General features: G+C 41.2%; 6 protein-coding genes across 11 annotated transcripts in view; 4 read left to right on the forward strand and 2 right to left on the reverse strand.

The window, feature by feature from the left end:
- Nucleotides 1-44,009: 44,009 nt before the first annotated feature.
- Nucleotides 44,010-57,713, forward strand: ednraa (endothelin receptor type Aa). Of its 2 annotated transcripts, none has more exons than XM_069665761.1 (8): nucleotides 44,010-44,235; nucleotides 45,135-45,647; nucleotides 47,851-47,978; nucleotides 51,085-51,283; nucleotides 53,124-53,276; nucleotides 53,442-53,575; nucleotides 53,812-53,920; nucleotides 55,506-57,713. In XM_069665761.1, exons 2-8 carry the CDS (start codon nucleotides 45,183-45,185, stop codon nucleotides 55,641-55,643), a joined length of 1,326 nt encoding a protein of 441 aa, XP_069521862.1. In that variant the 5' UTR covers nucleotides 44,010-44,235; nucleotides 45,135-45,182; the 3' UTR covers nucleotides 55,644-57,713. The 2 variants fall into 2 exon arrangements, with proteins under 2 accessions (XP_069521862.1, XP_069521863.1); XM_069665762.1 differs by having other exon boundaries at nucleotides 45,138-45,647.
- Nucleotides 57,714-62,120: 4,407 nt separating this feature from the next.
- Nucleotides 62,121-67,348, forward strand: tmem184c (transmembrane protein 184C). 2 transcript variants are annotated; one of them, XM_069665867.1, is made up of 11 exons: nucleotides 62,121-62,432; nucleotides 62,576-62,716; nucleotides 63,309-63,439; nucleotides 63,525-63,561; nucleotides 63,655-63,860; nucleotides 64,548-64,622; nucleotides 64,713-64,806; nucleotides 64,953-65,065; nucleotides 65,207-65,306; nucleotides 65,425-65,596; nucleotides 65,707-67,348. In XM_069665867.1, the coding sequence occupies exons 2-11, from the start codon at nucleotides 62,600-62,602 to the stop codon at nucleotides 66,015-66,017; spliced, it is 1,356 nt and encodes a 451-aa protein (XP_069521968.1). In that variant the 5' UTR covers nucleotides 62,121-62,432; nucleotides 62,576-62,599; the 3' UTR covers nucleotides 66,018-67,348. The 2 variants fall into 2 exon arrangements, with proteins under 2 accessions (XP_069521968.1, XP_069521967.1); XM_069665866.1 differs by having other exon boundaries at nucleotides 62,121-62,716.
- Nucleotides 67,349-68,131: 783 nt separating this feature from the next.
- prmt9 (protein arginine methyltransferase 9) lies at nucleotides 68,132-78,979 on the reverse strand. Its single transcript, XM_069665957.1, has 12 exons — nucleotides 78,947-78,979; nucleotides 78,640-78,788; nucleotides 78,315-78,551; nucleotides 78,002-78,169; nucleotides 77,787-77,889; nucleotides 77,151-77,260; nucleotides 76,873-77,065; nucleotides 74,865-75,048; nucleotides 72,775-73,456; nucleotides 72,543-72,696; nucleotides 69,449-69,571; nucleotides 68,132-69,206 (listed from the first exon to the last, which is right to left on the reverse strand). The coding sequence occupies exons 2-12, from the start codon at nucleotides 78,657-78,659 to the stop codon at nucleotides 68,964-68,966; spliced, it is 2,217 nt and encodes a 738-aa protein (XP_069522058.1). The 5' UTR covers nucleotides 78,660-78,788; nucleotides 78,947-78,979; the 3' UTR covers nucleotides 68,132-68,963.
- A 2,802-nt stretch (nucleotides 78,980-81,781) lies between these two features.
- Nucleotides 81,782-132,496, forward strand: arhgap10 (Rho GTPase activating protein 10). 2 transcript variants are annotated; one of them, XM_069666191.1, is made up of 23 exons: nucleotides 81,782-82,308; nucleotides 95,927-96,022; nucleotides 96,269-96,330; nucleotides 97,694-97,765; nucleotides 98,474-98,575; nucleotides 100,336-100,446; nucleotides 100,711-100,815; nucleotides 101,251-101,380; nucleotides 101,747-101,853; nucleotides 102,052-102,146; nucleotides 102,698-102,779; nucleotides 102,977-103,019; nucleotides 103,123-103,191; nucleotides 103,672-103,746; nucleotides 106,997-107,081; nucleotides 109,399-109,457; nucleotides 111,310-111,415; nucleotides 113,570-113,729; nucleotides 115,903-116,044; nucleotides 120,590-120,755; nucleotides 126,506-126,607; nucleotides 128,018-128,109; nucleotides 130,968-132,496. In XM_069666191.1, the coding sequence occupies exons 1-23, from the start codon at nucleotides 82,155-82,157 to the stop codon at nucleotides 131,054-131,056; spliced, it is 2,304 nt and encodes a 767-aa protein (XP_069522292.1). In that variant the 5' UTR covers nucleotides 81,782-82,154; the 3' UTR covers nucleotides 131,057-132,496. The 2 variants fall into 2 exon arrangements, with proteins under 2 accessions (XP_069522292.1, XP_069522293.1); XM_069666192.1 differs by lacking the exon at nucleotides 128,018-128,109.
- A 3,426-nt stretch (nucleotides 132,497-135,922) lies between these two features.
- Nucleotides 135,923-221,170, reverse strand: nr3c2 (nuclear receptor subfamily 3, group C, member 2). The gene is made up of 9 exons (XM_069665926.1): nucleotides 220,804-221,170; nucleotides 217,435-219,255; nucleotides 171,270-171,397; nucleotides 161,735-161,851; nucleotides 158,133-158,477; nucleotides 156,426-156,570; nucleotides 151,943-152,073; nucleotides 141,784-141,941; nucleotides 135,923-140,969 (listed from the first exon to the last, which is right to left on the reverse strand). Exons 2-9 carry the CDS (start codon nucleotides 219,234-219,236, stop codon nucleotides 140,814-140,816), a joined length of 2,982 nt encoding a protein of 993 aa, XP_069522027.1. The 5' UTR covers nucleotides 219,237-219,255; nucleotides 220,804-221,170; the 3' UTR covers nucleotides 135,923-140,813.
- A 55,882-nt stretch (nucleotides 221,171-277,052) lies between these two features.
- dclk2a (doublecortin-like kinase 2a) overlaps nucleotides 277,053-288,358 on the forward strand; it is a 49,729-nt gene continuing 38,423 nt past the window's right edge. For all 3 annotated transcript variants that reach the window (XM_069665509.1, XM_069665510.1, XM_069665512.1), the window contains exons 1-2: nucleotides 277,053-277,573; nucleotides 283,714-284,051. In XM_069665509.1, coding sequence (XP_069521610.1) covers nucleotides 277,168-277,573; nucleotides 283,714-284,051 — 744 coding nt within the window. In that variant the 5' untranslated portion in view covers nucleotides 277,053-277,167. The remainder of the gene's footprint in view (nucleotides 277,574-283,713; nucleotides 284,052-288,358) is intronic.

The following is a 288,358-nucleotide window of genomic DNA, read 5'->3' on the forward strand; positions in this document are numbered from 1 at the left end:
TCAGGAATATATGAGCAGCACTTGATGGCACATGATTAAGATCAATATGAAATACCTTTTAATTCGTGTTCCTTCTGTAACTTAGGTACAAACAAAGGTTGTTAAAGGAGCCAAAAAATTAATAATTGAAAGATTGTGCACATGCAACTTATACATTTATATTATGCAAATTCATGTTTTTTCAAATGTATGTTTACTTGTTTATTCTGTGATGTAAAAACAAGGTCGTAAAATGTGAACTAAACTGCAAACCCTGAATAAAGCCTCGACTCAAACTGGTGCATAGGCTTTCATTGTTGTACTATTTCTGTGTTAAAAAAATCCTAACAGAAATAATGTTAAAATAAAGATTATAAACATTTACGTTAGACAAGAAATCAGACATTTAATTTGTGGAATTATCTATAAATATAGTTAAACAACATTATTAAAAAGCAGCAATTTAGACATTGATCACGACCCACATGCACGACAGATGGCTCACGGTGCTATTAATCTTGTCTGAAAATAAATCAATGATAATCATGTAGCTAATTTAATGTGATGTCATGCTTGCACAAGTTCAAACCGAGAGCCTAAAGAAATATAAAGTGACCTCTTGCAGAAATTTCCCACTGGCTTTTTTTTTTCTTCCATGAATGCTGCATGCCGAGTGTGAATTCATACATAATTTGGGAACTACTGTGTCGTGTGATCTTCTGTAAGCACTGTTCATTCAAATCCTGCAGAAGGCTACTGAATAACTTTAATAAAAGATCAGTGATGCTAAAGACTCATAAAACAACACTCATCCATTTTAATGCTCAGAAATTACCATTTCAGTTTCCTTTAGAACAGAGATTCATTTTGCACGAGCTAAATTAGTTTGAATAGTATAATTTGTAAATATATGTTAATTAACCCCTTTTCTTCATCTCGTTTGTTAAGGGGGAGCAGAGCCAAATGAAATTCAAACTTACCTGTAAGGCACACTCAGGACCTGTCTATGAATTAAGGCAAATAAAAACACTCCTGCACAGTTTACTTTTTTGCCTACTCAGTTGTTTTTAGTTAGGCGGCGGTCTTAATTGCATTGTCGTTAGTGCGCCTAATAATCGCCACGGGACATTTGGGTTTATGAACCTTTGCAGGCTCCTAGTGTGTGTTAAACCTGCAAAAGGAAAACCACAGGAAAAGGATGCCCACCACTGCTCCTTAATTTAAGGAGAGATTAATAAAGTAGTTGCTAGACTTGCAGTTTATTCTCCCTAAGGGTTGTATTAATAATCTTAGAGATACAGGGTTCATCTGTGGAGATCTGCCCTTGTAAAAGACCGACAAAACTTAAAAGGCTTGTCTTAAAAGATCACTGATGAGCTGCTGTTACTTGTCGTCTATAATTTACTGTTAGTTTCAAGCAGATTAAACCTTGAAAGAGAGTCTGTCTTTACAGTATGAATACTGTACTTTCTGGTGGACTAAAACACTAAAAACTGCCTATAGATGAGAGACCAGAGTGGATGTGATGCTCGAGTAATCTAGTTCTATATTGAGATGTATAGCTACGGGTGGAGAATGAGGAGAAGAAGCTGCAACAGATGCAAATAGTGACACGCTACTTCTGAAATGGAGCACAATACGTCGCAGAGCAGTGTCTGCAGATACAACTCAGGATGACACAATAATAGCAGACGGCTATCCAACTGTAAATTATTACTACTATTGCAAGGTTTGTGATTTTAGCTCAATGCACTTATGCAGTCACATCAAGCATTGCAGCTGTAATCGAGGTTTGAATGTGCAAATTCTACAGTGTTCTGTTTAGAAAATAAGGCACTTTTAAGCACTGATGTTCCAAACAAGTAAAGGTCTGCAGCTTATCTAAACAAAAAAACATATCTTAACCTTTTAATAAGCTTTTCCCTTCTATTCATTGCGGTCCCACAATAGCCGAAAACAAATGTGACTTAATGTGTGCATTCACTCAGACAAGGAAAACAAGCTGTTAAATAAAGCTACTGCTTGAATGACACAGTGCCTAACCTCAAGTTGAGTGCAGGTTTTCATTTTAAAGTTTCATTGTTAGAAAATGATGTCAAACTCCTGAAATCTTCAACGAATTCAAGATCTGTCAAAATACACTTTATATTTAAATAGTAGCGAGGCTTTTTATTTTTGTATCCAAATCAGTTCAGACTAAGTGATTATTAGTTTTGCTTCATTCATTTATAGACTTATTAGAAACTGAAAGCAAAATGAATATTAAGTCATTTGAATAATGGATTAACCCATTATAAAGTTAAAGGTTATGCAATTAGAATTGACAACTGTCAAATGTTTTTTCTCTCTCTCATGTGATGCTAAAATTAATACATTTTTTAACTGCTAAGTACGGTCTCTGAAAACCGCTAATAATCCCAGCTCCAAATGTTTATATTTTATCAATTCCAATTCCTACAATATGTTACAATTAATACAATTTTAGAGCTTAAATGTGGCTCGGTAGTGCAGTTTTCTATTTTTCATTCAAAAAGTCACATCTTCTTAGGCAGGACATACAGCTGTTAAATTCTTGACCATATAACAATCAGTGCACTGCACAGGATTTAGCCTCAAATTCTTTTGCAGGTATTGGCTGGTTGACCAGTGAAATTTATATTTTTCTTGGTTTGTAGTGAACAATGTTAAGAATCAAGTTTCAGAGAGCATGACAACTTAAACGCAGAGAAAAGATACGCCCATTTGGTTGCGTTCATTTACAATATGCAACAAGTAATCTCCTCTCTCCATCTAGCAGCAGATTTAGCAAAGATTTTATATCAATTATATTTTTCTGCTTTAAAATCTAGCAGCCTAAGTGTCATTCTAAGAACAATATAATCTCTTCTTTTTCAATTAGGAGAAATCTATTTACGAAATTTCTGTTCAAGCTCGAGCCATTATTCATGAGAATTAACCCATGGCCTTGCATTGCACTCTTGACCACCTGTTGGGACCTCGTGTTAAATATTTTACAGCCTTTCTCCCTTTTACTCCTTCTATGGCCCTTTGATGTTTTTGTTCCACGTTCGTTCCTCCTTTTTCATCCTCCCCGGAATAGCTGCGGAATAATCCTACAGTTTTCGCCTTTCATGACTGAAACTTTGCATTGCATTTTAACATTTGTCTGGAGAGCACCCGTTTCCTTCTGTGAGAAAGATCATCTTTAATAAAAGTGAAGGGCTGAGAAGAGCTGTAAATCTGTACTAACCACACAGCGCTGAGGTCTCTGGGAGACTGATTAGCATCAGGGAGCCGGTGCATCGCTTCTTAATAATGAGGTGAAGAGCTGGTTGGCTGCCATGTGACTCGGTTCGGCCGTGATGCCATTTCCCCGGTTGGTCAGGAAATGCTACAGCTACATCTTTCCTGTCCGACATGGCAGGCAGCCATTCACAGACCTTTGAACTTTAAAGGTTTGTTAATTTCTAACAATCAGTAGAGATTTGACTGCATTTCCCTTCAGATGTCGAGGATGCTCGTGTGTGGCCAGGAGTATGAAAAAACATTGCCATCACACATCCAAAGCATAGATTGAAGTGATGATCCTGAAGATTTCCATTGAAATAAATGCCTCTTAAGCAGTTGACGACTGCTGGATGAGGTAACACAATAGTGATTGAGCCTATGGGCCACTGATACAAACTGTGTGTCTGGGATTTATTTCTGGTCTCTGCTTGCATTGTGGGTCTACAGTTACTATGGCAGAACAAACAAAGAAGACATGGATGACTACATATGATGAAACAACTGAAAAGTGCAGATCAAAAGAAAAAGAAACAAATATGATGTTCTTCAGAGGAATAACAGTCAGAAAAGCAAAGCAATAGTCAAGCAAAAAAAATGCTTATTACATAGATGCTGCTTAATAGAATGAAATGGAAAATACACATTAGATTCTCAGCCTATTTAACAATTAATCTGTGGTCAAATCTGGACTTAATTTAGACCTTTAACTGTCCAACCCAACTACAACTTGAGTCTTTTTGGCCCGTATTTAAAGGCTAAGATAAGTACATCTAAGTTGTTAAGAGAATCAACGGTTAGCTTACAGTGCTTTATAGTAACAGAAGAAATATTGTTTAGTTTTCATTGATTACATTAAAAAAAAAAAGTAACTTTATTAAGTATTGCAAGACTTATAATGAAGTCCCATCCATACACACTGACAAATGTTATGCTCCCGTGATTTTTTTTTGGCTTTAATTTAAGAGTCAATTATTACATAATACTACATACAACTGATAGTAATAGGATGACGGCAGTGAGAATAGTAATCAGGAAGATTAGTTAATATACTTAAATTCTTTACATTTTATCAGTAATAATTATCTAGTACACTGACACTTTGAGTGTAGAAATCAGAGCAATAATACCTGCAGTATATCTGCCGAGTGTAAAACCCCTGCCTCATATAAAGGCCTGCTTTAAAGGGTAAAAAAAAAAAGAAAAGTAGCATTTGACAAGTACTGTAAATAAGGATTATTTTTTAAAGAAATACATATAGTAATAATAAGAGCGATTTTTCAAATTTTATACAAATAAATGAATGTTGTACTGCAGGGAACCCTTTCACTTTTTACTGCAGAGAGGCCCATAGGTCGAACACACTGAAAACGTGCATCTCTTTGTGGCTCAAGCCACCCACAATGGAAAACAGTGTAATAGACTACTGACAGAGGAATAAACTACCAAGAGAGAAACAGTAAATGCAGGAACAAATAAAAAGCCCTCATTGAACTGCTGATAACTTAATCACAAAGTCACACATTCATATTAAGCAAGTTAAAAAAACCATGTCAAGCAACACTTCCTTATAGAAATTATATACTTCAAGGTTAAAGCAGCATTAGTTTATCCCAGCAGATATAAATATGACGTCACTACCTTTACGCAAGGAAAGTTAACAGACGTCTACACCAGACATGTTAAAGCAACGATATTCAGTCATCTGTCTTACGTCTGTCTAGTGGAACAGATACTCAGCGCACTCAGATGTAACAGAGAGCCAAAGTGTTGTTTAGATATCAAATCCATTTCTCCAAATTAACCGTTGTTACTGCATTGATTGTGCATTGGACTGAGAACACTGTCAAAACACTGGTGAGTGCACAGCAGCGCTCTGGCTGAACAAGCTGTATTTTAAAAAATAAAAGAGCAGCGGATAAAATGGTGACACAATCTGTAAGACATCTTGCAAATATCAAGCGTGTTTCATTGGGACGGGACTTGCTGAAGTCGTGGTTATGGCACGTGAAACGGGAGACATGGTCACAGCAAACTGTTGAAGAGGCCCTGCCAAACGCCTCTCTGAGTTTGCACTTGAACCTGTATTGACCTTTATTATATTGTCTTGTAACTCACTGGTAACTGTACTGACAGTTACATATGTAAATTATTTAAATAACAACAAATTTAATTTAATCTATGCATGTTTACCCCTAACCATGCTATTTAAGGGGCCTATAATCGAAGCCATTCTTGCATTGCTGCTGGTTTATATTTGTACAATTACATTCCTGATTGTCATGTTATCATAATTATCTATTCATCTATTCAACAGACCTATCAAGTAATAAAAAATACTATATGAATACAAAGTGTACGCTATAGCTATTACGGTGATGACAGTGATAGTGATGCATTGGAACATACTCCTAATGAAATTCTTAACTCTTCTGCCCTGGTATCAGGTTTGACTCGATGATGTGGTATATCCATGATTTTTTTCTTTTTTGTCTATTCCCTGGACAAAAAAGGAAAAGATCTAAACCTTTTCTTTTCCACTGAATTTACATGTTCTGCTCATTTCTGCTGCTTTCTTACCAAGAGAATTCTAATGAAGGGCAGAGTCGGATATCTACAGGGATACAGGAGGACCTGGAGACAGGAGAGAATGCAGCCACTGATGGCAAGAAATTTCCATAAAAGTACAATCAGGTTGGAATTTTAAAAGTGAATGTTTAAGTAGTCTAAGAGATGGGCTTTGATTCACACTCTGATCAAACCCAAGACATCTCATTCAGAGAATAATGATTTTTCCCCCTTAATTTTGCTCTGTTTCTGTCTCATCTGTGAGCTTACAGGTAGAGCAAAGCCCAGTGGTATTGTTTTCCCTCCAGTAGTGGAGCACAGGAGCCTTTCTTCTGCCGGATTAGACATGGCCAAAAAGAATGGCAAATGTAGATATGCCACAGTATTAAGAGGTTGGCTACACAGTGAGGATTCAGGCCTGATGCACGGAATGTATCTCGTGTTCCCTCTGACGCTGGATTGCAAGTAAATAGATGTGTATTTTTTATATATTTTCATTCCAAATGCACAAGAAAACACTCATCTTTTGGTGCATATGAGGATGGCACTGAATATCCAATATCTATTGTTGTTTTTCACTGGAACAATGGACAACACAGTGGGGTGAAAAAAGAGCTTCTATGTGAGAGAAGCAGCTGTTTCAGCCGTGGTTTCAACCCCCTGTAACGTTCTCTAATGGTAATATGAAAAAACAGTAAGCAGAAGAACTCACTGACTCAGATACTTCACACTTTGTGTTAGGATCATTATCTTGAAATTTCAATTTAGAAAATGTTTTCCCCAATAATTCATAGCAGAGTGAGCTTTTCTAATGTATATCAAATGAACAATAAGTCCATGAGGCATCAAAGGTCAGGTCAAAGGAGAAAGATTTGCGCAGTAGCACAATCTAATTCAATAAAACCGTCATAGGGGGGGCACTGGTTTAGCTCAGTTGGTAGAGCAGGCGCCCCATGTATAGAGGCAGGTTTGACTCCCGGTCTGTCAATCATTTGGTCCATTTCATCCCCCACTCTCTACTCCCAACATTACCTGTCTCTCTTCAGCGGTCCAATCAAATAAAGCCAAAAAGCCCCATAAAAATCATCTTAAAAAACGAGTTGCAGTTTCATCGTGATATGAACACACACCGTGCATTTACATCGGCATGCGAGCCCTGGATACTCAAACGACGCATTCACACCATTGCAGCACCAGCTAGCAGTCAGCTTCACTCAGAAAAATTGGTGTAAATTTTGTGGCAACTACGAGGTTAAGTTGCAGGAAGGCAAAAAAGAAAAAAAAGTAACTTTAGATTTTTGGAAATAATTCAGTAGGGACAACTTTATACAAGCACTGGCACAGTGTTAAACGTGCTAAACAGCAGGTGATTACAAACATAAGAACTGTAAGTTATAGCTAATATTCTAATTCTAATAGTCATATCATCATCGCAACTTTAAACAATGTTATCGCACATCACGGATTATCCTCATACTGAGGAGGTCTAAAAGGAAGTGTAAGAAAAAAATGTAACAACAAATGTTATTGGAGGCTATTTAAATAACTGTTACTGTTAAATACTCTACCATTGTCCTTACAGTTTTGAATATATGGTTACTTGTTTTGTTAGTGGGTTTCTTTTATAAAAACTACGAGAGATTAAACTGCACAGTGCAGACTTTTCCGGACCCATCTGTTTTCCCAGTAAGAAGCAGTACTGCAAAGTTTAGTATGCTCAACTACTGTACATTGACCCCACATTTTCTCCTCAGTAGTGTTGATAAAGTAAAGGAAACTTTTTTCAAACTAGCTATGAGGTTTGTAGTGCACATAGTGTGAGTCTATACGTTTTCAGTTCCAAATGTGATCTGTCAGACATGCGTGTTTTCGCTGCAAGCTATTACTCTTTCATGGCCTCTTTTTGGAGAGACGGTTCCTGACCAATTATTTTCAGACAGATGCAGGGATGCAGAATGACTAGAAGCATCAGTTTTTTTTCCAGGTGATGCCTAAGGTAAGGGGAGAATGGCCAGAGGCTACGGCAGCCCTCTAGGGACACAGGGGGCTTATAAACTGCGAAACTGACATCTCTCATCTATTACTTTTGCTAAGTAAACCTTTAAAAACCTTGACAGTCTTCTACATGCTTTTCCCAACCTGTATATGTTTAGCATTTTATGAATTTGAAGTCATTTTTGAAGTATCGACTTTGTATAATCTTGTGAATAATCACTGATCCAAGGATGAATAAAAGAGCTCCATCTTAGAGTACCTCCTCATCTGCAACCATTCATATTTCTTTTAACACGCCTTATGTTACTTTTATGTGCTACAACTTTCTAAAATCAATACACACTACACTTTCAGGATGAAATATGTTTTATCATATCAATATACACTTCCTTCACGAGCCGGTTTCACCCCGTGTCTATCAAAGCCTGGCCAGAAGAAGCTGCTTGTGCTGTTAAGGTGAGTTTTTTTGATGAGGCGCCGTTGGCAGAATGTTAAAAAATAAGAAATAACAAAGCCACTCTTTTTGTCTCTATGCAGCTTCCCTTGATGATAAGCCTTCACAAACTGAAAGGCCTTGCAGGGTGCCTCTAGAAATGTTCCTTCAGTCACAGGAAAGCCCACCAGGTCCCCTTTTACAAGGCCACCATATTTGAATTCTGTCACCTTCACTTAGTGCCTGTCAAAAAACATCTCCCTGTAGCTTCCTCCTAACCTTTCACAGAAACTAAATGTATGGTTGATATTCACAGCAGAGCTAGAATACAAATATATATATGAGAAACTACTTTTACATTCACCAACCATACTTAGAGACTGACAGTTCTGACTTGTTTTTTATTCAGACACACATGTTGTTTAGAAGTGGTATAATGTTCATACATTTTTAGCTTTAGTTTTTAATCTTTTGCTATTCTATCAAATAAATAACAATTTAAAAAGCCTACATAAAAGCTACAATTTTCCGAGAAGGCCTTTTCTGGGATATGATCCTTTATTTTACAAGGTACCAAATATATTTTACACAAGTTGAACACGACTTTTATCATGAATTCTGTTCCACTCAAGTATTCAGGGATGCAACCAAAATACACTAAGCTTCAGGGCCGAACCAAATCAAGTAGCTTCATAAGCTGTATGGAAACATCAATTTATGTTCCACCAGTATTTTTCCCTGTACCTACTCTTCAACCATTCTTCATCGATACATTTTTATAATTTAATTACAAAGGTTCAAATGTTAAGCTGGGGTATGTGCTGTGATCTGAGGTGAGGCCAGACTATATTAAGTGGGGAAGTGAAAAAACAAACAAGTTCTCAACGCTGCTGTGTTGTATAGCCATGTTAAATCCTGACAGGGTGTGACACAGATATTTGTTATATAAATTGTTTCAATAGTGGAAAAATTGTTAAGATTTTGGGCTAAATATGAACACATTTAAAATGAAAAGATATGTATTCAATGTGTGGGCTCCTGATGGATTGCTGCCAACCAATTTAAGATAAAAAACTAGGGTCTCTAAAATCGATAAAATCTCAGCTGTCCTCACCAGCTAGTTGCCGTCTTTGTCTGATGCTTGGTGGCTTTATCAGTTGTTTTTCTTTTCTGCAACAAAACGGGTGGCTAGTGGTGGAAATACTAAAGCAAGCTACGAGACTGTACTGTAGGGTGAATTTGCACCTTGTTAAAAGATAGCTACAAAGGGGTAAAATTACAATACTGTAGACCTCTTATTCACTAAGAACAACCCCTATCACATCATTATCGCAGTGATTTTAAGCAAATAAAGTATTGATAAATGTAACTATACATGACAGAAGTAAAGGAAAGAGGCCTTACTTTGATACACTATCACCAGTTTGGATTTTCATCTCAAACGCTGGCTCTAGATCAGCCTACAAGGGTCAAATGTAAATAGATTTATAGTTCAAAGTGATATGCAACATCAAAAAAGGATCAATGTTTTTAAGGTCGTTCTCATATCTAGGACTACAGTTGTCATTAGGGCACCATTAATTATTCAGCACACCCTAAGGTATACACAGAATGTCTTGAGCAGCACCAAAGCACAAAAACAGGACAATACCATTCCCAAGAAGCCAGAAAGAAGGACTGAATATCGCCTGCCAGTTCTGATTTGGACAACCATCAATTATTGTTTGGAGGAGTACACTATGTCCACCAACATCTGCTGTCCTTTTCTTATTTTTGTCTTTTCAGTTACGAGCTGTAATAATAATCCAGAGAGCCGTTAATACACTTCAGCAATTCAAATTGACCTCCAGTGCTCAGGAGACAATCTCTGATCAATATCACTGCTCTGGGTGACTTTAGAAATGCCTTAGGGGTGTAAAAGGCATGATCTACGAGAGTACTGCAGCTCAATGAGAAAGGACATACATTAAAATGGGGGGCGATTCATAAAGTGCATCAGGCCTGCATGATGTAGCTGCACGGCAAGAAGCAACGTCAGTTACATCTGATACTGTACTGCATCAATTACAGCTCTACCCCCTCTTAATTCAGACCTTATGTTGTGTACAAATATCACACTTTTTATTCTCTGTATCATTACACACAGTGCAACATCAGATAATTTGTAAATCTAGTTGTGTTCCAAAATCATGTAAACACATACCAGGGCTGGAAATGTTGATTATTCTCAGTGTCCATGAATCTGTGGAATGTGGATTACAAAAATGTAAATGTAAAAGCAGCATTGACAACTGTTCAAATGTGTTGTTTTGTCCACAGCCCAGAGATGTACTGTCATAGAGAAGTTAAAAAACCAGAAAATATTTCAACTTAATCAGCTAATTTCAGAGTTTCTTTTTTTTTAGAAAGAAGATTACTCAAACCAATTAATCGATTATCAAAATCTATGACGACTAATTAAATAGTTGACAACTAACAGACTAATCATCTCAGTTATGGATGTTAAGACAAGATAAAAAAGTAACACAGAGCAGAGTAATGCACAGCTGTAACTCAACACGTTTTAACTCTTATCACACTTGAGACAACTGTCAGCTCGGTATTAAAACATGTCCGACCACTCTGTATTGTAAGTCAATTCTTTTTTTAACTGTATTACATAACAATATAATGTGCTCGCAGGCCCTGAATCCCTGCTGAAGAGTGTCAGAATGACACTGATCTTAATTTGAAACTGTTGTATTTGTGTTATTTTCTTTCCTGGTTTCAAGTCTGTTAACTTTACTTACTTGTATGTGTTTACTTGGGATCTTCTCAACTAACAAATCAAATCTTTAACTTTTAGGGGGATGTCCTTTATTTGTCATGACTATTATATTTGTTTTAAAAGGTAAGTCCATTTTTTATGCCAACTAAAAAATTTTAAGGAGCAATTCAAACAAAGATGAACCTTGATTTGACTGAGCTGATAAAGAACTGTATGCAGGATGTTATCAGTACACCGTGCAATCAAGGTTCGGTGTGGTTACAGTTGCTAAGGAGCACACTGTTCAGAATACCAAAACATCTTTGTTTGGTGTGGTCAGGTAAATGAGCAGATGTGAAACTTTAACCACAAGAGATTTATAAAATCATGCTTTCCAACAATTTACAAGTTTACATACAGCATTGTCACAAGTGTCCTTGGGGGAGTTATATTTGGACAGATAATTATACATCCTCAGTTTCCTTATCAGTACATCTTTTAAAAAACACAATATAATTAGTACGCACTGAGCTCTGTGGGGGAATCACAGAGGGGACACTCTAGAGGTGGTGAAACTGAACACACAGGGGATGTCTGCAACAATCCCTGGTGTAAACCTCAGTAGACAAAGAATTATATTCTTGATTTAAAAAGGAGGATAAAAAGTGAGAGCTTGGAAACTAATTAGCTTGCATAAAAAAACGCCTGAAGAGGAACAGACATCAGTTCAGCCATCCTGACTTTTCAGGATAAAGCAACAATGTTCTCAATCTAGAAAACAAACACCTTGACCCATATAACACTTCAAATTATAGAGCAACAAATGTCCAGTGATTCTGACCCTCAGGTGGTCGTTTGTGTGGTTCCTGGAAAATTGAGTTGAATACCAATAAAATGTTTTTGTTTTTTTTATTATATATCAACATTATATATATAAACATTTTGTAATATATAACTATGTCTTTTTATTACAACTGAAAAGATTGTAAAAAGTAACTAAATCTATAAAAATGTTTAGAAACTACTGTATAAATCTAAGTCGATGTAAACTGAGGGTGAGATTACAATAAACCATTTATTGACAAGAGAAAAAAGTTAAATGACCGTTTGTCATCCTTTGTTTAAGTGAGAAGAGAGTCCAGTATGAACACAGCCTAAAAAAGCTGGACACTGTGTTGGCGTTTCACTGAGCATGGGAGACTGCATTAATATTTAGCTTCTCCACCACCTCACCTCTTCTACAGATAAAAGCAAGTGGAGGCCAGGGTACGAGGAGACGCCACCTCTCCCAGTGATGCTAATTATCCCTGTTTGCTATCTGGGTAGCTCGCAGGCATTCTGATTAGATTTACTTGACAAAATAAATAAATGATTGTCATAAAAATGTAATGCCACCTCTCTGACCCTTCCTCATACCCAAGCCATGTTAGTAAAGGTATAGTGGAGCAAACATCGTTACTATCTTTTGTTCTGATGCCAGATACTCTCTCACACTTTAACCATTCTTGATTCCTGCCAGGAAAAAACCCTTGTGTGCGTTCCTTACTGAGATTTTGCCCGCTGCTATGTGTTACCCGTTCTACCTGTGATGACAGCTAACAGAGTTATTTAAGATAAATAAATAAGATATGCCTTATATACTAGACAGGAAATTGGCTGCTAAAGTATTGGTAGGAACTGTTTACCTTTCTTATTAATTGATAGAAATGTATTTATATTATTCCCACATAACCTAAACCAATGCCATAAACACAGTTACAGCGAGCCAACATGTCCAATACCAGGGACATAAGCTAAATGTAATTTAAGCCACAATTAAGTGTATTATTTATTTACATTTGTGCTTTTCCTACTGTGACATGTCAAAATGTCTTCCCTTAAAAAAGGCCTGTTGCGAGCCTTAGCTGTCGCTTAAGTAAGCACAAAGGCTTGAAACACATTTTCCCTTGATTTGCATACAACACAATAATATTTCACATGCAACACATGGTACTCACGAGTTGGTGAAAGGTGACCCGTGGGGAGATGAAGGTTGCTTGAGTGATGGAAAGATGGCGGAACAGGAGACAGGAAATTTCCATTCCTCCGAAGGGTCCAGGGATATTTTCTTTGTCCTTCGTCTGTTTGACACAAATGTTTATCTCCTCAGTCAACGGTATCTAACTTCCCCTATTTAGCAGTTTATGTGCCTAAAAAAGAGTTTGTATAAAATTCTGTGGAAACTTTGGAGACAACTCTATGTATTAGACTGGAGAGGAAGTCAGTAGTATTCCTTAGCCTCTCTGGCAAACACCACGTCCTGTTCATTTGTCAATATAATGATTACATAGAAAGACAACTGCCAGAAAGTAATCTGCAATTCAATAGCAACCACTATTCATCTCAATTGATATTTAGTGCAACTTTAGTTCACCTCTGTTTCAGAACTCACTGTGCTGCATTTTCAAATGTCAGATTGTTGGATTTCAAACATGGAAGTCATCATTATACAAAGCTTTGTGAACTAGTGGGCTTCCAACTTTTTAAAACTTATGAAATCAACAGCTTTGGTACACCACCCTGACCATTTTAAGTCCTTACATTCGTACATTTAGGTAATGTTTAATAAAAGTCAAGCTATGACATATATCATCTTCTGCATGTAACTAGCTATCACAGAACACAGCACAAACACATCTTAAGTATGCTAGTATGACAGTAAGCTTGCCTACTGTTCAAGATAGTGACTTCAATAACAGTTAAGTAAGCTAGCTAGCTTCGTTTAACTCGCTGCTCGCCAAATACTACTCTAAGTATTTACTCGCGCACATTTTTTTTTACAAAAGACCTGCTGGGTATGTATGCCACAAACAAACAAAAAGCTACATAACAAATCAAAACGGCGTTGGCAATTAGCTTTTTTCTTAGACTGTGTTAATTCACGCGCGTATTTACACTTCATGCGTCATCACGAGATCGACGTCATGGAAAGATTCTTTACAGGAAGACACAAAAAAACTATCCTGTCGTCACTTATTTGACCTGCTGTCGCCTTTCCGTCTGTTCCCACCCCTTCAGCCTTTACCCCAGACGACAGGTGAGTGTTCGTGTTCTTCTTGTTCTTGTTGTTGTTGTTGTTGATGTTCTTCTTCTTCTTCTTGTTTAACGGCGGCTGGCATCCAGCTTATTTGGTGCCGCCGTCTTCTTCGTCTTCTTCGTCTACTACTTCTTCTTCTTCGTCTCTTATGGCTGTTCTCCGGTTTTTAGTGTCTATGGTGTAAATGCAATTTTAAAATATTATTATATTAAATTTTTAATTATTTTTTTTATCAAAACTTTGTTTAACCAGGAAAAAAGTTAGGTTTTTTTAGATTAAAAATCTCTTTTTCAAGAGTATCCTGGCCAAAACAGGCAGCCGCACAGTTTCAGACAAACAATGAGCAGCCATACATACAAACATAACAGAATAAAAACATAACAAAGAACAACATATGGACGCTTTGGAGGTCTGCCTCTGATCCATGAAACTGAAACTGTTAACAGAATATGGCTGCGGGTGCAATTAACACACCACTAGATATGATTCTAATAGGGCCCAATTCGGTGCGAATTCTTCATTAAATTGAACGGATTTCAATAAAACTATACCATATTAATGATACCAATAAAAAAAACAACAGTATTACAGTTACATTTACCAGCAACAACAACAAAGCATTTGTTGAAATAATGTTTTAATTTGCATTTACTTTATTAATACACTAATGAAACACAAAACAATACCAGAATAATTGCCTGAGCTCTTAAATTCTTGCTTTGCTCGTGAGGATAATTAACTGAAAAATGTTCAACTAATTATTACTTTTGCTATGGCTGTATTAAAATAATATTAGGTTGGAGAAAAAATACACATTAAGAATTAAAAATAATAAAAATGTGAAGTCCGATTGCGGTTAAATACTTGCTTACTTTTATATCATATTCAAGAGATCATTTAAAATAGCTTGTGCACTTCTTCTGAATCTGTTGCGCTACTACAGTCAAGACCAATACTTAAAAAATGTATATATAAAGTGAATTTATTGTATCCATAAATGATGTTTACATCGTAACATGTGAATAGCCCTGTACAGTGGGAAACATTAGGTGTTTTCAGATAGAACTGAGTCAAAATTATGAGGTGTTTCAAGCTGTAAGCCCCAACTCATACTAATACCATCAGATTGGATGGTCAACCAAAACAACATGCTGGCAGGGACAGGGGGAACTTGCCTGGGATTGTGCAGTTTGCCTCGGCCGCAGGACAGCCCCTAAAAGCCAGCTTTCCCCCCCTCCTTCTCCTGCCTGTCTGTCACTGCCTTTCTCTCTGGCTCAGAGGCTCACTTTATTGTCTCTGTCAGTTGTGAGCCGGTGGTTTGCCTCCACTCACTGTCACCCCTCTGTCAGGCCCTGACCGATAAAGCTAGCACCAGCGCCAATCTCCCTTCTTCAGCTCCGTTGGCTGTTCCTGGACTCCATTCCACCACTAATTAGCTCTTCAGAGATTTCTCTTCATGGAGGCAGGGGGTTGGTGGGGGCTTGAGGGGTGGGGTGGGGTGGGGTAAGGAGGGAAGAGGCAGGAGGATGTATGCGGAGGAGTGAGTGTTATTGGATATCATGGCTGTAGATAGATAGATAGATAGATAGAGAGATAGAGAGATAGAGAGATAGATAGATAGATAGATAGATAGACTACAAAATGTCTTAAGGCCTTGGTCAAATAGGGGCCAATAAGGTGCAGAGTTTTCTGACTAATGGCCCGCCTCCGTCGGGCCTACATGACCACTGCAGGTCTTCAGGTGATTAACATGTTGGCAGGGGCTCCGACATGAAAAGACCCCTGTTTCTTTGTCTTCTGGTGTGTAAATATTGTGCTAGCGGAATATGAAAGTAGTGCAACTATAAGGTACAAAAACATAGGGAAAAAAGATCAAGAGTGGGTCTCACATCAAGGAGGACCCCGAGGATGTCTTTGTTGTCAACTTCAGAAGGGGGAAGAGAGGAGCAGAGGAGGAAACTGGCAGAAGGGGGAAAGATGCCAGAGAGAGCTCAAAGGATTCGGTCTGGGCAAGGTGATCGGTATTCCTCGGCAGTCTGCCTTCTGGCTCAGATCAGTGGGAGTAAGCTGGCAGCCAAGCCAGAGGGCATAACAGCACAAACACACCTTCAGCACTACACTGCTAGAGGCTTGGCTTCACAATCTGGAGGGGCGGGAGTTGGAGGGAGACACAGAGGGAAGAGCAAGGAGAAAATAAATACACTGTAATTATCTTCAAATCATCAACCCCTGACATCCATTGTAAATATGTGCAGGTGTGTATGTGCGCCCGTAAAAGCCATAACCCATCATCTTAAACAATGTTTTATCAGATGAGATTCAGCCGTGGGTTATGTGCGGTGAAGGCACTGAGGTCACCAGTCAGGCAGACTCCTCCTCAGGCCAGCAATGTCGTTTCTACTCACATCATCACCTCTTCTCTCCTGGATAGATTCCAAAACCCCTCAACGTGTGACGAGCGGAGAAAGCCTCCCCCCCTCCTCTTCAAGGACTGCCCGCCGCCATGCTGGGACGCGAGCCTGACACACGCCCCGCATACGACACCTACATGGCCCTCGCTGATGTTCTGTTACAGCTCCGACTAAAGGTCTAACCAGGTACCTGATGGGTGGGTAGAACTGGCCACCAATGAAGTGCTCACACACACACACAAAGTGTTGTGACAGGTACCAGATGTCCTGGCAAAGGCCAACTGTCTCCACGGACAACCATGGACGACACACATGCACACACACACTCAGGCACGTGCACGGACACGCACGCACGCAGGGTTTGGCCGTGATGTGAATTGCATGCTGTGCGTGTCCCACAGCACCTGTGGTAAGTGGATTGTCCATTCTGCTTTCACACTAATGCCCTGCTACACACATTTAGCTTCATAGCCAAGCAAAACAATTAATGGCCTTTTATTTTGAAGGTTTTGGCCACCTCATGATGTAAAATATTAAAACAATTTTCTCACACAAGTCATTTACAATTTTTGGGTTTTTGACATCATAAGTAAAACCCAGACGAAACCATCCTCTCGGCAATCCAGACATTACAAAATGACTTTGACAAAGAAGTCAGATTATTATGATTATTCTTAAACTCTTTCAGACAACTCATGCCTTAAAACTAATGGTAACTCCTTGCTTTTTTATGCATTTTTTTTACTGTCCACAATGTGAGAATTTGTCTTTTTATTATCTTTTTTCTCTATAAAATCTGCAAGACACGTTAAAAAAGCATGCTGTCTATCTCAAGGGCAGATAGATATAGTGTATAAATGTAGGTATGTGCGTGTGATATAGTGTATTAGATATGGTGTCTATTGGTTCTTTGATCACTTCATCATCCTTGCAAAAAAAGGACATCTTGCATAGAAATGTCAACAGTATATAAAATACTTTTTTACTTATGGTATGTATTTTTTTCACAAAACAAACTTGGTTCAAGGAAATGTTAAATTTTAAAACTATCTCCAAATGTCTTTCAAAATTTATCCCAAATATAGTTACATTCTCATAAAGTTAGAGCTTAAAAAAGCTTGATGTAATGCATTAGCATTAATTGATTGCATTGATTGCATTGATTGCATTAACATACATTAACTTGGCACGAATGTGTGTGCGCACTGCCTGCACCACGCCTCTTCCCTCAAGTGTGAAGAAAGGTGCAAGATGTCTGCGGTATGGCAGTTTTTGGCCACTACAATAAGAGTAGGCATGATATCAATTCCACTAGAATTGATGCCCTAACATGTGCCTTATATATCGTTATCGCAATCGGCAAAAAGTCTTGGAAAATATCGGCATATTGGTAAAAACTCCAATATCGTGCATCGCTAGTTCAGTAGCAACCACTTTCTTAAGCTTTATCACTACATTATGCTTCCAAAAATTAAATTTTTATTACATGGGACATCTTTCCTATAAATTTATGAATGTATCTATATAGTTTTCTTTACTTATGGTATGGATTTTTTTCACAAAACAAACTTGGTTCAAGGAAATGTTAAATTTTAAAACTATCTCCAAATGTCTTTCACAATTTATCCCTAATATAATTACATTCTCATAAAGTTAGACCTTGACTTGATGTGCAGGAAACTAATTTCAGAGATATGAATACATTTTTGATGTGCTAAATCCAATACAGCCTTAATGATGAATAATCTTCATTATTATTCTATATCTCAGATAATGTAGTGTTGTAATTGATCAATACGACGCCATATTGAACTTTCACTGACGTCCGTGGAGATTTTTAAGAACATCGCTCTTCAAGGCTGCAGCGAAGAGGAAACTAAATCCGATGTTGTCTCAGTTTGCGATTCTGCTCGTGTGTTTCATCCTCATGAACAGATCATAACCGAGTTCTTTCCATTAGATGGAAAGTTAAAAAAAAAAAGTCCTCGCTGTTTTAGGCTTTAAAGTGGAATCTTAATGCGTGTTTTTCCTCTGCTGAACAAGCCTTATATTTCCTTCCTGCACAAGGTCAACACGCTCACATGGCCAGAGATGGAATTAAATAAATAACTGCAAGAAACAATTAGCAATGCATCAATAGTCGGATCAATAGTGATGTTGGTAATTATCACTTTTGGGATAGGGGAGATGCTCTTTCCTTATTGATGCTCTCTAATTCACGGGGATAACCTCAGGGCCTGCAGAATAAATCAAAACACATCAAGGTAAACCACATTCCCGACTCCTTTATGACAGATGTGAATAAATATCGCCCCCGTAACTTCAAATATTAAAGGCCTAACTTGGCTTGCATGAGCACGGTGTTATGGTCTTCACGGACTGGTTTAATTTTTGACTCCAGCTTTAATGAGGTCTTTATTTTTCAAACAGCGAGTGCTGATTTACGCTCATTAAAGATGGTTAAAATGTGTCAAAGTCATTCAACAAATGCAATTCATCAATAAAGGAACCTTGTTTTAAAAGAATCTGATGTTTGAGGAAAAGGACAATATGCAAAAGTAAAATGTTTTACTTCATTTTTACTGCAAGTAATAATTAAATTGCTTATATCCAGTCTTCTTTCTGTTTTAAAATGTGCCTTTTGTGTTTTGTTTTTGTTTAAGATCATCAGATGACACAACCGTATATCTTGTTTGCAATTTGATCCATATTTATTGAATGTCCCCTTTTTTTCTCACTTAGGCATGAGGTCTGATGAAATTTGACACTTTATTTAATTTAATATTAATTATTAGAGGCCGGATGAAAAAGCAGAGGACACGTTAACTCTGACCGACACAGTCGATCACATTAACCCCCTATCACAGTAAGAAAAAGTAAACACCGCTCTAACAGAACCAAACACCACTCTCCCGGAGCATTTAACCAGTCACTTATCTACATCTCATTAATAGTAGTATTAGTAAAATGCAGGCGTGGAAGGCTGGAAGGCCCTGGAAAGAATAGGAAAAACTCTTGTTAAAAAGTCTTGTTAAGTTGCTCATTTGCAAAGAAAATATATTTAACAGTTCCTGCAGGGGTCGAATGGCAAAAGGAAAAATAATGGGAGTGAAGCATGACTTTAAAGGTTTACTTATGCAGGTTTATAAAGCATTTTTCTGTTTATCTGTTGAGAACACATCAGTTTGTATTCATACAATGTATCATAGTACAGATGATATTGTGACTTATATATTATATTTTATGATAGGGCTTCAAATAAGGAATTTTCTTAACAAATAATCTTCTGATTATTTTCCTGTTTAAAAAATTGATTATTTATATTAAAAAATTGTCCAAATATTTATAAAAATGACCTTAAAATGATCCTAATGATCCAGTATTCATCTTCAGATTGGTGTCACATAACACAGAGAAAGGCAAGAATTCCTCAGAACCAAAGAGTATTACATTATTATAAGATAATATATGTACGATCTAGATCTACTCTATATGTAAAGTGTCATGAGATTGATGTGATTTGGCACCATATAAATAAAGACTGATTGATTAAAAATTAATTAAACGGGAGAATTTTAAACATTTTGGCTTTGAAACGATAATAGAAATAATTGCCAATAAATTCTACGACTTACCTTCTCTAGATCAAGTCTGATCGTCTTCTCGGTACACCTAAGTGACCAATTTATGACTAATTGGCTTCAAATTGGGGATAAATGTCGACACCATTTGAGCAGACAATCTAGGGCCCAAACCTCATTTTGAGATCTACCTATCATCATTTATTTTGTAGACTTAAAAGAGTCATAAAAGTTGCAGGAATTGCTGTAAACATGATTCCCCTTCACTCCACATCGCCTCTGTTGATATATCTTGATCTCGGTGCAGCACGCTCTCCTCTCCCTCTTCATCGCTCCCCTGTGTTTCTCCATAAGACTCTGCTACAATCCCTGACCGTCAGCTCTCCCGCGAGAGGCCTTGCTACCATTTATTTCCAGTTAAACCACAATAAGTCGGCTCAGGTTTTCAGCTCGGGGCCTAATTTTAGTTTTGTCCTAGCTTACCTCTGAGCTCTCTCAAGAACCAGACTCTCTCCAGACACACAGGAGAACACTGTGAGCGTGTGCACCATCTGAGCCCGGGCCCCTCAGGCCCCCTGCTGTATCAATAATGCAGACATGACCACACTGATTGGAGGAGACAACTGGTGTTTAGAAGGAGCAAACCCAAAAGAGAGCTCTGTCTCAGCGCACAAGTTAGCTCTATCTCTGATTCAGATGTACAACTGCTGGAATCATTGCCTGGTTTGGTGCAAGAGCTCTGCGGCCTGAACATGCTACTGCTCGTATGGCCATAGGCACGCATGAGCTCAAACACACACACATGCGCGCTAACCTATGAACATGCACACACTCAGTCACCCAGGTGAGGGGAGGCAGCTTTGTTGATGGGTCCATTGATTTTTGAAGGCCTCACTCCTTCTTCCTCTTTTTTTCTTTGATTATTAATTCACAGAAGCAAAAGAGACGTGCCCAGTGCTTTCAAATCTTAACCGCTCACTGAAGGAGCATCTATCGAAGAGATGTGCCCCACAGTGGCTACATGTATGTGTTTGATTCATAAAAGAGACATACAGTATAAAAAAGTCATTAATTTGAGTATACGCTGTTAGTAAAATCCTGTCTATAAGATAGTTTGGCGGTACTTCCTCCACAGCTTCAAATTTCCGATTTCTTAAAGTCCACTATGATGATGAAATCAAAGTGTAAGTGCTGGGCGCTGGGTTATTGCCAAAGGGTAATAAGAAGTGCGTGGTGTGAGGAAATAGCTAAGCTGACCAACTGGGCTCGGAGGAATTAAGATTTTCTCCGACTGAAGGGTTTTTGAAAGTTATAAATGATTCTTTATATCAGGAGAATACAGTTTAATATTGTACATTAAGACTTTTATTTTGAAAGATGTATGGAAATGGACTTACAGTTTCGTTCTCTTTGGCACCACCTAATGGCGATATATGGTAATTGTGGGAGGACACTTCCCAATTTAACCAGAGGTCTCCGACTGGCTCTCTTTGTCACAGTTGTAACTTCTGATTTTCCTCCCTGACGGTCGCTTTCATACTCAGACTGTTTGCCTTCATCTGAGCGTCGAGTTTGTTTCTTTTTCTTTGGATTTTCACTTATTGTTGAAGTTATATCTGTAGTCATCAATCTTTTCTTTGTTTGTTCAGCCATAGTGGATGACTGTTTACTCGCAACACTTGCAGAGACCGGAAAAGCAGCCGCTAAGGTCCGCCTACCCTCTCTGGCAGACCAACCACTGCTGGGTGATGGAAAACGTGTCACTAACTGGGCGCCGCTTGTGATTTTTTCAGTGAAAGTCGCACCCAGGCTGTGTTCGAAATGCCGTACTATATACTACATACTGTGTTCAGCAGTAGTATTAAGTATGGAGGAGCTTTTTATATTCATTTTGCAGTATGCTACGCCAGGCAGATGTAAACAATAACCACAGCTTCTTTAGCTATAGTGCCTCCTTCTGCTGGAAGCCTGCTGTTGTCCGTCATTGCAACTGTTGTTGTGACGTTCCAGCGCTTTGCACTGTGGGATACAGTAGGAGAGGCAGACTGGTCCGATGCATACTGGAGATTTTTTCCGAATCAGTACGACATCCGGGCATTTTTGGCATGCTGTACATTTTGCTCTTGTTTGCATACTTCATTTTGGCCAAATCAGTACGTACTGCTCGTGTAGTATGGCTTATCGAACACAGAACCAGTCTGTAATACTGCAAGTGTAAAGGCTTTCATCAGTGGACCATAGCCTCAATCACCATTGTGTTACCTCATTCGGCAATAGATAGTGACTTAACAGACATTTATTTACATGAAAATCTTCTAGATTATGACTTTAAGAGTAAAGCATGTTAGATAAATACAAACATGCAAGAGCATCTTTTTTCTGCAGATGTAAAAACAAGTCCTGTTGAACTTTCCTGATGATAAAGTGTCCAGTTTGTCATTTCCAGGAGTATTCACTAGAGGGAGCAAACAGAAAGCTCTTCAGTCCCTCCACACTCAGGAGACTAAGGTGGACACAAACCCAGTGAAGGTTGTATGTATCCAAACTGTGATTTATGCAAAGGTATGTTACATACTTCATCTTCCTCTGTGCTTTCTTTAAGACAAATTGTTCGTGCTGAGAGGCTGTGACACTTTGAAAACTTCTAATTTTGGATGAACAACATTCACAAATGGCAGAAGAGAGAGAGAGCGAGAGAGAGAGTGTTTTTTTTTTCTTCTCCAAAGCGGAGCCGCTGAATGTTTGTGCCTCCCAAAGCTGTTCTCGCAAAGGGAGCGCGGTTCAATACTGCATGCTGGGCTCTTTTTGATCAGTTGACTTAGCGGTGTTTGTTTGTCCGATGTTGTGATCCCGCTGATCAGTGAAGACGGATTAATGAATCATAAAAAGAGCCGTTAGAAGTGTCTTCTCTGAGGGACACATCCAGTCATCTGCGGAGAAACTGGCGATGCATTTTTCACTTTTTCTCTGCATAATTAGACATATTGATGAATATTAACAATTAAGTCTTTCAAACGTCTTATTTTATCTGACGCCAGATAAAGACTGCTGCTCTTTGTGAATTAAATCCTGAGATGCTCCTTGCAGAAACATCTAAGAATCACCCAGAAGGCTTTGCACTGCTTGCTCCATGCTAGTTGCTCTTGGCTCCCTGTACGCCCCCCCTCACCCCTGCCTCCCTCAACTAGCACCCACCCTTCCACTCATCCTTTTTTCCTTTTTGCTTGTTTGATATATTTCTTTCCACCCCACCGCCGCCGTATTCAAAGACTTATACAATATACATGCTCCATCTGGTCAAACTTGGTGAACTTAAATATACCTGTCAAGTGCAACTTTAAAGTTTCCCTCGCAACCTCCACTAAGTCTCGCCCAATCCACCAAGGCTTTAATTAAAAAGCAGCCCCAGTTCCAGGATGTGCTTCTTAAATGAGGGGGTTTGTGCTGGCAGACGAGGAGCCGGGGTCTTGCAGTGGGACCCGGCTTGTGGCTTTCATCACTTCCACTCCACGGCTCTGAAGTTCCGGAGAGGCATCTGTCTGACTTGAATTGGAAAGATGGAGAGATGCACAGTGAGAGAAATTTAGACAGAGGAGGAATTGAAGAAACGAGACGAGGAGGGAGGGAGGGAGAGGGGGGAGAGAATATCATGTGGGGGGCTGATACCCTCCTTTTGTGCCGACGGTGCTGAGGGAGAGTCAGATGTTAAAGGTAGACAAGTTTCAATCATTGCCTGTTAGAATCAATCAACTTTATTACATTTTTACTGCTAATCATTTATTGTTCTTATTTGTGTTGTTATTTCTTAAAGATTAAATGTTAAATACTTCTAAAATTAAAAAACAGACTAAATTAATAAAGTTTAAAGGTTTTTAAATATTAATAACACATAATAAACCACTGAAATAATCAGAAACATAATGTTGAATTAGATTAAAAGCATCGGTACAAACTTTGTTTCTATATTTCTGCAAAAGCCGAACTGAAAAGTGTTGACGAACATGCATGATTTAGATGTTTTATTATAAATATTTGCATTTTGCAAGCTTGTTAACAAAAGTACAAAAAGTCCATGAAAACAATCTTCTCTATTCATCAGTGTTTGTCTCAGAAAATTGGACGCTCTGTAAAAATTCATATTCATACTGGATTTAATTTCCTTAAAGCCAAGCAACTCTGACATCTAGTGGTCATTTCCTTTAAATACAGTGTTACTGAAACGTGTTTGAGAACTGAGCTCCCATAAACATGTTTGAAAGCCTGAAATTGTGGAGTTGTGAGATATAAGGCGTCCAAAATTCACATTAGCTACTGGACAATTAAACCTCAACCACAAGGCTCTGTGACAGGAAACATCTGTCCTAAAGATAAGAAAGAAGAGTTGAAATTATCATGAACAAGAGGCTTAAAATCAGATTCAACAAGCACAAAAGTGAGTATTTGCTATTTTGTACTGTGTTAAGTTAAATGACAAATTTACTGTATGTTGTCTCCACCATACCCGAGGTGTCGTAGGTCTAACTTGACGGTGAAGGGCGGTGCCCACTTGATAACCCCGGTGATGTGCTGGCTCTCGCTTCCCATCTAACTACAAGTTTGAGTTGCCATTAGGAGCCATGTGGCAGAGCTGGTAGTGTCGGTCAATACCTGGAGCTTGCATGAACGCAGCCTGGGTCTGTTGAACTCAGCATTGCTGCTAGAGTTGCAGAGACCACGGAGGGTCATGTGGTAGGCTTCGCTGAGCGCTTATCTTTAGTATTAGGGCACAAGTATGTTGTGATTTATTTGTGCAAAAGAGAAAATGTTCATAGAAAGTTAATGTGCAATAATGACAGTTGAGATAATCATTGTACGTCTGATGTTTAGACCAGTGGTTCACAACCTGGGGCTGGGCCAAAGGGGGGCACAGGGGATCTGGAGCGTGAACATGATAAACAAGATAGGGAAGATGAAAAACAACGTGTACTATACTTGCATTTCTTTGCAAACTACTGGATCATTTTTCTTACTTGTTGAACTTAGAAAAAGTCACATTGTTTTTAGTGCTGATTAAAGTATTTTAACTTCTACAGGGGTCATGATTTGACGCTTCTTCGTTATAGACTCCAAAGCCAAAAAGGTTAAGAACCACTGACATATTTTAATTGAATTCTTATTTGGAAGTAGAGTTAAATTAAAATAAATATAAATACTGTCACTGTCATTTATAAGTTTGTTTTATCACCGTTCATAGAAACTATTCTTTTACATTTAAAAATTCAAAAGGCCCGAACATCATCCAGAGCCTGACGGTTCCAGGCAGCGAGCCAAAGCCCGCTGAACCCTGAGAGAGGGTTACAAACTTCTCACGCACGTCTCAAACTGCTCTCAAAGCAGGCTTTCAGCTCAAAGTCTGTGCTTCAGTGAAACATCACCAATAACAGTACACAGCACAACAGCCTTTCCAAAAACATATCAGTGGCGCTGTTATCGACCGGGATTACCTAAAGTATGGTTCCACAACTGCCCTGATATCACCTGATGATAGACGCGATTATAAATACACTTCACACATTTTTGTCCTTTAACACACAGACAGCTGGAAGATATGTACGTCTGTATGATGCTGTCTGTCGCCCCTATAGTGTCTTTACACATCAGCTGTTCACTTGTGATGAAGGGCATCAAAGGAAGGCTTCACATATCAAATACTTACACAGTAATATGGACATGTGGAGACTGCCTGTACCATTATACAATCAGTCCCAGTGTTTTTATCACTTTATTGTTGTTGAAATCAACACAATATAGACAATACAAGAGGCTGTCAGTTACATTTTGGGATCACCCACCACCATCCTCACCCTCCCACCAACCAACAGGATAGTAATACCTGCACTCACAGACTATTCTTATTTAGATAGAAGATCTTTTGAGTTAGATAACATATTTTGACTCTCTTCTTGAGATATCATGAAGAGGTTTCAACCTCTGGACTATAAACGTCTTTACTGCTGTCAGGCCTGCAAGCCAGACTTTGCATGTTTTGATAGATGTACAGCAGGGTCCCATGGTAATTGTACGGCCGTTAGTTTTGAAATAGTATTAATAACCTTCCCCTGGACATTCATGTACGACATGTATAAAAAAGCAGACGGTTTCCGGGAGAGAAAAATGAACAATTTGGTTCAGGTACCAATCCCGTTTGCTGTCTAATTCTCGGTGTTAGATGTGCTCTATGACAAAATCTCAAATGTATTCCGATGATTTGAGTTTCTCGAAACACCAGTGACATTTACTTGTTTAATTCTTCCCCCAATTCATACATGTCCCTATCCCGCGCTCTCATTCCCACTCTTGGATTGTTTAAATCAAGATTGTTTAGTGCGAAACTAATGAAGGCGTTTTGTTTGCAGTTATAGTAGGAACACGTACACGTGATACACACTAGTGTCAGATGAGTAGTTGGAATGAATTTTATTATTTTCATAATTTAGAAAGAGTACTATTTGGTGCGCTCTGCCTGTAGGGATACTGTTCATTAAGACTGGCGGAGTGATATTGTTTTACAGCAGTGAGTTGTTGTGAGTGTTCAGTTGTTCTACAGTCAGGACGGACATGAGAGGTGTACCAAGACTCACAGCCCCCCTGCTCTTGTTTTACCCACATCCCAAAGGTAGATTTAAATAAGTATAAAAAGGTGCCGGTTTAGCTCAGCGGTTAAATTGTGCGGCCCACACACAGGCTTTATAGTCCTCGATGCAACGGCCCCGGGTTTAACTCCTACCCTCGCCCCGTCGCATGTCTTCCCCTGTTCTGACACTATCCACTGTCCTCTCCTTCAATAAAGGCAAATAAAGTCTAAAAATTTTATAGTTAACGCTTACACAAGTGTTATAGAGATTTCCAGCATGACACAGGGGATGGCGTTACCTTTTCAGATGGTGAAGTTCACCCTGCAGTGGATTTTCCATTTAGTTTTTTGGTGCATCACTTTCTTCAGAAACAGGGAGATAACCAGCTTAATCCACTGAATTTGATTTAATTATTGCTTTCCCAACAAAGCTTATAAACTCAGTAAGAAAATAATGTATATTTTTCTGAAATGAGCATACGTAAATTACATACAATCAAATGAAATATTAGCAACGCCATAGAAGATCGAAACGGAAAAGTCAACATTTTTGCAGTGGAGTTATTTTTATAAAACCATTTGTGATTCCTCTTTGAAAGCAAATACTGTCTGTTTGGAGAAATGATGTTGTATATTTGTATTAGCATCAGGTCAGACCGCTCTCCTCCCATTCCTCATTTAATAAAAAATCTTTTATCCATTTATTTATTTATATCACCAGAGTCAGTCGTGCCAATGACATGTTTCCATCGCAGCCTTGAAGCCTTTACCAATAAAGTGCTACCATATGTAGAGTAGAGGGCACCAGTGAAGCCGTCACATGTTTGTGATTACGCACCACTGAAGCAAACACAAAGGCATAAAAGGCATTAAGGTCTGTTAGCAGGAATAAAAAATGCTTAAGTTATGGGAAAAAAACAGACATTTTAATGCAGAGGAAACGTCTGTGAAAATGTCTTATCTGTAGATGATCATTATATGTTCTCCAGAGATTAACACTCATTCTTCTGGTCGACCTCAGCCTGCCTCAGGACAGATGTGATTAGTGTCTGCACTCTTCAAACTTCGTCAGTCACACTGTAGCGGCCTGTTTTCGTTTTTATAAGCCCTGCAGCTCACCGTATGTAAATAAATCATAACAGTCACTACAATCCTTCTGTTTCTTGTCCGACTGCCCGGCGCACAGTCTTGCAGCCGTGTCTGCCTGTGCTTCTAAGTTTGTTCACTCTCGACTCTTGTTTTGTTCTTAAGGCACCCTTTAGTTTGTGTTGTTGTTTTACAGTGCCCTCCTTATTTGCAGTTTTAATGTAGAGGGAGCTTTTGCTGTTTGAATGGATCATTTGCTTTCAATTGTACTGTGGGGACGAAAGCAAAAGAGTCCCTGCTGCTTTTTAAAATCTTATTGTTGGTGGTTTCATTAGTAGCAAACACAATATAACTTTTAATAGGAATTGAATGGATAGCTGATTTGCTGTTGATATTTTAAGTAATAATCTCGCAGATTTTCATTTAATAAATGTCTGTTAATTCACTATCTATCGCCTAATGAGGTAACACAATGGTGATTGAGCCTATGGCCCACTGATGAAAGCCTTTGCATTTGAAGTATTACAGACTGGGTGTCTGTGGCGACTTTTGCAGAAAAAAATCACAAGCATCGCCCAGTTAGTGACGCGTTGCTACAAACAAACAAAGAAAAGATCGATGACTACAGATACAACTCCAAACATAAGTGAAAATCCAAAAAAAAAGAAACAAATTCGACGCTCAGATGAAGGCAAACAGTCTAAAAAGGAAAGCACCGTCAGCGAGGAAAATCAAGAGTTACAACCGGAGCCAACCGTGGACGTCACACATGCAACACTGTCTGGATATCTGGCAAGCGTGCTCCTGCAGTTACCGTTTATCGCCATAGGTGCCGCCAAAGACAACAAACCACTTTAATTACCTTTAATTTGTCTTATTAACCGTAATTTGACATCTTTTGTTGTAGTTGGACAGTGTGGAATTGTTAAAAGTTATTGTGGAAACCATTAACATGAGATAGCAGGGGTATTAAACTGTATGTAAATTTTACAATTCAGACCTAAAAGGAACATATCAATATAAAAACCACACCTATTTGGCTATTTGATGAGGTATATTCTCTGCAGGGTCCAGGCCTTCAATAGAACAAACAAAGGGAGCACAATTCTCATAAAGAGGAATTTTAACCAGATCAAAACCAGCTCTGATCCTCGTCTGAGTCCCCATTTCTACATCCCATAAACACACCACCAGCCTGCCATGGACACCAAAAACACACTCAGCTTTCAGCCATTCAAATATGTCAGTGCACTACTTTGAAATTAGAAGACATCAGGAAAAAACAAACAGCACATGGTTCAAACAATCCCCGGTGCCGTGGTCTACACAGACAGTTAAGCCCAGTAAGGAAAGCAAACATGGCCGTACAAATACACACACATGCACTCGCACAATGTTTTCCTAGTGTAATTAAATCATAAATCAATCATACATCCCCTGCTCGGCCCGGGGGATCTCCCTGGAGGATTTAGAGGCCCCACAGTGAAAGTCCCCGCAGGTCACAGGGGTGGCTGTTTTTCTTGGACATGCTTCATGAGACTGCATGTGTTCTCTCTGGGAATTGATGTCTGTTGAAAAAAAAAAAAGGCACAAATCTGGATTGTGGACATCAGAACAATTGTTGAGCACAGACTCATCTCAGTCCTGCACCCTAACACCACAAGCAGCTCAGGTCTGTGATTGAAGTGGCTCCCAGTGGGTGGCCTCGCATCCCCAATCTGCCAGAGGTTATCTCAAGACCTCTCATGTTTGCTCTGTGTATGTTTTATTAAGGACTCGCAACGGCAGTGTTCACATGACACAGTGAGTTTTAGATAAGAGGGCTTCATGGAGGGGGCAGCAGGAGGGTGGGGCAGGAAGGGGATTCCTGGTGATTATATTCTGAGATAAACGATAATGAAGGTTTTCTATATTTGAGATATCATGAAACAATGAGACAGTAACACTCTATTATATATTTTCTACTGCATGAGTCTTTGCTCCTTCATAAGTATTGTTGTAATACAATTTCCAGACCCCACAGGAGACCTGATAACAATGCTGTTGAGGAATAAAATAAGTCGCATATTTGTATAATAAATTTCATTAGCTGTATTGACTTTATAAATCCCCTTTTGGATTAGGTTAATTTCCATAAACAAAGTCATTGATATATCTCTGAGAAGTTAATCTCACTTTGAGTGAGTTGGAAATGGAGTGATATTTGGTAGCAATATTTAGTCTCAGTTGGACACTGACAAACATATGGGCACGGTGTTTGAAATTAATAAACAAACTGTCAAGATGTGATTGGATCTGGTGTTAATATATAAAATATACATCAAAATATAAGACGTCAGTAGAATGTACACCTAAGAATCACCCACATATGGAGATGGATGTTGAGTTTCCAAATAATGTGACCAAGAAATAACAAGTAAACTAATAATAAAGGAGGACCTAGAATTGACCCCTGAGGAACACCTACGGAAAGGGGGGAAGGAGATGTAAAACGTTACTTTTATTGACTTTTTATTCCAAAAAAACACCCATAAAAAGCTAAATCGGAACTCATTTACATGCTTTTGCGTCATCAACTGTCTCAAAAGCAGGGTTGAGTAAATAATTTCTTACCCAGATCAGGGCAGCATTCCTATAAAACACATACTACTACCTTAACTCACATCCTACCAACACGTTTAACATACAAGGAATACTTACTGGGGTCCAAAGGGATTTTAGATTGGATTACATTAATAAAATATTCTTCAAATACTGCATGTTCCTTGAGTAACAGTGGATACATAAATGATTATAATTACACATCAGAACTGGATTATTCAGGAATAGTAGATATGTGTAAAGTAAAGATGTTTGAGTTACACATACAGCTTGTTAAGCCATCTCTGCTCTGACAATGGACTTGAAGAACACTCGACCTCCTGCTGATGTAAAGCTTCAAGTCCATCCTCAGGTCAGACATATTGATGACGAGCTTATCTGAGCAGAGATCCAGCAGGCTCGGTCATTAGCCCTGTCCGCTGCGGCTACGACACCAGATGGAGGTGGAGGTATGGCTGTAGGCTGTACTGTGATCCAAGACTTCTAAACACGTAATCCAGTCTCCTCTGAGGGTCCCTAACCACAGGAAGTCTCTCATGCTGCTCCACTCATCTCTACATCATGGCCTCAGTGCAACTTCCCACGTCTCACCCGGTTTCACTGAAAAATAAACATTTATGACATCATGTCTTGACTGTAAAGGCTGTGAAATGACTTCCAAAGCATTGCGTGGTTTCGTTTTGTTTATGATGCCTGTGTTGTGAGTTTATCATGAAGGGCTAGAGTCAGTGTATGGATTTTTTGATGCTGTTAGTTCAACAAGAATAGATATAATTGAATTGTCTTCAGTGGGACTATGTAACATGAGACACTTACGAAGTTAAGTGAGTGTGTTTATGAGAATGATGATCTCAATTTTAAACCAGGCTTATAGGGAATAATTAACTCAAAAGGGCAGTTATTATGTGGCTGCTTTGTTCAGGTACTCCATGTTGCCAAACTGATCTCTTAGAAATACATTAATGCCCTCAACCTCATGACACTGCATTAGTTGGTGGTGACACGTAATGTTAAATTACCTGCTGGCACAACAGAAACAATACTGAAGCAAATAGTGCAATTTCGGACGAGGAGAAAGCCTTCAAAGTGAAACGGTCACAGTTTAGGTTTAAGAAAACGATGGTGATTTGGATTTAAATAAGTTACTGCATCATTATATATTGGTTTGTTCAGTGGCTGAACGGTCGTGCTGATATTGCCCATAGGTGTGAATGTGAGCGTGAAAGGTTGTCTGTCTCCGTGTGTCAGCCCTGTGATTGACGAGCGATTAGTCCCTGCCTCTCGCCCAGTGACAGCTGGGATTGGCTCCAGCCCCCCCGCAACCCTGAACAGGATAAGCGGTATAGATAATGGTTTGTTCAGTCATTATCTCCTGTTTTAGTTTGTCACTTTTGTCCCTCGTGTTTAGCTTTACTTCCTTTGTTTCTTTTCCCACCTTGCTGATCGTGAGCCCCGCCCTTATTGATTTCACCTGTTTGGTTAGGCTCACCTGTGTCTGATTACCCCGTGTGTATTTAGTCTCCGTGTTGCTTCCCTTATGTAACAGTTTGTTCCGTCCAATCACAATTGTTTTCTACAGCAGATTGGATGCATTTTTGTTCTGGACCTTTTCTCACTTTGTGGATATTTTCTTATGGCTCTCCTCGTGTTCTCACCTGGTTTTGGTCTGATTTTAAATTGGACCTTTTGTTAGACAATTGATTCCCTGGACAATTCCCCAAAAGCCTTCAGTCTGTATCTGGGTCCTCCATCTTTGTGTTAAACCCAAACATGACAAGAACTTAATGTTAACTTTCAATCTCACACAGGACTTGAAAGGCTGCACTACTTTGGGTATTTTGTCTCTTTTAGGATATACTGTTATTTAGCCTTAAAAAAGAACTTGTATATGTCTGCAATTACAAAAACAGTTTGGTTATTTAAGTGTTGGAAATAGTTGTTTTAACATCCATTAGCTTCTGTTCTGATTTGTGCCTTTTCTATTTAAATGTATTTTAGATAAATGATTTAAAATGGTCAAAATCTAGAGTTTTCATTTTTAGACATGTGCTATATTTCAAGCATGAATTCAGATTTGTAGTAACAATATATTCAGTATTGTTCAAGTAAGTTACATAAGAGTTCATGCAGATATTAGATGCTCTTTTTGTCTTTGGTTAGTACACTATACTGCATGTATACACTAAATTAACGATAACATGTTGATGAATGAAATGGTCACGTCTGGGCTCGGCCATTTTTGATAGTCTTTGACATTTCTGATCATCATAGTTTCACAGTTGTTTCATGTTCAGGAAGAATATCCAGTGTAAACACAGGAAATGATGATGATGATGTTGCTCATGATCTTCAGGGAGCTGTTCTTGGCTCTCGGTTAGTTAGACGATGTTTACTCCTAAATTTCTCAAGCTTGCTGCAGTCTGAGTATCAGGACTAACGTCATGAGGAGTTCTTTTACGAACCTTTTTAGCCTTCCAGTGAAACAAACATGCCACATTGACATCAAGAAATTCCATCAAATGTCATTAGAATAATAACATAAAAATGCCTGGTCGCTAAATGGTGATCCCTTGATATCTGATTTTTATCTTTACAACATCTTAGGGTTGTTGCTCATATTCTCTAGGCCTGCGCATGTCCATCATCAGTTTTTATCAACCATCTCTCTCAAAAAAAATAGCAACATAAAAGCACGAAGCCTGCAGTTAATTACCCGTATCTCCAAACATGCAGTCAGTTACGTGGTAGCCCTGCCCTGGCATGGCTGGTAGTGCCCATTTCCTCAGCTTTGATCGTCAAACACAGGAAACAACAGAAAATGCTAGAAGCCTGGTCAGTATTATTCTTTCTACATTGAGACTGACTGTAGGAGGGATAAGCAAAGCAAAAGGGAGCCAACTATTAGAAATTCGGTTACCAAGGCTTTAAAACTGTGGACACAGAAGGACGATGTATAGGGTTCATTATTATCTTAAGTCATTGATTTTCTACTTTTTTGTAATATGTGACATGTTATGTTTTTTGGTCCACTACCTAGCAAAGCTGACAAGGGCTGCAAATGTCCGAAAGACATCCATTAGTAATAAGCTGCAAATTCAGAGACAATGATGCAAAACATGCAATAAACTAAATTAAAAACTAATTTAACAGTGGATTTGTACTGCAAATAAAAAATGCAATAGATAAATGCTGCATATCCAGTCATCACAACAGAGGTGCTCCAAGCCTGTAGGGGGCGCTCAATGTGAATCGGCTATAGTCTGATGACGATATAGCCTCTGGGGACAATGGTTAACTCGCCGGGATTGTAGCCAGGGGTTAGCGATAAACGACTTCCGGTCAAAACCGGTCTTACCTTTGCCGAAATTACAACATCATGATGCAGATTTATGAGAAGAAAACTACTTTTAAGACGCTCGTTTGTTGGATCGATCATTTCTCAAGGAACCACTCAAGGAAGTCGGGAATCTGAAGGCTGAACGGCTTTCGTTACACAGCGTCAAGGGAAGTCATCTCAAGTTGAATTTTACATCTAGAGCACATTGTTAGCTAAACTAACATGCAGATGTGTGTTTATAGAGATTAATAAGAAGATAAATCATCATCAGATAGCTGCTGATGGGAGTCGGGATGTCATTACGGCTCATTACATTCCGCCTGCTTTTGCTGTCCACACAGACTGTTTTTCCTGCATACACCGCAGCCTGCTGATACGTGATTGGTTAAAATTACTTGGACTACAAGCGTAGTTCAAACAGAACACACCCTGCCTACAGATTCTGTATTTCTTTGCAATTGTGCAAAACATTAAGCAGGACAACTTTTACAGTCAATGTAGCAGTTACTGCATACTGGTATTCCACTGCCCTCTATGTTCTGGCACGAAAGAAACTGCCAATCCGAAGGGCAGAAAAAGACTGCAGTTTGCACTAAATTATTTGATTCTTCTGCAAAGTTACATACCTTATGATACAAAAAGTTAATAAGTAAAACTTATCAGTCTAACATAGCACTTGAACTAAAGCCTTCTGGGTGATAAATATAAATTCAGTTATCTTGGATGCCCCCATCAAGTGCCACCGCATGTTATAAAGATCTTTTCAGTGTCGTGTTTCAGGTTGAAAACAAGCACTCTGTTTTAATTGTCTACACAGGTGGGCCTCTAAGTATCCTTTGACCCGCAGGGCCGAATGAGGGACCCATTACACAGGTCAAAGGTCAGTTTAGTGCTTCAGGCTTGTTCATCTGAGTGGTGCTTAGTTATGCATATCCAATGAATCACAGCAATCACAGCTAATCAGTGCGATCATCCACGTTTTTAACATGTGAGGCCATCAAACCCCTTCTTCAGGGTCATAGATTTTATGTTAACTTTTTGGCTTTAACTTACAAATGAGGTACATTGTAAAATTGTCAAATTGTCTGTGTTTGAACGGTTGTGATTAAATGCCATATCTCTTAGCACAGGCCATTATTAATGATCAGAATAATCCCAGCACTACAAGGTACACGCAGACCACAAACACACCAATACACATCCAAGGCCCATCACATTTGATATCTCAGCCCGTCATCAGAGACATAATCACTGCCAGATGGTGTTCACTCCCCCTCCCCTCTAACCTTTGACAGCCCCTCCTCTCTGTCTCTTACTTATAAACTCAAGGGAGAGCGATAAGGTTCGGGGAGTTGCTGCCCAGTCTGCTGGAGGAGAAAAACTCAGGAGGAGGTCATACAGTATGAAGGGCCAGATGAGGCCATGAAATCCCAGTGGACTGTTAATCAACATAGAGGATAAACAAAATAAGACCAGGAGAGGTAATGTATCATGTATGAAGAGATAACCACAGTCTGTAACACTGCAGCTGTTTGACATAGTGATGACATGAAACGTCGATGAGCATCTAGAAACACTGATAATCATCACAGTTTGTATTAATGTAGAACTTTTCACCAAGAAAAAGTGATGAATATGGGTTATCAGCGCTACAGTTCAACAGTCTTTAAAGATAAGGCTGGCATTATTGTATATTATCCTTACTGCAAAAAAATCCCATCAAAATACCACAACCAACAACATTAAGACCATATGTCAGTACTGTTTTATTTCTCTGCCCTGTCTGTGGCACGCAAGCCCCGGTGTTCCAGCTGAATACACAAATCTTCAAAAACAGGAAACAAATAGTTCTATAAAAAAGGCTCTGTAATTTCCTACAATAGCTTAGTCATATATTTCTTTGGGACTATTTTCAGCTGTGGATTAATATACATGCGATGGTCTGGTGAGTATTTACAGCAGCAGCGGGGTGTATGTGGGATCAACTCAAAATAAAATACATTGCCTTTGGTCTTTGTAGTGAAGTTACAGATGACCAAGTGTAAAGGTATGGCTCAATGAGGTTTTGGACTTTCTATAGGCTCTTTGGTGCAGCGTGGCATACACAGGCAGCACTTGTTAGTAGGATCAATTCATTGTTGCGTTTAGTCTTTTGTGTGATTTGTTATCAATTTAAAAATACAGACCCATGTCTTACTCTACAATACAATCTGATACGATAAGATATATGATACAATGTGATACAATATGATATGATACGATACGATACGATATAAGATTCAATATGATACGATACGATAGAATACGATATGATACTATATGATACTATATAATACGATATGATATGATATGATTTGATTCAATAAGATATTATACGATATATGACACAATATGATACGATACAATATGATACGATACAATATGATACGATACGATATGATACAATATGATATGATACAATATGATACAATATGATACAATACGATAAAATACATACAATATAAGATACAGTATAATACGATACGATACGATATGATACAATATGATACGATACGATACGATATAAGATACAATATAATACGATACAATACGATACGATACGATACAATATGATACGATACGATACGATACGATATAAGATACAATATAATACGATACAATACGATACGATATAAGATACAATATGATACGATACGATACGATACGATATAAGATACAATATAATACGATACAATACGATACGATATAAGATACAATATAATACGATACAATACAATACAATACGATACAATATGATGCGATACGATACGATACGATATAAGATACAATATAATACGATACAATACGATACGATATAAGATACAATATGATACGATACGATACGATACGATATAAGATACAATATAATACGATACGATACGATACGATATAAGATACAATATAATACGATACGATACGATACGATACGATATAATACGATACGATACGATACGATATAAGATACAATATAATACGATACAATACGATACGATATAAGATACAATATAATACAATACACGATACTATATGCTACGATACGATACTATATGATACAATACGATATGATGCGATTTGATTCAATACGATATGATGCGACATATGATACAATATGATGTACAAATTTAGCTGTCTCCACTGTTGAACTAATGAATCAAAAACAATATATCTTTTAAATATATTGTACATACAACGTGAGAAAGAAAATTACAATTTTGTTAATTGCAACACATTTTATTTGGGTACTTTGCCAAACATAAAACAAAGCTTCCAAATGTATATGACTACTCTGACAGGTGCAAGTCATACGAGATATTTCTGCCTGGGACAACCCTAATTGTTATTAACACACTAGAACACAAAAATAGAAATGTGATTACCCTTGTGTATGGCGGGGACTATTTCTGGCAGTTAGTTTTAGCTCATCATTATCACTGGCTGCTGCAGCCTTCATATAGAGGCCCAAAGCATTTTGGCTGGAGAGAAGAACAAGCATCACAGCGAACAAGGTCCTCGTACATAGAGTAACCCATACTGCCTTTTGGTTAATAAGCAAAAATAAAAGTTGTTCTTAGTGAGGCCTCATTAGTTACATTTTACACAGCCTTGATTTTTACACACAAATCCCAGTTCATTAGCTTTTTTTTATAAATGCTAAGTATTGAAATAAAGGAAAAAAGCACATAATATTTAGTAGTTTCGTAACGCAGCCCAAGAGAGGAATAGAAATGCGCCAAATGCCCCACATCAAAGCAGAAAAAACACTAGCTAGCAATCAAGGGAAATAAGTGGAGGGATTAAGTGTTCTGGAGGGAGAAGGGGAGGTGAGACAGGAGGTTGGACCAATTTAAACAGCAACTGGATATGATGGACAATTGGGAACTGATTGGGAGGAAAGCTTGCACAGAGGGTTGGGTTGACAGGGGAGCACTTCATGACAGACTGCCATCACATGCAACCCCTACAAGAAAGATTTTGTTGAAAGATTTTTGTAAAAAAAAAAAACCGAAAAAACCATTCGGCTTTAATTTCAAATAAGTTTTCTTACCGGCCAAAATCTTTTCATGAAATAATCGCTCCACGAAGCAGATGTCTGCCGTTTAAAGGAAAAATGTGCTAAATTGTTGTTTGATATCAGCTCTGTATCAGGTAACAAGTTCAAAATGAGCAACATCTGGAAGTTCGACAAGGAAACCCCATCAGTCTCTCCTGACTGAGGTTTGTTATCCTCACTTTGGGTGACTTGGTTTTCACAGCTGCGTTTACGAGTAGCAGGCAAAATTCAAATTGTCCACAGATGTTTTTCACTCACCTGAAGTAAAGACTGCAAAGTGCTGATCACAGTTTCAGTGGCAGCTTTTATTTTGGTGAGACTTACAAGATATCATGAAAAACCTTCAAACTAATTAGATACATTTTTAACTTTTGGGTATTTGAATTAAGTATAGTTCTAAAATGTGTTCTAATTGGGGTTTTTTTCACTAAATTTGAACTTAATACTACAGTTTTGGGGTTTATACTAATCCTGAACCTATACACAGAGACATCGATGTCAAAATATACCACTGCACAAAATGTCTGGGAGCTAATTTCATTCAAAACACTTGACAGACACGGAGCTATAATTGTGTCCCAGACATTTTGAGCATGAACTCAGAGGCTGTCTGATAGGGGAAAGCAAAGTGCGATGGGCTCCGACTCTTGCGTTTATCAGAACGTTAAGGGTCTGTCCGACAAGAGCCAGATTGTAAGCAGGAATGTGTCCAGTCCTGGCTGTAAGTGCCCAGTCAAAGACTGCACTATCAGTTACCCTGTCGTCTGAGAGCTTGGTGTTTGGTATGTGAAAACTACAAGCAGCGGGGCTGTACAGTAGAATATAGCAACGACTTTGAAAATTACTTCGGGCGAGCTGTTAGTTATTGATACCACTGCTTCTCCCCACAATTTTTGGCCACTTACGTTGATTCTGCAGTAGGCTAGCTAAATTTCTTTGGCTAGTACCTGTAAAGGAGGCCTATAGGCTACTTAGCCTGGTATGCTAGCTTAGTCCATTAGCCACCACTTAGCTACTTACACTTAATATGACCTAAAGGCAACAGCTAAAATTACTATAGGCTACTTATCATACTTCCTACAGCTAATTCTACACTTGTTAGCTAATACTAATAAACTTTTACTAGAGAGCTCTCGTCTGAATCCCATCATTAACCCGGGTACAAAAAATTGAATAATTTGGGAAACATTCCCACTCTCTAATCCCCAAACACTTGGTTTAAAAGATTAACAATCACTTAAACGTCTACGGTTGAGAGATTAATCCTGGTTTCTTGTGGCATAGCCAAGTACAAAGAGTGGAACAGCTAGCAAACAGCTAGCTTTAGACAGAAATGCTTTGTAAACTTTAACTGTTAACATTTTTTAAGGAAAATGTTTTACCTAAACAACATACCTAAACTTTGTCTCTCTCTTTTTGGCACTTATTTCAGTGAATACCAGCATTACAGTTGAAAGCACTTAATAGTTTTCCCCAAATATAGCTATCCCATGTAGCTAATGCTGCTTTGTAGCCAAATCAACTGTATGCACAGTACACGCACGGCATTTAGCAAAACGTAACATATCTCGTATGTTCTTTGTATTCAACAAAATTATATTCAAATTGGCAGACACAGCCTCGCCTCTTCCCTGATTTCAGTTACAGATGCTGGTAAGTCTGAGTCATCCTTTGAAAGTCTGGCAGCTGTAGGTGTTGTCTGGTTGGAATGCAGTCCTGAGTTATGAAATAGCAAAGACTTCTTTAAGTGCAAATCACACTGGCACCCTATAATGGACATTAGAGACTGCTGCCCCTGTAACTCTTGTGAGTTATTTACTTCCTGGTCTTTCTAGCCAAAGGATCAATGGCAACAATTGGTCCAACTTTCTGTTTATGTTATGGATAGTAAGGTGAAAATTCAGTCAGTTTAGTTTTTACTTTTCAAAACTGGAAGGTAACTCGATGAGAGCACAGACCTCCACCAAGGCAGTTGCCCAATCTTCTATGACGTGCAAATCTGCAAGTATAAACACTTTATATGTCTGTATAGTATAAGTATAAGAGTTATGTAGTTCATCCAAGTATTTATGTACTTTTTAACAAGGAAAATTAATACATCTTTGGAAAAAGTTGAAAACATACGATATAACTACATGTGAGTCTGATACTCTTTTAGTGCTTGTTTGTTTTTCAGATCCTCCAACTTTTTATGCTCAAACTTTTATGGGTTTTTCCCTGGCCCATGCTCAACTCTTCCACTAAGTTCAATGAAAAGTTGGCCGGTACAAATTAAAAAAACAAAATCAGCACCAAAAACCTTCTTTTAAGAGGTACTGACCAGTTTTGTATCGCTAGAAACTGACCTTTTTTTATGATATAAGCTAGCTTAGCTTAACCTGGACCTAGAAGAGGTCCGATTGTCGTTGTCCTTTATGTTTTATGAGTTCTGCTCCTGAGAAAAACACCTTTGAGCTCCAGGAGGCCCATAATAGTTGCTTCTGCTGCCGTAACAAGGTAAAGTCATACAAAAGAAAGAAAACTGTTGTCTGTTAGCGTTAACCAAACACCTTCAGATAGCCTGAAGAAATAGGGAAGAAAGTTGCAAGAACTTTGCAACAGCCAGCACAGACTTCTCCACAGGCTGTTTTCATCAGCTCTCATCAGCGCTGCTTAGACAAAGCGTCCCTCCTTCTAATTAGGATGTTAACATTATTATATTGATTAATTTCAGATGAAGTCGAGTGCTGGCACTAATCAGGCTATTATGAAAATTTTCCATCAAAATTTTCTTTTTCTTTCTCGCTGTAACTTTTTGTTTGTCTGAACCATATGTCCCAAATTAATAAAGCCAGGCGGTAAACTGAACCCTCTTCGCTCTGTCACCGCTTGTCACAGAAGAATTGGCCTCAAACTTATTCTCTCTCTCCCTCTTTCCTTCTCTCTCTCTCTCTCTCTCTGTCTGTTCTTTCTGTTTTCGCGCAAGTGTCCCAGTTAAGAAATTGCTTACATCCCACTCAGTCTGGGGCTGGATTGAAATTTCCCATAGGGTATGTACCAATATGCAGAGAGCACACTTCGACAGATGCCATCAGAGAACAAGCATATGAATTACCAGGCAGCCTGCCATCTTTGAGTTCAGACAGAATGGCATTAATACCTGATTACGATCCAAACAACAACACAACAACAACATGAAAGCCAAAGCAACTGGGAGCAGGTAAAGGTTTCATCATTTATATATTAATGGATTTACTAACAAAGACTCTACTACCCCCTCAAAAGTTAAAATGTCATAGAGGCTGCCAACAATCAAGGGACTCTGGAAAAAAATAATAGGGGTAAGGATTCGGATGCCGTCAGCAAATCACGTTCCAATAAATTAAATATGCGCCACTGCTGACCATAACTAATTCAGAAGCCATCATAAATTTATGACTACAATTAAAGAAAACACGATGCCTTTAATTTTAAATGGCTGTAAATATTGGCATTACCCAATTAAGTCACATTTGGATGTAGGAAGAGTACCTGCAAATGAACCATAAACACAGACCTATATGGTGTAAGACGAGGCAATGAAGTTTCATTTAGGCACAGCATGGGAGTGTTTTTCCATAATTGGTAGATTTAAAGGGGCCATATCTTTGAAATAGATGTTCTCATGTTCTGCATTGGTATTGTTCACAGTGAAAAAGTGAAAACTGCATAATTCCGTGTTTTTCCAGGATGACATTTTTAAAAATGTCGCCTCTGAAATGGTCCGTTCAGAACAACTGCAGGTTTCTACGTAGAACCTTGCTTTCGCTGACCAATCGTCATTCACCTTCTATCACCTCAGGCTGCCTTCTTGCACTAGCTTGTAGTCAAGTTTCAACTTACCATCCCGATTCCTCCTGGCGACTCTGACTCGTACATATAAAGCTGAATAACTGATCCTAGAGCGGCCATGTTTGCTACAACTTTGGAATGACGTTGCAGTGCGGCCGCAAACCCACGTGGGATCGCACACCTGGAGGAGGGGCTACGCGGTCACCTTTGAATGGCAAAACGTCTTTTTCTCATTTCAGGAGGAAGGCTCTGAAAAACAATTAATTCAAATATGTATAAAATTTTTAAAACGAAAACAAACTTTATCAACGTGAATCAAAAACACATTAGAATCATAGAAAATTGATTTCATAGCTAAAATATGTACGCATATAAAGTGCATTATATTCTAGAAATTATTTTATTTTTCTAAATGTTTCTTTAAATTTTGGAGCTGAACTTCAAGAAGAGCATATTGAATGAAACCCTTTGACACTGAAGAAGTGTATCTATATGCGTATGTGTGTACTATGTGTGTGTGTTGGATTACTGAATGGGCCTACCATCAGGCTCAGAGGTTCATGGGGTCACAGTGGGCACCTAGACCAAAGCCTTGGCCTAACCTGACGGCTAACATTTGTTAAATCTCTTTTAATGTCTAGTTTTGTGTGTAATCACGTGTGTGTTTGAGGGGTGGGGAATGTATTTTGTACTCTTTTTACTTTTAATCTAGTCTAGTCTTCTTAGAACGTCTGTGTCTTCCCACAGTTTTCTTATTTTACCAACCTGCCCGGGGACTACAGGTGGAAAAGAGCAATTTGCTGAAACGCGGTGTAATACATCTCTCCTTGTTTTATGTAAGGTTAATGTTCTATGTGCATTGTCCCTGCTCAAATAAAGAAACATAACATTAACATTACAATAAAATAATATACCAAATGACAAAAAGAGACATAAAAGACTACAAAGACACCAAAATGAGAGATTAAAAAACAATCACACCGATAAGCAGAAAAACCCATTCAAAGGAAACAATACACCTACTATGACAGTTTCACTGATGTAGGTGGGGTAGGGGGCTTCAGCATCACTGTGCCCAGGGACCCATTATCTTATGATTTACTGTGCCACATAAACATGCAAAGATTTCTCTTTCTTTCATCATGTACACAATGCTTCAGTTGAAGAGCCATATCTGATTCCGTATGGTACGTACATCTACTCTCTGCTACTTACTGATGGTATGCATTTGCAATAATCTGATATAAAGAACATTATTATATACATAGGTTCAAAGATTGCCACATCAGGGTACTTTTATTAAAAAAATTAAACCGTGCTAAAACAAAAAATGGTAAAGCAGATAGTGCTTAAAGTAGCCAATTAGAACTGGTTATTTTATAAGTGAAGTTAAAGCTCATATTGATGTAAAGGAAAGCCCGCAAACTCCCCATTATATCCAGGTTCTCTGTGGAGAACATTAACAATGTAACAAATATGTAGTGAATTATGAGAGTTATTGCATATCTTTTAATTGAGTGCTTTCCCTCTTTGGGCCGTTGCTGCGTCAGCTGTTCAGCTTTGGGAAAGACTGATTGTGGTGACTTTGATCGCCCTCTTCCTGCTCTCAGCACACATCATGATAAATGGTCCATTTTGGAATCCATAATGGACGCTGATGTAGAAGCACTCATCGCTCTGACATTGAACTGTCTTCTTCTCTCGCTCAGACATATAGTCGTCTCTCAGAGGACTGTCTGTTTCGGATGAGTGTTTGTTCTGTTTTGTTTAGATATTTTAGAATTTAACATGTCTGGTAATTAATGGACACGTCTGTGGACTTAACCGCCTTTCCTCCAGCCTATAATTAACCACCACAGTCATTATCCAAGTTTAATAGCTAATATAAAGATTTATAGCGAGCTAGCATCTAAAGAAAGTGTAATGTGGTTCGACCACCCACGCAGTGCTTAGTCTGTAAAAGTAAAGGCATTCTGATGGTGTGCTTCTACTTCCTGTCTCTAAAATTAAGGAAACATTGTGGTCTCTGACTTCCTCCTTGCCCTCTTCTCTACCATCTAATCTCTGCCGTCTGTCTTGTGAGGAAACGGTTGCATGTAACGTATACAAGACATAATGTGAGCCAGAGAGGGATCGAAGGAGAAGGTAGGAGGGATTTAAGGAAAAAGGGCAGATTGGAGGGGCGTTTGGCTCCCAGATGCCCCTTCCCCTGTGTGAGTGTGTGTGTGTGTGTGTGTCTGGGAGATGACTGTCAGCAGGCGGTGCCTCAGAGAGAGCAGAGAGTAGGGGGAGATGTTTCCAAAGGGGGGCCCAGTCTGTTACCAAAGGGAGGTGGAGATTTACTATCCCACCCAGTCAAAGTGTCTCACTGGTGCTCTGACACACACACATAGACACAACTTCACACACACACTCAGACATACTGCAAACTCTCCACAGGAAACTCTGAGCCATAATGCGAAGGCACCTCAGAGCAGACGGGTGCATTGCTCAAACCAAGTGGGATCCGCTGCGGCTTTGATAGTGCGTTAATTACTCATGTGATGTGATACAGATGTCTGGGGGCTTCAGCCGAAAGTTTGCCTGACGCTTTCCAAGGGGGCCAGGCAGACATTTTAGAAGAGGTAGGTGAAAACCAAACGTATTTATTATTTATGGATGGATCAGTTTGCGTGCTGTCACAGATCCCAGCAGTGTCGTGCTGATGCTAAACTGTGATGCTACTTGAAGGGCTGGCTGCTAAATAGTTCTTTGTGTACTTGGTGACAGCTGGGACTTTGAACAGGAAGAACTCTGGGCTATAAGAGTTGTGACAGGATGAAAAGGGCTTCACTGTGGATGTGACAGTTTGAAACTTTATCTGCTCTTTAGCGGGAGTTTGGTGGAATGAATTACGCTGGTTTAGTCCAGAGAGTTTTTAGTGTGAAGAGGCAGTAAAGGTAAATACATGAATTCATAACAGCAAACCAAGAACCAAAGGAGAATTCAAGGTATAACACTGCTTTCTGTTTTGCCAATTAGACCGTAAAGCTTTTGTTGAAAGCTGCTGACTGGAAATCAACCCTGCAGCACACAAAAAAAAACTCTCTGTTTTGTACCCACATGTTTAAACCTGTCTAAATTAGAAACAGAGGGAGAATGCAAAACTGAGGAAATCAGGGGCTCACATTGAGAACAGCTTGAGAAGACACAAAGCCTCTCTGTGTAGCTGCAACATTATTGACACAAAGACATAACCGAAGGCTCCCTCTTCCAACGACAAACGAGATGCCCAATGCGCTCCGCTCATGCCTCATCTCTTAACTAGCCCTGGCATCCCCCATCTGTGCCCCCTCGGCAAAACCTTTTTGAAGTCTTGAAGAAGTTGTCGTACTTCCTCACAGCTTTTGAAAGGACAGTTTAACTTTCTTATAACTGGCGCGTTTGTTAGATTCAAGCAGTGAAGTTGCTAGATATTTCCCCCCCCTGTATGATGTCTGAGAAATAACCAATCCCCCTCTTGTTATCTGTTCTCTTCTCTCAGCAGTGATATATCGGGACAGTCTTTCAATCAACGAAATCAAAGCGCCAAATGTGTTCCATAATGGGCACCCCGGCTGTGCATATGTTGCTGCTAATGGCCTGTATGGCAGCCAGAGGAATGTGCCAGACAAACAGAGCAGAAGCAGAGGAGGGCTCCCTCGTCCACTCCACCCTCCGCAGCACCACCAGCAGCCCCAGCACGGGGACCAGCCTCCACCTGAGGGCCCGAGGGGCTGATGCGCAAGCCGTGGGATCTGGAAATGCAACCGTCGCAAAGAGGCCGCTACCACCTCCGATGTGCTTTGAAACAACTTCCATTAAGGACTATTTTAAGTACATCAACACCGTCATTTCCATTTTAGTGTTTGTGGTGGGCCTGGTGGGCAACGCCACCCTGCTGAGGATTATTTACCAGAACAAGTGCATGAGGAACGGGCCCAATGCTCTCATTGCAAGTCTGGCACTGGGGGACCTTATCTACATAATCACTGACATACCCATCACTGTATACAAGGTACAGTTACATTTCTTTAAGTAACCTTATTTCTCTCTGAGACAGGTCTCTGTGTTGATATGATGAATTTCAGGAGGTGATACTGGAGATAAAGTGGGATACTACAGACGGGAAAAGGGGGGAATGGGGGGGTAAGGGAGTGTGCAAATAGACGGGAAAGTGTAATCAGTGGGACGCTGTTATCGTCCTCGTGTGGGGAGATTAGTGATGAGAGGAGCGGGGATATGGCTGGCTTCTGTAAACACAGGAATCAGGCTGTAGTCACACATGGCAGTAGCCACGTATTGACCTTGGACATTAGTCATTATCCCTTATCTTAAGATTTTTTTTATTCAAACAGAAAACACTCGGTGCTTAATTAAAGGCTCATCCTTTCTTTGATCCAAATAAAGGTGAGGGGATAATTTTGACGAATACTGTAGTAAAAAATCTCTGATGTTGGTCTTAAATGTCTGTTAAGTCACTATCTATCGCTGAATGAGGTAATGCAATGGTGATTGAGCCTATGAAAGCCTTGTATTTGCAGTATAAAGTATTATTACAGACTGGGTGTCCGTGGCGACTTTTCAGGAAAAAATCACAAGCTAGTTAGTGACGTGTTTTCCATCACCCAGCAGTGGTTGGTCTGCCAGAGAGGGTAGGCGGAGCTAAGCGGCTGCTTTGCCAGTCTCAGCAAGTAGGTGCCGCCAAAGAGAACGAATCTTCAAGAATACCACTTTAAATAAGTGTGTTGTTTATTCCTGTTTTTATGTTTGTATTATATCTGATGTAAACAAACCTAACAGTATCAGAAAACATCAAAGAAAAGTCCACAGCAGAAGCATCAGGAATAACCCCAACATAAACAGGATCACAGTGGGTTAAGAAAAACACAGTTTTTCCTTCTTTGCAGATGATACCCTGATTTATCTTTGGAAGCATTATAAATCAATCCCTGCAGTTCTGAATATATACATATATATTGTCTTACCTTTAAATATCCTCCAAAATATGTCCATAATAGTCCAAAAAGATCAAGAAGATTTGAAGAAATGACCTCCTTACTGAGTTCTTTCGTCGGGAGAATCAAAGTTATAAAAAATAACAACTGTGCTCGTTTAGGTTAGCAATTTCAAAACCTTAAAAAAAGTGAGTGACCGCTGGTTTAAATTTTGTGTTCTGATTTTTAGTGACTCTAACTAATGTGTTTACCTTTGCACCCCGGATTGTGCCTTTAAAATATGAGGCGTTTAATGATGACAGATTACGCTCGGGGCTGCTGCCTTGGGTTGATTAATACCAGTAAATAGTGTCGTGCTTCGTATAATAACCAAGAAGGATGGCACAATGAAGCAATAAGTCAACTTGATCAGTCCAGTGCATTATGGGACGCCATGTTACGAGAAAAATGAGTAAGCCACCTGGTTAGAATTAACATGGGACTTTGAGGGCAAAGCGACTTTGAAGTCTGCGCAGCACATGTGAAAAAAAGGAAACAAATCTTACAGGAGGAAGGGGGGTGAAGTTTACGCACAAACAAAGACAGAGCCACGTCTACAATGCTGAAGCCATGTTGAGGCCCCTCGTTCCCATCCTCAGGCTGAGACAGTTGTTTCCAAAAATAATCAGCTACTTATACACTAAAAGCAGTGACACGGGCCTCTTTCCTCTCTGCTGCTCTTCTGCGCTCCTGGGAAACTTAAACAGCAGGAGTAAACAATAAAAAGCCAGGAAGCACCGTGAACTTCTTCCTTTAGCTTCAGCTTTGGGAAAACTTGTTCAACGCAGGAGGAAAAGTGTCCAGTCCACTGCGAGGGAAACAAAGACCTCAACTCACACGGCCTTGACTTCATTTCCTAAGGGAAGTAATATGATAAGAGGTTGTGGAAGTGGCTCTGAGTTGTAAGAGTTCAGAGTTTATATGTTTGCGGGTGATGTGAACAGTTTATCAGCTGATGAGCTCCATATGGTCCGAGTTGGACTGAACTCCCTCTGACGTGGTGATGACGTGGAGCGCTCTTTGATGTGCTCTGGTCTGCTGGAAAATTGCCTTAAATAGATGTTAATGATGGTCAGCATGAATTCAGTAACAAAACAGGGATTGACAGTCAGCTCCCTAAAGACAGAATTCAGTGATTTAATAACAATTGATACTGTTGTACACATGATGAATGTTAGCATGTACAGTAACTGTGACATAAACAAAAAATGTTTTTTCCACCAGCTCCTGGCGCAGCGCTTTCCCTTTGACGACGGTCCTGCTAGCCTGTATCTGTGCAAGCTGCTGCCCTTCCTGCAGAAAGCCTCTGTCGGCATCACCGTCCTCAACCTGTGTGCCCTCAGCGTGGACAGGTCGGTGCTTTCACACCACGCACAACTCAAATTAAGCACTTTGACATGCTTTTGTCAGCCCACAAAAAGGTCCTTACTATACGTCTTAAAGTGAAAGCTGAAATCCTGTTCAGTGTACATTAAACATTCCAGTAATTTTTCTGTTTGTTCCTGCGTGTTACAAAGTAAAAGTGCTAAAAGAATAAAGTTTTACTGACTTATCTACTTACTTACATTTTGGTGGTGTTAGATTGAATTGGTTGGTGGCTAAACTTCCTGTACATACCAAAGAGTTTCTTTTTCTCTCAAAGGTTTTATTTGTGTTTTTATCATCCTGCTGGAACCCTATCAAAGCAGCAGCTTTCCATGAAAGTCACATGGTTTTGTAAAGCCAGCGCCCTGTTTTTACACGTCCAAGAGATTGAAAGGATTATTTAGCTGGCAAACAAGGTCTATTTATACAGCACCTTTCACAGACAACCGTGGCAAAGTGCGTCAAAAAAATAAAACACCTGAGAAGATGTGCAAGATATTTTTTGGGGGGAAAGCAGATACTATTGCACAACATTTTAGACGGCATCCATTCATCCATTATCTATACCGCTTATCCCGTTCAGGGTCGCAGCAGGGCTGGAGCCTTTCCCAGCTGTCATTGGGCGAGAGGCGGAGTACACCCTGGATTGATCGCCAGGCAATCTCACATAGACACAGACAACCTGCCACGCTCACATTCATACCTACGGGCAGTTTTACAGTCATTTAAGCTAATGAACATGTCTTCGGACTGTGGGAGGAAGCTGGAGTATCTGGAGGGAACCCACGCATGCTCGGGGAGAACATGCAGACTCCACACAGAAAGGCCCCGCTATGTTCTAACCGGGATTCGAACGAGGAACCGCCTGTGAGCGCGAACATCACTGTGCAGCCGCATCCAAAACACTGGAGAGAAAATAAATCAAATTTGCTTTCAAAAATACATTTTTAATGATTTCAGTTTAACGGCATGTTGATCCGTGTAGTTGTGCTAATGATAATCACTTTCAGGAAGGGTCTAATGACGCATGCTCACTGGGACGTGATTTATCTCTCTGCCTTTATATCTGTTGCCTTAGTGTTGAAAACTTTTCGGGACGGGCTTCTTTAATGGAATCATCTGGATTCATTTATTTTATATGCAGCATTAAATGTATGACATATCCACTTTCAACTCTATATAGGAAGTTAGTATCAAAAGCTCCATCTAGTATCTTTTTAATAGTACCTTAATAGAAATTCCTCAATGAATAAATGATGATCATAAAGTGCAGAAGCTCAGTGTCATCCTACTTCACGCACTATAGACAAAACTTAAGAGATAAGAGGCCTCGCTCGCCTGCTCTGAAGCTCCAAGGTTCAACTAGGCAGACATATTTAATGACCTCTATTATGAGAAAAAGACTGCAGGGCTGCACGGGTGCGTTCAAAAGCAGATGTTTGTGCGCGCGCGTGTGTGTGTGCTTGAGACTCTTTTGTATCTTTTCAATGTTGGAGGAAGAGAAAAAGGTGGCTACATTACCACTTAGTAAAATATAAATGCCGCCATGTTGTTCAACAGAGAAATTCAAATGTGTCATGAAAAATATATTGTTTTTGCCATAAAATCTTGATGCAGGATTTTACTAAAACATTTCGACAAGTGGTTTCCATTAATGAAACAAACAAGCAAACAAGGATTCAGTGCACGAGGAAACACGAGCCAACAGACAGACCTCTCTGCCAACATGGGCCGGTCTGTTTGGAGGCTTCACAAAAATATAAATATTAGATATTTAAAATAAACAATTGATCATCTCTCCTCATCAATTTCTTAACATTCTGATATTCTTTGCTGACTGAGCGGTTTGTTGTGTTTGGTGTGCTGCCATGCATAGAGAAAATGTTAGCTTTGTCGGTCAGGAGAGGAAATGATGACTCTACTGATTTCTGTTTAATGACTGTGAGCAGCTGAACTGCTGCAGCCCTGTTTCAATTAATTAACAAGCTTTTGTTTTTATATTATGGTTATAATTTAACATTTTATACCTTTGAATTTAAATGTGCTTATTGTATCCCAGGAGCGCCATATATCACTTATGCTGCAGTAACTTACTATCGTCTTATCACATCAATTTAATCTTGTACATTTCTTTCCGTCTCAATTGTGCGAAAAAGTAATAATAATACAAAATGCAAGATAATACAAATCATACAAAACATGGTGTTGGAGGGTGAGAAAGCAGAGATACACCAAACAAAGAAAACAAATAAGAGACGCCATCTTGTTGGGGCTTCTCTAGTAGCCAGCGGTTAGCGATAAAGAAGGCCTTCAGCAACTTGAGAAACGAGAATAGAGTTGGAGTTGAGTGCCGACTTCTATGACTGGATAGTTGGCTGCACATTCATGTAGATGTTTGTTTATGGAGACTGATAAAAGCTAAATCATCATCATCATCAGATGAGCGCCGATGGGAGCTGGGATGTCATTATGGTGAATTACATTCCGCCCTTTTCGCTCTCCGCAGGGACTGTTTTTCCTGCATGCAACCAAGGCCTGTGGATACGCGATTGGCTAATAATACTCGGCCAACAAATAGAAAACAGACTTTCAGAGTCTACATTTTTATGCATTAATGAGGAAGTGAAGGTTGAAATGGGGAAGCTTTTGGGCAACGCTTTAGCTCAGCGGTTAGATTGTGTGTCACGTTTACAGAGGTTATAGTCCTTAGACCCTCAAAAGCCCTTTTTACACTTCGGTTCCGCCTCAGCGCTGTGAAGAAGCTCCGCCGTCATTGCAGCCATTGTCTTTTTACATTGGACCAAGCAACGGCGGCTTTTCCATTCTCTCTTCCCCTGTTTCCGACACTATCCACTGTCCTCTCAATGTCAATAAAGGCACAAAAAAGGCTTAAATGGGGGGGCATGTACCATATCTAAATGTGCACCTGGGAGTGTGTGTTGTATGTATGTCTTTGTCGTGGTATGAAAGTGGGATGGGGGGGTTAAGGACCTGCCGTCAGTGCATGGGACTGGAGCTCCACTGCAGATGAGGGGTGTCTAATAAACTTCAATACGTCTTATCTATCTGTGCCTCTGTCTCTGCCCCTCACAGATACCGTGCTGTAGCATCCTGGAGCAGGGTTCAGGGCGTGGGCATCCCTCTCCTGACCGTCATCGAGATTTTTTCCATTTGGGTGCTGTCCCTCTTACTCGCCGTGCCCGAGGCTATCGGCTTCGACATGATCACCTTCAATCACAACAACAAAACCTTCCGCACCTGCATGCTAAACCCCAAGAGCGACTTCATGAAAGTACGTTGTCAACATTACCCTTATCATTTTTGGATAAGTAAAATGTCATCTAATGTTGCTGTGTCCCAGTGTTTTGCTTGTACTGAGGCCAGGATGTGCTGTGTAATAGTACATTGTGTTTAAGTACTCGTATGGAGGGGGTTTCATTTTGCAATAAGGAGACAAAACATTATTGGTCTAATGAGATAGGAAGCCCAGCTGCAGAGACACTACTCAAAGTGAAAGTACAAGTCCAGCTTAATATTTCCATTGTTTTAAAAGCATGTGTTGTTTGTTGGTAGGTTGTTTTTAATGGCCAGCTGGCACACTTATGTGCTATTTTGGGTGTATATTTCTGGAGCATTCATGCAATAGTTAAATCAATCAACATTTCCTGCTCGGGTAATACATTATTAAGACAATTAGAGTGCACTGATACACAAGGTTGAGCCACTCCACCCGAATTCTTCTTTAAAGCCAGGAGAGTATTTTAAAGTTGTAATCTCTAAGATCTCAGTTTTGTTCTCTTTGGCGCCACCTATGGCGATAAACGGTAATTGCAGGAGCACACTTCCCAGATATCCAGACAGTGTTGCATGTGTGACGTCCACGGTTGGCTCCGGTTGTAACTCTTGATTTTCCTCGCTGACGGTCTCTTTCCTTTTTAGACTGTTTGCCTTCATCTGAGCGTCGACTTTGTTTCTTTTTCTTTGGATTTTCACTTATTTTTGAAGTGGTATCTGTGGTCATCGATCTTTTCTTTCTTTGTTCAGCCATAGTAGATTACTGTTTACTCGCAACACATGCAGAGACGGGAAAAGCAGCCGCTTAGCTCCGCCTACCCTCTCTGGCAGACCAACCACTGCTGGGTGAAAACGCGTCACTAACTGGGCGCCGCTTGTGATTTTTTCTGCGAAAGTCACCACAGTCACCCAGTCCGTAATATTTCAAATGCAAAGGCTTTCATCAGTGGGCCATAGGCTCAATCACCATTGTGTTACCTTATTCAGTGATAGATAGTGACTTAACAGACATTTATTAAATGAAAATCTTCAAGATTATTAGTTTAATCCAACAAGATTTTGAGTGCAGTATCACTTTAAGACTCAAACTTAGTCTACTTGCTCCTTCCAAGAGATTGTGGCCTTTTTCACATCCTCTGAGCACATAATTGATTGGAGGCCAAGTGCAATTACTGAGGCCTTAAACGTGGGGGCTCAAGCTGAGCCACATGCGCACAAAATGTCTCACTCAGATATCATAATTTTTCTCTTTAAAATGTGTCTAATTTCTGCCAAAACTCTGAGTGGATCTGCAAACAAGACATTAATGTTTTGGCTTCCATGGAAGTTGTGAAACAAAGTTATGGAGTTTGTAGGATTTTGAAATAGTGGAATTTTGGAAGTGGAAGTTTTTGTTTTGAACCACAGAAAGCCAGATGTGCCAGAAGGGGCTTGTTTTCAGACTCGCTACACTACATAGAGCACACATGTGGCACTCGCATGGATGAAAATGATTTGGAGTACAGGGGTAGTCTGGTGCCAGTTTACCTCTGGGTCAGATTCAAGTATAAAAGATTCTTATTACCAGGATCACACTTGCTCAGACAAATAATTTCAACAGTATAGGGTCACACTTTGAGATCAACAACAGCAGCTGTTGCCAAACATTTTAAAGCGATTAGACCCCTTTTAGATAGATGGAGGTGCAATGGGAGCCTTTGGGGAGAATGACTGAAAATGAGCAGAAGGTCTGAGGAAGGCTAGATCTATATAGATATTATTTTCTTTTCAAAGTAACAGAGTCATTTATTTAAGTTAAAGTGAGACTTATTGTTTTACATCTGATTGTTGCCCTGCAGTTCTACATAGACATTAAGGACTGGTGGCTCTTTGGCTGCTACTTCTGTGTACCTCTCGCCTGCACGGCTGTGTTCTACACCCTGATGACCTGCGAGATGCTCAACCACAGGAACGGCAGCCTGAGGATAGCCCTCAGTGAGCACCTCAAACAGGTATCTCTAACTAATAACGACGTCATAAAGCCCTCAAATCTAATAAAACGTAAATAATATCAGGTGTTTACTACCTAATTGAATTTGTGAATTTTGAATGTTTGCAACTTTTTTGATGGAGTAAAATAAATCCACATTAAAATCTTTTTTTTTTTCCGTCTGCAGAGAAGGGAGGTGGCCAAAGCTGTCTTCTGCCTCGTCCTCATCTTTGCCCTCTGCTGGTTCCCCCTGCACCTCAGCAGGATCATTAAGAAGATGGTTTACCTCCCGAATGATAAGAGGCGCTGTGAGCTGCTCAGGTGAGTTAGTGGTAGAACAACCTGCTTCAACAAAAGTTATTTTAACGTGTAAAGGCAACAGGGTAAGCTGATACGAGACAAAAACTATACCTGTGATTTCGCCGTTATTCTGTATTAGTTCAGTTCAAGTTTTCGCCAATACATGCTGCTGAAAATTACATAAACAAAAGGTTTTAAATGGCCTCTGTTGTTCTCTATAAATACAATGATAATCTCCTCTTCTTTCTTACTTTCAGTTTCCTGTTGATCATGAATTATGTTGGAATGAACCTCGCAACAATCAACTCCTGCATAAACCCCATTATCCTCTACTTTGTCAGCAAGAAGTTTAAAAACTGCTTCAAGGTACAGCACGTCCCTACAACACATGTACATTAATGTGGTTACCACTCACTCTTAATCCCTCCCTCCCTCACTCACTCACTCAACACACACAAACACGCACTCACACTGGAGACTTCTGGCCAGTAAAGAAAACAGTGAACTTTATCAATGACACAGAGGATATGACTGTGATGACATTCCATTAGCAACATGTAAAAGCAGCTCAGTGATTTATGTATACACTTTGTATAGCTGAGGTCAAACACTGTAAAAGTCTGTCAGAGGGGCCGGGGCTGGAGATTAACCATGTCTCAAGTTTGCACGTTAAAGGGGTTGTGGTAGGAAGGTGGGTGAGCAAATGATGGACTAGCGACACATATGGGAGAACGTCTTGGGAGAAAACACCATTTTAAAGGAAATACTTTCCCTCGCCTTCTTGCAGATCACACCATTAAGATCTTATCAGACCGTTAAATGGCCCGTTAACAGTTGTAATCACCACCATTAGAGCGGTTCAGACCGGGCAAGCTGCACCGACCAAATAGTGCACCATCATTAACCAACAAATCCGCAACAACAAGCAGAACGTCAACGGAGCTTCGTCTTTATTGAGCGTGGTGAACGTTGTGAACTGGCCTCTGTAAGGCTTAGCCACAAATCAACAAGTTTAGATGATGGTTTTGGTTCAAATACAGGGCTGTAATGACACTGTGAAAGAAGGAAATTAAGTGGCGTTACCTACGTTACCTACCTAAGTTTAAAAGAAAATAACTTTTGTTCTCACACAGAACTCAAACTGCAGGGTCCTTGTTGAAAGTAGGGCCCTACTACCTCAAATTTAGGCTCCAGATAACATTTAATAGACTGATAACACCGGAAAGCTTTATATAGCCAGAAGCCAGTTAGCCCTGCTTACCATAGAGACCGTCCACACACAAGGTGGTCTTTCGTGTCTACATGAGGCCTATCGGGCTTTCATTTAACTCTTATGTAAACCCATTGGCTGTAATATTAAATGCTGAAAGGAACTGCCATGATTGACGTCGTAGAAAGACCACGAAACTCTGCTTGTTGTTGAATAACCCTGACCCCTAACCCCTAACCCCAACCCTAATCAAAAGTCCAGTTGAGTTTAGTTTTGTGCCTAAACCAAACCAAACAGAGCGGCTCACATTAGCAAAGTGTGAGAAAGGAACAAAAACAGACTTGTGCGTCTGTTTTAGACAGTTTTACAGTTTACGACTGGTCTAAAGAACTTGTTGTCTCAGCCAAGAAGTAGCTCAGCCACTTGAGACCTACCTGAAATGTACAAATTGTCGGCGTCACTTTTTCACCTTTGCTATTGCATGAGTTAAGCAAGACGTAAGTTATTAAGTAAGCTTTAGAGGAGCTAGTATTTATTTTCTTTTACCTTTGGAAAGAGTTCTGCTAGCGTTTTCCACCATCACTCTTTATGCTAAGCTAATATTATATCATCAGGCATCTCTGCTCTTAAGAGCGGTATCTTTTAGCTCACCACAATTTGCAAGATAATAAAGTATGTCTCCCAAAATGTCGAGCTACTGTTACTAATGTTTCCCTCTTTTCTCTTCCCGTGTTCTTCCAGTCGTGTTTGTGCTGCTGGTGTTACTCTGAGAACCAGCTGAGCAGCATCGGACCCATGAACGGTACCAGTATCCAGTATAAGAGCCCAGAGCCCAACAACCTCCATACTGATCGCAGCATCAGGAAGGACAGCGACTGATCACTCAACTAAGGAATATTTTCTCGCACTTCCATATATCAGCTTTTAAAATGCAATGTACGCTCACCCTGAAATACATACATCAAAAAGACTATAAATTCACCTCCTTAGGACAACTGAAGCAACGTATGGCAGGGATGGATGGGGAACTGGAGTCAAAAGGAACAAACAATGGATTTGGTACACAATGCTCTGAAGTTGCCCTGGCCTCTCAGTGGGAAGAAACTTCATAAAATAAACTCCTTGTATTCCCACACCCAATGACAGTAACACTGCAGCGTGAGAGAAGAAAGGAGGGAGTGGGGTGAGGAGGAGGAGGACTAATCTTTAACAGGATGCAGCTGAACAGTGACTATAAATTACCCTCAATCAGTAGCTGAGCGTGCTATTCCTGTAAAGGGCAACACTACTGGGAAGGATGCACAAAGCTACAGGAAGGAAAAGCAGACTGCTCGCTGTCAGAGGGGATGATGGGAGATGAGTTCTGTACCCAAGAGTTCACTACTCATTGACGTTGGAAAACAGGAAAGTATGTTACTGACTGGAGCAAGAATTAATATTCCAGTTGACATGCGAGCTGTTGTACAGAGTATTTTACTCGCGCTCATTATACATTGAACTACTTTGTGGTGTAAAAAGAAGAATTTGAGAATTGCAACATATTGGACTCCTACTGCTTGACAAAAACTTCCTCTGATTCATCAGGAAAAAAGGGAAGAATGAATATTTACAAAAGACGCAACCTTACACCTGCAAACCTACTATTTCTGCTAAATGTACAAACGATCCACATACTCCAGGCTGCCATTAATGGTAGATTTCACTAGAGAATCATATCAGTTTCAGAATAAGCCAAAATATACTGGCAGAATAAAGTACAGGGTTGCAAGTGTAGCAGATAAGGCAAAACTCTGTATTTTCATAGCACAGGTCAAGCAAATGATTAAGTGATGCATAATGACGGGTCTGATATCACGTTGGACCAAAAACTGTGAATTTTACCAGATATAATCAACAATAGCCGACCTGTGACTTAACTGTGTGTATAACCTATGGAATATAAATATAAATGGTATCCACTTTTATAAAGTGTTGTTCTGCAGGTATATTAAGTGTTTTACCTGTGTAATGAAAAAGGCAGATATGTTTTTAATGGTGGTGGTTAACGCATCAAATATCAAAATTTAACGTTGGGCATTTTGCTTAGTGGCTTTGTTGCTAAGAGAGAGAGACAAGAAGACCGTAACCACTCCCATGTAAAGAGCTAAAGCTAGCTAAAGACAGTTAGCTTTGCCTAACTGGAAAGAGGGGAAAGCTAGCAAGCTAACAGCCAGCCAAACAAAACTCACAACTAAAATGCTATATCTAGTTAGCGTAATCTGTCCGTAATCTGTAAACTACAGTGTTAATGTGGTAATTTTCCTGGTTAGCTACAGCCCAACGGCTAACAGGCTGTGCAAATGACGGTATATTCAGCAGCTAACTAGCCACTGGCTTTAGCTAAGCTTCAAAAACCACAAATAAGATATTAGAAGTTATTTTGTGAGCTTTAGGGATGTTGACAGGTGGATACTGTCAAACTCAGAGCAAAGCTAGCTGTTTTCCCCAGTTTCTATTATGCTAAACTAGCTTACTGGCTCTAGCTTCATCTTCAATGGGTAGAGACAGTTCAAATTTGTAACAAATTTTCTGCAAGTGAAGAAGGGCATTTCCAAATAATATCTTTTTTTTGTGTGTAAATCATCTACCAAACTACTATACTGCCTTACACTATTTGATATGTGAACACATGTAAACCTGTGTTTGAACGTATGTTAGCACGTGTGTGAGTGCCGTGTGTATAATTACTTGCACTTCTTTTGTTGGAGTGTTTTGCACACTTGTGTACGGAAGAACAGGCCATATCTGTACAGTATTATTTTACCACTATCCATCAAAGCCTTTCATAATAATCTGTAAAATAAAATGAATTTATACGTTTGTTTTAATTGATTTAACATGTAAATGCTGCTGCTTATACCAATAAATCAATTTCCATCTCCACTGTAGGGAGCAAGGAGGTTTATTTCACACTCATGCTAATATTGGTTTCTCCGGGAAGGCGAGGGGGCCCCTTCTGTTTTTCATCTGCGTCTGTGAGAACGAGTCGTCTGGGAGTGATTTGAAGCACACTGTGACCTGCTTGGCAACTGAGCCCTTAGGGTTGCTAATGTCAGCGGAGAGGATGTGAACGGCCTGGATGGTGGGAATTTGATACTTATAACTCACTTCTCATCTGTGTTGCCAAAAGAGGATGGAGGGAAACAAACTTTGACCATTACTAATCCACGTTTGAGTCATATATTAGTCTTGATGTGACAGGAAGAATACACTCATCAAGTTCCTGCTAGCATTAAGTGCATTACAAACACATTTCAACTCCTGTTTCCTTGATGTACGAGGCTTTTTGGTCTATATCCATTCATTAAAGCACTACTTTTATAAAGAAATTGTATCTCACAATTAAATGTCTACTTTGCTGTGACCAAAAATGTCATTAACTCAGGATTACGCTCTCTAAATCTTTCAAAATGAGACAATTAACAGAGCCCTGTAACCCTAAACACAGAGTTGAAAAACGCCCAAGACCAACAGAACATTGAAGCAGCCGTGGCTTTATCGGACGTTGGCCTGTTATGTTTTTTCAACGAGTTGGTGATACGTCTCAGCCAGGTCATAAACTTTATGAAAGTGGTTCATGTTTGTTGTATGAAATCATTTCACTATCAGGTTGTAATAACCCTGAATAAATACAAAACAGCTCAGATCTTTGGTTGCTAAGTTGGATCACTGGATAGTTTAATGGAGCAGACAATAAAAAAGACCAAAATAATATCAGGATAAAATATGTTGGAACATATTTATGGTTTTCTGGGAATCAGGAGAGAGAATTTAGAGGGTGTGAGGGGAAGTGAGGGAGAGGGACACAGAGTGGTTTTGGAATTTGGTGGGAACCTTGTTTCTTGCCAGCAGTGAATTGAAAAGAGCTGAAAAACAAATAATAAAGGATCTCAAAGGTCCAAAGAGCTTCTCCGTGGAGAGCTCAATGAGATTTGATTGTTGATATAGTAAAAGCAGCTTTAGGAGGCAGTCTCTATCAGGAAACAAGAGAATGCATGATTTTAACTAAGCTTTCTGATAAAACTCATTTCAAACAAAAACGTACAATATGAGAACAGTAACTTGATTACTGCTCAACTGCTCACCTGTTTTATTACCTGCCTGTTTTCCCTGTACCTGCTGAATCGGAGTAAAGTTTATTCCCAATGATCCCTGATCTCAAGTGTGCTGCATTTGGGTCCAAACCCCACAGAACAAATAGGGAGGAACTACTAAAGAGAAAACTGGGTGCTAGCAAAGTATATTGTTGTTTTTTTCCCCCTAAAACGTTTCTTTAAATAAATGTTTTTTTTACTTTATCCTTTAACATATGTTAAAATAAAAGAATTAAGAATAGAACATTTAAAAAAAATACAACATTGTGTCCTATGTAATAAAAATCATTATATGCGCCAGACTCTATTTCTAATTTTTGATCCTGTAAGTTGAAAAATTATTTTTTTTTCAGCTACATAGCACAAATAGTGTGTTCAAGATTGTTGTGTCGCTAAATAAAATACCAAAGTTTCCTTTTCCTTTTCAATCAATGACCTACAGTAAGTGAGTTTGTTGTAGTAAATTAGCTGAAATATTGTTTTTGCAAATATGCAGCACAAATGCATCAACTGACATAAGGACCTGCTTCAAAGGCCCTTCTTAAAGGTATAATAAGTCGGATTTGTCCTTGCATTTTGTCAACAACACATTGAAACTGGGCCCCTCCTCCTGGGCTCTTCATCACCAGAAGCTCACTCTCACTCTCTCATGCGAGAACACACCCAACCCTGTGTTGGCTTGTCCTACCCGGTTTGAGGCACCTACCTGTCCAACAGAAAGAAGACCAACTCAAAACAACAGAATAGATGCAGAGGGAAGGGTCTCACAAGGGTCTGCACACACACTCACCAACACACGCATAGAGGCCCATAACTGATGATTTATATTACATTTTATGTGTAAAAATCTACATTTTATTTTTCTAGGAAAATCCTACTTTTATACCTTAAAAGAAGGTCTGTGTGTTAAAGTCTAATTTCATTTAGTTTTGTGCTCATAATGTTGTAGCCCCTCCCTCTCATACTGTGGCTAAATGCTGAAGTAAGCGACATGGGTGATGTATGTCTAAATTAAAGCAACAAAGGCAAAAAGCTGAGGAGAATGATGAAAAGAGGAGCTCTCTACTGGACTTGTTGCACTTCTAGCCCTCAGGTCCAGCCTTTGCAGAGAGAATAAAAACAGAGCAACAAACAGCACCAGAGACCAGAGGTTATCAAAGTTATATATTCTCAAATTAATAATTTGTTTAATAGAATTACCAAACAGCTTTGCTAGTCCCAGGTGATGTTTCAGCAGAGAAAGCTTGCAAACAATGCACAGCGGGAGGAAAGGGGATGCTAGTGAGGGCCTAGTAGCTCCTGTTTGCCCTGGGGCCTTTAACCTAGCCGGTTAATCTGACCGTAAGTGTCACCCAGAGTGACTTAGTGAAACACTTTTTGACCCAGAATAAAGCAAGAGGCCTATATGTTTACGGTAATGCATGAAGGTGGTGTTTTATAAGCTGTAATACTTTTCAATTCATTGCTAATTTAGTTATTTTCTTACATTTGTTAATAATAAGATAATTTGCAGTGTTACCAGACTTGTCTTTTAAAGAGACTCAAGGTTACAGAAGAACAAACTACTACTCCTGTTTTTAAAAACTTTTCTTATAATGCTGTGTGACTCTGAAGACTCTATCCGACGCCACTAATGTTGTTGTTCAGGAGCAGATGAACTGAAGTGAACACCCTCAGAGAGTCTGAACATTTCCTGACACAAAGGCCTGTGGCTGACGTATTAAGATAAATTAGTAATTGTTGAACAATTGCAGACTTGTGTATTCCTCTGACAAAGGAGGTGCACTTTGGCTGATACATTATATCTCAGGAATCAGACAGTACGTCTCCTCCTTTGTTGTGCATTGATTATTACTATTCCTCAGACCTATCCATTCTGCTTATCCCGTCTATGTGTGTTTCCTGCAAGGCACGTACTGTTCGAGTTACTTCACCCTACAGTAATGGCTATGATTCAGGGAGACATAATGGACGCCACATCCTTTATGCTAAAATCTGTTTTGGGTCTGATCAAACACAGCATATGTTTATCTACCCTGCCCTTACACGGCTGTACCCTGTATGCCACTTTGCATGGCAATACCTCCGAGCTATCCACCATGGCACTCGCTTACACGACTTGTGGCAAAGACTATTTCTAATTCATTAAAGCCAAAAGGATCAATTCAAAATTCATGAACAATCTGTCCTGCTACAACCAGTGATTTCTGTGACTGTGGGGCAGTGGAGACACGGTGCCACAGAAAGGGAAGTTCTGCCTCCTCTCATCTTACAGGAAGACACACAGACACAAATATACTCACACATGTGCACAAACGTGCACGCAGGAGAAAGGTAAGAAGGAGGTTCTTTTACTTTGTTAATACAGAGTGTAGATAAAACAAAAAATATGATATAAGCCTTTAAACAGGGCAAATTGATTTTGGAGTTCTGTATCCATGCTTTATGCAAAGTGGAAAAAAATATATGGTGGTTATTTTGCTTCAATGGCAAATATTTTCCCTTTTTTATGTAACAAAAAAAAAAGCATGGACTTTTAAAAAAGCTGTGGACAATGCTAGCCAAGAACTCCTGATCTTGAGTAAGGGTAAGGGTAAACAAATGTAAATGTACTAGAGTGAAGAGATCCAAAACTATTACAGGTGTTCTTCTAGTATTTTGTATTTAAGTCAGACTTTGCAATTGTGGACAGGTCTCTTGTAAACATTTTGTCCATACAACTGCTGTGTGGTATCAGAGTAAATTCATGTGTTGGACAAAATACCCTTGATAGATTTCTTCACATCTGAAAAGGCAATTCTATGTTTTGGATTTATGCATTTATTTAAAAGTTTTAAAGGTAGAGGTAACATTGTACACCAGACATTTCAACAGGAAACATTGGTAACCTAAATGTTATATATACTGTTTAGGAAAATACTATGTTAGAAAGTAAATATTAACAGAACAGTGACCCGTCTGAGTCTCACCGTACATTTGACTTACTACTCGATTCATTTTAGGTTTGGCGTCCTGGTAATTGTTAATTCACATTGCCATCTGCTGGCGAAAGCACAGATCATGTTGTCATGGTCAATGAGAATGCAGAGCAACCAAACTAGCTACACTCAGCGTCAGATTTACTAACAGGCGCTCTTCAGCGATTGGCTAACTGCCTCGATTCCACCAATCACACTCTAGATTGAAGGCGGGACTTCACCCATGTCCAAAACAGGAAGTACAAACTCAACAGCAATTACTTTTTTGGAAACTTTTAACAACGCAAACCTGCCAAAAATACTTTTATGGGTCCGTTTATCCACAAAGCCGATTGAAAGATAGACTGGGATTTTTATTTTATCGCGTTAGATATTGAGATATTTTCAACGGACCAGACAGGATGGATGCACTGCTTTGTTTGTTTACATGGTCAAACAGCTGAGAAGCTAACGTTAGCCACCTAGCTTGGTAAAATCGAGTCATATGAGCTGGTAATTATCCGGCAGCTTTGCCCTCATGAATCAAACCTTGCATTCGTGTAAGAGCCAACGTAAAGGTACACTTGTGAACGGTTGTGTTATGTGTCGGTGAGCCGTTTAAAGTGTAATTATGCGAAGCTATCGTTAGATGTCTCGAGCGTTAGCTTTTGTTGAGTGAAATTGTTTTGTCACTGAACCAACCTGCGGTCACCTTTTAAAGGCCTCCCAGCGTCTTCATGTCAAGATGCCTTGTTCCTGTGGAAACTGGAGGAGATGGATCCGGCCGCTGGTCGTTGTGCTGTACATTCTATTGCTTTTAGTCGTCCTGCCATTGAGCATCTGGGAACTGCAGAAGTCAGCGGTCAGTATGAGCGGTCGATGGATGTGATTTATCTGTTTCCAAGTTTATACGGGGGCCCTGTCGGTTTGACAGTCCTGACATTTAATGGAGCACATTTGGTACTCATACTTATACTTAACTTTAGTAAAGTTGCATTATTTTTTATACTTTTGTATACACCCTATCCTGTACATTCAAGAGGGAAATATTTACCTTTTCCCACCCTTGCCTAAATCTTTGAACAATTACTACCTATATGGATTTATACTTTTTAAATAGCACGCATAGCCCACTGCAATGCCCCTGTAATCGAGTTCTTGAAATTCTTCTAAAAAGAAGAGAAAATCTTCCATTGCACCAAGTCAATTTTAAACTCAAAAAAAGATCCTCTTGTCAAGTATTTGCTTAAATGTAGGGTGATATGGCCAAAATCCTGTATCACGACATAGGATTTTTCATAAATCGACAATGAGATATATATCACGATATATGATGTTTTCTGGTAATTAAACAATAAGTCTGTATACATAACTATTAAAAAATAAATCAAAGAAACTAAACCTCTGCTTTCCCAGACTAAAATTCAAAGATGTTTCTTTCCTTGTAATGACAGGTTGGCACTCATTACAAAGCATGGTTCATCGCTGGGATATTTGTCTTCATGACCATACCCATATCATTATGGGGCATCCTCCAGCATCTGGTTCACTACACTCAGCCGGAGCTTCAGAAACCTATCATCAGGTAAAGATTACAACAATCATGTCATCTATGAACAAAAGTCTGAACCTGGTTGTAACTGTTTGTGTTTTTGTTCATTTTTTCAAAGAATATTATGGATGGTCCCAATCTACAGCCTGGACAGCGTAAGTCGTGTATTAGCTCATTCAAGTGATAAAAGCCATGATAACTATATCCTAACGTTCCACGCGATCCCTCTTCTCTTGTAAATCTTGCAGTGGATTGCATTAAAATACCCAGGTATTGCAATTTACGTGGACACATGCAGAGAGTGCTATGAGGCCTATGTCATCTACAACTTCATGACCTTCTTGCTGAACTACCTGGAGAATCAGTACCCGAGCCTGGTGCTAATGCTGGAGGTCCAGGAGCAGCAGAAACACCTGCCCCCTCTCTGCTGCTGCCCGCCCTGGCCGATGGGAGAGTAAGTTTATGATTACACCAAGATAACAACCTTGCTATGTGGATGCTGATGCGTCACTCAACTATACAAATGCTTAGTCTGCAGCCAACACTGCTCAAGAATTTGGTGTAATCATTACCCTCCATGCAGTACTTTGACCTAAACACGCAAGTTTTACTGACCATAGTCATGTCTCATGTCTCTTTTCTTGAATTGTCCGCAATCCAGATTCAAATAACTTTTCTTTTTAGTTTTGGAAAAAAGAAACAATGAAAGTTTTTTTTCTTCTACTTGCAGGCAGTTTGTTTGAGTTTATCTTACTGCATTGGCATTTTGAGATGAAAGATGTTTTCTTCTCAGCGCACAAAGTAAACAGATCAATGACAGTCACCAGTTTCTAATCAGCCTCAGTCATGCAACATCCGTAATTGGTTCAAATGCCAGTGTGCAGTTAATTTTGTATCGAGCTGCTTTTTTACCAGAGGATCAGCTTGAATTCCTCCTAAACTTAGGAGAACAAAGTGATTAAGACTTACCTGGAAATTAGCGGCATAAGCCTCGTTATTAACTTTGTGATTTATAAACGTGCCCTTTAAAATGTTTAACCCTGCTCAGTGTTTGTGTTGCATTTTGCATGTGGATCAGTGTTGAAATGTTTTCAATTAGTTTGAGTTAAATTCTAATTCAGATCATACATTTGCTCTGCAGGGTTTTACTGTTGAGATGCAAACTGGGAGTGTTGCAGTACACCGTTGTAAGACCCGTCACAACAGTGATTGCCTTGTAAGTAAACTGCTCCTCGTGCTCTTAATCTCAGCTCTTTGTTTACTGTTTGTATTAACGTCCGATGTGGCTGTTTGTTCTCCCTCTTAGGATCTGTCAGCTGTGTGACGTGTATGACGAAGGCAATTTTAGCTCAACAAATGCATGGACGTACCTGGTCATCTTCAACAATATGTCACAGCTGGTAAAACTGCAACTGTTTTGAGTCTAAATTTTATTAGCCTCGAAGAAGGACTGTGTTGTACATTGGGGACCTGGAGCATGTTAACAAATAAGAAGGACTACATTTCTCTGTGTGTGTGTGTGTGTGTGTGTCCTCTCTTGATTTAGTTTGCCATGTACTGCCTGGTGCTGTTCTACAGAGCTCTGAGAGAGGAACTGAGTCCGATCAAACCAGTGGGCAAATTCCTGTGTGTCAAAATGGTGGTGTTCGTCTCTTTCTGGTAACTCAGTCTGTTTAAACTTAATGAAATGTCCGAAAACATACCAGTATCAGCTGTTTTTACCATACTTGTGTACACTGTGTGTGTTGTGATATGCTCTTGATTGACATGGCATCATGTTTCTTTTGTAAACTCTTTTAGGCAAGCTGCGTTGATTGCTTTGCTGGTGAAAGTGGGCATAATCTCAGAGAAACATACATGGGACTGGAAAAGTGTTGAGGCTGTTGCTACGGGCTTACAGGTAAGTGTGTTAGAATAGCCAAGTTTGATCAATACAGTTAATGTACATAACCATGTGGTTTTCTTCTTGCGTGATAATTTTTAAAGAATGAACCACAATAATCTGTCCTGTTTTCCAGGATTTCATCATCTGTTTGGAGATGTTTCTGGCAGCCATTGCACATCACTTCAGCTTCTCCTACAAGCCTTACATCCAGGAGGCCGAGGAGGGCTCCTGCTTTGACTCTTTTATGGCAATGTGGGACATCTCAGATGTCAGAGCAGACATTTCTGAACAAGTCCGCAATGTTGGTAGGTGCCTTCTGGTTACTAGAGAATTTGCAGTTGTGCAATGTAAGTATTGGTGGTTTCTTCTCTGAAATCAAGAATACCATAAAGATGTTTTTTGTTCTAATTTATAGGGAGAACAGTCATGGGACGTCCGAGGAAGGCCTACTTCGGCGAGGCGGAGAGCGATGGTGAGCGATCTGGCCTGCTCTCTCCAGGCTCCCAAGATGCCATTACAGAGGCGGCATCCAACCCTGTGTCGCCCAATGGTCAGTACCAGGGCCTGGGCCGGACCGTAACGCCGCACTCTTTGTCGGCCCCCGCTGGGCTCAGCTCGGCCCAGTGGGATGAAGGATCCGAGGCTCAACCTGAAGAAAAGCTGGAAGAAGAAAGGACGGACCAAACCAAAGAACCAGCAGAGGCAGATCTCATCGTGATCACCTAGCCAACATTCAGGCTAATGTCACCAACAGACTCTACCAGAGATGGTTGGGCAGGACCCAAATACAACCTTGCCATTTTCAGTCAGACAATGCACTGATAGACTGTGTGAAATGGCTCATCAACCAAGTAATAGAAGTTTTCCAACAAATGCAAAACCAGAGGGACCTCTCTGCCAGTGACAGCTGTAAGAATGTTCAGTGGAGCTATGGCACTAAAGGATTGGTAGGAAAACGTGTGTTTGATGCTGTTTGCGTTTTCCTGGAGAGTGATATACGCTCTTCCAGAATGGTTTTTAGTTCATTTTAATTGGGAAACAGCTGTTGACAAAATGTTTCTTTTGTGTCATATTAGTCATATCATGTTGTCAGATGTGACACTTAGACGATTAACAGAATTATGCAACTTTTAAAGTTTTAATGTGTTTTCTAGGGATGCACAATGTTATCGGTATGTTATCGGTATCTGCAGATAATGGCTTGAAATGACACAATGGCATCTGCGGATATATGTTTTTGCCGATATTTTCCGCTGATAAAACAATGCCTTAATTATGCTCGATGATTCCCTAAAAAAGCTTGAAACAATGCTACGACACTAACTCAGCGCGACTAAAAAGTCAAAGAAACTCGAGCCAATTAATAGAAGTTAAAAAACTTTCACAACTCTTAGCTAGCTAACAGTTAGCGCACATTCTTGTAATTTTACCGGACTTAACAACAACAAACATGCGGAAAATACACTCGTGGCCAAAGCCGACTCTAACAGTGTGTAGCATAAACATCAGTGCAAAACTCACTTACATATTCATGGACGCACACACGATAAAAAGAGTCCGTCACGATCACTGATGTCTCCGTAGACATGTCTAGTAAACGAGTCCGGGCATGTCTCCCTCATTGCCGTGTTTCGGGGCAGGGGGGATGCTGCATTCAGGTGCGCTCAGAAACGTGAGTGCTCAGGCACATTACTTTTTGTACAACGTCTCTTCCATCAAGCGTGAATAAGGATGCAAGATGTCTGCGGTATGGCTATTTTTGGCCACTACAATAAGAGTAGGCATGATATGAATTCCTCTACAGGGGAGACTTGATGATCTCTATAATTAGGTGGAAAAAAACGTGCCTAATATATTGGTATCGGCAAAAAGGTTTGGAAAATATCGGCAAAAAATGAATATCGTGCATCCCTAGTGTTTTCCTTACTTTATCTTGGTTTACAGTGACGTCAGAGGAAATTGTTGAAATACCTAAATGAAAGCCTACAATTCTAAAGCACATCAGATGTCTAGAATCAGATTTTCTTTGTATCTAGTTTGTAGAAGATGCTTATCCAAGAGGACAAGAAGAGCTGAAGCAACAAATTTTTGTATAGTACAAATAAGACTTGGTATGAGTATGTTGGAGCTATGCACATAGAAAGATGCGTCTGACAGTGTGACATCAGCACAGAATCAATACCAGTTTGATGTATTTCACATAGGTAGTATTAAAAAACTTCTAGTGCACTTTTATCAATGGTTTACTGCAAACAGCTCACTCTAATTGAAATGTATTCACTAGTCCTCTCAGATGCCTTGTTCTACCTGCCGTGGAACTACTCGACTGACTGCATCAATTTAGCGTTACTTTCATTTTTGTCTTTACTAGAAATTATTCCTCTTATTCGGAGAGATGTTCTCGAAAATGTTTAGCCTTCATGCTAGAATAGCTTTGCAGCTAATGCAAATCAGCCATTTCCGTTTTTACAGAGATTTTCCAAAGCTCTTTGGTCCTTGTTACTTCCATGGATTTGTGCAGGGAGACTGACATGTTCAATGTACAGAGTAGGATATCAGTGTGTCAGAAAATCAGCAGCATCATCTGCACCATGTCCAGCTACAGAATGTTGCATTGCCTTATATAATAATTTTATTTTTCTAAATTAAACTGACAGGATCACAATCTGAACGACACAAATGTTTCACATTTTACTTAATTCCATCTCTGACTCATTAAATCAGGTTAACTCACTTGCTGTGGTTTCGTTTTTTCTTGCATCTATTAAGAAAATGTCACACATTTATTTATCAAATATGTTTATTTATACTAACAAACATCTTTCCAAAAACAACTGTGTCCATAATAACAATAATATTTATATCATATACTTACAAATACTTTATAAGTACACATTATAAATGTTCTATGATATTTTGCAGAATCTTTAAGGTTTATTTTTACAAATTATTTGTGTCACTTTTCGTTACTCGGCTTCCTACTGGTGCTTTAAAGTAATAATCTCGAAGATTTTCATGTACATAAATGTCTGTTAAATCACTATCGCCGAATGAGGTAACACAATGGTGATTGAGCCTATGGCCCACTGATGAAAGCCTTTGCATTTGCAGTATTACCGACAGCGGAGCTAAGCGGCTGCTTTTCCGGTCTCTGCAAGTGTTGCAAGTAAACAGTAATCTACTATGGCTGAACAAACAAAGAACAGATGGATGACTACAGATACAACTTCAACAATAAGTGAAAATCCAAAGAAAAAGAAACAAATTGGACGCTCAGATGAAGGCAAACAGTCTAAAAAGGAAAGCGACCATCAGCGGGGAAAATCAAGGGTTACACCTGGAGACAACAGCGGACGTCACACATGCAACACTGTCTGGATATCTGGGAAGTGTGCTCCCGCGATAACCGTTTATCGCCATCGGTGCCGCCAAAGAGAATGGATCTGAGATCTTCGAGAATATATCTTTAAGGGGTCATGCATGCTTTACCTTAAGATCAAAATCGAGCTCCAATTTGTTTTGGGAACACTTTGAAAATTAAAGACATCTTTAATGATACCAGAAAGGCAATGCTCTGTTTTACATGCAATTCCTTTAGAGTCAGTAGCCTCTATTTTTCATTGAGGTATAAAAACAAAGTTAAAACTAGCTGTGAAACTACAATGTCAGATATTATTGCTCCATAGGCCTGCCGTCATTCTCTATATGGGCCGATATGGAGATGGTGCTCTTGTGAAGCTTCACAGCGAGGCGTACCCAGTCTCCAGCCTGTACCTCCAGAGGCTCCTGCAGCACAGCGGCCGCTTGCTTCCAGTGAGAGTTGTGGCTGAGGGTGCTGACGCTGATCTCCGGGTCCAGGTTGATGTTGTACCAGAAGGGAACCGCAGTTATTCTGCCTGCTGCAGTAGCCAGGACCTGGGGAAACAGGGATTAAGGCTTGAGCTGCTTAATGGAACATAAGAGCAATTAGCTTTTAATAGTCTCTGAGTCAATCACGAGTCAGGGTTTGCTACTGTTAGTTAAAAAAATATTTCTAACTTATTTCTAGATTTTTGGTGCGATATGAACTTTTGGGGGATATTTGGGATGTCAAGTTTTTGTTATTATATTATAATTTCCAAATGTTCTCATTAGGCTACTAATAATGTATGTCCTACCTTTACTTCTCTGTTAGTGTAGTTTGCGTTGGCATCCATCAGGTCGAGAACAAAGAGCTCCACAGACTCACTGAGATGTCTGCACTCCAGTGTGGAAAAGTCCAAAAACACATGTACCGGAACCTGAAAGATGGAAAAGATGTTAAGAAAAAAATGTTATAAACAGAACAAAGGACAGATCGTCTGTCCTCAATAAAGAAGAACATCTAATGAAAAGCCTTAAAAGATCAAAGAGGAAGAACAAGTTGGATTTGAAAGCAATGTAACACAAAACACGTGCCCCTGATGCGCGTTGGCAACCATTATCCAGAAGAGAGAGAGAGAGAGTGGGATTCCCCTCCAAAAAATAAAGGCATACTGGTTACACATACTTTTTTAATTAGGCTACATGATGGTTAGAAAAGCTTGATAAGTCTAAACCCAGAGAAGCATTGCTGCAGTTTATTAAAGGTTTTAATTCCTACTTTCCTACCCAATCACTGACACATGTTTGGAAACGAATCCACCACCTCAAACTCTTCGTAACTTGACAAACAGGCCACAGCTGCAGGGCAGCATGAAAAAGTGTCACCGCTTCCTTTAGTGCAGAACAAAAGAAGCTTTCCTCCTCCCTGTCACAGTTGTGTAGACCTCAGAGCTCGCTGTTTGATGTGTTTGATGTAATGTGTACTGATGGATTCAGGTAGGAATGTGTTGGGCCAAGCTGTGTGTTGAGCGTCTACTGTGACAGTTGTGCTAGAAAGTGCCCTCCACCGAGGGCTTCAAAGACAACATCTGTTAAAACAAACGACCCGCGTCCCGCGTGGGGCCCTCAGAATTAGAGCACAAACATGATGCCGGGAAAAATAAGTGTAATTTCCAGCCCAAATAAAGATAAAGAATTCAAAGGGATTTCGCAGCTTCTTTAATGCAGCTGGGATGCAAACATCAAAGAGGAGTGCACAAAAGAAAACACAGCCGTGGACCTTAGTATTCCAGGAGAAGTACCTTGTTCAACAAAAGACAACCTGTAAAGAGAAGGAAACCAAACAACTGGAGGAACAGTCGCACTGATCGACTCAGACAAGTCAAATCTGTTCTCAGAATGTTTTTGTACTTTTATAGCATTGCGCTATATGTCAATCATGTTTAACAAAACCCACAGGCAACTTATTGCAACTAATGCGCCAACTTTGAATGTGAATGATGCAAGCTTACAAACACGGCGTACTGCATGTGAAAACTGTCAATATTGACGGTTGCATCAGGAACATGAGACGGAATACGAGATACGAGTGGCCTGAGATGTACAAAGGAAGATTTTGCAACAAGAGTCGTGAAGACTGAAGAAGTTTCAGCTCGGCGATGTGTTTTTGGTGTGTTTCGTTGAGATTTTCAATAACATGTTATATCACCATTTTGTTCAAAGCACTTTTCTGTATGAAAATATTTATAACTTATAAACTATCATCAGCTGCCTGTTACACTAGAACTAATGTCCTTGAACAGTTTTCCTCAGTATAACATTTTAATGTTCTCCTAATTAAAAAAATATCCTGATTCATTAAATTAGTTCATTTAAAATAACATCCACTAAAAATACAGCAGTACAAGAACCAACAACAGCAACATTTAGATACATAGGTCATAGCTTTTTAACATATTCAGTGACATTTTAGAATACAGTCTAAATAGCTATATAATGGGGACACAGACTTCTGTACTGAATTTGTTGGTACTTTAACCGTCATAACCCACCATCGATCTTATACGACCAAACTTAGCTCCGATTGGTTCGTCAGGCTAGGCTACTCAGTTACTAGCAGAGGTCAGAATTCTAAACTAGTAAACATGCGATGTAAAGGGCCTTACAAGAGGTCACAGTGAAAATTGTGTTGTAAACCTCCTAAGCAGATTTTGATAAGGTGATCATTGCGCCACCAGTCACTGACTGGTCTGTGTCGCACACAGCTTAGGAATTCCTATAAAAGCTGGCAAAACTTATAGCAGATTGAACCGGTGCAGAAAGAGTTTTTAAAATGTTTTATAGGTTAAAGCTGCTGTGAGGAACTTTCAGTTTGTGTTGATTTTGGCGCCCCCTGTGGACAGAGCCGTAACTCTTAACTCTTTGCTGATTTTGACCTGCGCATGCTGAAGATGTGGTTTTTAACCAAAAATCTCATCCTGCTTTCTTTAACAGTCATATGTATCACTCACTTTAAATTTTTTAACCTGGAAAATATAATAGATAACTACATAGAAATAATCAATCTTGTCGCTGATGGTCTGGTTTGCTTTTGTAGGTCATGTAATGTAATGAGTAATCAGAATTCATTTCAGTCATAAACAGCAAAAAAACTCGAAGATCTCAGATTCGTTCTCTTTGGCGGCACCTATGGTGATAAACGGTAATTGCGGGAGCACACTTCCCAGATATCCAGACAGTGTCGCATGTGTGACGTCCACGGTTGGCTCCGGTTGTAACTCTTGATTTTCCTCACTGACGGTCGCTTTCCTTTTTAGACTGTTTGCCTTCATCTGACAACGAGTTTGTTTCTATTCTTTTTTTTTCTTTTTCATTTTTGAAGTTGTATCTGTAGTCATCGATCTGTTCTTTGTTTGTTCAGCCATAGAAAATTACTGTTTACTCGCAACACTTGCAGAGGCCGGAAAAGCAGCCGCTACCCGCCTACCCTCTCTGGCAGACCAACCACTGCTGGGTGATAGAAAACGCGTCACCAACTGGGCGCCGCTTGTGTTTTTTTTTCCGCGAATGTTGCCACCAACGGCCAGTCTGTAATTCTACTATATACTGCAGATGACAAGGCTTTCATCAGTGGGCCATTGGCTCAATCACCATTGTGTTACCTCATTCTGTGATAGATAGTGACTTAACAGACATTATACCTTTCAAAGAGAAAAGTAATGCTGGAATAATCCTAGTTTAGGTATTCTACATCTATTTGTTTGTCATGTTCAAGAAGGAAAATAAATAAATAAATGGTTCAGTGACCACAACAGAACCTACAGTGACCATTAGTCAAAGTTAAGATCTTGACATGGAAAGTTAATACCATAAATAAGTTAACCATGATTCATGTGCAGATATACTTACAGTGAACTGGTTGATAAATGGAGCAATACTGAACCCCAGTGTTGGCTCCTGACCCTGCACAGCACTTTCCAGCAGCAACGTGTCCGACTCCACCAGCATGCCGTGCACCACGATCTTCTCCGGGAAAATCCGTCCTCCGTCCTCCAGCAGACACCTTGAACACATCATAGGAGGATGTTTTATAACACTCAATGATGATCAAAAGATACAGCAAGTGAAGTTTGACCCTCACCTGGCCAGTGACGCTTTCTCCATCAGCTTCTGTCTAATGAGGCCACACGTCTCCACACAGTCCAGGATGATGGCGCTCCACAGCTTCTCCCTGGACGGCCTTTTCAGCATCCCCTGCTCATCCTCCATATGGTTGAGCCAGAACTCCAGGTGCTGCTCTGGGATATTATTGGAGCGAGCCAGCCTCTTTAGGACTTCCTGTTGCTTGCTCTTTTCCACAGAGCTGTAGGCTTTCACGTGACCGTGGCTGGCGGCGATGAGGGAGAGCAGAGAGAAGCCCTCCGACACATCGAGGACGTAGAGGAGGTCACTGGAGTCTGACTGAACATCTGATGCTCGCTCTCCGTTTCGGCTTCTCACCTTAAGCTGAGAGATGAGCTTTCCTAGCGCCGTGCAAAAACTCTGATGGTAATCGTGATTGTTCATGAGTGCCATCTCTGCACATTCCAGCATGGAGAAGTCTTTGGTTTGATTCTGGTCAGTCTGAAGGCCTGCTAGTGCAGTGCACAGCTCTGCCTCCGGGTTTGGGTTGGAGACGGGGGGTCCAGAGTCCTGAGAATCCAGACGCTTGTCTAGACGGATTTCACGCCCGTCTCTTTGCACAGCCACGCTGCAGAGCCTGAGGTAGGCGTCTCTGCAGGAGACTTCAACTATCAGCTCGTCTTTGGGTTTCAGGACAAAACCTGAAAAGAAAAAAAAAGAAAACCATTGACTCTTGATGACTTATATTTTGAACAGATAGTTCCTGCTGTATATTAGAACTTTGACAGGTTTGAAGTTCTGTTTGTGCTTGAATGAATGAATTAAACTGCTGTGGAAAAACAAACAAACAAACAAATGAAATGACAAACAGAAAGAGTATAGTAAATACAGCTAAATAAATTAAGCTATGACATTATTATCTATAATGTAATGCTGATGGTTTTATAAATGCTAAGCTGACAGGGCTCTGAGGATTAAGGGCGCTGAATGGGCTATACAAGTAAAATAAACTTGACTGAAAGGGTGAAGAAAGGGGAGAAAGAGAGAGACAGAAAAAGCGCAGAGAGGGAGAGGGAGCAGGAGCCCGACAGAGAAATGAGATTCAGGGGACGGGGGTGCGCGGAGAGGGAGGGGGGGCGAGGCGCAGAAAGGATTCCTTCAGGAATAACATCTGTTCGTGTCTTCATGTCAGCGCGCCGCTCGTCAGAGGCATTTGGGAAAGATGCATATTTATTGCCTATAAGAATTTCATGAACACTAAAGAGTGTCACAGGCGATCACGGCGCACAACGTCCCGGCGACCGGGGGAAACGGATGTCGGTGATCACCGGGAAAAGGTGGCGGCTCCCTCGACGCTGCCGTCGCCAATTAGCGGAGCTGTGAAGCGCTGCTGAGCTCCGTCTGACAGATGATGCGCTGCAATGCCAACTGGAACATGTCACCTGGTGTCAGCACCTATTAGGTTCTCTGTGACCCGGTACAAAGACTAGACAGTGCTCTTAGGGACATTTGGCACTTAATAATAAATTAATAAAAACGAATTAATACAAATGAATTAAAACTGGGTGATTTTTATTTGGTAGAGTTTTACCATGTTCCACTATAGTACTGGTTAACTACCATTAGCACTACACTAAGGGGTCTAAACTGACTGTTTTTAGAGTCAGAAAACAATAAAGAATAAAAATACAAAAAACAATATAACACAAAATATGTACATAAGTGAAAGGAAAGTGATGATTATTTAAGACTTTAATGCAGCTGCATCTTCATGTACCATCATCCTGTCATTGCAGTAAATTGTTCGCACTATTTTCACATGCAAATCCAACATGAACTGAAGGCTGCAGGAAATTTGTAGCAGCGATTACAGGCTGACATATTTCCTGCAAGTAACCCTAGTTTTAATTAACACAGGTTCAAATGTTAAATACTGTATTTAGTCCACAACACACACTGCCCTCGTGTGATGCAACGTGGAAATGCATCATGAAGTGTGCAGTACAGAATACAAGCAAAGCATGCTTATGTCATGAGATTGAAACAACTAGCAGCATATGAGTGATAATTGTGAACAATACTTATTCACACAAGTCTTTTGAGTCTTACCCTTGGTGCTGTGGACGGGGTAGATGGCTTGCTCCCAGCACGTGTCCTCCTGAGGTCCGGTAGACAGACTGCTCTCCTCATCCAGGTGGAGCTGGAACCACACGGCCAGAGCGTCCACCTCCCCCTCCTGAGTGATGGGCAGGTGGATCCGCTGAACCGGCCTGGAGCTGAGCCCCTCCAGCTCCTACAGATTACAAAACAATTAAAGCATGGACGAGAGAGTTGTTAGAAGTATGTTGGCTGAAATAACAAACAAACAAACCAGGCCGTAGTTGTGAAATATGTGCATAAAAAAGTGTAACATAAGTATGGAATTAGATAAAACTGCACTTTAACATGATTTGACATCCCCTTCGTCAATACATTGAAGATGCAAACTCAGGATAACTACAGGACATTGATGACCCCCTTTGGAAGTAAAGTCCCGGGGAGGGGGGAGGGATAGAGGATAGACGTGTACCCTTTTGTTGTTACATTTGTTTTTTTGCTCTGTTTTTTTTTTGTCGTTTCTTCCTCCTGTTATTTTGCTCACTGACTTCTGTGTTTGCTTGTTGTTTTCTTCAATTTTAAATGAGATATTGGATATTGAATGTTTTCTTACTGCCTCCTCAATAAAAAAAAGATTGAAACTAAAATTAAATTAGATTTCAGAAGGTTTAATGTTGAAACGGGAGCTGTGGATGTTTTATTGTCCTCTGAGAATTTGATAGACATTTTGGACATTACTGGTCTTGTCGCATTTCAAGTTCAACTTGTAAAGATATAGTATGCATTTCACATCAGTTAGAAATATGATTTAGGTGTCATTAATCAGAAGTCTAACTATAAACCAGAGAGGCTACAGTTTGTATTTTCATCCAGCTCAATAACAACAAGATAAAAGATGTTAGTAATACTGCAAGCAGTGTCCCAACGAATACAATGCATGCATAACAATGGTTATTATTTGTTGCAGAATATGTTATGGTCTGCTGATATTGTCTAAAAAAAAACATTGTACATCCGAGGATTAAAGGCGGCAATGCAATTAGGATTTATGTGTAACAGTAGCTCCTTTTTACACTGCCAGTTCAAGGCGGGATTATTACGCCTCAGTTGCGTCTTCTATGTAAAACGCATGGAGGCAGAATGGTGGGGCGAAGTCCTTCCGCCTCTGAGTCGGCATCGGAGGTAGTAACAGAGGCGAAACGGCTTCTGTGTAAACAGCAGGGCGGAACAGCGCCGTGTGTATGTATTTGAAATACACGCTGTAACTTACACCTCGCACACGTTTTGCATCCGCAACGCCGGAACGATGTGTTACAACACACACTGGGGCGGCTTTACACCGGCGTTGCTTGGTCCAATGTAGAATGGCAAAGGCTGCATGACGGCGTTACGGCGCTGAGGCGGAACCGCAGTGTAAAAAGGGCTAGTGTCACATAACAGCTGTGTTTGGGAAATTGCAAGAATACAAACCAATTGTTAAGTCCTGTTTTTCATAATATTTCTGAGAAGACAAACACAATCCACTTTTCTTTTCACTTAAAGCTGACGTAAAGCACATGACAGAGTCCTACAAAACTTGCCTCACTGATTCTTGACAAATGATCACGGCTCTGACATTAGGCAAAGTTTCTCAGAAACTCCCAACTGAACCTGTTGGGATGAATATTCTCACTGATTATTACAAACACATTATCCTGCAGGTCATGTCTGGCAGATAAACACTGCCTCTTCAATCTGCCAGTGTTTGTCTGTGTCCTGGGAGCTGATAAATGAGGCAACAATCCCTGCAGGCCTGTAAGCTAAATAATAAGTGACCGCTGATGTGAAATGTTTGAGCCTGTGAGGCGGCCAGTATGTTTCACGGGAACAACAGACATATGGTCAGGTAAATTAATTACTTTACTAAATACATGATGCTTCACTCACGGCAACTAATACACATTAAATATTAGCATTTCTCACTTGGCTGCTTATCAGACACAAAGCTCATGGAAAAGTGATCATCCCTGTTTGTGCTCACCTGCACGTTGTTGAAATCTATGTTGAGGGCTGTGAACGGCTCTGTGAGGGCTTTGTACCCTCCTGGCAGCCTGCTGAGTCTCTCCGTGGTGTACGGCTCCATGGACTCGTCGGGCTCGGAGCTGCAGCTCACCGGGCTGCGGAGCTCCCCGGCTGCAGCCACGGACAGACTGCCCACATCTGATACGCACAACCTGTAGGAAAAAGGACAGCAGGGTCATGCTAGCTCAGAACACTTTGTGCTGCTGCCTCAGAAAGTGCTCTCTTCTGCTTGCCCACCTGTGATGCCGGCGGATCTCGAGGCTCTCGACAGCCATACCGAACACGGTGGCTCCGGCGGGGATGACCCGTCCTGTCGCAGACTGCTCCTGGAATTCATTCTCACCTCTCTTTAAGACAAGAAACAAATGCTTTAATTATTAAACTACACATATATTTCAGTCAGGAACACTCTCCTCATAGATTTAACCATTTATTGCGAAATGGAAGTACAGTTATGTTTGGTGCTGATGGCTCCGCTCTTAAGTTGCTCCCGGGGTTAGCCGAGCAGCATGCATACAGCTTTCCAGGGGGCGTAATGCAAACCTCCTCGTGATATACAGAGTGGGCAAAAGGCTTACAATGTTACAATTTCATTTAGCAGATGCTTTTGTCCAAAGCATATGGATGTACATCTTAGAGATAATACGACACAAGCAAGGATCAAGACTGGCTTCAGACTAGAAAGGAGGATGCAAAGCATTGCCTGCCGGGAGCAGGAATGAGTGAGAAGGAAGTTGCATTTAAAGGGGCCGCCTTGTTGTGAGAAGCGGCTGTGATTGGGGTGTTACTGATTAGAAACAATGATTCAATCAGCAGGCTGATGGCGCATGACTTTCGCACTAACGCGAAGCTTCATTTAATAAATTAAGTTACCTGTGGAGGTAGCAGGAGGTGGTGCCAGGCGTGAATGAGACTCTCGATGATGCCCTCGCCAAACAATCCTGCATCTACCGTCTCTGTCACCACCAAGGACACCCTGAGAGAGAAGAAACATTGATTGGAAAGACATGAGAAATATTAGTGCAGGAGTTTCATAACAACAGAAAGTGAGATGTGCTGGTAGGATAAATGTAAGAGTTTTGGTGTACCTGTGTGGGATGTCCTTTGGCACCTCCATCTCGAGAGATTTAATATGAAGGATGTTTATTCTTCCATCCATTCCGTTAGCAGTCAGCACCTCACAGGCCAGTTCATACATCGTCTTTGAGAGTTCACAGGCGTACACCTCGGCAGCCCCGGCCTTCTTAGCACACATGCTAAAGAGAGAGAAACAGGAATTGAAAACTACGGTCCTACTCTACCTGTAGTCAAAAGAACATGCTCAAGTATGGTGCGACTAAGTAATAAAGTTTTTTAAAAAGCTAAAAAAATGTTTCTTAATTCTCATGAAAAATGTCTCACCTAAGGATCCCGGTGCCAGTGCCGATGTCAAGTACAGTGTTGCAGCCGCTCTGAACAGCCTTCTGAATGGCTTGCTGGTACTTGCGGTTCCTCCCGTGGTCATTGAGCATCAAAAAATGCCAGCGCTCCACCAGCCAGTTGGCCACGCGGTAGAAGTTCTCCCTGGCTTCTGGATAGTCTGGTCTCAGCTTCAAGGCCTTATGGAAATGGCCTGCTGCTTCATCTCTGAAGCCCATTCTGGACAAGAAAGGGAGAGCCACGAGTCAAAAACAGTAGATAACCTTTATAGTTAATACTGTTGTAACTTGAGTATAGCGGATATTACCTGAATAGGTGTTCGCCCATGCTGTTTAGGATAACCTCATCAGCAGGAAACAGCTCCAGTGCTTGTTCGTAACAGTCAAAGAGGTCCTGAATGCGGCCCACGGAGTCCAGCTCTTCTGTCCATTTAAAGAGAGTGAACCTGAAGGACTCCTAAAAAAAGACATGAGAAAATATGAGCATCTTCTGATTCTGCAGCAGTAAAAACAGGACTATTGTGTGTGTACAACTGTGGTGGTTATTATGTGTGCTTAATGTTTGGCTCTGAATAAACGCAGACTGTTTCTCAAAGTAGTGTAAACAGTCATTACCCTGGCAAAGTCTTTAAAAACAGGTGCAAGATTGAGGACGAGAAGGTAGTGCACAAATGCAGTTCCATAATCCTGGTTGAAGAGGCACTGCTGGGCACTTTCTAGGGAACTAGAGACCAGCTCGTTCCTGGCAGGGTCCTCTCTGCGTCGCCTTCGGGTCCTCCTGCCGTGCTTCGGCCGGGCACTGGCATTAGGCATCCCTTGCAAACAAAAAAAAACAGTACAGAGTCTATTAAGAAATCATGATGTCTGAGAGTAACAACATACAGTAAGATAGTGAGGTTATAAAATTAATCATAGGGCGTAACCTTTGACATACTAAGCCGTCAGAATTATGAAATATTGAACCATAATTACGTAGTCAACATACTGATTTCCTAACTCAGAATTTTGAAGTATTTCGCGTAGATATTTCAATTCAAATTTCTTATTTTATTAAAATATGTTATTCCTTTTCCTGACAATTGGCTTGCATACATGCCCTACAACTTTGCAAAAGAATAATAATTGTGTCCACATTGATAGGAAATATGTTTTTATTACAAAAAAAAACTTTACTAAAATCTTAAAGATATTTTCACAAAATGCTAAGTACTCGTCAGACATTACTAACATTGTATGCGGACTTACTTTATGTTGCGTTAGGCTGAAAGGCTGTATTATGAGACGAAAAAGGTAACCGTTGGCTGGTTAACGTGGTGATGCTAATTTTGCAAAAATATTGACATTACAGTTAAAATGTCCAAAATAGTCGTTAGCATCGTTGTGAGCAACCCTCCTCCAGGCAGAACCATCACATTAGCTCAGCTTTCATGACAAAATATATTCTGACAGTCGCTACAATTGTTTAGCTGCATGTTTAAAACACATAGCATCCAATGATATTTACGTTATAACGGCAAGATGTTAAATAAAACTGTAATCACGCTTCTGCTGCTTAAAAACATGCATCATCTATCGTTGAAGACACACGTCCGCGCGCTAATGTACTCGGAAAGAAACATTTAACAGAAAACAGTTCCGTGGGCTCAACTGTATTGAATATTATAATATTCAAAGCCACGAATAGGAGGTATTAACTGTTGAAAAGTTAATGAAAAATAACTTTAGTAATTAATCATAAATCAGACTAAAGTAAATGTTACCGCCTCAGATTTGTTTCTGACGAAACCAATAAATCCTTAAGGAAAAACAAAGACTAAATTAAGATCAAGATAGTTCTCACTCATGAAAACCTTGAACCTGCGTTGTGTGTCTGGTATATGGCATTGTAGTATGCATTAGTACTTTATTTGTCATAGTTGTTGATTCCAAAATGACACCCCAACGTCATTGCATTAGTTTTTGTTCGTCACACTGTGTATGTAACTTTTATGCATACACTTTAAGGAAGTGGCTGACAGTTTTGTAATGACCACTGAGTGGGATTAAGACTATGAAAAAGTTTAAGCACATAACATTTTATCATTTCTTTGCTGCTGTTTATCCAAGTATTGCTCTGGTTAATCTGTATGGTCTTACAGTGTTGAGTCTATAATACTTGAGATAAGTTTACTTGTGAATAGGCAGATGATGGTCCTTTATGGTCAGCTGATTTTTAGCCTATGTTGGGTTGTTGTGATGATGAACTATTTTTTTTTGTTGCATTGACTGAAAATTACTATGGTGTTCAGATTTGAGCTTTATTGTATTATATGACGATTTTTTCTTTTATCACTGTTCAGTTTCAGCTTGTGGTTCTGTGCTGCAAATTTTTTTTCTCTGTTGTATTTCCCTTGCCTTGCTTTAAGCCACCTTTAGCAATACCCAGAGCCTTGACCATCACCATCCCATTACACAAGCCATCTGTACTCTTTATCTCATACTAGTTGTACAACTTCATGTACTTCACATATGCATCATGAAATAAATTTCTATATACCTCTTATTTTATGTATTTATTTTATCTATTCTAATTTCTGTTTGTGTTTACCTTCTTGCTAGTTTTTTTTAGTACTGTTGCAACACCCAGATTTCCTCTCTGGGTATCAATAAAGAATTGTCTTATCTTGTGAACATGTCCTGTATGTTGTGCTTTGTTTTTCCAGTGATAACTCCTTTTAGCTCAATTTAGCTTTGACATGGCTGACTCGAAGTGGTGCATGTGAACTCACTACATATACTCAAACCTTGTAGCCTAATAAAATGCAGTTTGGAGGTACTTCTCCCTAAATACATGTATTTTACGTCATTTAATACTTGTACAATACACATTTTACTACACTTAATAGATTCCATTACATGCATTGTAGTTAAACAATTCTATTATTATGTTAAAATTGTCTCCATTTCTACGAACTTTAATAGTATTTTCTGTCATATTATACATTGACAGTTCTCCCCAGATCAGTTTCATATACTAAGCATATGATAAGCTTACAGTATGTGCATTTGAATTGTTTTAACAAGTCTTTCAATTAGTTAAAATGCCAGTATTTATTTGAAGTGTGACTGTGAAATGCTACACGTGAATACATCATCAATTTTAATGAAGTAAAATACTATATGATAATACAACTCTCTCAGATTCGATTTAAATGCCCACTTTATATATTCACTTAAGAAATTTTGAATTACTTAATATCTTAAAGGTAATTTTAACTATTACATATCGTATTGCTTGCTTGTTATATTGCATTACTCCAAAAAATATTTTGACCTGGGCAGCGAAGCGAATCCGGAAGTAGATATGTCTGAAGCATCCCGCAGAAGCTAGATACTCTTTGGCAGAAGTTTGCTACACGCACGCAGATGTCAGCAGAGTTTCTCAATCTGTCACTTTGCTAGGTGGAGTAAGGCTGATGGAGGAAGGAAAATCGGACACTGCAAACATGACTCTCTGACAACTCCGGTGAACCGGCTTCTTATGAATTTTTCACCCGACAGCGTATTGTTTTCACCTTTTAACCGTTATACCTGTTAGCTACTCGCGCCGTTATTTGACAACTGTGGAACAACACCCACGCGCCTGAGTGTCAGAAGTTACCATGCTAACCACCGTTAGCCGCTGCTGCTACCTGACGTAGCTATGCCTCTCCGTTAGACTTGAAACTGCCTGCAAAAAGAGCGGACATTTGATTGTTACTGCTAGTTTATTTAGCTACAAACTAGGCAGCATTTGGACCAGTTTCTCAGTTCAAGAAAACGAAGCTATCAATCTGTCACAAAAATGGGACTACACCCGCTGGAGTTCAGTGAGTGCTATCTGGACAGCCCCTGCTTCAGGGAGAAAATAAAGGCACACGAAGCAGAGCTGGATAAAACTAACAGGTTCATCAAGGAGCTGTACAAAGATGGGAAGAACCTTATTAATGCTACAAAGCGTAAGTTTTTAAACATTTTAAGAAATGTCTGTTTATACACTTGCCTTGAGAAGAGGTCTTTGGGGGTCTTGGTGCGTTCAAGTTCCTCCCCAGTTTGCCAATGATTGTCCTTTGTATTTGCTGATGTTATGAGTGGGGAAAACAGCTGCGGAACACATGAAATAACTGTTAATTAATATGAGAGACTGTCATTATAACCAGATTAAGGCATTATCTTTCATACTGTTTCAATATTACCCTGTATTATGAGTACAGCTATTTATATTTTTCTGTTCCCAGAGTCTCTGAGATATTTAATAACGAAATTCTGCCCCGTTTGTTCTCAGTCACACAAACCTCAGCTGGGTTAAACTTATTAGATAGTTATTTCTTTGAACTCCTGTCGTGTGGGCTGGGCTCGCCTTCAGGTGCCAAGTATTGCTTTACACACACACACTTCAACAGTTAGTAATCAAAAATGGACTGCTCATGTGTTTTGGAAAGTGTTGACAGAGAGGCTTCAGGCACGTTCTTACAGCAGTTTTACCATTACAGTAGTGCTTTGGACTGTGACACAACATGTTTTTCTACTCTAAACCTTCACACAAACTTACTTTAGTACAGTTGTTTGTCACATGTAACCAGGTCACGTCTTTCATTTTCTCTTCAGGGAAGCCTAATTTCTTCCTGCCAAGCTTGCACAGTGGTCTTAGTTCAGACTTACTTTATTGTGTCAGCAGTTTAAGTGGCACATTTATGATATGCACTTGTATAAAGATTGATGCTTTTAAAACTATTATACAAGTTTGGTTTTAATCTTGAATCAGAACACCTTAAAAACTAAAGTGTGTTTGGGATTTCAGCACTAGCCTGAGGTGGTTTCATACCTGCTGCAGCTTTATCCTGGTGTAGCTTTGTCTTTCTTGCTAGTTTCATGAGCGAATTTGAATAACCTGTAGTCCTTAAAAACAGCAGGTGCTTCATGATTTGGTGGAATGTATACAGTCGACATGAAGGAATTCACCTGGCTTGCAGGGACGTTTTAGGTATGCCTTGGGGTTCAGATGAAGCAGCAGGGGCAATTATGTGACTTGTGTGTCGAGGAAACTTTCAGCTCAGTGTTACAGCAACTCCAACAAACCTGTATTGATGACACCAGGCGTGATGGATGGATAGGGTCAACTGTAAAACTGCAATGTAAATGCAATTGATTTGTGTAAAATGTGAGCAGGGCAGCTTTCAAGCCATGTGATTAAAAAGAAAACAGTCATTGTTTTACAGTTGTGAGACTACATGCCACTTATGTTTTGCCGCCACATGGAGTAACCACGCAGAGCAGCACCATGCTGAACTCTCACTGCTGCTCACAGATGAGTTGATATAGATGCTCTGCTATGTTGGTGTAAACTGATCCGCAGTATCCAATTTCAGGAGGACGCGTCATATCTTGTGTTTCATGCCTTATATGACTGTCGCTACACTATGTGTCACTTTCTGGATATGACATATCAAATGTCAAGTCTCTTTTTAATGAGATTATGACATTATAAGGAATAAGGAACCCTGGTCATATGCTTCCAGGAGGCAGCTGCAAAGTCAGTTAAAGTTTCAGGAAGGAACTGATGGTCACGTTTTTCTGTCAGCCTGCCTGGTTTTTACTCGAGCCCTTCATGGAGATAGCTTTTGAAAAATGTGGCCTGTCCATGCTTCTAATTTGTTGACTTTTTTTGGCTGTCTGTGATCATGAGGCATTCACTCTCCTTGCGAAAAAGTACAGTAGAGCAACCTAAAAAATACAAGACATATCAGGGACAACATAAGCAGTCATCTCCACGGCTGGGCCTGTCTGCTTTTAAACTGCAGTGTACCAAGGACAGGCTGAACAACACGTGTCCAGATTGGCAGCCAATCCCGTTAATGGACGGGGTGATGCTATGCATATCATCATACGCAACCTATGTAACACCTGTGCACTGAATGATATTGATGCTATTGAGGACGATGACATTGAGGATGTGGTTTATGTTGATTAGGATATTCATGATGATGATGTTGATGACTATATTGACCTTGGTGATGCTGCTGATTATTATAAAAACAAAAACAAACAAGAAAACGCCCTGTGCACTGCCTGTCGGCACCAGTGTCCAATTGCACTTGAAGCTGTTTGTTAGCACTAACTGACTTTGTTCCCTCCTGTCTTGATCGTTGCTTGTGTTGTATTAACTCTCAGATGTACGTCGTTTTGGACAAAAGCGTCAACTAAATGACATTTTAGAAGCATTGTAACCTATGGCAACCACTTCTGCGATTTGGAGCCAGCTGTAACTGTCATCGAAGTTTTTGCAAACTCACTACAGGCTACCAACGTTAACGTTCCTACTACTAATTACTACATTTCAAGCTAGCTAAGATTTAACAAGTTTCCTCTAAACGATGGCAGAGACGTGTTTTGTTTCGACTGTAATTTTACTAAAGGAGAAACGTAGCACATAGTGGGCGGGGACTATGCAGAGACAGGAATTTTTAATGATGCCTTGGGAGGATTTTTACGAGGTAATTAAACGTATTTTGCAGAAAAAACATATCAGACACAATTTGTTATTTCAAGCAGAGCATTTTATATGTCTTAAAACATGACTGGAGCTGGGCTTTAAGGAAAAATGCCCTGAACTTCCTGGTTCTAGCCTCTCAGATATTAACATGCTTTTCTCAATCTTAGCTGAAAGAAAATGAAGTATTATTTGGGGGGTTTTTTTGGATAAGAGAAAAAGCATTTTGAATATGTCATGTTTGGGTTGGGGATCTTGGCCACAATAATCAATAATGGAAATAACTGTTGGTTAAAGCCCAGTTCCTGACAGGTATAGTACCTGCAGGTTGCCCAGTCACCATAACAAATGAAAAATCCGGACTTTCTGCTAAATTATTGACAGTAAAGATGAAAGCCTAATGAGGATCGAAGTTGTATTTTCTACCAATAATAATGTTGTTCAACCACAAAGATATAAAGGCTTCTCCTGCAGTCTTTTGCCCTGCTCTCAGACCAGCATTATAATGTCCACAGTAGTTTTAGCTGTAGCTCAAGTATAAATAAGCTATAAAGTAATAGCTTTGTTAATTTACAGTCTCAGGGTGGAGCTCAGCACCAGCCCAGCCTTTATTATGTACACATCACTTTCATAATGTCGTCTCCTGAGAATGTGAGCCTCCTGTATTCGCTTCTTTTCTTCCTCGAGATCATACAGCAGCTCTTTCTTCCTCGTTTGAGATCTGCAGCTTTGAAGCAGATATGGCCGCCTCGCTGGGTGAACTTGTGAGCTCAGACGGTTGTTTTTGATGACTGGGGTTGATTTCAGGCAGTTAAGCAGTTTAATCCTCTCTGTATATGATGGTTGCTGACAGCTTCACAGTAGATCTGACACTCAGCAGTGTTGTAAAAGAGGTTAATCTGTAAAACATTTAAAGCTACACAGCCTATATTGAATGATGTGTTTTAAAGAGTCGTTTGATAAATGCTTTAGCTGTGTGTGTGACCTCACAGTGATCTGCTGTTTGGGCTGTCCAAAAGACAATTGTTGATGTGTGACTCCCAGGCCCTCCTCAGCCTTTCAGTGACTCCCTGCACTCGTCAGCTGGGAGGATGTCCCACTACGGAAAGTCCTTGGTTCTGAGAGGAAGCTTTCTAGCGGGGCCTGGGCCAGAGAGCCGTGACATGGAAGTGCCCACGAGAGGAGCATCATGCAGATGTGCTTCTGTTTCACATGGTTTCCTCCACAGGAACTGTGTCCTGTCTGTACCCTCTATCCCACCCCTCGCTGTTGTCATAAGCAAATGCATGGATTTCTTGAACTCTCTAGAGCCTGTCATTTGTGATTAGCTAAACAGTTTCACAGTGTTTCTTCCATATTTTATTTTTGAAGCGATCGTGTGAAACGTGAAGTTGCAGCGGGGTCAGTTATGGTCACTCCTACAGCTGGACTTCCTCTGCTGAATTGACTTAGGAAACAAAACGATTTGAATTCCTCGTCTTTACTTTCAGTTCCGTCTTTAAGATATCCATGTGAAGGTCTTCTTTGTGTTTCTCTCACTGGCAGACAGGTTGAAGAATAACATGGCATCGTGTGCCTTGGCGCACTGCTGATCTCTCTAAACACATTACTGATTCTGCCAGAGACTGGCATGGCAATCTTTCATTAAAATCGCATTAGAACGAGACGTGAAGTCTTCTGGGAGGAATGCTTTTTCATTTCTAAAGGGAACAAAGACTACTTTAACAGTGATAGTGTATTGCTTGAGGCTGTTTTTTGGGTGTAAATGGCACCCTAAAGCACCTTTCACTGGGTAACTTTGTTGCCAACAGCCCCAAAACTTCTATCTTTGATGAACCACTTGGTCATTTTTGACAGGATTATGTTACTACAGACTTGTGTTGAGGATCAGGAAGTCATGAATGAAGTAATGCATGCTTTATGGGCGGGGAGCTGAGGGGGGGAGAGAGAGAGACTGTGGGAGAGGGTGGGTTGAGGGCAAAGGTGGTCTCTGAGTGTGGAGCAGGGATTCAGACTGGAAAAGACGGGACAGTGGAACAGGAAGGAGTGTGGAAAGGCGCAGCATGTAAACGCTGGCTGCTCTTAAAGGGCCGGGACCAGGCGAGCTCTGACCTAAGTGGCACATCTGATGAGACTGTAGAAATCATAACAAACAACACTCTGACAGCTGCCAACGAATACACAGCGGACATCTTCAGCAGCTGAACTTTGACATATACATACCTTTGCTGGTTTGTTTTGGGGAAAACTTTTGCAGCAGCCGCCAGAACATGCAATGTGACATTTCCTGCTCAAAGACAGAGGAAAACAAACTCATTTTTTTATATGGAAACTTTGAAAAGATGTAGAAAGGAGCCTAAAATATTGTATTTAAAGCCTGAGGTTGCAAGCATAGAAAAGATAAATTCAACTCAGGGAGATTGGTAAGACAAATCACTGCTGTACAGTGGAAGCAAGTTGGATTTTACCCTAAAAAACTGAACAGAGTGGTAGGCCAGTCCTTGAAAAAACTAGTGAATAATATCAACAGAAATTTAGCCCAATTTAGCTCTAAGTAAAATGCAGATATTTCCTGTTATCAGATTCTCAAGTTACAGTTTGCTGCCCTTCTTGAGCTCCTTTCCCACTGGTCAAAAACCCTGCTAACACTCGGCTTTTTTGCTTAGTGGAAATGGTTACAATCGGCATTCAGACTCGGCTCAAATGACTCTGCAGTAGACCGGGGTAATTATCGCCTCGGCTCCGCATTAATGGGAACACAAAACCCGGGTCGACACGCTAATCTCCGTCCCCTTTCCAGCAAGATGCTATGACATGCATTGACGCAACTCCTTGTCATGTCAGCTACAAATTCCGCCCGTCTCCGTCCAAGCAGCGCTCGAGCATCGTTCAAAATTTGTCAGCGCCGAGTTTGATAAACAGACTGAATGAGTAATAGATACAATAAAGACCTTAACCACCGTAACATCTTCACTGGCCTCCATGCTGCTTACCAAAGAGCATAATGTAAGTTATAGCCCTGTTTCCGGCGCGTTTGTGACGTCAGACAGTCACGCTGCAGAAAAGAGGCCGAAAGGAGTATACTTCACTGGCAATGGGAAAAGAGACAATCTGCATTTATTAGAGGGTCTTCCCAGGTCTGGGAAAGGGGTATTGGTTTCATGTCAGAAAAGGGGAATGTTTTCTATGGATGCCCAATCTGTGGTTATCGTAAAAGCAGCCAACTGAAGCAATAACCTCTGTACGTGCTGTATTGGCAGAGCGTGCCGAGTTCTTCTGCTCATTGACGTGTGCTGGTGTTGCCCTCATATTTCAGGATGCATCACACGCGGGCAGCTGCATTCTCAGGGTCGCTCTGCTGCATTCAGTCAACTAAATAAACACAACTGAATATTAAAGATAGCCAAATGTATCCAGGGTTATAATGTCACCTGCACTAATATTTTTAAATGCCCTTTTCACTTTTTAAAGCATCATTTTGCAGCTAGTTTAAAATACAAGACTAGAAATTCAGGGGAAAAATAGCCTGTAGTTCGGTCTGGTTGCCAACTACATTAAATGACATAAAACTGAAACTAAAAGCAAGAAAGTGGACATGTAAGTGTTTTTCTTTTGTCACACTTGTGTGATTTTTGCCTCTTGTTGCTGTCTTTTTGTGACAGCAGCAAAAAAAGAAAAATCCACTTCTGCTTTGGTGTGTGGTGCTCCATAATAACCAGAGCCCTGTGACTCTGTGCCCTCCCCATTGTGTCATCTTTGTTTTTCTTCCCACCTCTTCTGACCAGGGGCAGCGGTGTTTATGTCACAGCGCTGGGTACTTTTTTTTTTTTTTTGTTTCATGTTTTTTCCTGCTACAGAACAATCTGGCCAGCAGCATCAGATTGATTGTAAGGTGGGGTCTGTGTGACTCATGCGCTAAAGCCAGTAGACTTATGTCTCTGGCTTTCTGCAGAGAAACTAGCCAAGTTTGACAGTTCCCAGGTTTGCTCCCAAATGCCTTTCTTTAAAAGGCAAAAAGCAGGAGAAGCCTTTGCCCCAGTGTGTGTGAGGTATTTCTATCTTGTGATATAGTTCTTTCCTCGAGGACAGCAGCTATCATTCCAATCTGTTATGCAGACCTCTCATCTGACACTTTTGTTTATTGCTCCACTGATTGTATCCAGTTGATCTTTGCTGTTGTAACTTCAATCTGCTCAGGGACACAAACGCTGCCGCGCTTTTTTCCTTCTTCTCTGCCTGTCGTCGATTAATGCTGGAGCTCAGTGTAACATGATAACACTCATTCTTCATCTTTTATGTAATGAAGTCCACACAGCCTGGCCTCTTATGTATTCCCATATTAACTGTCCAGCCTGCAGCGAGTTAACATGCATGCAGGCTTGGTAATCAGATTGTGGATGGGTGTGATTTGTACACCATGCTCGCATATGGCTCTAATAAAGGGCCTGCAAATCTATCCATTGACATCACTGTTCTGGGAGTACACACACTAATTGTCCACAGTGACCTGCGCCTTGGTGAGGCCTTTGCAGAGATAAAGGGTGCCCTTAATATAATAATAAAGCGTAGCCTAATAGTAATGGATGATTTGGCGCAGTAAAAAGCTTATAACACCTTTAAAATATATAAATGTCATTGATTTTTCTAAGGTCATTATACCATCAGCTCCTCATTATCTTTTACAATACACTGGATACCTTACATCACACACAATATAGTGTGTAGAGGCTTTGTTAAGGTGTGTCAAGGTTCAGTGTTATGTTGTCAAAACATGTTTTTACTATGTGAGGGAGCAACTGAATTTTCCACTCTACATTCATGTGTGTGTATGGATAGTTTGAGCGCTTTAGTTGGCCAACAGCGATTGCATTAGGGTCATAGATTATACCCAACATCAGGCTCATACAGGGGGAGAACGAAGGCACAAGAATGTGTACTCTTGAATTTATTAATAACATAAACACAGGCTGTAGCCAAAGCTGCATTTGTATGCTGGTATGCAGGTGGGAAACGTGTTAAAGTAAAAGCAATATTGGTAAGAAAGCCAGACAAAAGCAGAGCCAAAAGCACTAAAGACGAGACGTGAATAGTAGAGGAACAGTATGAGCATAAATAAAACAATATACTTTTTCTGTCTGAGGTTGAAAGCCCTTCTGTTCTTCTGGCAGACTGCTTCAAAGCTCAGAGAGCTGCAAAATCTAGTCATTCTTACTTACAAGTCTGGCTGTAAGGCTCCTTAGCAGGTCAAACAAAGAGTATTGAGTTACAGCAATTAAAGTTAATTTTATATTTTCAGAGTGATGTCACTAAGATGGGGGTACAGTGATGGAAAACAGTGAGAGGCCTTGGATCAAGACTTGGGAAAAGCCATGATTAAAAGGCACTTGGGACAGAGGGAGAAGTATTAACAATCCCAACAAATAAAAAGTTCTGGATGTATTATTTAAAGCAGCAGTGGTACTTTTTTCAGCCTTAGGGTTCGCGGAACAACCTGTAAAAGCAAAAGTGACCTTTTTCTGTTGCTTAAAGTTTTTTGCATTCATTGAGAATCGTGTTTCTGGCCAAACAATAAATGCAAGTCTATGATACATCACCTCTTAGCTCTGTTTTGGGCTCCATCAACTCCTGAGGAAAATATGTCTCTTAAGCTCCTAATGTATTTATATGTTTTTATATTGTAGCCTGCAACTGGAGATAAACATAATGAGAGCAGAGGTGAAAACAGTTAAACCAAAATAAGGGTCTGTGTCCTCTAACTCCTTTTTTGGCGCTGGCAGAGCCCACAACATCAATTTCAGAGCGCTTCTCACCAGCGCTAACTGTTGCTAGGTTACGGACGTTGTCTGGCGGCACTTCGACTTCCCTCTGTAGTGATCTTTAAGTCTGTTTTAAATTGTTTTATTCATGGAAATTTTACCAAGAAAATGCAAAAACAATGGAAAAGAATCGTGTCCTGGCATCAGCAGCAGCTCTACACCTGGAAATTGTACCCACGTAGAAGCTAAAGGATTGGCTTCTCCTCCGCCATTGTTGTTGACAAAGTTAATATCTAAAGTCCTGCACGTTACTGATTTTGACCGGTCGGTAAAGGAGAAGTGACATTGATGAGCATTGCGGTGTTCCAAAAGTTGAACTATTTTCAAGAGTGCTGTGAACTCAGCGACAAAAAACAGCTGACGCTGAGGGCCTTTTGGTGCTGACGATGCTGAGCGCTGAAAACGCTGAACTGCATCGGTGTTGTATAGAAAGTTGCGACCAGTGCAAAAAGATGCTAAAATGTTTTATAGAGCTGAGACGAACTCTGGAGATCATGATAACTCTCCATGGGTTCATCACTACAACTGACTCTTCTCACACTTCATACTTGTTACCCATTGTCAATTCAAAATCATTGGTTCATGCAGCTTTAAAGATAATGGTAGTTGTACTATGTAGCCCAACAGACTCCCATAACAGCGTTGTCAAAAGAAGCTTTATCAGCCAACTGTGTTAGCAGGGAGGTTTTATTTATGCCTGGTTACGCTCTGTGTGTTTAGGTGTGGTGAGTTATTAAGTGAGGTTTTATAGCTCACTGAAGGATTTGATATGATAACAGGTATAGGTGTTTAAACATGCCATTAGTAGCCTGTTATAAGCACACACTGTTAACAACAGTTGGACATAGCCGACATGAATCGGCCATTGGTTGGGGAGTATACTTTTGAGGCCTCATATTTAGCAATTTGCTGATGCTGTCCCTTGTTCTTTGGAGCCGGAGGTGACCATATTTGGACAAGAGGGCGTTGTGAGGGAAGAGGGAAGATACACATTGCTCCACCTCTATCCTGATTGACAGGTCCACATATTAGAGACTAGCATGCCATACTACATACCCTCCTCTTAATTGCACCATAATACATAAAATGAATATCATGCTGTTTTAAAGAAGACATGAAACAAGTTATTGTGACCAAAAGCTCATTCGGAAGATGTTTAATGAGGAAATAGGTAAAGTAAAGCGTATGATCATTTTCTCATAGACTTCTATAGAATCAAACTCCTTTTGAATCAGCTGTGTTGCCTCCTGCTAGCTGTTAGAAAGAGTGCAAGTTCATGGCATTTGCACACGTCTCAGACTTGGCGACCATACCTACTTATCAAACGCTTTATAAGGAGGTTTCTGTGCTGATAAAGAGACGCTGTTTCCATGCCAATAATAAGAGATAAGCACCGAGCACTGTATGTGTTTTGACAAGTAGACAATAAAAACATAAGCATTGGTGAAATATGATCATGGTGGTGCAGTCAGCAGTAGAGGAAAGAAAGAAAAGGCCTACCAGATGCAATGAAATTCATGCTCCCCCATGTGTTGTCCCCATATAAAATTATAGACTTTGTTAAAGACTGACAATTTAGTATTGTTCCTATTCCCTGCATTCATTCCTTGCACTGCAAATTAACACCTCGACCAGACTGACCAGACTCACCTTTTATGGACTTGCTCTCCCTGGTTTGGAAGTTGAGTCAATGTGATTTAAATTCCTTCTACATTTTACAGCCACTTCAAACTAAATTGCAGTGTTCAGTGTTTGCTCCTAAAATGATCACCTGACAGGCTTTTACTGGCCATACCTTCATTTTGAAAATAACGCCCGTAACTCGTATTTAAAAAGTCCCATATAGCAGTTCATCAGGTTGTGTGTACACCTCTGTGACAGAAACAGTTTGGCCAATAAGTGAAAAAGCTTTTAGTGAACTAAAAACGTAAGCTTCAAAATGAGTTGACACAAGTTTATAATGCAATTTATTTTTCATTTCAAACTGTTGAATCTTAGAAACTGACTCCTCCCCTTTGACCTTTCCTCCTTCCCTCCCCTCCCAACACAAATAATGGTGCCTTAGCCAGAAGATTTGACACTCGACTGCTATTGTTTGTCAGTGCTTTAATGTTGCTTGTTTTTTGGCGTACCATGTTCATTTGGTATCTGGGGAAAGGATAAATGTAGACCCCTTCCCAGTCTTGATTAATGATCTCATGGTGGGTCTGTGCAGTGTCTCGCAGACGTTCATGAGCCAAGAAATGAACTATTTTGAGCAATAAACAAGTCATGAAACCTTCCCTTCATTAACTGTCCTTAGACTATATTTGCTGCCTTTCTGCGTATCAGTATCCTGATTGTGTTTCTAACAGAAGAGCAGTTTCATGTGCTTTATCTTGCATTTCTTTCGTTGTTTATACTTTTGATTTCTTAAACAATTACCTCACCCGCAACAAAACGAAAGAACATTTCCTCCCAGTGCTATATAAAGACCTGCTCAAAGAACAAACAATTGTTAAAAGTGTAATACACAAGCTGTCCCATTGTTTAGTTTGCATCCCTTAGCTTCCTGCAGTTCCATGACTTAGACAGATTGACAGAAGGAATCGACCACAGGTGTTTGTTTTGCCTGTTATTCCCATGTGTGCTTTGGAATCGGGAAGATTTGAAAGAGAGCTAAAGAGGGACAAGCAGTGGATTTCAGACTGTTTGAAATAAACCATTGAGGCAAAAGCTGTGCCCTTTGTGCTCGGCTCAGGCAGAAATAGTCCAACACCTCTCACATGTTTGGGCTTTGGGCCTTGCTGCAGGTTTAATCCATAGCATGTGTACACACAGCGCTCAGAGAGGGGAATGTGTAAGCAGCAGGAACAAGACACAGCAGACAGCTCAAAGAAATGTATTAAAAACGGATTATTCTTTTATTCTGATGTTTAATTATAAACATATATGAAAAACATGTTAATAATAATAACAATTCTTAAGATAATGCACATCACAGTTGCAGCTTTGTATGTGAGCAAGCTTTGGACTGCATTTGGAGCAGTTACAGAAGCCCTGCAGAGTCAGAGCTCTGTTCCAACGGTGTAGTGTAGTTCAACATTCCCTATAGGGTCCCAGCAATCTGCCACATCCAATGACACAGCTCCTCAGTATACGGCTCACAGCTCCAGTCTTAAAATACCCTCCCTGCATTCTGTCATGCTTCCCCAGGGGACGGCCGTGGGTCAGAGATCCCACCCCTGGGAATCTCTTCACTGTTTGGAAATAGATTTGGTTTGCTGATGTGCAGGGGGCGTAGTGGTGGTTGGACTTTTATAACACTTATCACACCTCTTAAAATGTGTAATCATTTTAATCAAGAAATGAAGGAATAATCATCTTTATTAACATATGGATAAGCACAATATTTATGCAACATTTATGATAAAGTAAAAAAAAATAATTAAAGAAAACAATATTTGTTACACCCAGAAAGTAGGGTTATACAGGGTTATGCAGGGTTTTAGTGAGTGTGCTTTTCACCCATGTTAGGGCTTGCCCAATCTCGGATCCCATCGGCTAGTCTGACGACGATATAGCCTCTGGGGCGAATGGTGAACATGCCAGGGCGTGTAGCCATCTTTAAGCTATAAAAAGCTTTCAGTCAAGACTTCCTTTTCCGCTTGCTGGATTGTTTACATAAAAAAATTAAGTGTTTTTCTTGTGATTTACTTTAATTGTGAATTACCTATGCCGAAATTTCAACATCATGATGCAGATTAGTAAAATGTACAAATGAAGCTTTGTCAGGTCTGTCCTCAAGAGTTGAAGAAAACTACTTTAAAAATGCTCGTTTGTTGAACGGAGGTCGGATTTCTGATCATTTCTGATGCATTTGAGGAAGTCGGGAAATCTAAACGCTGAACGGCTCTCGTGACACAGCGTCAAGCGAATTTATCTCAAGTTGAATTTTAGATCCAGAACGGATTGTTCGCTGAACTTGTTGCAAATATCTGTTTATAGAGATTAATAACAAGGTAAATCATTGTCAGATGACGCTGATGGTAGCCAGGATGTCATTACGGCACATTACGTTCTGCCTGCTTTTGCTCTCCACACTGAGTGTTTTCCCTGCATACGCTGCAGCCTGATGATAAGTGATTGTCAATATTACTCGGACTACAAGCCGACTACAAACGGAAACCAGAACACTTGAACACCTAAAATCCACGTCCCTGCCTACAGATCTACATTTCTCTGTAGAATCTGTAAATACAGATTAGGGCTCATCCAGTGCTCTGCCAGCCAGAGGTTAAGCTTGGAATTTACATCCATAGAGTCGGCCTTTTATTACAACGGCAACAAGATTAAAGAGATGTTGATTGGTGTCATGTGTCTGGCTATCCTGTTGGTTCAGGCCTTTGGTTTAAAATCAGCAAAGTCTCATAGCAGGTGACAGTATGCGGGTCTTTTCAGGAGAGACGCATTTTATATTTCATTGCATTTGCTTTTGAGATTCATGCTGTTTCAGCGCTTAGCATTGTAACGTAATATGTCTTTTAGAGATATTAAGCTTGCAGGGGTATTGCATTTGTGTGTGTCATCAGTGCTATGAATGGTGCACTGGCAATACAAAGCAATATGTGGTATTACCCAACCACAGAAAGCGCAAACATATTACTTTTACTGATAATGTATTGAAGTGCTTGTTTGATTTATGGATGCAGGCGTGACTCTGCATTACATTTCATTACTATAACTTGAGATGAAAAAGCTGTATACAGTCATACATCTTGAAAAACAAAACATAGATATGATATTTAGCCCGTATTGAAATATACTCTCACCTTCTTTCTTGCCCCATCAAACATTTGGATTACACAATGGTGGCATCACACATCTTTATTTGGTTAAGCTTTGAACACACCGATGATTCAATGAAGTTTTGTATGTGTTGGGCGCCTGTGGTACCTGCGCTCCGAGCATGCTGGGGTTTGATGTGCAACAGGATGTAAAAGACTGAAGACAAACAGGATGTTTGCAAAGCGGTTAACTCTGCGCATCAGAGTTACTTTTTATGATGATTTATAGCGTGTTATTTATTTAACTTTTTTAATGAAGACTATATTATACGTAAGATTATAGAGTAGGGAGTAGTTGTAATGTTTGTAGTCTAAATGTTTTTTTCAGTAACACTTACCTGACAGATCTTTACAACATAAAATATATTCATTTTCAGCATTGTGCCTCCCTTTTAAGATGCACCGTCTGCTTCTGATGTTTTAATGTTTTTACGTTTTCTTTCAGAGCTTGGCATGGCTCAGCGGAAGTTTGCCCAGTGCCTGGGAGAGTTTCAGTTTGAGTACATTGGAGATGCAAAGACGGACGATGAGAAGTGTATTGGTAAGTGTGGGTTTGCCTCATCACGTGACAGAAACTAACCACTGTTTTTTTTTTAACCATCACGCAGTCACGCACTGTAAATGTTTGTTTATGGTTATTCCTCTACCAGCACATTAAGAGCTGTTTTTGGTATGTAACTGTGGTGAGAACAGCTGATTATGATAACGTCTTCTTAGCTTTGTATGTGAGAGAGAGAGAGAGAGAGTGAGTGCATTTTTCACCATGTTTTTTCTGTCTTTTCTTCAGATGAGTCTTTGCAAGAGTTCTCCTCATTCCTCAAAAACCTTGAAGACCAAAGAGAGCTGATGGTGAGAACAACCAGTTAGAACCTGCTCTAAAGCATGGGGGAAATACCTGTGTGTGTGTGTGTGTGTGTGTGTGTGTGTGTGTGTGTGTGTCTGTCTCGCTGTCTGTGTGGTATATTGCTTTTTGAATTATTAAACTGTGTACGCATGCACTGTGCATTTCCCCCCAGCCTACACCTATTACTGCCCATATTAGGTAGTTGGATCTATTAGTATCATCCAACAGAGATCTGGCCAGAACTCATAATGTAATTTTCTCCAACATACAGCGACAGCATCCAGTTTGGCAGAGCAAACCAGTTCCCTGAGGGTGGATAAGTGCTGATAGTGTTCAAACAGTTCCTCCCCTTGTGCCTGTCTAAGGGTCACTATCACAACACCTGCCTGGGAGTGGCTGCAGAAAGGACAGCAGTGCAGATCCACATAATTACACCCCAGCTTTAAATACCAAGACAGATTTACATGAGCTACAACCAGCAACAAGGTCCACCACAATACAGCTCGTTACGAAATACCACCATAAAACTAGCTTCTGCACAGGGCTGCCTTCCTTGTTAAAGTTGCTAGTTTATAAACTACACAAATCACACATCCAATATGAAGGAAGTTACAACATTATTAAAGGAGGACGGATTTTAACGGTGACAGGAGGTCATGAACTGCAGCTATGAAGTGCTAAAAGTGTCACAAGATGTAGTCCTGAGATTTGTTCATGACCCCTGCAGATGTAATGAAGCTCCTCTTTAGGCCTGCGATAGTTTTAGTGAAGAGTTTCAAAAGTAATACACCTTAAACATTACAGAGATGCTCAATTAAGCCTTTGCCACTTTCTATAAACATCCATTGTCTTGTAATGTCTGCCTGTAGTGTCTGAGGTTAGGGAGTGGGCCCGTCATCAGGAGCTGACTGAGATGACTGTTTTAGCACCGGGCTCAGACAGTAATGGTAAACACTCTGCTCCTCTCAGCTCAGCTCAGCACAGAGGGGTGACATCACAGTGCAAAGTGAGGAAAAGCAGGCTGGGCGTGCATGCACAGACATGTCCTGCAGCCAACACAGCAGAAGCACTGAAGGAATGAGGAAAAATACAATGACTTCATGAATATATTATAGGAAGAGAAGGATACTTTTAGAAGTGTAGCTGTGTCATTTCTGTTATGTAACTCAGTATATCGAGGCTAGTAGGGCATCAATCATAAAGCAGCACCCCGAGAGGCCAAGAAACTGTACACTGCTGCCACTTTTCACTGGAGTCAACAAACACTTCAGAATGGAAGTTGTTGTTGTGACATATCAAATGTCACTGGGGTTTGTCATGGAGTTGAGAAATAATTAAAACTTTGCTTTATCTTTTGTCTCTGTCTAGATGAGAAACATCACAGAAACCTTAATGAAACCCCTGGAGAAGTTCAGGAAAGACCATCTTGGTGTAGTAAGGGTAATGTATGATGCTTTCTTTCTTATTGTAGCTCTTAGCTGTTCTGTTTGGAATTCATGGTGTATGTTTTACAGTTGGATGCTAATAAGTTGCACTGGAATATAAGACGCAGTCTGCTTTTGGGGGTATCCCAGAGGGAAAAAGGTTTTCTTGAGTTATTTATTAATAAAAATGTGTATACAAGTTATTTCAGCACTATTTACAATTTTTTCCCCATTTAAAACACATTTAAAACACACAGAAATTACAGCCTACCATCTGTTTTCGCCATGTCGAGTTTGCAATCCTGCTAGCTACCTGTGCTGTAGCTAGCGGTAGCTGGCAGCCTACGGTAACAATGATTGTTGTGAGGGTGGCGGCTGCATTGGCGATCATGACGGTGCATGTCTGTGACGAAGCGTTGGCAGAAATCACATTCGTTTTCCTCGTCTAAAACAGCGGGGAAAACAGCACTGCAGCATATTGTAAATAGGAGACGTTGTAGCGACTAGGACCCGGAAACAGTTTAATGCAGAGGTGTGACGTCACCACTAAACAAGCGACAACTTTAGCTAGATGATAGCGCCATTGTCTAGGTGAAATACCGTAACAATAACATACCTCTCTCTGCATTTTAGACTTGTATATTGGTCGCACAACTGTGTTTTCTTTGTCCTCAAGAATAACGTAGTATTTTATTCCCCTCTTCTGCTTCTTTACCTCCCTCAGGCGGAAAGAAAGAAGTATGAGAAAGAAACGGAGAAGTACTACAGCTCTCTGGAAAAACTTCTGAATATGTCAGCAAAGAAGAAAGAGCCACAGCTACAAGAGGTATTTATCCTCGCCTGAACTCTACAACAGATATGAGACATGCAAGGAGTGATTCCTAATGACAAGCAACAAGTACTAAAAAGGGTGTTTTGTTAGGTTTGAGAATCCCTGTTTTTAGTTTTGTCTTTGTGCCATGGGGGAGAGCCTCGCTGCAAAGCCTGTTGGACCGTCTCAGTTTCCACTGACTTGCCTTGCAGCGACAGTTTTCCTGGCCTGTTTGGAGAGGAAATGTGTACTCACTGTTGCTGTGCTTCCAAGGTCAATCCTTGTTGTAGTAGTTTTAAGGGAGCAACCAATGCTTCAGGAACATTTTAACTCCTGTAGAATATGCACTCTCTTACTGCACTGTCTCTGTCTTCTCCATGTTGCCATGTAAGGCTTCTCTATATGTTTTATACATCAAGCAGAGAGGACACTTGAAGCTGTTGGCACTGTTACTGCAGGCTGTGCTTCTCTGTGCTAACACTGACTCCTATCAAACTTTAAAAATAGACCCATTGATGCGTTCACAGTCACAAGAGTCATGCACTTCATCAACACTGCATCAGTTGTTTAGTGATCTTCATAAACATCTGCAAATCGTGAACTTTTATCTCACTCATTTTAAAGTGAATAAAAGAAATAAGCAGATGTTTAAAAGGCAAAGATATCAGCCAGTGATCTTTTTGTAGAAAGAAGGTATATGACTTTTTACCTTGGAAGATGATTTACATCTATTTACAATAGCATCATTTTACATACAGAACAAGTCCATGGTGATTTATACTGTATATAAATCCACTACCAGTTGTGTTAAATTGTGTATCTTGGTTGTATACTCGAAGTATATACATCTAAGCCCATGGAAAAAGCCACTGTCAGTCAAAGCTGGTGTTCTCTGTAATCGATAGAAGCAATTGTATTTGAAATTGGCGCCATAGCTGTGGAGAAAGTTGTACAAACAGCTCGTGGTTTCACCCATTCTACATTCCTACAACACCCAGCATGCATTGCGCCCCTCCCTTTGAAAGGAACGGCCCAGCGACATCAGAGGTGGGCGTCCTAGATTTTTTTCTACCATTATGGCATTCGCTCGCAATAACAGCATGATAGGACTGAGATTGAAAATAGGCGAACTGGCCCTTTAAGAGCTTTTCTGTGTGGAAATTCCCCCCTCTGGGTGCTCTGCTTCTCTTTCACAGTCCAAATAACTGCAGGTAACTGTAGATTAACTGGCACCTCTAAATTCCCTGTAGGTGTAACTTTGAGCTTGTCATCTGTCGATACATGTTAGACATCAAAGAATCTAGATGTTCAGTTTATCCCGCCTCCAAGTAAAAGGGAGTTATGATAGGCCCCAGCCCGCCTGCAACCTTACATTGCACAGGCAGGGTTAGAAGACGGATTGATGGATATTTTTAAAGTGCCTCTACTGCTGCTTTAGAAGAGGAGTCCCTCCTCTGTTACACATACTTTGTTTTTTTTCCCATTATGTTTCTTATTAGTTGTGTGTCTCTGTGTAGCTAGAGGGTGCCATTTGTTATACAGATTACACAGCTCCTCTGAGACAAACATGTTATTTGTGGCTAAATAAGATAACTCGATTTAAGCAACATCTGTATTTAATGGAGCACTCACCAACTTCAGTATCCTTTTGTAAGAATATATGCCATTACTCTGAAAACCTCAAATTGCACTGTATTATAATTTTTCTTCTTTCTTCCATAGCTCTGTCTGTCTCTATAATCATCATTGTGTGTGTTCTCCCCCCCCCGCTACAGGCAGACGTCCAGGTGGAAACTATGAGGCAGCACTTTCAGGAGGAGTCATTGGACTATGTGTGCAAACTGCAGGAGATACAGGAGAGGAAGAAGTTCGAGTGTGTGGAGCCGGTGAGTGACTGACCATAGTGGTATGTCAGCACTGATGCGGTTTCTCTTTCACATTAATGATTGCAAAGGGCAATAGAGTATGTGTCACATGAGATTACGTTTCTGTCTTACTTTAAATATAGGTATAAAAATCAGATTCTGACATCACGTGGGGATTTCCCTCTTATGAGTGCTTATGAGTTTCTCTTTCACTTGCTTTTGCCTCTTAGATTAGATTAAATTAACGTCTCTTATCTGTGTCTTCCTGTGTTGTGATCTCTTTAGATGCTGGCCTTCTTTCAGACAGTCTTCACCTTTTATCACCAGGGCTTCGAGCTTGCCAAGGACTTTGACCATTATAAAAGAGCGCTGCAAATCAATATACAGAATGTAAGAAATATTCATGGTTTATTTTATATTTATAATATGGATTAAGATGGTTCTTACCTTGACAACAGTTACTTGTATACTATTTATGTGCTTTTTTTCTACCCAAAGAATAGAAAAAAAGTGAAAAAGTGAAAAAAAATAAAAATTACCACTAAAGGGCAGGAAAGCCCCTAACCAAACTCAACGGACGTTGAAGTACTGATATGATGTGGATTTTTCAGGTTACTTCCAACTTAGTACAACCATTCGAAAAAAGAGTAATTACAGTTTCTGTTTCATTTTTAGTTTTATAATAACCATCACCATTCAACTGATTTCATGGGAGATGAAGGGACTTCCAAAGGAAGTTCATTGGTTTTGAAGTGGCCTCTTAATTAGGAAGCTCTTCCCTCCTAAAACAGGAAGTAACTTGTGTTTGGCTCCTCTCCCTCCCAGACAAGGGGTCGATTTGAGGGCGCGCGTTCAGAGGTGTACGAGCTGATGAAGAGGATCAGGGAGGCACCTCAAGAATACAGACAGACCAGCGCCATCAGCTGTGAAGGCTACCTCTATGTACAGGAAAAACGTAAGGGTGTAGTATTACTTCCAATTATAACACAGGTGAAAAGGTAACTATCAGATTCAAAATTGTCCATGTCATGGTTACATCTTTCCCCCATCTGTTATAAAGCTTTGAAAGTGGAGTAGTAGTAAACATACATTTTGAAACATTTCCTGTAGTGACATTTTCTAAAGGATTTTTGTGGCTAAAAACTCTGGACTGACTAGTGATTCTCTTTCATCCATATTAATAAATTTTTGAACCAGCAGGACGAGTGATGCAGCATAGTGCACCTACAAAATGTTGCCAAAATGCACACATTGTAATTGCAGATGTTTTACTTTATTGCTGCTGCGTTAAATAAATCATCTGCGTGTCTTGATCCTCTAGGGCCGCCTCCCTTTGGTTCAAGTTGGGTGAAGCGCTACTGCACATTTGTCAAAGAGCAGAAGATCCTGCACATGGTGACTTTCGACCACAGATCGGGTGGAAAGATTGTGAGTTGTCATTTATATTGTTTTTTTTATTATATCTATGAGTCTAGCCACAGAACACACGAAGCACCGGGTTATTAATACCACATATTTCAACCACGCTCACTGTACAGCCTCTGACTTTTCAGAATAACTCTATTTCTGATTCTGGTTTTTGTCAGTGTGTGTTTTCTGTGCTGTAAAAGTTTCCTTTGTCTGCAGGGGGAGACGGAGTCAGTCACGCTCAAATCTTGTGTCCGCAAAACTACAGACATGCTGGACAGGAGGTTCTGCTTAGAGCTCGACATAACAGACCGGTACATCATCAGATACAACACTCTCAAACACGTCATGCATGCCTTGTATATAGTGGCAACAGAGAGTATATAGTTTAGTTAAGTTTAGTCGAACATCTTAGCTCCATACACCCACAGATTAGGGTTCAGCTTGTTGCTCTATATGTTGTAGATTGTAGACGGCAGACTTTGTCACACCGTGCTCTGCCCTCCTGTAATAGATAGTGTCTCATTCTGTCAGACAACTGAACTGTGCCCTACCCCTTTTCTGCCGTATTAATAGAAGAGCAATACCCCAGATTTAGTATGGAAATTCAAGTCCACACATCCATTCTGATTGGGATGAGTAACTTAATATCCATCCTGCCCCATGTGATTGTACGTCTCATAAACCAGCCGCGATGACTAATAGGGCTCATATTTGTAGTTACTGCAAATTCAAGGTGCTGGTGCCCTTCGCAGAGACTTATACAAGTAGATGTTTTACATTGACTCTGACATCCCCCTAATGCCTTACTGTACTCTACGTCTAATGCTTTGCCTAATTCTGATGTGGTATGGCTCTCTCCCAGGCCCGGGACGGTGCTTACAGTACAGGCTCTTTCAGAGGATGACCACAGGTTCTGGATGCAGGCCATGGGTGGGAAGGAACCTGTGAGTCAGCCGCCTGAGCTATGTCATCATCCACCACTCACACTTGGCTGATTTAGTCTCACTGTGCTGTTAAACTGCCATGTTATAGAGAAAAAACATTTTATATACTATCACATACCTGCATTTACAAGGCTTTAGTATACTTGTTAAGCTTTAAAAAGGCTGACGATGTTTGTGCTCTGTTATTTTATTAACAGATCGGACACTATCTTGGGAGGACTTTTTCTAAAGAAAGAGGAAGTAAGTCATCTAGCTGACTGAGCTGAACAGAGTGTCATTAAGTTTCATGAGTGCAATGTTTAAATCATTTTATTTGAATGTGTTTTTTTCAATGCACCTTCAGTCGATGCCCAGCTGGATGAAGTTGGTTTGAGTTTTATGAAGAACTCCATCAGTGCAATAGAGACGAGAGGTGAGCTTCAGATATGTACTCATGAAAAAGTTTAGAATTACAATTTATTTGGGGGAAATTTATCATGAGAATTGGTGGGTAGTAATAGATATCATGGGTGTAGTGTCTTCATATGTACACAAGGGGGCAGACTTGCTCCAATATTGAATTAGCATGTACTGTAGATAATACTAATGCCATTCACAGTGATGTTATTAATTTGCTTCCATCCTCACTAGCTTATCTGACCTCTTGTGTGTAGCCCTTTTGAACATGTGAAGTATTTCTTAGTGTAAATGGTATCTTACAGAAGACATATTCATGTTACTGCTGTAGTTTCTGTAGGTTTGCAACATCCAATATTCTTTTCTTTATGATTTCATTATTTCTTTATGTTTTGCTCTTCTTTTATTGTTTGCTTTGTTGCCTGTAAAGAGCTTTGCAACTCTATTAGGAGCGTTGCAATACATATAAAGTTTCATCATTGTTATTACTTCTCAGGTATTAATGACCAAGGCCTGTACAGAGTAGTCGGGGTAAGCTCCAAGGTACAGAAGCTCCTCTCATTAATGATTGGTGAGTCTAAGTATCTTCTTTTTTCTCTGCTCTAGAAATGTACTTGCATAGAGAGTGGCTGAATAAAGTTAAATTTTTAATTTATATGCTCCTGCAGTATCTCTGTGATATTCCTTTGCCCCCAGTTAGTTGAATGCGCTGTGGTAATGGATGTGTGGGTCGGTCGGATATTAAAAATATATTGACTGACAAGCGTGCCGTGATTCAGCCTGTCAGAACCATGTCTCTGTAAAGTGCAACAAGTGCCCGCTGATATCTTTGCTTCACTTTCATACAGTATTATATCCCCCAGACAAGCAGACAAAGTCCCTCCCCATTCACGTCCTTGCACTTTTTTGGCTTCTGCTTCATTAACACACCACTGGCGCTGCCTCTTGTGCCTCTTTTGATTTCTTTTATTCCTCTCACTTGTCACGAATTCCTTTCACTCAACTTCCTTTTCTGTAGAGCTTGTCCTCTATCCCTTCCAATGCTCCCTGTCTGCTCTCTGGTTTCCTGCCGTCTCCAGCAGACACCGGCTCACTTTCAGCTCTGTGTTCAGAATGACAACAAACTCAGGCAGCCGCCAGCCTGTCTCAGCTTCCTCCCTGAAACCCTCCGGCCTCCCAACCTGCAGACTCATGCTGTAGACTCTATTAACACGCTGCTGCGGCACTCTTAAGAAGTTACTTTAAAGCGTGAAAATGGTACAAAATGATTCATCTGTGGTCTTGACATTCCACATCTTATTGCGAGTGAGAGAAAAATACAGACTTTCACATTTATGTTTGGATTACTGCGCGACCATATAGAAAACATTGGATGTAATCATGAAGCTGCCTTGAATTGAAGTGACTAATATGCATGAGAGAGGTAGTACTACTTCAGCACACATTCACAAACATTTCATGCACACAACAGTTCATAGTGAGTGGGTGAAGAAAGCTTTAAACCCTGAAGAAAGACTTCGGATCCTCCCACTCCTCCTCCTTTTCATCTCTCACCCACCGACATGGCCGGGGTCCAATCAGAGAAGGACAGAGTGATAGAAAATGAGTCTCCCATCATTTTACAGTACAAACAAAGAGAGCAGCACCTATTGAATGTCAGGCAACAGTATAACAGGAAGAAGACTGTAAAAGTGAGCTGTGTCTGTTGTGCGGTAAGTGGCAGGGGAGTGGACGGTGTTGTCGGATACGGCTACATTTTAATAGCTGCTGAGTTCGACTTCTTGGTTCTATAGATATAAATGCAGAGTGAGGCAAATTTGAGGACTGCTGTGAGATCTTCTCAATATATTCCACATTTCCACGGTTTAAGGCTGAAATGACCAAAGTGTCCAAACATTGGGGGCTGTCCATTAATCCTAGAGAGCCGACTTCCTTCTTCACTGAAATATTATCAGATCAAAACATGACCTTAAAGAAGTATACTGCTAGCTTTAGGGGCTGAAGATGATAAGAGATTGAGTGACAGTATGGAAGCAGCTGCCGGAGTTGGCTTCTTCCCTGCATCCTCCTTTTTTTGTAACATTTGTTACCATTGTGACGCTGAATTTGCACAGAGATGAATTGCACTTTATGAATTGCACTTTATGTGACTCTACTGAGTATTTTATTTATTATGTATTGTTCATTGTTATTTTTGACTATTGTATGTGTGTAGTGGAATGTTGTTGTGGGTGGAATGTCCTGTCTGCAGCAGACCCCTCTGTCCGAGACAAATTTCTCCCACGGGAGACAAATAAAGATACCTTGACCTTGACCTATGACATTCAGTTAAGTTTATCTTAGACTCAATTTCCCCTTCATTAGACTAGTTTATCAATCAGCCTATCCTTAATTTTGAATTAATTTTTAAAAATAGTTTTACTCAAAGTCTTTAGCTGTACCACAGAGTACGATATCATTCGATAGTAGGGATGGGAGTCACAGGGTAACTCAAGATAGGAAACGATACGTGGCCCACGATACCGATAATATCCCGATACAGCCATTCTTCGATAATAGATATAAGACAATCATCTAAGGATACATCATGATCTCAGATCAACTGAATAATACAAAATGCTCCTTGAAGGTAAAGTGCAGGATTAATGTTTTTATTCACTGCAATTTGGAGTCTGTTTCACATAATTTGATACAAACTGAGATGAAACAATGTACTATATTCAACAGTATTTCAATTTATTTAAATGTAAAACACATTGAAAACACACAAATTACAGCCTACCATCTGCATTCACCATGTCGAGTTTGCAAGTCTGTTAGCTACCGGTGCTTAAGCCAGCGGTAGCCGGCAGCCTACGGTACCATTGATTGTTGTGAGGTTGGCGGCTGCAATGGCAATCATGAAATCTGTTTAGAGCACCAAATATTTGTGAATAAAAATATCGATATTTGGCGTCAGCAGGAGTCAGGACGACGATATACTCAATATAATTAACAAAGGTTAAAAGAAATAAGAATTGCACCTTTAATCTGCTGCTCTGTGGTCAGCAGTTTCATAATCCATGCTACTCCAGCTGCTACAGCCAAAACTGTGTGTTTTGGAGTCCCTGACCTAACCAGTTTCAAACCTGTTTGTGTTAGAGCAGACTACAGAGCCTGTGTAGACCTCATCAATCTCAACTCATACACACTTACAGCAGCACGGCTTTGGCTACTAACACTCCACAAAAACATTTACTTTCAGAGGTTGATATTGGACAGATCATTTTGTGGACAGAGCAGGCAGAGAAACACACAGTCCTCCTCGCTGCAGTGCTTGGAGGAAATCAAAAAAACAAATGTCTCTGTAATACAGACCACCTACGGAGATAAAGTCTGTGTGTTGACCTGAGCCCGGTATAGTACATGTGTGTGACTCACAACACTTCACTGCCACTGTAATTCTTCAGAGGTTACTTAAGGTGTGACTAAAGCCCACTGAATTTTCAGCACAACACAGTCCTTGGGTCCCCGTGGAGCCAATGAAATAGTCAGGGATTAATTAAAGTTGTAATGAGTATAGAACCAGCAGCGCTCTACAGAAGCTGTAACTTCCTTCCATATCCACTGGGGTAAACTCGACCCAAAGGCTAGTAGCACTGCTTTTATCCTCACATGGCTAATTACAAATTACATATTTATATTGCATATTTGGACTTTCTAGGCTGCCCACAAAATCACACAGAGAGGCTTTGGCTCCTTAATGAAGAAAGAATAGTTTATGTGACCTTAGTCGATTAATTTTCTAGTAAGAATATGTTTGATGTTTGTGATTGATGCAGATGAGAAGAGCAACGAAGTGGATCTGTCGACCAGCGAGGACTGGGACGTAAAGACGATAACGAGTGCACTGAAGCTTTATCTGAGGTGAGGATCAGTGGGATGAAAGATGCAAGCACATAAACAAACGTTAAACAAGCTCACTTACTTCTTTGATAATCTATTAACTTTGTAATATTTTTATTTCTTACTCAAATCTTTTTATGGGGTTTTGTATCAGTGTTGCAAACAGACAGTTAACAGTGACATGTCAAAAATATCTGGGTGAGCTGGTTTCCTACTTGCCAGGCAAGACATACAAGTAATGACAAAGACAGACTATTACAAGAACCTTAGTTCAGTCTAACCCTCCCCTTACATACCTCTTAACCCTTCCCACCCACTTCTCAACTTCTCTCGACCCTTCACTAGATCCAAAATAAAATGAAATAAGAAAAACAAATTACCTTTGTAATATTTTTAAAGCAGAAATGCTAATATTCACTGTTCTTTGCTTTGTAATGCATGATTATAAACTGAATATCTTCGAGCTTTGGACTGTTGGCTGAATAAAACAAGTAGAACATCTCTTTGGACAGTTTGTATGCAAACTTTAATGGACAAAACAGCTAAATGTTCGAGTCCACAGATTGATCGACAAAGAAAATAACTAATAATAATTAATGCAAACCTAAAACCATCATTTATCATTGATTTGATTCTGCTTCTTATGCTTGTGTTGTGAAGTTGTAAATTTCACATAAATGACCCTTGAGCACATCTCGAGATGTAATTTAGTCATTTGGATTGTGTTGATGACTCAAACAAAGAATTTGGTGTCACTACTGCAGCGACACTTGATGCATTACTAACCATTAGATTTATCTTATGAGCCACAAAACCACAGTGTCATCAGATCAGATTCTGCCCTCACACAACCCCAGTGGTTGATGGTTGTTAAATCACTTTTAAAGAATATGAATATGAAAAAATCCATTGTCAACTCTGTCTTCTTTTCTAAATCAGATTTAATTACGCAAAGTGCCTCACTATAATTAACTCCTTACAAGGTCGCATCTCATACTGTATGCCTGTTCTACATTCATCACCTCCTTTCAGGTTGACAGTGACAGGTAGAGTGTATGAAGTTCAAAGTTTAAAAGCGGTTTGTTTGTAGGAAATAGAAGCGATTTCATTTAAATGCCAATTACTTTTTGTCATCGTGTGTGATTGGCAACAAATTGAGTTTGGCTTTGCTCATTTAAATGGATGCAAAGTTATATTTTCTCAGTTGGGACTGGTTTGTTTTGCTTAGAAACATTGTAAAAAATGCTAACGAAAAGCTGAAGCAATTAAGGCTTAATGTCAAACAACAATCACTATTGTCATTGTTGGGATTTATCTGCTCTTTAAGTTGCACAAATAAATCATGATCACTCATGTTCTTTAAGCTGTTATAAGTAGCTTAGCATAATTTACAGTAAAAAAAACTCCTAATTTTTCACACACTGGTGCTCTGTGCAGGCCCTCATGCAGCCTCTGCCTGAAACGACTCAGTCAGCTCTGTCCCTTTAAGAAACCCCGCCCCTACAAGCCCACTTTCTTCTGTCTGGCCAGCTCTCCGAAGCCTGCTGAGGCTGCACTTTATGACGTCACAAAGTGCAGCGATTAGAAGTAACTGTGTGAAACCTGGCGTTCACAGCAGCCTGCAGACTGAGCTGAGAAGCCTGGGGATTATTCCAGCATACTTTTACCTACAGATTTGAAACTTCAGCCACGTTTAGTACGGACATCCAACATTGTAACACTATATATAAGTCTTAAAATGTGAAACAGCATCATACCCCCTCTTTAATATACTATAAAATAATTTCTCTTCCACTACTGTTACTTGAAATGTTACTATGAAACAAGTGTTCTTTAAAGTTATTATAATTGGCTGTATGTCAGCATAGGAACCCTACCATCATCCATCAACTATACTGATCAGATGTAAAAGAATAATGTGGCACAAATGCCATGCACTATTTGAGATAACATAGCATATCCATATTGTAATATTATGTTAAACCACGCTGAGTGTTGCTGTAAGTTGTCTTAAGCTTTGTGTATGGCCTGCAGGAATAAAGCCGGGTCAATCTCAGTTTCCTCTGAGGCTAAGTACCTTTGGCCAGTGGCCAGCTGCAGTGTGAAAGTACCTTCAGATGAACTTGGTTATCTCAATGCGTGCACCATCTAATTCCATCCCCTGGCTCTACCACATTAATCATTGCTGTGTGCAGACCCTATAAAACAGTGTGCAGGCTATTTCTGTCCCCCCTCGCTCACTTCAACTCTCACTTCTCCCTCCAACCCCCCCAACCTTTTCTCTCTCTCTCTCTCTCTCTCTCTCTCTGTCTCTCTGTCTCTCTCTCTCTCTCTGAAGGAGCCTGCCTGAGCCATTGATGACCTATGGACTTTACAAAGAGTTTATCAGCCCTGCGAGTAAGTTTGACCACCTCTCATACTACATTTTAATCTATATACAGACCATACACAAACAACTGTATACATATGTGTTGTTTTAGACTGAAATGGACATTCTTTTTACTAACTTTTTGCACACTTAACTTACCAAAGCAGCTGTTAAAGGGACAGTTTTCAACCCCAGTCCTATCATGCTATTATGGGGAGCTAATGCCATTATGGTGGGGAAAAAAAGCAATTTCTCTCTTTGCCTTTGGAGGACGCTATCCGCTTCTCCAATGGGCCCTGGAAAACCTCCGCCAGGCGACGTAAAACGCATCACCTGGCGGAGGCCAGGGAGCTCGCTAAACTACACTTCCTCAATGTAGGACGCCCGCCTCCGATGTCATCTCTCATTTAAAATCGTCAGGTTTGAAATGTAGACTGCAGACCTGAAGATTTTTTAGACGATCCACCGGTATATTCTCGTCGTATTTTGGATTCTGTTTCGCTCTGAGCCATTGCCTGCAGCGAAAACGATTTTTTCACTCCAGCGTCTCTCGCTGGGCTGTTCCTTACAGAGGAGGGGTGCAATGCACGCAGGGTGTTTAAGGAATGTAGAATTGGTGAAACCACGAGCTGTTTGTACAACTTTCTCCACAGCTATGGCGCAAATTTCAAATAGTATTGCTTCTATCGATTACAGAGAACACCAGCTTTGACCTACAGTGACTTTTTACAGGGGCAAAACCTAAGTAAAGGATTTGTAGTCTGAAAGCTAAAGGAGGTATTCACAGTTGTCACCGTATTTAGACTATTTAACACTTGTCAGAGGGTCTCTTGAAACTTATAGTAAGTGCAGTTGACCAAAGACATACTTGGGCATACATTTTTGACACTTGAGACTGAGTTTTAGAACATTTTATTCCACTTGCTTATTTCTACAACATTAAACCTGCCATCATAAATCTGTGGACAGAAAAGCCATTAAAAGTTTAAAGGTTTAAAGTGACAGATAGGCTGTCATTTTCATGCCCTCAAAGGGTCCCGCGAGTGACCTTGAACAGCAAGGAGATGCTCTCTTTTTTCTCGCCCACATAACCTCATTTGTGTATGAAATGTTTTCAAAGCCAGCCAAACTTGAATCTTATTACAACAAGTGCTATAATTGGATCAGGTTGACATTTTTATCAGGCGCTCGCAATGCCCTCATAACGAGGGGGAAAAAATGGATTAGCAATGAATATTTTTTTGATGGATGACAGCATCCATAAGAGGCTTTTTTCCCGTGTTTAAATCCTTGTCGTTCCCATAGTAATGATATTTTGTGTGTCTGTGTGTGTGTTTGTGCGTGGGCGGTCAGATGCCCATGTGTGAGGAAATGTTTAAGAGATGATCTGGGGGGTTTTAACACAACCCTTTTATACGGTAGCGACAGTAACGTAAAGCTATCTCCCTCGCCAGCATAGTGGTCCCTGCTGCCAAATTCTGGGAGGCTTACAACCATATATCACTATCACACCTCTTCTTCGCTTCCTAAACTGGAATGTATCTTCCTCTTAACCTTATACTGGAGGGTGATAGCCTCATTCATTCATTGTGTCCTTAATGGTCCATTAACCTGTAATTTCCCACATTGTACCCAAATAGTTTTTTAGGACTTTTCAAGTAATAAAAGGTTAATTTCTAACTATAAATCTATTTTTATTTGGTGTTTCTGTACCTTAAACTCTGATTGCGCCTCGCTCAAATCATCATGTAATTAAAATGTGCTGTTTGCTAATGTTGTACAGTATTCTATCGCAGCTGCGTTGGCTCTTTGCCACTTGAGCAGCACATAGAAATCCTTGTAGTTTAACGCGAGTGCACGGCTGCTTCTGCGTTTGAACAGAGGGCTGCAGTCCAGAGTCTCGCATCCAAGCCGTCCACTGCCTGGTCCACAAACTACCGGAGAGGAATCGACAAGTCCTCGGGCTGCTTATGAAGCATCTGGCCAAGTGAGTGTTCATAGTTCCTTGGTCATAGTTCACCCAATCTCCACCCCCTCTCTCTCTCAGTTCTCTCTCTTCTGCTCTTCCTGTCTGTCTCCTCATTCTCACTCCACATGCTTTTTCTCTCTCTTCCTCACTCCCACTCTCTTCACTCCCCCTTCCCTGCTGTCACTCCATCTCCTCTCTGTCTACTCACTGACTGCTGGGTAAGAAAATTGATGCTGCTAGCATATTAACATTCCTTTTTGCCTTTGCTGAGGTCATTTTGGTTTACATATGAAGCTGTTGAAGGAGGACTGTGTAGTGTGCCGTTCCTGTTCAGCATGCCGTCATGAAGTGAAATGAAATGGACCTTTCAAATTAAGCCCTCTCTTGCGATTACTCTACACGCCCCTGGATGGAGCACTATTGTGCATCACTCCATTTGTGAGATTAGATAGAGAGAAAGATTTTAGAAATAATGTTAGCTAACATTACAAGGTTTTACCTCAGCAAGCTTTTTATAAACTAAATATGAGCAAATTGAAGATAAGTAAATAATCCCTCTTCCCTGAGGCAGTGAAAGTCTGCTGGATCTTATTTCATAGAAACCCGCTGCAGAATCAGGCTCTGGTAAAAAGGCAGCGCTATTGAAATTGAATTTGGATTATCCAGCGTGAAATTCTCCAGACTGGAGAGACTCGAATATTTTTCTGAAGTTGGCGTGTGTGCATGTCCTGCAGGGGAAGAAGCAGAGCCAGAATTTCACACTGCTATCTGAAATGGTTTCAGAGATGTTATAAATGTGAGTTGTCACCAATGTTTTTGTCTTCAAAGGCATCCTTTGAAGCTATTTAAACTGTCTCTCTGCAGACACACTGCATATCATCACATTTTCAGTGTGAAATCTTCACCTGTCCGTATAACTTTTTCTTCACATCAGACTTTTTTTCTACACATTTTCTGACTTTGTGACTTAAAGTTTCATTAACTAAAGACGTCCCGTAACTTAAGTGATGCAAATACATTTAATACACCTTATCATTCCTCAATGTCAATACATCATAGACGTGTTATTAAATTAATCAGAATAGACTCTTCCAGAAGGAGGAAAGCCTTATCAGTGTAGCATAAAAACATTTGGATTCTCAGTTTTCAGTGTTGGTGAAAGATGTGGAGATTTTCTTTTTGTTGTCAAAGATGTAAAATGTCACAAAATGTGCTAAAATACCTAATTTTAGGTTATTTTATCTTTAATGTCTTGTATTCAGAACCTCAATTTCCTCCATGTGTTATTTGAAATGCAACAAATGCTAATAATCATAAGGAATAAGACCAAAGGAAAGTTTAATGTTCTCCGTCAAGACAGCAAAATCTTGGGCTGCTAGTTTAGCTCAGTCGGGAGAGCAACCGCAGCATGCACAGAGGCTGCATCGGCTGCATCGGCTGCAGGTTTGACTCTGACTCGCGGACCTTTAGTGCATGTCATTCCCCACTCTCTCCTCCCCATATTTCCTGTCACTCTTCACTGTCCTGTCTAATAATGCAAAATGCCAAAAGTATTCTTGAAAACAAAAATTGCAAAATCTTGTTTTTTGAGTTTTTTCTTGCTTATCATGAAGGAAAAAACAACACAATACTTAAAGGTCACAATCATTTGTAATTAGCAGTGGTGGGCTGTCTTGCCTAAAACAAAGAACAACTCTCTGTTAACATCCTAAAAGCTATAAAGATTTTATGAATTGAAAGATTAACCAGGAGCCTTTATATTTAACGCCTGTGGCTATGTTTGAGGCTTTTGTCTACTCACTGAATTGATCCAGAGACAAGATGCTTCAAGATCTCTTTGCATGTGAAAACCCGTCCTTTATGTCAGAGTGCTTCCCCAGCAGTAGTAATGCCATATTCATATTCTTGTTTGTGTGTATACCTAACTTTTTCTTATTTAACCTAGAAACTTTACAGTGACAGTGATACATTTTCTTTTTCCTTGGTTTTATTTATTCTATTTCTGTTTCTCAAGAGTTCAGTGGTCGCTGGTTAAATATTAACCACAACATCAAGATTGTGGTTTGTGTTTCTCACCAGTCTGACTCTGTAAAAAATAATTCATACCAGTGAACGGGAGTTTGTAGGTTGCAGTAAAATGTGTATGATGTGATGTGTTGTTCTCCTCCGCAGTGTGGCGGCGCACAGCAAACAGAATCTGATGACCGTAGCCAACCTGGGTGTGGTGTTCGGCCCCACATTAATGAGGCCGCAGGAGGAGACTGTCGCCGCCATCATGGATCTCAAGTTCCAGAACATTGTGGTGGAGATCCTCATTGAGCACCATGAAAAGGTAATACACACAGCTTAGTATTGACTGTACTAAAATAATACACCTGAGACTTAACACTCCTGCAGACCAAGAAACGTCACATCAGAGTCTAATGATTGCACAAGATGAAATCTGAATCAGCAGACATGACAGTAAGCTGCACACAGCACCTTTGTGTTCACCAACCTGGGTGGCACGTGTAATTACTTGATACTAAGGAATAATAAATGTGCAAGCCAAGCAAAAAATCTTATGTTTATATGTCCTGGTTTGTTGGCACTGAGCACTTTCTTACTCTTGTTTTGAAGTTTTGCGTTGCTCTTAAGTTTCGATTTGGCAGTTTCAGCTGGCAGGGAAGTGCACACACTGTACTGTACCTCCATTAGGGAGGATGGGATGCTGTGTTGAGGCTGTTTAGACGTGTCTATATTCACATTAAATTCTTGCCTTATGCACCTCAAAGTCAGCTTCTGTGAGCAAATATTCTTGTGAATGAAATGCATCCTACTAAATAATTGGTACTCTGCGGTTTGTTTGGGTATATGTGTGGTATTTATTAGCTACTTTACATAATAATGTGCAGAAATGAAGTTCCTACATAATGAGACTTGCACCAATTTAAACTCTTGGGACGACATAACCTTCCCCCGGTTATTATTAATGTACAGAGAGATGTTGAGCAGCAGTTTAAATACAGAATGTTTCAATCTGGCCAATAGGGGGAGCCCTGAGTGCTCTTACCAGGGTTAACACATTATATTCTCTTCATTTTCACTAGGTTGATAATTCTGTGGATTATCATATACATCTTATTATATTTGGAAGGTCCTTTGTCTGCCTAAATACGTTTATTTTGGTTAGGAGTTGTTTCATAACCTGTAGGTCATGGGATCATGTAATCTCCCCAGAATGTCATTAATCAGTGCCAATCCTCACAGGGGGATAATTGTCTGTGTCAAAAGGGAAAAGGGTTGAGATTAGTTTTTTAATCTGTTTGCGGCAGATCTACACTCTGCGTGGAATCAGATGTAACCAGGAGCTTTTGCTGATTATTTTTCGTTAAATGAAAGATGATGAACATCTCCATCCAAGCTCACAAATCTAAAATAGGGTGTGACAGAATACAGATGCCTGATTTGCACCGACAGCATACACAAATGTGCTAAAACAACACCAGCAGCAGCAGCAGCAGCAGCACGGTGTATACTGCAAGTGTCTGAGGCTACCCAGAGGTATCCAACACCGTCCAGGTGATAAAGGATGTAGTGTTAGAATGCAGCAAGAGCATTTTTGGAAAGTACAGCGTGTTAGAGCAGGGGAAAAGTTGAGCAGACAGACAGGCATTAACTTCCCTCACAGCTTAGTCCCACTCTAGACTGTTGATACCCCCAGATACCAACAGTAGACTCTGTTTTACATTCACCTCCATCTGCAGAGAGAGGCGAGAGGGAGAGAGCGAGGAAGCAGAAAACTCTCAGCCATATCAGATTTCTCACTTTTTCTGTCTGCCTCTCTCCTCCAAAACTTTCTCTCTCTCTCTTTCCCACTCTCTCTCTCTCTCTCTCATGCCCCCTCCTCAGTGTCTGCCTCTCCCGTTCACACTCTCTCTCACTTTCTCTGCCACTTTTCTCTCTCTCCTCCCTTCCCTTCCCTACCTCCCTCCTCTCCTCGTCTGTGATCCTTTCTGAGGCTCTGCTGAGACTTCCTCCTCCTCTGCAGCCCTATTCTCTTTTAACTCTACATCTGAAGTTTATATGTAAACACGGCCCGGTGTAAACAGGCTGCACCAGTTGGCCAGCTCTCCTCCAGTCCAAACCCTGTTTATTTTACTCTCCGCTCTTCAGAGAGTGGGTCAATTTCTCTAAGGAGGAATGTCACCTTAACTTAGAGCCCAGATTTCATGACGGGATGTGATTGCGTTACATGTGAGGCTGCTCTTGTTTATTTTGGCACAAACTAAATCCTCTCACATGCAGTTTTTAGGGTCCAATCAATGTGCTGCGCAGCTTTTCCCTCGGAGCACATGCTGTGGCTGCAAATGGCCTTTTCCATTCATCTACCACTGTATAAAGCTTTTGAAACCCCGTTCACTAAGTGAGTTCAGCTGAGGACACGCTGCTGCTGCTCGACGCTCTCTGAGTTTCTGCACTCTGCTTTTGGTTTTGGTTGAGACTTACTCACATTGTGTATTCAGATCTTTGCAGATGCTCCGGAGTCATGCCCTCTTTCACCTGCTGCCCCAGTATTCTCCGCCCCCACAAGGCAGTCCAAGAAGCTGAGTCGGCAGAATCGGCCCCTGGCTGTCTACAATCCACAAGCCTTAGACATTCAGAATGGTAAGACGAGTGAACATCTGTCTATCTACACACCTCTCTATTATTTTATTAAAGCTCCCATGAAGAAAAGAAAACATTTTTTATCACATATGTTGTGTGCTGATCTCTCCCATCAATGACACTGTCAAAAGTGGAATATTTAAGTGTTTTTCTTTTCCTAAAAACATAAAAAGATGATTAAATCATGCGTATAATTGTTTTATGTCCAATTAAACGCTTTTGTGAATATTCATGTCCGTCCCCCAATTACACGCAAGACCTACAAGTAGGCTAGCAATTAGGTGTTGTACCTGTGTTTGTGTTGTCACATTTAGTGATGTTGGCTACTTTAAACGGCAGCTTTTATCAACTCCCATCGCTGGCTTCCTGCCTTATAAGGAAACCTAGTCAGCATTCATTGCCTTTTTCTTTTGCTTCGTTTTTGGTCTGTTTTGTCTAAATAAGTCCGTTGCGAGCGACAAATCATTCCACCAATTTAATTCCTCTCAAAATGTAAGCTGTGCGCAGTTTCAGTCGCAGTTACTAAGAGCAGTATAGCTTTTTTTATAAAGATAAAAAAATGTTTGGATTTTTGAATTGTAATTTCTGAAAGTAGATTTAAAGAAGCTGTATGTCATTCACGCTACTTTTTATTGATGTAGCTAGGTGTCTGAAGAATTTTTAAGCTAGCTAGCTACTTCACTTGTCTTGTCTCACTTATCTTAGACCACATAAAAAAAGACACTGTAATAAACTGCAATTTATTGAACCTAATCTGCTCATTTAAACTAATAATCTTGAATATTTTCATTTAAATAAATGTCTGTTAAGTTACTATCTATCGCCAAATGAGGTAACACAATGGTGATTGAGAACTATGGCCCACTGATGAAAGCCTTTGATATGCAGTTTGTAGTATTATTATGGACTGGGTGTCTGTGGTGACAGTGGTCGGTCTGCCAGAGAGGGTAGGCGGAGCTAAGCAGCTTATTTTCCGGTGTCTGCAGGTGTTGCAATTAAGCAGTAATCTACTATGGTTGAACAAACAAAGAAAAGATGGATGACTACAGATACAACTTAAAAAATAAGTGAAAATGTAAAGAAAAAGAAACAAATTGGACGCTCAGATGAAGGCAAACAGTCTAAAAAGGAAAGCGAGTTACAACCGGAGCCAACCGTGGACGTCACACACGCAGCACTGTCTGGATATCTGGGACGTGTGCTCCCGCAATTACCGCTTATCGCCATAGTTGCCGCCAAAGAGAACGAAACTGTAATCTTCGAGATTACCACTCTAAATTGTCTCTCACTTGGAGTTATACACAATTGTCAACTTCAAGTATTTATGCTGTCTGCCACAGTTTGTGATACTACTTGTGGAAGGCACTGTCTGATCCCGCCTTCAGATTGAAATAAAGCCCCCTCTGAAACAGTTTAAACCTTAACATTATAGGTTTCAGGATTTCTTGCAGGGCTGCTGTATGATAAACTGCATTAGTGTAGTTTCAGCTCAGTGTATCTCATAAACTGGCAACTAAGTGTGTTTAACCCTGATTGCTGCTGGGCTCTGAATACAGTCACTCACTCACTCACTCACTCACTCGTGCTGAGGTTGTCTGTTGCTTAGTGACCACTATGAACCGTAGCGATGTGTACAGATGACATACTGAACTCAGTCGCCTTTCTCTCACAGTAATACTGTGTGCAGAGATTTGCATCTATGACGCTGTACACACTTTTTTTTTTACTTTAAAATGCTTCAAACTGATGAAAAATAGTGAAAAGGTGTGCTGATCATCTGAACTGGTGACTGTTACTCCTTTTTTATATTTGGCCAGTCAAATCCCTTCCCCTCCATAATAAAGAAGTCTAAATCTGCTTACCAGATTGCCTCTCTTAACCTCCCTCATTCCAGCTTTTACTGTGGCGTATTTTAATATGAGGGATAAAAGGCATAATCCTTTTTTAACCTTTGTATCTTTTATGTGACTCCTACGTAATGGTTTTAAAGTGCGTTGTCTCAGCATTCATGGGGTAAAAACAATTCTAAGGACAATGAAGTAGAAAAGATACAAAAGTGATTTAGTATGCAAGTCTTCTTGTGACACTGCATGTGCCGAACATCCCTGCAGACATGACGAGCTGAGCGGAGCGGCAGGTACAGGTGATAATTTGCTGCAGGTGCATCACCACGAGCACCCCTTTGCTACTGTCACGTTTTCATTTGATACATTGTCATTATAAAATATTAATCACAAATGCTTAAAATTTTCAAATGTGCGAAACGAACATTTTTTTCTCCATAGCCAGAAGCATCAGGAAAAGAATTAGCAAATGTGCATCAGCTTAGTAGTGAATGATTGGGATGTTTACGTACAATGAAAATGCTGACAGATGTGACTTTTCCAGGAGGAGCGCTCTGAAAAAGACATTAAACCAAGAAATTTATTGAGCAAAGAAGAATAGAAACAGATCTAACCTCTTGTCACATCTGTAAATGTTCTATGTTAAGTGATTTTTAAAGGCTGCTACACACCCATTGTCGAACCACACAATGCCCACTCACTGCATGATTTACATCTCCTCCTTTCCCTGTTGAAACTTTGAGGGTGGGACAGCCTTCATCTTTTTTATAACTTTGTTAAGTTTGGTGATCTCCCAGAATTTCTGGGTGGATGTGCAGTTTTTCTGTAAGTGTTTACAAACAAGTAAAAACATTATGGATGGATGGATGGATCCCAAACTGGGAAATTGTGGCGTTACAGCAGCAGGTTTTCAAAGCGAATACAGCACAGGAGAAAATAGATGCACAGTAAAAATAACCCTAACACTAGAAGAAAGGAATATATACATCCAATGAAGTTAACCATTTAAGAGAAAACACACACACAACGGGAGCTGCTGCAACAGGCTGCCACTTAGCACGGCACCGGAAACAGAAGTGACAAGTGTTGAAAGTCTCCTTGTACGTCAACGGAGTAAACGGTTACTATGACCAAACAAACAAACAAAAAAAAAAAAGATCCATAATTTGGCTGATGACTGATGTCACACAGGGGAAACTGTTAGGCTCTAACAGGGAAGTGAGGTCAAGTAAGGTCAAAAACCACACGTGCAATTAACACTTCTTACCACAGGTGCCGCCAGAGAGAACCACACAGAGGTCATTTAGATCAGTGATTCTCAGCTGGTCTCGCCTCAGGACCCACCACCACCTTCTTAGTGACAAATCGTCACCCACATTTCTGAAAGTTTCCAACCATTCAAATATATTTAAAGCTGCTGTGAGGAACTTTCGGTTTGTGTTGATTGTGGCGCCCCCTGTGGACAAAGCCGTACCTCTCATCTCTTTGCTGATTTTGTCCTGTATATGCTTAAGTGGTGATTTTTAACAAAAAATGTCACCCTGTTTTCATATGTCATATGGATCACTCACTTTACATTTTTACCCTGGAAAATGTAAACAAAGGCAGCGCGATAATAACTATAAATAATCAGTCCTGTTGCTGATGGTCTGGTTTGCTTTTGTAGGTCATACAGAGTAATCAGAATTAATTACAGTCTGTTTAATAACCAGCAAAATCCTCAGAGGAGCTTAAATGAACAATAATGCAGTTTGGACTTGAGACCGAACAAACCATCACAGCATGCCAACACCACAAAATACAGCAGTATAATGGTCAAGCAAAATGACCAGCAGGTAGCAGTGCAGAAGAGGAAAATATTCCCTCTACAAATCATTCAATTAGCAGCTTAATAAATGCATTTTCTGTTGGGCTCATCAAGTTTCAAGAATGTAGCTGTAACTGGGATAACCCAGTCAGTGGCTACATAGAATGTGAAGAAACAACACGACTACTGCACACACATCATAGGAAACCCATGTCTTTCAAAATAAAAGCACAGCATAGACTTTTTGCCAACTTTTTGCCCACTGAAAACGGCTCCACGTCCAACTTTTGGGTTCCGACCCACTAGTTGAGAACCATGGATCTAGATTATAACAATAAGTACATAGGACCAAGCTTGCTATGGTTGCATGCATGGTCAATGGAGAATGTATGAGTATAGTTACTACATTTAGTTATGATTACACTGTAGCCGTAGCTCAGAGGAAATTCCATCTTATTCAAATATGGACTTTTGGTTTAAGTGCTTTAATATCTGTTTGTTTAAAAAGGATCCAAACAAACTACTTTTTAACATTAGCAGTTGCTCCTGTGCCTCACCCGTCTCCCAAAAGCAGGATCTTCACTTGACAGTAAAATTGAAATAAAAAGAGCTCTGGTCTCCCTTGTGTTTCCCAGATTTCTGTCTATAACTGAAGCAGTGTGTTATTATGAATAATACAAACTTGGTTGAAAGTCTCGCCTGTTTTGACAGCAGTTTGATTTTAAAGTCCCCTGTCGAAGCGGAGTTGCCTTATGCATTGATAAATTATTCAGCTGGTTTATCAGGCAACCTATCATCAGGAAGCTGGAATAAGCTGAATCTTTTACAGTACAAGAAAATTAATGTTAATGATGTTGTTAATTAAGACAAGCACTGTTTCTTTTTTCATCTTAGTTTCAGTGGTGGGAGATGGTTCCAGTCTAGCGACAGATGAGACTTCAATGGGCAGCAATGAGTCTGTATCGTCCCAGTCATCGTCAGCCTCGGCATCAGAGACATCCACAGAGAGGACCGACCATGCACCACTTAAAAGCAGCCTCAGCTCAGGCAGCAACTCCAGGTGAGTGCTGAGGTCCCAAATCAATATGTGACTATGCACCAGTGAGAATGCAGGTTGTGGTTGTGAAGCAAGTGGATCCACAGCAGCAGAGGTAAGAATATGGTTTACATTTAAATGTGGACTGTGTTCTCCGTATGGTTTGCAAATTATAGTGATGTAACTGCAATATCAAAATTGAATATTTCACCACCAGCCTTTTCTCTTATCTATTATCTGAAAATCACACTTTACTAGTTTGCTTTGAGCATGTTGTAACTCCGTTCTTCGAAAGTACAGTTGATTACTTCATATTCAGACCAAGTTGACTTCTCGTTTCACTTCATTCTTCATGGTTTGAATTGCGAAAAATGTAAATGTGGGAGGCGATTCACAGGATTGGAGCACATGTGACTCAACGTAAGCATTGTCACTACACAGGCAAATTATTATGTCTATTGTTACATTTTTTTTATTGTAAGTATTATTTATTTTCTTTGTTTGCATTATATTATATGTATTATTATTGTTGTTATTATTATTATTATATAAATATTTATAATAATAATAATATATTAATATTATCTGTAATCTTTTTATTTTTTTAATTTTTTTCAATTTAAAATATCATGTTACAATTGTTTTGTGACAAAAAAAATACGGTTATTTTGATTTTCTCAACATACCTTTAATGGGGCGACTCCTGCGAGCTAGTTCAGGCAGGCAATTCGGTCTGCACTCATTTCACACTTGCGTCACTCTCCGGTCACCTGACAAACACTTCCTCCCAATTTTTGACGGTCTATTTAAGCTGCAAGATTTCCGGTCTCTCCCTCTGTTCCGTCATCGCTACCGCTGCCCTGCACCTGTACTGCGCTCTTACTTTCGACCCCACCACCACCCCAGCATCCCCCTGCAGGCTCCGGTGCAGGGGTGTTTAAGATATGATCTCTTCACTCCTCAAATTTCTGCACGTAAAATAAATCTGCGAGGAGTGATGAGGTCGGAGCCTAGACGCCAAACACAAGCTGTGTTCTGCTGCTGCAATAAACACTTCAAACTATCACAAACGTGCATTGTCTGACTGAACTTGAAAACAGTTCCAACTCAGGTAACAGGAACTTTGATCAAAACCTAAGCTGCATCTATGTTTCAAATTGCAGCAGAGTGAAATAATGACTGAATCATTTACTGACATACAGCACAAGAGCCTAAAAATAGTGACTCTTAAATCTTGTCCCCTCTTCCCTGATTAGTAAAGCGAAAACTGAAGCTCGCCCTCATTGAGCGCCTATACGCCATCATAGTAGCAGCACTATGGATGCCCCACATTCTGCATTTTCCACTTTAGCAACAAGAGAAATTAACAACAGAAACCATGTCATCATTATTGGCGAACAGAATTTGATTTTGAATATCCTGGAATTGTAGCAGCTCAATTTTTTTGGTAACCTGTGAGGACTCAGAAATTGGAAGAAAAGCTTAACCAGAATTTAAATGCTAGTTTGGTTTCAGTCCTTATTTTCATCCTGTCAGTCAAATATCAACAGTTTGTACTTGTCCCTCTGTCTGTTGTGCTAGAGTAATAAGCAGATGGAAAAAAAGCTTCAATATTCTGAAGGCTTTCCCTTTCTGTCCTCACTCTCTCTTCTAAGTCCTTGGTCCTTTTTGTTGTTTCCAGCCCATGCCTTGTCTTGAATGCTGATGTGTGAGGGATGAATTATTGGGTTATGCTGCAGATGTTAGACACTCTGCTGTGTCATGTCTACAGATTCACCTTGAAATAGACTTTTTCCTCATTCACTGTCCCCTTCTCCTTCCTGAGCAGCTGAAAAGAGCCGTAAAATAGAAACAAATCCACTTCACAACTTGACAGAGGACAATGTGATTCCTCTCCCTCTTTGACCCCCGTGGGCGTGTGCCCACCTGTGTGTGTAGGCATGTTTGTAGCAAGTGTTTTCTCTAAGTTGCAGGATTGGACAGACAAGGCTCTATATCACTTATGTAACCGCCAGCTTTTTTTTCCCCCTGTGGGTATTTCTTTTCTGCTTTCCCACATATGTGGCATCATGTTGGAGGACGGAAGGAGCAACCAGGAGGAGGTCGTAAATCTCAGCTCTTATTTGTTTGGCGGACAGGTGGCCGAGCGTTGGCCGTGTAAATCGTATTGACATTGGGGAGATATTCATCTTGTTTACCCTTATAGCCGCAGCCGCTGTCCCTTTATGAAGACTTGCGCCATATGTCACAGGGTGTCGCCCTGGCTTTGTTCACTCATAAATCTTAGCATGTGAGATGGTTGAGACCTGTTAGCACAGCACCTTTGGCCTGGAACCCATGGATTCAGCTTCTGTTGTAGCCAAAAAGAGCAGTAGGGATGGCAATAGCTGTTTTACTTTAAGCCACTCTCAGGAATGTTTTATCTGCACTCTCGTGAGCTCAAACGTGCACCTGGAAGTGGAAAATATAAGTCTGTTTCCTGCAGAAAAAGCTGCAGCAAAATCTGCCTGGTCATACACAAATGCATCCTGACTCACGCAGTATCATGCAATAACTCTTTGTGGACTGTGGCGTGATTTATCATCTCCGTCATTTTCGATGTCTTGCCTCATTTCTCCTCTTCTCCCTCAAATTCAGTCACAGCTTCTCCCTGTGGTTCTGTTGCCCAAAGTCCTTCCCACTGAGGTTACATGTTTTGGCCACTTTTTCCTTCCTCTCCCCTGCCCTTCCTCCAGCCCTCCGTGCCTCTCTGGCAGACAGCTGTGAATCATAAAATGGTGGATCAGAGTTTATTTCCTGCCCACCCAAACTTGAGGTGGCTGGGCAGGCAGCCTGGCTGTAAGTTTGATCCCACTTTTCTACTAGAAACACTTTAAAATCCCACCACTGCCTTTCTTTCTTTAGTAAAAAGGCAGTGGATAGTCCCGCTCATCCCCGTGTTACCTCCACGCCAGGATCATCGAGGCCTGGATGCTGCAGGGCGGAAATTCCTGCAGTAATGAGAAGCAGCAGTCCACTTCTGATGATAGATTTCTCCCTGCTACTATCCTGGCAGTGTGAGATAATCGGATGATTAGGATTGTTAAAATAATAAACCAAAAGACCTCCAGTTGCAGTTCACTTTAATATCCAATGTTATATAATGTATGCCAATATAAGTGAACATTTTTATGAAAGATAGAAACATCTCGAGCGGGATTTTCACATACAGTGCATTTTCACAAGAGTCCCCATTTACTGTATTTAATCATGTTTAGAGAAGAAGCTTAGCTAGGCCTGTGATGATGAGTAAAAAACAAGGGATGAGCAATTCAAAGCTTGATGCTATTTTTGTAGAAGAGAAATGGCAAACGATTTCCCTCGGTTTGGCTTAGCTATAATTGTGAAAGCAATTTTGGGATGAATCCATTTACCTCTGGTACATTTAGCAAGTTTCTAGGGCAGCCATGTGGCATTCACTGACTCTGCCTGTTTACTCTAGAATTATTTTGATATCTGCTCATCTTCACAGATCTGTATAATCCTTATCCAAATGAAAGAAGCAGTTCACATGTAAAATGTTCCTTAATACGTGAACAAGCCTTTTCCTGTTTTTAAGGTGATTGTGTTTGTGGGCTTTTTGTGTGTATCTGAGTGGGTTCACCTGCAGGTGGCTGAGGTGTTGGTGCTCCTCTGCTCTCCCTTATCTTGGCTGTGACCCAGGCAGACAGTGGTTGTGCCTGGGCCCAGGTTAATGAGTGGATTTGCTGCACTGCAGCGCACTATCCCCCCATGCTGATGTGGAGCAGCTGAGCACCACAGTGGCCCCACACTGCTGCAGAGCTATAAATCACCCACAGTCAGGCCAGGCCCGAACGGAACAGCCACCGCTGGGGATGGACAGGCGCTCGGAGAGGGAGGCAGGGGAGCAAATTGAGGGAGGAAGTGATACAGAGGGGAGAATGAAAACGTGAGGCCAGTACTGTGTGTTCACCTCCACCTATGTCCACATAAGATCCCCTACCATGTTCCCCCTTAAGGCCGCCCCGCTCTCTCTCCTCCACCAGTGCCAACGTAACCACTATTCACAACATCCTCTCCACCTCCAGCCCCTCCCCAGCTGCTCCCTCTAATTGCCTTTATTAACGTCTCTATGGGAGCGGCAGCTAGGAGCAATTTGCTCATTATGTACTGTATTAGCAGCGGCCCTGGGGCAGGCATGGAACACAGAGGGATGCCTGGCTTAGACTCCTGCTCTCCTCCTCTCCACTCTGCCTTTACCAGGACCCCTGCCTCCATCCTGTAGGTCGGCCGTAGACTCGTTGGCCCTGACACCAGCCAGGGTAACGCACGGCTACTGCTGTAGCAGATAAATCCTCTGGTCAAAGGGCCAGAGGGTTTATGTTCTACTTTATAAAAGTAGAAGCTATATACATTACTTTAGGCATTGAATGAACATGTATGGGTGACAAATCAACATAAAGTGGGTCACCAGAAGCCTCCAGAAGAGATTAATTGCACCTTGGCATTGATTCTACACAAATCTGGAACAAGACCACAATTTTTCCAAAAGATATTCCCTCATTCGGTGTTTTGTGGGGGATGATGGGGGAGAGCGCTGTCAAACAAGTCGGACCAAAATATCCCATAGGTGACTCAAGACCATAACGTTTGATTCATGGTGATTCATGCTCATCAAGACTTCAGTGACGCCATGCGCTGGCTTAACAGAGGTTAAGTTGTTGTTTCCTGTAGTTTTTACCTGGCTGTCTGTCATGCATAGATAGTCCATCATAATTCTTTTAAATCAAAGTTATTTTAGTGTAAAACATGTAATTGTTGCATCCATGTGGTTCTTTCTCTTGGCGTCTCTCTGCAGGCAGGTTTGACTTACAGTTTCCCTTTCGCCTGTCCTCTGAACAAAGAAGCAAACAACTGTCCTGTGTATGAATATTCCTCCAGAACTCAAACATCATGTTTAATTCATGACTGTTTGCATCTGTCACTCTGAATCCTCTCCCTCAGATACAGTCATCCAGATGGCTTTAGACTGAGAATTTGTTATTCGTCTGGCCTTTTTTTCTTTTACAGGTTGACAGAATCAGTCTGGTCAAAGTTTAGCCAATTGATTTTACAATAATGTTGCTACTTGGCTTTAGTAATGGAGCTCAAGAACCCTTTAAAAAAATGATACAGAAGGTCAAATCAGTGTCTTTGTATGACTTTAAAAGTCAGACCTTGAGATAAATATATCAAAGTAGCTCTTGATGTTTACCTTTCAGGTTAATATGGGCTGCTGTTGAGAGTCGGTCCTTTTCAAGAGGCTTTTTAGCAGATGGAGAGGAATAGATTATTTAATTTTTTTGAGGCCTGTTGTCCTTGTTATTGGGATAAGTGTACAGCCTGCACACAATGAGAATTCAGAGAGCAAGGCCCTCCTGTGTGCAACTGTTTTACAATAGAATAAAATACGATTTAATTTGTATTCTTCTTTCTTTAAGGACACATTTAAAAAATCTCAGTCAAAAGTGAGATTGGATTCATGTAGAGATGTATTATCATCAGGTCTCCATAACAACAGGTTGCTTAGTTTAGCTCACCTGTTGCACTGATTCCACCACTGACAAAGTCACAATGACTAAAAACTTCTGTTTTCTCCTCTCCACTTTGCAAAGAGCCGCGAGGTCCAACAGTTTCTTCCTTCTGTCTAAAAGACACGTAATTAATGGCAGTTGGGTTAAACAAGGCAACAGTGTAAGATCTTTGGGGACTAAGGTGTGTTTTGTAATCCGCAGGGCCCCCGATTCAGGAGCCGCCTGGTCGCCTACTGGAGCACCAGGAGAGAGTCACCCTGCCGCAAACACAGCTGCTTCTGACAAAGAGAAGCAGGAGGAGAGGTAAGACAGGGCTCCCTCTCTTTGGATTCTTCGTCTCTTTTCAGTGGACTACTTTTTCCTGTCTTTATTTCTGTTTCATTAACTCATCTTCACGCTCACATACTGGTTGAATGTCACACTTCAAGATTCTTTCACTCTTTCGGTTTTCACTTGTTGCTCCATCACCGGCATGCTCTTCTTATCTCGCCTGTTCACTCGCCTAAATCCCTCACTTTTCTGACATCTACTTGCACATCAATGTTTCCCCTCACTTTCTCGTATCCTCACCCATAAATTTGGTTTACCTTTTGAGGGATCTTAATGCAACAAAAGTGTTGGTTGTAGCAGGGGCAGCAACCTTCTCCCCTTTCTGTCAAACCCCAGATACGCACACGGGTATCTGAGCAGACCGGGTGGGATTGTGTACAGTTTGCCCATTTTCAGTCTGAGGCTAAATGATGAATTCACTTTCAGAGCTTTCAGACGGGAGCGAGAAAATGACAAACAGCTCGGTCACTCTATGAGCAGTCCATTTTTGTATAAATACAAATCCTCATTTTTCCAAAAGCGGTTTTGGGAGGGTGCATTCTTCCAAAAAATCTGAATTCAGGAACTCGGCTGAACATTGTTGTATTGACAACTCTGTGACCACAAACTTTTCCATTCAGTTTGTATATCTTCTTTCTCCTCTCTCATCCTACATTGTTGCTGCTCTGCAGAAAGAATATGAAATATTTATCAGGGCATCGTGTGTTGAAGGCACAACTTCTACATGGTTATGTTGCTGGCATCCGAGATAACGGATTGCAATTGTGGGCAAAACAACCTTTCTGTGGAAGCAGTTTTATGTTTTTTTTTCTTCGGGAGTGCGATGGCATAAATACGTCTTTTTCCTAACCTTTGCAGAGCGATGAATATGGTTTCTTTGATGGCGCTTTTTACATCAAACTGATTTAAAATGCAGCTTCTGAGCTCACAAATGTGAATTTAAAAGCTGAAGCACAGCGCAGAGGGATTTCTATTCTACTTCTGTTTGTGTGCAAAGCTACTTTAGAATCCCCCCGCCACTTTTTAATTATCTCACCATAGATGGTTGTCTGCTGTGCAGGACCTGATGTGTGCCTGCCTTTTCGGGCTGTACAAAACCTGCTACAAACAGCGCTGCATCTCATTGTGTTAGTGCACGCACACGGGTGCATGTGGGTGTGTTGTGACTCCCTCGCTGGTCTGTCTAGACTGCAGATAGTGCAAGACAAGAGTATGTGGTGGCCCCGGCTCCTCTCTTGGTACTTTTGCTTATTTTTCAGCCTGGCCCATTTCTGCTGTTTCAGGCTAGTGAGTGAATGAACAAGCAGGCCCCGGGCCCAGATTGAACTGTGCGGTAATCCTCCCCAAAGCTCCGCCAGCTCACTGATTGCCTTCATTTTTCAGTGTCACCAGCAGGAAAGCCAAGGCAGTGTACCCATGTGAGGCTGAGCACGACTCTGAGCTCTCCTTCCAGGTCGGTGCAATATTCAACGCCGGTAAGTGTTATCGCCTACACCAGTCGCTCACTCAGAACCAGCCCTGGCATATTGGATTTGGAGGAAAACCGAACACCCAATCTGATCTTCAATCGAACACAGAGATGAGACGAGGAGAGGAGAGGGAGAACGAGGATGTGAGGGGGGGGAGCAGGGGGGGGTTGGAGGCACAGATTTGCTCTTCAGTGCGTCTGGAAGAGGCTCCACTGAGCTTTAATCACTCTCAGAGGAAATGAGGATTTTGTAGTTCCTATTTTTTGTCAAAACCATCTTTTGTGGGGAAACGGACACTATAGAGATACTATAGTCTTTACAGGGAAACGTGAGGATGTCTCTGATAAGATCCCACAATGCATTGCAGTGTATTTGTTGTCATGGTCAGTTTTTCCTTTTTGTTTTTACTGAAAAGCTGAGATCCAATCTTTTTTTTATATTTTTTTAACCTCTGCCATTTTTCAGATTTAAATAAAATATCTACCTTCAATAATCTTTTCAACTTGGCAGCTGCCTTTCATAACAGCAGCTCATGTGAATACATTTCATTATATACTTTAGGTTAAATATTTCCTGTTTTCATTCCTGTGCTTGAGAGCTCTGAATGTTTCATCGTTGGCTGAAGCACCTCATGTCAGGATAAATTCCTACAATGGCAAAATTGAATTTACCAGAAGGTGGATTTCCAACTCCTCAATATGACCCCATATTATCTGAATAATAATAAACACAAGAGAACAAAGTATCACATTTTCCTAAACTTAATTACATTACATTCTAGAGCCCACTCTAATAATAATTGGCGTTTAACCAGTTGTGTAGTAAAAGTATTACACATGATGTGTGTTTCTTGTAGATCTCTTTCTTCAGTGACCTGAATCTTCAGTGTGTCATTCTTCTTTCCTTCTGCTGTCCTTCAACTCTTTATCAGGCTTCAAAAAAAGTGATTGCCATCTTACACATTGAGGTCCCCATTCACTTAACGTCTACAGTAGCTTGAGGACCCTTTACATTTTTCACTGTTCGGTTATTTTTAATCTATTTCAGCTTTTTTTTCCCCATCTGAGCTATGCGCTTCACAAAAGGTCAGGAGGTCTGAATGCTTGAGCGAGCAGCTGTACATACAGTTTGTCTTGAGAAAAAAATCATCATATGTTGATTTTTTTCCCCTCCTAACCTTAAAGTGAAAGATGAAACTTTTCCTTATTTGCTTATTTATTTTTTAAAGCACAATCTGTGATAATTACTTGGCCGTGTAGATTTAAGGTGCGTTCAAAGACCTGATTGAAATTGCTGGTTTTGTTCAGTTTTGTTGCCTTAAATCACTATATACTTGATATACTCAGTTACACATATACTAGACAAATGTAGTTTGTTTAGTTTAATGATAGAAGAGTTAGTTCGGACCGAGTAATCTGAGGTATTCCATGAGTGCTAATATAGAGCACATCATCACTCTGCGTATCACTCCGCCTCAGCCAGGTGTTCTGAATACTGTTATTTAACATTACAGCAGACTGTGTATGTCTACATTAATCAAGCTGGTACCTCTGAATCACACAGCAGACTCTTATTTCACTGGCTGATGATACATAAATGTACGCGATAAAAAAACAGCTAATCTGTGGTAACCTGTTGACACAGAGTGCAGGAGAATGTTTTGGTTGCTTGGCAACAAAAGTCCAGTTTCAGTTAAGTTGTGGAACTAGTTGAGTTAGGGCCCGATCAGCCAGAGCGCATTTTGCAGGCTGTAAAATGCGCTCTGCCGCACTGCCTTTTTTGTTGAAGCCTAATTATAACTATTTACTACTCTTTGCCACTTGTGTAACGGTTGTATAAAAGCAATATCACACTCGAGGTCGTGTTGTTGTACTGAATATCATCTGGGATGTGATTCGGTCGTAGGCCTCGTGCTGCAGATAATTAAGCGTGTAAAAAAGTACAGGTGTAGGTTAAGAGGTTAAAAGTACAAAACACAATAGTCATGGTATGTTTATGTGCTTTTCTTAATAAAAGAAAAGGTGCAGTTATGTTGATAAAGTTTTTAGCTCCATCTAAGGCTAAGATTATAAGTCCTAAAAATGGCATGAAAACAATCCCACAGCAGCGGGGTTTAAAATATCAAGTTTGTTGTTGGACTCATACATATGCAGACAGGGGAGGTTGTTTCTCTATTGGTGATCATTTAAATACACGTCTTATTCTTATGTGTTTAAGTCTTATTCTAATGGGAGCAAAGTGATATAAAAACATCAGTTAACATGAATAATGCAGAATGAGTTGTTTTCCCGGTGTAGCTCTTATGTTAGAATATTTGTAAATTTGGAGGTGAAGGCGGTTTGACTTCCTGGTGGCAGTCAAATCTTTGGAGTGAAAGATTGGGCTTAAAAGTTCTGTGCTGTTTCTTTGTGTACTGAGGCGGGCTGAGATGTGTTTAAACAAGAAAAATGGTGTAGAATTAGTTCATATCTCCACTTTGTTCTGAGTAGATTCTCGTACAATTTATCTGTGTGATTGGTCACCGGCAAATGCACTAGAAATGTTTAAATTTGAAGAATTCTGCGAGGATTTTGAGATGGCAGCTACCAAAAATGTTCTGTCCTCTGACACATCTGTCAAACTGAATGCTTGTAAGCTCAGTTTTTGCGACATTCTTTAAAAATGTAATACAAACTTGTAATAAGGAGTGGAGATAAAATAGGTCCCAGTGGATTTTTAGAGTACCCGTGTGAACACTGTATCCTCTTCAGACCTATGCTTTGTTAACACTTGCATACACCCTTCATCCTTCTACCCGTCTTCCCCTTCCTTCACCCTCCCCGATGTGCTGTTCTCCCCTGCTGACGCTGTGTCCTCTCCTGCAGTGACCCAGTCCAGGGAGCCGGGCTGGCTGGAGGGCGAGCTGGAGGGGAAGAGGGGCCTCATCCCTGAAAACTACGTGGAGATGCTGTAGCCTCAAAAAAACGGAGGAAATATTTATGGACATGTTATCACCTTCTGCAGGAAAAATATGCAGCGATGACAATCACAGTAGAGCCTTGTTTATCCAAATCCCTGAATTCTCTCATGCAACTGACAATATGTAATCACAGGTGGATTCTTCATACAGAAGTTTAGCATTTTTGGGGTGGAAAGTGGATTTTTTTTTATGCATGTTTCTTTAGTTCGGTTGAGAATCCACATGAAATTCAGCATTGTAATTACAGAATGGGATTGCACTTAAAATATTCTGCTGTATACAAAGATGCTGTAGCCTCTGAACATCCAGGTAGCTTTGTTTGTAGCTCCAGAGGATGAGCGTCTCTCTGTCTAAGACCTCACTCTCTCCCCAAGTTATACATGGTATCCATGAGCTCCCAAGTCAAAGATGATCCTCAGAAACCAGGATCAAAGAATGTCAGACTACAAGTTTTGTTAAAGATGTTTTACGACAAATCCAGCAGCTTTAGACCCTGTTTGACAAAGGTGCACAGTTTGTTTTCAGCTTTAGGAAGATTAGAGATGCTGTACCCACCGTGCCTTAACCATCAGCCAGTATACATGTACGTACGGGTATGTAGGGAAGTGGAGTGTTACTGCTTTAGCTTTTTAACTGTTGCATTTTCTGTCATTGTAAGAATATTTGGATATTCAGAATGAGGCACATGCTTATGTAATTTTATTTTATTTAATTGGCACATTGATTGCATGACTTTTATTCATTTTTAAATACACTCTGTACTGTTTTGTTCATGGTGCACTCCCTCCCTGAAACACAGGAAACGCCTCTTTGATGCCTAATGAACCTCTCGTGTTAAACACTAGCATCAGCCCGAGTCAGTGGAGGTAAATTTAAATTTGTTCAAATGATCCAAACCAAGTGTTTTGTTCCTGTTAAATGATCTGTTTTGTTTGTTTTTAAAGCTTATTTTTAACGTCGCTCAGGTTCGTCTGAGCAGAGTAATGAAACACTCCCACAAAGCTGAAACTGTATTTTATTTTATCTACAATGTTTTTGGAATAAATAACTGATTAAAAATTAAACTTTATTATCAATCAAAACACAAAATGCAGTATTTCCAAGTATTTCAGAGTTTTACATCTGTTCAGTGTATATAGCTTAATTATTCAAAGAGTGATGACAGCCAAGTATGTTTTACAAGTTAAGTGACGGACAGATTTTAAGGTCCATTCAAATCAGTTTAAGTTTGTGTCCTATTACAATTCATCGCTCAGTTGTTCAATAAGACACTTTAATTTGTCCGAGATTCAGCAGACTGTTTGTTCTGTTGCAATAATTTAAGACATTGATTCATGACGTTTGTAAAGGGCCTTGACTGCTTTTCATTTTATGCCTTTGGGTATCCTTGATCAATGTTAAACAAATAAAGATTTGTTTTTGTTCTTCCCTGTATTATGTATTCTTGACATAAATAAATGTGATAAAAGATCATTTAAAATTTAACAGAAGAAGTTTATCAACGGTTTGTTTTGTTTTGTCTTAAAGGGCCAGTTCGCTGATTTTGAACCTTAGTCCTATCATGCTATTACGGGGAGCTAACGCCATTATGGTGGGGAAAAAATGCAATTGTGCTCTGTGCCTTAGGAGGACGCTATTCACTTCTCCAATGGGCCCTGGAAAACCTCCGCCAGACTACGTGAAACGCGCCATCTGGCGGAGGCCAGGGAGCTCGCTAAACTACTTCCTCAATCCAGGACACCTGCCTCTGATGTCATGTCTCGTTCAAAATCGTCAGGTTTGAAATGTAGACTGCAGACCTGAAGACTTTTTAGACGATCCACCGGTATATTCTCGTCATATTTCGGATTCTGCACCGCTCTGAGCCATTGCCTGCAGCGAAACGGTAGTGTTTCACTCCACCGTCTCTTGCTGGTATGTTCCTTTCAGAGGGAGGGGCGCAATGCACGCTGGGTGTTGTAGGACTGTAGAATGGGCGAAACCGCGAGCTGTTTGTACAACTTTCTCAACAGCTATGGCCGACATGAGAGAAAATTGAGGAAAGCAATATCGACGTTTTCAAGAACACATTTTTTTGAGTGTGAATTTTAGTGTCTAAAGTCTAACTTATATCTGGGAAAATGTGCCTAGTTTTACTACAGATGTTCTGATACCATTTTTTCAGTACCCAGACTTGAGTATGGGCCCATACCAAGTACCCGTCTGACACTGGTGCAATAAAAGTTATATATTATATTAATTATGAACAGCTTTAGGCTATACCACTAACCCTGTATGGATGTGATATTGCTAAAGTTGTATGGCCTGTCTCAGTACGTTGAAGGAATCTTTATCTAACCTGAAATCAAGCTGAGAACCTACGACAAGCTAAGGTTAGCAGCAGCTCAGCTTGCCGCCACTCGTAGAAGAATGTCACAGAAACCCTGTTTTTGGCTGACCACCGGGGTCAGCCCTACACATGGGTCTGTATGTGACTGACTGGCTGACTGACTGACGGTACTTTCAGAGCCCTAAAGAGAGAGAATCGCGACATCGCAATGGAAGATCATGGAGCATATTTGATCTCCACTGATGCGACTCTTTCTCTACATGGCTCTGGGTACTTTGTTCGGATGAGTAGGCGGGGCTGCTCCTCTGCTGTCCTCACCTACATCCGCAGCACACACCTGCTTTCAAACATGTCATAGCCTAGTCTTGTACATGTAACATGTAGGTGTGTTAGTTTTTAAACAACAGTTTAACTTCACATTAAATTGAAAAAATAAAGCCTTAAAATTTGTAATTGGGAAATACTGATTTGCAACATTTAGCTAGCTTAGATTAGCGTGACACTTTATGCTAGCAGATCACTGTTCCCTTTTTCGCTCTGTTGTAACAACTCAGAGTTTAAGCAAAGTGAAATCTTGCAGTGTCTACATTTTTGATGACTCATGTACTGTGTCACTGAGAAGGCCCCAAGTATTTCCAACTGAATCTAAGAATAAAATTCTGGTGAAATAAGGATTTATTCTTTAGCCAGTACTGTTACAGAGAGCCATGTTTGGTGTAATGTAGCACTTCCTCATTATATTGACCTTCAGTGGTCTGTCTGACTTAATCCTACATTCAACTAACTATCCAAAAGGGGATTATAAACAGATGATAACTTTTACAGAGGAAAGCACACTAGCATTAGAGCCTTACACATGTTAACTCTTAAGACTACATCTGTGTAATTAACACAACAAATGGCCTCCAGACCCCTTTTTTTGGCCTTGGTTACATAATTACAATAAGGACCTCCAGTAAGTGAGCTGATAGACTTTATAGACGTATAAACACCGTACCTCATTGTTAGAGATGTTTCAGAGGTTTTCAGAGGTCTCAGTGTGAGACACACGTCCTCTTCGCAGACGCGATGATTACATAATGAAATGAGGCAGAGCTAATGAGACGGGCAAAATATTCCCCCACTATCATCCCCCACAACCCACCCCCAGGGCCCTTCATCATCATCTTCCCTCTGCCAGAATACTGCTGAATCATATAGACATCCACCCCGCCTGCCTCTCACTCTGCTTTGGACTGTCTGTCAGAAAGAGCGCCATGTTGCTCTATCTGCTATCTTTCTCCTCCTGCCTACCTGTCTGTGTCTCAGGAGTATTTAAAACTTCCTCGCCTTCCTCTTTCCCCTCTTTAACTTCCACTTCCCGGTGCTCTAATAGGACTTGTTTATGAGCTCCGTTCTCACTTTTCTGTACATCTATCTTTCCTCCTAAGCTTGGGAATATGATGCATTAATCTGGTTGGGTCAGGCTCATATGTGAGACCTTTAAGCTGCTTTAATACCACTTGAGATTCCTGCATTATGCATCACCGTATACCACTCCTGGATGATGTATACATCAGTGTAACCGTGTCGGTTTAAACTCACTATAGGTGTGTTAGGTAGGTAAAAATCCAAACGGACATTTTCATTTTCCATTTCCCAGAGCCTTGGCTGTGCGCCAGCTGTCCTCTGCCTCCCCATGACGCAGTGTCCTTCAGCCCCAAAACATAGTCCCACACCGTGACTCAGCTTAGATCAAAGCCTACAGCAGTTTACCTCGAACTATGAGAGAATGACACGGCTCGGTGCCACAAATGGGTCTGAATTCCCAAATGTGCAAGTCTGGAAGTAACGCTAACTTAATACAATCCCGTGTCTTTATCTGCTTCCTTCAGCGGCAAAGCTTCTGAAATGAAATCATAATAAGACTTGATGTATTATTGGGGGTGAAAACTGAGTGGGAATTTGGAGAAAAGTGAATTTCAAACATAAAGGAGAGTGTGGAGGGGGGGGAAAAAAGCCTGAGCTCAGAGAGTGGGCCACAGAAGCCGCCATGTGCGCGGGCGCAGCCGTGAAATCAGCCTGATCCAATAGATTCTGTTTATCTGGCACGACTACAAGTGAAAGCAATTGGAAATCTGGGGGAGATTTGGAGAGGGCTGTGGATTCGGAGAGAGAGAGAGAAAAAATGAGCAAAAAAAGTAATACTGTCTGCTCTACAGTCTGGCAAAGCAGGCGTATTTTCAGATCAGCTTTTAACAAGGTTAATGGTGATTTTTCTCCACAGGCGCCGTTTTACTGTAAAAGTCTCATGCTTGCACGGTTTATCTCTGTCATTTTTACTCTCTTCTCTTTCCGTTTGTCTTTATTCCCTTCATCTCCTCTCCCCGTGACGGCTCTACCTGCTGCTGCTCCACATCATTTCTGTTTTTCCATGCTAACTCTGTGTTTTTTGGCTCATTATCCTCCCCAGCCACCAAATGCAGCTGTTTCGAATTCATGCAGATCAAACAGCCCATTTTTTTAGGGCACGGTTCCTAGCTTCTGTCTATTGGTTCGATTTTTTTTTTATCACACACACATGCAGCCCATACACATCTACACACAAACAGACATCACATCACTTTATCGGTTTAACAGTTTTATTAGAATCTTGCAATAGTTTTGCAAACACAAGTATGGCAATATCTGCATCAAGATATACAGTAGTAACGGGTTTCAAAGATGTTTTGTAGGTTTATGTTGAAGGATGTCTACTGTCTGTTTGCTGGATAGTTGCTGAGAAATATTGTACAAAGCATCTGAGTAAAAAGTCATTTTTGGAATTGAAAAAAAAAAAAAAACATTTGTGTTTATTTATATAATAAGAAGAAATGCACTGCCATGGCTGTGGAGATATGGCTTAGTCTCTCTACACCCGATTCATCACCGTGAACAGAAAATGGCAATGACGTGACTCCACATACAGTGACGCAATAGTGTACTGTGAAACAGCAGTTAAACACATTCTGAGTCATTCATGCCTCAAAGGAGTTCATGTAGAAGCTTTTTAAGGTAACGCTTCTCTCCGGTGCAGGACGGGATTTTTATTCTGTAGTTTGTAGTAGGTGGTGATTGATGACCAATTCATAATTATTCCTTTTGTGCAACATTTGTGAACATATTTAGTTATTTTCCAAGGATTAGATGAAAAGATTGACATTTACTCTGATGGTAAATAAAGGTACAGCCAGGGCCACAGTTAGCATAGCTTAGCTTAAGAGTCAAAGCAGGGGAAACAGCTAGCCTAACAAACCTATAAAGCTAACTAATTAGCACATTTTATCATGTTTAAATTGCACTAAAACAGATGTAAAAATGTTGAGTTGTTTCACAAGGAGGTTAAGTGCGGGACTATTTCTTGGCTAAGAGCAGTCTTGCTATAGTTGTAAAATGTTCTGGCACATCACCCCCCCCCATAAATCTACAACATATCATTTTACACTCAGGTTTTATAATAGATTAAACAAATCATAAACATGTTCTTTTTTTAGCTTAAATTTGGACAGAGCCAAGCTTGCTGTTTACCCGTGCTCCTTATCTTTATGCTAAGCTAAGCTAAGCTAACCGTCTCCCAACTGCAACTCCATTCATCATACAGACATGAGTATAATCAATCTTCTCGTCTAACTCTAAGTAAGAAGGCCAAAACATTGAACTATCCCTTAAAAGTAAAGATTAATCAAACAGTCAAAGCCTGTAATTTTGGAGTGCAGAAAAAGGCTTCATAAAGTCATTCATAAGATTGCCATCATGATAAGGAATCTACTGTATAGTTACCATTCTTTGGGACAAATTTGTGTCTTTTATGATTGCGCCTTGTTTTGGCAGTTAGTGCAATAAGTCCAGTTTATAACTGGTCCAAATTTGATTCGGCTAAACGGTCTCTACATCCATCATTTTGTTCCATTAAGTGTGTGCATAAGCTTTCTGCTTTAAAACCGAAAAGTCAAAACACTTTCTGTCATGTATCCCACTTTCCATAGTTTGTGATTTCTTGATTTTATTGTGGTGCTCGTCAACAAAACCGCCCCAAGAGTCAGGAAATCATTTCAACAGCAACAACTCAAGGATCCATCACTTGATACATCTCGTTACAAAATAAGAAATACTTTTTGATTATTATTATTTTTTCTTTTTGAGCCACTTGAACAATGATGCAAAAAAGTAAAAAAAAAAAAAAAAAAGATGCAAAATAAAAGAACTTTACTTAATAAGAAGATAATAAATGTACTCTCTCTAACATTCAGGTAGTAAGTTCCATAAGTCTCTCACGATGTATGATACATTCAGTTCTCCTTTTGGCCCTTTCTGGCACCGACCCTCACTGTAAATTCTTCTCTGTGATCCGACACACAGAAACATGGCGAGTGGGAAACACACATTTTTTCCAATATTCCAACAAGATGGTTAAAGTAGAAATGTTTTATACTATACTCAACATAAGGACTTGCTGTATTATTTACAATATATACTGTAAAATTGTAAATCAGGTGAGATAAAAAGGCACAAGTTTCCCTTTTTTAAATACAATGTAAACATCTCATCAAAAAGCATGCATTAACATTTCATTTTACAAAAAGGATATCATTTTTAGACAAAGTACTTAAATATTGTTTTCCAGCAAAATATAATTCTCTCAAAAATACTTTCCCATTCATCCTATGAACCTTTAGACAGTTTTTATTCCTTAGAAAGGACAAAAAAGGGGGCAAAATAAAACAGAAAACAGTGAGAGATTAGCTTTAGGGTCCTTCACAACTTGAGCACAATAATGCACAACAAAGACGGATTGTAAAGTCAGGCCTTTCTGACAAGGGACTGTATGAAAATTATCCGGCATGAATAAATTATATCCCTTAGAATATGTCAAAAACAGAGATTTATCAAAAAGCAAATTACAGCTAGTCTCTATTTTTAATCGTTTTTTAAGGTCGAGAAAAGCAATTGAATTAGAATTTTTTGATTAGTTTTTTTTCTTGAACAAATAATTCCCTTGGAGCGGAAAAAAAAAGTCTAACATCCTCCCCCTGCAATCCCAATAAATAAAGTCTACCCTCCCATGTGCAAAAATTAAAAACACACAACCCCTAATTTCCGAACCACCCGAGTAATTTACATACAGTCCCTAATGACAGTTGTGATCGTGCCACTTCCACATCTATTTGTACGCCAATCAATGCACAATGAACACCACAGAAGAGACCTCATTATGTAGCACAGAACCATCATTACGCCGTGCGGTCGCCATAAATACAGTACAACACCACCCTGCTGTGCCAGTGATGTCATGCCGTCTAACTTTAGGCTGGGTGACCATGCAGAAAGACTTTTCCTGCATCATCACAGTTGCTTATCAAAACAGACAATTCCCCGCTAGCTGCACTAATGCCTCATTTCACATTGTATCTCCTCTCTCCTAAATGTGGAAATAGGATACGGCTAATCCTATAACATAAATGCATAATACCCACGCTGAAAGAGCAGATCAACGATGCACATGCTCGCCAGGAAAAAAAAAACAAAAACACACACACACAAACTTAAGTCACAATCGCTCCATTCACACATGTAAATACACACTCACAGGGCACAAAAAATAATAATAATCACACGCCTACACTGTTTTTCTTCCCCCAGCGGCTCTATCGCTTTTCAGTAGCATCATAGTAGTGTTCCACAACCACCCGGAAACCAGTGGGGTGTGAGAAAACCTAATGGTCCAGATGACTGAGTCTGCCATACTTGAAAAAGTATCACATGGCCCAAAGATAAGAGAAAGGAAATTAGGAGAAAAAGGTGAACGTAGCAACAGTTCTTCATCAAGCATTCATCAACATGTACCTCAAAACATCGTCTGTACAACAGCTGAAGAGAATGTGTTTAAGAAGTTGTTAATACCTGTACACATTTGCCTGGTTTTGATACATTAGCCGTTTGCTGTAAGCACTGCAGAGTAATGCTCCATTTGGGATTATATCAACTTTACAGAGTATGTGTGTTTAAACTGTGCGTCCGTATACGTGACGTATTAACTGGACTGTCTACGAGTTACTGTACATGTTATGTTTCGCCTGGTTTTTGTAGAAATGAAGCACCTTAATGTAAAATGACTGGCTTGTCAAAAACTAAACCTTTGCAACACACTTTTATAAAATGCTTTTTTATTATTTCTGGGAAGAGTAGATAAGTGTTGGTTCACAAAGGGCTGGTTTCGCTTCATTGTGAGTAAAAACAGACATTTGGACAGCTGCTCTGGAGATAACACAAAACACAATTACTATGGATGCACCTCAGTCAAATCCATTACCAGCGGACTCTACTGAAATTGTTTCCGTAAAAGCATGATGTTTTCCATGCTGCAGCACTCCTGGCTATTTTTGCACAAAAGGTAAAATCGCTCATCAACGTTGCCTTAATTCTACACCACAATGCCTAAAATAGTGACTTTATGACATGGGAGCTTCACGTGCAAGCTTTCTTTACACAAGAGAGACGCTTTTTATGTCGAAACAGCTTTAGCTTTGGACTTTTGCATATTAGTTTTGATTGTTTCACTACATATTTGAATTAAAAAACTCAGCATGTGAACGTTAATGATGGCTATAATGACACTGATTGAAATTCAAACTTGTTAGCTTTAATGCAATTACTCAGCTTATGATGACGCTTTTATAGCCCTTGAAATATATATTCAAATAGACCTTTTGCCTGACAGTCGAGTATTTCTGTGCCGCCCTCATTATGTCCTTTGCCCTGTATGTAGTCTTGCAGTATGTTGCTACACTGCAAAGCAAAATCTAAGTACTGGCATATTATTATTTTTTTTCATATAGTGCTATTATTTTGAAAAACTGCATAAAGCCACAGTTAATATTTGCAAAGACTTCTTTTCTCTAGATTTGTAAGGGATCTGATTTTAGTGCATGTGGAGTGCATCTGTGTGTTTGTGTGAAGGCATGTGGACAGCATGTGTGTCAATTTCCCTCTACGCTTGTGTGTGTGTGTGTGTGTTTCGGTGTGTGTGTGTATCTAGCGCATCCTAAGAAATGTATGGCTTTATCTCCATAGAAAATACTGTTATCGTCTTTGGGGCGGGGGCAGAGGGGGGACACGGAGGGGGGGGTACTTCGGGGTGCTTTGTCACATTTGTCACAAGTCCTTCTCGGCATGCCGTGCTCCGCTTGACGAACTATTCACAGCTCTGACCCGCTCAGGGTGACTGCAGGGTCAAATCACTCTCCCCTTTTTACTTCTGTCACCACGCCACTTAACTTTCCCATCCGAGACGAGGACGCTGGCATACTGGGCGACAGGGTGCAGGCCAACTGGTCAGGCCTTCCTTGAACTCTTTCCTTCTCTTCCAGTTCTTAATGCCGCTTCTGTCCAAAGTGTTTAAGTGAGTCACTTCTTGTGGAAGTAGATTGTGTGAGTGAGGCCCGACTCCACCTTTGGTATCTGGTCACTGATGATCTCCACCAACATTTCGGGGAACTCCACCTTCAGGGCCTGGGACTCGCGGAAGGTGTAGAAACAGAAGTCCAACAGGTTCCCCACCAGCTGCACGGCACAGACACACAGTTTAATGAGAAACATACTGCAGTCGGAGCTTTATTTCATGGCATTTTGAAGGATCATATTCTTTGCAAGCTTTTGTTTTACTGTGCAAGATAAGTGGTTAACATGAAAGCATGTATAAAACATTACAAGGGAATGCGGGGAGATAATAAGTTTGCTGGGGAAGTATTTAAAGTGTAAGTATTTCAGTCCTATTATAGTCAGTTCTTTTCCTCTCACCACTTGGGGGCAGCACTGATTTTTTTCTGCACACCCCTCCCTTAAAGAAGGGTCATCCTTTCAGCTCTGACCCCATTCACTCAGTCATTAGGGTCATTGGATTTTGGCGATTTATCTTTGTGACCTCCCTGTGGCGGACTGTCACTTCTTCCCGCTTTAAAACACTGCCGTTATCCCACATACCGGTTGACCCGAGCATAAAAACAGAACAGTGATTTAGCACATTTGCTACAGTGGCCACTGTGCCGCTTTCATTGATCCCCTTCAGTTCCATTCACCGATACAGGCTGGACACCACCTCTTCCAAAATAACCTCCCCCTCAGGGACAGATTGGGATGCACTAAGCTTTATTCCGAGCCACAGCGCCATTGAACCGCTAAGTAAATGCATTATCCAAATCCACTATGCGGCCATTTTATTCAAAACATGTCCAGTTGATATTAGAGGCCCAAAAATGCCACTGGACAGCTTTCTCCCTGTGTGAACGCATGGCACACCGGAAGGCTGCCAAGGGAAGCCTGTGCCTGTGTACTGTAGGCGATTGGCATGGGAGGCAGACAGGGCGAGGGTACTTACATCATGCATGGCGTCCAGTAGCTTGGTGAGCTGGAAGAAGCGCTGCCAGGTCTGGCCAGAGTTGTTGGTTGCTTTTCCCACTGAACGCCGGAGCTCCTTGATGTAATTAACCCTCATCTCCTCGAACGCAGCCTGGTTCTTCAGACCCTCTTTGGGAACTGGGGAACAGAGAAGTGATTCTCTCATCAACTGGATTTAATGAATAGAAAACGATACAGTTTAAATAATACAGAATCAAATATGGACTTGATTGAGAATTGTTAGAAATGACTTGGGGGGGGGGCCTATCCCAGCTGTGATTGGGCGAGAGGCCAGGCACAACCTGACTGACCGCCAGTCAGTCACGGGGCTGACACCATACACTGTATAAAATGATGGACGACATGACAGCTTCCTAAAAGTGAAGCCAAAGCATTTTGAGCGCCCCCTTTTTTGCTAGCTGCAATAAAGGTCATAAAGCCCGCCTCCTCCATGTTAACAGATGGGACATGAGTCAAAGTATAGAATCAAAATACACGTCAAATAAATGTTTCTCAAACATGGTTTCTGTCATTATAGTTAGTTCTTATTATGCTAATTTACATCCAAGTGTTCATTTTTCTGACAACTTTAGTTTGAATTAGTTATTTGATGATGTAAAAAGGATGATTGACAGCTCTGTTGACATATAGACATATATAACTGCAGCCGATCTGTTCCTGAGAGCAGAGGAGGAACGGCGAGAGGAGACGTCACTAAAACAATCACGACAGTCATTGAAGTTTACATATCTGTGAACGTCTGCTTCAGACCAACACAAGAAGCTGTTCTGCTGTTAAACACGCCGGCGTGCGGGATCTTTGCTGTTTTTTCCGGTGAGTTAAGTGTGTGTTTTCGTAAGCGGAAGTGGCTACGGCGGCTCCACCCGCCGATCTCTACTGCGCAGCTCTGGCTCCAAATGATCGCAAGATGGCAGCGCCTGTCACAGGGGCTATTTTGGCATCAATTTAGTACAATTATGGAGACGCGTCGTCCATCTGTATATACAGTCATTGATAGAGATAGAAGACCTTTCACGCCCACACTCACGCCTACGGGCAATTTTAGAGTCACCTATTAACTTAATGAGCATGTCTTTGGACTGTGGGAGGAAGCCTGAGTACCCGTAGGGAACCCCCACATGCACATGGAGAACATGTAAACTCCCCACAGAAAGGCCCACTTTGTCCGAACCGGGATTCAAACTCGGAACCTTTTAGCTGTGAGGCCACAGCGCTAACCACTGCACCACTGTGCAGCCTCACGTCACTGTATCTGCCAAAAAACAGAAACTCCAGGCTGGTTACAGAATAAACATTGTATTGATTTTGGCTCCCAAAATAAATAAATATAACTATTTCAAATTAAACATACTGCGATAAAGGATTTTATCTATATATCCTCCTAGTGGGCTGTTCTTTTAAGACTAAATGTGAATATTGTTGTGAGTCATTGCAGTTTAAAGCAAGGACTATTGAGTATTATGAAAACGTCTTCCTGCAATAAAACTAAATTATCCAAACAGCAATTCATTTTTTCGCTTTGTTGTCAGGATATCGAACCTGGAGGACAAATAATAAGAAATCATGCTGAAATAAAAGGGAATCATTCATTCCTGTAGTTTTTTAATTAATATTTCTTTCTGATGTCGGGTTTCTCTTGACAAGATTGTTGGTGATTTTAATTAAATGACCCGATTAACAAAATAAGACATTTATTCAAAGAGTTTTTGTTCTGCAGCCAACAAGCAATTCTCAGTTTAAACGCTTACCTTGCATGTATTTGTGTCTCTTGGTTAAATTACCCACCATACATTAACCACCGTCTGCGGTTAATGGGCTGAGCCGTGCACAAGCAGCGGTTTGTCCCTTTAATGCAGAAATGTGTAACTGTGTGAAGGGTAATTAAAGGTGCTCGGTGAATTACACTCTCACTCCCACACAGGAGGCTTTTTTTGGACATTATTTCCGTGTTGTCGGCCTAAGCCTATTTAGCAACTCATTATGACCACTTTCACCATTTCGAGAGGTAATTAGTTTTCACGTGCAGCCACTGATTCATGAAAGACGACTGATACACCGAAAGCCACTGATTCAAAGTTATCTCAGAGACGGCGGCGACAAAAAAAGGAAGCAACAGTGCTTATGTGTATTAAAGAGACATTTATCATTATGTCAAACAAACAGCATTCATCAAGCAGCGTGTTCAATGACATTGCACTTAGAATAAAAAGAAAAGAGTGTAATGGGAGAGATTTAGAGAGATACGAGGAATGAGATACAGTAAACGCACCATGAGGATGCATCAAACTCTCTCTCTCTGTCTGTGCAGCAGAACAAAGTCACAGATATGGACGTTTGCCAAAGCTCCTAAATGACATTCAGCTTCCACATTAAGAAACACCTCGCCTCTCACAGAGTGCACCTCAAATCAGTGCGAGGGAACGCCTCCACTTGTCCTTCAGCCAAATGATATATTGATACATACCATGACACGATGTGAGTTTGTCAGCTGACAGAGGCGTTCATACCAGGGAAGCTATGCCTTTCATACCTGAGGGGATTAGGTCTTTTAAGGTAACGGTATACAGGACTGAGCAGGGATTTTTTGTCAATTTAACTAAGTGCAACTGGTTAATTTGGGATTTAAATTCTGGATTGGACAAAAATAGAAATTAATTTGTGGTTTTTTATCCTGACAATGTTTTTTAAAGTAATTCAAGAACATTTACTGTATTACAAAAAATATATTTATCCACATCCAGGAAAAACAGATAGGAGCTGAATAATTTCTGAAAGTTGTTTTTATTATTTGGAATAGGGCTTCAATTTTTAATATCAAAGAGGGGAAAAAATCCCCAGGCTCAGTCTGCAGACTGAACAGTTTTTTGTGATGTCACAAAGTGCAGCCTCGGCAGGTTTTGGAGAGCGGGCCAATCAGAAGAAAGCGGGCTTGTAGGGGCGGGGTTTCTTAAAGGGACAGAGTCGTTTCAGGCAGAGGCTGTATGAGGGCCTGCACAGAGCACCAGTGTGACAAAGATGATGCTAAGCTACTCCACAGGTATCACAGAGTGAAATATGAAGCTTGAAATTAGCTTAATCCCCCCTATTAACTGATCTGTTGATATTTCACTCTTTCTTTCCCAACCAACTGCCCAACAACCAAATATATTCAGTTTGCAATCACTTATGAATGAAATGAAGAAATCTTTTTCACCTAAGAAGTTTTGTTTCTAAAATTACTTAAACTTTTAGTTGCCAATTAATTTCTATTAATGTAATTATTTAATTAACCTTTGTATGGAGCTGTCCTCCTACATGGAGAGAAGGACAGGTAGCTTTGCAATGTATGTTCTTTTATGTTATATACATATATACATAAAATACATAAAACATATATATATAAACTAAACTAATTTGCTAATCGTTGCATCTTTATGTTTGGAATACCCGAAACTGAGACAGACTACCTCTGTGTAAAGAAGAAGGCATTTCATTCATACAAAAAAAGTCAGAGTAGCTCCCAAGAACTAATTATCAGCCGACACTAAACATGCAGCTTCCCGACTCCTCTGCACTCACAGCCTGGCTAAACATGTCGAGAAGACAAGTTGAGATTCATTTCTTGTAAATTTTTATGGTGTTTTTAAAACCAAACAAAAATACCTCTCACAGCAGAATGTGAAATTCTGCGGCCTGATGGTTACAGTGACCTCCCTTTAAAAGCTAAGCCGTGCACTTTCTTTGGTTCTTTTGAGCAGACAAAAAGCTGCATCAACCTGAACCACCTGCAGCACAAACCAGCATCTAATAGGAACTTTTCTGAGCCTATCTACTTCTTGTCATTTAGGGTTGCACCTTTTCATGAACACATCATTGAAAATGTGTCTCTCTTTCTGTCCCTTTCTTTGCATTTCTCTTTATATAAGCGTGATGCCTTCGAGTGTGACACACGAGGGTGACGAAAACAGACATATACATAGAACATAGTGGACCCCGGTGCAGAGGCTGTGGTTTCTACGCTTTCGTTCACGGGCGACATGATGAGAATGTGCTAAAACCCGAGGCCACATTCGGACCTTTTGTTTTTCTCCCACTGACCCACATTCGCTCTGATTAGAAAGTGACCTTTCATTTAGGGGCTGTAACCACGACCGGCCCCAAAAATAGGGCATTTATGCCACCGTAATTGGTGTCAAACAGATTTTTCGCTGCAGGTAAACAGAGCCTTTATTTAAACTGCATTATTATGTGTGCAAAAAGAGGCAGGCGTAACTCATGCAGCTTGGAGATGGTTCTTTGTTGTTCAAAGACATGCAGCTTCCTGCTCGGGGTTGTTGGTACATACCTGACTGACAGGGTGGCTCTCGCTTTAGATTTAAAACCTGTTACGGTTCATTCTACAACTCGCCCTGAGCATGATTACAGTAACATCTTCAGGAAGCTTTAGGGGCTTGTCGAACAGGAAAATCTAATTTAAACACCAACCGAAACTCCAATGACTGTATGGAATGAAAACGATCCCAGTGTTTTAGGTAATAGGGAGCAATTATCAAGCTAATAACTAACCAAGCTACAAAATGTGTCACACGAAATGTCACCTGACCTTGAGTCACTGTACAATACACACACTGTACATTCGTCTGTCAGGAATGAGGCCAAACAGAGAGCAGAGTCTGGTAAACGAGCAAACGGACGAGATAATCTGGCGATGTTATGTGCGTCTGCGTAGAGGTGAGGAGTGTAACTGGTTTGAGCAGGCCGCTGCTCCCGTACCAAATCTAAACAGGGTCATGAGACACCGCAGGCTCAGTGAAACCTTAGCCAAGGTCACAGAGAGAATAACAGCACTTCTCTCTTTTCCCTTTATCCCTCACTCTCTCTCTCTCTCTCTCTTTCACTCGTTCACCCGAACACACACACAATTTTTCAAAGCAGCCCAAAGGCACACACACACTCATAGACTCGGTAGTACTCGCTCCGCTGACAAGTTCTGACAACTCCTCTGTAAACATTTCTGCCGCTTCTGCTTTCGCAAGGCCATAGCTTTAGCGCTGAATGGCTGCAACGAGAGAAAAGATCCAGAGACACAGACATTGCTTACAAAACCATCCTTAGTTTAGGGAAAAATTTGGAAATATCATAAAATAAAAGATTTTCTCCATCATGCACAGGAATTTATCTGCCGCACGATAAAACAACGCACTTCCTGTCCCTTCCTTCATATTTTACTGCTCTATTTTGACTACATCCAAAAACCGCAGCCGATTAAAGCACCTTAAACTCCCTGTATCCTTTCATCCGCACTCTCTCCTTTAAATATTCCAGCCCGGGTTTGAAGGAAGTGGAGAAAAATAGCAGGTCTTGGAGCAGTGCCTGGTGCTTGACTGGCCTTTATTAAGTACAGCAGGACTCTCTGGAAAACCTCCAGAGGACCAGCGAGGAAGAGGAGAGGGAGGCCACAGCAACAGAAGGACCAGATCTGCCAACCACCCCCCCTTTAGTCTCCTCTGTCGTTTTCCCTATAGCTATGCACCTGTCTCCTTCTCACCAACACAGGCTCTCAATGTCAACATTCGTCTGATTTCACTCTTTACATCCCCCCTTCTCTCCCTCCTGGTTTCGCTCTGTATTCTCTCTCTCTCTCTCTTCTCCTCATCCCTCCCAAACATGCACTAGCTGAGGTCCAGAGCGAGCTCCCCTGCTTCCAGATGACTCAACAACAGAGTTTATATCAGGCAAATGCGTTCACACACCAACTCTTCCATATGTCGCTGTACTACGAAGCCAAAACAACCCTATACCATTGGCCAGGGGTATATTGTGCACTGGCATTATCTATTTAATCTTCTATGTACAACACAAGTACGTACGTTTTATTGATCACAAAGACCATTCAAAGAAATACCCCTTATTACAATGTAACAATTTTATTTAGCAGACGCTTTTGTCCAAAGTGACGTACATCTGAGAGTTAATACAACACAAGCAACGATCAAGACAGGAGGGACAGAAGTGCCAACAAACAGCTTCAACTGCGATCGGACGCAGATGCTGACAGGCATCATCATCATGAAAATCCTAATCAACATAAACAACATCCTCAATGTCGTCATCATCACTAGCTTCATTATCATTAAGCGCAGAGGTGTTCCTGAAAGAGCTGGGACTTAAGAGCGGATGGAGTTTGGTAGCTCGTTCCACCACCGGGGGCGACAGAGGAGGAGAGTCTAGTTAGTGACTTAGGGCCCTGTTGTGACCAGGCGGCTTTCATTGGTGGAGCGTAGTGGGAGAGAGGGAGTGCAGACCTGTACGAGGGCGTTCAGGTAGGAAGCAGCCACTTCTGTTTTGTAAGTGAGCAAAAGGGTTGGGAATTTGATGCGAGCGGCAGCTGCGAGCCAGTGAAGGGATATGAGCAGTGGAGTGACGTGCCCTTTTGGGGTTGGATGAAGACCAGTTGCGCTGCTGCGTTCTGGATCATCTGCAGAGGTTTGAATGTGCACGCAGGAAGGCCTGCCAGTAGGGAGTTGCGGTTATTAGTTATGGTTAGGGTTAAGGTACTGCTAAATCGCAGAGTTGGACTTAAGACTTTTTCATATTTTGGCTAAAAAACTGCCCCTGCCAACTGAAGATTGTCTGGTCTTTTTTTTTTATTGAGGCTAAGAAAGCAGAATTTCTTTACAGAAATGTTCAACATTTTAATCTTGGAATTAAAATATTGTTATAACCATCAACCGGGAGCTACAATGGGAAACCAATCATACATAATCAATGCATAATAAGTGCAAAACCACTGAAATATCAGTCCATTCTCTGAGGTTTGACCTTCTAATAGATGTTAATGATACAGAACTAAAGGCTTGTTCTTCAGTTGCTCTCATTATGACTCTCTTTCAATAATGCTGTCAGTTAATTGGCCAAACTGTAAATGTAAAATGAAAGAAGTTGTGGTGAAAGGATGAGGAAAAAGCTTACTAAGGATGTGTTTTGCCCATTTGAGTCCAGCATTCACACGCCACTTTCAGAGGCCTCACTAACTGAAAAATAAATACTTTGCCAATGAATATTTCCTCTGATTGGCGCTGATGCTGAAGTTCAAAGAGATTGAAGTCCGGCCAGCATGCAAGCTCTTCAAATAGCTCCCAAAAACTCTCTCTCTCTCTCACCCACCTCATCCTCACTCTCCCTGTGACTATCGAACATCTATTGACACACAAAAAAAAACAACACAAATGAGGCCCCATGTGGACATAAATACAAAACTGCAGCAGATCTCATGTGTCCCATTTCGAGTGGGTGTCGCAGTGTGGTTATGACACAGCTGCCATCATGGAATCTTTAACTGTTACTATTGAACTGACAGCAGCAGCTCATACAGGGTGTTGAGCTGGTGGAAAAACTGCTTTCAGTTTCCAAATGAGCAACTCGGTCCAACACATCCTCCCTGTGAGGCTGCAGAGCCTGTGGGCGCCGTTTGGCAACACGGTGAGACCTTATTTAGTGAGTGATAGACATATTCTGTTCATCAAGTGGATTTCTTTTTTAAAAGTACTACAAAATAGAGTAACCTTCGCTGAGAGGACAACAAATGAAAACTCTGCGCCCTTCTTTATATGCATAAAGTGTGTGTGCAGCTGCAAACACAGGTGCATGCAGCATTAAGTCTATTTCCACACTTGTGATGCATGTAAACGGATTACCAAGAATGATAACCTAACAGACTTTAAAATGGGAATGATCGTGGGTGCCGGGAAGGCGGGTACAAGCGCTGCCAATGCTGTCTCAAAGGAGCAGAACACAAGGCACCTTATCAATGCATTCCCCATGGGAGAAGTGGTCTTTTGGATGTGGGAGATGTTGGAGGGCTTAAGCCGTAACACAGGCCCACAGTGTGGCAGTTGATAACACAATACACTAGTGAGGAACAAGAGCTAATTTGGGAGGATACAAAGCATCACACCTGTGTCTGTATTTACTGTGAGAGCACAAAAAGAACGAGACAAGAGATTAATACCCCTTTCCAACCATTAACGCATTGATGTGGGTTTTTCAGACCCAGGAAGACCTGCTTATAGATGCGTCTCTCTTCCCATTGCCAGTGGAGTATTCTCGTCTCCTTGGTCTCTTTTCTGCTGCGTCACCGTCTGACGTCACAGACGCGCCAGAAACGGGGTTAGTAGACAGTGTCTTTATTGTATCTATTACTCATTCAATCTGTTTATCAAACTCAGCGCCGACAAATGTGGAACGATGTACGAGCGCTGCTCTGACGGAGACGGGCGGAATTTGTAGCTGAGCTAACGAGGAGTCGTAGAAGTTACCGAGAGAGTATAGCATCACGCCGGTGTTTCGGTTTAACTAGTGACTATGTTAACTGGTGACTTTCAGACGGTTGCGTCTGTGGTTGTCGTACTTACAGCTGATGTTGGAAACGTATTCGCTTCCCGTTTCTGAGATTAATTACCCGGGTATACCGCAGAGTCATTTGACCCTGAATGCCGATTGTAACCTTTCCCATTAAGCAAAAAAGCCGGGTGTTAGCGGGTTTTTTGACAAGTGGGAAAGCAGCTCCACCACGACAGCTGAGTCAGGATTCAGTGAAAGCAACACAAGGCACATGTCTGAGTGCCATTAAAGTGGTTCAGGTGAGATAAATGACACTTGTGGTTGGATGACAGTCTATCCCAGATAAAGCTGATTTTACACTCATGCTGTTAATGATGTTGCACCGCTGTGTTCCAGTTTGTAAGTCAAATAAATGTAGGGGACAAATTGGGGGACACATTGTTATCATTTCACTGCTCCCCAAATGATCACAACTGCAAAGAGAATGAATTGTGCCAATCTGGAGAGTTCTCTGGCCTTATGTTCAGGTAAACGTTTGGCTAGGAATGTGAGCCTTTCCTGTTATATTATGTAACACTATCAAACGGTAATGTTAGCTAGGGGAGGTAGTTGAATGCTAACATTAGCTAACAGAGCTTATGAGTTCTTAAATGTGTTGTTTTAACCTCAAATATGACAAAATATCCCTTCAGGTTTTCACTGATAATTGTCTTCTCAGCGGTGAATAGTAATGATTTGTCAGCTCATTATAACAGCATTTGAGCTTCCCACCCTGAGAATGATGCCGATGGAAATAGAATAAGGTTGGTTTGGAAGCTTATTAGACTCAAACATAGACTGTATAAAACGATGGACGACATGACAGCTCCTTAAGAGTGAAGCCAAAACATTTGGAGCGCCCCCTGCTGACTGGCTGCAGTATAGGTCATAAAGCCCGCCTCCTCCATGTTAACAGATGGCACATGAGTCAAACTATAAAATAAAAATACACGCCAAATAATTTTTTCTCAAACATGGTTTCTGTTATTATAGTTAGTTCTTATCATGCTGATTTACGTCCAAGTGTTCATTCTTCTGACAAGTTTATTTCTTATGAGTTATTTGATACTGTCTAAAAGATGATTGACAGCTCTGTTGACAAATACGGCTCCTGCAGCCGATCTGTTCTGGATTGGAGGAGGAACAGCGAGATGAGACGTAACTAAAACAATCACTACAGTCATTGAAGTTTTCATATCTGTGAATGTTAACCTCAGACCGACACAAAGAAGCTGTTTTAAACACGCCGGTAATTTCGGGAAGTGCGTGTGTTCTGGTTAGCGGAAGTAGCTACGGCGGCTCCACCCACTGTTCTCTACTACCCGGCTCTGGCTCCAAATGACCTCACGGGGATATTTTGGCTTCACTTTTGTACTATGAGAGCAGGTGGAGACGCGTCGTCCATCTTTATATACAGTCATCGGTCACAAAGGTGGTCCATAGAGGCAGTGAAGAGCAGTCTTTCTGAGCCTGAACCTTTTTGGATTTCAGTGATGTTTGTGATTTAGCCAGAATGAGAATTGGATAGCCTGAAAGTCAATTAATTCCTGCTTGGAATTGATGTTTACCTCACAATGATTTTTGTTTTTTTAAATTGAATGATTTCCAAATTTCATTACACAGCTTCTAATTTCTAACCCTAACCCTGCAGGGAAGTTCAGGACAAGGTGCAGGCAGTGCTACTGAAAGAAATCAGGTGGGTATATGTAATGAATAAATAAGTGAGTGTTCTTGCCGGCCTGCATCTCACTGCCTACCTGTGCTGAGAAGCAGAAGGACCTTCATGGAGAGGAACTCGTCGTAGGTTAGCTGCAATCGGACAAACTCCTGGCTCACCTGCCTCATGCCCAGACACAGGTCGTACATGGCTGACTGCTGCATGCGGTCCCTGGGGAAAGTAAAGGAGAGAGTTAGGAGGGCTGACTCACTCATTCACTTCCAAACTCCATTCCTATCACTCGAGTTCAGCCCAGTGAAACTATATTTCCACACAGTGCAGAGAGCATCCTGCTAGTCTGGGCTGAGAGCAGAATACCAAATCCCCCCAGATTGCAGAGAGCTGCGTACAGTATCACAGCACAGATGCACCACTGAAATAAGGCTGTAGCAGACTGGACCTCATATCTAACCCTCGTCACCATAGAAATAAACATAAGTGGGACTTTTCTAACATATTTAAGGTGGCAGAAATGTCTAGATCATGAATTTAGGTCTACTTTATGTGCATCTATGTGTCCAAAAATACACCGTTAAGCATAGGCGCAAACTGTGCATGCTTATAGCGCACATTACTGTCTCCCCCTCGTCTCTCTCGCACACATTTTATCACCGAAATAATCTCGGTTACATCACAGAGTTCACAAAAACAGGAAAGAAACATTAGAAAGGATCAAGCCTGAGCCAATCAGAAATGTGCTCTGCAGATGCCACAGATTCATGGGAATCTCTGGCTTAAATGGCGATTCTCTTTGCTATAAATCACCATCACATCGAGACTACAGTAATTAAATGCAAGTGCCGTGGCTCGACATGAAAGAGGCTTGAGTTTTACCCTCAATACAGTGGAACGGCATCATTACACAGGCAGAGAGGGAGGAGATTTCACTCCGATAACAACTCGACTCAGTTTTGTGTGGACGATTGGAAGCGAGTGCATAATGTTTCTGTAAGAGCATAAGAAAGAATAATGCTTTTCAGTATTTACTGTACGGCTCTGTCTGTCTGTCGGCCTAAATAACTGATAAACTGTGACAACGTCTGGGAGAGGAGCGGACCTGTCTCCCCGCTGAGCAGCGCCGCGTATGTGAGCAGTTTTGCAAAGTGCAGCATAACATCATTTGATACAACTTTGGACTGGAGTTTCTAAAGTCTCCACACGTTTTCTCTCCCTCTCCCTCCACTCTCGCACTCTCTTCCTGAAATCAATTTTTGCTGAATCACTGCCCAAAATGAGCTGCTGGTTTTGGGGAGGAAGGAGTGGATAGAAAAAAAAAAAAAAACTGGCAGCCTGGCATGTCTCTCCTTCGCTCCTTCTTCCCCTCTCCTTCTCATCTCTATATCTCTCTGTCTCGCTCTCGCTCTGTTTCTCTTTCTGTCCTTCCCTCTCAGTCTTGAACTCGCTGCCTTTCTCTGTTTCTCTGGTAAAATATTCAGGAAGAAGTGAGGAGGGAGGAAAGTTCGCATTCACCTTTTGGCTGTAAGAAGCCAACAAATTTGTATTTGTTCATAAAAAGTTTGTCCAGACCGATACTTAACACGATCAGGAACGCTCCTTTTTTAGCCTCCAAGCCTCTGCGTGGGTGGGCCAGTATATGTGTTTGATTGACAGCTGAGCTGGCAGAAGAACAGTGACACAATGTAAATCATCTTGCACCAGTGACAGCGGTTTACAAACCAAGGACAGACAGTGTTTTGTAATATATTAGTTTAAATAAAGACCAGGCTGTATAGCATCTGAACTGACTGATGCTTGCAGGTTAAATCCAACTGGTTCAATGTGCTAAAGCTAACGAGCTAGTTATCTAATTAGCCTCAAGACTGACGTTAAAAGTGCAGTGATTTTTTTAGACGATCCATTGGTTTTTTCTCATCGTATTTTGGATTCTGTACCGCTCTGAGCCATTGCAATGTCCTTGACTCGAAAACGGTAGTATTTCACTCCAGTGTCTCTCGCTTGGCCGTTCCTTTCAGAGGGAGGGGCACAATGCATGCTGGGTGTTGTAGGAATGTAGAATGGGTGAAACCACAAACTGTTTGTACAACTTTCTCCACAGCTATGGCGCCAGTTTCAAACATTATTGCTTCTATCGATTACAGAGAACACCAGCTTTGACTGACAGTGGCTCTTTCCAGGGACGAATTGCTCCTTTAAAGGATTTGATTGGCTAACTAGCTTGCAGGAAACCAACTGCATTCTGACTGGTACAGGCACAGACAAGAGGTTTCCTTCTTGTAAACAAAACATATAGAATTGTGTACAGTTAAATCTTTTGTGTTTTGTATCTGTGGACAGCGGTACAACATGTATGTCAAATGAATCATGAGCGAGTGCAAAGAACATTTAGGGAAATAGTTTAGATTACCGGATGCTCAACATACAGCAAAGACTAAATGATAGAGATTATACACTGATATTTTATCCTGAATAAAAAAGCACATTCGTCTTTATAGTATTTTCTCTCAATCATTCACAGATTCCACTCTAATAGCTGAGTGAGCGGACAGTTTATTCAATAAATGCCTTAATGCCCTGGGTCAGTAAGTAGCTTAAAAAACAAGTGAACACTGTCCAACCCCCTACAGACTGAGTAGACTCAGCAAAGTTATAAATCAATATTCTCCTAATTTTCCACAGAATTATAAATAAGCTGAACAGCTATATACTAATGCACTTAAAGGGCCAGTTCGCCGATTTTCAACCTCAGTCCTTTCATGCTTTTATAGGGAGCTAATGCCATTATGGTAGAAAAAAAATGCAATTTGGCTCTGTGCCTTTGGAGGACGCTATCCGCTTCTCCAATGGGCCCTGGAAAACCTCTGCCAGATGATGCGTTACGTAGTGTGGAGGAGCTCGCTAAACTACGCCTCCTCGCTTAAAATCGTCACGTTTGAAATGTAGACTGCAGACCTAAGATATTTTAGACGATCCACAGGTATATTCTCGTCGTATTTTGGATTCTGTACCGCTCTGACCCATTGCCTGCAGCAAACAATGTCCTTGAGTGGAAAACAGTAGTAGCAATGCACGCTGGGTGTTGTAGGAATGTAGAATGGGTGAAAACACAGGCTGTTTGTACAACTTTGTCCTCAGCTATGGCGCCAACTTAAAATATTATTGCTTCTATTGATTACAGAGAACACCAGCTTTGACTGACAGTGGGAGAATTGCTCCTTAAACCACAAGGAAGCTACACACATTGACCTACTAATAAATGCCTGAAAAGACAGGACGCCTGTAACATCCAGGCAGCCTTCAGAGAGCAGCATGCATGTGACCAAAATCCAGGCCACCACTATCTCCAGCCTGTCTACATCTCATCTGCTCTGTCAGGCTGAATACCCGGCCCATCTGTCAGTGAATGCAGCAACAGCAGCATACTGTACACTGTCTTCATCTCATAGCAAATAATTCATTCAATAATATCTTTCTCTGTAAGGAGCTTTTTGTGAAACATAAATTGCGTTATGACACTTACCAGTAATAAAGAGTAAGTCACTAAACTGATTAAACTGCACTGTATAAAGCTCACAGTGATGCAACAGGGGCTCACAGAGTCCAACGCTGTGTTGCACAATGGCATTTGCACTGCTGCTTTCCTTTATTTATTTATTTCTTTATCGGGGACAAACTGACCTACTGACATTGACTTACACAACCTATTAGTGGGAGCTTTTCAACCTTACCCTGACTGAACCCGCTCCTCCGCAGCCTGGTGCCAACAGAGGTTGCTATTCACAGTGTTTTAACGTTCAATTCATTACCTGCCATGCTCCAGTCGCACAACGAGAAAAGGCCGCACATGCACTCCCCCTTCCCACTTCTTGTTCACACATATTAACACAGATGGAGTGGGCCATTGACTTCCTTGCTGGGCTTTGATCGCCTGCGCCCGAAGCAATTAAGGAACAATCCAAAAGTATTTCATTGTGAAGTGCCAGAAATCAGGTGTGAGATTATGACCTTGTTTTAAGTACACTATGACGGAGAAAAAAAACTAATTTTGGCTCTCTAAATAAATAGTTTTTAGGTATGTAAATGGAGCGCTGAAAATAGTACGGCAGGAAAATACACTCCTTACTCTCCAAATTCCACAGGCAAAATTGATGTTTATGCATAAATTTGCATCTGATGAGCTGCTGAAAATAGCAGATGCTCCTAAACACTAATAGTCAAAGCCTGACTGTTCAAGCAATTATTGTATCCACTAATTATATACTCGGAAAAACAAATCATTCCCTCTCATATTTGTAATAGAATTTTGTTTGTGTGTTGTGGCTCCCACAGGACATCAGACAACATCAAATGTATTTTAGATGTAGATTTGCATTCGTAGATTTGCTTAAAAAAACGGGAGAAAATGTACTTTTCTGACCTCCTCTCTTTGTTACACTTTGAAAATAATAACTGCTTGATAAGAAATATTCAATATCTGGGATGCTGCTAAATGTCAGCAGCAGTAGACTTTAATAACATGAGCTTTATGTGTGCCGTATACTGCAGATATGAAAGTGCAGACTTACTCGTTAAAGATGAGGTCAGGGGCAAAGTAGAGCATCTGTCCATTGGTGTGTTTGTAGGAGCGCCAGCTGAGGCAAAAGGAGGACAGACACATCCATGAGTACTGGATCAGGGTGATTTGGTCCTCAATGGGCAGGCCTCGGAAACCTAACACACACAGAAAAACACACACAAAGCAGACAGACAAGGTTTAGACGTAGCTGATGCATTTGGACTTAAGCACTGCTTCAAGAGGCGTGTGTGTACCTGCGTGTTTGTTCATGTGAACGTAGTGTGTCTTTGCTACAGTGTTCTTCTCTGTGCCAATATTTGTTAAGGCATGATAACCACCCATTCTTGTTGTATGCAAATCCCACAAGGCCTGCAGTCATTGGCGTAGCGTCTATGGAGCTCCGAAAATAGAGTCGAATAGGAAATTTGCCAAACTCTCAATCAAACTCTGGCAAGAAACTCCTCCTCATGCAAAACAGAGGCCAAGTGAGGACACGCAAGTGACTTATCAAGGCTTAGGGACTATTTTAGCTAATATGCAAAACACAATCATTAAAAAGGAAATGTGGAACAGGTATCAAATGCGTGTTTACAGATAATAAAGTGAAGAGCACACAGGGCCGGCTGATAATTAAAATGTGAAGTTTGAAGTCTTTGTTTGTTGTCGTCAGGTAATTTCAGAGGTAAATAGACACCAGTAGAGACGTTGCTAATAAGGAAGCTCCAAACAAGTCTGACTTTTCCTGTCTGAGTATCATGCGAACTGACAATATTGTTCCATGTTGCCCTGCATGTCAGCCCCGCCACATCCAAATGCACGCAGTGGCACATCTGAAAGTCGAAGGTACTCATTTTGACCCTTCTGTCTGGCTCCCCTTCTATTTATACGTCCGGATATGGCAAGCAGACACCGTGGAGGTATCAAATATTTGCAATACAGCAAATTAAACAGCCTCAAAGAGCTACCTGTGAGGCATCTTTCAAAATGTCTCCCGCTGACGGGCGTTTAAGGGGAACTTGTTTATCCCCTTTCAAACGTTTTCTCCCGTCCCCTGCTGCGGTTTAGAGGTTAAAATTATTAATGAGATAGACATTAGATCTTGTGTTCAACTCCACATCTGAAGACAGTGATGTAAATGAGTTCTGTTTGGGAGTCTTAATCTTGATTCAATGTAATGGTGAAACAGGATTCCCTTCTTAATCCCGTTGAAGCTTTACAGGATAATTTCCTGAGCTGATGTTTTAAATGAAATTTGTGAGCGCCTGAAAAATCTGCCAGCATTACATTCTCAAAATGTAGAGATCAAAAGTGAAGATGTCGGCATGTTATCTTCATTAAAGCCCAGGTCCATAATTACAGTATAGACCCCCCACCATCATGATTTCGACTTATCCATGAATAAAATAGTATATATGAACTAAAATATGACATTTACATACATAAATATACAACCTAATTTACAATTTATTGGATTTCTACATTAATTTAATAAACCAAGTGCCTCTTTTATTGATTTACAGGGAATTTGCCAAGAAGTCAGACCAAAAATGCTGCAACCATCTCCATTAAATATAACCTTTAAAAAATGGGATTTACACGACAAAATTGTCTTGTACATATCTGTGAGGGTGGGGTGTAAATTTATGACGAATACAGGCTTATAAACCTTTCTTAAACAGCATTTAGGCCTCAGCCCAACACTCTTATGGTCACTAACCTGGAAGTACTTTGGCCCACTTCACCATGCGTACCATCTGCTTTCCGGCCAGGCGGTTGAGGCTGGACAGCAGGTGGTCGGTGGTGTCAGGCTGCGTGTTGTCATAGCCCGAGTACACCTCTTCGGGCTCAATCAGCTCCAACACGCTGCAGATGGAGGGCGGCAAAAAAGGTGTGACCACCCCGGGACCGTGGGGCACCAGGGCATTGGCAGCGCTTGCGTTCAGCTCCTTCTCTGAGGACAGGTAACCGCCTCCAATGCCACCTGTGGCAGTTTGGCCGTCCTTAGAGCCCTGAAGATCCTCGTTGACTCCCTTCAGCTTTCCTAACTTCTTGGACTTTCGAGCTGTGAGGAACACAACAGCTCTTGTTAACACATCGTTGATGGCAGCATTTCCTACATACATATCCTGAGGTATTAATTGCAATGTGACAAGTAGTGTAAAGGTATAATTTTAATTCCCCAAAGATAGATCTACGTTTTCTGTATAATACATCGTACAAGATCAGGTATGTGCTAACAATGTCAACTGTTAACAGATGTGTTACTTTAAACTAATATTATTTTTTATTCTCACTTTAATATCAAAGGCATGCTGATGAAATGTTCACATTATGAAGAATCTGTTAACAGTGTGTCTGAATGAAGATAAAGCTTCTGGGTATTTGTAACTCTCAAAGTAAGAGGTCTGAGTCATCAATTGGAAAGTGTCCTTCTCAAACCAAGTCCAGCTAATCCTTGAGCAAATATTAGTACAATAATAATGTTCCCTTTTTCTGTGTAATGTTTAGTTTTACGCAGATGGGAATATTTGAGGGATAACAAACAAGCAAATAACAAATAAAAACCCATACATGCTAATATACTGGGTATCCGTACAAGTCATTAAGTGAAGCCTCTCAGCTTGCTCAGGCAATCAACTCCAGGTGTGCCGCACCACCGAGCTGCAACACTTACACATTCAACACCATATACCTCAAATTTAGCATTCCCTATGCAATAAGGCTGTATTTTAAAGCTACATTTTCCACCAGTGCTGCTGCCACACTGCTTCATTAAAACCCTGGTACCTGCTGCTAATGATGTAGCATTTCATTAACAAGCTCACAAGTCAACATGTGCCCTTATACCACACTCGGAGGCTTGGTGCTAATGTTAGCTGCTGCTTCTCCAGGTTAATTAGTCTGTATTAGTTTAACTTTATCCACTGGTGTCCACAAACTTTACCTCAAAGTGGAAGCTGGAGTTATCCTTTCCTGGTGTCTGTGTTTTAGGGTGGTGGAGACCCCCTAATTTGCCGGAGAGTGAGTGCTTCTCCTCTTCAAGGTAAGTGTTTCTACTTGCTAGCTAACATGCTACATTGATGCCAGTTAGCTATGCGGCTAATGTTGCAGTTGGTGGCTGTTTTGTTCCAGCTTTGTTGCAGTGGTTGTTAGCTGAATACAGTTAATGTGTTCCACAGCTCACTGGTCACTGTGTCTGCTGTCTGCTATATTTCTGCTCCCATCAGGCAGCTGTTATTTGCATTGGGATAAGCTAAATGTGATTGAACAAGCTAGCTGGCTAGTGACTGAATTGTTTGTCAGTGTAACCAGGGTTCTCTGTTCCCCTGCTTAATAGCATCATACTTTTATGCATTAAGGAGATTTTTCAAAGGGTTTCATGTTTTAAATGTGTTGTCAACATGTGGAAATCACCCAACTACAGCTCACAGCCTACTGATGTCCCTCCCTAAAGACTGTTTTCTTAACTGTAAGCAGATGAAATTTAAACTGCATTGGTAACTTCTTTCTCCTTTCATTCTATTGCTGTTTGATGGTTAATGATCGGTCTGACCAGTCTCTCACAGTGTTAGTGAACACATGACCCTGGGAACAGAGTGATGTACCATGTGGTTGTAGTTTGAAGTGATCCTAATATGGTGATTTTCTCAGTGGTAATAATGATGTTTTGTGCTTAGCTGTGGGATACAATAGCTTAACTATTTTTACCCAGGTCTGTGGAAGACAAAACTAGTGTATATGAGCAGCTAAAACACGAATGTTGCCCTGAACATAGTTGCTTTTAAGGTCAGGTTTGGGGTTTAAAGCACATTCATTTTCCTTGAATTACCGAAATATTTATATTCTTTTTCAGATTTTGGGAATCTTACAACTTGTCTTTGAAAATCAGAATTGCAGCTGAGCAGCTGAGCTCCCATTCAACAGGTTACACTGCTGCTCATGAAACATGAAGCCACTCTCATTGGCAACCTTCATTCATGACTCATGGTCATCTGCTGCTTTTCAACACTACTAACATTTTACTAGAAAGACATGTCTGCTCCAAGAGTGCTTGTTTTATGCTCAAATTTATAATTACCTGCTGGTTAACTTAATGAAACATGGTGGATTTTTGGGTTAATGATCCCTTTTAAACTGTTATCCATATTGTTCACTAATCACTTTGAGGCTCTGTATCTAGAGTGTTTTTCATAGTTTCTATTGGTACCCCTCCCCAGTCTTCTTTGTTCTGTTTTCCGGGTTGTCAGTGTTATTGAGTGACATGGGGTGGTATATTTAAGTTGTTGTGATTCGCTCTGTGCTGCTGCTGCTGCTGCACTCCTGCTTTAACCCCTCTTCTACATTTATACCTAACCAAAAAACACTTCAGCGCTGCTGCTGCTGCTGCTGCTGCTTGTGTAGCGTTTCTTAAGCCCACTGCTATCCAAGCATCCACTTGAAGGCTCACAAATTTTAGTACTCATTTTTGCCTTCATTGTAAGCACTTCATTTTAAACCTATTTTTACTGCACCTATAATAGAGATACTTATGTGTTTTGGATTTTTGATGATGATCTGTCTGACCACTTTTCCAATGGCATGCATTAAGTCCCCTCCTGCTGCGATACACATCATTCTAAAAATGCAAAGATTTCACATCTGGTTAATTTGGAAGACTCACTAATAATGCATGAAGCAGACAGCCCAGGACACACTCTGTAACAGCAGCAGCTGCATGTGTGTGTGTGTGTGTGTGTGTGTGTGTGTCCCTTTGGTCATCCCTGTTTACTTAAATAATTTGACAGCACTTACATAATCCTACATCTGATTTTCTCTTTCCTACATTTAAATTGATTAAGATTCATTTTGTGTAAATTCAGATGTCTTGAGGGGCATAAGATTGAAAATAATATGTAATTTCAATAACTCTAATAGTCTGAAATCCCATCATGTATGCTGTTAGCCTTGTGTTTGCCACTGCGACCCTGAATGGAAATAAGCCCATGGCAAGAAATGAATACATTACCATATACCTCGTGTCTTTCCTAAAAAACACAACAGTGTAACTTTTCTGCAGGCTCTGTCAGCTGGCTTTGTGTAGAGTACAGTAGATCTACACCTTCTGTGGATGCATTATGCATATTGTGCTCAGATATAGCATATGCACACACATACACACAAACATCTTATGACTCAGCATCCTCGGGCCTCCTGTGACTACGACCAGACCCACTTCTTTATCTCTATAATTTCTTCCTAAGCAGAGCGAGGCTGACTCAAATGTCACATCTGAGACTCAGTGACGGGGGGCAAATCTGTAATGAGGGTGTGACTCCTCACCTCCGAGGTTCATCCCGGCCTGGAGACACTTCCGTACGCGGCACGCTGGACAGTTTTTCCTCCGGATCTTGTCGATGATGCAGTCGTTTCTCCCGGCGCACAGGTAGTTGTGCTGACCTACGGAAAGACAAGACACGGGCTCAGCGTGCATAGTAAACAGTAAACGCAGCTTGCCGTAGAACAGCTGTGATATTTTCAAAGGGATGTGTAGCAAAGAGATAACTTATGCAACGCTGAATAATATTTGTATACATTTGCTAACACAGAGAGAAGTGATATTTGATGCTGCTGTAGGATCTCTCCGTCTGTGTGTAATGTAGGTCAACGCAGAAACACAGGAAATGTCTACACTTCATGGTTGATCACTACTAACATGATTGAAATTGTGATTATTCCGCTCACACATTTTACAACACATGACTAATGGTGTATTCTACAGTATATGGCATGAGGGTATTAATATTCGCCGGAACCAGGACACTGGCTGCAGCTAGACTATTCCTGACAGTGATGCTAACATGGCGAGAATCCCTCCTGCCTCCTGCCTAGCCCTTAGCTAAACCCAATGATCTCCCATTTCAGAGCGCTTCCTTCCGCTCCACTAATTCTTCACTGTACAGCTCTCCTCTCCTCCTCCTCCTCCTCCTCCTCCTCCACTCTTCTCCTTCTCTACGCCTGCGTCTCCATCCCTCCTTTTTCCCTTTTTCCACACGTCCGCCAGCCTCAGAGCGCCATACGCCCACACACAGGCGCACACGTACAGTCATTCACTCTCTCACTCTCATACACACACACACACACACACACACACACACACACAGAGCCAAGGCTGCTTCACTTGGCAATTTGAAAAAAAAAAAAAAACTGCAAATCTTGTATCTGCTTTCACAAACTAATACACACACATGGAAATCACGACACAACCCAGATGGAGCGATAGAGTGTTGTCTACTGACCCTGATGACCCCAGTACATGGCTCGTCTCTGCAAATCTGTGTGTGCATGTCGGATTGTATATAAGGTTGTGTCCATGCACATGTTTGCATTTCAGTTTGTCTTTTCCTGCATCTCGTCTCGTTCACTTCAGAGATTTCATGGTTCCGGCTTCAGAGCGTTAGCACGGAAAGCCTTGCGCGCGTGTTTACATGCAGTTTGCTCAAACATGTACATTCTGTGCATCGCCTTTGTTGCATCCACAGTACAGTATTTGTGTTTGTGTGTAGGACTGAGCAGAAGTTGTTTTCTGAGCGAGCAGGACTTGTGCGCAGTGTGTCTGTCTGGCTGCTGCCAAAAGCCAAGGAACCGAGCTGCAGGAGGAGAGGCAGCAGCTGTAGCCCCACCACTATTTCTGGCTAAATCACATGACCATTACATAAGCCCATTTTTCTTGCTCTAAAAAACAGTAAACTGCGACACAGGAAACACAACGCAGCCGTCCCCTTCCCCAACCCCCCCCGTGTGCACGTACAAACACATGCATACACACACATGCACGCACACTTTCGCTTGGATAGGCCGGACCAAATGGCAATACTGAAAACTCCGGAGCCTCACTGCTCATTCCTGTGAATCTTGTTAATAATTGTTGGAGTGAAATACACTTCATGAGACAGGCGAAGTCGTAGTCCGATGGTGTGTATGCCCGGGACTGAGAGGTAGAGAGGCACTGTGTGTGCATACACTCACATGCCCTCGCGCACCATGCTTACCTCTGCATATGTGCATTTGCTTATCATCCCTGCACATGGGGGGCTTACCGGTGACGGGTACTTTTTCAGCCCTACCTTGGAAAAAAAACTTTTCTCACCTCTTTTATAAAGCGGTTAATTAAGAACTCATTTTGTCTCATTTTGTTCTGTTACCCAACAAATCTATAACTTCTGTTTTTGCACTAAAAAAATATAATAATGGCAAATCCTATCAAGACTATTCGTGAAATATGCCACGGAAAAGATCCCTCAGATACTGTATTAGATTTGACATCATTTTAAAACACCTGTCTGCTGGAACAATGCACACTCTGTCAGCATCCTTCATTTAAGTCCTCTCACGTCTACTTTTAGCTAATCATCTCACAATCTGGCAACAACCCACTGAGTGGTCTCTGTTGTCTGTCAGCTCCAGCGTACATCACTTATAAGGACCGTCTTCTGAAAGGGAAACACATTTACCTGTTGGGACCGAGAGTAATCTGCCCTTTACTCCTCCTGACACCTGTACAGCAACACTACATCTGATCTAACAAAACGCTTTGTTAAAAGCAGCCTTTAACCTGACAGTTTTAAATAGACACTCGACACAAGTGGTGAGACCCCCATTTGTGAAAATAGCCTCTCGGATACAGTAGCTGACCCACATCAATAATACGACTGTGAGTCTACTGTGCGGGGAATTTAGCTTCAGATTTCTTAGATGCAACCGATACTGCAGACACAAGAGAGTATATAAGCAAGTGGCAACCTCTGCGGCTTATAAGAGGAGCCAACACAGAAGTGCCAAAAACTGCAGTTCCGAATATGTCCACTTGAGGCTGGCTCCAATAGTGAGTCAGTCCTCATAGCGCCCCATATTAAAATGCCTAACTTCCTAACTTCACAGAAGAAATAAACTAAATAGAGGATGTGCTAAATCAATGTCAGTCTCACAGATGATTCTAATTTAATTACCCACTCACAAAGGATTTGGTCAATTTTGCGATGGTATTTAGGAAAACCTAAATTACATATCCAAAAAATACCAAAAAACAGGCCTCTCTGAGATGTAATTGTTGTTACCGCTGGGCCACTGGAATGCAAATCACTGCCTTTGCAATACTTCTGCTGCTTCAGTCCTTTGGACGTCTCACAAACAGCTGTGAGCTCTGTCTGGATCATTGCGGGGGGGAAAAAAGGGGTGCAGAAGTTAAATACACTGTAAATAAAAGCTGGTGTTTGTTTACAAATGGCTCCAATTCTATAATAATGTGCTGCATCGCAAACTGTGCGTTTCCATCTCACAAAGATATTCCCCATCTGCTGCTTTTAAACATCATACATCTACTAATCATTCAGGCCACACTGTGGTATTTGAATACAAAACTACCTGACGATACTGTCTTCTACAATACATTCAAACATTTTCCCAGCAGTAGGCACAGCACCACTTGTTTGTGAAGATATTAAGATAATAATTGTTACAATTGAAAATCTTTGTGTGGTCAAATCCAACAAATAATGGAGGGCTGGCTGCTAACTGTTTTTATACTATATGGTTAAAACTGAAATATCTCCACTCCTCTGTATTACCTTTCTCTACAGGTTCCTGTGCCTATCTAAAACATAGACTGTATAAAAAGATGGACGACATGACAGTTCCCTAAAAGTGAAGCCAAAACATCTATCGCCCCCTGCTGACTGGCTGCAGTATAGGTCATAAAGCCCGCCTCCTCCATGTTAACAGATGGGACATGAGTCAAACTATAAAATCAAAATACACGTCCAATAAATGTTTCTCAAACATGGTTTCTGTCATTACAGTTAGTTCTTATCATGCTGATTTACGTCCAAGTGTTCATTCTGACAAGTTTATTTCTAATTAGTTATTTGATGCTGTCAAAAGGATGATTGACAGCTCTGTTGACCAATACGGCTCCTGCAGCCGATCTGTTCCTGATTAGCAGAGAAGAGGAGGAACGGTGAGAGGAGACGTAACTTTAATCACTACAGTCATTGAAGTTTCATATCTGTGAACGCTTCAGACCGACACAAGAAGCTGTTCTGCAGTTAAACACGCCGGCATGCGGGATCTTTGTTAGGTTTTTTTTGTCAAGTGTTTTGGTTAGCGGAAGTGGCTACGGCGGCTCCACCTGCCGATCTCTACTGCGCAGACTCTGGCTCCAAATGACGTCAACATCGCAAGATGGCAGCGCCTGCCACGGGGGGATTTTGGCTTCAATTTCTTACAATGAGAGCAGATGGAGTTGTCCATCTTTATATGCAGTCACTGATTTCAACACATGACCTCAGTACTCTTTTGTGCCATTACTTTATAAGTAATTTTGATGTATGAGATGTGATTGACATGATAAGATTTCCAGCACTGAGTCAATGTTTGCATCTAATAGTAACGTCACAACGCTACGTTTGTTATGTGTCTTTTAAAAATCAATCACTACTAAAGACGCTGATAAACCTCCATCAGATTGACACTGCTTATTTGGTTGAACAAAACAGGTGTGACCCTCTGACGGCACTGGATCCTTTTTGCATGAATGTCAAAGAACAAAGGTATCACCAGGCAGCAGGAAGAGATGGAGGTCAGATTATGTCCACTGGAGAGGCAACAGGCCTGCAGGTCAGCCCGGGTCAGGGGAACTGAGGGCAGGGAGGAAGTCGTGTGTGCATGTGTGAGTGAGTTAGACGTGCACCAAACACACAACATACCTTTAAGCTAATAAAGTAGGTAGGCAAAGTGCTTTAAATCGTGTATTTTGTTGTGCTGAACAAGATTAAGTACTTATTTGTCAGTAAGTAAATAATCAAGAGCAATATATATATTTAAGTATTTGTAATTTATCATAGAAAAATGCCAAAAAAGTTGCAGAATTTTGCTAAGTTTTCTGTCATTATACTTTGTAGAAAGACAAGACAAGCAAAAAGGAGTCGTCAATTTAGCTTCAGGAATAGTGAAAGGGGCGTTTATTAAGTGTTTAAAATATCATAAAGGCTAAACTATAAGTACATTAATTGTGTTATTTATATATCAGCGGGGATACATGCTCACATATACTGTAACAGTAAATGTATCTAGGTTGCATTAGAGACCCTCCTCAGGCTGCATACTCCAACCTAAATACATTAGCAATGTAGGTCACACACATACTTACAGTAAGCCTTCCAGATTACCTGAAGTTGTACACCTGACTACCTCTGCTCCTTATGAAGAGGAGTACCTGTGAACGTTTGCATGCTCAGTGTGTGCCTGTTATTACGTTTGCATGTGTGTTGTATGCAGTTTTGATCGGAGCAGCTCTTGTGCGAGCCATGCGTTTAGGAGCTGGGATCAGAGCAACAGTGCTAAATGGCTTCACTCCAGCCGTTGTTACATGAGCTACATACACACACACACACGCGCGCGCGCGCACGCACACACACACAACCTGAAGCATTCACTCTGGCACTGGAGGGAGGCCTTTATTCCCTCAGCCTGAGCTGGAATAGATGTGATTGGACGGCGGAGCTGCCAGTCAAAGCAGAAACAGAGCGAGCCGTGTCCTCGGATGAACTCTCCCACAGAGGCGGTACCGAAGAATAGGTTCTTAGATTGACACCAGCGCCATGGAAACCACGACCCAGTCACATTGCAGAACACAGAGAGGCCATAACAAGGCTGACTAACGTCTCTGTAAACCTCCCAGTTCAATAAGAGAGCAGGAAAAACAACGAGCGAGCTAAAAGCAGGGCCTAGTATTATTATAAAGAGCAGACATGCCAAGCCACTGATGACATGTGAATAATAAGGCAGCGTTCAACTCCTCAAATGCGCTCCACATGGAGTCGATTATTGAGTGCAGCTGTCTTATATCAACAAACTGCTCTTTAGCAGAGTGGATGCAGGAGAGCAGAACATATGAATGCATTCAGCCATTTCCACTTTTCATTAGTGATGTAACATATTTACGAACTGTTTTGTGTCAGAAGGCATTTTTTCCCACAGAGATTGACAATGTTTATACTGAAGGATTCCTCCTTTTCGGTAGAGCCTGCAAACTGGCTGCAAGTTTGCATGAGAAAGTTGAGTCAACAGTAGCAACACAGCTGCAAAACTTGTTTGCTTCATCAAAGTTAAAACCCCTCTTCTATGTTTGTTTAGTTTACAAGAACATCTAAGATGTAGGAGCATTAGAGCTGCCATAGTCGACTAGACTTCTAGGGATTTGGATGAATGTTTCTTTTATGAAATACGTGTGTGCAAGTGAATTTTTAAAGGATGAATTGAGGCGGACATATTGAAAGCTCAGAGCCAAGCAAATACTGTGCATAATTTAGTATTTCTATATGTTTCCAGGGACCGTGGTTATAAACTTTATCGTGTACAGTTGGCTCTGCCTTCTGGTAGATAAGACAGAAATTAAGTGGGATGAATATTGGTCCTCTTGAGGAGGACTGTAAGTGCACAGCTTTGGACAGTAAGAGGCCCATGTGGCCCGTAGATATTCCAAACAGATGGTCCGAATGTAAACCGAAAAATGCAGACTTCAAAGAATAACTGTGCCAGGCCTGCGGTGGTGTCAAACACAGCTACCTCACAATGCTTTGTGTGACGTGGATAACAGGGAAAGCAGACCCTCCACAGTGTGAGGATTTCAAATGATTTGTTGATGACTCCCGCATGCTAACTAGCTCTGTAGTAAAGGGCTGAGAGCCAGTTAGTCGTCTAATGAGCTACAGACGACCGAAAAGTTGTGTCCCCCGAGGCAGGCGGTGCCAAAAGAAATTAAGCATGGGCTGGATTATTCCCCTCGCGCAGATGCCCACTCTCTGCAGTCTTCTTTTATATCTTACACGCCTAGTCTGTGATTTTAACTTTGAGAGGAAAGAGGAGGAGAAGGAGGAGGAAGCACTGGGATTGGGGAGGAGTGAAACGTCTCCTCACGTCCTAGCTTACACCTCTCCGGCACTCACTGCTGACACATCGCTTTCCACCCGTCTCCCTGATTCTTCCTCCCTCTCCCGGCTCCTCCTCTCTTTATCTCCCTGTCTGCGTCTGACTTTTTCTTTGTCCTTCCTCCCCCCCCCCCCCCCCACACCTCTCTCCCCCCTCTCTCCCCCCCGCCCTCGCTGTATCTGTTTCACTGTCCTCTATCTCTCTTCACTTTGCAAAATCCTTCTCTCTGTGTTTTCATCCTCTGCCTCTCTCCACCTTTACCTCTCTCTCTCTTTCCACCTCAGCAGCAGCTGTGGAGGGGTCAAGTAAGGTAACAGCTCACTTTGCACTTCAGAAGGGCGTACACGCAACCTTGATGACATCACGGGCCTGTGTGGGCCGCCCTTATCACACTTTGAGAGTTTGCACAGTTGCTGGCAGCGCGGACTCGAGAGGAAATCAGAGACAGAGACGCTCGTAAAGAGGTTTCAATGTGAAGAGCGCTGCGTTCGATTTAGAGGCCATCACACCATCAATGAGTCAATTTTGGTATAATTATGCACAATACGAGAGACAAATAGGGGTTAAGTAGTAAAATCAAAGAGCCTGCAGAGATCTGAGCTCTTCACAGCCTCACCTGACCAGCCCACTCACAAAGTCAAATCCTCGCTTGGAGCAAGAACAACGGCATGTCTGATTCAATAACCCGGACACATAATCCGGTTTCAGCTCTCCGTAATGACGCTGCGTAAATATCATCAAATTAAGTCATGATTTGATTGGGAATGAGCGCAATTCCTCCAATGGTCAGGAAAACACCTAGAGGGCCCGACGGCTGGCTGTCAGGCTTGTTTGCCTTTTTTTCCCCCCTCCCTCCGCCCGCACCGGCTCGATCTGTAAGCGGCTGTTTTGCATTCAAACACTCATCTTAATGAGTTCGGCCAACGCCTCAGGCAACAGGCACGAAATGAAAAGCACATTATGGCTGCTGCTGATTTTCCCCTCAGCTAAATATAACATAAAGGGCCTGCTGCAGGAGAATTACCCACTCAGTGTTTTGATTTCATTTGATGTGCCACTCAAGTCTATAAATGTAATGTACCAAATGTTTCTGGTCGTGTTAATGATCTTTTAGAAAAGATAAATATGTAGACGGTCCGCGGAGATTGAAGAGAAGTTTGCTTCGTAAATCAGTGAAGTGCAAGTAAAACCTGCAATAAATATTGAGTTATGATTCTTGCTAAAAAAGAGGCTTAAAAGAAGAAAAGAAGCTTTTTTCCACCATGTTGTTGTCTGTGTGAGCTCCACAAAATCTGCTCTATCAGGACAGACTTTTCAGTAACACGTGAAAAAGACTGAAAGCAGAGTGATTGTATTTTCACACTCATTTTCAAGTTGGAAAAGCTGTACGCTCATACCACATAAACTCCATAGACATAAATGAATCTCTGCATACGACTGTTAATATTCAGCGTCTGCCGATAATTCTGAAGGCCACAACTTTTAGTTGATACTGTTTGAAACGAATCGATATTCACTGAAACTATTTTGGCCTTCTATATGAATTAAATTTGCTGAATTACAGACTGATAGACTTGAAGTTTTAAACAACTTGTGTCGCTGTTCTCTAAACAATACAGTAAGAAATGTCTTCTTGAGTGCTCAGTGTAAGAAAAGTGCAGTGGCTGTAAGAGCAAAGAAGTCAATTGACAAATGATAAAAAACATCCTGACCACTTAGTTTGCATTCATAAATTCACCGCCAATAAAACAAAACCACATTAACTAAGAGATAAGAAACAGAAATGAGTTACAAAGAAAGAAAACACAGACAGGCTGCAGGTTCAACATGACAGAAGTTTCTGGATAATATAAAAACTGATGAACATAATTCTTATTAAATTATGTTCTCAAACAAGCAATTATTTTTGGTTCAACGCACAGAGAATTAGAGCTGCACGATATACTGTTTAACAATTGCGATTAGTGCACCTCTTCAGAGTGAACTGAGCGCTGAGCTGCAGAGTCAATGTGTCACCTGCCTGTAAACTGTAAACAAGCACGAAAACGTACGTCTCCTGTTTCCTGTTGGCACACACAACCTCACGTCGCGTGTGTGCTGCAGGTTTAGCCGCTAAAAGTAAACACTCGGCGGCACGCCGCTCCGTGAACAGTCCGTGTCATCTGTTTATGTAGCCACAGCATCCGTTACGCGATGAGGCTTATAAGTAAGTTAACAGCGGCATGCTGGTTAACGCTGTGGCTACATAAACGGACCGTTCACGGAGAGGACGAACCGTGGAGTGTTTACTTCTAGCGGCTACGCCTGCAGCGCACAAGTGGCGTGAGGTTGTGTGTGCCGACAAGAACAACAGGAAGCAGGAGACGTGTGTTTTTTTTCGTTCCCAAAAGTTGACCCAAAAGAGCTGATCACACTGATTAAACCTACATTTGAATTAGAAATGGCTTACTGTTAATAATGCAACTGCAGCCAGCAAGTCTATTTGTATTTATTTTATGAAGAAACGTGTCGCTCCACCTGAACTCTCTCTACTGTTGTGTGTGAACCAAGAGTGATAAAAGCAGGAGAGGGGTTTGGGGTTTTTTTTTTTAGACTTAAAGTCCACAAATAATAAAAATTATGATTCATTGTTTATATGAACACAAAAACACGCTGCATTTATCTGGTATAATTTCCTGTATTTTTAAAAAACGATATTGCAATGTACCTTCTTTTTTTTTTTTTTTTCAATGTATACATACAATTTTTAGCACCACCAGACCACATCATTTGTTTTCTTAATTCCTTTCTGTTCAACGTGCTGCACATCTCCGTTTGAGTGTCCTTCAGTGTGTTCAGCCCTCTCACAGCCCTAACCAGTGATTTCTTGTTCAATGAGTGACCGTCATACCTTCCACTGCTCTTTTGAAGAAGACTTTGCAGCTTCCACATGTCACCACGCCGTAGTGGCATCCTGACGCCTCGTCGCCACAGACCAGACACACTTTGGCCGTTGAGGACGGTTGTCTCAGCGGCGAGCTGAAAGACACAAACACAGACACGTGTTTTTTAGAACCAGAGACATTTCAAACATCAACAACAAAGGCCCGGGCAGACCGTCCCCTTCCTTAGAGTGCTGAAGCGCTGTGAAACATTCCTGGACTTTACGAGCATCAGTACAGTAGCAGCGCAATGAGGCTGGCCGTAAATATGTCTGCCAGCCAAGAGCAGGGGGGCTTTGCTCTCGGCTGATTTATAGCATCAGCGGGCTTACAGAGATGACAGTGACAGATTTATAGAGGAGATTATTTAAATTCAATAAGCGCAGAGAGACACGGAGCAGGATGTCAAATTTAAGTCGGATCCAAAACACTTGTCCCCTTCTCCGGCAGAAGAACGGGGAGGCACTGGGAAAAAAATACTGAGTTGTGGAGATAACAACTTAAACATGACCGAGCCAAAAGTTTACTGTGTAATAGTGTAAGCTGTGTTCAGGGTCAAAGGTCAAAGTTGAAGATTAATATTTGCATGTTCTGCTGTACTGTAAGTGGCACGTCATGTTTTTGTTATTTACTCTAAACCAGGAAGCGACTGATAACAGCCTGCTGCAGTTCTACCTCTACCTGATCCCAGGCACTGTTGACTTTGGCATCATGTGCTGCTTTCACTACTGACTGATCTGACTACAATTACACGACCATTACAGCTCAACATATGCAGCCTGTTCTCACTGATGCACAGCTAAATGGGACAATTAGTTAAGAGCTGCAGTAGGTGCCAAAGGTAATGGATGATGTCCGTCTATAGTTAATCTGTTATCGGACACAAAGCAGTTTACCGCGCTGCTTAAAGAAGGTAAAAGGATTTGAAGTGCACACAAAGTAGGGCCAGACAATAGGACCTTAAGTCCTTATCAATTATTACTTTTTTTTGACCTGTTTAATGACAGAAGGACCAAAGAAAGATGCAGGACGGGTGTTAATGGGTAAAACTTGTAATATGAGTAGACACAAGTTGTTTAGACATTCATAATGTCACTGGTTTGGTTACTGACTATAATGCAACAGGCTGTTAAAGCAGCAGAGTGATATTAGCAGAATACACCGCTTCCCACAGATACTTAGAACTTTAGATAGAACTTTATGACTTAACTTTGCACCACTGTGAACAAATGTCCGATATAAGAGCTTCCGCCTTTTTAAATTAAAGGATTTGCTGCTTTTCCTTTTCATTTATAACTTTATTTTTATATATATATAGCTATAGATATTTCTATATACAACTCCGGAAACAAAAGAGACCGCTGCAAAAGAAAATTCTCTGGTTTGTGTTTGTGTAAAATGACTTTGGTTTTATTGTGAACAGCCAAATCAAATATTCTCATTGAGGTCTTTTATTTGCAGAAAATGACGACCGGTTCAGAAACAAAAAGATGTTTTTCAGAGCTCGAATAATGCGAAGAAAACAAGTTCATGTTCAAACAACAGAATATTAATGTTTAACTTAAGAAGAGTTCACAAATCAATATCTGGTGGAATAACCTGGTCTTTAATTACAGCCTTCACGCATCTTGGCTCATCCTCTCCACCAGTCTGTCACAGTGCTGTTGGGTGACGTTAGGCCACCCTTGGTGCAACAATTCAAGCAGCTTGTCTTTGCTCGATGGCTTGTGACCGTCCATCTTCTTATCGATCAGGAGGTTTTCACTGGGTTCAGATCTGGTTTTGCACAGGATCGCTGCCAAACTAAGTTTCGTTGTATTCTTTTATGCCGATCCGATCCTTTACGATATAATATGAAATATCTTTAGGTTTTAGGACTATGCATTTTTTATATTTTTTTAATACTCAACTGACTCTTCAAGTAATCGATAAATCCTGAAACTAATCAGCAGATTTAGTGATAGCACGGTGTATGTAAAAGTCTGTTAGTAAAATTGGAATGCAACCTTTAAACTACTTTGTGTTTACATGAGTAAGTTTCTCACATTTGATAAAAAGCAAACACATATTTACATCCTGAGGAGATTAAAAGCTTCATGCATTTAAGGTTCAGATTATATTTTGATATAAAGTATAATTTTTCATAAAATAACACCCCTTATGTCCACAAACACACACACAAACACGCTCACAATAAAAACACAAATATGTAGATGGGTACAAAGAGAGAACACCTTGTATCAAAACATTGAGTGGCCTCAGCTTCCCCTTCTTTTCTGTGCTAATTACCTCTCTCCCATCTCAATCAATAACATGCAAGGTGATTGTCTGGTTAACATTCTCCTTACATCCTTCATCAAACCAGCTGCCAGGCTCTCTCTCTCTCTCTCTCTCCTCTGTCTCTCGCTCGCTCTCTCATGCACACACATTTCCTCCAGGGGACTTGCTGGAAAGGGGTTCAGCAACAGCACACTCAGATACAATCAGGACCACTGATCTAATTCCCTCTTGTCCATCTACACACACATTCAATTTGTTAGGACGCTTAGAGGAGTCTCTGGTGAGGTGTTTGTCTGACTGGATCTTTCTGGCATCGGGCCCCGCGGTTTCAGCTAATGTGAGTGTGTGTGTGTGTGTGTGTGTGTGCAAATCCAATCCATGTCGAGGTGTGTTTTTCAGCATGTTCATCTACAGGGTGTTTCACAATACATCCGCCTTTTCACACCTTTACAAATCAATCAATTGTTTTTTATTGGCGTCAAATCACAACAAAACCTATCACATGACACTTTACAAATACAGCAGGTGTAGACTGTACTCTTTCATTTATTATTTAGAGAGGCCAAACATTAATCCACCATGAGCAGGAACTTTGCAACAGTGGAAAAGACAAACTTCCTTTTAGAAGCCTTTCGTTCACGAAAATTTTGACGAAAATGTTCGTCAACGACCTTTTTTCCACGACGAAGACGAGGCGTTGAAGAGCTAAAACAAGATCGTTGATAACAAACACTCTGACGACACGTCTGTTTTGTTTTCCTTAAAGCTCCTGTGAGGAACTTTCACTTTGTGTTGATTTTGGCGCCCCCTGTGGACAAACCCGCAGCTCTTATCTCTGCTGATTTTGTCCTGTACATGCTGAAGTGGTGTTTTTTAACAAGAAATCTCTTGCTGCTTTCTTTAACAGTCATATGTGTCACTCACTTTAAATGTTTGCCCTGGAAAATGTAAACAAAGGCAGCGTGCAGTTAATCACTTCATCTGACACCTCCAGCGGTTTCAGGCATTAAAAATAACTCTATCGAAATAATGAATCTTGTCGCTGATGGTCTGGTTTGCTTTTGTAGGTCATACAGAGTAATCAGAATTCATTTCAGTCTGTTTCATAACCAGCGAAAAACTCCTCACAGGAGCTTTAACGAGAGGAGGCGGGACTAAAATGTGCTCACAGAAAAAGGGGCATTTTTTACGCGTCATTTGATGCTTCTTCCACACAAAAAGGAGCGATCATCTGCTGTCTGCTTTGGACAGACTGTTTAAATGAGAAGGGATGATGAATATGTTTTTTTGTTTGTTTGTTTTGAAGATAATTTTTGGGGCTTTTTGCCTTGAATGGAAAGGACAGCTGAAGAGAGACAGGAAATGTGGGGAGGAGAAAGTGGGGGATGACATGCACCAAATGATCAGCAGACCGGGAGTCGAACCTGCGATCAGTGCGTTGAGGACTGTGGCCTCTGTACATGTGGCGCCTGCTCTACCTGCTGAGCGTCCTGAAAAGGTTTTAACGATAATTACCAACACTGCTGCTGTAAATAAGGCAAGAGTGGAATGTGCTACTGTAACTGCACGGCTTCCGCCTGTGGCTTCCCGAATTCCCCCCCGGGGATTAATAAAGTATTTCTGATTTACATGCGTAACATTACGTTCCAGAAGTTTCCATATGAACATATAACCTCAGCTGAGGATCTATATTGGCCGTGCAGAACATTGTCAGGAAACAAATTCATGTAAGGACGGATGAAAGGACTTCACAGCAGATTGAACCTGTATTAGGCTAATTGAATTACTTTAAAAGAAGATAAAACGTTTTGACTAAAATGTGATGACTTTTTTGTGAATAAAACTGGCCTAAAACCATAAAGGGTAAAATGACTCAAAGGTGACTAAAGGTAATCAGCATTTCCGCCCTAAGACTAAATCTAAAACAGCTGCCAAAAACTCTGAGACAGAGGGAGAGACAGAAGAGAGAGACGGGTGAGGACGCAAACACAGCAACAAACATACCAGATAATACAGACTTATGGTTACAATGGCAATAATTATAGTAGAAATAAGGACTATAATAACGATAATATAAGAATGACTTGTAATATTGCTTGTAGCAGTGTGAGCAAGAAGACAATCCACACCAAGAAAGACAGGAAGTGCACGGCCTACAACAACACAAGCTGCACACGAGAGGTCCCTCTAAAGCGTGCCTCTAACATCCTCCACCCTTTTAATAGTGCCGCACATTTAAACCTCATCGCTGCCTGCCAGCCTGCCGGTCCACCAACAAGGTGACTTCCCCTCCCTCGGAGAACTATATAGGTCATTCTCTCTCTCTGCTTATGAAACCAGAGCAGACAGGCCAGGCTGCAGTGACTGTGCACCGAGGCCTGCCGGTTAGCCCAAAACTAAACACACAAGCCACCATGGCATTCCCAACGTCAGGCTGCAGAGATGCTAGCTGTCAGTTTGTCAGCACTCAGCACGTGCAGGAATAATAACGGGAAAATGCTTTAATGAGATGAGAGGAAGAAGGAACGACATGCACCAACGGTCTTCGAATTTGGGGCGTTGCGGTTACATGGTGTGTGGCCTTTAAACCACAAGGCCACGTGGACAAACCGAATAAACCCCTTTTTTGTTTGGCTGGTGACTTTCACAGCTTAAAATATTCTGAGGTTGCAATTTCTGTCTGTTTCAATGAAGGCTGAAATGCTGATTTACTACTGGATGTAACAACGTGTTAGGACTGGCAGTTCAAGCACAATTTTTTCCCTTTCGTCTCTCACTTAAAAACACAACGCCAGGGTGCAGAAACTTCCAGAAGAAATGTTAGCAAAATGTTGGAAAAATGCTACATAGAGTCTAACAGGAAGTTTGTATCACAAAATTGCTTCCCAAAAAGTTGTGCAGTTTTGTGCAGGCTTATTCTGTGATCCAGGCCCGGGACTTTTTTTCCCTTGACCCCATGTCTTCTCTATTTCTGGGTACAGTCTCAGACTAACTCAATGGGACTGACTGCACGGATCAAAGGTCTCATTCTTCGCTCCAGTTGTTGCTTTTTTTCCCCTTCCTTCAGAAACCCCAGGGCAGCGGTTTCATTGTTTTCAGTGTCCTTTCATCTTGAAAGATAACACACAAAGCTTACAACTGATTTAGTTGCTGTTCAGTTCCCATGAGGATACAGATGAGTGCGAGTACACAACGCCTGCTTCTACCCAAAACAATGTACGACCAGAAGTTTGTATCTCTCGCTGCACTTTTCGCTGCTCAGGGAAATTGCTGAAGAAACGACAAAGGAAAAAAGAAATGCGAGAGCGAGATGAAGCCCACTGTGCCCACGAAAAATGTGTGAGGACCAAACCACAGGACAGATGTTTGAGCTCGGATTGGCCTCTCGCTTTTTCTACCAGTAATTCAGATGTCACACTGGGAGAATTCTCCAAATGGTTCAAATATCTCCGCCCTCTCTCAGCTGCCGAGGGACTGTTAAACCAGCGAGAGCTGAGACCACAGAGGATGGATGAAAATACTGTATATTAGAAGTAGTTTATATGTTATCCTGTATATGTCAGTATTAGTTTAGTCCATTTGGTTCACACAAAAATATGAAGAGAATATAAAAGCATGCGTGGTGGTGTAGTAGTAAACGGTTTGAATGAAACCACACCCAAGGTAGAAGGTAATTCAAAAATACAAAATCACCAAAATGAACCTAATCATTTCTGCTTATAAAAAAAACACATAAAAAAGAGCCAAATTTTAGATTAAAAAGGGAAAAATAGAAGAAAGTAGGGACGTGCATTTCAAGCAAAAATACTATTCAATATTCACTGGGAATTATTCGACTATTATGCGCAAACACACGCAGACAAAAGGAGACGGAGACCCACTTACTTTTTCACAACTTTCATTTCGCTCCATCACGACTGTGCACATTGTTGTTTTGCATTGTTGTTTTTACCTTTCAAAGTTTGCACTTGACCTCATTTTCGTTCATTTCTTCAAAGGAGTTCCACGCAGAACTCTTTGACGGCTGCAGAAGTCTCCGGTTCCGAATCTCACAGCGCCACACCCACTCTACCTGCACCTGGCGCTGATGCTTTCTTCTACTTTTGGTATTTAATGGTGGTTAGCAAAGAGCTTTCAGATGCACTACAGGCACCGTCTGTTGGTAGTACCGCATTACAAACAGACACCGTTAAAAACAATGGAAAAAATATATTTTTAAGAAGAGATAATAGTCGCAAGAACTTTTAAACTTTTTTATAAATGAATGACGATAAGAGTATTTGGGAAGCAAGAGATGTTGCCACACCAATAGCATGACCGACATTTTCTTATAGTAGCTATTATTGCTCCAAATTACATCTCTTTTATTATTACATTATCATTTTTATTCCACAAGATTAGTGGGTAGAGCTGGCGCCCTATGTGTAGAGGCTACAGTCATCGACGCACTGATCGCAGGTTCGACTCCCCGTCTGCCGATCATTTGGTGCATGTCATCCCCCGTTCAGGTGTCCTATCGAATAAAGGCAAAAAGCCAAAGATATAATCCATCCATCCATCCATCCATTACCTATACTCTGTGTAGGGCCACGAGGGGCTGAAGCCTATCCCAGCTGTCATTGGACAAGAGGCGGGGAACACCCAGGACAAGTCGCCAGTCGTCACAGGGCTGACACATAGAGACAAAGTTTATGTAGAACTTTAAAGAAAAATCTAAAAATGAGAACAATGGTAATGTCCAAAAAACTTTTTTTTCCCCTGTAATATTTCTCTTTATAATCCCAGCGGTCATTTAAAGCGGCCTTCTGCTTTTTCAATTGTAGTGACTTTTTTCACAGGTCTCCATTTACCATAAAGAGGTCACTATGGGTCAGGAGGAAAGGACAGAAGTCATCCGAGCGCGGCGTGACCAGAACTATTGCGTTGGAAAAAAGAGCATGGAGTCAGAGAAGCTGACAAATTAGAGATAGGAGGAAGTCAAAGGCTGCTGCAGTTATTCTGAGGTTATCAAGATAACATCATTACGGGTGAATAATGGGCCCTGATGGCTGTATGATGGAGGACAGCAGAGGGCCAATCATGTGGTTAAGAATGAACCCTGTGACCTGCAGGAGTACATTAGCATGAGCGCGTCAGTAAACAAGCAGCGGGAGCACACGGAGACTTCTGTTGTATAGAAAAACAATGAGCGCGTCATGCATGTTGCGCTGTCTGCAGCAAACACACACACACACACACACGCTTACTGTACTGTACTTACAGAGCAATCCGCCCACCATAAAGACAAATATGTGTGTGTGTGCTCGAGCAGACACACTGGCTCGTTCGTTCTAGAGGCTGTTATCACTTGAATAGTTCAGACAAGTACCACAGCCTCCCTGAACCTGCCCCTCATAAGAGAAGCATCCTTGACTCTGCACGGAATAAAAAATAAAATCTTCCAGGGTACAGTCGACCCTACAATATTTATGTAACGCACACCTTAGCATGCTGAAAAACCTAAAGCTAGACCAGTTCAAAGAATATTTATGTAACACACAAAACTTGGCCCTGCTGGAGAGGTAAAGGTAGATTAGTTTAAACAGGCGGAGGGAGATGTAGAGGAAGAGAAAGAGGACAAAAATGGCTTACATAACCATGAGCAGACAGTATAAACATTAGGATGACACCCACTCACCGCCTCTCAGAGGGAGAGAGGTCTTATGGGTAGAGTTAGAGAGCCACCAGGGATTTATTTTTCCTGGTGAAGGTGACCCTGGCATTGGGCAGAGTACCTGAGCATACAGAAATATGAGATTTCCTCTTTGGCAGGCTTCTGTTACACGTGTGTTAAGGTTACAGAATAATCTACTCTGACTGGCTGCTACTCAGGGGAAAAATTAAATCTTAACATTTAATGTTGTGCACGACGGTTTCAAGCATTTCAGGTTGGAGAAAAAGCAGTCTAAGATCCTATCGTCGGCTACAGTCTGACGACGATGTAGCCTTTGGGGACACAGAACATATTGGGCGTGTCCGGGTAAGACAGCGGTTAGTAGAAAACTACATTTCAAATGCTCGTTTGTTGAAGGGTCAGATCGATCGTTTCTAAAGCATTCGAGGAAGTCCAGAAATCTAAACACTGAACGGCTTTCGTGACACAGCGTCAAGGGAATTTACCTCAAGTTGAATTTTAGATCTAGAACAGATTGTTAGCTGAACTCGGATGCAGATGTTATGAAGATTATAGATTTATAGAGATTAAAATTGTAATCTCAAAGATCTTAGTTTTGTTCTCTTTGGCGGCACCTATGGCGATAAATGGTAATTGCGGGATCACACTTCCCAGATATCCAAACAGTGCTGCATGTGTGACGTCCACGGTTGGCTCCGTTGTAACTCTTGATTTTCCTCGCTGACGGTCGCTTTCCTTTTTAGACTGTTTGCCTTCATCTGAGCGTCGAGTTTGTTTCTTTTTTCTTTGGATTTTCACTTATTTTTGAAGTTGTATCTGTAGTCATCGACCTTTTCTTTGTTTAGCCAGAGTAGATTACTGTTTACTCGCAACAGACCGGAAAAGCAGCTGCTTAGCTCCGCCTACCCTCTCTGGCAGACCAACCACTGCTTGATGATGAAAAGGGTGTCACCAACTGATCGCTTCTTTTTTTCCCCCCCACAAATGTCGCCACAGACAGCCAGTCTGTAATACTGCAAATGCAAAGGCTTTCATCAGTGGGCCATGGGCTCAATCACCATTGTGTTACCTCATGCGGTGATAGATGGTGACTTAACAGACATTTATGTACATGAAAATCTTTGAGGTTATATCTTTAATAAAAAAACAAAATCATTGTCAGATAGCCGCTGATGGGAGTTGGGATGTCATTACGGCGCATTATGTTCCGCCTGCTTTTGCTCTCCACACAGACTTTTTTTCCTGCATACGCCGCAGCCTGCTGACACGTGATTGGTTAATATTACTCGGACTACAAGTGTACTACAAACAAAAACCACAACACTTGCCATCCCTAAAATCGTCATCCCTGCCTACAGATTCTACATTTCTATGTAGAATCTGTAAATAGAAATGAGAGAAACGGTAATTTTTCTGTTTCAAATTTGCTTATATTTTCAGGTAACAAAAATAATGACTTAAAATCAGTGCAAATGAGGCGATTCCACCACCATCATAAACGGAAGTTCACTCCAGAAATGGCACGTTTGTTGATGGAATCTGGCATCCCAGCTGTGATTGCATTCCTTGTTTTAAATTCCAATCTGTTGTGTTGTCTCCCCTCCAAGGCTTATGCCTGCAAACTTTTAGTGACCTTCCCCGTAACAGCAAATCACGATTATCTTTCTGCTATAAATCCACTGTTTAGAGTGCAAACAAAGAAATGAGACAAGTCACAGTAGTGCACGCACACACACACACACAGGGCCCTGTTTGCGGTGTTGATAGAGGCTGGCTTTTATGGGCAGAATCAGACTACAGTATCATTCTGATCTACACACAGGATCCAGATTTTACCCGACATGTCTGAAGCTGTACCTGTCCGTGACTCTGAATTACAGAAACTCCTCAGCCTCCTTTTGCAGCTGAATGACCAAGCGCTCTAACAGACACAAACCTTTAGGGCAGCATGAGTGTTTCTCAGCTGCTTTTAACTTCTTGTTTGATCATATTTTTATCTCAAATCGCTCACTGTCGCACATAATGAAAGAAATGAATCACCTGAGATATTTTGACTAAGTGGAGACACATGCAGGCATGAATCTCAGGGAGCTGTGGCAGGGTGTTATTATCTGGTGAGGAGGATTATCGTGGCTGGAAACTCCCGTAATTCATGCCTGTCAGGGGCAGCGAGGGCCTGATCACATCCATGCAGGATAAAATTAGGCACGGGACGCCGCTGCGTGCCCACAGCTTCGTTCATACTTTCTGTGAAGCACGGCATACTTAGACTCTGCGTACATGCTGACGTGCTGCTAATGAACGCTGGCACGCTTGTTTTTCATACTTCTCCAACTGCACACTCAAACTTTTGTGCAGCCGTATTGAAATTCAGCTTCTTTGCATAACGCCACAAGAAGAAAAATAAACAGCTCCTATATGGGGTCAACACACCCACTCGTCCATCTCTGACCACATGCAGTCCATTTAGAGATCATTTAAACACAAAGCATGAACCAGGCCAAAGATCTCCAATACGGCAAGGAACTCGATTTATATGGATCTTGCATCTGAGCTTTGGATATAATGTATGTGTACAAGGCTGAGAGGAAGGTTTCTGGGTGTGAATCAAAAACTTACTTAGCTTGTATACCTCAAAAACTTTCTCTATTTTATTGCTGGAAGCGGACAGAGCAGCAAACATCTGCAAAATGTAGTTTAAAGACCAGCTCCAGTCATGTTTTAAGACATGTAAAATGCTATGCTTGAAATAATAAATTGTCTGATATGTTTTTGCTGCAAAATACGTTTAATTACCTTGTAAAAATCCTCCTCCTCCTTCTTCCTCATTAAATATCAGCATAGTCCCCGCCCACTATGCAAATTTCCAACCGCCCCCTCTGTCGTGAAAACAAAACACGTCTCTGCTGTCGTTTAGTGGCAACTTGTAGAAACTTAGCTAGCTTGAAATGTAGTAACTAGCAGTAGTAACGTTAACGTTAGTAGTCAATTCGCAAAAATTACGATGACGGTTACAGCTGGCCTGTACATCGCCGAAGTGGTTGCCATAGGTTGCACATAATGATATGCATAGCGTCACCCCGTCCATTAACGGGATCGGCTCCTTAGGTTTGTGACGTCTCAAACCTGAAATCTGAAAACGTGTTGTTCAGCCTGTCCTTGGTGCACTGCAGGTTAAAAGCAGACAGGCCCAGCCATGGAGATGACTGCTTATGTTGTCCCTGATATATCTTGAAGCACATGAAAAACACCAATCAGAGATGTTTACAAGGTTAGATACTGAATTTCCACTGGAGGGGGGCTTTAGTGCAAAATAACAACCTTGCAGAACATTACACTACATTTATGCTTAATTCATCCCAATGAAAACAAACCCTGCTATTCATTTACAAAGCTTCCCGTCAAGGCCTGCATGATTGTTTCAACTGTGACAAAAGTGAAGTTAGTTTCGCATGTGGTCCTTAAACTGATCTGTTACTGATCCATTAGGAGTCCATTTTTAGCATCAAGGTTCCCAGAAGCTTTGCTGAAAGGCGAAAAACATCCAAGAAACAGCTGTAGACCCAGTTCAGCTGACATGTCGGGAAACGTTGTGGGGCATCAGGCTGATTTTCAGGCATGGGAAATGTAGCAACAATGCAAACAAGAGTCAGGTGATAAACACATGGAAGGAACATAAAATACCAACTCGATGATTTAAATTGACTTCCCTCCTGAACATACACCTCCGTGATAACAACATAAATAAGCACTCTTGTTGGCTTAAATCTAACCAAATACACACCAAAGAGCCAGTTTTGACCACCTTTGTGAAACATGGCTCCGAATGTACTCAGATGTAGCTCACTGCCACGAATATAAACACAAATGAACCACATCAAAGCTGCGCTGCTAAAACTGGCTTTGTTATAAACCCAGATCCTTTTGATTTCAGTGGCATGGATGAACTCTAGACCCGGGCCGCCCCTGGTGTTCAGCTCTATTCACTGCTTACTTTGCTTTCGTCTCACCGTCTCCACACATTACCTGCATGGCTCCTTACGAATGCATCTAATAGGCAGGTTCAGGTCCTGTTGCCTGTGCAGCAGGTGACCTCCAAACTCAGCTTATAGGCCCTGGGACAAATGAGAAAAACAAATCCCTCGAGTGGGAGATTATCTTTAAGGGATCAGCCCTGACCTGAGCCACCTCCGGGCCACATACTCCTTACCTCAGTTCTCCCCTTTCTAACAGCAGCCAGCGCCTGTTTGCCCTCACCTTGTTGAGCACAAGAGGGTCTAGTCAATAGGATTATTGTATACTGTGAGCTAAACATTAGCATTTAAAGTCTGAAACCTTTAAAACCAAATGAGCTCAGATCTTGGGTCCGGAGAAATGAAATGTGCCAACTAATATCTTATTCAAAAGTCGACCTTTTCCTTTCCAGAGTGATTCAAAAAGGCCTCAATCTGAATGTAGGTTAATGTACACTGGCGCTGACACATGTTGCCAGCAACCCTACGCATTAGCTGTCACATGTGATCATCCTCAACACCCACCAGTCATTTACAATTCTGCTTGGACGCACAGGGCGGAGGAGCAGGCAGGAAGTCCAGCATGTGAAGAAGAGGAAACGCTGCACATACAAACTATAATACACCAACATGGCTGCCAAGTGCATCTGCCTGGGGTTTTTATTGTATGTACAGTTTATAGTCTAGTGGCTCGCTGAAGTCATAGGGTATGAAACCGCAACCTCAAGAAGTGGGCTGGCACGGGAGCCAAAGCCAAGTCTCTGGTTGGCGCGGGTCCAGGTGGTTAGCACCACAGCAGCACATTCTGCATGTTAGCTCAAGGAGTGCTGAGAACGGCTCTCCAGTCAGCCTCTCTGTCGTGTTTGACAGGTTCAACAGCTGAACAGCAGTCCTGAGCCCAGCTGGAAGCCGGGCCTGCGCTCGGCCACTTTATCCAAACTGCTGCTGAAAGCATCCATCGGGAAGCAATCACGGAAAAAGTGGACATGAAACATCAAATATGCGACGACAGATGTTCATTTCTGGTTGTTGTAGAACCACATTTCAATAATTAAACATCACAGAGTATTGGGAAGTCATGCTGCTAGAAGGTTCCAAGTTCCTGTGTGGAGTTTGCATGTCCTCCCAGTGCATGCGTGGGTTCCTCCTGGGTACTCCGGCTTCTGGTATCTCGAAAATTGGCCGTAGGTGTGACTGTGAGCGTGAAAGGTCGTCTATCTCTGTGTGTCAGCCTCTCGCCCAATGACAACTGGGATAGGCTCCAGCAACCCCTAAAAGCTCAGGATGCTAACCTGCTGGCTAGCTCATAGGGCAGTGTCCGATTGGAGGGTCATTAAACTTTTCATTGTTGTTGTCAGACCAGATAAGGACAGATAAGTTGAACATCTATTTTGATTTCATTGGAGCTTTGATGTCCATCGAGCCGTAGCAAAAACAATAAACGGTCCAGCCATACAGCAGCATCAGACAAGCTCATTGTAAAGCTCCACATTATTTCTCTTAAAGGTCAGCTTCAAGATTCTGACCTCAAAAGCACAAAAGGTCCCACACATGTGGTACAAAATGCAAAAGAAGAAGAAGGTTAGAGGGCAAAGACATACGCACACACAAGCACACATTCATACACAATGTCTGTGCAATGACCTTTTTCAAATTCAGTGTGTTCACCTCCAAAGGATTACAGGCCCAGATGGCCACTGGATGAACAATGCAACACCTGCTGAGGGACACAGCGCAATTAGGGTCTCGTAAAAAACTACTGCAAAGAGGAAAAAGCTCAGTCTACACAGTGAACTATGAAAGGAACATACATGTACAGTGTGTGCTGGCTAATCTAGCTCTGACCAGTACAACCCAACCCTTTACTCCACTATATGTTCAGCCAACCTCTGTCCTTCCAGTGCTCAAAACCAATGGTTTACTGGGGTCCAAACCTAAGTCTTCCAAGATGCACATGCAACCTGCACTTCCAGCAGAATCACAAAGTTAAAATACTAGTATAGAAATGTTTTCTGAAGTCACACAGAGTCTCTTAAGATCCGAACCTGGAAACTGTCCTCCATGCATTCATCACATCCCGGTCCGACTGCTTTAACTCATTCCGCTAAAGCTTTAGCAAATTAGCCTTTCTTCAACATACAAACACAACCAGACTTGAGTCAATTCAAAATGCTGCTGCCAGTTTCTTTACTTACTCTAACAAAAGAAAACACATAAAACCAATTGTGGCGTCATTACTTTAGCTTACTGTGTGTTTTAGGATCCATTTTAAGGTTTGAGTTCTCACTTTAGAGGCTCTGATTGGACTGGCCCCTGATTACATAAATATGAGCCTAAATGCAGCCACTGGGTTCCTCTCGGAGATTCCAAGATCTAGATATAAAACCAGGCCTGAAAGGTTTTTATTGTATTGATTCAAACAGCTTTACCTGAGAGTTTAATGATTCTTTTTTATATTATCATTAAAATAGGTCGAAACTTTAATTATTTTAATGAGAATAAGATCAGGCAAGTAAATCTCTTCCATAAATACACATTTTTTCAAAATTTTGCTTTGACCTAATCTATTCCATAACGTGTGTCTAATAATTCCATCGTTTAATTATTTAAATATCTCATGTACTTCTTCATGTAAGTTTTTTCCTTGCATTTTGTGCATGTGCATTTTGGGCTCTTCGTCACCAGAAGCTCACTCTCACTCTCCCTTGCGAGAACACGCCCACCCCACCGAACTAACACAGACAGCATCACGGATACCTTTCGCTAGCATGCTAACCGCCGATTACCTTTGCGCTAGCATGCTAACCGCTGGTTAGCTTGTCCTACCCGGTTTGAGGCACCTACCTGTCCAACATTAAGAAGGCCAACTCTGCATTGCATCCTACTTGTTATATTCTTAATATAAAGTTCTTTTATCATGCTTTTATTTATTAACCTAATTGATTTGTTGTATTCTGTTGTTGAAGCATTGTGTTATGATATAACTAAACACTATTGTTTTTGTTATTATTATCAGAATCAGGGCCTGTGTCCACTAATGGTGTTTCTTACGCTGGCAGAGTTTTCTACAAAACCAATGCAGTTCAGCGCTCAGTGTCCACTGTTTTTGTTGCTATGCTCACAGCCCTCTCAGTTAAAAATACCACCACGCTCGTCAGTATCACTTCTCCCTCACCAACTAATCAACAACACTTATCACTTAACACTAAACCTTATCAACAAATATGGCGGAGGAGAAGCTAATCCTTTCGTTTTTTCAAGCGTACAACTTCCAGGTCTAGACCTTCTGCTAATGCCAGGACCTGATTCCCTTTCAACAACTTCCGTAGCCTAGCAACAGTAAGCGCCGGTGAGAAGCACTCTGAAATTGAGGTTGTGGCTGTACCAGCGCAAAGAGCACAGTAAGTGGACACAGGCCCTCATTACTATCATCGGGTATCACGTTTGTGGAGATGTGTTAATTTGTTGCTTTCAACCAAAAATAAGCTGCAGGGAAATCAAGTTTGTATGTCATTACAGAAGAGAGGTCAGGCTGCAATCTGTGCAAACGTTTTTTAATGTTTTCCTTTCTTAATACTCTCAAGTCCTCAGATTGGCCGTAAAGAGGAAACATATAAACAGATTAATTTCAGTTATTACAGCTGAAAAGGGTAGAGAGCTGATGTTTTTTTAGCGGCGGCTGTGGCTGAGTTGAAAGAGTCGGTCGTCTCCCAGTCGTAAGGTTGGCGGTCGAAGTGTCCTTGGGCAAGACACTGAACCCCCCCAAATTGCTCCTGATGGTGTAGCCATTGTTTTATGACTGAGTGTGAATGGTTAAATTCCTGATTGGCACTTTGCATTGAAGCCTCTGCTCAGTATGTGAATGTATGTGTGAAAAGGTAAATGTGACATATCGTGTAAAAGCGCTTCGATTGGTCTGAATAAGAGCAGAAAAGCGCTTTATAAGTACAGTCCATTTACCATTGGCATGTTTGTCTCCCTGTCAGGTCCACTTCCTGAATCTCTTTCAAATGCCAGTAATATTGGTCATCACAATGCTCAGACTTTTCTAAACACCACAGTTGTTTTGTGTGTAGCACAGGGAGACAAGAGAGCAGAACATAAAAGGATGTTTTTACCAACTGTTGTCCCCTCTCATCTATCCCTCTCATCATCCTCGCTGTACGTGACACATATTGTCGCCCCAAACACAATTTCCTGTTCAAAACAGGAGGTTAAAAATAACATCAGTCGTGGTAACCTTGGCTCAGGTGAGCGCTGCCTCACAGGTATGGCTGACTATTGATGTATATTTAATAAGGTGAAAGATTTGCAGTGGTGCATGTGGCTGCCCTTTCAGAGCGGGCGCCCATGTCACCTTTTTTTTTTTGGCCGGCCAATTCCAGGGATGTCAGCGATGGCGAGGCAGACCGGAGGAGAGCAGAGAAGAGGGAGATAAAGGCCGGAGTGAGACAGGACCAGACAGGAAGCAAGAGGAAATATTTAAATTGTGTTCTAACGGCCACAGATACGGACTTATTTTCTGGCTGATTCTGACAGGCTTACCTCTAACAACACTGAAGCTGACCGTTCTGAATGTGAGGCACTTTGAAATGGACTGATTATCTCCTGCATGTAGGGCTTACATTAAAGTAATTGAACACAGAGTAATGCATGGCGGCAGGAAAAGCTGACACATGACACATTGAGCTTTTAACATTTTTGGGTTATTTTGTGTTTTATAGATTAAATTATCAAATATTATCATTATTAGGGCCTGTGTCCACTTAGGGTGTTTTTTATGCTGGCAGCGCCTTTTTTTTGTCAAACCAGTGCAATTCAGCGTTTTCAGCGCTTAGCAACCTCACAGCAAAAAACATCCTCAGCTGTGCTCACAGCGCTCTCAGTTGAAAATAGTTCAACTTTTGGAACACCGCCGCGCTCGTCAATGTCCCTCCTCCCTCACCGACCAATCAAAATGAAAAAGGGGTGGGACTTCACATATCAACTTTGTCAACAACAGTGGCAGAGGAGAAGCTAAGCCTTTCGGTTTTTCGAGAGTACAATTTCCAAGTCTAGAGCTGCTGCTTTTGTCCGGACACGATACCTTTCCATTGTTTTTATATGTGTTTTGTAAAACTTCCGCGAATTGAATCAAATATTAAGCATACAGAGTGATATAAAACAGACTCAACGGTCACTACCAAGGGTAGCAGAACCGCAGCAGAGAATTCTTTGTAACCTAGCAACAGTGAGCACTGGTGAGAAGCACTCTCAAATTAAGGTTGTGGGCGCTGCGGGCGCGAAAAATGCCGTGAGTGGACACAGACCCTTATTATAATTATCAGTTAGTTTTAAGAATAATTGAATAATCTCACACAGCTCTTGTTTATAGTGTCAATATATTATTATACTGAAAGTTTATTAATTTTCCTATTATATAGAGCTGAAAGCATTAGTCCTTAGTTGATTTAAAAATAAACAGTTTTGATAACCAGATCCTCATATTTTAAGCACACATGCCAAACAATCTGTTGTCATAGCGCCTTAATTGTGAGAATTTGACGCTTTTCTTCATCTTGTAAACTGAATATCTTTGGTTGTTGGAGTGTTGGTCTGAAAACACAAGATATTTGAAGACGTCATGCGCGGCTATAGACAACTGTGATTGTAAGAAACTGTTATTTTATTTGTCAACGGGAATAGTAGCCCTAAATTTGAACCACCGCCTAGCCCTATCTGCACTTCATAAACGTTTCCTTACTACCTCTTTCTTCAGGCTAACACTTCTTCAGGCTGTCACATACTCATTCACTTACATAGATGTATCACTTCCCCTATGTTGTAATTCCCTTCACGCTTTACTTTTAAAATAATAATATCAGCCGGTTCAAATCAAACATTCACCCAATCAAATCCTCCAAAGGCTTTGGCTCCAGAGGCAGGGAAATTCAGAAACGTCTCCTCTTCCTCTCTCTGCTGCTCTTCTGTATAAACTCTCAGATTGTTTAAGGTTAAATCTAACTGAAGATTTGGGTAAATACATGAAGACTCAAAATCTAAGAATGGGAGATGGAAAAACATTTCATGTATCTTATTTTGAAAGGTTGAAGGAAAGAATAAGGAAAGAGTACTAGCTTAGCTTTTAGAGATGGATTTCTTCCGTAAAGGAGACTACACACAGTTTAACCTGAGTGGATTTAAAAAATATTTTAATTACTTTTTAGTGAGCAGGAGTTTAGTCTCAAGTGACACACTGAGCTCTTAAACGGGAGGCCATGGGGATTTACACAGCGAACAAAGGATTCCCTATTGAAACGCAGGCTTTGTGCGGCAGAAAAGCAGCTTGTAGCTCTACATTTGCTATCTATTCACTGTTCCGCTTCATGTTGCGAAACCCGTCAGCGCTAATGAGTGGCTTTATACGAGGAAATAGAGCGTAATTGGGTTTTTTTTTTCAAGCGATACAAAGACATGGGGTTGGAATTGGGAAAGATGCCTGTCAATCTCCCATGGAGCAGATACCTTCTGCCGTGACCTGACTGGCATCCTACATCCACATTTCTGACACCGTATATACCGTGTGGCACGTTGACAGCTTCTCAATGTGCCACTGACTCCTCTTTATGTGTTCTGCCCCCGAGGGTCTGTCTGTCCACAGAGGCTTTGTATGAGAAAGGCTGTCATAATAACAGCCATGTTCGAGAATGAGGCATGCCCCCGTTTGTGGCCAAAGCACACAAACTCCGGTTACTGTAGATTGAGAACAAGTGGCAGGCTGCTCTGAGCTGATCTGTCAGCACCCAATCCTCTTGAGAAACACCTACCGCTCCTACACATACATGTTAAAGGTTTATAGCCTTGCATGTGCAAAGAATATATGAAAGAGGCGTGTTTTTCTGTGCTTTATAGCGCCGAATAATGACGTGTTATAAACGCAAAGAGGCCCAAACCAGACGGCCTGATGCTGGGTTCAACGCGATGAAGGGTTCTCTGCTCTTCTGAATAAATCAACGACTTGCTAGCACTTTTTCTGTGTCCCTGTGTGTCCTCAATATCCAACTTTACAGCAATATTTAAATGTTTTCTCAAAAGATTTGAGTTTTAAATCTTTCCGGTTTCCAAAAATCTGCAAAAGTTGTGTTTTTTACAACAATATTTCATTGTTTTCTCGCAAGATTTAAGTTTTAATCTCTTTAATTTTCCCGTTTTTACTCAACAATCCGGTTTCTCAAAGCTCCTTTTTTCTACCCTCTCAGCTGATTGATTCAACCTTTTTCCCGTGCCACCTTCTTCCTTGAAGCATGCCGCTTAAAGGTCCTCACCCCAGCTGCTGCCTCTGTAAACACTGCTGCTTCCTCAGCCGTCTCGCCGGAGCTTCTCCACTCCATCAAGTCTTCCCTTTCCTCCGCGCACACACACACACACACACACACACACACACACACATTCTGCGTACATTATCCCTGTAATCTTTCCCTCCTGCCGAGCAACTTCTTCTAAATTATGTGGATTAAAGCCATTTGTTGCAGACGGCAAAGTGTGCCGTCGCGGAAGCCGAACGTCAACATTAGCCTCATGCTGGAGACGTACATCCTCTATGGGAAGCATTTAAAGAAATCCATACATGTTTGGCTCAACTGTTCGCACCCCGCGGCACTTTTGTGCCCTCGTGAACTCATAAACTGTTTTGGAAAGTTGTTTTTGTTGTCGGAGCGAATGCTGCGTAAATGACTCTGTCTGCGCTCATCGCCCTCAGCCATCAATCAGAGGTAATCGCTCACTGCTGATTTAATTGTGTTAGAATGGCTGACTGCTACATGTCGCCATTCACTAAAAACCGGGGCCTATTCTATATTCTTTTTCACATCTTTCTGCATCTGAAACTTGACGCACAGCTAACAGAAAGCGGTGAAAGAGTGTAGCCTTTCCTTGCAGCCACCGCTTAAGCAGTTGTTCCAACAGTCTGGCACCCAAGGGAGCCATTCCAGTCAAACCAAATCTATCCGTAGAGACAACACTGGACCAACAGTAAGCGTAGGCTGTTGCAGGTCTGTGTGCGCAGCATTAGCATGTATTCCCCCGGTCTTTGGCCAGGGTAACAAGATTCAATTTCCCCGTTTCTGGTCCACTTGAATCAATTGGCGCAGTTAGGACGAGCAGAGTGCGAGCGCTGCAGACTAATTCTCCTGGAGAGCGAGGTTAATGTGAAGTGCACAAGGTCAGTGCGTTTATAAAGGTAACTTTGGCTTTGCCTGCGACTTTCGCTTCTGTTTTTCTCCCCCTCGCTCTGTCTTTTACTTTCTCTCACATGAGCACACACGCGAGCCTCAAAAGTCCCTCTGTGGTTTCCTTTCTCCTTCGCTCGTTCACTCTCCCCTTCTACCTTTCTGCCTCTCTCTTTCTCTCTCTCTCCGCATGCTAAGAAAGCGTCTCCTTACACCTCACAGGGGCTCAGAGAAAGCTGTACTGCAATAATTGGATTATTGAGCAATCGGCAAACAAACACAAGACACAAAGCGCCGGATCAATATGGAACGCTTGCATCATTTGAGGTGGTCGGAAACAATCAAAGTGCAGGCAGTGAATAAAGCCGTCAAACAAGTTGCTGCCGAGGATTAGAGAGTTTAAGGAGAAATTGTCAATAACTGCCTATTAGACATCAAAGGAATCTTTCCTCCTCCCCGTCCGGCTCAGTCTGCTGAGTTTGGACCGATGTATGCTTTCACGGAGCCCAGCAGTGAGCAACACAGTCTGTCTGTGGCCCGAGCGGAGAAATGGCTCTGGCTTTCTGTTGTGTATTAATGTCCAGATGGACAGTTGTGTAGTAATCTGCTGCACTTCCTGTTTACAGCCAGGTAGTGCTGTAAACTGGCTAAATATAACAGCAGCTTCACTCTGAGGCAGCACATGGAAAACGGATGTAGTTTGGTTGGAGTGTCGGAGTACGTATAACACAGTCAAATGCATCTAACTATTTTCATTGTTTATTCGGCCTTGTTCACTTATTTAAGGACACTTTTAGAGAATAAGTAGTTCCCTCGACCTTTTTATCCCTCTTAGGTCACCACATCATAAACTATAGGGTGAGTATGCCCATTGGCTCGTTGTGTAATAATTAGCACTGCTAGGTCTAATAAAAATTATCGATTAACTTTGATTGAATACATAGATAATAAATAGTGTTTTCAGGTTCTTTTAGCCAAAGAAAAATAAGCTCTCTCTGCACACTCAGATAATCTGTTATTTGACGTGTCTCCAACTACAGTTGCAGCATGCTTATTTGGGCGTTTGGAGTCTTTTTGCGTTCTCGTTTTCTCGACGGTTGTGTGGACAGACTTAATTTTAGAAGGGGAAAATAGTTTTTAAAGAAAATCTCCATTTATGTGAGACCAGGTAATCTGCAGAATATTTCTCTTGATTAATTGTTACAGCTAGGAGGAAATTAGTCTTGATTTTGGGTTTGAGTTGATGCATGGGAGCCCATCTTTTGCAAACATGCAAAGATCATTTTGGCTGTGCCACGTTTTGTGTAACAGTGTTTTTTTTGTAATGTGAAGTTGCAAATCCAAACGTATTTCCTTGGAAGGAAACTTACATGATATGTTATTTTTGCAGTGGTCAGCGCGGTCGCCTCACGGCTAGGAGGTCCTGTCTCTAACCCCGGTTCGGACAAAGCAGGTCACTCCGGGTACTCCCACTTCCTCCCACAGTCCAAAGACATGCTCGATAACTTCATTGGTGACTCTAAAATTGCCCGTAGGTGTGAGTGTGAGCGTGAATGGTTGTCTGACTCCGTGTGTCAGCCCTGTGATTGACTGGTGATAAGTCCCGCCTCTCGCCCAATGACAGCTGGGATAGGCTCCAGCCCCTCCGCGCGCTGAACAGGATAAGCGGTATAGATAATGGATGGATGGATAGAATTTATGCTGGTTTCTTATTAGTTAAAAGGAGGCAATAATGGGTTATAAAGTGTGTTTAGCTATTTACAAAATATCTATTAATTCACATACGTGAACCACCACCATTCTAGTACACCACCTGATTTACTCTCGAAGCCTACAAGCCCCCAAAACAAAACCATTTCCCCCCCTGAGATCCTCTAAACCAACAGCAAACCATGCAGTAAATAGCTCAGACGGTACATTCTGCCTCCACACACTGTATACAGTCCCGCTATAAAATCAGAACCGACTTGTGAATTCAGAATATTTTTGCGGATGTACCAAAAGCTTTTTTTCTAGGTCAAGTGAATAAACACTGCCAGTCTTGCATACTTCCCTAAGCGGGAGACAACGGGCTGAAAAAAAAAAAAGGAGAAGACTTCCTCCAAACTTTGCCGAGGGAACCTGTTTCACTAACCCCGAACTTCTGGTGTGGAACGTAAAAGTTGAGCTCCTGCCCGCCTGTCAGGTTGTGGCGAGGCGGGTGTCGATAAAAATGTTACATCTGAATTGACACGCTGGCAGACTTTCGAACAAAAGCCCTGCACTGTCATCCTGCTTCACTGTCTCTCTCTCTGAGACCCTCTCGCTGGTTTCTTTCGTCTGCTTCCTCACCCTCTTTCCCTCCCTCCCTCCCTCCCTCTCTCTCTGTGTCTCCCTCCCCCTCACTCTCTTTCTCCCTCTCTCTAAAACCCTTATAACATCCTCTGGATTTAAGAGCTTAAATGTCAGTCCCATGGTATCAGTGCCATTCAGATTAAGCGCCTTAAATACGATGTAAATGTATAAATGTAGGCCAATGAGTGGGCACCATTCAATCCAATTAGCCGTAATGAAGGCAGTCTCAAGGAATCTGAAAAGCAATCATTTCTAATCATTTTCTGTGGCTTATTGACTGTTACAACCCACAGTCAGACAGCTGAATATATTCTACCTTCGTAGAGCAATTTGTGACTGCAAAACTTTAAGAGTTTATAGCGTGAGGTCGATGAATTTGCATCTTTGTATCACACTGAAAACAGCACTGTGTTAAAAGCAGAACGTTGCATTACTGGGTGTGGCGTTGCTTCAGGTATTGGCTTATCAGATGCCAAAAAATTGCACGTCAGGCGATATTATGAGGGAAGTCTTTAAAACTTATCACAGAAGCAATCACTTCTTGCTTCACTTCATAATAGCGAGGCAAACTGTGGAATTTCCCTCTTCATGTTACAATGTCACCTTCAGCGGGCACTGGCACGTATTCGATCGGTAAGTTCAGGTGCGTTGCAGGGCCACATTGGTCTCATCTGAACTCTTCTCATCTCTATTCAATACCAAACACATGTCACCTGTACACCTGGTAATATATGAAAAAGAGTGAAAAATATTGGTGATTAAGGAAGAAATAGTTCAGTCTATGCTGTTGGGAAAAGTAGGGATTGAGGGCCTTGTTCAGACTGCCCGCACAAATCTGTTTTTTCGCCAGATTCTATCCAGATTTATTTTGATCAAGTCTGTGCTGCAACAAAACTACATGACATGCCATTGTTGCAAATCAGATCCAAGCCAGATTATGCTTATTTAAAATGTGACTCCAGTCGGATTTCTAAAGATGTGTCTCAGCCTGGACGCTCTTGCTGCTCAAACTGGATTTCAATGTTTTTTTTGTGTGTCATTTACGACGCAACACACACTGACAAAGTCTCTACTGCGTCATTTAGGGTGCTTTCACACCTGTCTGTTTTGGTCCCAACTTCGGTTCGTCTGGACAGGTAAGAACAGGCATTCAAACTCTGGACCGTGGTCCGCCAGAAAAGACGTTTCAAAATGAACCACAGTTTGGTTACATTCAGGCGGACTTAAAGTAGGACCTAATATAGGAAGCTAACCAGAAAACTGTGCATTGTGGGTTGTGAACAGATGTTGACACTTGCCACAGCCAGGCAGCAAGATGAGTAGAGGACAAAGCGACGAGGTGAGGGCTCTGATAGCTGACCAAACAGATTCACTAATGCTTGTTGAATAAGGATTCGGAGGTATTCAAAGTGTTCAAAGCAGAATGGAATTGATCGCTGTGGAACAATGTTGGTTAAGATTAAAGAAAAACTCAATCATTAAAGTCCACGATACTGCTCGTCTTGCTCTCTCTCTCTTTGTTTACTTCAGGGAGTTTTCCCACCTGGAAATTCTCGCACATCAACACTTTCAGTCCGCTGGTAAAAGCTGCCGCGTGAACACAAACTCGAGGCAAAATGCAACATTGCAACAATTTGGTCTTTGATTCAGATGAAACAAACGGACTTTGTGTGAAAGGGCCCTCAGTCTGTCTTGTGCAAATGTGTGATAGAATAGTTCTGCACCGCAACTTAACCATGACTAACTGTTTGGAGGGTCAGGTGATCATCCATTTCTAATGCTTCCATATTCAAAAAGCAACATCATCAGCGTATCTAGACACGCAAGCCGACGTCATTCGACACGGGCAGAAAAGTTGGTGCACGTAAATCTTATTCAAACACATGCAAAAGCAGTGCAAACAGTGTCTTGAAGAGGCAGGACTACCCTTGGAACACCTTCTGACATATGCACATAGGCCTAAATGGTAAATGGACTGGACTTAAATTGGGCTTTTCTAGTCTACCGACCACTCAAAGCACCAATTTTCAATCAGGATCTATGCATTCATACCCGATGGCTAAGCCTTCGGGCGCAATTTGGGGTTCAGTGTCTTGCCCAAGGACACTTTGACATACATGTAGCAGTCAGGGATCGAACCCCCAACCTTCTGATTGAGAGACGACCGACTACCATCGAGCCACAGCCGCCGCTATCAGACGATGTTTCTGTCTGACTCTATAGGAGAGGGGATTTTGTGCTTTTGTTGGACCTGGCTGGAACGTCTAAAGGACGGTCTTTTGTTGTACTCTTGTAATAAATTAAACAGGTGTTAAAGTTGGCAGGTAGTGTGGACAGATTTTTGTCTCACTAGCACAATAATCAAGGCTGCTTTACCCTCACAAATGTACTTGACCAAATACATTTAGTTTGAGCTGCAAGAGATTTCACCGTTCATTCACCAAGGACACTTTATGCATACACCCGTGTGGACTGTAGCTACTATCTATACAACAGTGTTTGCTGTTGGTGTGTGTGTGTGTGTGTGTGTAACGGAGAGAGAGTGTGTGTGCACACCGTGTCTGCCAATGGAAGCTTCAATTTTTGGAGAATCAAATATTAGTAGGCTGCATTGATTTTGGAACAAACCTCTACGTTCTTGTGTGAGCTCAGTCCTGCTGCCAAGTTTGTCTGGTCTGTCTACTCACTCTTCCTTTCCAGGCAGCAGAGTCACCTCTCTGAGCTGTGTTCGGCGTGCAAAGTAGCAATCGCTCTGTGCTCCTTTGCTGTCTTTCTTGAATTTCTGATAATATTAGGAAAGCTCAGACTTGTTGATAGAAAAAAACAACCCTGGGCTTGTAGTTTGTACTTGTTTTGTCATGCTCTCGACACTCAACTTTAAAATGTCAGAGTAAAAGTGAATCTTGGCTCGCAGAGCTTCGGCTGAAGTGGCAGGCGTTCGGCTAAAACATGTTTAAGATCCCAGTCTGATGCATGCAGTTAGTGGCAATGTCTCCCAAGTGACTGGCTCCCAGCCAGCAGTTAGAGATGGCAGGAAGGACAAGAGACGTTGTTTGCATGCCTCACTCCCTGCAGGCATCCACTGTAAAGGGTATTTCCCCTCGCTGTTTAGAATAAACAGCACACTGTACACAGGTACGTGCCTTTAGATTAGTGCAACTCATGCAACCCAAGCACAAACCAACAGTTCATTCAGACTGTTTCAGTCGACCTGCAGTCGCTTCTACTTGCGCTGAAACCTCCATGTTGCTTTGATTTGTTAAAGCTTTGATTATTATGAATCACTTCCTTAATTAAAACGACGAGGATAAGTTCAGTGAGGTATGGCTTGATGTGTGGGGATTAATTATGGTCATGTGGCACTTTATTTGGACTTTTCCCTCCAGATTACGTCGTCTGCATTGAACAATATAGACGAAATTGAAAGGGGACTTAGACATGCCCTTTCCCTCTGCCCTTTTGTTCCTCTTCCTGCTTATCTCAGATCATCGTCTTTCCCGCTCCGTCCAATCCAGCCCCCCCAAGCAGCTCTTTATCTGCCTCTCCTCGCTCTGTTCTTCTCAATTTTCTTTTTACTGTAAATCTCACATTCTCAGAGGGACACTGACGCAAACCAAGTGCGACACTCCTCTCGCAGTTATTTTGGAGCTTCAGTTGTATGTGGCTTCAGGAAAAGTGACAAAAATGGGCCTATTTAACATATTAGTGAGTCTAAAACTGAGACAGTGCTGTGTGTGTGTGTGTGTATTTATCCGTGGCCTACATTTAAAATATTCCCCTCCTCTTTTGCCCGTCCAAATGTGTTGGCGGTAAAAATGTCTCTGATGTATGAAACGCGCTCACATTGAATAAAGACATTCCCAAGCGTTATGTTCTTAGATTGTTGAGCCTTACGATACATATGGACTCTTTAGCAGCCCTGCTTTTGTGGCCCTCACGTGGCGCTCTCGGACCAAAGGGGGCCTTATGCTGGAGAATGTGAATCATATCAATGAGAGATGTTAGAAAATGAGTACAACTATTGATGGACATACGTGGACATCGTTAGTTTTAAGGACTATGAAAAATACCTTAAATCAACCGTAGACAAACAAATGTAAGATTTACATATGCTGTGTTGTCACGCAAAGTCACAAATAGACACACATTTGCATCTTTTGAGTGGCACTGTGTTACATCAGCTTTGAAATGAAGCCACCAAGATTTAGAAATGGAGGACAATCGGTGGTGTTGTGGCGCCAGTTTAGCTCACCGTCGGACCTTTGCCGTGTATCATCCCCGCTCTCTCCTCCCCTGTTTCTGAAACTATCCGCTTTCCTCTCTCTCTCTCAGTAAAGGCAAAGAAGGCTGAGTTATAAAAAAAAAAATGGCGCTGCTTTGGGCACCTTGACATCATCTTCTGTACTGTACAAAGCAAAAACAAAAAACAGAGGTGTCTGGGGGGAAAAAAGGACTGCATTGTAAGTTGTTCAAACACTGTTTTTTGGTTGGAGTTCTTGGTTGCACTCTGTGGCGAAAATTCGCTCTCAAAAGTAAAACTTTCGATTCTCAAAAGAGCGAGTTGAATCCTGCGTGTGCGTTTTTGTTATCCTTACATATGATTTCAGAATGTGTTGCACAGTGCCATAGGCTAAATGGTATTAAACTGTAGGTCAAGCTTTTCACAGCAATACAGACAGTTATGTGAAACACTAGGAGTGCAAAAACATCCCAGAAGAACATAACCGATAAACTAAGAGGGCTTGTTTTCTAGAAGCTAAGGAAACCAAGACCAACATTCACAGTTTTATTATATTTATTATAATCAGGCCAGCTGAAGGGCCATAGATTACAACTTTATCAATGAATCATTTGTGTATGCTCAATGTACTTTATGTTCACCAAAGCATAAGGAGAGGAATCCCGTTGATTCTCAGTGTTTATTCGTCCTCATGCTGGAGCACCGAGGTGTGCTGTTTCACGTGAACATGCGGTAACCCTCCCTTTGGCACGCTCCTTTATATACAAGAGCCTAATCTGATTTTAATACACTGCAGGGTTAACAGCTGCTGGAGGCAGAGCGAGCTCCACTCTGCGAGGACAGATCCGATCAATTACCCGATCCGTCTATAGGTAGCGAGTAGAAAGTACCCCGCGCTGCCCCTTGAATTTATTCTCTTTTAATCAGAGTCACCGCGACCTTTCATCAATGCCGCCTTCCCTCTGACCAATGAGGTGTGAAGAGAGAGGAGTTGACAGGTTTGAATGTCCTTCAGTGTCTGTCCTGTATCATTACCCATCTCTCAAAATAGATCGAAGCCGTCTAAAAAAAGAAACCCGTTGTCATGCATTCACCGAGCTTGGTGGAGCTTTAGGCCCTCCGACCAAATCTAGTGTAAGGTGTGGGTTTTACATACTTGTGAGGACACGCCTACTTTTTTATTTGTTTGGTCCTGATATAATCAACTTCATTATAACACACATGATGCGAGATCTGTGGTTGTTTTAGGTGCATATTCTTACTGTTGTGTGATGGTGTTGGAGCCCTGATGTAAAGATATATTCCCTGTTGACATATCCCTTACACATGATAAATATATACACAGCACTTAAAACCTTTTCGAAGCGCCTTGCATACGTGTTCACCCCCTTGGACTTTTCCAAACGCTGTCATTTCACAGATGCATTTTTTAAATGGATTTTATTGGAGTTTTATGTTACAGAGGGGAAATTCAATTTTTTCACTCTGTTTTTACAAACATGCTACACACACATCGGCCCAAAATACACACATGCACAAACAGGACTCTATGGACATGCATTAATGGAGAGATGTCAGAGTGAGGGGGCTGCACATCAACATGCACCCCGGGCAGTTTGGGGGATTGGATGCCTTGCTCAAGGACACCTCGACCAGGAAAGGAACTGACACCTCTCCAGCTACCAGCCCAAATTCCACGCTTGGCCCGCATCGGGACTCGAACCGTCCACCCTCCGGTTCCCAAGCCAGGTACCTCCAGATTGAGCTACCGTCTACCCCCAAACATCTCTACCCATCCACCATCTTTTAAGAGAGAGGGTGGATATTACATAGTGTTCCGACTTATTTACAAATAAACATACTGAAGGCTTCAAATGCTCTGCTGTGAAAACCCATAACTAAGATCGGGTTAAAAATATGGCCTTTAATATTACTTGTGCATCCAAATGAATTCACTCTGCTCTTATATCAGTCAATCGTATAAACAACCAAATAAGTGTGTTTGAATTCTAGGTTGTAACTAGGGGTGGGAATCACAGGGTAAGTCAGGATACGATACACGATACGATATCTTCTTCTTCGGCCAATTAATTTCTGTTCATGTGTCCTCATTTATGTCATAAGCGCCACCGCAAGTAGTCATGAAGTAGTGACACGGTGAGTCAAAATCGCAGGGAAATCTGTTTCGAGTAAATTAAACTTTCAATATTTGGCGCTAGCCCTTCAATAATTGTATTGCATGAGTCAGGATAACGATATATATTGCCGTATCAATATATTGTCCCACCCCTAGTTGTAACACTGCAAAATGTGGAAATGTCCCAAGGAGTGAAAACGTATTCAAGGCTCTTTATGTCTATATGTCAAAGTAAACCAAACACAATAGCTTGAAATGCTACAAAACAAAGCCAAAAACAAGAAGTCGGATTCAAATATCAATAAGTCCACTCAGCAGCTGTAGTTGTTTACCAGTGTGCATGCATGTGTGTCTGTGTGTGTCTGTGTGCATACACCCCAAAGGGAACCAAAACCAAAGGGAGCCCATTGATGGGGAATAAGTGGATCATGCAGCCCACAGATGTTGTTTAAATACCACAATGAGTCTAAAAAGATGGACCCAAAGCTGTCAGATGGTCGTGTGGACGCGGTATTCTGTCTGACCAGTGGTGAGCATGCGAGAGACAAATGTGGAACTAAATCTTTGAATCCATGTCAGGCTGCCTGTAGCGCTATCAGATGTAAACTAAACAACAGGAGGACTATAAGCCCAGCTCAAACCCCACACAGAGAAGTACTTGGCATGCTAGCACTCATGAAAGTCGTGTAGGGAAGTTTATTGAGATGCGGCTTAATCAGAGATAAGAGGTCACAAGCTGAATGCATTTGAAGTAGAGTTAGTAAAGTTTATTCAATTCAAGCAGCTTTTATTGGACGACCTGAATTAAAGGTCAAAGAGTTCAACTGCACAAATGAATGTGTTGCTTATGAAGTCTGAATGGCTGTACGTCCTCATAAAACCTCTTTGATGCTGACTTTTTTTCCCTAGAAAATTAATAATTATTCAAATCTTTTGAAAGCAGGAAGGTGTGTCATGATTGTACACACAGCAGCCGGTACAGTAGGCGAGCCTGCAGGCTAGCTCTGCTGAGACCACTGCCTCTCCCATCGCACCAACACATGTGACCTCATTTTCAACACCATTCATCTCAGGAGGGGAGAGGGCGGCTTTGGAGGAAAGGGGAGGGGGGTGAAACATGATGCAGTAGACTGAGCGCTTGAGTCAGCATTTTGTCTTGCCATTCATCTGGGGACTGTGTAAATGGTGTGTGTCACTGCCTAAATGCATGCGCAGGTGACGAGGGAAAGTTACAGGATGTTTTAGTTCATCCTCATGCAAAGAACACCGGTGAAGTTGGGCTCACAGTTAGTTTTTATTCTCTAAGATTTTTGGGCAAAGAAGCCCAAGAAGGTAGCGTTAACACAGAATAATTATAATATGACTGTACTACTATGAGCCTGAAGCGGGGCTATTTAAGTTTTGCTGAACACCAGACACTAATGAAAAACAGTGTAATGGAACTGAGCACGAGTTCTCTACATTTTTTAATGTATAAATATTAAATTCCCTGACCGAAACCAAGTTCAACTGCTACCAAAGTTTTTCCAGTTTTCAAAAGTAATCTGAAATATGTTAATGAAAACTACAACTTGAGAAACAAAGCCACGTTCATACAACTGAGCAACATCTGCAGCTAACATGAGCCACATGTTGTACCCAAAACGAGAGAGACCGCAGTGCCAGAACTTCCAAGAATGAGTTGGTGCTGAAGACAAGTCTCACTAATACACACATCCTTCTCATCTTCCAGTCAACAATTAAGAAAAAAAATGCAACAGAAAAGAAAGAAAGAAAGAAAGAAAAAAAGAAATGCCACGTTTCCAGGGCTCACCAGCAAACAAAACTTAAAACCAGTCATGTGATCACTGATTTTAACCCTCGTATGGAACCGTCCTCCAACATGGAGAGAAGGAAAGGTATATTTGCAATGTACTGTATGTTGTTTTTATGCCATACACTATTTGCATTGCATTAAACTGTCTGTAGTGTAACATGTGTTTTTTTAGATCGTCCTGCCCAGGGACCACAGATGTAAATTAGCTTCATAGCTAACTCTGGCCCAACAGTTGTGTTGTGCACGGCCCCTGTCAAATAAACTAAACTACCTGGAACATAAATGTTATTAATGTTAAATACTCTAATCCACCTACATAGCTATTCCCAGACCTTTCACCAAATATCTTTCTTCAGCAACATGGATCAAGTTTTGCTTCCAGTGTGTTTAAAAATGGTTGCAAAGTGTGGAGAACTCTAAAAGGCATTCATCTATTGCTGTTAGCTAAATGTTGGATTTTGTTCTTCTTCAGTCTTATTCAACTTCTAGTAAACTGAGAGAAAAACAACTTCCAGACATTAATATTCATTAATCCCGTGAGATTTTAAAAAAAGTGTTTAGACAACAGGCCCCATTTTTTATTTGCAGAATAATGAAGAAGTATTGATCGGGCTCGGTGGTAGAGTCGGTCGTCTCTCGATCGGAAGGTTGGGGTTTCGATCCCTGACTGCTACAGTCATATGTCGAAGTGTCCTTGGGACAAGACACTGAACCCCAAATTATTAATAACTCTGTGTGTAGATACTGATTGGAGATTGGCACTTAGGCCTATGCCATCAGTGTATGAATGTAACCATGAAAGGGTGAATGCAGGATGTCGTGTAAAAGCGCTTTGAGTGGTCGAAAGTCGCTATCTAAGTACAGTCCATTTATTGATAAAAGTACTAATAATGAAGTAGTAGTACACCCATTCCTACTTACAAGTTTTCAAGACATTTCTCCTTTACTTAAGTGTCACAGCGACTCTCTGTAATATTTAGTTGTACTGTATCTATTAAACAGTCACACACACACACACACAGATGCACACTAACTGCCATACTTTGGAACAGGTTTTGTCGCTCTCTCGCTACAGTATGGTAATTTTCTCCTGTGCAGTTTCTGGCACCTCTCCAGTGTAATCACTGAGGGGAAATCACCCCTTGAAACACTTGTGAGTGTTTGGCCCTTAATTCATATTGCATGAAATGAGCATGCTGCTTTGTTAACACAGAAAAAAAACGCATCATGCTTTCAGCAGAGCCTGTCTAATACTTCCACAGATGGGAGCTCTAATAGCTAATACCAGGAAAAGAGAATGAAACTACAATGAAACGGGACCTGTACCTGATCCTGAGTTACTTTCAGACTGAGACACATAGTGAGCTGATGAGATGTAGTATATGTGGGGCAGTAAGAGCAGAACCACTGTGATGCACCTGCAGATAATATTCATCAATTTACCTATTTGATTCACAGTAATGGCATTCGTGTAGAATTAGGTTTCTGCCCACATTATGGATGTAAGCGCGATATTACATTTCATTATAGTGCTTTGTTGAATAATTGATTCTGATTGGTCAATTTCAACATTCTAGGGTGTGTTATTTTTGTATAGCAGACCGCTGCTGTGAATAACAGATTGTTATTCTGATAATGCAGTTTGGAGGACTTCATCTATTTTATAAATCCACAGAGAGAAGTTCGGTTTATTTAATGTCAGCCTTGTCTCTGTAGCCGAGAAGAGGAGAAGGGAAAGAGAAGTAAAGAGGTGCCACAAAAACCAGGAGAAATTAAAGGACAACAAAAAACGGTGGGAGAGAGACATTTAGAAAATTGAAGAAGATAGACCTAAAAGAAAAAACTTAATAGAACACAGTTCGGGGTACTGCAGTGTTTAAAGACTAGTGAATGGAAACGACAATGTCAATGGACTGAGTCATGGTCCTGCTTCACCCAGTCGGGGTTTCTTTGCACTAAAACAAGCTCGTTTTACATTATCGAACACTATTTACTCTAATTTTAGTTTTATTTTCGTTTCAATCAGCTCCAGAGGAAAACATCGGCCTCTTTAGTTTGTAATTGCTCAACTTTCTTTACCATCTTTTTTTCTGTTTGGTGCTGGGAAACTAGACTATAAGCATTGAGTAAAACCAAAACAAACAGCTTAAAGATGGTAAAATGCTCAGTAAGGCTCAGGGGACCTGCAGAGTATGTTAAAAACCCTTTTCACTTTAAATAAAGTCATTGTTATTATTATAAGAAATGTTTCACTAGTGCAGCTTTAAAACTGCTTTAAAGTTACTGCTGTCCCAGGTACCTAAGATACACCAAATAAAAATAACCTGAAGTTACAGCAAAGTTTGTGACATATTTTAGGAACTATCTCCTGGTGAAGTCTTCCATTTCTAATGAGACCGTCAGCTCACTGACACAAAAGCAAGTTTTCTTACTGTCAGTCACCTGACTCGCTCCCTAAAGATTCAAACATTTTCACACTGCTAAGACAACACCACATTATAATGACTTGATAAGAAAACTAAATTGTTTTTATGCTAATTGTGATGTAAAGGCTGCAGAAGTTATTTTCCATATTGTATTAAATCAGCCACTGACAGCAATTTCAAACGCTTCATGCAACTGTAAAACACTGAGGTGCCGTCATGAGTCTCATGTTATAGAAACTTATATGCAGTGAATGAGATCTCCAAGGGCATCAGGCCGGATAATAAAGTCATTTAGTTTCCCAACGCCACCCTATTGATTCACTGATAAGCTGTAGGTCATATGCATAAGTAGGTCATCACCACTTCTATTTCTTTGTCTTTCTTCTTCTGCGGTTATGTCACTGACGCGTTTCCAATTAGACTCTGACAATCAACCCATCCACTCAAACTGTCAAACAGGCAATCCTGAAAGCTGCTGGAGCAGTATCAGCATCACACCTAAATAAGAAGCTTCCCCCTGGTGAGCCTGAAATACCACAAGGCACACATGTCACTGGCGCCGAAGCGAGTGGGTGTAATCACACTGAAATGAAGGAAGAACTTAATGCATGTCAGCGACATCCACAACAAGCAGGAGAACATCCTCCTCCACCAAGAACCCAAAAGAAACCTGGTGCAGGAGGCTGCTTCTCCTTTCAGGTCACAAAGGAAAAACTTTTAATACCACACGTTTACAAAGAGGATGGTATATTAACTCCTCTTAGCCCATGAGACCATATGCACACGGCAGCCATTTTTCCCCTATGCCACGCTTGTGGTGGGAAGCTAAAATGCTGTTATCAAATAGACAATGTCGTACTGATGTGTTCCAGGTTTCTATCATTTCACTGTGTCCAGATTTATCAGCAACTGATAAGACAATTGATAAAACAGCATTTTTGTTAACTCATTAGCTATCCTTAGTCAACAGCTAATGTGTGCACTAAAACTTCTCTCTAACATTACAGTCTGATACAGGATAGGATAGGAAAGGCTTAAACTCCTAGCAAATGGTAATTTTAGCTAACTAGAGGTAGTGTTTTTTAGCTAACAGTAGTTTCAGCCAGGATTTTGTTGGCATGCTAACGTGACATGTTGTGACTTAGCTGTTGGTAGCTAGTAAACTATTGCGTAGGTTGTTTAAGCCAAGAATATGGCCTGATAGTCACTGTCCATTGTTTATTTACTTGGATCAATTGAGAAGTGCTGAAATAGCTAGCTAACAGTAATTTTAGCTAGCTAGCTAGCTAACAGTAATGTTAGGATAGGATAGGAAAGGCTTAAATTCTTTGCTAATGTTAGCTAGCTAGAGGTAATGTTGTTTAGCGTACAGTAATTCCAGCCAGGATTTTGTTGGCATGCTAACGTGACATGTTGTGGTTTAGCTGTTGAGAGCTAGTCAGCTATTAATATGGCCTTATAGTCACTATCCAGCTCCTGATCAATTGAGAAGCACTGAAATAGCTAGCATTAATGTTATTGCACTAACATTAATGTTAGCTAGCAAGAGATGATGTTGTTTAGCGAACAGTAATTTCTGCCAGGAATTGTTGCCATGCTAGCCTGACATGTTGTGATGTAGCTGTTCCCCCTGCTGTTTGTAGCCACCTAGCTATCGCGTATGTTGTCTACCCTGAAATATAGTCCGATAGTCTCTATTCATTGTTTTTTCACTTGCTGATCAATTTAGAAGAATTGAGTTGGTCATATTACGTTATATGATTTGCAAACCTCAAATAGCTTCCAACCACAGGCATTACGTTTAGAGCTTTGTGAATACGCTGTATTGTTTGGGAATAGCCAAACTGCAGTTGCCACATGCAAAGCATCTACAGGCCAAATAATGATCACGTTGAAACTGCATGTATTCCAGTTACCACGTTACAGCCTATTCATATTAGTCAGACTTATTACACAACAACTGTCATTTCGAACATGAAAAATGGTAACAGCGACATATGACGTGAGAGATTTGTAATAAAAACTGTTGCATAAGTTGCCTTTTGAAGCACTTATTATATAACCGCCTTACATGACACATCTGATTCTAATGTTGGATGAAAAACTAAGATAATTGAGCCATTAAGGGCAACAATGGCACTAGACGACTGGAATTCACCAGATAAACCTGAATCATGACCTACGTGGAATTTTCCTACTGTTCTTCCTTTATTATTTTAATGTCACCATAATGATACTAAAGCGTAATAAGTCAGTCTGTGAGCATGCCTGTGTGTAGTTTGACTAACAACAAATGAATGAAGGTGTGATTGAGCAAAAACTGTCCTGCTTTTCTCTCGTACTCCAACATTATGGTTCGTTTTTTGCTTCAGCTTCTTTTACTTCCTTCAAGGTCCAGCAGCTGAGCGAGGTTGTGAATAAAAGAGAGAGCTTCTGCTTAACAGTCAAAACCCAAAAAAAGCTCCAGACTGTCTCCCTTTCAGAGTGAATCAGGCAGCTGCAGCCAAGCCAGAGGAAGGCAGCGAAACAAAGAGCAGACAGTGAACAGGGGAATGTGTGCTTGTGCCAGGTACGGTGCAGTAAACTCTACAGGGAGAAAGGCCAGATCTGAGTATTCACAGAGCTGTGGACAGTACTGAGCTGATGCAATCACAGTGTCCTATCAGATGTCTGACTATATCTTCCTGTCAAAACATTATTTCTTTATCAACAGGTGAAGTTCCCAAACTCTCAACCACACGCAAAGTCATTTGTACCCACAAACACCCAGCATTCATTAGAATGAAATAATTCTGCTAACTCTCTAGACTGGCGACCACGCTGAAATCATGTGACATTTCTCAGTACATAAAGGTATGGTCAGTTAGGCCCTGTGTCCACTAACAGCGGCACTTCTGCTTCCCTTGGTAGTGACCATAAACTTTGTTTTAAACCGCTCTGTATGCTTAATAACCACTTTTATTCAAGGAAATTTAACACAGTAAACATAAAGATGATGGAAAGGAATTGTGTCCCGGCATTAGCACTAGACAAGGAAACTGTACTCCCAAAAAAATGAAAGCATTAGCTTCTCCTCCACCATCGTCGTTGACAAAGTTGATATCAGATTACCTGCCCCTTCTTCTTCCAAAAGTTGAACTTTTTGCCAGCTGACACAGAGAGCGTTTTTGCGCTGAGGAGGCTGAACTGCATTGGTTTTGTATAGAAAATAGGAGCTGCCGTGGACACAGGTTCATGGATTTAACAACAAGAAAACAAATGTCTTGGTTACATAATACATTGCTATAGAGCAGCATTGATAAATAGATTACTTGTTAATCAATAATTAAATAATTTTAGAATTTATTTTTTGGTTTGAGTCATTTTAAGAAAATAAATCTCTGATTTCATCTTTTTAAATGTAGATATTTTCTACCTTCTTTACTTCACTCTGACAGTGAATATCTTTGGGTTGTAGACAAACAAGACATTTGTTGATCATCTTAGGCTTAGAAAACGAATCAATGAAGCGAGAAAAGAATCAACATTTGAATCGGCAATGAAAACAAAACGTACCTTCTAGTTTTTAATGCAGATAACTTAAAATTCAACATGTGACATGTTAAGTGTTGTTAAAGAAATTGGTGAAATTTAGATTCAAATCAGAATCTGCTCAAAGTTTACATTCAAAAGTACAAAAAAACCTGATAATTAATGATAGTTTTCAGTGCTTCAAAGTTTTTAATACTTCAATATTTTTTCACTCAAAGTTCAAAAGCGAACACAGTGTGAGATTTTCTACTTCTGCTCCAACACTGGAGGAAAATGGAGGTTCACGTCTCCTGAAAATATTCTGCAGAACATGCTGCCAGGTTTTCATCCAGGGCTATAAAGTGTTCATAGTAATTATTCAGAGTAATGAGGACGTCAATTCTATATTTAAGCACCGCAAACAACATTTCATCCATCCCCGTTGCATTTGAGGCATCTTAAAACTTAGACCAGGAGAGCCAAATCTATCTGCATGACACGACACAACCTGGGGTATGAAAGACAAAGTGTGTGTGTGTGTGTGTGTGTGTGTGTGTGTGTGTGTGTAATTGGAGAAAGCTGACCCTTTAATATCCCTTCAATTATGACTTTTCTTCTCTCCTTTACTGAAAACAGAAATCATATTACACTTCCTGCCAAACTCGTTTACCCTTCTGCAGCGTCAGGCGACGACCTGATCCCTCCAAACAGGTTCAGGATGATAAAGTATCTTTTTCTTTGAGCTGTCACACGATACTCTGAAGCCTCCTTTCACATGCTGGGTCAGTGTGTCATGGACGCCGCGGCGCTACATACGTGATCCGTGCACCTGGAGAGGCTGGATCCTGAATGAGTCTGTTTGACGGCCTTTAATGGATTCAAATAAATGCTTGATGATAGACATATATCATTTAATTCTTTTTATCCATAGAAGAACAAGAGGAGACACCCAGGAAAATTTTTGGGGCCGTTTTAAAACATTTATTTGACACTTTCAAGGCTAAAACTTGTGCTTAGAAATCATGGGATGTTTCTGGAATTTGAACATACTGTATATGAGCAGATTTTTTGGGGGGCTTTATGCCTTTTTTGAGACAGAGAGCGGACAGTGGATAGTATTGGAAACAGGGGAAGAAAGACAGGGGATGACATCTGTATATGGGACGCGCAATTTAATAATTTTTTCCAAGACTTACAATAAAGACTTTGGAAGTAACAAACAGTACAATACATTCTTAGTATTCATATATCAGATCCTGTTTGTTAGCTGCGTAAATTGTCTGTGTGCTGCACATGCTCTTGAAACAGGAGCTAATTTAAAAACAAACTATCTAACAATTTATTTGAGTGTATAATTAAAAATGCTATCTCAGAAATAACATCTTCCGTAGGCAGCAAAGCAAATGGACGCATTAAGCAAAAACAAACCTGAAAAGAAATTAATTGAATAGCTAAAATAATATCTCTGACGGTCACTGCTTTGAAAAGTCATTTTTGTTCTGAATTATGTTATCAACAAAGTTTGAATGTTTAACGTCACAGTCGAGGGAGGGCGGAGTATTTCTGAGCCATGGGATCTGCTGAGGTGAAAGTGTTTTGGATGCTCGCTGTATCCGTGTGTGTGTCTATGTTTGTGTGTTTGCGAGAGAATAAAAGTGTTATGTAAAAGGACCCGGAATAACCCCCCCAAACCAACACACACACACTTTATTTGAGCCAACTATGCATGACCTACTTTGGGAACCTTTCAAGCTGAACAATTAACATTTTTTGAAGCCTCTTCCTTTATGGCATCCTTTCCATGGAGGAACTGACAAGACAAACACGGGTTTAAGCGTAAGCACTTTGGCATGAACACTTGGGCAAACTCTAATTAAACATGAATGATAAAGACAGGCCTTGTTTGCTCAGTCAAGTACATCAGGATACAAGAGGAAGACAATAATACGCCGAGAGAGCCGAGATGCCTTTTCTTCTGCATCCTCTCCGACAAAAAATGAAATATAGATCTCATTGACTTTTTATAGCTCTGAATGAATAATGTCCACGCGATGAATTAGACATCTGCCTGCATTTAGCTCAACAAACACTTCTTTTTTATTTATGACGAGAGCGAAGCAGGCTCTTACGACTATTTAATCTCTGTAATTTGTGATTTAATATGTGCATATTTCTTTGTAGTCGCTCTGTATTACTGGTAGCAGCATGTTGCTGTATCATCTCACATGACGCCGCAGCTCCTCCACACAAAACCGTCCTACAAAAGCGGTGACTCAGGCGATATTTAAGACCACTTTGGGAGATTTTCAAGACGAGTTTTGTGCTAGGTAAACAAAGTGCATGGCGTACAAAAGTCCTCCTTTCAGCTACAGTATTGCACGCTATAAAAATCAGGGCATTCATCACCAAACAGAAGCGTGCACTATGCTTTGTTGCAGCTCTGGTATTCAGTTTCCGCCTCCTTTTATGCAGTTTTTTTTAATGACCCCAACAACAGAAGGGAATGTCAGCGGTAGGTAATAGCGAGTAGGATCTGCAGCTACAGGACCGGCCTGGCGGAAATCTGGCCCTCTGTCACCAGACTGCGTTTCAGGAAGAAAGTTCAAATGAGGACAAGACAAGCATTCAAATCCCAGAAGCCCTGGCCGGCAGTAACCACACTTTTATTGGGGTGTCAAGTCCGGCCTAGAATGTGTGCTGTTGTTGTTGTCGTTGGCGGCCGTCGTGTAGTGTGTGTGTGTGTGTGTGTGTGTGTTTGTGGCTCAGCGTGGGAGAAGCAGAGTGTAAGCGTGCTTTTTTTTTTTCCTTCTTCTGTGCAACAAAAGCATCCGATCATTGTGCCACACAGTATCATCTTGGTGCCTTTAAAAAGATCACATCCACTGCAGGCATTTACTCCCACACTGTAGTAGCACAAGGTAAGAAACATCCATTCATAAAGCTGGAAAAGAACGCTGTCTTTCACGGCGCCCTCGTGGCTTTAACTGTCACCATAACATTGTCAGACCTTTCAGCTTGATATCTCGTTTGGGTAAACGGCAAAAAAAACGCAGAAATTCTGACAAACATGACATCAAATCAAATCAGCCCAATTTTTTACTGACGTTCCAGCAGGAGTAAAAATATGGATTCAAAATGACATTTGACAGAGAAAGCTGTGTTTGTGGTATTTAACAGAGCCGAAACCAAAATCGCCCAAAACCAAAATGATAATCGTGGGATGAATTATGCTCTAAACATTTGGGCAGTCACCTTCACTTTTACCTCTTATAACTGCATAAATAGATTTAGTGGCGAGCGTAACGAGCAGTAAACATAAACCTGACATATTATCACCTCATTAAGTTATTGTGGTGACCTTGTTAGCTCAAATTGCCTGTTTGCAATACTTTTAGCGCTGTTTTGGTCTCCACCGCCTACTGCGGGAAATAAATAGCTCTTAAGTTGCCAAATGCTCCAGTTTGTTCGCCATATAATCGCTGTCTCTGACATTCTGCCAGCTGGTGGTGAGCCGTTATTGTACATTGGTTTTATACTAGCTTTATTTATGCTAAAACAGCCTCCCGCTACAGCTGGAAACGAGGGCAACATTTCAATTTAGATGCAAAACATAAACTAAGTGTTAATTGGTTTTTTTAAATATAGTCACTATATTTTTCAAAACGTAGCTTTTTCTCTGCGTTTTGGCCTTTCATCCACACACAAACGCCGTTTTAGGTCACTGAATATTGATATTTAGTAAAACTCTTGCCTCCAGAATTTTAGAAACTCTGTTTCCACGGAGACGTGTAGACGGGGCAAAGAACTGGCTTGTGACGTCAGGCTGTGCGCTGTTATCTCCTTTGTGAGGCGTCACTAATGAGGCGCAAAATGACGAACATGACAAAAACAGTGATGCTTCCAACCTTGCTAACAGGACTTTTGACATGTTTACACATATATGAACATATACGTATGTTACTCGTCCACCATAGTGATATCTTCCCCCTACGTCAATGCGCCGTTGCAGCCCGCCAGGTCTTCCAGCAATAGATTTTTTCAGGCTTTTGATTGGCTGCGATTTCCTTTGTCTTATTTGCATGACCAGGTTATATCGCCAACTGTTGGTGTGGCATTGCGTTGTGTTTTTGCGTTTTTGTTTGGACAGATTTTTTTCTAACCGTGCTTATTTGGATGGGTTTTTTTAAAATGATGGAGGGAAAAACGCAATTTTGAAAAACACCTGTGTACATGTAGACATGGCCTAAATATATTCATTATTCAGTGGGTCATTAGTTGATAAAGAAATTCTTGGAAAGCCTTTTAATTAAAACTCTGTAATCTCACACTGTAGTCACTAGTAAATTCAGCCTATTTTAGGCTATAAGTGTTGTGCAGGATAACACGTGCCTGTGAGTACGATCATGCTTTTATGACTTCTGTATCAATTTCATCTCAGGTTGTGGACGTGACTCATTGCAGTTGACTAATTTGAGTTCATGCCAAAACTGTCAATCAATCATTTACAGAGTTGGTGAATGGGTCTGCCTGAGGCACGAGTCCCGTCGCTGATTCTGTGACCACATTGAAGAAGTCCAAGATACAGTTTAATGTCAATTTGTTGTGCAGCTTAGCCAAGTAACAATTTAATATAGTGCATCAAAATATGGTCCATTCAAGTACTATTAGCAGTCTGCATAATCTTAACAATATAAACCAATTTAATAATAGTCGTGTTCTGTAATAGCACCAGATTGTCACCTTGCAGACAAGGTCTAAAACGCCTCCCTTCATCTTCACCTGGCATCCATTTTTAAGGATAAATTCAGATATTTCAAGAAGAGCAGACAGTAAAATTTCACCGTCTCTTACTACTAACACTGCCTCACCACTCAGCTCTGCACAGCCTCCAAAACCACCCACACCAATGAGTGACTGCTGCCCAGAAGAGAGAAAGGAGCTGGATCCTAGTGGGATCTGTGTTTCAATATTTTTCCCATTCAGGTGTTTTATTCATCTTTTATATTTTCCAGTAGTTTTTAATCCTTTTTTGCAATGTATTCATAACTATCTGTCTCTATTTAAGAAAAGGTAATGGCTTCAGAAAGTCAGTCCTTGGCCATAAAAAAAATCATATCGCGCTAAAAATGTATTTTTAACGCTTAATCTTCTCTCCACGAGTCAGACTGGGTCACACTCCTTTTTTTAACTGATTCACAGGTAAGAAAATCTGCAGCGATAACCGGCTTGTTCCCCATAACATAAGTTTGCTGTGTTTTCACATGAAGCACAGGGACAAGGACAAGTCTGAGCTGCCTAAGAGGCCTGAACACAGGCTGATTTATTCATGTGCTTTTCATGCAGCTCGGAGGACATTTATAGCTTATTTCAGTCCATATGAACCGCATGAGAAACGTTCAACTTTAATGAAATTATCATTTTCAAGTGTGTAGAAGAGATGAGTCTTCTCTTCATTGACTTAATAAAAAAGTAATTTGTTTGCCGTTGATTTTGATCGACCAACCACGTAACATTTTCTTAAAGTCCCACTGCACGTAATCTTAACTTTAACGCAACATTGTGTGCTTTACTGTACATATTCTATTATTTTAAACGACTCTTGGCTGAGATCAGCAATTCCCAGAATCCTTCAGTGGACTGTCAATTCTCTTACAGGGTTTTTAATCACACTGAGAAGCCTGACCTCTTTCACCCACTGTCCTCTCAAACCAGTGCACAGTCTGGATTAATCAAAAAGTGTCTTTTGAAACACATATAGACGCATGAAATAAAATTAATAAATGCATATTTTCTTTTGAAATGTTCTTATAGTTCTGCAGTTAGAATTAGAGGAATGTTCTCCATACTGGGCACATGGCGACTTTGACCCTCAACTGGTTGAACCCAATTAATTCATTAAATGATGATAGATCTTCACCTCCATGCGGCACTATTCTTTTCAGTGTGCTCACATTCATTCAGAAACAAGAGAGATGGATTTATCACATTTGTGAAAGACGTCTACGCTATATTAACTCTTATATATCTTGTTGAATATTAATCATAATTAAAATGCTCTGCAGCTGTCAGGTCTGCACTTGACATATTAACAAGTTTCAAAATAAAAGAGAAAGTTTTGATGTTTTTCTAAAGGTACAGGGCTTTCATTGATTGTATTGAGTAAAGAGTGACACAAAAAACATGAACCTGTGGGTTCAAGTTTGTCAGCATACGTGCTTCAAATAAAAGGCAGAATATTAACTTTGATTTACTTGTGTGCAGAACATTTGTAACAGTGCGCAAGAATGCACAGAATTAATACAACATAAAACGACCTCTCTACCAGATTATAACGCCTGCGGTGTAGACGGCTGACACCCCCAGCCCCCCCCAACACCTTCACCTGTATCATCCTTTCCACAACCCAAACACAAGCAGCTGCCCGCCTTATAGTCAGGAACCCATAATGCACTGGGAGCCCCTGTGCATGCCTGGTGTTGGGCTTTAATTGGATATTAGTATCCAGCAGTGTCTGAATTAATCAAATCATTTCCATCCATTAATTTAGTGGAGGAACATACAATTAAAGCCTTATTAGTGTGCTCTCAGGAGTATGCCTTTTCATCCCTCTGCAGAACATTGAGAGTTGGCCAGAGTCCAGTGCAAAGCATTCTGCCCGCTCGAATCTGGAGCTTCCTCATGACGGGCACTCTGTGGGTCTGCAGCGACTGGCTGCAGGGGAGAACAGGGCGAGTCTATGTAGTGAGGTGCCACTTCTCCCACTGCTACAGCAAAGGCAAAATGTTTTAATGAGAGCTTATCTAAATGAAAAAAAATACATGGTCGGTTTCTATTTTGAGTCTGTACCATTTGTCAGATTATGCAATTATTAGGTCAGAGAGCTGACAAGTTTCAGAGTAATTCTATTTGGTGAAACGTTACTGAGAAAACCAGCAGGAAAATGCCCTAAATAGGGTGAAGAGAGATTTTGAGATTTAGGCATCGAGCATAATAATCCAGCGCTAATGTAGGTCATTTTATCTTCATTTACATATTTTTATAGTACATAAAAGCAGATTTCTTTCATTATCAAACCATAGTGTACATCTTTTTACAAATTTTCAATTTTTTTCTTGTAATAAAGAAAAAAAAGATCTCTGCATCCAAACCTCTAATCACGCACAACGCTCCGATCTGGCCATCAAGTTTGTCTCAGCATTTAGTTTAAATCAAACATCACATAAATACAACAATTCTAGTTAGAGCGACTAATTTCTGTCTCTCCGTCCTCCTCTCTTGTGAATCTGAGTTAAAACGTTTCTGCACAAAGTAATCCAGACTGCTCAGATGAGCAGCCATTTTTAATTAAAACCATTTACAGAGGAAACCAAAGTGAGAAAAAAAAGAGCCGAGGGATTTTACACTCTGTCATCCAAGGCTTCAGCGGATCAAAGAGTTTTAGTTGTGCTTTTTAATGGTTACGTAACACTTTTTGCCTATGAAATATTGGGCCCGGGTGCAGTGTAGTCGGTCCAAAGCTCGACAGTGCCACAGATTTCCTGCAGTGCAATTTCAGATTTCAGGCGGGATACAATATGCCCGTGTTTATGTCTAAGTATAGCTGTCAATCAATACCATACTACTGCTGTAAGAGGACACTGAAAGTAGGCGGCAACCTTTAATAAATGCAGGATTCTTTTTCTACGTAAGACATTTCTATATTTCTATATTAGTGTGTGTGTGAGCATTAATTGTATGTATATATGTATATGTGTGTTTGTGTTTGTCTGCTTCCCTCTCTCCCTGGCTGGCTGCCATGTGGCCCACCTCTTACTGTCATCCTGTCTGACATTAGGGCTAAGCTGGATCTCATTAGGACCAAGGTGGCAGTGATCCCGTCAACATCGCTTTGGCTCCTGCCATATGGGTCGCCTCCAAGGTAACGGGGCTGTATCAGTCTCCTCGAGCCTTGTTATAGCACACACGCGCGCGCACAGACACACAGACCGAGTATCCACTCTCAAGAGGAGAGTGTACTGTACGTATAAAGCTGAATAAACATTTCAAAGAAATCAGATATAAAAAAACTTAAGATAAGATAATCAGGTCAGGCCAAGTGTAAATAAATACACACATTTTCCCTCCCTCTAAACGTCTCTTCCCGCAATCCAGGAAATGGGAAAAAATACAACACAAAATGCTAAAACAATCAAAAAGATCTGCAAAGTTGGTTTCTATAAATCGTATTAGAAAAACTTTTTCTGTAATAAATCTCCATTTTGGGATTCTGTGCAACATCACTGCCCAAAGTCGGTCTTGAATTGTCATTCTCGAGTCACAGTCGAACGTAGCAGAGAAACATAAATCAACATCCCAGCAGCGGCAGCCCAAATACTGCACTTCTCTTACTGCCGTGCAAGTAAACAGGAAGTCGTTTATGACTTGTTTTAGTGCGTCTTTGCACCAGCTTATAAAAACTGTGAATTTATAACATCCCATGCATAAATAGATGATGGCAATGTACTTTATAAGAACACCGATAGACAGTAAATGCTATTGAAACACATAAAATTCATATCACACCCCAACAGGACAAAAAGCCATTCTTTAGATTTACTGCTAAAATACAGCCGCACGTCTCACTGTTAGGTGAATATAAATACTTCTGTATTTTAACAGTGTTACCATGTGTTTCATGGTCTAAATTATGGCTTTGATATTCACTGTTATTAATCCTGTTGCTGATAATTTACTTCCCTCAGCCTCACATGCAGCTAGGACACCAGAAAACAGTGAAAGCAAAACAGCTGTGTCGAAGTTGTACTCTGCCAGATTGACGGCTATTATAGATTTTTTCCCCTTCAGTTTGTTTGTTTAGTCTCACCCCCACCCTCACAAAAGCAACTGTTTATTTCATCAGTTTGGCAACAAAAGCATGTGATCAATCATTCATAATTTACGATGCTGCCAATGGCCGGGGGCCCATAAAAACAGATATTTGCATTACACAAGGTCTTCTCCGGACCTCCCGATAACAGACCAATAAATTTTGTTGTTGTACGTACACACAGGAGCCTGATAAGAGGTAAACTTTGCCTCTGTGTTACAGTAGAGCACAGGGCAGTGCTAGCACAGATGATGTTGTGATCACATGCTACTATAACAATGACCTGGACCCCGTCCTTTAATTCCTGTTCCCCCGGCCAGCATCCCGCTGCCTTTCCCAAGCCCTGCTGCTGTTTTTATTTTTGCACTATTCAAAGCAAACGCCCTAAATCCCCTGTGAAATATGAGTCTCGCTGTAACAGACTGGCCCTCCATCCATCTGATCCTCTAGATAGAAAGCTTTTGTACAGGTGGAGGGTCAAAAAGAAACACCATTTGGGCAAAATGAACACGGCTTCTTTCTGTAAAGGTAACAAACCATATTTAACTCATAAAACATCTGTTGAAAGCCGGAGATCTGACGGAGATACACTACAAGGGAGCCTACATAGAGACATGTTTATTCTCCTTACCTGGTCATGTGTTCTGTGATGCAGTTCTGACCCGGGTATCCTTCACCTCTGCCCGACAATGACCCCTGTGACATGCCCGGCCGAGATTTCCACGACTCCATTAACGCCGTTACTGGCGAAATTAGATTCAACAAAGGGTTGGACTGGTCCCTCACATCATGCCGCGTGAAAGCCATTGTTCCTTGCGCTCCAATCTGGTAATGGAATGAATGTCCGCCGGAATTAACTCCAACAATGGCCGATGTGGGCATGCTGTTGTTCTCTTGGTAATAGCTGCCATCAGTGGTCTCCTGCTTAACCCCTTTGGACAGGACATTGTTGGAGAACACTTCGGGCTCATAGGTCCCATTCATAGAGGAGACAGGGGGTCCTAAGATACCAGAAAGACTGTACTCGTCAATGTTATTCCTCAGGGACAAATAGGTGGTCTCGGATGCAGGAAAGAGACCAAGAGACGGTGAATGTTCGACATAGGGGTGTTGGTTCATACATCCCTCGTCACTGTTGGGCTCACTCTTAATCTGTGTGATAAAAGGTGTGCTACTCATGTTACATTTGGAGCTGCCCAAACACATGCTCCTGAAGTCAGTTCCAGGCTCGTTCTTAATGTACTTAACCATGCCCATCTGGTCTAAGCCGACGTTGAAAACCTCCCCGTCTACCATCTCTACTTTAGGGAATTCAAAGGTCTTGAAGTCCGTGTCTCTGGTCAGACCGGCTGCTTCCGGGCTGTTGGTGTCATTCTGCACTAAACCCAGTCCGCCAGCAGGACTGGACACAGGAAACCCAGCTGAGGAGGGGTTCTGTGGGCTGCTGACCGCCATGGTGGCACCCGTGGCCGGACTGGAGATGGACGGCCTGATTGCGTTGCAGTTGTTTGCAGTGCTGGTGCAGCCGCCACCTGTTGGGCTTGAGACGGATGACCTAATGTTACAGGTAGTGCTGCAGGACGGAGGCGATCTCACGCTGCTCATGCTCTGAGGGCTGGACATAGGCGACCTCATGACATTGAGCGGGCTGGTCAGCGGTGGTGAGCCCACCGTGCTGGACTCTACAGGGCTACATGTGGCTGAATTCCTGCGCTTGATGTTGGCCAGAGTTGCAGCACAAGACGTCTGGCTGACAGGACTATTGACGGATGAGCACACTGGTCCAAAGCATGTCGGAGGGCTTGTGGTGGACGACACCATATTGTTGCCCGGGCTGGAGATGGAACTGGAGGTCTGGGGGCTGCAGGACAAAGATGAAGCCAGCATTGAAGCCGAGCTAACCGGAGTGCCAGTGGTGCATTCTCTGGGAGTCGTGCTTGGCTGCGGAAACCCAAATGGCTTTAACTTGGGGCTCTTTGTTGAACCACACTGAGTTTCCTCTAGAGGCCGTCCACACACTGGAAACATCTTCCCGGGGCTGCTACTGCCCCCATGCTGGCTAAAGGCAAAGTCCGCCTCCCTGGCAGCATTCATATACAGACCCATTGACTCAGCCACAGTCTTGGAAAGCTCCTTGGAGTCCATTTCCTGCTTATGACCATGGAGAGAGTTGTTGAAGTGTGGGAGAACAAATGGCTGGTTCTGGCTGAGCCGGACCATTGGCTGCTCCTGCTTCTTTGTGTTGTTGTCCTTGCAGTCGGTGGCCGGGCTTCCAGCTGGGCAGCTCACATTGACTATGTCCATCAGGATATCGCTGCTCGTCAGATTTGAATCCTCTGTGCTGCAGCAGTGCTCCATGCTGCCGGGGACCTGCGACCATTTGTTCTCTGTGTCGCTTCCATCAAAGAAACTTTGGTATCTTTTGGTCTCCATTGCTGGCTCATTGATTCACCTGATGCATAAGGACAAGAAATAAGGACACCAATTAGAGAAGTTCACGGTGCTGTAGTTTTAGTTATATTCTAGCTGCACACAAGGCATTGGTTTAATAACACCAGTTGAGTGGCAGGTTCTTCAATGACATTTACCTTTTGGCAAAGATTACACATCTCATGTGACACTAAATTATGTATTAGGCAATATGCAAATTCGTCTTAAATCTAGAGTGTAAATATACTCTAGTTTTGGATAAATGCCAAAGCAGTTAGTTCTGTTTAGTGGGTAAACACCCAGCGAGGCAAAGAAAGGTCTGTGTGAAGATGTACAAAAGAACGTATCTACAAATAACTCAGATCTCACTCATTATATTACAAAGACTTACTTTTAAAGAACACCAAGACAAAAACGTAAACTATGCTGTGTATTTGTTTACTCTGGAAAAAGTCCAAGACAAGTCTGTGCAGTATTTTCTCTCTCAGTCTCACAGACAGAGCTCCTTCATCGTTGAACTACATGAGATGCACAGTCTGATAACTTGGAAGAAAACTGCACTGCAAGGGTTAATGTATCTACGTGACGTCGTCTGGGTTTAAATTCCCACCTCTGCTGCGCTTCTATTGGACGGCTCAGCCAGAAATCCACCAGCTTTATCAGGCCATCCACGGATTGGTCGGAAAGCTGTCACTCAATAGTTATTGCTCTTGCAGCCACAACATAGCTGCGACACAACTTGAAATGTTGCTTTAACAGCCAGAGCAGCCGTGTCATGTGCAAAAGCAAAATAACTAAAAATGTAACATTTGACACAAGAGAGTGATATAAAATTGCATTTTTCTAGGTTGATCTTTGAATATTCAATTTGCATGCTACGGTGCACTCGGGCTCGCAGCTCTGGAGCAGCAGGAATATCGGAGTGAAAGTTATTCAGGTTGCCTGTAAAATATCCCGTTCGCATTATGTGCAGATCATACATTTACATTCAACTGAAACATTAAATAAATGTCAGCATGATACTTCCAGCCTCTTGCTCCTGCCGTGATTGTCTTGGCAGTGCACACCATGCAACTCTCGCTCCATTTTGCGTTTGCGCAGAATAAATACTTAAGGACGCTTTTTGCTGTATTAATGCTGCTAAAGTTAGTTTTTGCTGCGTGAAAGTCGTTTCATTAACGGATTTTCACATTAAAAGCAGCACCGAGTGCAGAAGGAAGACGATATAAATTATTTAAGTCACATTTTTAGGAGGAATTTGACAGCACAGGTGCGTACAGATATATATATTCAATCCCAGTTGTAATTATAATAAAAATGTTGTGGCTATTTTAGGTCGCACAAAAAGTACATAAACTTTACGGCGACTTTTATTATGAAGCAGACGCAGGGCTAACGGTCCCGCTTTAAACTTATTATATTTGTCTCTCTTAGCAAATGGACCGCGGATGCAAAGTATGTATGCAGTTTATATCCGAGTGAACAGTGAGGAGTTTGCTCTCATTATAATCCCAGAGCCAGCGCGAAATTAAAATGTCCAGTCAAACAGCGAGCTCCGTCCTCTCCTTACCTTAATTACGACATTCAGAGTTGTCAGGTGGCCGTGTTGCTGGGCAGCGATATAATCCAGAGGACAAAAAAAGACACGCAAAGCAAAGTCAATAAATATCAACAAATGTGTTCCGTCTACTCTTCCCAATACATAGTTTTCAGTTTGACAGCTAGACACACTGGAGAACTGCGTATTAATCCTCCACAGCGAGCCGCTGCTCCTGACAGGACGAAGCACAGCGACGGGTCGGACGACAGCCGCAGATCATCTCACATTATGGCCGCAATTTTGCAGATTACCGATTCAGGGCCCCGGATAAAAAGAGTATTAAAAACAAACGAAGGAGTCGTTAGGACTTGAAGTCAGACGTCATTCTGTGCACATGGACCCTCCTACTGCAACGAGTGCAACACAAACTCCGAGGAGGGGAGGGGGAGGAGGAGGAGGAGGGGAGGAAGAGGGGGAGAGAGAGAGAGAGAGAGGGGAGGGGCTCAGCGCAGGTAGACAGAGCCGCCTGGAAATAGGGCACCGCGCTCAGTGCAGCGTTGTTGAATTAAACTCTCAGGATAAGCGCGAGGCACTCTTTTTTTCAAATTGAATTTGACTCTTTCCTCCAAGTTTTTTCTCACACTTTTCCGACGGTGTTAAATCACCAGCTCTCTCTCTCTCTTTTATCCTGTTTTTATTTTTTCTTCTTTTCTAGTGCCCCCTCTAAAGGTTCGCCAAGGAGCTCGCGCACGTAGAGACACATTTTCGATGTATAAAAGAGAAGATGGTGCTGAAGCCTTCCACAGCCTTTCTTTACACTTAACATGGATCTTTTTAAACCCTGCAAATATTGAGTGAGGAGTCACTGTACTGTAAATCAAGTCATGCTTTTGCCCTGTTAACACCATAACGGCTGCCTCCACTAGGTGGAGCAATATTTCTATTGCTGGTCAAAAAGCCTAAGTCTATTGAGTGGTCAAGCTGTCACTTACGGTAATTCACTCCATGTCAAACTATGATTAAAGTCTTCATTCCATGCCTCAAATGTAGTTAAGTTATCAAGTAAGTTGTCTTTGCTCATGAATCATAAACAACCAGCATTAAGAAACTGACTTGCAGGGAAATGTGTGACAAAATCCTTAAAAGTTATATTCTTATGATATATGTAGTGCACATTTTTGGGATTTTATTTTGAAATTGAAGCAAAAGACATTGCCTACAGTCTGGTGTTGTAATGTCAGGAACTCACTCAAATATTTAAAGTTGCATGATAGATTAAATGTTGCTTAAAAGCCTGTCTCTGGTTAAATAATAATGGATTAAAGCGATACATGGCTATAGTTCAAAACTCAGATACAGTCAAGTTTGCATACGGTAATTTAGGTAACAGGAGTTTGGTACAGGGCCTGTATTTCTCTGTGACACCAACAACAACCTACTGGTTGCAACTCTAACATGTGATTAAGCTGTTATATATTTTTAACTGCACACAATGCCTGGTGTTGATGTGGTTAACTTTGGTTTGACTCCTGCAACATCCAATAATCAGTTTAACCTCTGCAGTTGCCACTCAGTCAATCACATGCTGTAGCGTTTCACGTGACTGCATAATGTAGGATTTTAGCCTGTTTTGGAGTGGAGCGCTATACAGTAGTTTGAATGTTTCTCTTCATTGCTTGTCTGGTTTCTGTGAGCCAGCCTGTAGCTATTACCCAGGCGAGGCAGCAGCAGCAGCAGTTAGATTAGTCAAAGCCATCCAAGCAACACTGCCCACCTCCCTGATCTGCCTGTTAATCACCCATGAATGGGGACCTGCTTCAAAAAAACACACAGCAGAATTGAGATATAACCAATGTTTCCCACCCCCATTCAGGCAGCTCCCACTTGTCCATTGCACATAATGGGTGCCAGTCAAACACATCATGAGCAAATCTAATTTAGCTTTGCATCACATCATTTTCCCAGAGTGACAGAGGCATAAGAATTTGCAGACTGACAGCAGAACACGGCTGATATAAAATCAGTAATAATTGCCTCCCTCATTGGTAAGAATTCAAAATTCAAGCTCCATTGAATCCCACTGAGCTTTTAAGCAGTCAGATCAATGATAATCAAACCAGGCTGAAAAATGCTACGTATACATGTATGTGTATTCATATGTAAACATGCATGGGAGCTAAAAATAGCCATCTTTTCAGAGTGGGGGGATTCTTTCGAGTGAATGATTGCTATGATTAGGAGCAGACGTCCAATCCGGTTTAGACACGTTGCAGACGACTCCAGGAGCTGAGAGGGCCAAAGGCATACAGAGAGGTGCATGCTCTGCCTCGTGGGGACAGGTGAATTGGAGCGTGTTAACTCTAAAACAAAACACTCTTCAACTCAGCAGAAGATCCTGTCCCCATCGTGTGGGGTAATTACAGATGTAGTTTTAATCAGGGAAGAAGCCAGTCAGAGCTGTCATCTCTCAGTTGCTTATTGCTCCAGTTTAGCTGTCATCCTTTAGCTCCATTAGCATGTTAAGTCATAAAGTATCCCAGAGGTGAGGAAGTGATTGCTGTTCCCTTGTCTTTCTCACAGCTTTGATTGACTGGTTTAAATGTTTAAGCGTTGACTTTGCATCCAAAAAGTGTGTTTGATTGCTACTGTAGCCTTTTGTTGTTCTTTGTTCTAAGTGCAGTTCCTCAAATGGCCACTTGAGGCTGACTCCAAAAGTGAGTCAATCCCCATAGAGGCCAACAAGAAATCACATTTATATAACTCCCCCATCTAAATAATATTAAGGCGTAAAGTTATGAATAAAAGAAGTAAGTTAACTTAACGAAGAAATTTGACGTAATTCATCCCAATGAATTAGCAGTAACTCAAAAATGATTATTGTGGTAATCATTCATTTTGAGTGACACTCAATTTTAAGGCTTGTTTAGCTGGCAGTCTACAGTAACGTTGGTTGTTGTAAGGGTGGCAGCTGCATGTCTGTTTTAGAAAATAGAAAAAATTTAGAAAAAAACCCAATAAAATTTGACATAAAATATTCATATAAATTATCACAGCAATAAAATCCACTATCATGAGGTGTGTCTTATTTGTCCAAGTGAGGACATTAACATCTGACATTGATTTGAGGACACTGGGTAACATGACATGGAAGCTGTTGAAAAAAAAACTATAAATTCCTCTATAAATAGTTAAAAGCACGTCTTATACACCGAATCTTGTGGTATTTACTTCGTGTTAATGCAACTTAAAAGGTTTACGGTAATCAGTTTCCTCAAATGAAATGAGCAGACAGGAGAGTTTTAAGTTGAGATAAACTACTTAACTAAGTTAATCTGATTAGTTAAAAATACCCACTCATTTTAATTTCAATACACTGAATGGAATGAGTACTGTTTACTTAATTTAAGTTACAATAAATTAAAGAGTTAGGTTTCCTCAAATGGTTTGAGTTGAACTAGCTTATCAGGTTTTACAGTGAACTTGGATGCATTAAGTGCTCACATCTTTATACATGACTTGACACAGTTACGTTCTTTTACTTACTTTTCCCAAGGTAATCTGTTTCCTGTTTTTATTTTAAGTAAACTCTAAGTAGAGTTTGCAGTTGTGTGGTCGTGTTGAATGACAGGTGGGATCTGCTAGCTAGCTGCTGGGTGCGACCTCAACTTATTCCAGTCACTGAACTTGACATATCGGCCGTATTTGTCGAGTTTTTTAGTGAAATGCTTCGTGTAAATATCAGACATATAGCTCTCTGTGCTGTTAAACGTACTGAAATAACGTCCAAGGAGTCTGTGCGCCACCTTTTTTGTGAGAGAATTCCAGTATTCATTTGTTAGCTAATTAGCAGGTATTGGTGTCTGCGCTGAACATACCTAGCTTGATAGCTTGTTCAGAGTTTCCCATACATTGATAAATTTGTGGCAGCCAGTGCATAGCAGTCAGGATTGTTTTTTGGTTCTTGATGAGAAGATGGGTTCCTTTAAGGTCCTTGTTTGTTTGTTTTTCACCTGCCACTCATTTCAAAACAGGATTTGTAGGTGACAGGTGGCAAAAATAAGATGGTGACAAACAAAATGCCAAACTGGAGGCTTAAAAATGGAAGCTAATAAACAAACAAAGTGGCAAATTCTCTTTTTTTAATACAGTCTGTGGTTTAAACATCATACCCTCAAGATTAGGTTTTATTAGCGACTAGAGAGCAGTGTAAACAAGCTAATACATGTTGATGTTGTGACGTTGTTAGCTAACCTTACGTTTTCAGCACTTAGAGAACATTAGCATTATCAGGAGTTGTACTTCTGGGCACCGGATTAATCCATTAGTCGATATTAACTCTTCTTTTTTCTCTGTTTACCCTCAACCGACCCCTGGTGGAAATGTCTTTCCGTTTAGCTGCTAGCCACGTTCACCAGCTTGTTGCTAACGTTGCTTGTCTGTCATCTGGTGCTGTTCAGTTTGCTTACAGTGGGTTTAATACAGTTTCTCAACTGAAAACAGCTGCCTGATGGGACTTGAAGCAACACTGATGGGACAGTGAAAGTCAAACCCGAACAGTAACATTTAAGGCTGCAAAACCAAAACAAGGGCAAGAGCTAAATTACGCTAAAATGCTACTTAGCAATAAGGGGAATGGCAGATTTAGAGATAATTCTCTCTAGGTCAAGAAAAGTCTTAGAATCAACAGATTCAATTAATCAACTATTGCAAAAATAAATAACTGTGATATCAAAACTGTTTTGCCCCTTAACTGTGGTGGTCAGTATTATAGGTGGTTGGTTTGAGATCTAATCTCACACATCAACACTTACCCACATCACACTGTGCACATTTTCCATAGTAAATACATTTTCCAATTAACAAGTATTATTGAACGAGATTCCTGTTCCCATTGTTAGTCTGAGGCACACTTCAGGATGGCCGGTACATGCTGACATATCTGAATAACCTCTCGGTTGAATGACAAGACTCTTGCTAATGAAGGTCAGACATCGGAATATATGGTATTGAATTTTTACAAGTGTTGCTATGGGAACTAGCATGTTTTAAGAAGTCTGCATACATGCTCAGTGTCGGCAGAGCCTTGGGTTGATACAGCGTGTGTTTAGTGATTATTGAGGGATTATTTTGAATGAAATCGTATTCAGGAAACGCAAAAGGAAATCTTTTTTTTCTCCATCATTTTTATACGATGAAGTTAAATTATACGCTTTCACCTGTCTGTCCAATGCAAGCAGTTAATATAACAGCTATAGCATTACTGGTTGGAAAGCTGTCTTATAATTGAAAAGTTGAGGAGTTACATAACCACACTGCAAAGTTTAAATTCATTCAGCCTGTGGCAAAATTACAGACGGCATCGTTCAAGTGTGACTGCATGAGTGTGAACGTTGACACATTTCAAGTAAGGCACTGATTCCTGAGCAGTTAAAAAATCTGTTAGGGAAGAACTGCAGCATCTCAGGTAGGTACAGAGATATATTTAACGTGTTTAAAATACTCGTGCATTGTCTTAATTGATGTGTTATCCATCCTGCATGTTGTGCCAACTCTTCATGTGAGACTCAGACAACATAAACAAGGCCGCCTTCCCGTCCCTTCTGACACAGATTGCCGTTCACCTTAAGTTGCCCCACTGCACGGATGGCACGTATCCTTTAAACGCTGAATGATATGCATTCAGCCTGCCTCCCCTCGGAAAAAGAAGTCTCCCGTACTATGTGTACACCACCTGGGGTTTGTTCATCCTACTTAAGCAATGACGATTGAAAACATGTTGATGATTAAATAACATGTTTATCCTCCGCGTAGTCAGAAATACATATTCAGTGGGAACACGGCGTATAGGCTACAGCCTGGCTTCAGATCAGATTATTAACATGCAGAGAATTATCACTAAATAATGTGTTGTTCAACAAAACTGTGTCAAGTACATTATGAATTGATATTCCTGGTGCTTGCTATCAGTCTCCGCAGCTTCTGGATGCCAAGGTAGTGTGAGCTTCAGATTGCATTTTGCACATTTATGTTGTGAAATATGAATCTGGTATTGTTGCACAAGAAATTTGGCACAGCTTTATAGAAAACCTGCGAGGTTATTAACTATTATGTATGAATCGACTTCTGTTAATCCACCTTGCACAACATGATATCATGCTCAGCCTTTGAATGTTTTAAATCAAAGATAGAAAAAAAAAAAAGTAGCCATAAAGGTGTGTTAGTCGTCCCCTGCCCCTTGATTGTCTCACCTGTGCCTGATTACCTTCACCTCTCCCGTCTATTTAGTCTTTGGCTGTATTATGTTATACTATACGAGCAGTACGTACTGATTTGGCCAAAATGTGGTATGCAGTTTGCAAACAAAAGCAACATTCACAGAATGCCAAAAATACCCGGATACTGATTTGGAAAAAATCTCCAGTATGCATCGGACCAATCTGTATCCCACAATGCAAAGCGCTGGAACGTCACAACAGCAGTTGAAATGTCGGACGGCAGCAGCATTCGAGCAGCTAAAGAAGCAGCTGTTTGCTATTGGCGGTCTATTACTTCCGCTTTCCAAAACCGGAGACTGTAGCATACTACACACTGCCGAACGCTGTATGACGTATGTAGTATGTAGTATGTAGAAAGCCATTTTGGACACAGCCTCTGTCTTCCACTGTCTCAGTGCCAGTTCGCCTCCGTCTTTCCCTGTGAAACCTTACGTCAATCTTCGTCGAACCTTTTGTCAATATACATTATCCTTGTTTCCAGGGTGGATTTACTTCCTGGCTTTTAGTTGGACCTTGTTGTTTTCTTTTGGACATTGATTTTCCTGGACTTTATTCCTAAGTAAGCCTCTTTGTTTGCCTTTTGTGTTTGTTTGTTAAATATGCTGAAGTCTGCAATTGGATCTCAAACCTCACACTTATTAATATACTGTATGATGTAGGTCAAATGAGCCTAATCTTTACCGGTTACAACTTTAAAATACTTCCACATGAATTCATCAGCAAAAATGATGTGATATAAAATAATACCGTGCTCTGAATACTTTAATTTATAGTTGTGTAAAAGCTGACGTGTGTTTCTGTGGAAAACGTCATTCCTCAAAGTAACTCCTAATTAAAGAGGGAGAGAAAATGTGGTGGAGTAAAAAGGAGAATATGTGCCTCTTAATTTGAAAGGACCCAGAATTGTAGGAGTCATCCCTCTCTTTGTCTCCCGTCAATTATAAACCTGTGACACCGCACGCTCCTACAGGCCTGGAGCACTCCTGTAATGTTGACTTGCAGCGTTTTTTTTCTTGTGCAGTGTGTTTCCATCGTTGCATGTGTTTTGGACTTTTTGAATTGGCATCGTTTCTGAATTTGCAGCCCGTTTTCTTACAATGGAAACGGTTTCGGCCGTTGCAGCGTGATTGCCCTCGTCAGCCACCGTACAAATGTACTTTCAACCACATTGCTATCGTAACTTAAACCTGCATCAAGTGATTTTGTCGACGACTTTGAAGCAAAGAAGCAAGCTGCAGACAACAACACTTTTGTTTAAAGCAGGTTTTAAATGGCCAAAATTAGCATCCAAAAAAACACCATGAATTATTGACGTGTCTTGCTAACCAAGCAAGTGTTAGTGTTTGCTTACCCCTTGCTCCTTTTATACTCCAACCTTTTGTACAATACGAATAAAATGCTACCATAACAACGGCTACATCCACTGAGTCTGTGTAGCTTTTTAAAAAATATAAAATCAAATTCAAGCAAAGGATGGACACACTTCTGCCACTGTCGACACACTTCCATTACAGTAATGGTCCTTTTCTTGAAGTATCCTTTACACTCGGGCTGAAGGAATGAGGCAGGTGAAGCCCTGAGACAAACAGAACATCAGAACAACAGCCAGAGACACGGAGAAGCTCAGTGTGTCACTCTGCCCGGGATGTAATGTAGAGATACAGTAGGAACAAAAAGAGCAGACAACAGGAGGGGAGAGGATTAAAAAAAGCCACCTTTACTCTGATGCACTGTCTCGCTGTTTGTGTGTCAGTTACAAATGCTGCCTTCTGCTCCTGTCTGCCACATACAGCACACACATCCGCAGGCATGGTGTAGTGATGTGAACCCCATCTGAAGCTTTCATCTAAGCTCTGCGTATGGAAACAACTGTGGTGTGTATCATCTCGGGTCTTTGGTGACTTTTAGCGCCATTCGCGTAGGTGTGTGTGTTTTGTCTGTGCTGATCATTTGTGAAAACAAATTTAGCCTTTTTTTTCCTCCTCCTGTCTTTCACTACCTTTCCATGTGACCTTTGGTTAGACAGGCTGATTAAAGTGCTTACATGGCTAACTAGTCCTGCCCCTCTGTTCTCACGCTTTTTAATTTTACGTGACTAAAGATGATGATCACTTGGTAGAAAACACAAACAAAGCATGCAATAAATACTTATCACAACTAATACAAAGAATAGTAATCACTCACTCAACTCTAAAAATAGTTATCTATTCTAATATATGGGCTGCACGATGGTGCAGTGGTTAGCGCTGTCGCCTCACAGCTAGCTTTCTGGGTGGAGTTTGCATGTTCTCTCCCGAGCATGCGTGGGTTCTCTCAGGGTGCTCCGGCTTCCTCCCACAGACAGCAAAGACATGCTCGTTAGGTTCATTGGTGACTCCAAAGTTACCCATAGGTGTGAACGTGAGTGTGAAAGGTTGTCTGTCTCTGTGTGTCAGCCCTGTGATTGACTGGTGATCAGTCCAGGGTGTAACCCCGCCTCTCGCCCAATGACAGCTGGGATTGGCTCTGGTGGAGTTTGGTAACTCGTTCCACCACCGGGGACCACAGAGGAGGAGAGTCTAGCTAGCGACTTAGGGCCCTGTTGTGATGGGAGTACAAGGCACCTTTCATTGGCAGAGCATAGTGTAGACCTGGATGAGGGCGTTCAGGTAGACAGGAGCCGTTTTTCTTGCTGTTTTGTAAGCGAGCAACAGGGTTTTGAATGTGATGTGAGCAGTGACTGGGGGCCAGTAGAGTGTCATGTGCCGTTTTGTGTTGATTGAAGACCAGTCGCGCTGCTGCATTCTGGATCATCTGCAGAGGTTTGAACGTGCATGCAGGAAAGCCTGCCAGTAGGGAGTTGCAGTAATCAATGCGTGACATCACGAGAGCCTGTACCAGCAGTTGTGTTGCATGCTCTGACAGGTAGGGTCTGATCTTCCTGATGTTGCACAGGGCAAATCGACATGACCGAGCAATCAAGGCCACGTGAACCTTAAAGGTTAGCTGGTCGTCAGTTGTGACACCCAGGTTCTGAGCAGACTTAGTGGGTATTTATAACATTACAAATAAAGAGATCTTTCTCTGTCTTCGCTGTGTGCTCTGCAGGCGCACTCAGCGACCCCTGCCTGAGTTTGCAGAGTATCTGAAGCAAAGGTGCAGAAGTTTAAATGGATGCACATACTGTACAGAGAGGTCACACAGTACTTAAACAGTTTAATTGCACACTTTGCAGGGAAAGCATAAAACACTGTTCTGTACCAATTAAGAAAATAAAGGAACCCTTTTCATTGTTCTGTTCTTTTAGGGGGAAAAAAACACAAAAGGAGAAATTCTCAAACACTCTGAAGCCTGTAGATCAAAGCAGGTGTGTGGTGGGAAAAATATAGCTTCATGAGAGGTCTGATTTGAACAAAAAAACCTACAAGATGCCTGCATCGTGTCCCAAACTGCTGGGCTTGTGATCATTTGCAGTTGATGCTGTAAAAAAAGCAGCAGCTCTGGTAGAGGTTTGTGCACTGATGAGCTGCATGTCACATTAATTATGCCAGATACGGGCTGGGCTGCGTTTCTGGAGTCTCACTTCATCTATTTGTAATAATAAAGCAACAGCGAGGTTGTTTTTTTCCCCCCCTGCTCACTGAAAAGCAACTGTTTATGTTATGCATGACTGGATATACTGTAAGCGCTTTCCAGTACAATGCTATGATTTATAAATAGCACTGCGCAGGCTACTGTGGACACACAGCTGCTGGGAGTTTGCACAGAAGCAGATACATCCATGATATGAACTCTTTCATCATTTCTCATTTAGTCGAGTCCCGTTTTTCAAAGTAAAAGCCCCCAAACAGCCTCATTCTAATAGAAAATAATTAGTTCCAATCTGCGTTTCTCTCCTGCAACAACTTTATCCTCCTCTTATCTCTGCCGTGTAGCACCTGGCGTCGCTGTTTTTTATAAAGGTGTCGGGTTATTATTAAGACATCAGTGTCAGCGTCTAATCAGTGTTTGTGTGCATTTGGTTTATTAATTACATCGGCTGGTACGAAACTCAGAGCAACTTGGCGAAAAATATCAAAAGCTGACGCCTGTGTCATGATTAATTTCACAGTGAACAGTCTCCGCGATGTCAGTGGTAATTAGGCATCACCCATTGCATAACACACCATGTGTCAGGGTGGGTGGCATGTGTGTGCGTGCGTGTGTGTGTGTAAGTGTGTGTGAGCGAGAGAGAAAGCGAGAAGAAGAAGAAGCGAGGGAGAGAGGAAAGGAGTGGGGGGGGTATAGGGAGGAGGAAGAGGAGGAAGTTTGAAGGTAAAATAGCTCTGTAGTTTTATTGAAACGTGGAGCAAAATGTAGTAACGTGTCTGGCTGGGTTTTTATATTTTCTTTATTAAGACGAGTCATTTCCAAGCTCAGAATGTCCTCTAAAAACCTGAAGCCGCGGTGTCAGTTAATAAGGGTCTGAATACAAGAGCGTAAACATCTACGGAAGCCCGCGGCGGTCCAAATGCTTTCACCAGGTGGAAGAAACAAACGCAACACATTTACTTTTATCTGCGCAGCATAATCACTGGCCTACATAGTAGTCTGTTTTATTTATAAAAATGTTCCACTTTACGCGTCCTTTTCATTTTAATACAATCCGAGACGTACTACTGTCTCGTAGCTATATTAAATCTTTATTTTGCCAGGTTACACGCATCTAAATTTCAGCAGTAACCTGCAGTGCGTCTGGCAAGAAGCACACAAACTTTACTACAAAAGGGTTTATTAATCCTGCGAGTGAGGCTTTTTTCCCCCCCACTTCCCCCTTTTTTTTTTTTCTTCCTCAAAAATAAACAATGGCCCTTAACACTCAAATTAACACAGATTGGGATTTGATGTGCCGTGCAGCCAGATGGCTCGCTCACTCTCTCTCTGGCGGGCTGGCAGTGCAGCTGAGGACGGAGGCACTTCCAGAGCGGATTTGAAAGAATCTAGGCCAGAGAGAGTGGGGCTGCTCTCGGAGACTAGCCGCCAGAGCTGTCATGTTTTAGTGCACATTTTTCTATTTGAGGAAGAAGCCGCTACATAGAGAGATGTGCAGCGTGTGTGTGTGTGTGTGTGTGTGTTTGTGTGTGTGTTTGTGTGTGAGCAGTGACTGGAAGAGGAGGAATGCCTTGATAAAAAATGAAGGGGAAGAGGAGTCATCTTTGAGCTGTGTAAACAAGCTTGTGGAAGAAAATATATTCCATCCTGCATTTTTCTCCCGTCCACCTGCAGTCTATATTATCTGCAGACATCAGCGCAGATTTGAAGCAGTAATTTTTTAAAGTCAAAAATATCCAATTATGCACGGGTGACATTTAAAAGAAATTGTTACATTAAAGTGGTAGTATCGAAGATTTCAGTTTTGTTCTCTTTGGCGCCACCTGTGGTCATAAACGGTAATTGCAGGAGCACGCTTCCCAGATATCCAGACAGTGTTGCATGTGTGACGTCCACGGTTGGCTCCGGTTGTAACTCTTGATTTTCCTCGCTGACGGTCGCTTTCCTTTTTAGACTGTTTGCCTTCATCTGAGCGTCGAGTTTGTTTCTTTTTCTTTGGATTTTCACTTATTTTTGAAGTTGTATCTGTAGTCATCCATCTTTTCTTTGTTTGTTCAGCCATAGTAGATTACTGTTTACTCGCAACACTTGCAGAGACCGGAAAAGCAGCCACTTAGCTCCGCCTACCCTCTCTGGCAGACCAACCACTGCTGGGTGATGGAAAATGCGTCACTAGTCTTTTTTACGCTGCCAGTTCAAGGCGGGATTATTACGCCTCTGTTACGTTATGTCTTCTATGTAGAACACACAGAGGCAGAATAATGGGGCGAAGTCGTTCCGTCTCTGAGCCAGCATCAGAGGTAATAACAGAGGCGAAACGCCGTCTGTGTAAACAGCGACACTGGCAGGGCGGAACAGTGCCGTGTGTGTATTTGAAGCATGGGGTGTTTGTTTACACCTTGTGCACATTTTGCTTCCGCAACGCCGGAACGCTACTTTATGCTGCTGTTGCATGGTCCAATGTAGATTGACAAAAGTGGCATGAGGACAGAGCTTTGTTACAGCACTGAGGCGGAACTGCAGTGTAAAAAAAGGTACTAACTGGGCGCCGCTTGTGATTTTTTCAACGAAAGTCGCCACAGACAGCCATTCTGTAATACTGGAAATGCAAAGGCTTTCATCAGTGGGCCATCGGCTCAGTCACCATTGTGTTACCTCATTCGGCGATAGATAGTGACTTAACAGACATTTATTTAGACGTGAAAATAGCTGACGAAATCCAGAAATTAAGAGCGAAATCCTCCTCAGAGAAATGGATGCCTGAGACATTTTACTGTACGTACAGTATGCATCAACGTGCAGTGGCTCCAGCACCGGTGTCGAGTTCAGCACTTTTGTAAAAACACTGTAGCTCAGACATTCAAAAAGCAACTTTTCGAGCGAGTCATTATTCAAAAGCTCGGCCTCCATCTGGAAAGTGGCAAACTTGGCTGTTTTCCTGGTGTTGCTGTGGAGGAGAAAGTGGGTCTGTGTGAAACTGCAGGACTCATGATACTTTGCTAAGGTGTAAATTTGTCTGGCTTTGATGATCACTTTCTTCACAGGCTCACTTTTGCCAATGGGGAAGGGTTAAAGTTGTTACAAGACTCTGAAACTTTTCAGGTTGTGAACACTGTAGTCTTAGAAAGTGATTGTTAAAAAGTGAACAGGGAGAAAAAAGTTACAATTAGGAGACGTAATATCACACTGAGCTACAAACTGCTCACTGCTCTGTAATAATTCAGGCTGTTGGACCATCACATACTTCCTGATATTAGATCAAATGATTTCACTGAAGTAGACTGAAAATGCTCCTGAAGGTTCGACAGCAGAGAGTCAAAATGTAGTTTTTGTTGAACGCGAGGACTCAACAAACGACTATCCTCACTATTTATCACTTAAAATCTTCGTTATTTTCTTAATTATCATTTTCTTTACCACAGTGTCTTAAAATGTCTTGATTCGACAGGTCATTTTATGCTGATATAAAGCTGAAAAATATTGGGTGCTGGCTTAGCTCAGGGGTTAAATTGGCGGCGGCTACAGTCCCTGAGTTCGACTCCCAACCTCGGCCCTTCGCCGCGTGTCAACCCTATTCTCTCTTCCCCTGTTTCTGACGCTATCCACTGTCCTATCTCTTTGAATAAGGGTATAAAAGGCCAAAGAAAATATGTACATTAAAAAAATACTGCAAATCCTAAAATTTAAGAGGATTGAGTCAGAAATTATTTGGTGTTTTTGCATTAAAAGTAATCACAGTAGGGGCGCTGTTTAGCTCAGTCGGTAGAGCAGGCGCCCCATGTACAGAGGCTACAGTCCTCGTCGCACTGATCGCAGGCTCAACTTCCGGTCTGCCGATCATTTGGTGCATGTCATCCCCCACTCTCTGCTCCCAACATTTCCTGTCTATCTTCAGCTATACTGTCAATAAAGCCAAAGGCCAAAAAAAGAATCTTAAAAAAAAAATATATATATTCACAGTAATCTCTACCTGTCTATCTTCTGACGAAGATACATCCTCTGGGAGCGACAGCCAACTTTTTGGGGCTTCCGGTGTAGCCAGCGGTTAGCAACAAAGGATTTCCAGCCAGTTATTCCTTTTTGTGCATTGCATCGTTTACAGTCCGACCAGCAACTTGAGAAGCAAGAATGTAGTTGGAGTTCAGAGACGACGTCTAAGAACAGATCGTTAGCTGCACTTGCATGAAGATGTTTCTAGAAGAATAAATATTTTATTAATCCCTGAGGGGAAATTCAATTTTTTCACAAACATATAGGAGTGAAATACACACTTGCACAAACAGGACTCTATGGTCATGCATTAATGGAGAGATGTCAGAGTGAGGGGGCTGCACATGCACATGCGCCCCAAGCATTTGGGGGATTCGGTCTTGCTCAAGGACACCTCGACAGTGCCCAGGAAAGGAACTGGCACCGCTCTAGCTACCAGCCCGAATTCCATGGTTGGTCCGTACCGGGACTTGAGCCGGCAACCCTCTGGTTCCCAGGCCAAGTCCCTACAGACTGAGCGACCGTCTACCCCAAAGAGATTAATCAGAATCAGAAAACGTCAGATGACGGATGATAGGAGAAGTGGATTGCGGTCCGCCCCTTTTGCTCTCCACACAGACTGTTTTCTCCGCTAGCAACCAAAGCCTGCTGATACGTGATTGGTCAATACTACTTGGACTACAAACAGACTACAAACCAAGACCAGAACACTTCCTGTACCAAAATCCAGTCCCATGCTTATTGATTCTTTGGACAGACATTTATGTTCCTAACAAGACACTTATAAACACAGGTGGCTTGAGGATGAAATAGGACCATAAAAGGTACAAATTGAAGGTAATGAGCACAATTAATTAAAGGCACAGTGTATGGAAACTGACTTATATGATTGTGGGTAATTAAAAGAGTACTCAAGCCCTTTTAAGAGGTAGTGATCTTACTGCAGTCCTTTTGTCTTCCACAGAGAATATTTCTCCAACATGTCAGAATGGCTCCAAAGACAAAGAACAGGGCACATTAAGCTCAACAGCAGATTCACATTAATTACAAACTGGCAAAGTTGTTAATATAACTCAGCACTCAAAGCCAGGAGTCTGTGTGAATGGCCTGAAGTGCCAGACAACACCTTCTGTTTCGATCGATGGCCATCAGCACACACACACACACACACACACACACACTTACACAATCAGGCTGCTCTGCTTTATACACACACACACACACACAAGCACCTCCTGCCTGAGAGGAATCTCCTCTTACCAACTAACTTCTCCTGCTTTTTTCTTTTCTCTATTCTTTAGCAGCCTCATTATCTCCGCGTGTGTGCAGGGCTGCAGATGTGCTTCCAGCATCTCAGAGGAATTTAGTTTATTTTTAAGATTAGAATTAAGACAAAGTTAAAGGAAAATTCCCCAGTACAAAGCAAGAGCAGCAAGCTGGTGTGCGTCTGTTTGCTTCTGAAGCAAATGAAATAAAACTGCGATGTAGAGGGCAAATTAGGAACATATGTGTGTTCTGACAGTAGGAATATCAAACACGATTGAATTGGGTTATCTGTAATGAGTAAACACATTTCCCCCTAACGCAGAACAATGCTTTACTCAGTGCTGGAGCAGGTTGTTCTGGTGTTTCATGTCAACTTTAAAGACACGGTTGGGCTATGAAACGTTTCATTAGCTGACCACGACCCAACATTGTCTTAAGACTGTACTTTTGGACGTCCTGAACAGTGAAAATCTGCAGATAATATGAATATTACTTAAAGAGCAGCTCCAGTAAGATCTGGCAACCCTATTTGACCTTACCAAAGCCTGTATCAGACTTGATATGAAGATATCATACTTGATACACCATTGGTCGTCTAAGTCAGGATTATTTACATTGCGTCTCTCTTTTACTTTACTTTATTTTATTTTATTTCATTTTATTTTATTCTATTTTGGGGGGGTACTTGGGTGGGACTAGGTTGGGGGCTTAGATCTTTGTTTTTGAGTTTGTGTGTATTCTGTATCTTCTGTAACCGAAAACTTGAAAATTAAATATTTCCCAAAAAAAAAAGAGCAGCTCCAGTCATGTTGTAAGACATATAAAAATGCTCTGCTTGAAATAATAAAATGTGTCTGATATGTTTATTTCTGCAAAATACGTTTAAATACCTTAAAAATCCTCCCAACCTCTCCTCCTTCTCCCTCTTTAAAAAAATCTAGCTTTATGGAGTTCTTTCATACATTAAGCATGGCCATTTTTTTGTCTTTTTGTCTTTGTCTGACTGGACAGTGGACAGCGTCAGAAACATGGGATGAGAGAATGGGGATGACATACAGCAAAGTGCCGAGGGTTGGAGTTGAACCCGGGCTGCGTCAAGGACTGAGCCTCTGTCCATGGGGTGAGGGATTTAATCGCTGAGCTAAACCGGCGCCCCAAGCACGGCCTTCATCAGTGGAGCTAGCTCAGGGGTCAAACAGATGAGATCTTTTGAGATGCAACTTTACCCCTCACTTGCTGATGAAGATGGCTTGAAATGACTGAAAGCGGAGTGAGGCTAGTAGAAGATCATTACTAATCTTTAATCTGTAGAATAAACATGAAGCAAAGGCCAGCAGCAGCTTATTAGCTTAGCTTAGCCCACTGTTAGCAGAGGGAAACAGAGGGTATCTGTATTGGTTACGACATCCAGCTACCTCTGAAATTCCAAAATATGTTCGTGTCGTCTCTTATATTATTATTTTTTCATCCATACTAACACAGTGTGAAAAAGGACAGGCTGTGGTTGTAAGTGGAGTTGTGTGAGGGACTATTTCTTGTCAGGGAGCCCTGATTTACAGAAGTCTTCTGGTCACTGGCAAGCTTCCAGACACGATACATTTGTTTTGTTACTTTCAGACAAACCCATGCTCGCTGTTTTACCCTGTTTTAGTGTTAATGCTAAACTAAGCTAATTGGCTTATGGCTGCAGTTTTATAATAACTCTACAGACATGGTATTGATCTTCTCATCTAACTCTTCGAGGCGTTATTCCCAGATTTTAAACTTTGGCCTCCGTTATCATTGTGAATTTAGCTATAGAAAGCACTTAATTTGCTGCCATGAAAACAAGAAATCTCTTCATTTCATTGATTTTTAACCATATGACACAAGAAGACTCAAAGATCCTCCTCCTTATAATAACAAAACTTTCTTCCAAGCAGTTACTGTTTACTGAGCAACATGCTTTACTAATATCGTGTTATCTGAGGATTTAAAAACTGGCTTACTTTTATCATAAAGTGTTTTCTTAAAGCCCCAGAACAGTCTGCTTCGTTTGAATAGACGGTGGTTAAGATGTGTGCCATGAAGAACAAACCAAGAATGTCTCTCTAGAAAACATTTACCCTTTCCTTCTCTCAGCTGTACTCACTCTGCAGACGACAGAGGATCAAAGTTTCACTATTATCTTGACTTTTAGGCTGTTGGAATCAACTGAGGCGTCAGTTCAGATATTGGACATCTATTTTGTCCATCTTGTCCTCTGCAAGTGTTGCGAGTAAACAGTAATCTAGTATGGCTGAACAAACAAAGGAAAGATCGATGACTACAGATACAACTAAAAATAAATAAGTGAAAATCCAAAGAAAAAGAAACAAATTCGACGCTCACATGAAGGCAAACAGTCTAAAAAGGAAAGCGACCGTCAGCGAGGAAAATCAAGAGTTACAACCGGGGCAAACCATGAACGTCACACATGCAGCACTGTCTGGATATCTGGGAAGTGTGCTCCCATAATTACCGTTTATCGCCATAATTACCAGCAAAGAGAACGAAACTGAGATCTTCCACATTACCACTTTCAACGAAAAGGTTTAAGATGTACACTCGACTCTCTCCTCTGGTGGAAGCTGTCTATCTTCTTCCAGAGTTTGCGACCACTTTAGTTCAGTTTTCATGCCAGCAGACAGAAACTCTGAGAGGAAAAAGGAGAACTGTTCCATTTGTGACTTTTAACAGACATAATTCACAGTGCTGAGGATAAAGTCCTCCCAGCAGGGACACTGGTGGTGATTTAGAGTGAGTTTGGTGAAGGGGGAGTACCAGACTCATCAGTATCAGTTTAAGTCTCAACTTTGGCACAAAAACTGGACTTTGTCCAATTAAAGGGTTAGTTCATTCAAAATCCCATAAAAGAAGAAAAACGTATTTACATGGTTAAGTTCTAGTCAGTGTTCAATGTGTTTTTTTGGGGGGGTGGGGCACCATGCAGGGGTGGCATTAAAGGAGCAATTCCCCTCTGGAAAAAGCCGCTGTCAGTCAAAGCTGGTGTTCTCTGTAATCGATTGAAGCAATAATATTTGAAATTGTCGCCATAGCTGTGGAGAAAGCTGTACAAACTTGTAGTTTTACCCATTCTACATTCCTACAACACCTAGTGTGCATTGCTCCCCTCCCTCTGAAAGGAACAGCCAATGTTAAACGCGTAGTTTAACGCGGAGGTTTTCCAGGGCCCATTGGAGAAGCGGATAGCATCCTCCAAAGGCACACAGTGAAATTGCATTTTTTTCCTACCATAATGGCATTAGCTCCCCATGATAGCATGATAGGACTGAGGTTAAAAATGGGTGAACTGGGCCTTTAAAATTTGTTATAGATTATTTTTTTAGCCACTTGGCCATCACTAGATAGGACAGCGGGGAGAGAGTGGGGAACGACATGCAGCAAAGAGCTGGGAGTCGAATCTGCGCCCACTGCGCCAACGACTGCGGCCTCAGCACATGGGGCACTGCTCCGCCGACCGAGCCAAACCAGTGCCCCATCTCTCAACATTTTAACATGCAAATAAAGTATACCGGTAGCTTTCTTTTAAATTTTGAGTTATTCTTATATCTGTCGGTTGGGTTTCTGCGACACATTGGAGTTGAAATCACTTTTCTGCTTCTATTATTGTTTCTGTCAAACTAATTCTGGATCATCCGGAGAGCTCACATCAACTATTTTCATTGTAAGTATTTTCAACCAAATAAATAGTTCCTATCCTTGGACCAGATGTTTTTGTTAACTTTTAAAATATAGTTTTTCAATGTTGTGAGTGCCACAGAGACATTTTTATTCAGCTCAGTTGTGTCTTTGTGTTTGGACTGAGGCAGAAACCTTGGATACAAAACTTTGGTGGATTGAACCAAAACCGTCTGAAATGCCAGAAAGAGGTAGAAATAAGGAGAGAAAAGGTGTTTGGTTTGGAGTTCGAGTGACTCTACTTGCCTTTGAATGACATAGGCTGTACTGATGCAGCTGTAGGTCCAGGGCAACAAATGTTTTAGGAGGTTTTGCTTCATGAGAGACTTTATGGTGTATTAGTATCCATCAAAGATTTACATTTTAGTTTCTTCCACTTCCTCCTCTTCATTAAATCCTCTTCGTCTTCCATGTTTTCTGCATCCTCAGTCTCATTCTGACCTAGAGGGGCATATTGCTACATGAATTATCTCTTTGATTGCCTGTGTAGGAGGAACATTTACAGTAACGAGCAACCTGGGAACACGATTTACTGTTCCATATGCCCTCCAATGACATTACTTCAAGTGATGATGATGACAGTCATAAATTGGTCCTGATGGCCCTCGGCTGATAAAAACCTACATGGGATTTGTTTAGGCACACTGTCGGCCCACCGCGGCTTCCCCAACATTTCATCACTTTCAATTAGACCATTGCTATGTGACTTCTGTGATGAAATATTGCAGCAAATTGCGTCGAAAGCCTCCAACGCTGATTACGCCTGCACCCACTGTTAGCTCTTGCATGTTCTCTAAATATTTGGGAGGAATATTCATGGGAATATCCCCCCCCTACTCCATGGTGTTGTGTTCAACCTGTCACTCTCCATCTCCTGCAGAGGCATCATTCCTCATCCACACTGTCATCCCAGCACATGTTCCATTTAGCACGCATTAATCTCACTCAGCTTCACATCATTCTCTCCTGTCTTGCCCCTTGGGATACGACAACAGGAAAACATGCTCCGTTTGCCAAAATGTGCCACCGCTTTGACGCTAAATGGGAACTTATGGCAGCAATCAAAATTTGTATCACGTTACAAATCAGTGTTAAAAATTCAGGGTGTTACAACACCACCCAAAGCCGAGTGTGCAGCGTCCCAGCAAGGCCTTTATGAACTCGTCTCAATGCTCCTGAGCTAACCTTTTGATAAGCCCTGGAGACGCTGTGAATTAAAGGCATTAAATCATGATTTGGTGGAGGGTGAGGGTGCTCATGGAGACATCCCCTTCACAGTCTGCTGGTCAGGGTGGAGGTGTTGCGGTGGTCAGCGCAGACAGGTCATCCCAGAGCAGTGACGGATGGCTTTCATCAAGGGGCCCACGGACTCACTGGGGAAATGTACGTGGAGCCTGCTGCCAAAGGAGTTGATATTTATCTACCAGCAGCCCCGCTAGCCAGGACCCAAGAGGAGAGAAGCAAAGACGGAGAGTTTGGAGAGGAAAGGCACAGAAAAGCGGTCGCTGTTTGCTAACGAACAACTCCTGTTGTGTTGGTTGGAGAGGAAAGACACAGTGACGCCAGAATCTCTCTATGATTGACCAGTGTTTACTCTGATAAACACAAACAGTGCCTCAATATTAACTCTACTGCACGCTCCAGCCCTTGGAAAATACATGATGCATAATGTATGTTAGCTTAATTTGTTGTAACTTTAAGCTAGCAGCAATCACAAGTTGCAACAGGTTTTAAGGATCTGGGAAATAAAGATAAACAAAAGAATATAATATATGTAGAATGGATGGTGATAATAAATAAGCCAAAACAGAGTGATCACTTCTGTATTAAAACCTACATTGAACAACTCCTGCATGCACCTTATAATTTGTTGTTACAGGAAGTTGCAGATCGGAAGGGACCGCTGGATTTCTGCGTTGTGTCAGTGACAGAGGAAAGACACAGTGACACTGGGATTTCTTTACAGTTGAGCAACATTTATTCTGATGAACACAAAGTGACAAAGATCCTCCATCTTTTTTTTCTGCAAGCTCCAGCTCCGACAAAATAATCCAAGATTCAAAACATACGTTAGCTTAGTTAGCCGTAACTTTAAGCTAGCACCCATTACTCTTACAATGCTACTTTTCAGTGCACAATCTTGTATGTATTAACAGGTTGGAACAGACATTAGAACATTTTGGAAATATAAGGGGAAATGATAGCCGCCACTCTGACGGGGGAATTGTACAAAAGGGAGAGTGGAGGGGGCCAAAAGGATTTACACAAAGTACCACAGAAGAAGAATTTAGGGAACGAGGGGCTCTGAGCTACAACTCTTGTACAGTCTGGAGTTACTTTGTCCTCACAAATTGTAAATGGACTGTACTTACATAGCGCTTTTCTAGTCTTGCGACCACTCAAAGCTGCTTTTACACATGTCACCGTCACACATTCACACACTGATGGCAACGGCCTAAGTGCCACTCTCCAATATGGTCTATGCCCATTAATACCCGGCGGCTATGCCACTGGGAGCAATTTGGGCTTCAGTGTCTTGCCCAAGGACATGTCTGTGAAGGTTCTCAGTCTTAAATTTAAGCTTAATCCAAAAGGCAGCTGGACTTGGTTGAAGTTCTTGAAGACGTTTCACCTCTCATCTGAAAGGCTTCTTCACTTCTAAACTAGCTCCGTCCACCAGTCAGATTAGAACTGAAGAAGCCTTTCGGATGAGAGGTGAAACGTCTTCAAGATCTTCAACCAAGTCCAGCTGCCTTTTGGATTAAGCTTAGAATTGCCCAAGGACACTTCGACATGTGACTGTAGCAGTCAGCAGTCTTCCGATTGTGAGACGACCGACTCTGCCACTGAGCCACAGCCGCCCCAAATATACTATTACAGGTAGATATTGTGTAATTATAACAACACAGTTACAGATAAAGGTTGATATGACCCTGATACAAATTGGTGCTTTGTTCAAAAGACTTGTGGAATAGAGATCTACTCCAACGTGTTATTTTACCTCAGAAACATGTATTCCTACTACATGCCTCACAGCAGCGCCTCACTGCTCTAATTCAATACCAAACGGAGACATCTTTAGACAGAAATGAAGCCAATTAGCAGGGACACAGCTGATTTTAAAGCACCGATTAAGGGAGATGTGCCGTTCTGGTTCTAGGATCTATTCCCCCCACTGCAAAACCTGCTTCAGCTTGGACTGCCATTAATATCCCATGAGGCTTTGGGGCACACTCCTGGCCTGCAGCCAGATCCCCAGTTATCTGTTTAACCAATTTTGCAGGCTATTTCAGGAAAAAGGGAACTCATAGCCATGACTCTCTTCTCTGCAGCCCAGCTTGTCTTAAACACAACATAGGATGGTCACCCGGTATACACTACCAGTTTACGACTATGGCATTGAAGTTAGATCACAGCTGTGGTGATCAAGCTGTGGTTTAAGGTCTTAAAAGTACAGCAATGAAAGTATTTTGCTGCAAGTCCGTTAAAATAGAGGGATACAGTCATTAGGAGACCAGCCTGCATGAGTGGCTCTAATTTGAATTTGTTCAATCCTGAAAATAATTGCTTATCTCTGTTACCGCTCCTAAATATAGGCTCCCTTAATCCTTGATAAGTGTGTAATTGTTGCAGGATTGGAAATGCACAGAGTCTAATATAGAAAATGCATATGAATAATGTGATGTTAATGAATGGCACCCAGGTTAATAAGACTTCTCAGGCAGCACGGCCCACAGTAGTGTAAAACTTAGAGGAGGCTGAGACTAGCTGCTATCACTCATTTCATTCATCTAAAAGACTTAGGTAATTATAGAAAGTTTTTTTTTGTGTCATAAAACGTTGAGTTAAGGACATTTATGACGGATAGAGAATGTTATTGGAATTGGTTATTATTAGCCAAAGAGTCAATGCAGTAAGTCTTTTAGAGCAAACAGTTCTGGATGCTCCCTGTGAGGAGTTGAGATGTTCCCCCAAGAACTATTTACCTTCATTTATTACTTTATTTCCATTTTCATTTGCAGCACCAACAAGAAGACTGAAGTCACGTTAGTCTGCCGGCGGGTGGTAAAAACCCAGCATACAACAATAAAACGATTTAGAATGTTATGGGTGGATCGATATTTGTTGTGCGTTTCATGAGTTGAAAACAAGATATGCGACTGAAATTTAACTAGCAGACAATTTTTTTTACGCTAGGGCAACAAGCTGCTACTCTGGTATTTAGAGATGGTGGTTTGCTGGTGCTGCTTTGGATCATGTGGTCGACCATCAATACACAGGGGTAGATCCAGAGGGAGAAGATATGATTAGTGGAAATGGAAAGGGTGTATAAATGCTATTAATTTGTGTGTGTGCGTGCATGCGTGTGTGAACACATACTTAAAGGGCCAGTTCCCCGATTTTCAACCTCAGTCCTATCATGCTATTATGGGGAGCTAATGCCATTATGGTAGAAAAAAAGGCAATTTCGCCCTGTGCCTTTGGAGGACGCTATCCGCTTCTCCAATGGGCCCTGGAAAACCAGGAGCTTGCTAAACTACACTTCCTCAATCGAGGACGCCCGCCTCTGATGTCATGTCTCGTTCAAAATTGTCAGGTTTGAAATGTAGACTGTGGACTTGAAGACTTTTTAGACAACCCACCGGTATATTCTCGTCATATTTCGGATTCTGTACCGCTCTGACACATTGCCTGCAGCGAAAACGGTAGTATTTCACTCCAGCGCCTCTTGCTGGGCCGTTCCTTTCAGAGGGAGGGGCGCAATGTACGCTGGGTGGAATGGGCGAAACCACGAGCTGTTTGTCCAACTTTCTCCACAGCTATGGCGCCAATTTCAAATGTTATTGCTTCTATCGATTACAGAGAACTGACTTTTTCCAGGGCAGAATTGCTCCTTTAATGCCACCCCTGTATGAGGCAGTGCCCCAGTTGGGCCACCACAGTGAAAAGTCTTGATCCGCCCCTGTCAACACACACTCACATTTAAAGTGCTCACCTGTAATTTTTTAATGAAATTCACGTATGTACTGGCAGCAGGAACTAAAAAAGTCCTCCTTAAATGCGTTCTAAGAACTCTGATAGTTCCTGTTCTAGCAGTGTGAACACGAGAAAAAGAGGCAGGGTCCTCCAACTGTTCTTAGACTCAGAAAAAGATCCAATATATCAAGGATCATATGATCATATGATCATATGATCCTTGGTTAAAGTCTACTTCTGTTTGAATGTAATTCCAAGCACCATAAACGTACTATTTCCTAGCATACACCAGTAGTATGCCTCGAAGCATCTCAATGTTGGTCTGTCAGTCGATCAGCATTTTTGCCTCGTCATTGTTAGCATTTTAGCATGCTAATGTTAGCCCAATACTGCCTCACAGAGCTGCTAGTAAGGCTGCAGGTAGTTTTGCAGCAGGTCTAGAAATTGTTTTGAAACATTCTATATTTGAAATCCTTTAAAAAAAACAACACAATATGCACAATTTAAAAATGAATTGATTGATTGGACTAATAAAGCAGGGCCCGTATTTCCCTGTCTGTGAACCTCTTAAAACAGTGACTAATATTCGTTGCCGTCGCAGTTTATCATTTGATTCCTGAGACCCTTGCTGCTTAGAATACTTTTGTAGTTCTTGTAATGGATGTGCCTGCAATTTAAGCACCAACTCTGTGACCACTTTAGGAATACATTAGTTGCTCCATGTTGCTTTGAAAAGTCACAGAAAAGTGGCAATTGTCAAACCTCTTTTAAAGCTGACCTGTAATGCTAATTGACTTTCATCTTACAATTAGTCACAGATGTAGCTGACTTTGTTGTCGGGATTTCACCACTTCAGATTCCTTCTACATCTGCTGCTTTTAGGATTTTGTCCAGTCGATACATCTCATGTGATTAATCATGAATGTTTTATGACGAGCTAAAATGAAGATGCGCATTAATAAATGAGATATAATTGATGCCTAACATCTTTGCATGTTGACTTTAAGAGGACTGATGTCTAATTATGTCATGGTGTTATTTAGATTGACTGAAGAAGCCGACAGGAGTCAAATTATTTCAGTTTGATATTCAGCACTTTGCTCATACCTGAGGCATCGCTTACAGCTGCATATGTTCTACACTTTTACTGCAAACCGTGTGAGAAGTAACACCTCACGAAAGCTCTTAAAGTGAATATGTCACTAATTAGCTTCCAGCAATTCACAACCTGCGAGCAAACAAAGTTGAGAACTTATGTGTAATCAGCAGATTCATTTTGGAAGGTATGACTTTTTACAGTTTTGCAAAAAAAAAGGTAAGAATATTGTGAAGTCTGATGTAAAAGAAGTAAGAACACCGCTTAAAGGTACCTGAGTTAATTTTACTCTCTGGTAAAGACCAAGATTTGCTTATTCATAATCGAGCCAGCTATTTTATTATTTTGTAGTTTTTTGGTGGTGTTTGGTTTTTTGTCATCAGGATTTCAGAAACACTCCTGGCTCCACTTTAATAGAACTTGGTGAAAAACTAGCTTAAGGTCCAAGTAACAGAAGATACAATTTTGAAACATATCCCGAACCAATCCACCCTCACAAACAAGTCTTACCAGTGGATCTGTCTCATAAACAGGCTAATAAGAGCAGACTCAAGAACAAGCCTTAATAGATCCCACTCACAATTATACAGTAACAGTTAATCCCACTCATGAACATGTAATAAAGCTAAACCAACTTCCACACAAGTACTAAATAGTTGCTTGACTCACATTCAAGCAATAATATTAGCCAAATTGTTATGTTTAAATAATAGCAGCTCCGACAAGTCACTTTTTTTCCACCCAAGACCCAGCACTCTTGCCTGTAGTATCCGGTCTTTATAAAGAGAAAAGACAAGGTATTATAGCCCGTCTAATAATAATATTATTGGCCAATTTATATAACTTGTTCAAAAAGTATGATAATAAATTGTATCTGTATTATCTTGGCACAGACGCAGCCATGATGATGGTCTGGTCTGAGACCGTAGTGAGTAGTAACGAGTACGACTGATGAGGCTTCTCTTGGGGGAAAAACATTTTGAGTCGTCCAGTCATGATTCCCTGTTTGCGCTGCGTACATACTGATAGTGTATGAAACTTTGAATTATATCATTTTATATTGAACAGCTAACATTCAATCTTATGGACACACTCAAGTCATCCAAGTCCTCATGCAAGTCACAAGTCATCAAAACAGTGACTCGAGTCGACTCAAGTCCAAGTCACCAAGTATCAAGTCCACATCTCTGCTTCCATGAACAGAGGCCATCTTGTGCTGTTGACGTCATTTGGAGCCAGAGACTGCACAGTAGAGATCGGCAGACACTAACCAAAACACACACTTAACTTACCGAAAAAAACCCGGCAGATATCCTGCACGTCAGCAGTTTAACAGCAGAGCAGCTTCTTGTGTTTGCAGATATTTGTGGTTACAGAAAGTTCAATGACTGTTTTAATTACGTCTCCTCTCGCCGATCCTCCTCTACTCTGCTAACCCAGAGCAGAGCGGCTGCAGGAGCCGGATTTGTCAACAGAGCTGGACAGAACAGGACGTAAATCAGCATGATAAGAACTAACTATAATGACAGAAACCATGTTTGAGAAAAATGTATTCGACGTGTATTTTGATTTTATAGTTTGACTCATGTCCCATCTGTTAACATGGAGGAGGCGGGCTTTATACTGCAGTCAGTCAGCAGGGGGCGATAGGGATGTTTTGGCCTGTTCATTAGCCTCAGTGGAGGTCGATCCTCTCTTCTTGTTTCATTTAAAAAATAGTTCGACAAATAGTTGTACAACGAAGCAAAAATATTAATTCAGCACAAGTCTACAATCAGATTCAGTCTTCTCATTAGTGTATCTCTGTAATGGGAGAAGTGACAAGCTGCTGCATATTCAGTAAAAAAATTATGCATAGTTATTGTACTACTGACATTTTTAGGATCACCAAAATAGTCTGATTTCCCCCTTAAGAGACCCACATCGAGGTGCCACTGTGCCCCCAGGAGAATTAACATTAATGCAAATGTAATGCGATGATGAATATTGTATCAACGTGGTGTAAAACCAAAATTAAAGTGCAAAGATGCTCGCAGTGCCAAAAATCTGAGCCCAGCTACCGAGACAGAGCATGAAAAGGAGGCTGAATTCACTTTCTATCAGTAGGAACTGAGCTCCAGCAGCCCACACATGCAGAGAGAGAAAACACACACACACACACAACCACACGAGTACAGAGAACAGGAAGCTACCTAGATAAAGGGACACACAAACAGATATGGGTATTTTGTGAAAGAAAGCAGACATGCTGCATGAATAAATCCAAAACAGAATTTAGAATGAAGATAAAGAGGAAATTCGATGTTTCATTTTAAAGTTTAAGGCTAGGGTCAAATAAGATCATCCTCCAGCATATGGATGCTTAGTCAATGCGATGTCCTCACAAGAATACTCGTGCAGGTTTGGTGTGTGCATGTACGTGTGTGTGTGTGCTCGTGCATACTGTGCTTTAAATGCTGGCTGGTGTGTTTACTGTATGCGTCCATGCTGGTGGGCGGTAATATTCAGTATTTCGAAAGCCAGAGCGTCTGCGCTCCCACTAACATGACCACTTGACAGGACATGCAAATTTTTTTCTTCAAAGGGATGTTAAGATCCTCTGAATCTCCATTAACTCGTGTTTTCTCCTCTAATTATGTCATCAGTGCCAAAATGGTGATGTTCAATGTGACTGCTGAGAGATGGGTTTTAAACACAGGGAACTTTTTTTTAATCAAAATAGTAGGCTATGTGGATTTATAATTATGTTCCAAACATGATCACATATTTAATGATACACCGCACAGTTCTAGTAAATATGAGCAAAGAGAGGAGTGAGACACCGTGCAGGAATCTGCCCTGGCCTCTGGTAAAGTCTCATTTGTGTCCCTTTTTTCCTTCTCAGTTTTCCGTGTCCCTTTATCCCTTCTGTCATTTCTTCCTTCCTTTCATGATCATCTTGCTGATTGTCAAGGCAGCTCTGTTTTGTTAGTCTCTGACCACTCCTGTTTTCCCCTCGAAAGATCTACACAATGAGCTTTGGATCAAGATAATTAAATGGTCAGTAGGCTCTGCTTTCATATGGGTTGATCTCAAACCTAACCTGCTCAAAAACAGGTTAGGTTTACAGAACGAGTGACCATCGCGATGTGAGAAGAAGTGGAGCAGCTTTGATCTAAAAAGGGAATAAACCTTTTTAACACTGAACGCCCAGGGTGCAACCTGGAGTTACCTTGCTAACCCCAAATCCTCTTCAGTACAGGCCTCAGGTCTGCAAAGTTCTTCAAACATGCATAGTTAGTGATTTATTCTTCTACTGGAAACATTTCTTTTAAGACTGGATTTTACATTTTTCCTAACTCCCCTTTATAACAAGGGGGCTGCAGTGGTCAGTCGTGCTCTTATTTTTGGTGAATGGTGCACTGAACAAATCAATTTGCAACGAGAACTTCAGCATAGTTCACTTAAGAGGGAACGTGAGCGGCTGTTCACTGTAGAGTTCTACCAAGTGTTGCAGAGAGTGTCGTACCCGGCAAGCATCCGGCTAATGCTGCTGCTAGCAATTCAGACGCAGAGCTACCGTTACGGCACTCAATGATGACTCCAAGAAAAACAAATAGAAATACAGATAAATTAACGTGAACTGGTTCATTTTTTGGACTGAGAACTTCATCCATAATTTTAAATTGTGAACTTATTTATCAATGTAAAGGTTCCAGTGTTAGCCAAAAGGCTAATTCGTAACTGCCGTCCCTCTGCCTGATGTAAATTTGACCATTAAAACAACAAATAAAACACACCACATACAAAAAACAGAACAGGAAAGGCAAAACGTGAACAGCTAAACAGTCTGAAAAAAGCTTGGGACAATAAGGCAGCATCATGCAAAGTAGGATATATAAGCAACAATAAATACAAGCCAATGTTAAGCAGACAATCAGCACAAGCAGTTAAAACATGACACATAAAATCACATTGCGAAGGACGTCACACAAGAAAACAATCAGCACAAATTATTCAGACATCACAACATCAAATCACATTACATTACAGAAGAACATAGAGCGAGATCAGACAGGGAGCATGCAGGGGCTAAGTATGGTGGCAGGTCTGGCTGTTTTTAAGGCCGGGTTTTATGTTTACGCGAACGTTGAGCTAGCTCTTTTAAAGTGTGAACTTGCACATCACTGGCAGTGGTTTGTCACCTCTCAGCTAGAAGGTCCCTTTTCTTGAATCGAATGTAGGGGGCCTTTCTGTGTGAAGTTTGTTCTCCCCGTGTATATGTGGGTTCCCTCCGGGTACTCCGTAGTCCCACTGGACTCCCACAGTCCAAAGACATGCTTGTTAGGTTCCCTGTTGACTTTAAATTGCCTGTAGGTGTGAAAGGTTGTCTGTCTCTATGTGTCAGTCCTGTGATTGACTGGCGATGACCATTAACCAATGACGGCTGCAGCTTCCTTGTGACCCTGAACAGGGAAAGCGGTAAAGATGATGGATGGATACAGGCAGTGAGAAGTTATATTTGTCACGCATCAAGTACATGCATGTGACAAGATTCTCTTTATAAATACAAATAAGCTTAAATCAAGAACTCGCTGTTCAAAAATGTGCACCGTTATCATTCTTAGCATACTGAAGGTACCATGCAAGAACTTAGCAATAGTACCTAAGAGAGGCGGGGTAAACGGTCAATTCTACATTGTTTCATTCTTTGTTTAAAGACATACCTTTGACACTAATGTCCTTACACTCCTCTCCTGTCAGATGAACCCTCCCAACGCTTCCTCTCGGGTTATAGAAACCACAGCAACATAGAAACAGAAACTCCTATCACAGAGAAAAACCACTGACATCTAATCTAAATATCTATCAAATCTAACAAGCCACAAAGCATAGAGCGGTATTTGCATCCAATGCCTGCTTTGTTAGTATCACATACGCATCTCTGATCATTTCATTACTGACCCTCACATGTCGCTGTCTGAGCGAGACCTTGAACCGACTCTCCCACTAACAGGAGGCCATCTCCGTAATTGCAGTACAGAGAAAAAGGACCTGCTATGCATCAAACTCAGCCCTCAGATAGTTAAAGCACATATGTCAGCTGTTGAATTTGACTCCGATCCAAAGCTTGTCGGTAATGAAACAGGGGGGTGGGGGGGGGGTGAGGGGTGAGTCAGCCACTGGCCTTTGTTAATTGCATGTCTCACATCGTCCTGGCCGGGACAGTTAATTGGAAAAGATCAAGAGGATTTGCAGTGTTAATGAGCTTCCCGTGAACCCAAGTCATACTTTGGATACCAGAGGAGACTTTCCTATCTCCCACATTCAGCGACCTCTCTGTTAGAGCAAAACTTTTTATTTCTGGAGCGATGTGGTCGTGGCTGACGACTTCCTCATCTCCTGTGTTTGGTAGCGTCGGCTCAGAGGGGAATAGACGGGCTATTATAAGCACAGCGCTGTCCAAGCAGAAGTAATCACTCAGTCACTCTATCTCAATGTCACTATGCGTTCAATGTGCATAATTCGGTATCTCAAGGACCTGTACGCCTTAGATTGGAGGATATTCTCGTTATTCCTGATTAACATTAAAGAACAACAATATTTTTTATGTGTATTTCTGTAATTTACTGTCAGAAATGCCACTAAACATGCTGCTTCTTGGAAACACCAATTTAGATGTCCTTGTAAGGACGTTAATAACCTTTAAACTATCCGCTTTCTGTGTTTTGGTCCAACTGGCTGAGGTCGATATGATTAAATCTAATTAAAAACTGAATTATTTAGACCAAGTCCAACATAAAATATAAATAGAGTAGCTATGCCACCTTTTTTAGTGCACAAAGGAAGGTACGTATGCAGATTTGACAGATGTAATTAATTTTGACAAGATTACTTTCTGGCAGGTTTGGTCGATAGAGGCAGGAAAACTGTAAGAATGTATGAAGGGTTTTTAGACCCAAATGCTGCACACTAAAGCAGAGATTGATGGTTATCATCTTTACTTAGATTCAGCAGTAACAGGAAAAAACAGGCAGGTGAATACCCCTCGATCCCACAGGATCCATGTCCGGCGCATTCCATCTGCGCCATGCGAACCCTCAGCCACAGGTCTGTGTCTGGTCCACAGCACAGCGGAGCGCTGGCTCAAGCAGCTGGATTTGCGAGAATTGCGAAATCACGCGATAACGTCAATGTTAAACAGAGCAACACACAAACAACAGTTCACTTTCCACCTCCGAGGTTGATTATCTGCTCATTTGGATATCATTCCGTGATAGTTGTGCTTCTACCATGGCTGAGTACACTACTTAACCGGTCTGTACATGGTGTTTTATTTTAAAATGACCGGATGCGCTCTGCTGTTTTCGTGTGTGACTTCCTGTTTGGAACGATCTGCTCTGTTCAGCTTGACGCATGCTTGAAGCGGCCTCCGTCAAAAATAGACTCAGAGTGGATAGATGCTTCTGGGACACGGCGCGCTCCGTCTTCGGCGTGTGCTGTGGAATCACGAGCATCGACTTGAATGGGGGCAATCAACTCTGGAGGTCGCAGCGCAGACAGAAGAGTCATTGGGTTGGGTCGGAGACTCAGGCTGGATGAGCCGACCCAGGAGACGGGCGATTCTTGTGAGGTTGTGACACACAGACACTCGCACAACAGTTTAGAAGAAGCAACAGTACCGTAGAGGAGCAGGCAGGAGACTTAGTCAACGGAGCAGGTAAGCACTCAGTATTGCCAACACACCAGTAGGGAGCAGACAGAAGGTAAGTTTGGGCTGGGCGGACATTCGGGGAGCCAGCAGGGAAGTATACACAGGAGGGGAGGCACACACAGGGACAAGTGTGGCGACACAGTGAGAGTCTCTGAGCCACAGTAATCCACAGACAAGCAGGCAAGAAAACTCACTCTGTGGTGTCATCTCAGGAAAACGCCCAACAGCCAAGGGGACAGGCGGAACACTGAGGCAGAACTCGGAGCCAGCTACAGAAGACTAAGGCGATTTCCAGGATAACAACAAAGGTAGACAGGTAACAACAGGGAATCAGTCCGAAGAAGAGTGCTGGAGAGTCTTGCATGAGTATCAAAGAACAATCTGGCAATGAGTGTGTGAGCAGGAGAGGCTTATGTACTGGCTCAATTACTGATGAGGAGCAGCTGTGTGCCCAGGTGAGCTGAGTGTGCTGACGAGGTGGGCGTGGCTGGCATCCAGGGAGAGTGGAGCGGAGGAGGGGTGAGTTGAAAAGAGCTATGGCCCAGGTTCCCAATGAAGACATAGCGTATCCGGCTGCATGCGCCCGCCTAGAGGAAAAGAGTTCCCCCTTTCTTTTTTCAGAGCTCTCAAACCTTTTTTGTGCAGCCGCTCCGAGCGCTTCAAAGTTGAAAATCTCTGAACTTCTCAGACAGGTGCTGGCGACATCACTGTTGCTTTTTTCAGGCAACCAATCAGATGGAACACCACCTGTCACCCTGGTTACCACCAAACATGGAGGAGCCGTTTCCGTCTACCCGGATGAGGAGGTGGAGACCGATAGAGACCGAAACGCCTGGTAAGTGTTGTGCTTTTATCGCCCTACGAGTAAGGCAAACGTATTGTCGTCATAGAAACAAAACCTGCGTGCAGAACTCGCCCTGCCAGTGCTTTTCTGCCAGAAAAAGGCGCCATGTGGACACAGGGTCAAAGACGGCATGTCGAGACACGAGTGCAATAAAAGCCCCAAAAAGGCAAAACAAAAAGATGCACATCAACACGGCAGAATAACAAGGAATAGTAAAGGAAGCTGATGGCAACTAAACGGTGGATAGAATCCAGAATAAATAGGTAGACTCAATCTACTCTCTACTCTGATGTAGGGACCACATTAGGTAATGAGCAGCATCATTTCAGAGGCCGATCCAGGCACAGAGAGAAAATGCTTACCTGTATTTCCCCGCTGACTAATTTGTCTTGTTTCTTGTGTGTTTTTGCAGGTTTCATAGACATCTTTTTCTAGACACGGCCTGACACTGTAGAAATTAATCTGTGCTAGAAATCCCGATGATTGTTCACGCTCTGACACCTCCAAACTCAAGGTCTTAATGATCATGTAGAACAAAAATGCAGCAAAGGAAAGTGGCACACGCATTTTCAAAAAGACATCCCATACATGTTGAATTTCAAGTGCATGAGGTAAAACAGTGTCATGACTGCTGCTATATATTCCTATCAGAGTAACACAAATGTTCCAAACACAAACAGCACAATTACAGTTGGATAATTCCTCTGTATGGCAGAATATGGCTGCATATTTACAGTACATCCAGGTATGAGAACGCCACAGCTCTTTGCTCCCCTGAGGCAGCTACAGTGGTGATATACAGCTGGCTCTATAAATCATGCAGCACTCTGACTGTACAATCAATCAGCGGCTCAGCGTTTACTCAAACTATCACCTCCATGCTGCGGCCTTCTGTACGGCAAGACATTCAGACAAAGTGAGAGTGAAGCTTCTCCTTAATGAACGGACAAATTCTGAATGTTTCCATTTCAATTCGTTGATGAATTGGACAAACATTTAGCAGGAAGTCTTCCAGGTGAAAGTCTCACTCACTACAGCAGACCTTCCTTGTGTTGCTCTGTCGTGATGACGTGTGGGCCGGCTTTTGCGAGGCTGCTGCAGATAAGTCCTTGGTGTAAATAGCAATGCTCCAAGCAAGAAGTGGAACCCTTCTCTGACACTCCAAAATAAGAGCCGTAAAACTCTGGCAGCACCTTTACTGAGCCGACCATAAGTCTGTCAAACATAAAGCTTTATTCAGCAACACCACAGCTCCTAATAAAAAGGCCAAACTCAATTTGCTTTGCATTTCAAACCAACGCTGACAGCAGACAACAAGACAGTAAATCACTGAAGCTACGACAATCACACACTTAATGATGAATTACTTTAAATATAAAGGATGCTGACAGCTATTGACATGACGCTGTACTTTAATCTGTGTCATTGGGGCTGTCAAGCAACTTTGGAAGGTATTGGTTTAAGCTTGTGTTGTTCTTGCACAGACGTAGAGATTGACATGTATTGAACCACACACAGTAAACAGTCTTATCCTGTAGTCTAAGGGCAGACTGCATAAGAGACAGAATTATCTTACGGGACTGAAGGTATATTTGCAGGTGCGTTTACGTGCCGTCTAAAGTACTGCAGCTTAGCTAACTAGCCTGTGAACAGACGTTAGCATTGCACGTTCACCTGGTGATGCTTTTTCATTTGCCTGTCGAAGAAGTTATGGTATTCAACAAGATGTTTGTTCATGTTTGCAAGTTAAGGAGAGTTTTGCAGGGAAGCTATTTGGGTTTTTGCTCAGAGTCTGCGTCTCTTGTGTTGTCTAGGAGGCTGCTGTATGTAATATAAACATCTGCTCTGCTTAGGACAGATCACTGACATTACTGCTTAATATGGGATCTAAAGGTCTCTATCTAGACGATTACACAATTAAATTTACAATTTATTTGCTTACAAAATTTTTGGTACTCGCCTTGGAAAACTGCTGTTGCCTGATGAAGGTGGAGTACCGAAACGTTGCAAGCAAATACATGTATTTTCTGCAAGTCGGACAGTGTGCGGGAGTTTACTTGCAATTTTGGTGTTTATTTTTCAGACATATCTGATGGGGCGAAATTTTGCTTAACTTTTGATCTGAACAAACAGTCTCTTCCTTAGTTGCTAACTGGACTGTAAACAAGGCAGCGCACAGAAAAGGAAGGCTTGGCTGGAAGTCGTTCTCCTGCTTTCCAGAACTACTTTGATCTGAGAGACAATTTGTCATGGAGAACTAATGCCTCAGTACTTTCATTAATTGCTTAAAGATGATGTTTGTTTGCCCGCCAATGACAGAGTGAAGAAGAACGGTTAAAATCATCAAGAAAATGAAGCCTTTCAAAATTTGCTTAAACTATACCCACGGTGGTATCACCCTTGGAGAGTCAGCTGTCAATGAGGAAACTCTGTGGGCAGAGATTGCCGGGACGGGACTGTGCTCTGCTTGGTGCCGCCGCCCTTGGGATGGTCGTAGTGGAGAACACAGCACTAATGGATCGCAGCACACAGGCTTGGACAGTCATACAGTGCAGCCTCTCTGCTTTGAAATATTCAAGCCAGCGCTCTCGCCCGTCTATTAATATTTACTTCAACTAGCGCTACACAGACTGCTCATGGTGCTCTGGGGACGCATGTGAACTTTAACGTTGTTGCCTCATTTAGACTCGACATGAACAAAGGTACCCTGGTTGGTAATTTATATGGCATAATTACTTACAGTACAGTAGATACCAATTAATGTAGTCCTCATGTAGTCAGACTTTATTTAGCCTCGAGTCATGGAGTTCTGAATTCAGCAGAGTTACAAACTCAGCATTTAGCTGATTCGCTAAAAATCATAAGAATCCAGTTTTGAGCTGTTGTTACTAAACCACTGTGAAAAACGGAGGCTATGGGTTACCTGGCAGCTTTTTTAGTCTGCCTTTCTCACTCCTATTATGCTGACATGGGTGACAGATGCCAGCTCTCCTGCCAAAGGCCACATCACTCCTTGCATACCCCCCCACCCCCTCCCTCCACATGCCAACCAGCCATTACTGCTGCTGAAAATGCAGCGTACATGAATCACGCCGCAGCTGTCACAGCTCTCTGGCCCCAACCTAATTAAACAATTAGGCCGTTTGGTTAACAGTCAGTCATCGTCGCAGGACATATGTGGGCTAAACGGAGTCTGGTATACGGCTGTGCAGAGAAAAAGGAAATGTGTTAAGATGATACAAATCAAGGGGGGGGCCACACAATTTGACGAAGTTTCTGTCACCGTTGATGTTTCAAGACAAAAAGGGAGAGGAACCAATTGCTGCAGGATTTTAACAAAGAAAAACATCCAAACAGAAAGGGTTACTTTGGGAGAGTTGAAGGAAAGCAGGGGAAAATACAACATTTCAAGGTCTAGAAAAACACTGGAGGAGCCATGAGGAGAAAACATCCTAACAAGGACCAAGGGTTGACAAAAAAACAACTGGCACAGAGACGGGGGAAGACAATAGCTGCGTCTCAATTCAAGGTCTACAACCTTCAAAGGACACAGGCTATGAAGGACTCAGCCTGCGTCCTTTGAAGGTTGTAGTCCGTTAAAGCCGAACTGAAATGAGACGGTCTGGTCTACAAAGGATTTGTTGTTTGTGTGACCAGCTGTTCCCGTCCTGACTCTTGCGTCAAATAGTGCCGCTCCTGTCGCCTGGCAACACCTAGCAGGCTGGCTAACTAGCTAACATAACTAATGTCACGTAATTTAACCAATTATTTTAAAGACAATTGATCTTTTCCTTTTCGTTTTTTTAACGTTTGCATTGCTAGCTAGTCGATCGAGTTTCAAATTAAAAGTGTATTAGTCGGCCGCTTGAGAGTCCTCCATCTCGTTTTAATTGGTGTGCAACGAATCTCAGGATATGAACGATTGAAGGATTTGACGCGCCGTGTGACGCAATCAGCCTTAAAATACGTTCTTCAAGGATGCAGCCCCTGAATTGGGACACAGCTTAAAGGTATAATAAGTAGGATGTTTCCTTGCATTTTGTCAACAACACATTCAAACTGGGCCCCTCCTCCTGGGCTCTTCGTCACCAGAAGCTCACTCTCACTCTCTCGAGCGGGAACACGCCAACCCCATGCGCTAGCATGCTAACGGCTGGTTACCTTTGCGCTAGCATGCTAACAGCCGGTTAGTTTGTCCTACCCGGTTTGAGGTACCTACCTGTCCAACAGAAAGAAGGCCAACTGTGTATCGCACTTTCGCCATATTCGCTGGTCTGAATGGGGCCCAGTTTGAACCACTCCCACACTCACCTATACGCTGTGATTGGCACATATTATATTTGGAAAAGTCTACATTTTATTTTTCCACGAAAATCCTACTTATTATACCTTTAAGGCCATTTCTACACATACATGGGTATTTTTCAAAATGTTTGCCTCCTTCGTTTCCAAAAAACACCCCGTCCACACAAGCACGGTTATAAGAAAAAATCCTGGTCCAAACAAAAACGCATAAATACAGCAGAAACGTTGTCATGAAAATGGCGATCTAACCCGGTCATGCATAGAAGAAGAAGAAAAAAAATCTATTGCTGGAATAGTGCATCCCGACACCTCTGTTCCTCAATATAGTGGATGAGTAACTGTGCATATATATGTATACATGTAAAAAGTCCTAATTTGTGACGCCTCACAAAGGAGATTACGGCGCACAGCCTGACGTCACCAGTCAAAACCGCTGTTTACGCCGTCTATACGTCTCTTTGGACTTTCTAAAAGTCTTCACCCCGGCCGAAGTTTTACAAAAGATCTGTTTTCAGTGACCTAAAACGGCGTTTGTGTGTGGACTAGGCCTAAGACTGAATACATTGGGGAGGACAATCAAGGAGCAGGTGAAACCAATAAGGGCGGGAAAACACAATGACACAAGCGGGAAAACACACAAAGGCAGGAAGTAGAACAACAACAAGAGGGAAGGGTGAGTGCCAAAATAAAACAGGAAATAAACTGAATACTGAATAAATAACTAAACAGGAATACATGATACACTTCGGGGAACAAAGCTAAGGGTTAAGATATGAACCAAACCAACTCAAAGGCAAAGCAGGTTGGGAGAGTATTTTTGTACCTGTATCTGTGTGTAGGGCTGGTATAACGCCATTTTAAACCACTATATAGTTAGTTGACATCAACACTTTATAAAATGAAAAAGCACTCGGAGAGCAGTTCTCCATCAGTGTTGATTCTCCAAATCAGCTGATGGTGTAAATGAAATGTTGCCTGGTTGGAAGGTCAACAAAATGAATGTTTCTTTTCCTTCTTCTTCCCTGCCAGAAGTGATGAATAAATCCAATAATGCCGATGTGCCATTTGACAGAGAAAAAAAAACGGTTTCAAATGATTTGGTGTGACTTCAGTTCAACGTGGTTACGAGGGTTTTAACCAGACTGACTACACAGACTCGAACTCAGTGACCCGTGTTTCCCTGTGTGTAGGTCATTAGAGCTGGAGAGTGGGAGAGAGCGAGGATGACGACGGAGGCAGAGAGGCAAACAGTGATGGTGTGGGAGGGCGAGAGAGAGAGAGAGGGAGAGAGAAGACAGTCAGAGCCAGAGTGAGAGATTTTTACTGCAAACCGGCCTCGGGGATTTAATCACAGTAAAACACTGAACTCTTATTGGGGGTATCAAAACATTTTATGAGAGCAGCTGTGCCAAACTGAAGCACCACAACAGTGTCCCAGTGTAGAATAAATCAGCAGAAGTCCTCCAGATCACCTTATGTGCCTCATTTAAACCTCAACGACTGAGCAACTGGCAAGAAATGCTTATTAGAAATCACATGTAAAGAATTAGTGACAGCATATTTCCTCATGGGTGAAAGGCTCACTTCACCCAAATTGCAAAATATCCATTGACTGTATGTAGGTGGATGTAGCCACTGTGTTGCATTATATCTGTCACCATGTTGGTTTTTTAAACAGAAGTGACCTTATTTGGATGAGAGGGTATATATGCATCGCTACACCTCTTATAATAAACAGATTGCCATGGTAGCGACTTGTCAATCACAAGATACGCCCAAAAGCAATCTCTGCTTTATTGTCTATTTCACTTTAAAAAGGACCATAATTCACATAATGGACAAAATGTTGAATTATTAAAGACTTGAACTGGTGCTTAAGACCTTAAACTCGTAAGGAAAATGGTTACTGAGGTAATAAATCAACTGAAAAGTAGCCTCATATTCTCATGGATCTCCAGTAAACAGCGCGATGGCCCCCTGTTGGTCATTAGTAAAAGTGCAGGTTTCAGGCAATTCCACATTTACGTCACTTTTCAAACCAGCGGGTTATGTATTCTTATCTTATGTAACATAGTTCCTTAATTTATATAACCCCATTACAAAATGTTCTTAAAGCAATCTCATACAATCTGGAGAGCATACAACACCCTCTGTCTTTTCACCATTGATTATTGGGATGAGGAAAATCTCCCCAAAAAGATTGGAAAATATGAGCAAATGAGGAGAGATGCCTGTTCCAGGAAAGACAGAAATGCAATATTATGTATACAGAGTAGACCGACATTACAATAGTAAAATCACCATATGGAAAATAAGGACGACAATATCACATTGCAAACGTATAAGATGAATATTGATCCAGTAAGATCTCCAGTGCAGAAGGTGCTGCCAAACAGATGCGCTACACAACCTCCCCTAACTACACGCAAAGTCAAAGACAGACACGGGATGAGGCTGATTCTCCTGGAGGACTAAGATCAAGATTCCAAACATCTGGAATAAGAAACCCACAACCAGGAGGCCGACAGCGGGGTCCAGGCGGCACCTTGCTTTGAGAATTTGCAATTAAAAACTTGAACTTCGCTTCCCAAAAACAATGTTGTTCTTACGGAGGGAGATTGTAAACTATTTTCATTGGACGTTCTCCCAAAGATGAAGCTGCTCTGAACACTGTTCACAGTGTGTTCTGGAGCTCATCTGACGACACTTTACTGGAAAGAGATGTTGCTTTTGAAATCATTGCTGCATCTATTTTTTTGAAGCTGTTAACACCAGTAATGCAATTTTAGTCTCTTCAAGGTTACAGCAAGTATTTCATAGATAGATATCTTAACGCCTTTGCAAGAAAAAAATGCACATTTAAAGGATAATGGAGGAAAATGAGAGTTACTTATTGTAGTTTGGGTGAACTCACCCTTGAAATTGTGGTGCAAAAAAAAGCCCCTGCCATTTGTGCCATGTGAAATCCTGTGGCATAACTTTCTAAACAGGTGGCATTGCTTTAAAAATTCTGTCATTATGGCCAACCACATTTGAAATGGATAAATGAATATTTCCAACACTAACCCAAAGCTTCCAAACATGCAGGGTTCCAGGGCCAAACTCAGATGGACAGATATGAAATGAGCAACAGATGGCTAGAATTGATGAGGAGAGGAAAACGACACTACTGAGCAGAGCTGGAGAGGCCATCATAATAAACCATTCAATTCAGTAGTCAGAGGAGAGCACTCCTCAAAAACAAGAGCCAATATCTGCTCATCACAGGGAGATTTACTGCAGATTATATATCCTTTTACACACATGTACATTTCACAGGCATCAGGGACATCATTTGACTGCATTCATTTACACCAAGACGCACACTCTTAACCTTTGTCTCCAGCAGTAAACAGCTTTAAATGCGCAGTGTGTGATTTTTACCCCGAGGTGCGTCTTCATTAAAATAATAAAATATGTTATTTGTTTACATTGTCTGGTACTGTGGGATCATGGGAAATTTACACAAGCATCATGAAAATCTGGCGTGACTCAGGAGGACATCATGTTCACGGACGAGGTAAAATAGTGTATTGAATAGGCATTCACTTAGGACTGTATAGGTGTTGGTTTACTAGTAGTGATGTATACCTTGGGGTGTTACATAGCAGGTTGCTCCGCTATGTTTAATACTCCTTTACTGTCTGCTTTGAAACACTGCAGCACAGTATTGCAACCAATGGGGCTTACAGTGACGAGTCTTTGAAGGTACGTGTGGTCGATAATGACCAGAAACAATATCAGTTAAAGTAGCTAGGTATACTAAACTTACGCTTAAGAAACAATAATGACTTTACCATAAACTGGTTACGATAGCAAATGCATTCACATGCCTGTTACTAAATACACAGTAAATAATAAACTAGTTAAACATCCACCAGAGAGGAATACCACTGTCCACTTCAGTTGTGAGACAGACTCTAAACATGCCAAAATAAACCAAACTCAAAAGATATTAGTAAAATGTAGCGGCTAAACAGACTTTAGCATTAGCAGCCATGTGCTCAGTTGATTAGCTAATCATGTAGCTAACAATAAAACAACTACAATAAGGATTTACTTTAATGCACCATAATGTCCCAACTCTCCTTACAGTTCATCAGTGACGCTCACAACTCATGCTGCAATATAGTCCGTGGTACCGTGTTCTGCAGATACGACTCCTGTGGCTCTCGCTGACAGCAGGGCTCCATGTGCCTTTTAAGTGCAGTTGCCGACAGTGCCACAAGGGGGCGCTAAGACCTCAGTCAACAGCCTTTCGAACATAGTGCTCACTTGGCATTTAGTCACGTTTATTTACGGTTTGTCATTTCCTTCTAATGAAATAGCAGCAAGAAATGTTAGCTAATGTAAACAGCAGACGTCCTTTCTCGCTCTCTGACTTGTCATATGGTATTTTTCATGTTGCCTTGAAAAAAATTCTGAATTTCTTTGGGTTTGAACAATGTTAAAAATGTTGTATGATTTGCCATTCTATATTGTATCGTTCAATTACACCAAAATCTTAAAGCCGCACAAACCACATTTTGGCAGGTGGTTAGATAATTAGGAGATGTGTCCCAATTCAGGGGCTGCATCCTTCGAAGGATGTATTTCAAAGCCGATTGCATCATAGCAGCGTGTCGAAGTCGGACCCATTTCGAAGGCTCCTTCAGATGCAGCCAACAAATGCATCCTCCTTTTCCCGAAGGATGCACCTGATGGATCCTTCGCGGCCCAATGTATCCCAAGATTCATTGCATGCCAATTCAAACAAAATGACAGACTCTCAAGCGGCCGAGTAATACACCGTTGAATGTAAAAGTTTTGGTTTCGACTCAGTTGGAAAGCTAGCGATACAAATGTTAAAAAAAAACACAAAAGGTTAGGTGACGTTAGCTATGTTAGCTCGTTAGACAGCTAGCTACCTGTTGCTAGGCGGCCGGAGCAGCGCTATGTGACCCAAGGGTAAGGGCGGGAAAAGCTGGTGATGCAAACAGGAAATCCTTTGTAGACCAGACTGTCTCATTTCAATTCAGCCTTAGGGAATGCGAACAATGCATCTTTTGTAGCTTGTGTCCTTCGAAGGATGCAGCCCCTCAACTGAGACACAGCTTTAGTCGTGAACCTTGAAAATTATCAGCCAACTCTGCAGTTCTCCTCAGCTCTATGGAGCATTTTAGCATCTTTAAGTACATTGTTTTGGTTTTTGGGGTACGCAGATTTGCTGGTCTGGTTCAGTCTCACTGCTTTAGTCATTGTAAGCTGCAGTTAGCACTTGTTTAAAAAAAGGCTTTGAAAAAAATGGCCGCAAACAGACAGTTAGCAACTAGCTAGTGAACATCTAAAGCATTTAGCAGCTTATAAAAAGCCACATATTTCTCTCAGGAGTTCAAAACACATAAAAGGACACAGCTTTAGGACTTAACTACACCAGATCACCAGAAATACGACTTCAAATGAATGCTAAAGCTTTTGAATTGTAACTTCACACATAGTAAAAGCCCAGGAACACACATATACACATGCGCGTATAGGATTTCTACTCCATGTGCTCCATTCATTGTCATACTCTCTCCTGTGTAAAGTGTAGGAATGATTCACTGAGCAAAGCTTCGATCTCTGGATCTCACAGCAGAGACCACGAGGAGACCCGTTACCCAGCAACCACCGTGATTCTCTCATGCTCCAGGTGTAACTTCCACGAAGAAGGTAGCCCCGTGTGAACCAAGTGGGTGCGATACACTATTTGAAACTGTTATTCTTGTATTTGAAGAAACCGGTGAGGAACTAAAGACACTGAACACACGTGTGTTTGTGCACTTAAGGCGAAAAAGAAGCAGCTCGTGAGTTTCAAGGTTTGAGAGAATTTCGTTAGCTTAAGCGGGTTTTCCCTGGATCACACTGACTCATCAATCAAGCTTCTCTCTGACTCGCTCCACGCGTTCTCATGCTGTGATCAATGTTATAATTTATCAAACAGCACCACACAGCACACCTCATCTAATTAATCTCATTTCTAACTGTAAGTTTAAAGGCAGACAGCTTCGCAACAAAGGAGCAGTCAATCATCTGCAGGTCCACATTGTAGTTAGGCAGGTGCAACAATAATTCCAGCTTGAAATGAGCAGCTTCAAAGTTGTCTTATAACACTGGTAGAATTGCAGACAAAAATATGATGCCAAAACAAGTTTACAAACACACAAACATCAAGAACAAGTAAATTGCTCATTTAAACAGGAAAAAACAGGAAAAAACAGCAAAAAATCACCCAAAAAACAAGAATAATTTGATATGTGGACGTCATGGTGGTGCAGTAGATAGCACGGTCAACTTATAGCAAGGAGGTTCCTAGTTTGAATCCAGGTTTTGGACATAGGGGGCCTGTCTCTAACATTTCCCTTACCATACTTATACTAGGGGGCTGCACAGTGGGTTGGTGCAATGGTTAGCGCTGTCCCCTCACATCTAGAAGATTCGTTCTTCGAATCCTGGTTCGACCTTTCTGTGCGGACTTTGCATGTTCTCCACGTGCATGCATGGTCTCCCTCCGGGTACTGCGGCTTCCTCTCACAATCCAAAGACATGCTAGTTAAGTTCATTAGTGACTCTAAAGTTGTCCGTATGTGTGGTTGTACACGTGAAAGGTTGTCTGTATCTGTGTCAGCCCTTCAGTTGACTGGCGATCAGTCCAGGGTGTACCCCCGCCTCACGCCCAATGACAGCTGGCATCAGCTCCAGCCCCCACGTGACCCTGAACAGAATATGCCATATAGATGGAATTTGACATTGTGACATTATGTTTGTATTTTACTTTGTTTTTTAATCTTCATGAATTGTTAGCCACAAAACTGGTCGAGTGCCACATTTTGCAAACATCTAAAGAAGTTAAAACTTGATATTTCTCTTACATTTTTTATATCCAGTTTGCTAAATTTGCAAGTTTCAAAGTAAAAGTTTGGCAAAGAAAAACATCTTAGGCATTTTTTAATATATATTATTAAAAACATTTATTTACTGTAAAAACTAAGCTAATGTGTTTGGTCACAACTGGTTGGATGTGTCAGATTGTTACGTTCACAATCCCACAACTGATTCTGATTGAATCACCTGCTACATCCTAGAACAACGTGACATGCCAGTTACAGCCAAGCCCAACCCCTTTTCAAACCAGTAAGAAGAGCACGGATAAGAACAAATAGAGAAACCTCTCAAAAGAAATAACCCAAACTGTTTGAACTTGAATATCGGAAAACCACATAGGACCACACTTCATCATAAGAAGGAGCTGATTAAGAAATCAGGTTTTCAGGGCCTTTAATATCACTTCATCCTGTGCCCTACTTCTAACTTTTTAAAAACATAAACTTTTGAGTGTGATTACAAGAAGGAAAGTGTATACTAGTTAGAGCTGGCAGTGACAGCAGACTGGTTATGTTTTGGGTTGGCTGCCTTGAATCTGACAGTGAAAACCAATTAAAGTTAGGGTTGTGGATACTGTACCTGGCCATGCATTGACATAGCTGCAGGTCATCTATACTTCTGTACACTTTATATACAGTATGTAGACTATGCAATATAAAGATAATGCTATATGTGCTCTAAATGAACATTTTCCTTATCCCCATAATGACATTAATTGCATCTTTACAGATTTGACATCTGGTGTTAATGATGTCCTGCATACAAATGTGCCTCTAACCTTCTATCAATGTCTCATACTGTGACAACCGCAGCCTGTCTCATCCCAAACAGTTATTTTTTTTGATACAATAAGTGCAATGATGTTTGATCCCCCAGAGGATTCTGCTTGAAATGGCTCCAGGTAACATCGGCCAAGAGTCTGTTCAACATTTCAGTGAAGTGGGTTCTAGACAGAGCAGCTATAGGCTCCCAGGAGAGGAGGCGAAGAGAGAGATTTGAAGTGGTGCTAGCTGAGGTTGAGGGCCAAGGCCTGGGAAACAGTGCCACCTATTGACTCGACTTCCTGTCTGCTATAATGCTGCAGCCATAAGAGCTTGTGGGGTTACACACACGTATTACATTCTGTACCTGTGTGTTAGTCCTCTTAGACACATATTTGTTTAGAATCCAGCAACTTACTGCAAAATGCATGTTTGTGTTGCAGGAACACTGGTGATTAATGTCTTGTTGCGTATGCAGGCAATGTAAGTCTATGCATTCTATAACTGTTTGCCAGGGTGAGAGCAGATACGGGGAATAGGATCATGTTTTTCAGGGTTTTCTTTCAATATTTTAGTGCTATTTTTATTTTTTACAATTATTCATTTTAAAGGGTTATTTATGCATGATTATTATATGAGCTGTTTTTTAGCATTGGTTTGGTGTTTTGTTTCTATTTGAAGCCTTGGTAAAATACATACAAGTTGTATTCTCTTCTGTTATATATAGTTTTAATATGCATAAACTATATATATTCCATTATCACTCTGTATGTGGCTGCACGTAAGTGATAAAATCATCTTTATGATGGCATTTCTAAAGTACATATATGGTTGATTTTATTTTAATAACCCTTATTAAGCATTTATAAGCACTTTATAAACATTAAATAAATAGTTTAAACACATTATGAGACATTTTTAAGTTTCTATTTGTTGTAAAAAAAAAAAAACCCTGCAACTTCTCCTATAAAGACGTACTTTTTTTAATCAATACAACTGTGTTTAAAAAGACTTAATTGTTATTAATAAACTGTTAATAGACGAGGCTCCTCTTATATGTGCCAACTGGGGTAGTTATTTAACTTATTCTGTTTTATATATCATTATGCTCGGTTTCTATTCCTTTTCATATATAATTAATCAATCAATCAATCATCCTTGTATATATCTCTTATTTTATTTTATTGATCTTCTTATTTCTATTTGTATTTACCTTCTTGATACTTTGTCTTTGTGCTGTTGCAATACCTGAATTTTCCCTCTAGGGATCAAGAAAGAGGAATTAACTTATCTTATTTATACTCATCATTGAGGGGCAACCCTCATTTATTATTAAATCAAGTCTATTACAAAAGCAAATTAAAGACAGAAAACAAAGCGTTAAAAAAAACAGAAGAGAGGTCGTTATGGCCATTTAAATCACTAAATGGGGATTTTGACAGATAAGATAAGACAGAATGTGTAAGAAAACCCCTAAAATGTACTAAAATAATTGAGTAAGTTCATAATTAAAATTGGAAAAAATAAAATGAATTAAGTGCACTAATGTAAAACAATGACAAATAGAGGTTGGGAGGTTTAAAATCAGATAAAAGTGACATGTTCTATGTCAAATTTATGTCTCGGTGAGCTTAAGGCACTATTTACAATCAGACATATCAATGTATCCAAATGGCCCTAAAAATGTGGACTATTAATGCTCACAACTGACCCCAGATCAGATCTTGGTGTAAGTCTGTGCTCTAATAGTGCATCATTAACACAAGACCTCAGATGTGTTAGATGCAATTCAGCTCAGAAGCGTTGCATGATGGAGAGAGGATTACTCTGGCAGGTCAGTTCCTCCCTTTAAAAGCATGCTTCATCAAAGCTTGCTAACACCACACAGCGCCTGGGCCTCGTAGATTACCACTTTTACCATTCATTCATCCACAGCTGTCCCTGTATCATAAGGTTTACATGGAGCCTCACAGGCCCACACTTGCATGTTCAACATCAGACACGCTGGTATTGGAGCATGAACTTACAGAGTGGCTGTGACATCACAGAGGTCTGTAGGAGTGTTTGACAGGATTAGATGAGAAAGGACTTATTCACCGACACCGTGGTTGATATTCACAGTGAAAGACAACCGTCAAAGACCAACTGCTCACAATGCTAATTTCTGACACATCTCTGTGAATTTTTGTGCCAGATCTGTGGTGACATGCAGTGACCGGTGTTACTGTGCATCATAGTCCTCATCGGCTAGGCGGTGAGAGCGCTGTTATACTTGCAACAGAGTCATCAGCATGTAAAGACACAGTCGTCTCCACACATACAGCTACATATATAGTTTCCATTGCAAGTTTGGGACTCCCAGCTGTTCTGATTAGGTCGTTATCCTGTAACGAATTCATAAATACATGAGACATCCATGTTACCTAGTGCTATTTGAACATGTTTATTAGGCCTAATAAGAACTTAACCACTTAATCCTTATTTGAAAAGGCATTCTTCATTAAGGGTTTATACATTGTAACAAATACCTTTTATTTATAGTATTTTAAGTATTAACCTGTGCTTCATAAATGAGTTATAAGCAATTAGTAACAATAATTTGGGGGTTTCCAAGTTGTGAAAGACCTCTTGGCTCTGCTGCATGGAACATTTTGCTTTGTCTTTTTAACAGCATTTTTGATGGGTTATGTAGTAGGAAACTTGTGAGTGTTTATAGATGCATTACCAAAATTTGTTGCCGCACTATTACTAAATAAAAAGGGATTCCTCTTCCACCTGGCAACCTAAACTTCGTTCTAATTAAGGGCTGATGTGTTACGCATTATTATTACAGGGCTGTTACTGCATTCCGAGGTCTGTTATTTCTCTATAGCAGACCGTTGCTATGGAGAACACACCGTTGCTGGGATGCGGCTCAAATCACACAAACTGTAAGGACAAACTGTAATCGTATCAATCTGCCGAAAAGAAGTCTGGTAAATTTGATGTCAGTCTGTTTAGAGAGGGAAAAAAGAAAAGAGACGGAAACAGTTGAGAGAGAGCAAATAAAGGTTAAAAGACGGAACAACTGTCAGCTACGACAGGATGCAGCGATGTTTGAAGACGGTGAATGGTCTTGTCGTCTCACCCTGTAGGGGATCAATTCCACTACAACAACCTGCTCACTATTTGTAAACCAATAATGCACTTTTTATTCATTTCATATGAGCCCTGTGTAAATTTTAATGTCATTTTTTCTAAGTTGTAACTAATGGCTTATACATATTTAATAAAGAAGCTACTTGTGCTTTATTTGAGTTATAAGCTAGTAGTATAAAGAAATGTGGGGTTAATACTTTATTAATGACTTATCACCATGTATAACTGGAGGAAACGTGTGGCTTATTATTATTTGATTATCAAAATTTGTTACCGCATGACTACTAAATAGAAAGGGATTGCCCTGCAAGCTCAACGTTGCTCTTATTAAGGGCTATTATATATATAATATTTCCCTTTATGTTTGGGGCGCTGGTTTAGCTCAGTTAGTAGATGCAGGCGCCCCATGTACAGAGCCTACAGTCCTCGATGTAGAGGTCACATGTTTGACTCCTGCTCTGTGATCATTTGGTGCATGTCATCCCCCACTCTCTCCTCCCCACACTTCCTGTTTCTCTTCCGCTGTCCTACAGTATCTAATAAAGGCAAAAAGCTTAAAAAAACATATCTTTCACTTAAATTTTGATGTGTTACTAGAATTTCCTACAATTTATACATTCATTCAGTTCACTTTCTAAACCCTGTCTTAAGGGAGTGGTAACAGTATTTTTCATCTCAGTTTTTCTTCACTAAAGGTTCAAAATACCCCACATTAAGCATCCAACATTTCCGCCCTCCATCCCCACATGTGCACCATCATGCAGCACAATAATGCTCTCCCTTAAACCAACTCCTTATGACAGCAACAGGATCAATACCCGTGTGTACAGTACTTCTGCCTCTGATGGGTTTCCACATGCAGCGTTGCCTCTCACAACAATAAGGCCACAGGGCCAGAGCCTCTCTGAGGAGGAGGAGCAGGATGTCTTGGATGAGATCAGGCCCGAGCGATGCCTCACTCTGACATGTGTCAGCCTTCATTAGTTCTGACTGTTCAATGCGGTGACCTCTCCAACTGTAATCTACCAGTGACAGATTAACAGCACCGTTAATGTCTACATGTTTCCTTGCTGGCAGAGTGTGTTATTGATCAGAGACACGTCTCTCTGCCGTCAGAAGCACTCAATGAGGGAGGTGTGTTTCATGTCAGATGAAGGCCGAAAGGAGTAGTGACACATAAGAGCATGTGGGTGGTTTGATAGAATTTTGTGTGGGTGAACATACACAGAAACATGTGCAATACATGCCTGACTGTTATATTGTATTTATCAAAACCTCTTCTGGTTGAATGCATGTATCTTTTTTTTTTATTCTACTTTTCAGTTCAGTCATTCAGCATCTCTCTGCTCTGCAGTTCTCCTCCATCCTGCTCTTTTCCCTCATGGTGCACAGATATTTCTCCTCTTAAATTACACTTTCTTTTGGAGTCTGAAAACTCATGTCTTCAAGAAATACATAATTCCATCCTCGTCTCATTGAATCATATCTGCTTTCTCCTTTAATTTATATTCCCATAGCTTTCCCCCCCTCCATGTGTATTTTTCATAGGTCTTCAGAAGCCAACTCTGATTCAAGAGCTTCATGTTGGTGGTAATCAAAGTGATGTGTTGCTCATTACTCTGATTTACTCTCTGAAGACAATGTTAAGAGATTGTCTCTCATGTTTCTGTATCTGACAGAAAAAAAAATAGTTCCATAGTATTTATACTGAAGCTACAAAATGAGTCACTCAGTTTAAAGCGAGCAGTGCCGCTGCAGTGAAAAGTTAAGAGCCCCATCTAGTGGTCAAACACGCACAGTGGTGTTTAAAAGCTCTGTAGTTCTCTATTGTGGTGCTTTAACTTGTTTAACTTTTGATTAATGGTTTATACATTGTAACTAACAGCTTTATATGTCGTTAATAAAGTATTAACTGGTGCTTTATAAATAAGTTATAAGCAATTACGAACAATAATTTGGGTGTTTCAGAGTCTCTGCTGCATGGTACCTTTTGCTTTGTCTTTTTATCTTTCTATATTTTTACCTGGGTGTGCTGTAAACTGCCAACTTTTGGGGCCTCTAAGAGGAAGCCCACCACCACACACTTCCCTTGATGCATCAACTTACTGAGTGACTAAAACACCTGCAGGGAAAAGCTGCTGTTGCTGTGTTCTTTGATGTAAATACAAAATAAATAATAATTACATTTTGACGTTGTGTTATTAATTAACCAGAAAGATCAGCATGCTTTACAAGATATTATAACAAGTAACCACATTGAGGGTTCTTAAACAACATGGTTCAGCTTTCTGCAGAGCCAACAATTACAACCACTTAAAGGATGACTATAAATTAACCAGATGTTATATCCGTTTGATGCTGTTTAATTTTAATGCAAAGTTTTAATATGACAAAAAGTTTGAATTTGCCAATCTGTAGGTACTCTGGTACCAGCCAGGCCTTAAGCAAGTGCTTACTTATCTCCTGCTTTAGGCTGGCTGTGGATTAAAGTGTGTGTCAGCTGGGCCACACAAGAACTTTCTAATTTCTCACACAGCTGATGTTTAATGTCTCCCTAATATAAATGGGGGGACTACTACTGCACGCTACATATCAACAGTTAATGTCAATACAGTTAACACCATAACTAAGGAAAGTTGAATGGGAATAAATACTTCTTTGTCAGTCTTCAGAGGGAAAAAAGACTCGAGCACTCTGGTTGATTTGTTGCCTTTAATAGTGCAATAGTGACATTTACATTTACTACTGTGTCTTTCTTATCAGCCTCCGTCTTCTTCACGTCTCCGGTCAGATATGGTCACACTGTGCTCTCTTGCAGCATCATGCTAGCTGACCTGGCAGCCATACTCAACGTTTAACAGAATGTGAGAGAATCGGGTCATTGTGGGGAAACATGGCTCCTCACAGTCACTGCTGCCGAATGGTTTTTAACCTGAGGAGACCTGCTATAATTCAGTTTGTCTTGGTAGTAGATGAAGGGATATAGGTTCATTTCTAACCAAGCTGTAGCTGGCCCACTTTGTCGAGTGCATTTAAACCCTTGTCTTTGATCAGGCCCGAGCTTAAGACTCCCTGCTGTGAGCATATTTTCTGCCGTGGTAAGTATTCAAGGTTTTTTTGGTTGGTTATATCATTTCTGGAGGACACTTTTCTTATCTATGGAAGTTTTCTAGATGGAATTACAGTGGCAGTGTGGGTCTCATTTTTATTATACTATAAAAGTTTTCATTGATCATGACTGTGGACGATTGTTTTTAGGCCACTTACTGGTTGTGTATCTCTGTTGAAACTAATGTAGCTCAGCGTGAGTTCAAGCAGGAAGACTGTCTCATACTCATTCATTCATTCTGATTCTGATCACATTCTCTCCCCCTCTCTTTTCTTCCTGTTCTGCTAATCAGCTGATTATGGGCGTTACTGTAAACCAACCAGATTTAGCATTGACTTTTGTCAACCAATCATCCTGCTGTTGTGCTATTTTAAAGCTGTTCTCTCTTTTGCTGTCAGTTTGTCGTTTTACAGAGCTGATGGCATCTGTGTACAGTGTCCAAATTTTAAAAATTGTTGGTACTTCTAAATGCTGCTAATTGACCTTTGCCCTTTGTGTTTTTCTCTGCAACCCTCTGTGACCTTATTATAGTTCAGGGGTAGTCAGAGGCAACAGCTCCTTGTGGTCTCTAAGGCAAATTGGTCCCAGACGAGGGCCCTGACTACAACAACATCATACATGGGTCCCCTCCCAGAGCGAGGCCCAGGCAGGTGAAGGTGCGCCAGTGGGACGCCCTTTGAGTACTGAAGCAATATGAAATAGGATAATTAGTTAAAATGTCCTGACCCCAACATAAGTGGTGTTGGTGCATCATTCTACAGGTATTTTACCTGCATTCTAGTGATGGTTACAAACATGGAATCATACTTGATTTTATATAAAGCCACCATTGCATAGAAGTCTGCTCTGACAGTCATTGGCTCTGAGTTGTGGCCTTAAGGTTATTGGTGCTGTTGAATTCAAAGACCCAGTAGTGGGCTCCCAGTTGTGAAAAAGGTGGTCAAACTGAAGCAGGCCCAAAGCCTAAGCTTTATACCAAGGTACTTGAAATGAGGCTGTTGTCATACCTCACATTTAGGTGCAATACAGTCCGTGCATGCAAGGTTCTTCCAAGGTTCAGGGTTCTGCCTGAATAGGAGATTCCAAGAAGCCATCCAGTGATGAATGCAATAATATCTTTGTCTTCGCTGGGTTGGGCGCAGGATTGCAAATTGCCTATTTTGCCAATGATGAAGTTCTGTTGGCTTCATGCACTGAGACAGCTTAAAGCCAACTGGGAAGCAGTTCAGAATAGAGTCTGTGCCCTGCAAGTCTGAGGCCGTGAAACTCTGGCACGATCTTTGGGTTGCATGAAGTTTCATTCTCAAGTGATGGAGTTCACTGGAGTTAATTCCTCACAGTAGTCGGGGTTTAGAAAAGTTTGGTCAAATACTTGGACTGTTGCCTGTTTTCTTTCTCTGTCTCTTCATGAACTCCTACATCTTGAGCTTATACTATTATACTAAATAGCTTTTTATTATGAGATATGTATTATATTCTATATTAAATATTGTCCATTATACAACAGTTAGTTCCGACCAAGTAATCTTATTGGACAAGAGGCATTCTATGAGTGCTGATATAGAGAACAACATTGCTGGGACTTTTCACTGTGTGTATAACTCCGCCTCAGCCAGGCATTGAGAATACTATTAATTAACATTACAGCAGACCATGTATGTCTACACTGATCAAGCTGGTACCTCTGAATCACACAGCAGACTCTTATTTCACTGATTGCTTGATAAATTAACATCATACAAAGTAACTGCTCTTTGGTAACCTACAAAGTAGCAAGAGTGCAGGAGAATGTTTGGGTTGCTTGGCAACAAAAGTCCAGTTTCAGTTTAGTTGTGGAACTACAGTAGTTGAGTTGGTGGAGAAAAAAATAATATATAATCGTCGTTGATTATTACTTTTTGCTACTGTTGCTGCTTGTATAACCGTTGTATAAAAGCAATATCACACTCGGGGTTGTGATGTTGTACTGAATATTGGCACGGCTGTGTGTGTTATTTTCGGCACAAGGCCCATCACAGCACTGCTGATATTCAGTACAACATCCCTTCCTCTCCTGTAATATTGCTTAATTGAAAGTCACTGTGTCAAGATTTTTCTGTCAAAAAAATGCATCCAAAGTGGCCAAGAAAAGGCCTTCATTGCCTCTGTATCTCTGCGCTGTTGTATAATTCCTTACAATCGTCAGATCTCTCTAATACACTGATCAATTCCAACAGATAAAAAGTCACATTCACAAGTGCACATTTTCACACAACTTCCCACCACCCATATTTAGGAAGAACTAATACAGATTTATTGTAATAAAAACTAAACGAAAACCCCATGCCTCTCATTTACTGTTCATTTGTGAACACTAGAGGGCGATGGTGTTTTTGTTTCTCTTTTAACGTCACTTAATCAGACAGAAATAACTTTGACCTTGATCTCATGAAACCAAAACAAACGACTCATAGATTTAGACGCTGATTGATGTATAATCAACTAAACATCTAAATGACTACAGTAAACTTTGAGTTGGGTTTTGCATCGACCACAACTCACTTTGGTTAAGATTTAATCTTTTAACATTCACTCAAACCAGAGATTAAAATGCTCACTGTAGCTATGGATGTGATGCCTGTTAGGACTTTATACAGAGAGCTTCCACTGCAGCCTTTTATTCTCTCTTGACCTTTGACCCCAAAGCCATATCCTCATTTTTTATTGACGCATTAATCTGGAATTGTGCGAGGGTTGTGGCACCTGGTCCCTGCCATGAAGATAAAACACACCCACACATGCTGCCATCAGAGACAAATTGTGTTAATCTCCAGATGCTTTTGGTCTACTTTCTGTGATAAGATGGTCTTTGCTTTAAGGCAATTCAGAAATGCCTCCTCACTATACTAAATTAGGTATCAATTAGGGTTAAAATGATTTTTTTTTTCTTACAGTGTATTAATAAGGCAATGGGATATAGGCCTGGAAATCAGCAGAGCTTTGGCAACTGATCACATGCTTTGCATTATTTACTTAAAAGTGGATTGTTTTGCTAAGTGATTTTCCCACAAATGCCTGAAGGGAATTATTCCCCAAATTCCCTGTGAACTGCATAATATGAGTAGCTTACCAAAAGTACCAGAGGAAGAAGTCAGGGGAGGCTTAAAGCATTATCGCCGGCCTGATTGTTATTTTTATTCAAGAGGGGGATTCTTGTCATTGAGGGATTTTCTACTTTGTCATTCTGTACAGGATTTCCCTCAGCCGGGGGAAGCGCACTCCTATTTGCTTTCTGCTAAGCAACTTCCTCCATCAAAGGCCGCTCAAACAATACATCCAACACAGCTGGCTTTCAATTTGAGGAATTCCTAAGCCGATGCAGGAAACTCTTTGTTGGTATTTATATAGAAGTGAATGAAATGAGTGAATAAAAATAATGAATAGATTAATAAACACTTGGCAAATAGATGAGGTCACTTACCTCATTGGGTTTCATTCACTCAAAATCTAATTTCCTTCCTCAAATACCTCACGTTGTTCATTTTTTATTGTTAGTTTTTTTGAACCCGAGAAGGATTTGTGGCAACAAATTAGAATCCAATTAAAAGATAAAGAATTAAGTACTGCATCTACTTAAAAGTAATGATTGTTTACTTACTCATGTTGCTATAGATTTGTATGAATTAGTCAGGGTAAAAGTGGCTTGAGTTTAAAATTATGATTAGTAAATATAATGCTGTTTTTTTTTTATCCAAGGTTGAACTCCTGACAGTATATATGACTTTTTCTGTAAATTTCATCTTCAAAAAATAACTAGGTTATTTGGCCTTTAAAACTTGCGTATTCCTTTTTAGTGCTTGGAAAGTGTGACAAAGATAAACCTATAAGTGTGTGTTGCAGTGGCTTCAGGAATTGGGCTACCATAGTTAAAAACTGGGTTAACCCATCCCAAGTCTGCCCATGATACGCTTTGCCCTGCTTTTTCACAAGCTGCAGTGACAGTGTGGCTCACGTCTGTGAAGTGCTTTGCTGTGATGAAGGTAGGTGAAAGCCTGGCACAAAGTCATGGTGCGTTTCCACCAGGAACCCACCAGATGGTGAGTAAACCTGGCACTGCCCGAGTCTAGTTACCCCCCACCAATTGAGGTTAACTGTAACATGCTGCATGTAGTCCAGTTTAGCATTTGCTGAACTCTTCAACACAGACCTACTGTATTCATGTCCAAAGAGACAGGCACGTGTTTATTTATTTTTCCAACAAATTAAAGTCCATTTATTATTTATTTTTGTTCTTTGTTGTGGGAATATTCTTTTACAAGCAGTTGGTTTTAGTTGAACATTCTGTTGCTAGTAGCAACTACTACTGGAACATACTTGCTAAGTGACGTTGGTTCACCCATCAAACAAACACTAGCAGATATATTTTATCCAGTCTCCAAATGCCTTTGTTGGACTAATGTTACTTGTACGTATTTTTTTCATTACAGCTGTAATGTGAAATTTGATTCGTTACTAGTTTTTAAGTAAAAAGTTTAGCATTACTTCTAACCAAGCTAGCCGTGTCAACTAGAAAGGTAGAAAGCACAAAATGTAGCCATTCAGCTAAATTGCTGTTGGGCTAACTATCAGCCTATATAATCTTTTACTCACACTTTTGAGTATGTTTACCAGATAAATGAATGTGTTGTACTCTGAGGGCTCAATGTTGCAGGATAGCTTTGTTTCTTCCTGGCATGAGGAACAATTAAAGCAACTGTGTAGCTAGTTACTCTAATTTCTAGCTAGTTTTTGCTGTAGCCTACTAGCTAATTGGCTATCTCAATCTGAGTTAGACTCATCATTTGTTTCCTCATTAGTAATATTTGTTTTGTCTTATTGAGCCACAGGGTAACATTTGCTTGCACAGTGAGGGCACATACACATTTGTGCAAAACACCTGCCAAATGTGGACCTATATCAGGATGACATTTTTATAGTAGCCTCATTTAGTTTAAATGTGGTATCTCTAAAATCTGTTTTGTCGACCTAAAATTTACAAACGTAAGGGACATAGGCTTAACCTGTCCCAAGACAACTTTATCTGGTATTTCTACAGTTAGAATACATATTAGGTCATTGAGGATGGGTGTAAACGTCATTGTTTGCAGATCCTGAATATATTAGCGGAACAATAGAGAGCATTAGGACCCTGAGGCGGGGAAGGCTTCCCCTCTCTCTTTATCCATTGATTTGACAGCTTGAGCTGCCGACCAGTCAGAGAGAGGATGTGAAGTGGAGAAGGAGGCGGCTTGCGGTGCGCCGAAGTTTTGTAAAATTTCTTGGTTGACTGAAAGCCAGGAGCAGGTCCACTGCAATGTCTGTGAAACACAGCTGCTCAGTATTCGACACATTTTTAACGGGATAATCCTGAGCTGGCGTTTGGATTATTCTGCTCCTGCTGTGATCTTGTAGCTTGACAAATCGATCCAAAGGATCAGTCAGGACCCGGATTCAGTTTCTGTGGACTTCAAACTTATTTCTCATCTAGGTCCCTTTTTGAAGCTTGCATTTAGCTGCCGGTGCAGCAAGTAGTCACACTGTGGACTGGAAAGTGGAGGCTGGAGACGCACACGTGTTATCCCTCTTCCTCCGGCTGTGGACGCGTAGATCCTTCAGCCCTCTCCGGATAAAAGTTGTTTGTTTCTGTTTGTGATTTCGCTTTAAACGGGAAGAGAGAGGGGCAGACAACATGTCGCTAAGCAGAAGTATTGAATTTGAACACTTTGAGGAACGAGAGAAGCCACACCGGACACCGAGGACCAACTCGGGCTCCGGGTCCCATTCAGGCACCAGAGGGAACGGACTGGTCCCCAGCCCGGCGCACAGTGCGCACTGTAGTTTCTACCGCACACGCACTCTGCAGTCCCTCACCTCCGAGAAAAAAGCCAGAAAAGTGCGGTTTTATCGCAATGGGGACAAGTATTTTAAAGGTTTGGTGTATGCAGTGTCTAGCGACAGATTCAGGTCTCTGGATGCTCTGCTCATGGAGCTCACACGGTCCCTGTCCGACAATGTCAACCTCCCTCAAGGAGTCCGGATGTTGTACACGCTGGATGCAGGCAGGAAGATCACCAGTCTGGATGAGTTAGTAGAGGGTAAGGGTGATGATGGATTTAACAACCTCCTCATGTGACCACAAATCATGAAAGAGGCTCAATGTTGTTATTGATGATCGATAATGTGCATTGATCCAGGCATGCAATTGATTTGATAAAAGCTGGGTTTTGCTCTGAGTGTTGGCCAAATTGCCCATGCAGTTGTACACTTCTAAAGCCTCAGGCAGAAGTTTAAAAGGTCACTCAGAACAGTTCCACATTTGAAAGTCTGGCACCTAAACACCCTTGTTGTTGTACGTTTAACATGTTGCCAATCAGGAAAGTTCACTCTGCCAGACAAAGGGTTACTTTTGGACCAGTGCTCCTTTTATCCTCAGATCTACTGTACTTTTAACCCCAGACAGCACAACAGTGTAATGGATGCAACACAGAGCTTCCTTCGGCATCATTTGCATCACTGACAAAACTGTTCTGACATGTTTGACCCAGTGCCATGCATGCAGAGAAGCAGACCCCTTCCTCAGTGCAGCTTCAGTTCCTAAACAGGCTTCTGCTAATGTGCGTCAGTGTGCATTGATCTCGCTCTCTTTTCACTCTCTCCCCTCTTTAGTATGTATTAGTAAGCTGAGTTTGTGTGGGCTTGAAAGTGCCTTGTGTACCTCCTAAGTGCAATCCTGCGTGGGAATGGAAGTGTGATGAATGTGTATGTTGTTGAAGGGTCGATTGGGTGTTAAAGTCTTTTTTAAGAACGATCTCCCCCCTGAGGCCTGAAAGATGGAAGTTTCCATCCCCCATCCACTATCTGTGCATCACTTGCAGTAAAAGGGGGGGGTAATGGGGTTCAACACAGGAAATTTGATTATAATTTGGAAACTAATAAGATATAGCCATCATGTATGAACTATAATTTGAATTTAAAAAGATAATAGCTGATAGTCCCTGTTGTAGGATTAGTATTTTAGAAAGGAGGTGAAGCACTAAGTGACTTCCTGTCACCTTCCTGCAGTCCTCTTTTAAAGGGCTAGTTTGCCGATTTTCAACCACAGTCCAGTGCTATTATGGGGAGCTAATGCCATTATGCTAGCAAAGAAATGCAGTTTCTGTCTGTGCCTTTGGAGGACGCTATCCGCTTCTCCAATGGGCCCTGGAAAACCTCCGCCAGACGACGTAAAATGCGCCATCTGGCGGAGGCCAGGGAGCTCGCTAAACTACACTTCCTCAATCTAGGACGCCCGCCTCCGATGTCATGTCTCGTTCAAAATCGTCAGGTTTGAAATGTAGACTGCAGACCTGAAGACTTTTTAGACGATCCACCGGTATATTCTCGTCGTATTACAGATTCTGTACCGTTGCCTGCAGTGAAACGATAATATTTCACTCCTAGGCTGTTCCTTTCAGATGGAGGGGCGCAATGCACGCTGGGTGTTGTAGGAATGAAGAATGGGCAAAACCACGAGCTGTTTGTACAACTTTCTCCACAGCAATGGCGCCAATTTCAAATATTATTGCTTCTATCGATTACAGAGAACACCAGCTTTGACTGACAGTGGCTATTTCCAGGGGGGAATTGCTCCTGAGGTTACTGCTCTGCCATGCACATTCAGGGCTTTCTGACCTCATACTGCAGTAATTATTCTATATACTGCCCTATTTTCATCTCGCATCCTCCTTAAACTTCAGAAATGCTTCTCTCATTTCCTCTGCCCGGTCCCCTGAGTGACCAGGGAGGATTTAGGCCAGAGCCTGATCTGAATTCTGTAGCCTCACAAGTGTGGCAGGTTGAGCGGAAAGTTGTTTTGGTGCACTGGATTTTGTACACAGAGCACTCTGCGACCTCACGTCTGTACTTGTGTGCTGGATATTTTTGCTTAAGTTTTATTGTTGTGTTTTATTGCACAGTGTTTTAACTCTAAATACTTTAAGTACCATTCAATCCCATTGTTCTGTGGTAGTGTTAGAAGTCTCAGAGCGAGGTATCTTAAAACATCACAAGCAAATAAGCTCAGATGCGAGTTGTGCTGCAGATGAGCGAGCAGCAGTGTCTTGTCCCTGTTTACTCACCCATCTAATGGAAAGAGCGAGGGAACATTACTGCACAGCTCAGCAGTCTGCCTCCATTGATTGAGGCCTGCTGGGTCTCTTTTGTGTGGAAACCCAATCAGCACCTCTCACATGTGTGCCCCTTATGGCTGGATGGGATTACTGAGCCGACCAGTCAACTTGTAGGGTTTTTTTTTCCATAGTAGGGGAGGCAGTCGTGTCGAGCCATGCTGGTAGCAGCTGTGAGGCGCAAGTGTTGTTCTGCACAGCAAGGTAAAGTTGTTAAGCTTGATGAAATGTTGGAGCTGTGTGAGTCAGAAACCACATTAAGAGCATGCAGCCTCTTTTCAGCTCATTATGGCTGTTTGTGTTTGTACTGTTCCTCCTATTGAGCTGATATGCTGACCATAAGCTCCAGAATATGTCCTTATCTGCTTTATTACACCTGGTTTTATTGAAGACTAGCACAGCTAATGAAGCTCTGCTAACTTTTCCTATAACCTTTTTGTAATAAAATCTGGTTGGTTGTGAGGATCAGTAATAAACCTGAATGTTTAAACAGGAACACAGAAGTGAGACTGAACTCTAAACCAGATGATTCAAGTAGAAGTTACAAGTGCACAGAGCTGAACATAGAGACATTTGTTTTTGCTTGTGGAAATCTTTATAGTATCAAATACTAATCTGTTGTGGACATGTGGGAGTAACTTAACAAGGTGACGTAGGAGTTCTAGTCGGGACAATAGTACGTGTGCAAGCCAATGGGTTTATTAGCACCGTCCTGTGAAACTATCTGTCCTGTGAGTCTAGGTTGAAAGTGGATGCATATATGAAGACATAACAACATCAGGGATCTTGTGTATTTTAAAGCTTGTTTGAATTAATAGTGTACTCAGAAACAATGTGAAACGAGAACTGGTGGGATGATCCTGAGGTCATGAGGAAACCCACCATCTCTGGATCTTGTTGCTCTTGAAGTCTCTTCAGTGCAGACTGTTAAAAATTAGGGATGCACGATATAATCGGCACGTTATCGGTATCGGCCGATATTGGCTTAAAAATGAACTATTGGACATCGGCCAACACGCCGATATCAAAGTCGGGAAAAAAATATCGGTATCGGTATCGGTAATCGGCTAAAAGAGTTGTAAAATATCGGCATATCGGATATCGGCAAAAAATCCAATATCGTGCATCCCTATTAAAAATATAAACTCATTCTATGAAGGACAAATGTTTTGGAGATAATATGAAGGAAAAAGATTTGCAAACAACTAAAACTTTAAAAACTTTAAAGCAGTAATTTTTGTGGCGGCTGTGGCTCAGTGGTAGAGTCGGTCGTCTTTCAATCGGAAAGTTGGTGGTTCAATCCCCAGCTCCCTCAGTCTACATGTCAAAGTATAGATACTAAACCCCAAATTGCTCCCGGTGGCACAGCCAACGGTGTGTGAATGTGTAAACTGATTGACAGTTGGGTTCTTTACGTAGCAGCCTCTACCATCAGTGTGTGTGAAAGGGTGAATGTGACATGTAGTGTAAAAGCAGGTTTGAGTGGTCTAGAAAAGCGCTACATTAGTGCAGTCTATTTTATTATAGTTTGACCCATGTTGACTCTTCATGATATTTACATAGCTCCCTTTTAGAGCCATGCAAGATGTTTCAAAAAGCTGATAAGTACCTTTCATGACATTAAAATTGATCTTGGCGGAGTGCCTCTTAAGAATTACACAACCCATTTAAAATCCAAGATGCTGCATAAGTCTTATTCAAGGACAGGAGTATTACTCTACTCCAGCATTGTTCTCAGCGCTGCCACTAATAGCCAGAAGCTATACGTCTTTAGTCATTACTCGTATATCAGCAATTTTGTTATAAAGCCTCCAGAGCTTCGCTAAAAATTTAACTATTGAGGCTGAATAAAAAAACTTATCTGATGACAATATGCACCTAGAATAAAATCACTACTAAGATTTGCTATCATTGCCTGGAGAGTTTCAGTTTTATCTTTGATTAATTAAGTCCCAGTTTTAGGAGCCACTCAGGCATGACTATGTTTAAATGTGTAATATGTTGGGGCTCGAGGGGTATGGCTCCAGGCTGACACTTAGCTGTATCCTAATTGTATGCTTGATGGAAAGATGAGAGACCCTGGTAGGAATAGGAGTGTACATTTTATAGGTTTTTTTTGGATCATTTTATAGATCACTAAAATGATTTCAGATGGAACATTACATTTAGAAATTTGGCATTTTTGTTATCTTGTGTCTGAAACAAATAGTTGTTAATTGTACTGTAGTGGTGAATATCACGTCAGCTAAATAGTAGAGGATACAGCATTGGCTCAAGAGGTCATTGTTTTGGTGATCATATGTTTCATAATGCCTTTATATTAACACTGTTATGTGATTCCCAGTCACTTCCATTACGTGGGCTTTGTTGACAGCTGTGCCACCACTGCAATAAAAGCAGCCGGACTGGTTAGACAGCTCTGTAAATGCTGACCTCATCTGTCGTCCACATGAGGACAGCGGGTGGCGGGGGGTTGCGACTGGAGCTCCCCTCACATCACAGACGGATGTTGCACCTGAGATCCCCTCACCTCTGGGAATAGACTTGTCCCCAGCCACCATCTGAGGGCATCTCAGTATTCTGACGTCGTCCTCCAGATGAGCGACAGCTCCAGTTTTATTTTGTTTTAGTTTTCAGGCGTAGCTCAGTCCCCCCCAGCTGTGGCCTATCGTTTTAATTAGCCTTCGGTTAATTGAGAGCTTAATAAAACCAGGCATCAGGGGACATGTGGCCCTCTTACTCTGCAGCTCGATTCTCGACACATATCAGATGAAGAGAAGATACTGAGAGATCTTTTTTGAGCCCTGTAAGTATTTTCAATGGAAGAAAAGGGATATTTGCTGGAGCAGAATTTACAATAAAGAAGCTAATGTGTTCCATGAGGTGTCATGTGTTCGTGGACACTTTAATACTTTTGTGATGAATGTAGCATGAAAGGAAAGTGTAGGTCACTTTCTCTCTCTTACTCAGCATTGAGGCTCGACACTCGACCTTCAAAACAATCCCCAGACATTCTTGGTGTGGTTTTCATTTACCGGCCAAGCCCATACACTTGTCACATGACTTGCGCTCTTGAGGGGAAACATTTGCGTGTTAACTGTTCGAGAGGAATGCTGGCAGATAAAACAAAATGCTTTGCTTTGGAGGACGGCCAATGCAGCAGCTAGACAGCTGAAAAGGGAGAGAGGACAGTGTAACACTGGCCTGGCCTCTCAATGTGCCTTTTTGTTTCAGCAGAGGAATGTTAACTCTTTGTTTTCTGCCATGTGGGTTCAGTATTCAGTACATACCATGTAAGCTGGATTTATGTGAAGCACATGTGTGATGTTTACATTTCACCATATTCACAGGCGGCCATTTTTCAGTGACGTCGGGCTCAGGGTGGGAAGCTCAAACGCTGTTGTGATGTTAAACAGCTATATGGCAGTTTGTTAGTTGTATAAATGAAAGGGATCTGAAGATCATTATCATTTCACAGTTTCACAACCGAAAACACATAGTGAATTTTTTGAGGGACATCAGGCCAACCGTCTGATTACCTATTGACCACTAATGTTAGCATTGAACGACTCCCAAGCTAACATTAAGTTAGGAGATATGTACACCTTCCCTATTGTTTCGTGCAGCACTACCAAAGTAACAGCTTTAGGGCACTTCTAAGCTGACGGTAATTTAAGCTAGGTAGCTGAATGCTAATGTTAGCTGTCTGTTGACAAATTTTACCCTAAATTTATACAACTTACAACCTGGAAGCTAGATGTAAGACAGCATTTGTGGAGTAGCTTAGCATAATTTGCACACAAATTTTTTTCTCACACTGGTGCTCTGTTCCGGCCCTCATACAGCCTCTGCCTGAAACGACTCAGACAGCTCTGTCCCTTTAAGATACCCCGCCTCTACAAGCCCACTTTCTCTGATTGACCAGCTCTCCGAAGCCTGCTGAGGCTGCACTTTGTGACGTCACAAAGTGCCTGCTGAGGCTGCACTTTGTGACGTCACAAAGTGTTTACAGTGTTTACAAAAGTTTCATGTTTTGACTGTAACTTCTCCCAACTTTTTTCTTTCTCCAGGTGAGAGCTACGTGTGTGCCTCAAACGAACCCTTCCGACGCGTTGACTACACTAAGAACGTCCACCCTAACTGGGCAGTGGGCTGCAAGACCGGCACATCCCGCTCTCTCTCCTCCCTCTTCCCGCTGAAGAACGAACTGCTGCGTGAATCTAAGGACTACATCAAACCCAAACTCGTCACAGTCATCCGCAGCGGAGTCAAACCCCGCAAGGCAGTACGGATCCTGCTCAACAAGAAAACAGCGCACTCCTTCGAGCAGGTGCTCACCGACATCACGGACGCAATCAAGTTGGACTCTGGAGCTGTGAGGAGGCTGTACACTTTGGAGGGAAAGCAGGTAAGTCCCTAATGATGCATGGTAGTATTCACAAAGTAAGCTCATGCAGAACCAGCCAGTGAAACAAGGTTTACTTGCCAACATCCATGAACTCATTGACTAAAGGATGACAGTTGGAGAGAGTTAACTGTATTGTTCTCAGTAAGATTGTATTATGTGAATATAAAAAACAGATGGAGCTGCTGGGCTGAGCTTTTAGCCAAAGGTTTTATCCCCAAAAACTGCTGTGATTTATAGGCTTCAGCTGTGTCAGCAGTCTAGGTAATTACAGCACGTTTAATCATCCATGCATAATTACACGCCACGTTTATTTCAACAAGGCACTAATGAATACATTTTAGAGTTGGGCCCTTTTGCCATATCCATCAGTATAGTTTCCTCCCTGCCTCCTCTGCACCTATTAATCCATGCGAGACAGCTTTCGCGGTAATCCAACCCATCTGGGACACATATATATTAATGTTTCCATCTGAAAATCTCATTGAGTGTCCCTTGTGTTGTGAGATGAGGTGAGTGAACACATGGTGCCCCTAATCGCAAAGATTTGTATGACATTGTCTCATCTGGGAGAAGTCTTAACAATAATTAACATTAATTATATTATTTTGACCCTCATCTGACTGAATTATTTAACTTCGAATAAGTAAAGTAAAGGTGGTGCTAAGTAAAAACAAAAGCACCGTGATAAAAACATGCTCGGAGTAAGGACGCTGATGTTTATTTGGCTGCACTAAAATCAAACTCAAACTTGTATGTGTTTTGTTACTTGTATATTTTTTTTATGAGGGCAGAGTCTTTGATATGCTCTGCTTGAAACACAAGACTACATGGAGGCAAAGATAGTGGGATGTTTATCGTCCATTTAAAAAAACCCTTTGGGCTTGAGTGTTCGAGTTAATTTGGTTTGAAAGCACTAAAAACTGAATTCACTGAGTAATAAAGTTACAGTTGACATGATGTTATAAAGTGAGACATGATCATGGAGTACCTCCTGTCTTTAAACTTTTTTAAACTGAAAGCCGACAGACAAACCAGCTGACAGGAGAGGCTGGACAGTCCAGACACATGACTCATGAGAGTAGTGATCACCTCTGATAGGGCCGGCCCAGAATCATTTCTATCAAGCCACTCTGTACAGGAGCACACTGTCTAATGAGTTGTTAGGCTATTAAACATTATGCAGTATATCATATTATATCCCAAACACTTCACTCAGGATCACTCAGATCCTGTCTTTTAGCCAAAGCTAATGTTCTGTTATGGCACGATGAGTGATGTCTTTGTAGCTGTTTGTATTTTAAATAGAAAATTAGTCATTTTTAGATGGGATATAGGAAGTGTACCATACAGTCTATTATCTAGGATAATAAATAACAGATGTCATATTATGTCTGTTGTACTGACAAATGTAGCATCCTTAGATTTAACCTTGTGTTTTTAATGATGAACAAATTCAACCATTATTTACAGCAGATTGCTTTGATAGATATTTCTACTCTGTTGGAGTAAAAACTTCCGTCCATCCATCCATCCATCCATCCAAGGTTCTCCTCCATGAGATAAATACTAAAGCAGACTTGTGTCCTACATGGTGGCACCCAGTCGTTCACAGAAAAGTCTTTTGGATAAATTCCACAGTTTCCATTTTTATAATCAACCTGAGAGGTGTCTTTCAGGTTTGTATGACGCAGTTGACAGCTAAAGCAACATTATCAGCAAAGATGAAAGGATATGACCCTTTTCCAATAATTCATTGTAGACAGCACTAGGGCTGAACGATTTTGAAAAAATATCTAATGTGATTATTTTGACTGATATTGCGATTTCGATATGATATGCGATTATGGTGTGATTTTTGCAGGGATCTGTACCAAGCGAAGATATTTGATACTTTCGCCTGTGTATGATGTGTAGGCCAGAGCGTCTCTGCAACACAATATTTAAATTAAAATGGTATTTTAACACACATTTCACCCTTAAAAAATGTTGCGCCTCCTGCGATTTGAAAATTGCAGTTGCCCATATTGCGACTTCGATTAGATTTCAATTAATTGTTCAGCTCTAGACAACACACAAGCCACATATAACCTGTATTATCTTATAAGGGCTTATCTTGTCTTATTTTGTCTTATTTTGTCTTATCTTATATAACCTGTAAGGACGTCACATTGACACTAAAACTGCTTTAGACCTAGCAAAGGAAGGGCCAACTTGCAGTGACTAACACATAAGAGGACTACAACATTAAGTCCTTACACTATGTATGATGACAAAAAACAACGCATACACAAGGCACCAGTATTAAGTCATCTTCGTATAGAATAGTTAGAAGCCGTATTACATCATAGGTGAGACTTCAGCAGCTGTTATCAATAACCTAACGAGCTGCAGCTCCACCTGCCAGAGGAACAACTCAGACAGACATTAAAGACAGACAGTGTGCTCTCACCATGTCTGACTCACTACCTGTCTTACCCTCTTGTCTTTAACGGGCCTGTTAAAGAATTGAATTAAGAGTCTACTTCAGAGGTTTAACTCATTAAGCCTGTAACCTGATCCTGAGACCAGAGCTGGACACATGGCAATATCCTGTTTATAATAATAGAAGTCAGTCAGTGAATGTCAATGAAGGCCGGCAGTGTTAACCTTAATTATTAAACACTGACTGCTTGGGAATTAAATGGAGAAGCATTAGCTATAATCTCTTCACTTTCTCCTGTCCTCTGCCCCCCTGTGCTTGAAGAGCAGGTAACACACTCCCAGACCAAACATGTCTGTAATCTGACAGCTTGACTTGTTTGGAGCCCTCTATCATGGACTCTGTCTACCCCGATAAGCCTCTTTTCACATCCTGAGTGGAGTGATACCCATGGCTAGACAGGCTAAAGGCTATTTCCCAATATCGCTGCAATCTTGTGAATATTGTGTATGGGATTATTTAGCATACGAGTCCTTTATAATAAGCATTAGTACATAGGTAATAAGGCCCTTATAAATCCTTATAAGATGCTAATAGGTCATATTAAAGTAATAATCGATCGCTGAATGAGGTAACACACTGGTGATTGAGCCTATGGCCCACTGATGAAAGCCTTTGCATTTGTAGTATTATGGTCTGGGTGTCTGTGGCAACTTTTGTGGAAACAAGCGGTGCCCAGTTAGTGACGCGTTTTCACTCAGCAGTGGTTGGTCTGCCAGAGAGGGTAGGCGGAGCTAAGCGGCTGCTTTTCCGATCCCTGCGAATGTTGTGAGTAAACAGTAATCTACTATGGCTGAACAAACAAGAAAAGATCGACGACTACAGATACATCTTCAAAAGTATGTGAAAATCCAAAGAAAAGAAACAAATTCGACGCTCAGATGAAGACAAACAGTCTAAAAAGGAAAGCGACCGTCAGCGAGGAAAATCAAGAGTTACAACTGTTACAACCGCGGATGTCACTCATGCGACACTGTCTAGATATCTGGGAAGTGCGCTCCCGCAATTACCATTTATCTCCATAGGTGCTGCCAAAGAGAACGAAACTGAAATCTTTGCGATTACATCTTTAAATAATGACAGCGAACGAGAAAAGAGCACGGGCTGTCCCTGCAGTTTATCTGAAAGTTGAAATTGGATTCATTTTCAGATACATTGGTCTCACAGGAAAGCAACGACATGCACTTTAACATAACTTTATCCTGATACATTGAATGGAGTGGTGTTTGTGTGTAGAGATAAATGAAGATGAGTGGCTTTATTTGTCCCACAACGGGGACCTTTACACTGTAACAGCAGCAGAGTGGATAGTGCAACGTTACAATAAAGGGCATATAAAAATAAGTAAGTAAACAAGTGTGCTGAAAATGAAAAACAAAGTCAGCAAGTGTACAGCATGAATGAATGAACAAATGGAGTGTTATAGCACATTGTGTCCGTTTTGGTGTGAGTGTTTACAGTTGAACACCTCGGCTGTGAAGGAGTTAATTTCCTCCTGTCAGCTGCTATTTAAAAACGCAGACTTTCAGGGAAGCTTGTTTGCCTTCAATCCACCGAGCTAGACCACAAGATCGATACGTTCAGAGTAAAATTAACATACAGTATAGATTGGAGGTTCGGGGGTAAAAACATGCTGTCCTGTTACTCCTTGTTATCACTGTATTAAAAATGACCAGTGTTGAACGCAGCATGAAAACAGATGCTGTCATTTATGTAGATGGAATAACAGGCCATCACTGTGGACTGCATGTGGTGAACCAAGGGCTTTTGTTTTCACAGCTTTAAGAGGTTTACATGTCTGTTATCAATAACGTTTTAGGTTGTTTAA

The sequence above is a fragment of the Semicossyphus pulcher genome, unplaced genomic scaffold (genome assembly GCF_022749685.1).
Source record: "Semicossyphus pulcher isolate SPU_LCO1_2020_fin unplaced genomic scaffold, fSemPul1.0.p SCAF_17, whole genome shotgun sequence".
NCBI classification, from domain to species: domain Eukaryota; kingdom Metazoa; phylum Chordata; class Actinopteri; order Labriformes; family Labridae; genus Semicossyphus; species Semicossyphus pulcher.

What these genes read in the sequence shown, in the direction of transcription:
- nr3c2 (XM_069665926.1), bottom strand. Translation starts at nt 219,236, where the DNA reads ATGGAGACCAAAAGATACCAAAGTTTCTTTGATGGAAGCGACACAGAG. An exon ending in ATCACAGAACACATGACCAG is followed by an intron (nt 171,398 to 217,434) that starts GTAAGGAGAATA and finishes TGTGTCTTTCAG; the next exon opens with CTCGCCGCTGAGACAACCGT. An exon ending in CCTTCTGCTTCTCAGCACAG is followed by an intron (nt 141,942 to 151,942) that starts GTAGGCAGTGAG and finishes TCTGTTCCCCAG; the next exon opens with TTCCCAAAGAGGGTCTGAAG.
- arhgap10 (XM_069666191.1), top strand. Translation starts at nt 82,155, where the DNA reads ATGGGACTACACCCGCTGGAGTTCAGTGAGTGCTATCTGGACAGCCCC. An exon ending in CCTTATTAATGCTACAAAGC is followed by an intron (nt 82,309 to 95,926) that starts GTAAGTTTTTAA and finishes GTTTTCTTTCAG; the next exon opens with AGCTTGGCATGGCTCAGCGG. An exon ending in CGGTGCAATATTCAACGCCG is followed by an intron (nt 128,110 to 130,967) that starts GTAAGTGTTATC and finishes CCTCTCCTGCAG; the next exon opens with TGACCCAGTCCAGGGAGCCG.
- prmt9 (XM_069665957.1), bottom strand. Translation starts at nt 78,659, where the DNA reads ATGGGCGAACACCTATTCAG. An exon ending in ACTGGCACCGGGATCCTTAG is followed by an intron (nt 78,170 to 78,314) that starts GTGAGACATTTT and finishes CTCTCTCTTTAG; the next exon opens with CATGTGTGCTAAGAAGGCCG. An exon ending in ACACTAACAGAGAAGTAAAG is followed by an intron (nt 69,207 to 69,448) that starts GTAGGACATACA and finishes CTGTTTCCCCAG; the next exon opens with GTCCTGGCTACTGCAGCAGG.
- ednraa (XM_069665761.1), top strand. Translation starts at nt 45,183, where the DNA reads ATGTGTTCCATAATGGGCACCCCGGCTGTGCATATGTTGCTGCTAATG. An exon ending in TGTGCCCTCAGCGTGGACAG is followed by an intron (nt 47,979 to 51,084) that starts GTCGGTGCTTTC and finishes TGCCCCTCACAG; the next exon opens with ATACCGTGCTGTAGCATCCT. An exon ending in AGGCGCTGTGAGCTGCTCAG is followed by an intron (nt 53,576 to 53,811) that starts GTGAGTTAGTGG and finishes TCTTACTTTCAG; the next exon opens with TTTCCTGTTGATCATGAATT.
- tmem184c (XM_069665866.1), top strand. Translation starts at nt 62,600, where the DNA reads ATGCCTTGTTCCTGTGGAAACTGGAGGAGATGGATCCGGCCGCTGGTC. An exon ending in GGGAACTGCAGAAGTCAGCG is followed by an intron (nt 62,717 to 63,308) that starts GTCAGTATGAGC and finishes TTGTAATGACAG; the next exon opens with GTTGGCACTCATTACAAAGC. An exon ending in CTTCAGAAACCTATCATCAG is followed by an intron (nt 63,440 to 63,524) that starts GTAAAGATTACA and finishes ATTTTTTCAAAG; the next exon opens with AATATTATGGATGGTCCCAA.